Source organism: Mesoplodon densirostris, chromosome X (genome assembly GCF_025265405.1).
Source record: "Mesoplodon densirostris isolate mMesDen1 chromosome X, mMesDen1 primary haplotype, whole genome shotgun sequence".
NCBI lineage: Eukaryota > Metazoa > Chordata > Mammalia > Artiodactyla > Ziphiidae > Mesoplodon > Mesoplodon densirostris.
Genome location: NC_082681.1, coordinates 90,663,898 through 90,952,255, shown reverse-complemented (window position 1 = coordinate 90,952,255; position 288,358 = coordinate 90,663,898). Strand labels below are relative to the sequence as shown.

The following is a 288,358-nucleotide window of genomic DNA, read 5'->3' as shown; positions in this document are numbered from 1 at the left end:
GGAAAAAATATTTGCAAACAAAGCAACTGACAAAGGATTACTCTCCAAAATATACAAGCAACTCATGCAGCTCAATATCCAAAAAGCAAACAACCCAATCCAAAAATGGGCAGAAGACCTAAATAGACATTTCTCCAAAGAAGAGATACAGATTGCCAACAAACACATGAAAGGATGCTAGACATGACTAATCATTAGAGAAATGCAAATCAAAACTACAATGAGGTATCACCTCACAGTGGTCACAATGGGCATCATGAAAAAAATCTACAAACAATAAATGCTGGAGAGTGTGTGGAGAAAAGGGAACCCTCTTGCACTGTTGGGGGGAATGTAAATTGATACAGCCACTATGGAGAACAGTATGGAGGTCCCTTAAAAAACTAAAAATAGAACTACCATACGACCCAGCTAGCCCACTACTGGGCATATACCCTGAGAAAAACATAATTCAAAAAGAATCATGTACCACAATGTTTATTGCAGCTCTATTTACAATAGCCAGGACATGGAAGCAGCGTAAGTGTCCATCAACAGTTGAATGGATAAAGAAGATGTGTCACATATATACAATGGAATATTACTCAGCCATAAAAGGAAACGAAACTGAGTTATTTGTAGTGAGGTGGATGGACCTCGAGAGTGTCATACAGAGTGAAGTAAGTCAGAAAGAGAAAAACAAATACCATATGCTAACACATATGTATGGAATCTAAAATAAAAAATTAAAAGGTTCTGAAGAACCTAGGGGCAGGACAGGAATAAAGACACAGACATAGAGAATGGACTTGAGGACACGGGCAGGCGGAAGGGTAAGCTGGGACGAAGTGAGAAAGTGGTATGGACATATATACACTACCAAATGTAAAATAGATAGCTAGTGGGAAGCAGCCACATAGCACAGGTAGATCTGCTCGGTGCTTTGTGTCCACCTAGAGGGGTGGGATAGGGAGGGTGGGAGCGAGACACAAGAGGGAGATGTGGGGATGTATGTATATGTATAACTGATTCACACTGTTATACAGCAGAAGCTAACACACCAGTGTAAAGTAATTATACTCCAATAAAAATGTTAAAAAAACCAGAAAACTCATGAATTGTTTACTTCTGGAATTTTTCATTTAATATTTTTGAATCATGGTTGACCTTGGGTATTTGAAACCGTGAAAGAGAAACTAAGGATAAGGGACTTTGTCCTGTATTTTGAAACTCATTTCTTAAGTAGATGTACCAGGCTAGGCAAGGAAAGAAGTCCAAGGTAGAATCACATGAATACCTGGCTTTATAACAGACTATAGGATACCCCAAAAGACTTAAAAGAATACTACAAAATTCTCAAGAAAACAACATCTTTTAGATTTATGAAGGTGTAACAGACAAGGAAAACATGGCTTCTGTCTACTTCTAGTGTACCTCAGGCTCCCAAGCTATGTGTTCTTTTACTTAAGTCTTCTAGTATCTACTTAGGTACCAAAGCTAGGAACCTGGAAGTCATCCCAGACTCCTTGCTGTCCTTCACCTCCTACAGCTGGTTATTTCAAAGGTCCTGCTGATTCTACTGTCTTATCATCCCTTTTATCTGTCCCTTTTCTTCACCACAAGAAATATTGTTGAGGTTCAGATCTCATCATCTTTCACCTTGCAAGAGTCTCCAGACTGTTGTCCCTGCTTTCATCCTGTCCAGTCCCCCTCACACCCATACTCTACAACCACTAGAATGATCTTTTAAAAAAACCTTTTAGTTTCAAATAATTATAGATTCACAGGGAGTTGTGAAGATAGTAGACAGAAGTCCTGTGTACACTTTATCTAGTTTCCCGCAATGGTTATATATAAAATGATTATAAGGACTTCCCTGGCAGTACAGTGGTTGAGACTCTACACTTCCACTGCAGGTGGCATGGGCTTGATCCCTGATCAGGGAACTAAGATTCTGCCACACAGTGTGGCCAAAAAAGAAATAAAATAAAGTAAAATAAAATAAAATGATTATAATACAATATCAAAGCTAGGAAACTGACATTGGCACAACTATGTGTATAGTTCTGTGTCATGTGTAGATTCATATAACTACCACCACAATCAAGATACAGAACTATTCCATCACCACAAAGTTCTCCCCTGTGCTACCCCTTTTATGGTCACACCCAATGCCCTCCAGCACCATCCTTAATCCCTGGCAACTACCAATCTGTTCTCTATCTGTACAATTTTGTCAATTTGAGAATGTTACATAAATTGAGTCAGTATCCAACCTTTTGAGATTGGCATTTTCATTCAGCATAATGCCCTTGAGGGCTATCCATGTTGATGCATATATCAATAGCTCATTCCTTTTTTGCTGAGTAATATTCCATGATATCTAGGTTGTATCCAGTATGGGGCTTTTATGAATAAAGGTGGTATGAATATTTGTGTGTAAGTTCCTGCATGAAAATAAGTCTTCATTCTCTGGGATAAATGCCTAAAAGTGTGAGTGCTACACACTTATTTTTAGTCTACTTTTAGTTTTAAGTAACTGCCAAATTATCTTCCAGAGTGGCAGTACCATGTTACATTCCCACCAGCAAATTATGAGTGATCCAGTTTTTCCACATCCAATCCAGCATGCTGTATTATCACCATTATCCATTTTAGCCATTCTGATAGGTATGTCGTGACACTTCATTGTGGTTTTAATTTGCATTTTTCTAATGGCTAATGATGTTGAACATCTTTTCATGTCTTTATATTACATATGTATATCTTCTTCAGTGAAATGTTTGTTCATGTCTTTTGTTGATTTTCTAATTGGATTATTTTTATATTGTTCAGGGTTTTTTTGTGTGTGTGTGTGGTACACGGGCCTCTCACTGTTGTGGCCTCTCCTGTTGCGGAGCACAGGCTCCGGACACGCAGGCTCAGCGCTCATGGCTCCAGGCCCAGCCGCTCCGCGGCATGTGGGATCCTCCCAGACCGGGGCACGAACCCATGTCCCCTGCATCGGCAGGTGGACTCTCAACCACTGTGCCACCAGGGAAGCCCTGTTCAGTTTTTTTTTAAGTGAATTTCCTCTTTATTATCCTTGAGTGGAAGCTTATATTATATCTGAAATGACATTAAGGAGAATAGATAAATACAGATATAGATACATATATAGATAATCTAAGGCTCCTAAGACTTTACTGATTATTTTAAAATGAGCATTAAGTAAAAGTTCATAATTATTTTGTACAAATAAGTGTCATCAGACTACTTAAATGGCGGGTTTTTTAAACATCTTTATTGGAGTATAATTGCTTTACAATGTTGTCTTAGTTTCTGCTGTATAGCAAAGTGAATCAGCTATAGGTATACATATTGTTCAGTTTTGAGTTCTTTCAGATACTTGCTTTCAGAGTATTTCAGATACTAGTCTAGATATGTAGTACTTGTTCACCTATGGATTTCCAATTGATCCAGTACCACTTGTTAAAAAGACAACCTTTCTTCCACCAAAGTGCTTCTGCGCCTTTGTCAAAAATCAGTTGGCTGTACTTGTGTGAGGCTATTTCTGGGTTCCCTATTCTGTTCCATTTGTCTATATGTCTATATGTCTATATATCACTGCCAGTACCACACATTCTTAATTACTGTAGCGACATAATAAGTCTTGTAATCAGGTAGAGTGACTTCTGCCAATTTATTATTCCTGTTAAAAATGTTTTAGCTATTTTAGTTCCTTTGTTTTTCCATATAAATATTAGAATAATCTTGTCTACATACACACAGGATCCTGCTGGCATTAGATAGAAATTCTTTCAAACCTGTATACAATTAATTTCTGTTGAATCAGTAGTAAAAAAAAAATTCCCAACAAACAAAAGTCCAGGACCAGACAACTTGAGAGTGAATTGCACCAAAAATTTAAAGGGGAGCTAACACCTATCCTTCTCAAATGATTCCAAAAAATTGAAGAGCAAGGAACGACTCCAAACTCATTCTATATAAAACAAAAATATCCTCCAGGATTAAAGGGGAAATAAAGACATTCCAGATGAAGAAAAGCTAGGATACTTTTTTAAAAGCAGACCTACCCTAAAAAAATGACTAAAGGTACTTCTGTACACAGAAAAGAAATGATAAAAGAAGGAATCTTGGAATATCAGAAAGGAAGAAAAAACAATGGGAAGAACAAAAATATGGATAAATACAATAGATTTTCCTTCTAAATTACACTTCATGGTAAGCAAAAACTATAATACTGTTTAATGCGGCTCTGAATGTCTGTAGAGAAAATATTTAAGAGAATTATTAATGGAGGAAGGTAAAGAGATGCAACAGAGGTCAGGTTCACTTCACTTGAACTGGTAAAATGTCAACACCAGTAAACTGCAATAAGTTATATATATACAATGTAATACCTAGTAAATATACTGAAATAGCTATACAAACAGATATACTAAAAACATATAGATAAATAAAAATGGAATTCTAAAATAAGTTCATGTAGTCCATAGAAGGGAATAATAAGAAAACAGAGATATGCAAACCAGAGAAAACAAACAGAAGCAAAAATAAAATGACAGACTTAAGTCCTAACATGTCAATAATTACATTAAATGTAAGTGGTCTAACAACACCAATTAAATACAGAGATTGACAGACTGGATAAAAAAAAACATGACCCAGGGCTTCCCTGGTGGTGCAGTTGTTGAGAATCTGCCTGCCAATGCAGGGGACACGGGTTTGAGTCCTGGTCTGGGAAGATCCCACGTGCCACGGAGCAACTAGGTCCGTGAGCCACAACTAATGAGCCTGCGCGTCTGGAGCTTGTGCTCTGCAACAAGAGAGGCCGCGATAGTGAGAGGCCCACACACCACGATGAAGAGTGGCCCCCGCTTGCCGCAACTAGAGAGAGCCCTGACACAGAAACGAAGACCCAACACAGACAAAAATAAATAAATAAAGAATTTTTTAAAAAGGACCCAAACATATGCTGTCTATAAGACATTCACTTCAAATATAAATGATATTGGTAGGTTGAAAGGAAAAGAATGGAAAATAATATACCATGAGAACATTAATCAAAAGGCAGAAGGAGGGCCTCCCTGGTGGCGCAAGTGGTTGAGAGTCCGCCTGCCGATGCAGGGGATACGGGTTCGTGCCCCGGTCTGGGAGGATCCCATATGCCGCGGAGTGGCTAGGCCCGTGAGCCATGGCCGCTGAGCCTGCGCGTCCGGAGCCTGCGTGTCCGGAGCCTGTGCTCCGCAACGGGGGAGGCCACAACAGTGAGAGGCCCGCATACCGCAAAAAAAAAAAAAAAAAAAAAAAAAAAAAAAAAAAAAAAAAAAGGCAGAAGGAAAGGCTATATTAATACCACATTAAGTACACTTCAGAGCAATAAAACTGCCAGGGACAGAGGGACATTACAAAATGCTAAAAGGGTCAATCCACCAAGAAGACATAGCAATCCTAAAGGTGTGTCACCAAATAAGAGAGCCACAAAATATATTATGCAACAACTGACAGAAATGAAATAAGAAATAGACAAATCCACAATTATAATTAGAGACTTCAACCCACCTCTCAATAATGGGTAGATCAACTATACAGAAAATCAGCAAGAATACAGAACTCAACAACACCATCAATGAACAGAATCTAATTAACTCTTACAGAACATACAACAAGAGTACAATACATGTTCCTTTCACATGCCCACAGAACATATGCCATGATAGATCATATCCTGGGCCATAAAACAAACTTCAATACATTTAAAAGAACTGAAATCCTACAGAGTATATTCTCAGGCCACTATGGAATCAAACAAGAAATAAACAGAAAGATAACAGAAAACTCCATGAGTACTTGGAAAATAACAAAACACTTGTATATAATTAATGGGTCAAAGAGGAAGTCTCAAGGAAAAGAAAGAAATAATGGAACTAAATGAAAATAAAAATACAGAATATTAAAATTTGTGAGATGGAACTAAATAACTGCTGAGAGGGAAATTTATAGCACAAAATGCTCACATTTAGAAAAGAGGAAAAGTCTTTAATTGATCATCTAACAAGAAGAGGAGCAGAAAGCCAAACCTTCAGCAAACCAAGGAAAGAAATAATAAGGATAAAATCAGAAATCAATGAAATTGAAAACAGAAAAACAACAGAGAAAAAAAATCAATGAAACAAAAACCCGGTTCTTTGAAAAGAACAATAAAATTGGCAATATTACAGCAAGACTGCAAAGAAAAAGAGACAGAAGACACAAATTGGTAATATCAAGAATGAGACAGGATATCACCACAAAACCTGCAGATATCAAAAGAACTGTATGGGAATATTGTAAACAACTCTGCACACATAAATTTGACAACTTACACAAAATAGACCAATTTCTCAAAACATGCAAGCTACCAGAACACACCTAATATCAAGTAGATAATTTGATTAGCCCTATAAATTTTAATGAAATTTAATTTAAAACTTCACACACACAAACACACACACACACACACAAAAGTTGGCTCAACTGGTTTCACTGGAGAATTCTACTAACTGTTTAACAAAAAATTAACATCAATTGTCACAATCAAGGATTGTGTAGACAATCCTTTTATAAAATAGGAGTGAACACTTCTGAACTATTTTTATAAAGCCAGTATTATGCTGATGCAAAAGCCAGATAAAGACAGTACATAAAAATACTTCAGGGCTTCCCTGGTGGCGCAGTGGTTGAGAGTCCGCCTGCCGATTCAGGGGAAACGGGTTCGTGCCCCGGTCCGGGAAGATCCCACATGCTGTGGAGTGGTTAGGTCCGTGAGCCATGGCCACTGAGCCTGCGCGTCTGGAGCCTGTGCTCTGCAGCAGGAGAGGCCACAACAGTGAGAGGCCCGCGTACCGCAAAAAAAAACAAAAAACAAAAAACAAAAAACAAAAACAAAAAAAACTTCAGACTGATATTCTTCATCAATATAGATGTACAAACTCTTAACAAAATATTAGTCAATAGAATTCAGCAATATATAAAACGAATTATACACCGTGGCCAAGTAGGGTTTATTCCACGGTTGCAAGGCTGGTTCAGTACTTGAAAACTCAATGTAATCCACCATACAAATGGGCTAAAGAAGAAAAATAATATAATCATCTCAGTGGATGCAGAAAAACATTTGACAAAATTTGACAATCGCTCATGATTAAAAAAAAAATCTCTGGGAACTTCCCTGGTGGTCCAGTGGCTAAGGCTCCGTGCTCCCAATGTAGGGGGCCTGGATTCCATCCCTGATCAGGGAACTAGATCCCACATGCTGCAACTAAGTGTTCACATGCCGCAACTAAAAGATCCCTTATCTCAACTAAAGATCCCACATACCACAATGAAGATCCTACATGCTGCAACTAAGACCCAGTGCAGCCAAATAAGTAAATAAATAAATAAATATTTTAAAAAAACTCTCTGGAAACTAGGAATAGAAGGGAATTTCTTCAACTTGATAAAGAACATCTACAAAAAAACCTCCTACTAACATTGTACTTAATGGCTTAAGACTGTATGTTTTTCTTTTAAAATCAGAAACAGGGCTAGGATGTCTGCCCTTACCACTGCTCTTCAACATATTACTGGAAGTTCTAGCCAGTGTAGAAAGGCAAGAAAATGAAATAGAAGGCATACAGATCAGAAAGGAAGAAATAAAACTGACCCTAACTGCAGATGACATATAGTCCATGTAGAAAATCACAAGAAATCTACAGCAAATCACAAGAAATCTACAGGATACAAAATAAACATACAGAAATTAATTGTATTTCATTTTTATTGAAGTAAAATTGACTTAAAATATTATATTAGTTTCAGTTGTACAACATAGTGTTGATATTTTTATATATTACAAAATGATCGCTCCAATAAGTCTAGTTACTATCTATCACAATACAAAGTTATTCCAATATTATTGACTATATTCCATATGCTATATACTATGTTCCCATGACTTATTTATTTTATAACTGGAAGTTTGTACCTCGTAATTTCCCTCACCTATTTCACTCATCTCCCCATACCCCTCCCTCTGGCAACCACCTGCTTGTTCTCTATATCTGTGAGTCTGTTTCTGGTTTGTTATATTCAATCACTTATTTTTTAGATTCCACATATAACTGAAATCATACAGTATTTGTCTTTCTCTGCCTGACTTATTTCACTTAGCATAATACCTTCTAGGTTCACCCATGTTGTCACAAGTGGCAAGATTTAATTCCTATTTTATGGTCAAATAATATTCCACTGCATACATATACCATTTCTTATTTATCCACTCATCTGTCGATGAAAGCTTGGGTTGCTTCCATATCTTCGCTATTGTAAAAAATGCTGCAATGAACATAGGGGTGCATATATCTTTTCAAATTAATGTTTTTATTTTCTTTAGATAAATACCTAGATATGGAATTGCTGGATCATATGGTGGTTCTATTTTTATTTTCTTGAGGAATCTCCACACTGTTTTCCATAGTGGCTGTACCAATTTACATTCTCACCAACAAGGGTTCCCTTTCCTCCAATCTTCCTACACTATTGGTTGGAATGTAAATTGGTACAACCATTATGGAGAACAGTAAGGAGGTTCCTTTAAAAACTAAAAATAGAACTACCATATGATCCAGCAACCCCACTCCTGGGCATATATCCGGAGAAAACCATAATTCAAAAAGATACAGGCAACCCAATGTTCACTGCAGCATTATTTACAATAGCCAAGACATGGAAGCAACCTAAATGTCCATCAACAGAGGAATGTATAAAGATGTGGTACATATATGCAACAAAATTTTACTCAGCCATAAAGAAGAATGAAATAATGCCATTTGCAGCAACATGGATGGACCTACAGATTATCATAGTAAGTGAAGTGAGTCAGAGAAAGACAAATATCATATGATATCACTTATATGTGGAATTTAAAAAGATGACACAAGGGAATTCCCTAGTGGTCCAATGGTTAGGACTCAGTGCTTTCACTGCTGGGGCCCAGGTTCAATCCCTGGTCAGGCAACTAAGATCCCACAAGCTGTGCAGTGTGGCCAAAAAAAACCAAAAACAAAAACAAAAATAGGATGACACAAATGAACTGATTTACAAAATAGAAACAGACAAACAGACTCACAGACTTTGAAAACAAACTTATGGTTAACAAAGCGGAAAGGGAAGGGTTGTGGGGGAGGAATAAACTAGGAGGTTGGGATTAAAATATACACACTACTATATATAAAATTGACAATCAACAGGGACCTATTGAATAGCACAGGGAACTCTACTCAATATTCTGTAATAACCTATATGGGAAAAGGATCTGAAAAAGAATGGAGATAAGTATATGTATAACTGAACCACTCTGCTGTACACCTGAAACTAACACAACATTGTAAATCAACTATACCCCAATATAAAATAAAAATTAAATTAAATTTTTAGAAAGGGTTCCCTTTCCTCCACATCCTTGCCAATATTTGTTATTTGTTGTCTTTTTGATAATAGCCATTCGGAAAGGTGTGAGGTGATATCTCACTGTGGTTTTGATTTGTATTTCCCAGATGATTTGAGAAGTTGAACATTTTTTCACATGCCTGTGAAAAGATATCATCTGTTTGTCTTCTTTAGAAAAATGTTTATTCAGAGCCTATGCCCATTATTTAATTGGGTTGTTTGTTTTTTTGATGTGGAGTTGTATGAATTCTTTGTACATTTTGGATATTAACCCATCCTTGGATATATCATTTGCAAATATCTTTCTCAATTCAGTAGACAGCCTTTTTGTTTTGTTGATAGTTTTATATGCTGTGCACAGTTTTTAATTTGATGTAGTCCCATTTGTTTATTTTTGCTTTAGCTTTCCTTGCATGAGGAGACATATCCAAAAAAATATTGCTAAGACTGATGTCAAAGAGCATAGGGCCTAGGTTTTCTTCTAGGAGTTTTATGGTTTCAGGTATTACATTTAACTCTTTAATCCACTGCCATGTAGCTATCTAGTTTTCCCAACACCATTTATTGAAGAGGCTGTCTTCTTCCTCATTGAATATTCTTGCCTCCTTTCTCATAGATAAATTGCTGTTATAACTATGGGCTCATTTATGGGCTCTCCATTTGGTTCTATTAATCCACATATCTGTTTCTTGTGCCAGTATCATACTATTTTGATTATTGAAGCTTTATAGTATAGTTTGAAATTAGGGACTGTGATGCCTCCTGTTTTGTTCTTCTTTTTTAAAAAATTTACAATGTTGTGTTAGTTTCAGATGTACAGCAAAGTGATTCATTTTTATACATATATACATTATATATATAACTATTATAATATACTATATATAATATAATGTATAATATATAACTATATATAACATACATAATATATATAAAAATATGTTCTTTTTCAGATTCTTTTCCCATATAGGTTATTACAGAGTACTGAGTAGAGTTCCCTGTGTTACACAGTAGATCCTTGTTGATTATCTGTTTTATATATAGTACTGTGTATACGTTAATCCCAACAACCTAATTTATCCCTCCTCCCCAACCTTTCCCCTTTGGTAACCATAAGTTTGTTTTCAAAGTCTGTGAGTCTGTTTCTGTTTTGTAAATAAGTTCATTTTGTACCATTTTTTTAGATTCCACAATAAGCAGTATCACATATTTGTCTTTCTCTGTCTGACTTGCTTCACTTATCTCTAGGTCCATCTATATTGCTGCAAATGGCATCATTTCATTCGTTTTTATGGCTGAGTAATATTCCATACTGTGTGTATGTGTATACATATATATATGTATATATATACCATATCTTCTTTATACATTCCTCTGTTGATGGACATTTAGGTTGCTTCCATGTCTTGGCTATTGTAAATAGCGTTGCTATGACCATTGGGCTGCATGTATCTTTTTGAATTAGAGTTTTCATCTTTTCCAGGTATATGCTCAGGAGTGGGATTGCTGGATCATATGGTAGTTCTATTTTTAGTTTTTTTTAAGGAAAAATCTCCATACTGTTCTCCCTGTTCTTTTTTATGATTGTTTTGGCTATTTGGGGTCTTCTGTGTTTCCATATAAATTTTAGAATTGTTTGTTCTAATTCTGTGGAAAATGTCATTGGTATTTTGATAGCGATTGCATTGAATCTTTAGATTACCTCGGGTAGTATGGTCTTTTTGACTATATTAATTCTATTAATTCTTCCATTCCATGAGCATTGTATATCTTTCTGTTTGTGTCATCTTCAATCTCTTTCATCAAACTCTTATAATTTTCTGAGTACAGGTCTTTTACCACCTTGATTAGATTTATTCCCGGGTGTTTTAATCTTTTTGATGTGATTGTTTATTGGGAGTTTTTGATTACTGATTCAATTTTATTACTGGTAATTGGCCTGTTCATATCTTCTATTCCTTCCTGATTCAGTATTGAGAGATTGTACATGTCTAGGAATTTATACACTTCTTCTAGGTTGTCCATTTTATTTATTTATTTTAAAAAATTTATTGTATATTGGAGTATAGTTGATTAACAATGTTGTGTTAGTTTCCAGTGTACAGCAAAGTGATTCAGTTTTACATATACATGTATCTATTCTTTTTCAAATTCTTTTCCCATTTAGGTTATTACAGAGTATTGAGCAGAGTTCCCTGTGCTATACAGTAGGTCCTTGTTGGTTATCCATTTTAAATATAGCAGTGTGTACATGTCAATCCCAAACTCCCAATCCAACCCGCCCCCGCCAGCCTTCCCCCCTTGTATAGGCTGTCCATTTTATTGGTGCATAATTGTCCATAGGAATCTCTTATGATCTTTTGCATTTCTGTGGTGTTGGTTGTAACCTCTCCTTTTTCATTTCTGATTTTATTGATTTGGGCCCTCTCTCTTTTTTTCTTGATGAGTCTGGCTAAAGATTTACCAATTTTATCATTTCAAAGAATAAGGTCGTAAGTTCATTGATCTTTTCTATTTTCTTTTTTAGTCTCCATGGCATTTATTTCTGTTCTGATCTATATTATTTCTTTGCTTCTATTACCTTTGGGATTTTTTCTCTTCTTTTTCTACTTTCTTTAGTCATAAGGTTACGTTGATTGATATTTTTCTTGTTTCTTGAGGTTAGCTTGCATCACTATAAATTTCCCTCTTAGAACTGCTTTTGCTGCATCCCACCATAGATTCTGGATCATTGTGTTTCTATTTGCATTTGTCTCCTAGTTTTATTTGATTTCCTCTTGAATTCTTCAGTGACTCATTGGTTGTTTAGTAGCATATTGTTTAGCCTCCACGTGTTTGGGTTTTTTTGCAGGTTTTTTTTCCTTGTAGTTGATTTCTAGTTTCATATTGTTGTGGTTGGAAATGATGCTTGATATGACTTCAATCTTCTTAAATTTACTATGACTTGTTTTGTGGCCCAGCATGTGATCTATCCTGTAGAATTTTCCATGTGCACTAGAAAAGAATGTGTATTCTGCTACTTTTGGATGGAATTTCTATATATCTACTAAGTCCATTTGGACTAATGTGTCATTTAAGGCCAGTGTTTTATTGATTTTCTGTCTAGATGATCTGTCCATTGATGTAAGTGGGGTGTTAAAGTCCCCTAATATTACTGTGTTACTGTCAATTTCTCCCTTTATGGCTGTTAGCATTTTCCTTATGTATTTAGTTGCTCCTATGTTGGCTACATACATATTTATAATTTTTATATCTTCTTGGATTGACCCTTTGATCATTATGTAATGTCCTTCTTTGTCTCTAGTCCTGGAGCTAGTGTTGGAAGGCTAATGGGTGGGGCTGGGATCCAGAGGGTCCAGGGCCTGGTGTTCACCCACTAGCAGATGAGGCCGGGTCCTGGGGCTAGTGCCGGCCCACTTGTGGGTGGAGCCAGGTCCCAGTGTGTTGGAGTTGATGTTGGCCTGCAGGTGGATGGGGCTGGGTCCTGGTGTGGCTGGGAGCTCAGTACAGCAGCCAGACTACTGGTGGGTGGGTCCATGTACTTGCCCAGCTAGCTGTCTGGCCTGGAATGTCCCAGGACTGGTGCTGATTGGCTGGTGGGTGGGGCCAGGTCCAGGCAGTAATAAACTAAAGGGAAGGTTCCAACATGGCGCTTACTAGCACAAATATACCCGTGATAGGAAGAGCTCCAAGAAATGGCTGCTGCCAGCTTGATGTCCCCATGATGAGTTTCAATTGCCTCCTGTCTGAGAAGCTCTGAAAATCAGCTCTTGGTTTGACCCAGGCTCCTTTCAAATTAGTGCTTCTGTCCTGGGTCTTGGAGTGTGTGAGATTTTGTGCATACCCTTTAAAAGTGGAGCCTCTATTTTTCACAGCCCTCTGGCTCTCCCAAAAGTAAGTTCCACTGGCCTTCAAAGCCAAATGTTCTGGAGTCTTATCTTTCTGGTCAGTACCCAAGGTTGGGGGGCCCAATGTGGGGCTCAGACCTGTTGCTCTTTGGGGAGAACCTCTACAATTATAATTATCCTTCCATTTGTTGCTCACCCACCCAGGAAACAGGTCTTGAATATACTTCAACTCCACCCCTCCTACCTGTCTCCTTGTGGTTCCCTATTTATACCTTCAGCTGTAGAATATCCTTTCTGCTAGTGTTCAGGTCATTATCATGGATAGTTCCTCCATAATAGTTTCAATTTTGTTGTGCCCATGGGAGGAGGTGAGCTCAGGGTCTTCCTACTCCACCATCTTGGCCCTTGACAATTTTTTTTTTTTTGGCCCTTGAAAATGTTGTGGCAGAAGGGACTCCATGGCTAGTGATGAAAGATCAGCCTTTATATGTATTATTTTCCCCTATATGTAAAGCATCATTTCTCTCTGGCTGCTTTCAATAATTTTTCTGTCTCTAGACTGACAAGGGCTTAATTTCCAAAATATACAAACAGGTCATACGACTCAATATTGAAAAAACAAACAACCCAATCACAAAATGGGCAGAAGATCTAACTATACATTTCTCCAGGAAGACATACAGATGGCCAAAAGGCACATGAAAACATGCTCAGCATCCCTAATTATTAGAGAAATGCAAATCAAAACTGCAATGAGGTATCACCTCACATCAGTTGGAAGGGCCATCATCAAAAAGTCTACAAATAATAAATGCTGGAGAGGGCATGGAGAAAAAAGAACCCTCCTACACTGTTGATGGGAATGTAAATTGGTGCAGCCACCATGGAGAACAGTATTGAGGTTCCTTAAAAAACTAAAAATAGAGTTGCCATATGATCCAGCAATCCCACTCCTCAGCATATATCCGGAAAAGACAAAAACTCTAATTTAAAAAGATACATGCACCCCAATGTTCATAGCAGCACTATTTACAATAGCCAAGATACAGAAGCAACCTAAGTATCTACTGACAGATGAGTGGATAAAGTAGATGTGAGATACACACACACACACACACACACACAGGAATATTACTCAGCCATAAAAAAGAATGAAATTCTGCAATTTGCAGCAACATGAATGGACCTAGAGAATATTATGCTTAGTGAAATAAGTCAGACAGAAAAACAAATATCATATGATATCACTTATATGTGGAATCTAAAAAATGATGCCAATGAACTTATTTACAAAACACAAACAGACTCACAGACATAGAAAACAAGTTTATGGTTACCAAAGGGGAAAGGTGGGGGAGATAAATTAGGAGTTTCGGATTAACAGATACACAGTACTATATATAAAATAGATAACCAACAAGGACCTACTGTATAGCACAGGGAACTATATTCAATATCTTGTAATAACCTATAATGGAAAAGAATATATATATGTATATGTATAACTGAACCATATTGCTGTACACCTGAAACTAACACACATTATAAATCAAGTATACTTCAATAAAAAAATATTTTTTCTGTCCTTAGATTTCAAAGGTTTGACTGTAATGTATCTTGGCACGATTTTATACTATTTACAATTCACTCAGCTTCTTGAATCTGTGGGCATATGTTTCTGCCAAATTTGGGAATATTTATTTAAGTTATTAAATATAAATATTATATATTATTTCTTTGAGTACTTTTGCAGCCTTACCCTCTTTCGCCTCTCCTTCTGAGACTCTGATTGGCACAAATATCAGGTCTTTTGTTATAGTTCCACTGATCCCTGTTCATTTTTCAGTGTATTTTCTCTTTATTATTCAGATTAGATAATTTCTATTGTTCTTTCTCCAAGTTCACTGATTATTTTCTCTGTTGTCTCCAATCTGCAGTTTAACCCATCTTTTGTGTATTTTATTTCAGTTATTGTATCTTTTAGTTAATTTCCATTTGTTCTTTTGTATATTATATATCTTTGTAAGACTTTCTATTTTTAATTTGTATCAAGAATGTTCAGCGAATTCCCTGGCGGTCCAGTGGTTAGGACCTGGCGCTTTCACTGCACAAGCCACACAAGCACGGCCCAAAAAAAGAATGTTCAGAATTGTTTGTCAAAGCATTTCTCTCTCATGGCTGCTTTGAAATCCTTATCAGGTAATTCAGTCATTTGTGTTACAGTGATTTGATTTTCTATGGATAACACAAATCTATTGATTTTCTTTCCTGTCAGTTTGAGATCTCAGTTTGATATCTTCCTGGTTCTTGGTATGATGAGGGACTTTCAATTCAAACCTTAATATTTCGGGTATTATTTTATGAGACTCTGGATCTCATTTAAGTTTTGTGTTTTAGCAGGTCTTTTCTGACACCACTCTGGTGGGTGAAGGAGGATGCTGTCTCATTACTGCCTAGTGGGAGTAGAAGTCCTAACTCCCCATGTGCCCTTGTCTGACACTTCCACAGCAGGAGCAGGTGGCATACCTTCTTACAGTCTGGCAATGGTAGAAGTCTAGGTTCTTCATTTGGCCTTTGCTGGTACGGGTAAGAGTGAGCTACAGTTTTTCTCTAGTGTTTGGCTGGAATAGAGTAGTTATTATCTAAAAGATTTCTGTATTACTAGGTTGTTCCTTCTGCGTACTTTGGCTAGAGAGAGCAGGCTTTTCTTGGTCTGCACCTGTTGGTGTTTCTGGGCTGCCAGCTTGTCCTGCACACAGTCTGGGATATATAAGGCACAAAGAAAAGCCAGGGAACTCACTACTGCAGCATTCCTTGGATCCCAAGGCCCTTAGCCAATCTGTCACCTTCTGTTCACCTTCTAGAGTACCTTGTGTTTGTTTTATATATAATATCCTGAGCTTTTAGTTTTATTTAGCAGGAGGAATAGGGAAAATTATATCTATTCCATCTTCCCAGAAGAAGAAATCTAGTTGGTTCTTTTGAACATGCTAATTTGACCATATCACTCTTCAGCTTAATACATCTCAATGGCTCCAATTACCTACAGGATCAAATCCCAAAACAAAAATCTCACTGAGGAGGAGAGACTGTGTCAGATACACTTCTACATTCCCAAAGTCCAGCATGGCTCTTATAAATAATAGTCACTCTGAATGCCTAAAGATTAAAGAATTTGGGCTTAAGTTAATGCATTTCCCATACCAGTATATGTTCTGGTGAATTATGCACTTTCTTAAAGACTATTCCATAGCCAAAAGTATGATGTACTTGCATAGACATTTTTGCCCTGAGTCAAAGCATTGAGAGAACTGTCAAAGCTAGAACCACACATACCTTCTACAGGCAACCGCCGCCGTATGGCCAGGCGTTCCATTTTCCTCTGTGTCTCTGCCAGACTGAAAAGGACCCCATATACATATTGACGAGCTGACCGGAACAGGAGAGCAGCTGGAGGCAGCTCCATGTTACACTCATCCTCAATACATACAGGGATCTTAATCTCACCCTAATGAGAAAATGGTACAGGAGAAAGGAGAAAATGAGTTACCTCAAGGTTTGGAATTGAGCTGAGAAGAACCAGTAATGAACTGTAGCCTCGCTATTAAATTTTCTACTTGTATTCAGACAGAATTTCAGACTAAAAAAAGTTGTAACAAGCCGAGCTGACCATAGGCAGCTTAAGAGCTAAATTCCATTTTTAAAAGTCTCTGCTATGACTAACTACAGCTGACTAAATGGAGAAAATTCATCTTAGACATTTTTTCTGAGGGATAGATTTGTATGGTAAGACTGGAGGAAGGGAATAGCTCTGGAGAAGTAGACTGAGAGGTAAATAACAAGGGCATAATGCCTCTTCTTAGAGTGTGTCCATCCCTAGACCAGAGTCCACAAACATGGTGCATTATCTTCTTCAAAATCTCACAATTATACTTCTCTGTGAGGCCTCATTTACTGCACAGTCCCATCTTTTGCTGGTCTCACCTCACTAGAGTCCCTTGATACAATGAGGGCCCCCAGCACACTTGATCTCCTTTCAGATACAATCATCACAATTTTCTCTGGTAACTTACAGTCCTAGGAAGTGTGAAGTACAGTGTTAAGAGCAGGGAGGTAGGTGTTGATGTGTTCTCTCACCTTAGTGAGGACATGGTAGATATATGGGTACATAAGACCCCTTCGATGTCTGTGTTCAGCAACCCGCAAGACTTCTGGAGCTACTGGAGGTAAGGGTGGAATGGTGATGTCCATATGGTTCCTCGTAGACATAGACAGCAGAGATGGGATGTGGGGTTCACCATCACCCAGGCTGGCATCTGAAACTCCAGCATCGATAGGCTGTACCCAAGACCCTCTGTCACCATTTGGATCCTCCCATCCAGGCTGCTGCTGAAGTGTTTCTGTGATGTGACTAAAAGGTTTTAAAAGATAGTGTAGAAGAGAGAAGGGGGGTTGATAAAGACATTCCAACTCAAGATGTCTGTTCTGATTCCAAGGAATTTTAACAAACCCTTTGGAAGCCAGGATATTGGGTTAGCGCTGGACCTGATACCTTTCCTCTCAGTGGCCATCACTATCCTCCTGGCTTATTTCATCTGATATAAACCAAAGCTATCAAAAGTCACGGGAACCAGGTTTCCCTGGTGGCGCAGTGGTTAAGGATCCGCCTGCCAATGCAGGGGACGCGGGTTCAAGCCCTGGTCCGGGAAGATCCCACATGCCGCGGAGCAACTAAGCCCGTGTGCCACAACTACTGAGCCTGTGCTCTAGAGTCCGCGAGCCACAACTACTGAGCCCACGCGCCACAGCTACTGAAGCCTGCGTGCCTAGAGCCCACGCTCTGCAACAAGAGAAACCACCGCATTGAGAAGCCCGCTCACTGCAACGAAGAGTAGCCCCCGCTCGCCACAACTAGAGAAAGACCACACAGAGCAACAAAGACCCAACAGAGCCAAAAATTTAAAAAAAGTCATGGGAACCATTCTGAATCCTTTATACCTTATAAGAGGCCATGTTTAGAGTCTGCTCATGTTCTAAGGAAATAACTACAATTTAAAACCTCAGGAACTTCCCTGGTTGTCCAGTGAGTATGATTCCATGCTCCCAATACCAGAGGCCCAGGTTCAGTCCCTGGTTGGGGAACTAGATCCCGCATGCATGCTGCAACTAAGAGTTTGCATGCTGCAACTAAGAGTCCGCATGCCGCAACTAAGGAGCTCGCATGCCGCGACTAAGACCCAGTGCAGCCAAAATAAATGAATGAATAAATAAATATAAAAGCAAACAAACAAACAAAACCCCAAAAAACCCTCAAAGCAGCTCTCTCTCCCAGGAATAATCTGTTTGGGGGAATAATCTAAGAACAAATGAGCTTATATAAAATCTCACTGTTTTAATCCTCAAAACCCTGTCTTAGTTATAACTGCATACTCAACTGTTCCAATACCTCAACTCTATAAAGTCTTTCAAGTTTTTTTTCCATTCCACCTACTCCCCTTCACAAATTGAGAGATGACAGGCATGATACATAGCACACCCCTACCAGGGCTTCCTTAACCAGCTGCTATGCTGCCTTCTACCTCAGTGGCCTGGGTATCTGAAAATTACCACCTGTACAGGGTCCAGATGAGCATGAAGTAGCCAAGCATAGAGAGAATTTTCCTACTTCACTTAAGAGCAAAGAGTCACAGAGAAAAGCCAGGAACATACACTTTCTCACGTTCCCTACCTAGGTTACTGCAAAAGAATACAGATGCTTCAGAATTCTGTTCCCTGGGGTGCCTGTACAGATACTTACTCAGAGCTGGCTCCATTTGGCTCATCAGCATCAGAGGAAGAGTGGGAAGAGTCTGGTCCCAAAGGAGGTGAGGCTTTGGAAGTCAGGTAATTGGGAAACTGGGATGCAGAGGAATCATAAGAGACAGCCCAACTGGCAAAGGGGCTGTCCTGCAGCATGGGATCCTCAGAAAAAGCATGGGATTCCCCCAAAGCATGGGGGGAGAAGAGAAGAGAGGAGTTGGGTCCCACTGGGAATGGTGGTGGATATTTCATTTTCTGGGGCACGTGGTGAGAAAACTAAAGGACAAAACAGAAAGAAAAGCTCTTTATTTAACATTTTACAAGGTTCCAAGATGGTTTCCCCAGAAGTTGTGACATAGTGGATGATGCCAGTAGCTGGAATTGTTTGGATACAAAGAACCTACTGAGAATAACAAGAAATAATTCTAACAGTGATGTATTGACAGAATCCTCCAAAGGCAGGACAATGGTCCAATCTATGTTTCCTAGAACCATTCTTCCAACATTATCTAATTTACCTTCACAATGCCCTAGTGGTTACTGATTTGGATGTTTTCTTTACAGAGTCTGCCAGCCTCAAGTTGAGAACATGACATTCTGATAATACTGACACTCTGATAATACTGAATCACCCTAACTCCTTAACTCAGATTATAAAAATTGGGAAGCAACCCAAGTCTAATGCTATCAAATGGTGTCAAGCTTCTTAAAAGATATTTACCATTGGCTTTCCAGCAGAGATAGTGCCCATTTGATTTCGTGGAATGGGAGGATTTCCAAGTCGATTATTCCGAAAACCTGAAGCAAAGAGAAAGGGCTATCCTTTAGTCAATCCTAATAATTGTACCCTGTTATATTCTGCTAACCTCAAATCACCTGAGAAATTATTATTAATAAATAAGTTAACAATTTATTGAACAGCTACTATGCGCCATGCCAAGAACCTTACATAAATTATTTCTTCTGATAACAACCCTATTAAGGAGGTATCCTGAGCCACATTTCATACAGATGTGACTTGCAAAGATCACACAGCTAGTATACAGCAGAGGTAGAATTCAAACTCAGGCCTGACCCCACAGACAGGGCAATTTTACATATACCAGGCCACAGTGGAGATTAGCACCAGAAGAAGCCCAAGCTAAGGAAATAGCATTGGATCCCATCTGTAAATTCAAGAAATGAGGGCCCTGTTTCATGTCACCTCTCTTATTACATGGAAATCAAAAGGATGTCTATCAAATAGGAATGACTTCTAGGAGGGTGCAATACAAATAAGTGATTCCACTCTGTCCCAGGAGTTCCTGAGGGACTAACTCAGTTTCCTCTATAGACAGAGCAGCTCAGGGTCAAATGGAAGCCTTACCTAGAAAGGAGGAGGGACCCACTGGCAGCGAAGAGAGTTTGGTTGTGACTGAATAGTACTCAACTGCTTTCTTGAATCGTTCTATTTTATCTTCTGTCCTGGACTGGATGTTGGAACATCAAATGTTCAGAAGAAGAAATAACACGAGAGTGTCTTTGTCATGCAATTTATAATTTGAGAGTCAAAACAGTAGCAGAAATCAAATGTTTAAAGAAACCCAAGAGAGCAATTTTTCATGCTGTGGAAAAGATTAGGTAGGGAGAGAGCATTATAGAACATAAAAGCTGGAATAATTAAAAAAATTAAGTTTAAAAATAAATAAATAAAGTTTACTTACATTTTGTGCTATTCTAAAATGGTCACATGATCATTAGAAAAAATACATAAAGATAGGAGAAAAAAAGTACACAGTACCATCACCCAAAGATATTTTGGTGTGCTTCCTTCCACTAATTATTTTTTTTTTTGGCTGTGTTGGGTCTTCATTGCTGCGTGCAGGCTTTCTCTAGTTGCGGCGAGCAGGGGCTACTCTTTGTTGCGGTGCGCAGGCTTCTCATTGCGGTGGCTTCTCTTGTGCAGAGCACAGGCTGTAGGAGCACGGGCTTCAGTAGTTGTGGCACGCGGGCTCAGTAGTTGTGGCTCTCTGCCTCTAGAATGCAGGCTCAGTAGTTGTGGCACGCGGGCTTACTTGCTCCGCAACATGTGGGATCTTCCCGGACCAGGGCTCAAACCCGTGTCCCCTGCATTGGCAGGCGGATTCTTAACCACTGCATCACCAGGGAAGCCCTCCACTAATTTTTAAAATACATTTTTTTGTTTAAGTATAGCTAGTCTATTTTAATACACATATTTTTTCTATAGTTGATACCATACTCTGTGTACAATTTCATATCTTGCTTTTATTACACAAGACAATTTTGAATGGCTGAATATTTTATCATTATACAAATATCATAAATTATTTACTTCTCTAATACCTGACATTTAGGTTATTTCTCACATTTGGCTATTATAACTTACACAGAAAAGAACATATATGTACGTATAAGTTTTTCTGGATTTCAGATTAGGTCCATATGAAAATGTCCCCAAAGTGGAATTATTGCTTCAAAAGGTATGAATAATACAACCAGAACCACATAAACATATACAAAATCCACAATGTGAAATCACTATATATCCACCAGAATGGCTAAAATTAAAGACTATACATATCTAGCACTGGCAAGGATATGGTGTGACTGGAATCCCAATGCACTGCTTGTAAGAATGTATATTGGTAGAGGTGAGAAAACAGTTTGGCAGTTTCTTATAATGTTAAACATATATTTGCCATATGGCACAGCAATCCTACTCCTAAGTATTTATCCAGGAGAAATGAGTACATATGTCCACCAAAAAATATGAACAAGAATACTAACAACAGCTTTATTTAATAGCTCCAAACTGGAAATAACTCAAATGTATATCAACAGAAGAATGGATAAATTATGGTATATTCATATGATAAAAAACTGTGCAGTAATAAAGAACAAAGGACTGATATATGCAACAACATGGACTAATCTCAGACATAATAATGAATGAAAGAAGAGACACACACAGAGTAAATGTAAAGTTCAAGTAGAAGCGAAACTTATCTATGGTGATAGAAAATACCGTTTACCTCTGCTGTGTTGGGGCTGATTGAGAAGGGGCTTTTCCTTATCAAGCTTTTTCCAATGTAATTTTTAAATCCTCTTGAATATAATATATGACCTTCATAATATTTCATCAAATAGAATATAAGATATTAAAGTCATTTCTAATTTCTCATTATAAATAATGCTCTGATGAGCATATTTTTACATACGTTTCTTGGGTTATTTCATAGGGCATATTCTTAGAAGTGAAATTACTAGGTCAAAGGATATGGTCATTTTCATAGACTCTTGATACATGATACTAAATCTCTTTCCAAGGCAGATGTCTCAAGTTATACTCTCATCATCAGTGCATGAGAGTGCCCAATTCACCCTACAGACCCAGTGTTGAATATTTTCTACAAAAAATCATCTCCTAACTATAACACTTACTTTTTATAGGAAAATTAAATGATATAATAAAAAAGAAAAAATTTAAACAGTTATAATCTTATCTCTCAGAGTTTGTAATTGTTAACACTCTAAGATCTACACAGCATTCCAGATCTCTTTACTTGCATGCATGCAGGCACACAAATACAGATATCAAGATCTCCAGGTCCTCCAGCCTCACTTAGAAACAAAATATCACTCTCCTTTTTCAAAAATTGGACAAACTTGTTTGAAAAAGGGTTTCAAATCTAAAGAATGTTTGCAAATTACTGACTTACAGAATGACATGTGAATAACATTCCATTGCATCAAGGTTCCATTATTTATATATTCATTATTATTTCCCTATCATATTTAATAACACATAATAATAACTAAAAATCTCCTAAGACATACAAGCCATATACAGAATCTTCCTTAATATCTCTACCTCTGTACCCACTCCCCTCCCCAAAAGTGACCACTGTTAACAGTTCGGTATACGTTTTGTCATAACTTTTGCTGTGTTTATACACACACATATATATGTACACCAATATGGTCTTGCTTTTTTCACATAAGTGGAATCTTATCATATTGCTTTTCAAATTGCTTTTTGAACTTAACAGTATGTCTTTTAAACTATTACATGTCAGTGAGTATAGATCTATGGCCCAATACCCTGAAATACTGAATTATGTGTACTTCCCTCAGTGTACCACTCTGTTCTGTGCTCTGAAAGGCAAACATTTACTCTTCCTTAAAGAGGCACCAATTCTATGAAATCTTTCCTTCTGTGAAAACTTTATTGTGTTTTTTTCTTTGTTGTACTTATTTATTTGCTTCTACCTCCCCATTTCACCTCAAGTTCTGTGAGGACAAAGAATGGTTTATTCACATTTATATCCTACTGTCTAACATGGGACCTTATCTATAGAAGTTCATTCAGTATTTTATATATGATCATATTTAATTAAGTCCTGCCCTTTTCTTTTAAAGATGCACAGAGGCCAGAAGTAGCAGAGTAGAACCCCATACTTTGACACTATTACCTAGCAGTTTTTGTATGTTTGTTAAAAGAGCTCTCATAATTCTATAACTGTTAAAAATGTTTGTGAAAATTATACAACAATGAAAAATGGTTTAAAACATAATGTTAAGTGAAAAAAGCAGGCTAAAAATGACTACACTGAGATGACTACCACATCAAAACATACATATAAAGAGGACTAGGAAATACTGTGAAACATTTAGGGTGGAATTAGAAGCAAAGTCTCTATTAAAAAAATTTATTTTGTTTTGTTTAGTGAAAAGTGGATTCTTGTTATTAAGAATAGTCATTATCCAAGTTCCAAAACTCATGAAGCTACAAAGGGAAGCAAAAGCTATAACATTAAAAATAGTCACCACTCAACTGAGCACTTACAAAACTTTTCCTCCATTTATATACAATGGAATATTATTCAGTCTTAAAAGAGAAGGAAATTCTGATCCATGCTACAACATGGAAGAACCTTGAGGACATTATGCTAAGTGAAATAAGCCTGTTGCAGAAATATATATTGCATAATTCCACTTATATGAAGTAGGTAAAGTAGTCAAAATCAGAGGCCAAAAGTAGAATGGTGGTTGCCAGGGGCTGGGAGGGAGGAGAGAATGGGGAGTTATCATTTAATGGGTACAGAGTTACAGTTTTACAAGATAAAAAGAGTTGTGGGGATGAATGATGGTGATGGTTGCACAATATTATGAATGTAATTAATACCACTGAACTGTATATTTATAATGGTTAAGATGGTAAAATTTATGTGTATTTTACCACCATAAAAAATTGGAAGGAAAATTTATTCTCCATCTAAACAGTATCCCCTACTTAACACTAGGATCTCTCCCTACCCAACATGTCAATTTCTTTTTGTGAGCCAATCTCTTCCTAATCATCTCATGAAAACAGCTGAGAGCGCAATGCAAAGTAACAAAGTGAATGAGCAAATCTGTCATAAAGGTCAGGATTTCCTATAGTCAAGGGACATGATGGAGGACTGCTCACATCATAGAAGCCACGGACCAATGAGGATCTGTTGCAGTTAGTGTTCATCAATGGTGGAAGAGAGAATTATGAAAGATGATGGCAGGCAAGACACTTGAAAAGAGAATGATTTGAATATCAACAGAATGTAAGCCTTTTGGGAAAATAAAGTCCAAGTATACTTAAACAAAACAAAACAAAACACTCTTTATGATTATGCCAGAAAGTTAAGTGTGAACTAGTGGGCGCTAGACAGTGCTATCACAAAATTTTGTTAGGAAAACTTATGCCCCCAAAATCAAACACTGATTTCATTCTTTATTCATTTAAAAACATCTACAGAGAGGTTTCCATTATGGATAAGATGGGGTAAGTACCCTCCACTTTGTTCCCACTGAAGGTAGTTACAGAAACCAGGAGCCACTGTTTGAAGACTCTGGGAAGAAGACCAGAATTCGAAGTACCACCAAACCAAGGGTGAGTTTAGCATTTCTTTTTTCTCCAATGTCCCCTGGTGTAGACACAATGCAGCCTGAAATTTGGAAGTGTCCACTGATGTAGAGAGAGCTCCAGGAGAAACCATAGTCCAGTTCTGGCTTGAAGAGTGGGAAAGGGGTCTCTGAAAACTCAAGAAAATGTATGGAAATACCCCCATTTTTCTTTTCCTTTTTTCTGTTCTCATGTGTGCCAGGCTGAAGCAAACCTGTGGTGGCATCAGTGGCAATAGGGGAAGAGCGGAAGCTAAATCTCTGAATGAGGAAACTTCCTCTCTGATCAGAGAAGCAATGGTCTCAATAGGGTGGAGTGAGCCTTCAATGCTTTTTCTCTGTCCTCCTGCTGCTTGGCCCTAGACGCTGAAAAAGGGTGGCCCAATGAACTGGGAAGTACTGAAAGGATTGCAAAGAGGGAGCAGCACATGTGTGGATCTGACACTTAAAACAGCAGACCACAGACTCTGAGAACTGAACAGATAAACCACTACCCGAGTCCCAGACTGGCAACTGGGTGGCGTTCATGGGACTGATCCAAATAGGTTTGCAAAGGCTTTGAAAATTGCACTGACACTGAAACCAAGGCCCACATTAGGATGGTGAGAACTTGTGGTCTGAACTTAAATGGGTCAATTGCCTCTTAAAACAAAACTGTCAACATTCCCCACTATATTGAAATAAGACTAGGAACCTCAAAACATAATATTCAAAATGTCCAATCCAAACTTACTTGGCCTGGGCATAACCAAGAAAATCTTAAATTGCATGGAAATAATCAATACATGCCAACACTCAGATGACACACATGTTGAACTTATCTGACAAAGACATTATGCAGCTTTATAAAAATGCTTGAAGGTAGGAGAAACACTTTTGAATCAGAAAGACAGAAAATCTCAGCAAAAATAAGTAGACCGTAGGACCTTTCTCCTAGATCACACTTTTTCTATATTCACTTTAATTCTCAACTCAACTTTAAAAAAATGTATACGTAGTAGGTGACATTTAGCAGACATAAAATCAAAATCAATTCGACCCAAATGTCAGGACCCTGAAAAAGACTGTCATTCCACTGTTTAAATTCTGTAATTGCTAAGAACAAAACTTTGCTTGTGTTTACCCTCACTGCTTCTCTTTTACCCAGAGAAAAACATTCTTTGAGTAGGTTTAAATTAAGAATAAATAACTTAAAACTCAAAAAAAAAAGAAAATCTCAGCAAAGAAAGAAAATACATAAAGAAGAACCAAATGAAAAGAAACGAACTTGAGTTATTTGTAGTCAGGTGGATGGACCTAGAGTCTGTCATACAGAATGAAGTAAGTCAGAAAGAGAAAGACAAATACCATATGCTAACATATATACATGGAATCTAAGAAAAAAAATGTCATGAAGAACCTAGGGGTAAGATGGGAATAAAGACACAGACCTACTAGAGAATGGACTTGAGGATATGGGGAGGGGGAAGGGTAAGCTGTGATAAAGTGAGAGAGTGGCATGGATATATATACACTACCAAATGTAAAATAGATAGCTAGTGGGAAACAGCTGCATAGCACAGGGAGAACAGCTCGGTGGTTTGTGACCACCTAGAGGAGTGGGATAGGGAGGGTGGGAGGGAGGGAGACATAAGAGGGAAGAGATATCGGAACATATGTATATGTATAACTGATTCACTTTGTTACAAAGCAGAAACTAACACACCATTGTAAAGCAATTATACTCCAATAAAGATGTTAAAAAAAAAAGAAGAACCAAACGGAAACTTTAGAATTTAAGATACAATACTCTTACTGTATAGCACAGGGAACTCTGCTCAATGTTATGTAACAACCTAAATGGGAAAAGAATTTGAAAAAGAATAGCTACATGTATATGTATAACTGAATCACTTTACTGTACACCTGAAACTAATGCAACATTGTTAATCACCTATACTCCAATATAAAATAAAAAGTTAAAAAAATAAAAATACTATACTCCACTATAAAATAAAAATTAAAAAACAAAACAAAACAAAACAAAAAGAAACAAACTCAGGGACTTCCCTGGTGGTCCAGTGGTTAAGGGGACACGGGTTCAATACCTGGTTGAGGAACTAAGATCCCACACATGCTGTGGGGCAGCTAAGCCTACACGCTGCAACTATTGAGCCCGCACACCACAACTAGAGAGAAGCCCGCGCACCACAACTAAGACCCAACACAGCCAAAAATAAAATAAATAAATATTTATTAAAGAAATAACCTGAAAATAATTAATAAATAAATAAAATACAATAGTCAGAATTTAAAAAAAAAAACTCATTGTATGGGTTCTACAGCAGAAAAGAGATGACCAACTTCAATAAGTGGTGCTGGGAAAACTGGACAGCTGCATGTAAAAGAATGAAATTAGAACACTCCCTAACACCATACACAAAAATAAACTCAAAATGGATTAAAGACCTAAATATAAGACAGGATACTAAAAAACTCTTAGAGGAAAACACAGGCAGAACACTCTCTGACATAAATTGCAGCCATCTTTTTTGATCCACCTCCTGAAGTAATGAAAATAAAACCCAAAATAAACAAATGGGACCTAATGAAACTTAAAAGCTTATGCACAGCAAAGGAAACCATAAACAAAACAAAAAACAACCCACAGAATGGGAGAAAATATTTGCAAAAGAAGTGACCAAAAAGGGATTTATCTCCAAAGTATACTGCGTTGGCAAAAAGTTCACTCAGGTTTTTCTGTAAGATGTTACAGAAAAACCCGAGTGATCTTTTTGCCAACCCAGTACAAGCAGCACATGCAGCTCAATATCAAAAAACAAACAACCCAGTCAAAAAATGGGTGGAAGATCTAAATAGACATTTCTCCAAAGAAGACATACAGATGGCTGAAAAGCACGTGAAAAGATGCTCAACATCACTAATTATCAGAGAAATGCAAATCAAAACTACAATGAGGTATCACCTCACACTGGTCAGAATGGCCATCATCAAAAAATCTACAAATAATAAATGCTGGAGAGGGTGTGGAGGAAAAGGAACCCTCCTACACTGTTGGTGGGGATGTTAATTGGTACAACCATTATGGAGAACAGTATGGAGTTTCCTTAAAAAACTAAAAATAGAACTACCATATGATCCAGTAATCCCACTCCTGGGCATATATCCAGAGAAAACCATAATTCAAAAAGATACATGCACCCCAATGTCCACTGCAGCAGTATTTACAATAGCTAATACATGGAAGCAACATAAATGTCCATCGACAGAGGAATGGATAAAGAAGATGTGGTACATATATTCAATGGAATATTACTCAGCCATAAAAAAGAATGAAATAATGCCATTTGCAGCAACATGGATGGACCTAGAGATTATCATACTAAGTGAAGTAAGACGGAGAAAGACAAATATCATATGATATTGTTTACATGTGGAATCTAAAAAAAATGGTACAAATGAACTCATTTAAAAAACAGAAACCAAGTCACAGATGTAGAAAAACTTATGGTTACCAAAGGTGAAAGGCAGGGAGGGATAAATTAGGAGATTGGGACTGACATATACACACTACTATATGTAAAATAGATAACTAATAAGGACTTACTGTATAGCACAGGGAACTCTACTCAATACTCTGTAATGGCTTATATGGGAAAAGAATCTAAAAAAGTGTGGATATATGTATATGTATAACTGATTCACTTTGCTGTACACCTGAAACTAACACAACATTGTAAAGCAACTATACTCCAATAAAAGAAATTTTTTTAAAAGAAAAAGAAAAGAGATGGCCAAGGAAAGAATCAACAAAGTTAATGATGAATTCATAGAAATTATCCAGTGTGAAAAACAGAGAGGAAAATAATTTTTTAAAAAACAGAGTCTCAAGTATCTATGGGGTAATAACAAAAGGTCAAACACTGGTGCCATTGTAGTCACAGGAGGAAAGGAGAATGTGGAACAGAAAATCTGTTTGAAGAATAATAGCTGAAAACTTCTCAAATTTAGTGAAAGGTATACTTAGAAATTAAAGAAGCTCAGCAAACTCTAAACAAGATAAATTCAAAGAAATCCATGCCTGATACATCACTGGAAAATTCTACCAAACAATTAAAGAAGAAAAACACCAATTCTACACAATCTCTTCCAAAAAATGGAAGAGGAAGGAATACTTGCCAATACATTTCATGAGTCCTGCATTACCCTGATATCAAAATCAAACAAAGAAAACACACACACATAAAAACTACAGTCCAATATTCCTCATGAAAATACATGTAAAAATACTCAATGAAATACTAGTAATTTATACCCAACAATGTAAAAAAAGAATAATACATTTTTACCATATCTTGGGAATGCAAGGATGGCTCAATATTCAAAAATCAATAGACTAAAGAAGAAAAAGCACATGATCCTACCAATAGACATACAAAAATACATTTGACAAAATACAGCATCCATTAATGATAAGAACTTTCAGTAAACTAGGAATAGAAGAGATCTTCCTCAACCTAATAACATGCATCTACAAAACCTATCATTATACTTAATGCTGACGGAATGCTTTCCCCAAATATCAGGAACAAGACAAGGATATCCTCTCTCAGTAGTCCTATTCAACACTGTTTAGAAATCCCAGATAGTGCAGTAAGTCAAGAAAAAAAAAAAGGGGCATACAGACTGGAAAAGAAAGAACTAAAATTGTCCCTATTCACTGACAACATGATCACCTATACAGAAAATACCAAGAAACCTACCAAAAAGCTCCTAGTGAGTTTAGAAAGGTTGCAGCATACAAGGTCAACAAACAAAAATCAATCATATTTCTATATACTAGCAACGAAAAATTAGAAACTGAAATAAACAAAACAGTATCCTTTATAATAGGTGACTGCAATATGAAATACTTAAGTATAAATATAAAACAATGTATAAGACATAAGCTGAAAACTATAAAGCACTGATGAACTAAATCAAAGACAACCTAAATCAATGCAGAGGCATATCATGTTCATGGATTTGAAGACTCACCAAATTCATGTATATATTTAAAGGAATTCCAATTAAAACCCACCAGGAGTTTTTGTAGATATAGACAATATTATTCTAAAATGTATATGGAAAGGAAAATGAACTTAAATAGACAAAATAATTTTGAAAAAGAAGAATAAAATTAGAGGAATCACTACCCAATCTTAAGGCTTACCATAGAGCTACAGGATTCAAAACAGTGTGCTATTTCAAAAGAGATAGATACATAGGACAACTGAACAGAATACAGTCCAGAAATACATCCACACAAATACAGACAACTGATTTTTGACAAAGGCAATTCAATGGAGAAAGAAGAATCTTTTCACCAAACTTTGTTGAAACAATTGAACATCCATATGCAAAAACAAAACAAAACACCTCACACTTCTAAAAATATGAACTCAAAATGGATGATTTGTTCTAAATGTAAAATGTAAAACTATATAGTTCTTAGAAGAAAACAGGACAATATTGTTGTGCCTGCAGTTAGGCAAAGAGTTCTTAGACATGACACCAAAAGCATGAAGCATAAAAGTTAAAAATTAATAAAAATTGAAAACTTTCGCTTTGCAAAAGACACTGTTAAAAGAATGTAAAGACAAACTACAGACTGGGAGAAAATATTTGCAAACCAGATATTTGACAAAAAGTCTAGTATGCAGAATATATAAAGAACTCTCGAAACTCAACAGTAAGTAATCAAACAACCCAGTTAAAAAATGGGCAAAAGACTGTTCATGAACAGACCATTCACCAAAAAGGATATATGGATGGTAAATAAGCACAAGAAAAAAAAATGTTCGTCATTAGTCATTTGAGAAATGCAAATTAAAATTATGATGAACTACCACTACATAGCTGTTAGAATGACTAATAGTAACAATAACAATACCAACAATAACAAGTGCTGGTAAGGAATGGAATAGCCACTCTGGAAAACGGTTTGGCAGAGTCTTATAAAGTTACAGTTAAACATATACTTACCATACGACCCAGAAATCCCATTGCTAGGTATTTACAGTAGGGAAATGAAAACTTATGTTCATACAAAAACCTGTACAGAAATGTTTATCGAAGCTCTATTCAAACCACCAAAAATTGGAAACAACTCAAATATCCTCTAAGGGTGAATGCATAAACAAACTGTGGTATAGCCACACAATGTATACTACTTGGCAACAAAAAGGAATGAATTATCCATACAAGCAACATGCAACAATTTAGAACAATCTCAAAGGCATTATGTTGAATGCAAAATGCCATTCTCAAAAGATTACATACTCTATGATTCCGTTTACATGCTATTCTCTAAAAGATATAACTATGACAGAGAATAGACTGGTAGTTTCCATGGATTAGGGATGAGTTTGGATGTGATTGCAAAGGGAAAGCATGAGAAATTTGGGGGGGTGGTTCAAATGTTCTGATCCTGATTGTGATGTTGGCTACATAAATCTATACATGTGTTAAAAATTCGTATAACTACCTACACACAGATGCAAAAGTGAGTTTTATTGTATGTTAATTTAAAAAATAAAACTGAAAAACCCAGAGTATAAATATAAATGAAATTTTTAAAAATAAAACTAACTTATTTTCCTAACTTTTAGTTTCATTCCACAAGACAAAATCCCAGTTGAGCCCCTTTTTCACTATTAACGATGAAACATTGATTCTTGTTTTAAGTGGACCTACTTAAGTAGTCTTTTTCAGTATCCATTATCCTCCAATAAGCAAGACCTCCTTTACATTAAAATATACACTGAAACAAAAAAAGAAAAAAGGGAAGGATATATGCCAGAGTGATAACTATAGAAGTTGTTTCTGGTTAATGAGATCATAAGTGACATTTTCTAAATCTTCTAGGATGAGCTTATATAACTTTAATAATCAGTGGAAAAAAGGTAAAGAATCCTTTAAATCCAGGCCTAGTGATGTTTTCTAAAAGAAACTTTGGGGCTCCAGTCTATAAGCAGAGAGAAGATAAGCAGCTAGGAGGAGAGGAGGTAGGCAGCACAAAAAAGATCAGATCTGCTGGTGGTATTTGTGAAGGTCAGAAAACTGGCCATTTTTAGGAAGGGGGAGGCTAGCTCACCTGAGACTGTTTGAAAACATCCTTCCCAACCACATCCAGGTTTGAGGGGTCTTTGATGGAACTAACATACTCAGAAACAGCCTTGATTACCACATCACAGGGAGGAAGAACCAGCTGATGAGCTCTGACCTAGAAGAAGGAAGATAAGCCAGGCACACTGATATCAAAGATGGGTCACTAAGAAAAAGGGTGAGATAGGGGTGAGATACAGAATTCAAATTCAGTTAATTCACTGAGAGACAGTTAAAATCTTTTCCTTAGTCTTCCCCCTAATTTTCAGTACAGAACACTTGGAACCAAGATTGAAGAGTATAAAGAAAGACAAAACCATAGCAGCAATTATCCCACTACAAAGATAACCACTGTTTTATGACACTGCCATAATTAATCAGTTTTCTTTCATGATACATTTTGGCTGCCTCCAAATTTTTGCTATTAAAGGTAATGTTGTAATGTGCGGACCATGTTTGGATCCTGATTTGAACTAACCACAAAAAGACCTTTGTGAGACAATCAGGAAAATCTAAAAATGGACTAGATATTAAGATGATACCAAGGAATTATCATTAATTTTGTTAAGAGTAATAATGGCATTGTGCTTATGTAAGAAAATGTCTATATGTTTTAGAGATGCATATCAAAGAACATGACAGTGAAATGACTTAAGGTCTGGCATTTGTTTTAAAATACATTAGTAACAGCAACAACAACAACAAAAAAACCCAGCAAGTGTGGCCACATCTTAATAACTGTTGGATCTAGAAGATGTTATAGTGACGGTTGACTATATTATTATATTATTTTTTCTACATTTGTGATGCTTGAATTTTTTTTAAATAAGGGTTTTTTAAATGCTGTGATGAAATGTAGGTATGATTTGTTGTCCACCTTCCAATTATTTAATTACGAGCTTCCTAGAATGGTAATTACTGAGTAAAAGGCTATAAACTTCTTAAAGGCTTTTTATATAAATTATTTAGCCAAGTAATAATTCCTTCCTTCAACAAATATTTACTGCCTACTGTGTGCCAGGCACTGTCCTAGGCATCAGGGATACAGCAGTGAACAAGATAGACAAAACTCCCTGCCCTCAAGGGAGCTTAAATTCTAGTGTAGGTGTGTTGGGACGGGGTAAGGGGAGTCAAACAAACAGAATAAGTAAAACATAGAGTGTGCTAGATGTAGTTAAGTGCTATGGAGAAAATCTCAGCAGAGAAGGGGGTAGGGAATGCAACTGTGTGTGGGGCGGGGCATGTAATTTTAAATAGGGTGTCAGGAAAGGTCACTCTGAGAAAAGAACATTTGAGAGAACCTATAGGAGTGAGGAAATATCTATGTGGGAGGAAAATGCATTCCAAGTAGAGGGAATGGTGAGTGCAAAGGTTCTATGAGCAAAAGAAAAGGGAAGATGAGATCAGAGCTGTACCAGAGGGCCAGACAGTACAGGGCTTTGTAGGCCATGGTAAAGATTAGGTGAGTGAGATAAAGAGCCATTGGAGAATTTTGAAAAGAGAAGTGACATGATCGGAGTCAGGTTTTAAAATGACTCTGGCTGTTGTATTAGGAATAGATTTGGGGCCAGGGGGCGGAGCAAGAAAGAGTGCAAGCAGAAGACCAACAGTTAGTAAAGTGTTATAATAATCCAGGCAAGAATGGTGGCTTCACCAAGGTAGTAGCTGTGAAAATGGTGAGAAGTGGATATATTCTGAAGGAAGAACTGATGGTATTTGCTGACAAGAGGAGATATGGAGCATGAGAAAGAGAGAAGTCAAGGATGACTCCAAGGCTTTTAGGCTGAGCAACTGGAAGGATGAGGTTGCCATTAATGAAGATTAGTGAAGGCTGTGGAAGGAAGAGGTTTAGGGGAAAGATCAGGAGTTTCCATTTGGAGATGTTTCTTTGAGATATTTAGTAGGCCATTAGATATTAGAAGCTGGAGTTCAAAGGGGAGGTCAAAGCTGGAGACATACATTTAGGACTCATCAGTGGACAGATGGTATTTAAAATCACGAGACTAGATGAGATCAATCACCAAGGCAGCACGTGTGGATAGAAAAGAGAAGGGACTGAGGATAGAGCTCTGGGACACTCCAAAGTTAAGGAATAGACAAGACAAGGAAACAGCAAAGGAGATAGAAGCAGCAGCCAGTGAAGTAGGTAGGAAACTACAAGAGAGTGGTGTCCTTAAAGCCAAGTGAAGAACATGTTCTAAGAAAGAGAGAGTGAGTGAGCAACTGGGTCATATGCTGCTGACTGGTCAAGTAAGATGAAAACTGAGACCTGGCCATTGGATTTATTAACATCATGGTCATGGTGACTTTGTTGAGAGCAATTTCAGCAAAGCAAATTGAAGACAGAACACGGAAAGGGGAGAGTAAACAGCTCAAGCCTAGACAACTCTCTAGAAGAGTCTGCTGTAAGGGAAGAAGAAATATGGAGCAGTAGCTTGGGTGGAGGGAGTGAAGTCAAGAGCAGGTTTTGTTTTATTTTTTAAGATGGCTTATGCATGCTTATGCATCTGATGGGAATGAGCCAATAAGAGAGGGAAACTGATGATGTGGGAGAAAGAGGGGAGAACTGCTGAAGTGATGCCCTTAAGTTATCAGTGGGGGGGACTCCCCTGGTGGTGCAGTGGTTAAGAATCCACCTGCCAATGCAGGGGACACGGGTTCAAGCCCTGGTCCGGGAAGATCCCACATGCCGCAGAGCAACTAAGCCCGTGCGCCACAACGACTGAGCCTGTGCTCTACAGTCCGCGAGCCACAACTACTGAGCCCGTGTGCCACAGCTACTGAAGCCCGCGTGCCTAGAGCCCATGCTCCGCAACAAGAGAAGCCACTGCAATGAGAAGCCTGCGCACCACAACGAAGAGTAGCCCCCGCTTGCCGCAACTAGAGAAAGCCCGTGCACAGCAACGAAGACCCAAAAATAAATAAATAAATTTATATTAAAAACAAGTTAGCAATGGGGGATGGATCCAGCATAAGAGTAGAGGGGTTGGCCTTAGACAGGAACATGGACAGGTCATCTGAGGCGGGTAAAGCATGCAGGTGAGAAGATGAAAGTGTGGGAACTGGTGTAAGTTCTCTTCCCATTGCTTCAATTTTCTCAGTGAAACAGGAAGCCAAGTCATGAGCTGAGAGTGAGCAGGGAGGAGGGAGCATTAGAGGCTTAAGGAGAGAGGAAAAGGTGTGAAATAGTCGTCTAGGAGACTGAAAGAACTAGGGAAATATAATACCACCAACAACTTACACTACCTCCAGAAGTGTATGAGAGCATCAGTCTCAACACAGCCTCAATAGGAGCGGGTAGACTAATTTTTCAATATTTGCTAAACCCTTAGGTTAAAAAAAAAACACACTGCTCATTTAATTTGCAACTCTGATCACCAGTGAGGTTTAACATCCACTCATATTATTGGCCACTCTAGTTCCTCTTTTGTGAATTGTCCGCTTCTGTCCTTTGCTCATTACTTCATTTATTGGGGTATTAGTATTTTTCTTCATAGGTTCGTATGAATCCTTAAGATAATAAGGGTGTGAGATAATAGAAAATATACATTGTTCTCTGCCCCCAGTTACTGGCATAGAGCACCTAAAACCCTTTTAATTTCCTAAGTGGTAAGAGCACTAGGAGCATCTCTTCCTCTAATGAGGTGACTCTGGGTGAGCTCCTGGATGAGGGCTGGTCACTGGTAAGACCAAGCCATGATTAGAAGCTTGGAATTTTCAGCCTCACCCCCATTGTCTAGAGAAGGGAGAAGGGCTAAAAATGGAGTTAATGATCAATCATGCCTACATGATGAAGCCTCCATAAAATCCCAAAAGTACAGGTTTTGGAGAGCTTCCAGGTTGGTGAACACATCCATGTACCAGGAGGGTGATGTACCCCAACTCCATGGGGACATAGGCTCCTGTGCTTGGGATCCTCCCAGACCTCACCCTATGTATCTCTTCATCTAGTTGTTCATCTCCATCCTTTATCATATCCTTTAATAAAGTGATATATGTAAGTAAGTATTTCCCTGAGTTCTATGAGGTGCTTTAACAAATTAATTGAACCTGAGAAGGGGGTCATTGGAACCTCTAATCTATAGTTAGTTGGTTGGTCGGAAGCACAGGTGATAACCTGGGCTTGCGACTGGTGTCTGAAGTGGGGGGGGGGGCAGTCTTGTGGAACTGAGCCCTTAACTTGTGTGATCTGACACTATCTTCAGGTAGATAGTGTTAGAATTGAGTTAAATTGTAGGACACCCAGCTGGTGTCACAGAAAACTGTTTGGTGCAGGGAAAAACCCCCACATGTTTAGTGACCAGAAGTGTCAGAAGTGAAGTGTTCTGTGTGAGTGCGGTAGTAGTATGGGAGTAAAGGAGAAACACAGGAAAGAAAGACCTAGGAGGGAATAACTGGATTTTTCCCTACACATTAGGTAGAAAACTGAGTTTTTCCTTTTTAAGGGTATTGATCATAATTATAAAGTTTTTGTCTGTAAGTGTCTGAAATATTTTAAGCCTAATGAAAGATATTTATTCTACCAAAACTCCAATCAAAACCTGATGTCCTCTAGGCATGGATGTACAGGCAGGAAATGGGTCACGTTACCTTAAGTGATGCAAGGGGATGTTCTGGTCCCAAGAGGCTCCAGTGAAAAGCAGCCAGGTCCTCATCTGGGAGAATGTGGTTACCTATAAAGTATATTTGTCATTTATTGACTGTACAAATGTTTTCTTAGAACCTCCAGGCCATGAAAGGACTTCTGGGAGAGAAAACAATCAAATAATTCACATAGGTCTATATTCTTAATGTAAAAACTACAGTAACTTATGTTTGATTACCTACTATGTTTCACATGCATTATGTGTATCATCTTTATAATAACTGTGTAAATATTATTACCTCCAGTTTATAGATAAGGAAACTGAGGTTTGAGCAAGTCTGGTGACTTTGCCCAAGGTGCCACATCTAATAAGTGCCCACACCAGGATAAGAAGCTAGGAATGTCTGACTCCAAAGTCCATGCTATTTTCTATCACCCAGTAATGCTGCCTTTTATAATAACAGCCACCAATCACTGACTGCTACTAAGTGGTGGGCATTTTATATATCATATTTCATTTAATCTTATCAATAGCACTGTGAAGTATTATTATTCCATTTCACAGATGAGGAAACTGAAACCAGGAAGGTGTAACTTCAGTGATTTGTCCAAGGCCTAATTCCAAAACTTGTGCTGACTCCACTAGATTATCCAAGCTCAAACCCTTTGGGATTATAAACAGAGGTCACACCTGAGACAAGATATTAACCTTCATGCTGTCAGTACTTGGAAAACCAACATGAAACATAATCAACACTCTGCAATTTACTTTGAAATACTCCTTTAAAAGAAAAATTGATGATGGATAGAATGGACAGATATATGATAAAGCAAGTATAGTAAAATATTAATGGCAGAATAGAGGTGGTAGATATAGGATTTTCACAGCAAAGTTCTTTTAATTTTGCTGTACTTTGGGGAATTTTCATAATAAAATGTTAGCACAACAGAAAAAAAAGAAAAAGATACAGAATGATTTGTGTTCTTGACGTAAATTTAGACAGTGGGTAAGAAATGCTAATGCTCTGAGTGGGAAACCAAAGTTGTCTAGGGCTAGTAAGATATTTGGCCTAAGATGGTACTCTGCATAAAATACTTATAGAATGTAACTAAAGAAAAAGTTTTATAAGAACCAAAATAATGTTCTGGAATATCCTGTATTAATTTATAAGACAAACATGCTGAGTTTCTAGTAAGAAGCCCCAAAGCACAGTGTTCGGCATGCAGAATTTCAGAAGATAAATCCAACAATGATAACCTAAATCACTCTAATCTTCATCTCTTAACACTGCAAGAGGAAACTTTAACAATCACTGGAGTCTGTTCTTTGGACCACCTACCTAGCAATGCAGCAAATATGGGAAAATTCATCCGCTTCAGGCCCAGCTGCTTGGCCACCTCCTGCATCAGGAACTGGTTGGTAGTAAGGTTCTTCCCATTCCAGCTCAGCTTCAGAGCATGGGAACTATAGTAAGAGGGAATATTGTAGAGAGCATACTCGGAGTCATGGGCAAGGAGGCCATGGAAGCCATTTTCCCTGAAAAAAGCCACCACTTCCAAATGGTGGTCTTCAAGGCTCTGAAAGACCTAGGAGGGAAGAAGAGAAGAACACATCATGCAACAGAAGCTGACCTGTATTTGGTTAGAAATCAGGAAGGTTAGTAACTGAATTTTATAGTTTGTTGAAATTTAAGATTATATGAGGCTGAACAAAATACTCTTAAAAAAAAGCCTCTCCTACCCTAGAACTTGATTATTCCTGTAAACACAGGCAGCATTATTGATGCGTTCATTCAATGTCCAGTCTTTTATGACTCCTTGCATGAAACTATGGCCCGAGGTTCTTTAAAAGAATACTGAAATTAACATGGCTTACATTATTTAAGTTTTTACTTTAAACAATAACAGGAGAACTTTGTTAGAAAGATAATAAAGATATTATATATTGCTCAGCACCATATGTGCTTTACATACATTGTCTATATACCATATGTGCTTTACATACATTATCTCATCATCAGAACAACCATGGACAAGGTAGATATGGATGAAAAAACTTACAGGTGGAGGGACTTCCTGGTGGTGCAGTGGTTAAGAATCCGCCTGCCAATGTAGGGGACCCGGGTTCGAGCCCTGGTCTGGGAAGATCCCACATGCCGCAGAGCAACTGAGCCCGTGCACCGCAACTACTGAGCCTGCGCTCTAGAACCCGCGTGCCACAACTACTGAAGCCCGCACGCCTAGAGCCCGTGCTCCACAACGAGAAGCCACCGCAGTGAGAAGCCCACGCACCACAACGAAGAGTAGACCCGCTCGCCGTAACCAGAGAAAGCCCGCGCACAGCAATGAAGACCCAAAGCAGCCAATAAATAAATAAATATAAAATAATAATAATAATAATAATTTTTAAAAACTTACAAGTGGAAATAGACACAGAAAGGTTAAATGACATATAGCTAGAAGCTGAATCTAAGTTCATCTCTTTAAAAAAAAAATCCCTGCTTTCTCTCTTAGGAGCAGGTTAGACCGCAGGGCACCCAAATAGGGAGGGCATTTCCAAAAGTTAGAAGTCAGAAACTTCACCTTATTTTAGAAATGGAAAAACTAAGGCTGCGAGAGGTTGGCTGCCCCTAAAGTTGCATACTGAGTAAGTATATACAGGATTCAAACCCAAGCTGATCTGACTCCAGAATGCACACTTTCCATTGTACCAAACTTCTTCCTAGAGAGCACTATTTTTAATGTAATAGAGGCAGACTGTTAAGTGCCCCTCCTCTGCACGTGTCTATTGCTGTACATAAAGCATACCGAAATGATCTGCATACTGGTTCGGCCACAGTAAGTTCCTTGACTGCAGAAACTTTATTTATAATCTCTGTATTCCTGGCTCCCACATAAGATCTGGTGCATAGTAATATGAATAATAATTACTAACAGATACTGAACATGTACTATGTGCTAAGCAAGGTTCCAATTACTTTACATGCATTAACTCATTTAATACTCAAAACAATCTTATGAGGCCATAACTATTATTATTATCCCCATTTTACATTACATCCCTAGGTCACGTAGCTGGAAGGAGCAAAGTTTGTATTTTTGTCTCTAGAGCCTGCAGACCCTGATAATTTTGTTGAACTCAACTGACCTATTTTTTTCATTTAAGTTTTAAAGGAATGGTAGTTTTCTGGAGTCTGACAGGAGTTTCAACACATTAAGCTTTTTCTAAGCTATGGAAAGAGAGTCTAGTCACAGTAGGTAGCCATGTCACACAGTAAGTCACAACAGGGGGAGATACACTGGTAAGCAGATAGCAAAGTAAGGTCTGTATTTATTTGATATCCAGGCAAAGGAAGCAAAAATCCTTACTTTGCACCACAACCTATTTATGTCTAGAGTTACGATTAACTCCAGATAGGCCACGGTAGGAATACAGATTTATGCTGTCCCCTGGTGACAGTTTCTTCCAGCATATACCTCTCATACCAGTCACTGATTGGGCATCCATCTACCTTGTACCAGGCATAGTGCTAAGTGTGATATGTTCTCTCTCATCATCACAGCCTGACCATGTGGGCATTATAAGACCCACTGTTCTGATGAGGAAACGGAGGCTCAGAGAAGTGGCATGTTTAGGGCTACAGAGCTGGGAAACAGGGACCTAGGTCACACTGACACCAAAGTCCATGCTCTTTCTGCTACAGCACATTACCTTTAGCTGGTCTGAAGCTGATTATGCCACCATCCAAGTGAGTTCAACTCCAGAAAGCCAAGGACTAGTGATCTTTAACAAATCGAATGGCTCTTATAACACTAGGAATATAAATCACAATCATCTGGAAAGCATTTTCAAAATATAAAAACCTGGGCCTCACCTCAGATCTGCTGAAACAATTTCCTGAGTGTGATCCAAATGCCTATATTCCAAAATAGCTTCCAGTAGGTTCTGATGCACACTACCAATTAAGAACCATTGACCTATCCCAATTACTCATTTTTTAAAAAAGTTCTAGCTTTATTGAGATATAATTGGCATATAGAATTATAAGAGATTCAAAGTGTACAACAAGGTGATTTGATATACATATGCCCAATTACTCATTTTACTGCTTAAGCAACTAGCCCCCTAGAAATGATAGATGACTTGACATGGTTATCTAGCTAATCTGCAGCAGAACCAAGATTAGAACAAAAATCTCATGATTCCAGATATAAAACTTCTTTCACTACATATTCTGGGGTAAGTAATGGAAAACAATAGAATAAGAATCTCACAAATAATCCCTCACAATTCCCCAACACCCTACTCCTACCAGGCTAGTTTCCTAACTACCCTTCTCCAAGATTACTGTTTCCTTTTCTTTGCTCACTTGGTTTCCCTGCCTAGACTGCCATATTGCCTGTCTTTCCCAATGTTCCAAATACTTTCCATAGGGCTACCACCTCTTACATAAATTCTTTCATTATTTCTCTCTTCTTAACTCTTATAGCACTGAGACAGCTGACACAGTCAAGGAAGTAATTTGACAATACTATAATCTGCAAGTTTTAAGGCCACAGATTCCTTCTGCCTCTCGTGTGTATCTTCCATGGTCCTAACCAGCACTAGAAAGGACACAGAGCTGGAGCTGACAGAATAGCAAAGAAAGGCCTACAGAGGCTGTATAAAAGGAAAGCATCCCTGGCAAATGAAAGGGCACCATAATCTCAGTATTTGACTTCAACAACTGATGTACAAAATTCACTGGGAAAAGTCTGCCTGGATTGCAGGTTACTTAGAGCTCAAGTAGCAAAGTAATATTAGGGATCAATGGAGTACCTACTATATACCAGGCACTGTTCCAAGTACACCTCATGTCCATTAACCTTGCAATAACATCATGATGCATTATTACCTCCCTTTTACAGATGAGGGAACAACGAGGCTCAGAGGTTGAAGAACTTGACCAATGTCACACAGCTAAAAAGTGAAGCTAGCCAATAAGCACGTGAAAAGATGTTCAACATCTTTAGTTATTAGAGAAATGCCAATCAAAAAACCACAATAAGAAAACCAATTAACACATACTAGGATGGTTATAATTTTTAAAATGTAAAATAACGAGGGTATGGAGAAATAGGAATCCTCCATACATTGCTGGTGGAAATGTAAAATTGTGCAGCCACTTTGGAAAACAGTCTGGGAGGTCTTCAAGTGGTTAACATAGGGTTATTATATGATCCAGTAATTCCACTCATAGGTACAAAACCAAGAGGACTGAAAACATGTTCACACAAAAACTTATACATGGGGCTTCCCTGGTGGTGCAGTGGTTAAGAGTACGCCTGCCGATGCAGGGGACACAGGTTCGTGCCCTGGTCTGGGAAGATCCCACATGCCACGGAGCGGCTGGGCCTGTGAGCCATGGCCGCTGAGCCTGCGTGTCCGGAGCCTGTGCTTCGCAACGGGAGAGGCCACAACAGTGAGAGGCCCGTGTACCGCAAAAAAGAAAAACAACAACAACAACAACAACAAAAAACTTATACATGAATGTTCATAGCAGGATTATTGGTAACAGTCAAAAGTGGAAAAAACCCAAATGTCCATCAACTAACAAACAGATAAACAAAAGATGGTATATTCATACAAGGGAATGTTATTCAACCATAAAAAGAAATGAAGTACTGATTCATGCTACAACATGAATTAATCTTGAAAAAATTATAAAGTGAAAGCAGCCAAACACACTTTTAAATGAATTGTCCAGAATAGGAAAATACATAGAGATGGGAAAGAGCCAGGGACTGGGAGGAAGAAGGATTGGAGAATGACTGCTAGCAGGTACTGGGTTTCCTTTTGGGGTGATAAAAATGTTCTGGAATTTGATAGTGGTTATAGTTCCACAACTCTGTGGAACAGACTAAATACCACTGAATTGTATACTTTAAAATGGCAAATTTTATGGTATCTGAATTATATCTCAATTTTTAAAAACTGGAGTTAGGATTCAAATTCTGCACACAAAGCCCATGCTCACTAACTCACTTTAAAAATTGTGATTATGGAAAATTGTAAAATAAAAAGGTAAAGAGAATAGCATAATGAACCTTCATGATACCAGTATCCAGTTTCATATATCAACGTTAAGTCATTCTTGTTTCATATACTTTATTTTAGCTTTTTCTTAATATGTTTTTTACTGTGAAAAAAAATTACATAACATAAAATTTACCACCTTAACCATTTTCAAAGTGTACAGTTCAGTAGTGTTAAGGATACACACATTGAGACAGATCTCCAGAACTTTTTCATCTTACAAATCCAAAACATTATACCCATTAAACAATTCCCATTTCCCCCTCCCTCAGCCCCTAGCAACCACCATTCGACTTTCTGAAACTGAAACAGTGATTAAAAATCTTCCAACAAACGAAAGCCCAGGACCAGGTGGCTTCACAGGCGAATTCTATCAAACATTTAGAGAAGAGCTAACACCTATCATGCTCAAACTCTTCCAAAATACAGCAGAGGGAGGAACACTCCCAAGCTCATTCTACGAGGCCACCATCACCCTGATACCAAAATCAGACAAAGATGTCAAAAAAAAAAAAGAAAACTAAAGGCCAACATCACTGATGAACATAGATGCAAAAATCCTCATCAAAATACTAGCAAACAGAATCCAACAGCACACTGAAATGATCATACACATTGATCGAGTGGGGTTTATCCCAGAAATGCAAGGACTCTTCAATATATGGATATCAATCAGTATGATACACCACATTGACAAATTTAAGGAGAAAAAACACATGATCATCTCAATAGATGGAGAAAAAGCTTTTGACAAAATTCAACACCCATTTATGATAAAAAAAAAAAACCCCTCCAGTAAGTAGGCATAGAGGGAACTTAGCTCAACATAATAAAGGTCATATATGACAAACCCACAGCCAACATCGTTCTCAATGGTGAAAAACTGAAACCATTTTCTATAAGATCAGGAACAAGACAAGGTTGCCCACTCACACCACTATATTCAACATAGTTTTGGAATTTTTAGCCACAGTAATCAGAGAAGAAAAAGAAATAAAAGGAACCCAAATCGGAAAAGAAGAAGTAAAACTGTCACTGTTTGCAGTTGACATGATAGTATACATAGAGAATCCTAAAGATGCTACCAGAAAACTACTAGAGCTAATCAATGAATTTGGCAAAGGAGCAGGATAGAAAATTAATGCACTGAAATCACTTGCATTCCTATACACTAGTGATGAAAAATCTGAAAGTGAAATTAAGGAAACACCCCCATTTACCATTGCAACAAAAAGAATAAAATTCCTAGGAATAAACCTACCTAAGGAGACAAAAGACCTGTATGCAGAAAACTATAAGAAACTGATGAAAGAAATTAAAGATAATACAAACAGATGGAGAGATATACCATGTTCTTGGATTGGAAGAATCAACACTGTGAAAATGACTATACTACCCAAAGCAATCTACAGATTCAATGCAATCCCTATCAAACTACCAATGGCATTTTTCACAGAAGTAGAACAAAAAATTTCACAATTTTAATGGAAACCAAAAAGACCCCGAATAAGGAAAGCAATCTTGAGAACGAAAAATGGAGCTGGAGGAATCAGGCTCCCTGACTTCAGACTATACTACAAAGCTACAGTAATCAAGACAGTATGGTACTGGCACAAAAATAGAAAGATAGATCAAGGGAACAGGATGGAAAGCCCAGAGATAAATCCAGGCACATATGGTCATCTTATCTTTGATAAAGGAGGCAAGAATGTACAATGGAGAAAAGACAGCCTCCTTAATAAGTGGTCCTGGGAAAACTGGACAGCTACATGTAAAAGAATGAAATTAGAACACTCCCTAAAACCATACACAAAAATAAACTCAAAATGTATAAAAGACCTAAATGTAAGGCCAGACACTATAAAACACTTAGAGGAAAACATAGGCAGAACACTCTATGACATAAATCACAGCAAGATCCTCTTTGAGCCATCTCCTAGAGAAATGGAAATAAAGACAAAAATAAACACGTGGGACCTAATGAAACTTCAAAGCTTTTGCACAGGAAAGGAAACCATAAACAAGACGAAATGAGAACCCTTAGAATGGGAAAAAATATTTGCAAACAAAGCCACTGACAAAGGATTAACCTTCAAAATTTACAAGCAGCGCATGCAGCTCAATATCAAAAAAACAAACAGCCCAATCCAAAAATGGGCAGAAGACCTAAATAGACATTTCTCCAAAGAAGAGAAACAGATTGCTAACAAACACATGAAAGGATGCTCAACATCACTAATAATTAGAGACATGCAAATGAAAACCACAATGAGGTATCACCTCACACTGGTCAGAATGCTCATCATCAGAAAATCTAGAAACAATAAATGCTGGAGAGGGTGTGGAGAAAAGGGAACCCTCCTGCACTGTTGGTGGGAATGTAAATTGATACAGCCACTATGGAGAACAGTATGGAGGTTCCTTAAAAAACGAAAAATAGAGCTACCATATGACCCAGCAAGCCCACTACTGGGCATATACCCTGAGAAAACCGTAATTCAAAAAGAGTTATGTACCCCACTGTTCACTGCAGCACTATTTACAATAGCCAGGACATGTAAGCAACATAAGCGTTCATCGACAGATGAATGGATAAAGAAGATGTGGCACATGTATACGGTGGAATATTACTCAGCCATAAAAGGAAACGAAATTGAGTTATTTGTAGTGAGGTGGATGGACCTAGAGTCTGTCATACAGAGTGTAAGAAGTCAGAAAAAGAAACAAATACCATATGCTAACACATATATATGGAATCTAAAAAAAAATGGTTCTGTAGACACTAGGGGCAGGAGAGGAATAAAGACGCGGATGTACAGAATGGACCTAAGGACATGGGGAAGGGGAAGGGTAACTTGGGAAGAAGTGAGAGAGTGCAGTTGACATACGTACACTACCAAATGTAAAATAGATACCTAGTGGGAAGCAGCTGCATAGCACAGGGAGATCAGCTCCATGCTTTGTGACCACCTAGAAGGGTGGGATAGGGAGGGTGGGAGGGAGATGCCAGAGGGAGGCAATGTGGGGATATATGTATACATATAGCTGATTAACTTTGTTATACAGCAGCAACTAACACAACATTGTAAAGGAAGTACTCTCCAATAAAGATGTCAAAAAGAATTAAAAAAACAACAACCAGTGGATCACTGAAGAAATCAAAGAGGAAATAAAATAATACCTAGAGACAAATGAAAATGAAAGCACAATGATCCAAACCTATGTGATACAGAAAAAGCAGTTCTAAGAAGGAAGTTTACAGCAATACAATCTTACCTCAGGAAACAAGAAAAATCTCAAACAACCTAACGGTACACCTAAAGCAGCTAGAGAAAGAAAAACAAACAAAACCTGAAGTTAGTAGAAGGAAAGAAATTTCAAAGATCAGAGCAGAAATAAATGAAATAGACACAAAGAAAACAATGGCAAAGTTCAATGAAACTAAAAGATGGTTATTTGAAAAGATAACGAAAATTGATAAACCTTTAGCCAGACTCATCAAGAAAAAAAGGGAGGGAGTTCCCTGGTGGCACTGTGATTAAGACTCCATGTTCCCAATGCAGGAGGCCTGGGTTCGATCACTGGCCAGGGAACTAGATCCCACATGCATGTCACAACTAAGAATTTGCATGCCACAACTAAGCAGCCTGCGTGCTGCAAATAAGGAGTTGGCAATCCACAACTAAGGAGCCCACGTGCCTCAACTAAAGGAGCCCATGTGCTGTAACTAAGGAGCCCGCCTGCCGCAACTAAGACCCTGCACAACCAAATAAAAGGAAAAAAAAAGAAAAAAGAAAAGAAAGGAAAAGGACTCAGATCAATAAAATTAGAAATGAAAAAGGAGAAGTTAAAACTGACACCACAGAAATACAAAGGATCGTAAGTGACTACTACAAACAACTGTATGCCAATAAAATAGACAACCTGGAAGAAATGGACAAATTCTTAGAAAGGTACAATCTCCCAAGACTAAACCAGGAAGAAATAGAAAATATGAACAGACAAATCACAAGCACTGAAATTGAAACTGTGGTTAAAAGACTCCCAACAAACAAAAGTCCAGGACCTGATGGCTTCACAGGCGAATTCTATCAAACATTTAGAGGAGAGCTAACACCTATCCTTCTGAAACTCTTCCAAAATATAGCAGAGGAAGGAAAACTCCCAAACTCATCCTGTGAGGCTACCATCACCCTGATACCAAAACCAGACAAAGATACCACAAAGAAAGAAAATTATAGGCATCACTGATGAACATAGATGCAAAAATCCTCAACAAAGTACTAGCAATCCGAATCCAACAATACATGAAAAGGATCATACACCATGATCAAGTGGGATTTATCCCAGGGATGCAAGGATTTTCAAGAAGTTAGACTGTCACTGTTTGTAGATGACATGATACTATACATAGAATATCCTAAAGATGCTACCAAAAAACTACGAGAGGTCATCAATGAATTAGGTAAAGTTGCAAGTTACAAAATTAACACACAGAAATCTGCTGCATTCCTATACACTAACAATGAAAGATCAGAAAGAAAAATTCAAGAAACAACCCCATTTACCATCACATCAAAAAGAATAAAATACCTAGGAGTAAACCTACCTAAGGAAACCAAAGACCTGTACTCCAAAAACTATAAGAAGCTGATGAAGGAAATCAAAGACAACACAAACAGATGAAAAGATATACCATGTTCTTGGATTGGAAGAATTCATATTGTCAAAATGACTATACTACCAAGGCAATCTACAGATTTAATGCAATCCCTGTCAAATTTCCAATGGCATTTTTCACAGAACTAGAACAAAAAACATTAAAATCTGTATGGAGACACAAAAGACACCGAATAGCCAAAGCAACCTTGAGAAAGAAAAATGGAGCTGGAGGAATCAGGCTCCCTGATTTCAGACTATACTACAAAGCTATAGTCATCAAAACAGTATGGTACTGGCACAAAAACAGATATATAGATCAATAGAACAGGATAGAAAGCCCAGAAATAAACCCACGCACCTATGGTCAATTAATCTATGACAAAGGAGGCCAAACTATACAATGGTGGAAAGACAGTCTCTTCAACAAATGGTGCTGGGAAAACTGGACAGCTACACGTAAAAAAGTGAATTTAGAACACTCCCTAACACCATACACAAAAATAAACTCAAAATGGATTAAAGACCTAAATGCGAGACTGGACACTAGAAAACTCTTGGATGAAAACAGAGGCAGAACACTGACATAAATCACAGCAATATTTTTTTTTCAATCCGTCTCCCACAATGATGGCAATAAAAACAAAAATTAACAAATGGGAGCTAATTAAACTTCCAAGCTTTTGCACAGCAAAGGAAACCATAAACAAAACGAAAAGGCAACACTCAGATGGGGAGAAAATATTTGCAAATGATGTGACTAACAAGGGATTAGTCTCCAAAATTTACAAACAGCAGCTTAATATCATCAAAACAAACAACCCAATCCAAAAATGGGCAGAAGACCTAAATAGACATTTCTCCAAAGAAGACATACAGATGACCAAGAGGCACATGAAAAGATGTTCAACATCGCTAATTATTAGAGAAATGCAAATCAAAACTACAATGAGATACCACCAGTCAAAATGGCTATCATCCAAAAATCCACAAACAATAAATGCTGGAGCAGGTGTGCAGAGACGGGAACCCTCCTACACTGTTGGTGGGAATGTAAATTGGTGCAGCCACTATGGAGAACAGTATGGAGGTTCCTTAAAAAACTAAAAATAGGACTTCCCTGGTGGCGCAGTGGTTGAGAGTCCACCTGCCGATGCAGGGGACACCGGTTCATGCCCTGGTCCGGGAAGATCCCACATGCCGTGGAGTGGCTAGGCCTGTGAGCCATGGCCGCTGAGCCTGCACGTCCGGAGCCTGTGCTCCGCAACGGGAGAGGCCACAACAGTGAGAGGCCCGCGTGCCGCAAAAAAAAAAAAAAAAAAAAAAACAAAACCTAAAACTAAAAATAGAGCTACCATATGATCCAGCAATCCCACTCCTGGGCATATATCTGGAGAAAAACGTGGTTTGAAAGGATACATGCACCCCAGTGTCCATTGCAGCGCTGTTTACAATAGCCAAGACATGGAAACAACCTAAATGTCCATCGACAGAGGAATGGATAAAGAAGATGTGGTACATATATACAAGGGAATATTACTCAGCCATTAAAATGAATGCAATAATGCAATTTGCAGCAACATGGACAGACCTAGGGATTGTCATAATGAGTGAAGTAAGCCAGACAGAGAAAGAGAAATATCATATATCGCTTATAAGCAGAATCTAAAAGGAAATGATACAAATGTACTTACTGACAAAACAGAAACAGATTCACAGACTTAGAGAACAAACTTATGGTTACCAGGGGGACAGGGTGGGGGGAAGGGATAGTTAGGGAATTTGGGATTGACACATACACACGGCTACATTTAAAATTGAGGGACTTCCCTGGTGGCACAGTGGTTAAGAGTCTGCTTGCCAATGCAAGGGACACGGGTTCTAGCCCTGGTCCGGAAAGATCTCACATGCCGTGGAGCAACTAAGCCTATGAGCCACAACTACTGAGCCCATGTGCTACAACTACTGAAGCCTGTGCGCCTAGAGTCCATGCTCTGCAACAAGAGAAGCCACCGCAGTGAGAAGCCTGCGCACCACAATGAAGAGCAGCCCCCCGCTTGCCGCAACTAGAGAAAGCTCGTGTGCAGCAACGAAGACCGAACGCAGGCAAAAATAAATAAATAAATAAATTTAAAAGATATATCCATCTAGAACCTCAGAATGTGAATTTATTTGAAATTAGGGTCTTTGCTGATGCAATTAAGGTAAAGATCTTGACACAAGATCATTCTGATCTAATGACAAGTGTCCTTATAAAAGAAGACTGGGGACATCTGTGGCAGTCCAGTGGTTAAGACTCCCCGCTTCCACTGCAGGGGTCACGGGTTCGATCCATGTTCGGGGAACTAAGATCCCACACGCTGCATGGCCAAAAAAAAAAAAAAAAAAAAGGATAACAAACAAGAAGCTACTGTATAGCACAGGGACCTCTGCTCAATATTATGTAACTACCTAAATGGGAAAAGAATTTGAAAAAGAGTAGATACATGTATATATATAACTGAATCACTTTGCTGTATGCCTGAAACTATCACAACATTGTTAATCGATTATACTCCAATATAAAATGAAAAGTTAAAAATATAGATCTTAAGCATATAAAAAGATAATCAAATTCACTTGTGATAAGAAAAACGAAAATTAAAACACTACAGAAACATGGTATTTTGCCTATAGGATTAGCAATTACTGTATTGGTGAGGGAGACACACGCTTGCAAATATTGAAGGCAGGAGTATAAATGGTATAATCTCTAGGGAGAACATTTTGGCGAGATCTTTTAAAGTTCAAATGCACATACTTTTTGACTCAGCAATTTTGCTTCTAGGGATTTATTTTAGATATTTAAAGCACTTGGAACAACAAAGCCAGTGCTGAAATATAAGCAGTGGCATTGCAGTTGTACAAATTATTCACTGCAGCATTATTTGTTCTAGCTGAAAACTGGAAACAATCTAATTAAAGGACTAATTATATAAATTATAACATGTGCATGCAATGGAATAGGATGGAACTGTGAAAAATAAGGACAAACCTCTGCATACTCATATGGAAAAATCAGCATGATATATTAAATGATAATAGCAAAGTATAGAATATTATGTAAATAGTATACTATCATTTGTGGTTTTTAAAGGTATATTTGTGTGTATATAATATGTATGTATATATACAATGTATTTATATGTATAGTTATATATATTTGCTTTATATGCATAGTCTCTCTGGAAGAATACACAACAAACTGATAATATTGATCATCTCTGAGGAGGAGAAACTGGTGGCTAGGGTCAAGAGTGGAAGAGAGTTGGTTTTTTTTTCTGGACATATTATCTTTTTGTATATTTTGAATTTTTGTACCATGAATTGCAATACTTATTTAAAAGAGGAATTACTACTGAATAAAAGCAGAACATATTCCAGGTTAAAAAAAAATCAACAATACAGAAGGGTGTACAGTGAGAGGTAATAGCTCTCTTATCCCCATTCCCTGGAGGTAACTGCTATTCCAGGCCTCTCCCCTGAAGAGTCTGATTCGCATGTCTAAGGCTAGGCTGGGAATGTGTTTTTTTAAACCAACTTATTGAGGTTTATTGACATACAAAAAGCTGCACATAATTAACGTATACAGTTTGATGAGTTTAGAGGTAAATATCATTACCACAGTCTACACCAGAAACATATCTATTACCTCCAAAAGTTTCCTCCTGCCTCTATCATCATTTCTTGTGATAAGAACACAGGATCGGGCTTCCCTGGTGGCGCAGTGGTTGAGAGTCCGCCTGCCGATGCAGGGGACATGGGTTCGTACCCCGGTCTGGGAAGATCCCACATGCCGCGGAGCGGCTGGGCCTGTGAGCCATGGCCGCTGAGCCTGCACGTCTGGAGCCTGTGCTCCGCAGTGGGAGAGGCCAGAACAGTGAGAGGTCCACGTACCCAAAAAAAAAAAAAAAAAGTCTACATCTGAGCAGAACCAGGAAGAAAGGAAATCATAAGAGGGATGAGACCTTGTTAAATAAATACATTTAAAAAAAAAAAAAAAAAGAACACAGGATCTACTCTCTTAGCAAATTTTTCAGTATACAATACAATATAGGCACTATGCTGTGCAGTAGATCTCTAGGACTTATTTATCTTGTATAACCAAAATTTTATACTCTTTGACTAAAACCTCCCCATTTCCCCTTCCCACCAGCTCCTGGCAAGCACCATTCTACTCTCTGCTTCTAAGAGTTTGACAATTTTAGATTCCTCACATAAGAGTATCATGAAGTGTTTGTCCTTTGGAGTCTGGCTCGTTTCACTCAGCATAAAGTTCTCCAGGTTCATCCATGTTGTCCCAAATGGCAGGATTTCCTTGATATTCCATTGTATGAATATACCACATTTTCTTTACCCACTCATCCAACAAGAGATACTTAGGTTGCTTCCAAGAACCCCAGGTGATTGTAATGATGGAAGGCAAGTTTAAGAAACACTGCTCTCTAGTCGGATCACACAGCATGACTACTTATTCCTAGCAAAATACAATCTAGAATGACTGATGGCAATTAAATCCTGACCAAGGCAAGGAAAAAGCCTTCCAGCCACAATGCCCCTCAGAATAGCTGAGCACCCTGGCTCCATTTCCACATCTATGATGACTGCTACCCTCTGAAGCAGAATGAGTTCCTGGCCCTAACTGGTCCAGTTCAGTTGTTAACCTTGCAATTTTCCAGGAGACTAAAATTATTTAGGTGGGATTAAGCAGCAACATATGCAAACAACAAATCAGAAAAGGAGCACATTTGAGCTTTAAAGAAAGTAGGAGTTGAGATCCTGAACAACTACCTATAGCTTTTAATTGCTGGCTTACTGTTCAGTCCAACAAATATGAATTGAGGGACTACTAAATGCCAGGATGCAGACAGCACAGAGTAGGCCACTTAAACATGAGAAAATATAAGCACCTCTGTGTACCATGGGAACACAGAAGAAAGGCATCTAGCCAGTCAGTGAGGTAATGCTTTCTAGAAGAAGCAACACCTATTTATAAAGCTCAAGGGAAAACAGTTCCCTGAGAAAAGTTTAATGTCTCATTTCCAATCACATGTAGTAGTCTACAGCACTGGCTTTCAAACTATGCTTCCCAAACCAGGATTATGGAGAATTGGACCAAATAACCAGACAGGACAGGTACTCCTTTTTTGTTTGTTTGTTTGTTTTTTGCGGTACGCGGGCCTCTCACTGTTGTGGCCTCTCCTGTTGCGGAGCACAGGCTCCGGATGCGCAGGCTCAACGGCCATGGCTCACAGGCCCAGCCGCTCCGTGGCATGTGGGATCCTCCCGGACCGGGGCATGAACCCACGTCCCCTGCATCAGCAGGCGGACTCTCAACCACTGTGCCACCAGGGAAGCCCGGTACTCCTATTTTCTCTTCAATGTGAGCTCATATTCTCCATTTTATCTATTTTATATTTTGGGTCTTTCAGAAAATATTTTATTAAAGAACATGTTCTATTAAAAACAACTATAAGTATTTATCACTAGAATGTAGCTCCAAGAAGGCCAGGATTTCTTGGTCTGTTTTGTTTACTGCTATACCTCCAGTGCATAGAACATAGGGAATCAATGAACCATTTAGACTTTCAACCAATATTTAATGAATCAGGCACTGATACATGCCAGGCACTGATCTAGATGTGAAGATACAATAGTGAACAAGAGCCCCAAACTCCTGTCCTCATGGAGCTGACATTCTAGTGATTAATATTTCACGATAGGCACAGGGCCATAAAGAATATCTAGATTGTAAGCCTGCTAGTGCAGTGACAGTATTATACCCATCTGGGTCTCTAGAATCCTGCCTGACCATAGAGAGCTTAATCCAGAGGCAATACCGCTTTCTGACCTCTGCAATACAACTTCCTCCAGGTCATTCCAAATGCCGCTGGGATGCTAGCTTTGCTCCCATGTACCATGTTAAATACATCAAACTGTTGTCTGACTCAGGCAGGGCTATGTGGTCCACTTTCTCCACCTGTCCTCAATTCCAAAGAAAAGGAAATCAGAGACGACAAGGAAGCATCACTTTATAAGAAAAGTCAAGGGGAGGATGTGTAAGTCTGCTTTAGCAATAGAAATATGGATGGTTTATATTTCAACTGCAAGGCCTATGTGCCTTGAAGTCTAATTACCTTAAAATTACAGACCAAAACTACTGTTGATGCAAATTTGCATCAACACTCTGTGGAGTTCAACAACTATTAAGAAATTAAACTGATAACCACAAAGCTAGGAATAATGTCAAATTAAAAAGTAAGAATAGGGACTTCCCTGGTGGTCCAGTGGGTAAGAATCCACCTTCCAATGCTGGGGACGTGGGTTCCATCCCTGATCGGGGAACTAAGATCCCACATGCCAAACTAGAGAGCCCGTGTATCACAACTATAGAGCCCATGTGCTCTAGTGCCTGCATGCCACATCTAGAGAGAAGCCTGCATACCGCAACAGAGACTGCGTGCCACAACTAAGACCCGATGCAGCCAAAAATAAATAAATAAATATTTTTAAAAATAAATAAAACATAAGAATAGCAGCAATCGAAACCCACAGTCAATTCAGGGCAACATTGACAAAGTGGCCTTCCCTCTCAGCTGTAGGAGTTTCAGTTATCTATATACACACGCACGGTAGACTCTTGGCCATTAAATACTGCAGTCAAGCTAGAGGTGGTAGAATACTGATCCAGTGTTCAGTAAAGGCTATTAAAAGTGTTAATTTTGTGAATACTCAATTTTAGTACCCTTAAATTGCTCTCAGGCTGCCAAGAGCCAGCCCATTTCTGTAGGTAAAACTGCTTGTCACATGTAAGAAATAAGACTTAGATTTATTTAATCTGTTGTGGCTCATTTAGGGGCTGGAGACTCTGAGCATAACTTTTGTAATCAGCAGATACAGCAGGAACTTCAGCATCCAGTGGAGCTATGCTCAAATTGAAGTGGTAGGGCAAATCATGGGCAAGTCACTTAACTTCCTCATCTATAAAATGGAGATTTTGCTATATTCCTACCTAATTATAAGACTTTGAATGAAACTATTTATATAAAATACCTAGCATACAGGTTCTGAAAAAGTCATTATGAAATAAAACACAGCCTGTTTATTCTGCAGAGATGAAGGCTATGGTACCTATTACTCTCTGCAGGTCCTCAGAAATCATTTGAAACAAGTAGATTCCAGAATAGGCACTTGCTCTGCCCAAAGCAAAATCTTCAGTATTGAAAAATCAGAAGGTCTGATGAAAAGTATTCTTAGGAATAAGAGGAGAACAAAAGTCCAAGGTAGCTTTTGGGTTACCTTGGAAAGGAAGACAGGAGTTGCAGAGAGGACAGTGATGGTGAGAAATTTCTAAGAGTCCTTGAACCAGTGGCTGCAGCTAACATAAATGAATGAAAATGGTTAAGAAAATCAACTGCCAGAAAATTTTTTTCCCTAAACTATGCTGTGGATGTTAACAATATAAACATGCAAAATATTGGAGTTAACATTTTAAATTCAAAATTAAAAGCAAAAGTTCAAAATAGAAAAATTTAATCATTACATTTTTGCGTCTGATTCTTTCTCCTTTGACTTGGAACAGGAGGTCTGATGCTTTTCTTATGTACCAAGAGGTCAATGCTATTAGGTCTTATATTTTTGCATTACAATGTGCACTAAAGAATTTAGCCTTGGATCCTTTTACTGGGAATGATTAATTTTATCCTATTTCATAATGGAAAACAGCTGCTTAGAAATGTAGGAATTTCCAAACACATAGATGTCTTGCACAGTGTTTTTTATATTTAGGGTTACTACTCCTGAGATATTTGTAGAATTCTGGTATTTCAGTGACATCATGCTTCACTTTCAGTACCATATCACAGCAATTCAGTATCTCCACTGTAGCTATTCTTTCACACCATGAACATCAATTGAGAAAGGTTAACTGAACTATCACATTAATTCATTTTCATAGAATATAATGTCAGAAAACCTTTTCTGGAATTCAATAGACAACTCCACAATTGGGGGAATGTAATTCAGGCCATCACATTCATTTCTTGGAAACCAGTTTCAGCAAAGTCAGCCAGTCTATCTCCTGCCAAATTAGTTTCCCAAAGGCATAATTTTGCTAGGTATGAGCAAATACAACCACACATTTGGAAGGTATTTCTGAACAACCTTGTTTTTATTCAAAGTGAATTGTAATGTCAACCAAACAGGTCAAATATATATTATTTCAGTCTTTGATGGTGTGCTGGATGCCTTTTGGATGCCAAATAAGTAATTTTTCCAGTATCTTCAATACCATACCTCAACTAGGTCAATTAATCTCCATAATAGGGAAGATTTCCATGACATGAATCTAATAATTCACCAAGCAAAGTATTCAACTATGTTTGGTGCAAAGCACAATGTTAATTACCAGTTCTTGACATGATTCATTTTGAACATTTTTGCACAAAAAGTGGAATCCTAAGCAGTGATACAATGAACAGCTTTAAGTCTTTGTAAAGTGTTTCTGAAAAAAACTGAAGTTTCCTAAGTCCAACAGTAACACTATTGCAGAAGCACCATCTGTAGTCATATCCACTAATTTTGACCAATCTATACTAAAAATTTCAAGACTTTTCTCAACATACAAAATCCAGGTATTCCTAGATGTACCCATCAGAGGCAAGTCCAAAAGAGTTAGACTGCATCAAAATTCTAGGTGCGGAGGTTCTTAAACTTTAGGGTGTATCAGAATCAGTTGGAGGGCTTATTAAAACAAATTAACAAGCCTCATCTCCAGTAGGTCTGGGGTAAGGCCTGAGAATCTGCATTTATAACAAGTTTCCAGGTGGTACAGTGCTGTTGATTAGAGACCATACTTTGAGAACTACTGGCTAGACACATAGCTAAGTGCACCTTTAAATGCATAGTGTTTACATCTGCTGTACCAGTTGTAATCTAAAACTTTACAATTTAACTTCTTGACACAATGTCACAAAAATGTTCAGCCACCAATCTTTAACATCCTGAGCAACAGTATCTACTACCTTTGCAAATGCTTGTTTATAATGTAAATTCTGCTGTACTCAACACTCTTTTCTTAAACGACTACCTACAAAAGACTTTCAAGTCCTGGCAATTTTTTCATGTAATATATAATTGCATTTCATGGCAGTATTACTTAATTCTGTCTGTATTCAAAAACAACCTATTGAAATTCCAAGCCCTTTTTAAAGTTCTTTTTGTTTCAGCACTCATCATTCTTGTATACTGGTCATATTTCTTACAATGGTTTATTTTTAAATGGTGTCTTAAATTGTAGTCTTTCAACAAACACATTTTATTTAGATATAGAGGAATACTCATCACTTCTACTAGGAAATAGGCTCCCTTTGACTTTCCTTTAAATATATGACCTTCCTGTATAGATAATTTTTCTTTTTTTCACTTTTCACAGATATGGGCACAAGAAATATTTCATATTCTTCAAAACTACTATAAAAAAGTACAAGCACAACAATCAGTGGTGTCTTAGTTATCTATTTCTGTATAACAAATTACCCCCAAAACTTAGTGGCTTAAAAAGCATTTATTTTCTCATATTATCTGTGAGCGTGGCTTAACGGGGTTCTTTGGCTCAGGGTCTCTCACAGGCTGCAATCAAGGTGTCAGCTGGGGCTGCAGTTATCTCAAGGCTTGGCTGGGGAAGGATCCACTTCCAAGCTCACTCACGTGGCTGTTGGCAGGATTCAGTTCCTTGTGGGCTGTTGGACTGAGGGCCTCAGTTCCTCACTGGTTGTTGGTCAGAGGCTTCCCTCAATTACTTGTCACGTGGGCCTCTCTAGAGGGAGCCCACAACACAGCAGCTTGCTTCATCAGAGTGATCAAGCAAGAAATGCCAGAGAGAGAGAGAGAGAGAGAGAGAGAGAGAGAGAGAGAGAGAGAGAGAACAAACAAGATGGAAGTCGCAGTTTCTTATAACCTAATCTTGGAAGTGACATCTCATCACTTTTGCTGTAGTCTGTTCATTAAAAGCAAGTCACTACGTCCCGCCCACACACAGGGGGTGGGGGTAGATTTTAAACAAGAGTGTGAATACCAGGAGGCGGGAATCACTTGGAGCCATGTAGAAGATGGTTATCATGAAAGGCAAGTGGCACTTGGTCACTGTGTCAGGGAGACACCATGGATCGGTAGAGACTCCAATAAACGAAGACCATGTGGCTCGGCAAAAGGGGGCAACCAGTGTTGTGAGAGGATCTGATATTTCAAGAGTGGTTGGAAAGTCAGAATTCTTGGTAACGTTTCACAATTTTTAAAATGTTGGCAACAAATTCATATTTGTTAAAAAAGAAAGGCGTTTGTAAAATGCAAGTTAAATGATAGAAGGAAATGAAAAATCATTCAACTAGATGATGCCTTAATATTCAACCCAAACCCACTATTTGACTTTAGATTCTGATGAGCACTATTGATCAATGAAAATCAATGAAGTTCTTTTAAAAAAATGTGTGGGTCTATGGGCTGTCAGTTTGCCATCCCTGCCATAACCTTTGGGATTTTCTTTGTGGTACAGATGAAAGCGCAAAGGTTTTGGTGTCTGAAATGCAAACCGTGGTTCTGCCACTTCCACTATGTCCTTGGGCCTATTACGAGAGCCAGAGAAAAGATACTCTGGGCTATTATTGTTAGTATTTTCTTACTTGTCTCCCCTACTGGACTATGAGCTGCTGGAGGGTTAGAGTACCCACCTGACCGCAACACTACCTTATCTCACTTTCCTACTTCATTCTTCTGTACAGCACTCACTACACTACCTAAAATACTATATATTTTGTCTTTTTATCTTGTTTATTGTCTGTCTTTCCCACTAGAATATAAACTTCATGAGGTCAGAAACCTGTCTGTTTTGGTCACTGCTTTATCTTCTCAATATTGAACTGTGCCTAGTGCACAGTAGGAGCCCATTAAACATTTGTTTAATGAATGAATTCCATTGTTCATAGTACTTAGCACAGGGTCTGGCAAGAGTAGGTGTTCAAAAAATGCTGAAAAGCTTTCATTGTCTTGATAAGAGAATGGCAGGCAGACCAAGAAGTACCCTACATGCCATGCCAAGCTTAAGGCATGAGTGAAATGTCCATGTCCAATGTACTTGGCACACAAGATATTTTGGTCAAAGTAACTGTAGCTGGCATTTATATGGCATTTACTATGTGGTATATAATGTTCTAAGCACTGTACTTATATTAAATCATTTAATACTCACAATAAAGTCTGTGATGTAGCTATTATTACTATCCTCCTCTTCCACACGAGAAAACTGAGGCAGAGAGAGGTTAACTTGCTCACATTTATATAACTAGTAAGTAAAAGAACAAGGATTAAAACCCAGGCAGTCTGGCTCCAAGGTCTGTTCTTAGCCATTATGCTATACAAACTAAATATAAGAAAAGTGTTCTGGAAAGTGTGATTAAAATGCAACTATACTGTTTTGAGAGATGTTAAAGATGAAGAATTTTGATGTCAAATATATTTAGGTTCATATCTTGGCTCAACCACATTCCAGCAGTGCAACCTTGGGCCAGTGACTATGCTGAGCCTGTTTTTACTTTAGCTGTAAAAAAATGTAGATTAATGCATACATATCCTGAAGGGTGGTTGTGATGATTAAATGACATAATGAATCTGACATAATGTGAGGTACCTAGCCCATATGGTAGCTATTATTACTAACACCAAGGGGGAATTTATTCTATAAATGCATTGTGAAGCAGCTACAAAACTTACTTTTACTTAACAGAGTTTGGCAATTCCATTTGGAATCAAGTTAATTTACATGGAATAAAACTATAACATTATAGAACACTGGTTCTAAATTCTTCCTTATCTGCCTTTCTCTTTCAACAACCATTATTGTATATAATGTGTCAAGCCCTAGAGCAAAATCTCTGCCCTCTTGGAACTCAATTAAAAGATAATCACAAACAAACTTCCAGTCATAAGATAAGCAAGTTCTGGGGATGTAATACATAGCATAGGGGAAAAAAAAGAGAATTATAATGCGATATGAAAATACTATGAGAGAAAAAAATATGAGAGGTAAAAATAAAAAGAACACTCTGGTAGCACAAGGGAAGGCATCATTTACCTTGGCTGGGAAAGACTTCATAGTGATAACTTTTGAGCAGGAATAAGTAGGAATTGGCTACACAATGGTGAGAGTAAAATAAGAAAAGCACTATGTGAGAGGACATGGTATGTCTAGGAAGCCAGAAAAGTTCAGAATGGTTGGGACATTCCAATGGTTGGAACAGGTGTGGGCAAAGGTAAGCACCAAGTAAGGCTGGAGAGAGTTTGGGATCAGACTGTGAATGGCATTGTCTGCCATGCTGACAAGTCTGGGCTTAGTACAGTAGGCAAAAAGTAGCCAGTGGGTATCTTCAGGCACAGACAAAAGTCAACTTTGGTTTTCAAAGTATCTCTGACAGCAATGTAGAAGATGGACTATGGTCCAGAGAGTGGTAAAGGAACAAGTTGAGGCAATTTTCACGGCTCAGATAAGAAATGATGGCAGCCTGAACTAGAGCAATGGGGGTGTAAGTAGCCGGACTCAGTAGACATTTCTGAGGTAGAGGTGACAGGATCTAGTGACCGAGTGGATATGGGAAGTGACAGGAGAGTGAAAAATTGAGAAGAACTCCATGGTTTCTGGCTTGAAATGGATGAAAGACGACACCCATAGAAAAAGAGAACACCAAAAATAGAACAAGTTTTGGGGGAAAATAATGAATTCCATCCTGGATATTTTTTAGTATGAGTGACCTATAAGACATCGAGTAGTAGAAAGCTGAAAAGATGTGTCAAAAGCTCATGAGAGAGGTTAGGGGTAGAGAAAGAGCTATAGGAATAATCAGAATACAGTTAATATTTAAAGCCATAATAATGGATGAGATTGCTCAGGAAATGAATGTAGAAGAATATAACTAGGACAGAAGTCTTGAGAGCACCAATGCTTAAGGAAGCAGTAAGAGGAGGAGAAAGAACTAGAGACTTATAACGGAGAATCAGAAGTGAGCTGCATTATGGAATCCAAGAAAGGAAATTCAAGGAAAGGATGGCTCATGTCAATTATCTCATAGAGGACCAATAAAGGGTAAGAATGGAAATGGTTTTGGTGCCTTCAGAATGGTGACATCACATATCAAGTTGCAACAGGCTAGGGAATAGGAATCAATACAGTCTTCTTTTTTCAAGAATAATGGTTAAAAGGGAAGAACAGGGATAAGGATAATGGCTTAAGGAAATTAAAAGTAAAGGGGAAGTTTTTGTTTTTTAAAGGTTATTTGTATATGCTTACGTACTTATAAGTGAAAGAAACCAGAGAGGGAGAGACTTAAAATGCAGAGAAGAAAGAGACTGCTACTTTTGAATTCCTATAATATCACTATATGACTCACTCACTTGGCACTGAGCTTACACATTTGCCTTGTACTGGCAGTATTGTACATTTAGCAATGCTGGCACAAACTAAGTGCTCAATAAATCTACTTATTATTATTTTTCCTCATGCATCTATGCATATTATCTGGCCAGTAAAAGTATACAATCTTACATAAGAATGTACAGAAAGGAAACTGTGTGGTGAAACTGTGGAAAGAGACTTTGAGCAATACAGATCCAGAACAGATTTTTACCCACCATTTACTAGTGTCCAGACCAAAGAAAAATCATTTCACTTCTTTGCACCTGTTATTCAACTGTTAAGTGGGAAGAATATCACGCATTCTTGCAAGCTTATGAGGATTAAACAAGCTATTTAAAAAGCACTTTATATACAACTTGGTGCTCAAGAAAAAGACCTAATTACTATTATGATAATTTTTCCTACCACTAGAGCATCTAGAAGAGTCACTAACGTTTCAGGATGTGTCAATGACTGAGGATAAGTAAATAATCAGGAGGCACGGCAGCCACTGCTATACTGTATTCTAGAGAACGAGAGCACAAAATGGCATCAGCTGTTGGTCAGCCTTCTCAAACTTTGCTTATTCATTTACCATCAACATGATTTCTGCCACATCCAAGTACTGAACCTTAATACTTTTCTTTAAATCAACTTACTGCTTTAACTGGCCTCGTTCTAAAGAGTTATAGCTGTGAAACTGCGGGTTTCATGCGTTGATTATCTTTTTTACTAATATATATATTTAACCATTAAAACAAAGTATTCATCCCATTAACCACCCCACATCATCTTTCAAACCACATTCTAAAACTGCTTTAGGGTTGCTGTGAGACCCTTAGGAAGAGATCAGGTAGCAATTTGTGGTTTTACTTAATTTTTCTGCTACTGGCAATGATAACTTACAAAGGTTTGCAGAATGTACAAATGAAACAAATCAAATGACAAAATTCATCCGTTATATACCCTATTTTCATGGGAAGTCCTAAACTGTCAAAAGCTAAAGAGACAGCCCAGCAATTTATCTTTTTATGTAATCCCTCCATCTCTATTTCTCTATCCAAATGAAAATGAGATTGGGAATAAAGGCTCATCCTGTGACCTAGTCTCAAGAACAGAATCAAGGGGAGGAGAAAAACACTAGTGGGTTTTGCTCTGAAGCACTAGCATTTCAATCAAAAGATATGGTAGGCATGCAGATCATTCAAGTGAAAACCTGCTATCTTCAAGACAGTGGAACACTCCTCTGAAAAGGCAAACCACAATGAGTTATTAACCAATACCTTTCAAGTCTGTGTTACAAACCAGGAAGTTCTCCATCACTCCAACAGCAACAACAACAACAATCACTGACCAGAACCTGGAGAGAAAACTTCACTCACTGATAACATCTACAGATACTTTACATATGCACTTTTGGAGCCAGTCTTAAATCCCCTATGTTAAGAGCCACACTACACACTTTTAAAAAGTCACTCCTACAATGCATTCTAAGATCACTAACCCTTTCATTCAGGGAAAAAATGTATCCTGCACCTAAAATATACTAGCTATTATGGAAATTATGAAAAGATTAAAGAGTTTGTTTATAATCTAGCATGGGGAACAAGACATGTATTTCACAAACGGTGGTACTCATGACTGAAGAGGGCTGCTGGGAAATTTTCCCCCCAACAGTTTATTAAGAAAAACTTTAAACATATAGCAAAGTTGAAATAGTTTTACAGTGAACATTAGAAAAGTCACGACTGAGATTCTACCATTTTTACTACATTTGCTTTATCACCTATCAATCCATCTTATTTTTTTATGAACTGCTGGGATTTTAAAAATGAGACTATGTGTAATGAAGAATCTTAGTAGGCCATATTAGGGTTGCTTCTCAAAAATTTTCACTGATGAGGTGTATGAACAAAAAAGCTGGAAAAACCCAAACCCATACTCAGTGTTCAATTCCTGCCAACCTCCAATCAAAATCTATTCAGAGCTCACAGTAGGCCATTTTACATCTCCACATCCTTGTCCACTCTGAACCATCCTTCCCAGCCCTCCTCAAGGCTCAGTACCAATCTGTGAAACCTCCCCCAACTTTCACGCCCTCACCCAGAATTAACCAATGCCCCCTACAGGGACCACATTTTTCATCATTAGCAATTAGCTCACGGTATCTGCAACTCTTGTTTTCAGTCTGTCTCTTTTACTAAACTCTGACCTCCGTGAGGGCAGCGATCCCCTTACTTCACTCTGAATCCTCAGCAACCAGTATAGTACTTAGCCTATAGCAGGCACTCAATAAATAATATAAATGAATAGCCCAGACCTGTCTTTACCCAGGAGCCAAGGAAGATTTTAGTCCAGTGTGGGAATGATTTAATCACACTGGCACTTTAGAAAGATTCATCTTAGAGCACCGTTGTTAAGAGCATGAGCTTTGGAGCCAGATTGCCTGGGCATGACTCCCAGAATCCCAGCTCTGCCATTTATTGCCGGGTGACTTTGGGCAAGTTTCTAAACCTCCTGTGCCTCAGTTTCCTCATTTGAAAAATGGCTAATACTGCTTCACAGGTTATCGTGAGGATCAAATGAGATAATTTCTGTTGTTGTTGTTAAAGCACACAGATTAGCAGCTGGCACATAGTAAACATTCCATCAATGTTAGTCACTGTTGCCGGCAACCAAGTTAATAATGACAATGAGGTAAAAAGTCCTTAAAGCTCGAGTGGTAGCAGTGAAAACAAAGTGGAAAGAACGACCATAAAAGAAGAATCTACTGGAAAATGCTCAGTCAGGAAGGCAAGCCAATGAGTGTCTGACATATTTTTTCTCCTACTTTGTATGTTTGAGATAGATCGTGATTGAATTTTTTTAAAAAATTATTAAAAACAGCTATAATTACCCGGCCTAGGCACAGATTAGATGCTGGGCACAAGGAGTCTAGCATGACTGGACTCTAGCCACAAGCTCTATGACCACTGTGAGTTTCTTTATGCAGGTCTTTCAGTCTCTCAGCTGAGATTTTTTTCCTCATTACTCCACCCAGCACCATTTCTTTCGTTTATGATTCCCACAATTCCATATCCTATCTTCTGACTGCGCACACATCCCCAAGAGCCTTGGTTGGGGAATGGGTTTGTGGATTTGTCCTACCCAACCCTGTACTGCTTTTCTTTTTCTTCTTCCTGCCCACCTCCTTTACTTCTCAAGCCTTGCTATTCCCTACACGTAGGAACTTGAAACCCAAGAGTATGGAAAAGCAACAGAGCAATAGCAGTTGTGCCAAGAACTGGGGTTGCTGCCAAGCTGTTCTCCAGGCCCCATATGCAGTGACCAACTACATGCAGAGATTAGACTGAACTGCCCATGGGGCCTCACATGCTTGATATTCCCGTTTGCTTCTGTTCATTTTCTTTCTCCTGCTTAAATAAGCCTCTTCCCAAACCTGTAACCAATTCAAATCCAATTCATCCTTGAAGACCCAGGTGAGGTCCAACTTCTTCAAGGAAGCCTCCTCTGACCATTTTAGCCCACAGATATTCCCCCCCACACATAAAACAGGTACCAATCTGTACCATAAAGCATAATCACATACACATTTATACCATTAAATAAATGTTTCCTGTGTATATATTTGATATATTTGATTTTCCAAGGGCAGGAACCATGTCTCACATGTCTTTTAAACCCCTTACTCTTAGTGGGTTAATACTTGTTGAAAAGTGACTGAACCAGTGGGTTTGTTTGTTCGTTTGTTTAGGCTAAGGAAGGATGAGGTAGAAACATGTTGAAATGAAAAAGGTTGAATGAACAGATGGGTGCAAAAGAAGCACTGGTGCAAAATTCGGGGAAAAGCTGTAGAAGAAAGGTGTTCAATTAACACGTTTAACTGATTTGCTGCAAGGTTGGAAAAGGACATAGAAGAGAGATGTCAACTGGAAAAATCTGGAAAATGGCATTTCACCTTGAGGCAGAAGACAGCAGGAGAAAGATGGGGCTACAAAAGAAATTCTGCTAAAGCCTAGGGATAGGCCAGTTGGATAAAGGGGGTTATTGGGATGACATGGGTAGAGATGTGGTTATGCAGGTGAGCGAATCGGTAGGGCGTGGAATGAAGGGTTGGGTAGATGGATACAATGATCGAGGGTAGTTAGGCAAGTGGGTTAGCTGACTGGGCGCTGAGTGGGTGGATGGGAAACAGGTAAGTGGGTGGGTGGTTAGGTGTTTAGTTGGGAGGGAATAGGTGTGGGGCGTATTATTTAAGATCCGGCCCCTCCCTCACCTTGACCCGGAAGCGGATGAGCGCTAGCCTCACGCAGTGGCTCAGGCAGGCCGGTGGCAGGAACCAGGCCCGTGGAGGAGGGGTGCCCTTGTTGCCCACGTGTCCCACGATCAGTTGCGCTGTCTGCCGCTCGGCCTGGCACCGACGGCCCCACTCGGCCAGCCGGTCCTTGCCCAGGCCCCCGGGGAACATGACCACCAGCTCCAAGCCGTCGCCGCCGGGATAGGCACAAGCCTGACATAGCGCTGACAAGTAGCCCAGCATGGCGTTCCATTGGCCGCCACACACCCAATCCGTCTGGTAGCCGCCATAAAGCCGAGGCAGCGCTGAGCCCGCATCCACCAGCACCCGGGCCCCGGGCAGCGGAGGGGGCGGCGGCGGCGGCGGGTGCAGCCCGGGGTGCGCCTGGCCGTGATGGTGGAAGTGGTGAGCGGGGTGATGGTGCCGAGTCGGCCCCGCGCCTCCGGAGTAGGCACCCAAGGCAGCGGGCGCGAGCGGCGGTTGCAGAGGCGCGGAGCCCCTGGCGGCGCGTGGAGCCCCGGGCGCTAGGGCTGCCGTGGGCGGCAGCGGGCGATGCTGCTGCTGCTGCTGCTGCTGGCGCGAGACGGTACGCGCGAGTTTGAGGAGGTCCACGGGCACAACAGCCCCGGGACAGCGCTTCTCCAGGAACTCTTGGAAGCCCTGGACGCCCATGCTTCGTCGGTGGGCAGACGAGACGGCGGCTGCGCGAGCAGGCTAGGCGGCGATCTGGGCGCGAAGCTGGGGGCGGGCGCGTGCGCACTCCGCGGGGGGCGAGGGGGCGGGCAAAGGATTCCCGAGGGGCGGGGTGAGCTAGCGAGGGAATGAGGGAGGGGTGGGGAGGAGACCACAGACTGGATTTGGGTGGAGAGGAGTGGTGAGGCCGACCGGACTCAGGAGAGGCTGGGAGGATAAAAGCGATGACGGGCTCTAGTCACTTCTCTCTTATCCCTCTATGGCCGCTCTTCACCGCTTCAAAAGGGGTGAAGCCTCTTACTTCTACCTCCAGGAGCCATGTTACCTCGTCTTCTCTATGGTACACGCTTTCTAGCTGGAGGAGGGGGAGCGGGGCGGGGCATTCTGGGAGTTGTAGTCTCCTCTACGGCCTCGGGATACAGTGTTGGAACAAGATTACCACCCCTGTCAGCCCTTGCATTCACTGGGTCTCAAGGGGCGGGGCGTGATACGCGTTTAGGATTTGCACTCCAGCTCTTTGCATCCACCGAGTTGCTTCAGGCTATTACCGCCTTTCCCAGGAAAAGGAGTTGGGGGGGAGTGATGCATCATGGGAAAGGAAGTAGAGTGGATTAATTGAATTCAGCTAAAGTATGCTAAAATTCCCCAGGAGGAAGAATTTTCCTTTGGGGGGAGGGAATAATGTGCGTAGCTTTTAATGAATGAGAAAGGACACATATGAAACGTAAAAATAATAACCACCATTTCTGTAACAATCCACTTAACTTTTAGCTACTGTAATTCTTTGGGGAAGAGTTTTTGGCCCGTTTATGAATGGTGAAAATTGTGTAATTTATTTGCCCAAGGCAATGCAGAGGCAAAGTGAAGTCGAATATCCATCGTACTCAGGAGCTCTTTGGTCAGGGAGATAAGCACCAACACAAATTAAACTACAAGTTGTACCTTTCTGGTACTCACTGAGCTACAATGTCCTATGGTTAGGACCTTTGTTTGCAAACATTGTGAATCGATCTGTCGGGGAGCTCTAGAAAAATAGCGGTAAGGACTCCAATTCCAGACGTACAGAATCATCTTTTGAAAATCTACTCAATATATTCAGCATTCTCCTTGTTTGATTCAGATATAGCACCAGTCTTCTGGCTGACTGGCGTTTAGGGCACACTGTTTAAACTGGAGGAGGGTAGAAAACAAGATCTATTCTGTTCTGTAACAGTGCGTAGCAGTCAGATCTGGCTTGGAACTTAATAGAAGGTGGGAGATAATGGAAGGCCGAGTAAGAACGCAAAAGTTTAGAACCCAAGAGTAGTCAAGGTGAATGAAATCTGAGAACAGTGTATTAGGATACAAAAGCTGAAAAATCTTCAAGCTCCATAAAGAAATTTATCATAAAAGACTAGTGGAGATAGAACAAGCCAGATTGGCAAAGAATAAGTAGATGTTGAAGCAATGCACGTAAATAACTCCTGTGAAAACAAGCAGTGAAAGGAGGGAATAGTGGCTTGAAGGGATGGTGGATGGAAGGAATAGAGGTTTTCTAGTATAATGGACACCTATTGGATTGTCTACTCAGCCCTCCTTTTCTAGGAATTAACCCTCTCCCCATTTACAGAGTTATAACAAAAACTGTCATGTTAACCATAACCATTGCTGACTGGGTCAGAGGTAGATAATGAATCCAAGCTGGGTCGATCAGAATCTCATTCCCTAGAAATTTGGAATTGGACCAGAGAGATCAGCTTTTCTCTAAGTGTAAAACTTGGAAGCTGTCAGTAGTCAATTTTCCCATCAGAAGGACAAAAGTAAAGGTGCTGGTCTGCAGGAAAAGAAAAAAAACGCAGACTCTCAGAGCAGAGATGGGAGATAGGGAGTCTTCATCGTGTTTAAGACCCAGGTTCTAGATCATTCCTCAGGCATTCTTGCCCTTGGTTTCTCTGAGGCAAACTCATATCCTTACTATTTTTAAGATAGAGTTGGGTTAGAAACTACTCATGACCAAAAAATTATTAATTCAAGCAATGGTACCAGAAATGGGGTGTGGCAAATTATAGACCCTAAACTATGGATGGAACTGGCAAAGACTGGAGATCTCCCATATCGTTAATTGGAAGTTGGCATTCTGTGTTATTTGGCAGCGAAGCAGTTGCTTATTGCTCTTGAGACTCAAAAGCAGAGCAGCTCTGCCTATATGAAGAGTTTAGCAGTTGCTAATGGTTAGATATTCATGGGCTTTGCTGATTTATTGTCTCATTTTAAATGTTCCACTAATTAGGAAACTGGCATCCAGTTTCCAACAAACTGGAACGAGGTTATCTTTATAAGCCACCATAGTATTCCTTGTTCTCCAGCTCCCCAAAATGTGATGATCTCTTCCTCTTTACATGCATTCAGCTGGAATGCAAGGAAGAGAGGGTAAGTGTAACATTCCCAGAGCAGATCGGAAAAGAGAGGCTTCACATCGTTGAACTCAACCTGTTTCCTAGCCACGCTCTGAACTGGAGACCTTGAGCATAATGCCAGGGAGAAGGAGCCAAGCCTTTAGGTAGAGAGCTAAGAAATAGAAACCCTGCAACAGGATGATTATTCCCTTTAGCAAATCTGAAGATTCAAAGAGCATAAGTTGACAAGATTCTTGGCACTTGTTATTAGCATTGTGAGTCCCCTCAAATGAAATTAACAGGCAGTCATATGAGGTTTTGAGGAAGTTGTATCACTAGAAAATCCTATCTAGTGAACAGGGACCATGAGCCAGCAGTGATTCTCAAAGTATGGTCCCTGGACCGGCATATCAGCACCTAGGAACTGTTAGAAATGTAAATTCTTGGGCCTCACCCCAGATCTCCTGAATCAGAAACCCTGGGGGTGGGGCTAGCAATGTGTGGTTTAAATGGTGTCAAAGATAAACAAAGCCTGACATTAGTTAAAGCAGTGAGGACAGATTTTATTCAGTCACTGACAGTAGGGGAAAGAGCAGAGCTCCATTCCCATTTGTGCAGAGGTGACTGAGCATTTTAAAGGGAAAGGGAGGAGGAGCAAGAGAGGCTCAAGTAGAGTCAGGGAAGTGAAAAATTAAAAAGAGTTGCCCAGTGTAAATGCAGTTAGGCTAGCTGTGTCTGCTAGCTGGCAGTTATTTAAGTTAGGATTATATCCTCCCACAGTTACTGGGAGACAGAGGCCCTAGCCTTCCTGATGACTACATTTCAAAGGAATGGTCCTTGAGACACACACTCTGGAGTTGTAGGAGATACATATACATCTCAAAGGGACAGGGGAATAATTCATAATTTTAAGCCCTTTTTGGTAAATGCTCTAAGAAAGGGAGGTCAGGGGTCTATTGTCAGGTGTCAGCTAGAGCAAGCTATAAATTCTTTTTACAGCCCGAGCTTTTCCAGATGGAAATTGGGTCATCCCAGAGACTCCGACTTAGGAGGCTAGAAGCCAAGTTTGGTCTAGTCTCTTAGTGCAGGTGTTTGAATGGAGTGTTTGTGTCGAGAGTTTTTGCAGGTCACACTAGTTCTCCAGGTGATTCTAATGCACCCTTACGTTTGAGAATCACTGCTCTTCTAGAGCAGGCCCATGTACAGACTGGTAAAGCAAAACCAAGCATCAATAAACTTACTCCCGTAAGTTTTTCTATACCCGTAATTTATTTCCTTCCTTCCTATCCAGGTGGAAATGGTGCACACTTGGACCGGTGGCTGATAAAGGTGTGCCCCTCTCCTTTCCTAAAAGGGAACTTAGTGGTTAATCTAAATATTTCTCTACTATTGCATGTTAGATCTATTGGTGGCAGTTAAGTTTATCAGGAAGTGGCAGGATCAAGACGATCCACATTTAGATTGTCACTGAACTAGATGAGGAAGGGGCATGTCCCTGCTGTGCCGTTGCTCTGGATGCAGTAGTTGCATGTGACTTGCAGTTGTCCATAGATTGTTAGGTGTGGACATTTGTGGAATTGTAGGTATGGGGAAAATGGCATACGTGTTTACGGGGCAGTCAAACGGAAGACTATAGGTAAACGTCTGTTTTGTCTCCCCAGTACCCCTTTTCGACCACTTTCTCTACCTTACCCTCATGGTTGCACCAGGAGCTTATTCTTTATGTACCTTCCCAGAGAATTTGGGATTGAGCTGGAGGAGAGATGAAAAATCCTGGCTGCATTCAAGCACCTGATTTATGTTCCTAAGGCCCATCTCCATTATCCTTGGGTGTTTTGAGACACCACCACCATCTTTATAATAAATCCCTCTTTTTTGTTTAAGCTTGTTCAGATTGGGTTTCTATTACTTACAAACAAGAATCTTAACATGTGTAGTACCAGAGGAACTTTATGCTAGGCATAGGCCATAGAGAGGGAAGAGATAACAGAGGCCAAAGCCCTGAAAGTAGAAAGGGACAGTAGATGTCACAGAATAGTGGTTAAAGTGTGTGCTTTGGAGCTGAGATCTGGGCTCCAATACCAGTTCAACTCCTTATTTGCTATATAACTAACAAGTTATTTAACCTCTTGAGCCCTTATTGTATCTATGAAATAGGGACTCACTAATTTATTCAACGGATTTATTTGGTACCTACTACGTGCCAGGAATAACGCTGGGCTAGGAGAAAACAGTTTTCAAGGCAGTCAAGGAGCTTAGAAGGGAGATGGTAATGTACCTACCTCAGAAGCTTTTGAAGATTAAATGGTATATTAAAGTGCTTAGCACAGTAACTGGCACAGTAAGCACCTAATAAATCTTAATTATTAAAATGAAGGCTGGAGAGAAGCATAAAGAAGTTGCATCGAAAATTCATATTGGATTCAATCTTCTGATATCTTCCACCTAAGTAGTAGCTAGCTGTTCAGTTTCTGCAACGGGCCCACTTATCTTTCTCTATTGCCCAAATCCTTGGGGGCTGTTTGAGAGGCTGTAAGCTTATATGGTAATAGTAAATAATTCATTAGAAGGTCTAATAAGGCTGCTATATTGCTTGTATTTCTTGAACCAGCAATAATAGCAGGGAGGTCATTTGATTAGTAAAGGAAACAAGGACTGTGGTTCTCAACCCTAGCTAGGTTAATATGATATTAATGTATCACCTGGGGAGCTTTTTAAAACAATACTAATTATAGGGATGGGGCCCAGACACTAATTATTTTTATTTTAAATTGTGGTAAAATACATATAACAGAAAAATTACCATCTTAACCATTTTTAAGTATACAGTTCAATAGTGTTAAGTATATTCACATTGTTGTGCAACCGGGACACTAATTTTTAAAAATACCTCCCCAGGTGATTTTAATATGCAGTCAGGGATAAGAACCTCTGAACTGGAATGGAGAAATCTTACAGATTTGTAACATACATGTGAACTAGTCTTTTCCAATTCTTCATCTGTTTATCCCAAGGTCCTGCTCCTATTCAGACCATCATCTATGCTGTACTTCATTTCTGTCTTGAGCTCCTGTCCTAAGACCCACCGTCTTTTCCCCAACTCCTACTACTTCAGCTCCTTCTAAATTCTTTAGTCACAGACTTAATTCTGTCATCTAATTCTTTTAATCTAGTGCTCATTAACGATGGCACATTTTAAATGGGTTTTATGGTGTTTTATCCCCCAACTTAAACACTTTCATCTCTGAACCTCACTTTACATCATCTGGCACCACTGGGGCCAATACCCAATCTTTCACCAACAGACCTCACGTTGACTCGCAGGTTGGGTTCAGTTTTGTCACATCTCTATGACTGTTTCCTCTTCTCTTTAGTGATGTGTAAGGTCCCTTCAGTAGTTGTTACTATTATTTGAGCAGACCTACTGTGTGCCAGGCGCAGTGCTAAGCCCTTTATGTTTCTTCATTTAGTCTCAAAAAACCACCAGTGAAGCAGTTATCCTTTTTACACATAAGGAAATTGATGCTAAAAAGTTAAGTAATTTTCCAAGTTCACAAAGCTAGAATACAAATCCAGGTCTGCTGAACTCCCAAGTGGTGTCTGTAGCAACTATAATAAGAACCAGGGCCCATTTCCAAACCAGTCTGGTTTCCCAAGTGCAAGTTTATTGTGAAAGTCACTAGAGATGTCTAACAATAAGCACAATTAGCAAATTTGGGACATATCTCATTTAATACTCACAACCACCTCATTTTACAAATGAGAAAATACAGGTTTGAGGGGCCTGTGAGTCAAAAAACCTGTGTTTGTTCAACTGTGTACCTTGTATCCTCCCTTTAGGGATCACCTAGGAGAGAATACCTTGGAGTCATTGTCATTAAATCAAGGTAATAGATTTTTAAAAACACTTTACAAATCCTCATCTAATCTTGAATATTTCTGATAGGCCTCTTATTCTTCCTCCAGGGCTGTTTGCATAAACATATGCATGATTCTTCTACCTAAATTATCAAATGAACAAGGGATCTGACCTCATTTGACAGTTTCCCAAGTCACTGTAGTGTGGTAAATGAAAGATGTGCAACGGAGATTTCCAAATGCACGTTTTTCTGAAGGTGGACCATAAACACTGTCAATATGAAAGGAAATACTCCTTAATAAGTTTACGCAAAGGGCACATTTTGAATTCTTGCTTGTACCATAAACATACATACTTCTCCTGAAATTATAAAACAAGTACTGGACATAACCTCATGAAAGATATATGAAAAGCGTATATACTAATCATAATAATTAGTTGAAAATGTAGTCTAAATGTATTTTGATTATTATTATTACAGTACATCTGAGAGTCAGTATGGCCAGAGGTTTTTCCCATGAATTTTGGAGTCAGACCTGGGTTTGGATCCAGGCTTCATCATTTACTAGCTATGGTACCTTGGTAAATTCTTTAATCTCTCTGATTCTCAAATTTTCTCTGTAGAGACAGTAACAGATCTAGCTTATAGGATTGTTTTATGAATTTTATCACAAGCCTAACTAACACAGTAGGTACTCAGTAAATCATAGTGACTGTTCCAATTATGGCTCATTGACAAGTGAGGAGAAAGGGTCCAACTCAAAATTTGTTGGAGCTATAAATCAAGAGGTAACACACAGCTTAGTTTGTTCAGCCAACATATCTATAGGACTAAAGTTTTTAAATCTGCTAAATTAGATTTGGTAAATGAAGAACCAGTTTAAGCCAGATGATTGCAGTGACTATGACAGCGTTTTAATAAGATAACATACTCATTTTAACACAGCCTTTATTTTCTGTTTCAAAACAAAATTTCCAGGAAACAAAACAAATGGTTGGGTATAAATGAAATAAAAATCACAGTTTCAAAGAACCAAAATTAGACAACTGCTTAAAGGCAGATCACTTGGTTTACCAAAAAAAATAATAAAAGTTAATGTCAAAAAGGATTAAAATTAGGTTTAACAACATTCCATATAATGCTACATTCCCCAATTAAGAAAGGAGAGTTCACATATACAACTAAATGTTAAGTGTAGAGAAGTGGCTGAAATTCTGCATACTTCATAGTAGATTCATTATGCATGAAAGTTTATTAATTGCATAAACTTCCTGAGTGGCTCCCATGCTGCACTAGGTCTACATGCTTAATATTCATATCAAACAAATTACAGCTTTAAGTGATTGAGCATGACAGACCTTGAACAACTGCACTTTCCAATCAGTCACTATTTCTGCTGAGGGTATGTTCTGGACCACAAACCTCAATCTGAAATCTTAAATTATAATGGAGAAGAAATGCACTTAAAAAAAAATCTGGAAGGATGACAAGCACACATTTAGGAATTTTATTTTTTTTAATTTATTTTTCACTGGCACTTTTTTTTTCTCAAGAGCCCAGTTTCTCCCCTTCTTGCTTGACTTTTAGCCTTTTTGTTAGAGGTTTTTTTAATTAAAAGAGGACCTTCCAGGATGGGAGCTGTTGGTTTATATAATCTTCCAGCTATCTCAGTTGAAAATAACTTCAGTGTAACCTAGTTACTATCCCAGGCCCCTGCCAGTGGTGGCTGTCAAGGTCCCTGACCAATGTTCGTGTTCATCCTTCACATACAAAGACTATTTCCAGGGTGACCTGAAAGCATCTGGCTCCATAAAAATTTCCTACTAACTTCACTTCAAAGGATTTTACCAAGTTTGAGTGTCACCATTTTACAGTCTGGATTGTTTGTGGGTTTTTTATTTCAATCCCAGAAATTACATTTACCAAATCAATGGCCTTTCCTATGTCCTGCTCCCTTACTGATTCATCTTCTAAATAAAGGGGGAAAAAACAAGTCCCCAGTAAACTACAGGATGAAAAGTGAACAATCTATCCTAGAAAATGGCCTGCACACCACCTCAAATATCTCAAGATTCTTCTAAACCAAACAGAAGATTAAATAACTGAATCCCAAACTGATGGCAAGTATACCTCGGAATGTACTTGTACATGAAGCCTGAAATACAGTATTTACTAACATTAAACATGCTGTAGTGTTACACACAGTAAACATGTGAAACAAATAAGATGTGGTTTACAAACATTTGCTCAGTTTTCTGGAAAAAACAGAGAATGCATCATTTTCATCACTCAGAGAAGAGAGCAAAGAAGAAAGTCAATGCCTCCAGTAGACTTCAGAGATTGGATAAACACTTACGGCTGACTACAATTCAACTAAAAGCATATGGCCATTTTAAGGTAATAAAATATCATTGCAGGGCCTCCCTGGTGGCGCAGTGGTTGAGAGTCCGCCTGCCGATGCAGGGGACACGGGTTCGTGCCCCGATCCCGGAGGATCCCGCATGCCGCGGAGCGGCTGGGCCCGCGAGCCATGGCCGCGGAGCCTGTGTGTCCGGAGCCTGTGCTCCGCAACGGGAGAGGCCACAACAGTGAGAGGCCCGCGTACCGCAAAAACAAAACAAAACAAACAAACAAAAATATATCATTGCAAATATCTAGCAGTATGCTAATATGCTGAATGACAGGCCACTGCTGTAATATTTGTCAAATATTTCATTGTGATAGTTAAAGCAGTTTCAACCCATAGCCCTTTAGGCACACAGACAAGAAACGCATCTCTAATAAAAGATACGAAGTTACAGGCACCGGACTGTCTAATTTAGGTACTTTCTTAACATTTGTTTATTTTACAACTAAGTCCTATATTGCCACCAGCTGGATTTATTTCTCTGTTCTCCATCCCTAAATCCCCAAAGCTTATTTCACAGAAGCATGTGGCTCTCATCACTTAAACATAGATTGGTGCCAGAGTGATGGTCCCTCTCATTTCAAACTCATAGTTAGCAGGCCAGATTTATAACCTGAAAAAATACTGAGAATCAAGGCAAAAAAGCAAGTTTCACAGGCAGTGTTTACATGTGTACCGCAAAACAGCACGGAAAAAGAGGTAGATAAACAAATGTAATTGGACTAGAATTAAATCTGCGATTCTAAAATGATACATCCCATGATACTGTACCTAACACTCCACACTCAATCCAAAAATCACAGCAGAAAAGTGCCTTTTAAACTTTCACACATAATTTTGTTGTCAAACCATTAGAATTCATGCTTGATATAAAACTGGCAAGAAAAATATGAAAAATGAAATGGATATTTGTTATACTACAGCAAATTGCCTTAGAGATTCAAGACTGCTACAAATATACATAGGGTTATTTTCATTAGATTTACACCAATACTGGTTTCATATTCTTATGATGTTACACCCAACTTCACAAACATAGCAGCAGGTAATTCATGATGAAATGCTCACATTGACACATATGGAGATACAGTACTATTCATCAGACTTGCACTTTGAGAAGTAAACATGGTGGTTGGACACACAGACTACCCCCAAATAAACTTTACAAGCGGGATGGTTTAGTACAACCGTTTTTTCTTCTACAAGAAGGAAAATGGAAAGGACAGGTTTGTGTGTGTGTGTTGGAAATGGGAAGAAGGCCCTTGTTACATAGTAGGCTCTTTGTTAAGTAAGAAGGGAATTTCTGAGCTTTACCTCAAGAGTTAATTATTTCTGGGGGGGGGGGGGGAAGTACCTCAGCAAGGATGAAAACAGCACTATCACATGACTTAGCAAAATAATGAAATAATGCAAAAGCCCTAGATAGAAAACTAGCTAATATTTACAGTCAAAGTGACTGTAATTGGAATCAAATATTTAAGTAATGGGAAAAAATAACTTAAAAACCCACAGTGAGGGCTTCCCTGGTGGCACAATGGTTGAGAGTCCGCCTGCCGATGCAGGGGACACGGGTTCGTGCCCCGGTCCAGGAAGATCCCACATGCCGCGGAGCGGCTGGGCCCGTGAGCCATGGCTGCTGGGCCTGCGTGTCCGGAGCCCGTGCTCCGCAACAGGAGAGGCCACAGCGGTGAGAGGCCCGCATACCGCAAAAAACCAAAAACAAAACAAAATAAAAAACCCCACAGTGATGTGAATAACACTGTTTTCTTCATTTCTGCACAAACTCACTTTTTTCTGTATTTTTAAACTTATACACGTTACATATACATCACGTATACATAACATAATATGTTAACCCAACTACTGCAGTCAGCATGGAGACAGCAGTACACTACTCACCATCTTCAAACTTTAGAAGACTACTTTTCTTTCCAGCAAAAAATCTGAAAAGATTCTAAATATTACAAGGCACTGCAAAATTCTGCAGGCAAAAGAATGATGAATTATACATAAAACAGAGGTGGTGGCAAAATGTGGGACATATGATGTAGAGCAGCCATTAATAAACGTAACTGTGCATGTCATCCATGGAGCTTTTTTCATCCTGGGGTACACTGTTTAAAAGGATTGCAACTCGGGCCTCCCTGGTGGCGCAAGTGGTTGAGAGTCCGCCTGCCGATGCAGGGGATACGGGTTCGTGCCCCGGTCTGGGAGGATCCCATATGCCGCGGAGCGGCTGGGCCCGTGGGCCATGGCCGCTGAGCCTGCGCGTCCGGAGCCTGCGCGTCCGGAGCCTGTGCTCCGCAACGGGGGAGGCCACAACAGTGAGAGGCCCGCATACCGCAAAAAAAAAAAAAAAAAAAAAAAAGGATTGCAACTCGAGAAGAAGGGATCATAAAACCTGCAGTATCTTCACATTATAGGTTGTAAGTCTCAATGTAATTTCACAAAGCCGACTCTAATAATGAAACACAAGCAGTTTTAAAGAATTACGGATTTTAGGCACATTGTTTTTGTACACATGGAAAATTGCAATGCAAGAATTTGCATTACACTAATGTCCTAAAACCACTTCAACTTGCAGACCAATACTGTAGAAGAAATTTGAAGAATCTGTACATAAGATTTAGAAAGACTCATCCAAACCAGAGTATGTTTTATGAAAAGAAAACTGTGGCTCTTACCAACAGCAATTCTCAAAATGCTGCCCTGGATGCCCCAAAATGATAGCAACAGAATCTTCATGATGCTGAGTGTGATCCTCAGGTAACGTAAGACACATTTTTTTTTGAAAAAGTGTACTGAATGTCACAAAGTAGACTGTGCAAAAAAAAGTACACCCATTCAGTTTTCCTCATTACCTGGCAAGATCATGGGGTAAAATTTTTAGAGGAATATGGAGGAAAATCTGTCAACAGAAATGTTGGGTGATCATCTGGAATGTTGACCAGTAGACAGAACTCGTTATTACGTAAATGTGTACTAGAAATGACCTTGAAATCTTCAGAGCGAAAACTAAGTATTTTAAACATCTTTATATGTGGTAGTCGATAAATACCATTTTAGAATTCTATTTGGGTTTCACAGACTGAGCATTAGGTAACTCTGTGACCAGTCTTTTAAGATTATTACAGTTAACCTTCTTGAAAACTAAAAGTGTATATTTTGACATTGCCTCCCCTCCTCCTAAAACTGGATAAAACCCAGTAAAGTGCAACTTGACAGTGATCTCTCTCAGATTCTAAAGAGGCTGCCAAAATCATCTGAGACCTAAAATCATCTAAGATGCTAGATACTAACAAGAAAACTATAACAACTGAAAAAAAGGTAATCCAAAAAAAAAAAAAAAAAAAGCTAAGGGCAACTTAAATAGTATCGTTTGAGGGTCTACTATCTACTGCAGGACAATGTATACCCCACATCTCTTAGAACCCTGTAAAGCCAGTGTTTCATGTGTAAGTCTCAAAACCTACAAAACCTACTGTGTCAAGTAAATTTCACTTCAGAAGAATGGACTAATAGAGGTGTAACTTGAATCCTCTTTGTTAGGAACACAAAGATTCCCCCCAAATGAGATTTATATCAGCTGCAATACATCCCTTGCAAAAGAATGCAAGCCAAACCAATGCCTCTCAGATGCTCAAAAACAATATAGTGTGCACATGAGAAACAAAGAGATAGCTGCTTTGAATTACTATGGAAATCCTAAAGCAGCTACAGTATCTGCAGAATCAAGGAACTGTTACAGTTCTGTTTTTTCCTTTCTCTCCGCCTCACCTAAAACAAGGCTTCACTCCTACTGCTGTGACGACGGGAAGAAAATCACATTAAAAAGGGCTCAAAAACATTTCCTGCAGCAAGTTACCCTGCCTTCTGCGAAAGGTAAACCTAAGATAAACGTGAAGAATCCCATAAGACTCCAGCTGTTGGAGGGTCTCACTTTGCCCATGTTAGGGGAATATAAATAGTTTTTATACCTTTTAAAGAAAAGTATCATCCAGCTGCAGAGAGCAGCAATAATGGAAAGTGTCCTGGAAATGGAAATGCTCAAGCTGAGCTTATTAAAGCATTCTGAACAGTATTTTTAAAAAATCAAGTATCAAAGAGGATAGGATTTGAAGTGAAAAAACATTTCTTTGTGCAGTGTTCTATGTACAAACTGCACAGTTCTACAGGATGATGAGCTATATCAAATACTACATTGGAACAAAAGAAATATATAGTGGAAAGTAAACTCAAAATGAGGGAAAATATGGCAGAACCCAAGAAGAAGAAAGATTATTATCTTAGGTGTCCCGGAAATAATTGTGAAAAACATCTCCTTTTTCTTCATCTTGTATTCTGATTCATTTGGGACCAGGAGGGATCATGGATGGATTCTGCACTGGTGACGCTGGAAATGCCTGCAAATTCATCCCCGGCTGGAACAGTCCCCCAGATTGGGTAGGAATTAGTACAGACTGTCGTGGTGTTCCTGAAATTCCTACCCACTGTACTGGATACCCTGGCCCCCCCACAGCATTATATTGACAAACATGGGGTATTCCATATGATGATAATGGCCCAGGAAATGAAGGGCGTGAGAGTCCTTGTGGCAAGGAGGTTGGGACAGCTCCACGGATTGGGGACAGAGAAGAGATCCATGTTGATGTGTAGCCCATAGTAGACGGAGTAGTCTAACAAAAAATAAAAACAAAAGATCAGTTTATTTGGTAGATACTTTTACCCATCTGTATTCTTTTTGGCTTACTACTCTCCCATTATTATTCTGAGTGTCTACCATTTTTGGAGTAACTTGCTGTGTGCTAAGCATAGTTATATACCTTATTTCATTTCATCTTCGTAACTGCCCTGCAAGGCAGGCATTTTTAGATGAGGAAACAGAAGCTCAAAATTGGTAACACCCATCACCACTTAGCAAGTTAACAGTAACGTGAGGATTTGAACACAGTTCCAGCTAACTCCAAGACCCCTGCTAAATTTCTGTTCACAGTTTAGTGTCTCCTTTCCTCATGCTAGCACTACTCTTCTATTTTTACTTCCTTCTGCCAGTCCCAGGCAGTCTCTCATTCAGGGCCACAGACAACAGTAGTCCATCTTACTACATAATTCTTTGGAGAAAGAGGAGCATGATTTAGAGTGGCATAGGGGAAGCCTGGCATATAGTAGGTGCTCAATAAATGTCACCTCCCTACCTCCTCCTACTCACTATTTAAAGTCTGACATTTCTGTTACATTTTTGGAAATTTAAACTCGACAATTATGTTTTGGGCAGTACTAAGAAAACACTGCTGCCTGACTCTTCTTATTATATCGTACTGTGATTATTTGTATGTATAGAGACTACTGAAATCTTATGCACACGGGAATAATAAGTCTAAATGGAAGTAAATAATTCTTACTTAAAGGAGAGCTTGGTATCAGTCCCAAATTCTTAGTTCTTCTAAATTGATGGTCAAGCTAAAACGCTTTCAACTAAAGTTTCAAACTACAGTTAGGAAAAAGGTTTTTAGCTTGAATCAAGAATGAATAACAAGATCTCTTGAGGTGAAAAAAAAACATTTAAAGTCCAGCAATCCCTTTTTCATATCAGTATTTTTGTTCTGTTAAAGTAAAACTAAATACTTCTGATTTTAAAATAGCACATATAGTATGATCACATTTTTGTAAAGCTATCTCTATGTATTCATATACAGACATAGAAAGATATCTGAAATGATGTTTATCTAAAGTTAGTGACAATTATTTCTGGGTGGTAGGATTTGAAGGTGGTATTTTAAAATTTTGTACTTTTCTGCATTGATTAAATTCTATAACAAACATTATTATTTTACAAACAGTAACAATGTGATTTTTATTTCAAAAAATAAAAATTGGAGATGACATGTTATACTTAATCTTCTCCTGGATATTTAAAAGGCATCTCAGATTCAAATGACCAAAACCAAACGTATGATCTTTCTTCTACCAAAGCACACTGCCTGCTCATGTTCCCCTTCTTGATGATTGGTATGCTGGAATGATAGCCAGTTATACCAGCCAGAAACCTTGCCTTGACACCTCCCCTCTGCCAAACATCAGTTCCATCACTAAATCTGGTCCATTTTATCTCTTAAACATTTCTTGTAATCTGTTCACTTCTCTTCATCTCAGCTTCTCTCTTTTTTTAAATTGAAGTATAGTTATTTAAAAAGTTGTTCAACTCTTTATCGGGCTTACTGTGACTAACTCTTAATTGGTCTACCAACATCTACCCTTATCTTCAATAATCTTTCTTCTTGCTTCAAGCCAGAGTGATCTGTTCAAAAAGCAAATCTGATCATGTCAACCCTAGGGCTTCAATGGCTATCCATCTGTCTTAAAATAAAGACCAAGTTCCTTGTCATCACCACTTTTAAGACCCTCCTTAGATTCACTGTGCACCAAGTCCTCTCTGCTCTCTTCACTTCAGCCAAATGGACCTACTTTCAGTCCTTTCATTCTCTGTTTTCCCATACAGGGGTTTTGCATATGCTGTTCTTTCTGCTTAGAATCATATTCCCTCCCCTTTTCACCTAGTTAACACTTACTCATCCTGCAGATCTCTGCTCAATCATCACTTTCTCAGGGAAGCTTTTCTTGACTTCCCTTTACTAGGTCAAATTTCCCTTACTGTATGGTATCCTATATCTCTCCTTTGTAGTCCTTATTACAGCTGCAATTTTATGTTTATTTATACAAGTCTGTTCATATCTAACTGTCCCACCAGCATATAAGTCCCATGAGAACAGGGAACATACTTGTTTTTGCTAATCAAACCCAGTGCCTAGCAGAGGGCTTGGCACATAATTGTGACAAAATTTTCTAAGGCACAGAACAGTAACATGCAAGAACATCAGATAGTGAGATGGGCTCTCCACACAAAGATATAATCAACTGAACCTAAAAATACAAAAATAGTTACCATATATAGGATACTACTATGTGCTAGGCACGTTATAGATGTTACCTCATTTAATCCTCACAGCAATCCTGCAAAGCAAGAAGGTATTATCCCTGTTTTAAAGACATGAAAACTGACGCACAAGTGACTTGTCTAAAGTCACACAACTAGTAAATGACTGAGCTGACGCTGGAACCCCAGTCCGTATAAAGACCTTCACCACTTTTATTCATACTCCATTTTCTACTCACTCTTCTTCCAAACATCCTCATAAATAAACCACCCTCCAACTCATCAACAAAGGCCTCCATTCACATAGTGCTCAGAGGATCTCTCACTGACAGCACAAACACATTTATGCCTTAAAATTTGCCTCTAAAGGCTTCCAATTTTTACAATGGTGATACTATCTGTGTATAAATCGGTGCCAGGAATAATATAAATACACAGAGCCCTTAAGCAGGTACACTGCTTACTAGTTTGGAAAATCTAGGCTTTTGGAAAATTTTATTCAGTGTTAACACTAAATGTATTTTCAGACTCTTTACCAAACTACATGCAATGACTATATATACACACACATATATGTACACAAACATAACACACACACACACTCAGATATACCTCTTTCAATTATATGGGTTCAGATTCTAAGCCCTGATTCACATTTTAATATATTTACTCATTTTGAAAAAATGATACTTTAAAAATTCAAATACAGAAAAGTACAAAGTAAAATAAGGCCCAAATTCCACCATCCAGCATATTTTAATGGCTTTTCCTATTTCTATGCATATATACATGTATCTTATATAATTTTACATAAATACTATATATACTATTCTGTGAACCTGTCTTCTTCTCACTCCAGAATGCATTGTGGACATCTTTCTACATTTCAATTGCTTGTACACCTAACTAAGGCCATATGCAATTAAGTAGACATCTCGTCCATAAACTTAAGATATCTTTTATAATATTCCAGTTTAAATATCTTTAAAATTCTTTTTCATACTGAATATGTAAGATAACTTATTGGCTCTGAGAATACTGATGTACAATTAACATAAGATAACTTTTCCTCAAAACCCAAATTCTTCTTGCACCACAAGACTGAATTAACCCTCACTCCAGATGCTTTCTTTTTTGATACTTGATGTTTTTTTTTCTCTTCAGGTATAATAGCCTAAAACAAGGGTTAGCAATCTACAGCCTGCCACCTCTTCTTGCAAATCAAGTTTTAATGGAACAAAGCCATGCCCACTTGTTTATGTATTGTCTATGGCTGGGTTGATTAGTTACAACCACATGGCTTGAAAGTATTTACTAATTGGCCCCTTCCCAGAAATAGTTTGCTGGCCCCTGGCCTAAAACATAATTTGCTCAAAGACATAATGAATCTAGACAAGGATAAAAGTCTCTATGTTGTCAAATCGTACCACTCTATCATAGTGACTATAACTATAGGCCTAAGTGAATCAATTTTTATAGTTTTAGTTCTCATAAATAAAGAGGGTCAGGTATAAACAACTTACTTCATATACTTTGTTCCAGTTGTCTGTTTCTAGTTTCTGTTGACTCTGTTTAAGTTGGTTTAAACTTGGCTTAATAAGAGAATTTCCTACTGTTTCCTTTGTCCAGTCATCCACCAGTTTGTGTAAGTCATCTGTGAACATCCCTTTTTTACTAGCTGCAGATCGCTGGCATGATGCTGCACTACTTTCCACACACAGTGGATCTATAAGAAGAAAAAAAAAACCAGAGAAACCAGGAAAAGGAATTAAAACTGATAAACAAATACTCTTTTTCGGCCAGTAATGCAGAACTACATATTGGGTATAGATAGGGTAACCAGACATTCTAGTTCTGGCTTAAAGCTATGGTCCTTGTGTAATTACCAACAGTATCCCTTTCACTCTCAAAAGTTTCTTCTTGTTTGGATGGCAAATTATATGGTCACCTTAGGTATAAGTCAAATATAATAAATAGTATCTCAAAAATATTAGTATCAACTCTAATCTTATCATCAGGTTCCTCAGACAGACACTTAGAAGAGTTAAAAAACAATGACAGAATGTTAAAAATGGAAAGAACCGGGCTACCCTGGTGGCGCAGTGGTTGAGTCCGCCTGCCGATGCAGGGGACACGAGTTCATGCCCCGGTCTGGGAAGATCCCACATGCCACAGAGCAGCAGGGCCCGTGAGCCATGGCCGCTGGGCCTGCGCATCTGGAGCCTGTGCTCCACAACGGGAGAGGCCACAACAGTGAGAGGCCCGCGTACCGCAAAAAAAAAAAAAAAAAAAAAAAGGAAAGAACCTTAGAAGTCTAATCCAAACCACTTGTTTTATCATGGGGAAATGAGGGCCAGAAAAAGTAAATTGACATGCCTGAGTTCCTTTTTTTTAAAAAAAAAACAAACTTATTTATTTGTTTTTATTTCTGGCTGTGTTGGGTCTTCATTGCTGTGCGTGGGCTTTCTCTAGTTGCGGCGAGCGGGGGCTACTCTTCGTTGCGGTACGCAGGCTTCTCATTGCAGTGGCTTCTTTTGTTGCAGAGCATGGGCTCCAGGTGTGTGGGCTTCAGTAGTTGTGGCATGCAGATTCAGTAGTTGTGGCCCATGGGCTCTAGACTGCAGGCTCAGTAGTTGTGCTGCACAGGCTTAGTTGCTCTGCGGCATGTGGGATCTCCCCAGAATAGAGATCGAACCCGTGTCCTCTGCATTGGCAGGCGGATTCTTTTTTTTTAAACATCTTTATTGGAGTATAATTGCTTTACAATGGTGTGTTAGTTTCTTCTGTATAACAAAGTGAGTCAGCTATATTTATACATATATCCCCATATCCCCTCCCTCTTGCGTCTCCCTCCCACCCTCCCTATCCCACCCCTCTAGGTGGTCACAAAGCACCTAGCTGATATCCCTGGGCTATGTGGCTGCTTCCCACTAGATATTTTACATTTGGTAGTGTATATATGTCCATGCCACTCTCTCACTTCGTCCCAGCTTACCCTTCCCCCTCCCCATGTCCTCAAGTCCATTCTCAACGTTTGCGTCTTTATTCCTGCCCTGCCCCTAGGTTCTTCAGAACCATTAAAAAATTTTTTTAGATTCCATATATATGTGTTAGCATATGGTATTTGTTTTTCTCTTTCTGACTTACTTCACTCTGTATGGACTCTGGATGGACTCTAGGTCCATCCACCTCACTACAAATAACTCAATTTTGTTTCCTTTTATGGCTGAGTAATATTCCATTGTGTATATGTGCCACATCTTCTTTATCCATTAATCTGTCGATGGACACTTAGGTTGCTTCCATGTCCTGGCTATTGGAAATAGTGCTGCAATGAACATTGGGGTACATGAGTCTTTTTGAATTACAGTTTTCTCAGGGTATATGCCCAGTAGTGGGATTGCTGGGTCATATGGTGGTTCTATTTGTAGTTTTTTAAGGAACCTCCATACTATTCTCCATAGTGGCTGTATCAATTTACATTCCCACCAACAGTGCAAGAGGGTTCCCTTTTCTCCACACCCTCTCCAGCATTTATTGTTTGTAGATTTTTTGATGATGGCCATTCTGACCGGTGTGAGGTGATACCTCATTGCAGTTTTGATTTGCATTTCTCTAATGATTAATGATGTTGAGCATCCTTTCATGTGTTTGTTGGCAATCTGTATATCTTCTTTGGAGAAATGTATATTTAGGTCTTCTGCCCATTTTTGGATTGGGTTTTTTTTTTTAATATTGAGCTACATGAGCTGCTTACATATTTTGGAGATTAATCCTTTGTCAGTGGCTTCATTTGCAAATATTTTATCCCATTATAAGGGTTGTCTTTTTGTCTTGTTTATGGTTTCCTTTGCTGTGCAAAAGCTTTTAAGTTTCATTAGGTCCCATTTATTTATTTTTGTTTTTATTTCCATTTCTCTAGGAAGTGGGTAAAAAAGGATCTTGCTGTGATTTACATCATAGAGTGTTCTGCCTATGTTTTCCTCTAAGAGTTTGATAGTTTCTGGCCTTACATTTAGGTCTTTAATCCATTTTGAGTTTATTTTTGTATACGGTGTTAGGGAGTGTTCAAATTTCATTCTTTTACATGTAGCTGTCCAGTTTTCCCAGAACCACTTATTGAAGAGGCTGTCTTTCCTCCATTGTATATTCTTGCCTCCTTTATCAAAGATAAGGTGACGATATGTGCGTGGGTTTATCTCTGGGCTTTCTATTGTGTTCCATTGATCTATATTTCTGTTTTTGTGCCAGTACCATACTGTCTTGATTACTGTAGCTTTGTAGTATAGTCTGAAGTCAGGGAGCCTGATTCCTCCAGCTCCGTTTTTCTTTCTCAAGATTGTCTTGGCTATTTGGGGTCTTTTGTGTTTCCATACAAATTGTGATATTTTTTGTTCTAGTTCTGTGAAAAATGCCATTGGTAGTTTGATAGGGATTGCACTAAACCTGTAGATTGGCAGGTGAATTCTTAGCTAGTGCACCACCATGGAAGCCCCATGCCTGAGTTCTTGCAATTAGATACCAGCAGAGCCAGGCCCAGAATTCTAAAGCCTAGACAAGAACTCTTTCTTTCAATATACCATACTGACTTTCAACAATCTTCAGAAAACTAGAATCTCATTTAATTTTTTGTTTACCAATATTTCTTTTTATTATTGATAAAAACAATGTCTATCTAGAATAGCAGAAATAAGAAGGCAGATGGTTTTGTTAGCCTCATGAGTTCTGGAGCACAAGATGTCCAAATAGATGAAGGAAATCACTTACAGATGTCTTCATCAGTGAAAAGTTTCCTAATCTGAACATCACACTGTCTTTAAATTATTTAGTACTATTACACAGGCTAACTAAATCATTCTCATAGAAAAGATTCATGAAGTTCCTGTGACTGATTTACAAGTCAAAACTTACAAAGTGGGTCTAAAATGAATTTTAGTAAATGCAGTTGTGAAATTTAAGCACAGTAACACTTCCACAGATTTAATTAAATAAACATGTGAAAATATCTTGTACAATTGTTATGGTACTTTTTTTTAATTGTGAAAAGCTATAAAAAATGTAAAAGATAATGCAAGAAGCCTACATATAAACACTTTCTAAGTACTTTTCTTTATATTCTTTGAAACTCATAACAGGCCCGTGATATAGGTTCAGCAAGTATCATTCTATTTTGGGGATGGGAAGACTAGAATCCAGAAAGCAAACAGCTGAGGTTACATGCTGGGGTTAGAACCCAAGTATCCTGACTATTTGGTCAGTGCGCTTTCCATTGTACCATGCCAATCCATGTAACGAACTGGGAAAAGGATAAGAAAATTGCTTAATAAGGAGGAACATGATAATCTCAATGATTGCTTATGCATAGTCTGTCATTCTCTATGACCCTTGTGCTACTGAAGGCTTAGAGTCAAGGAGATTAAAAGTTAAATGGACATAGGGAACTATACTCAATATCCTGTGACAAACCATAATGGAAAGAATATGAAAAAGAATACACACACACACACACACACACACACACATATATATATATGGCTGAGTCACTTTGCTGTACAGAAAAATTAACACAACATTGTAAATCAAGTATACTTCAATAAAATTTAAAAACAAACAAACAAACAGAAAAAAATACAAGGGAAGTCTGAGAAAAACTGCCAAGAGGAGCTTAGAGACATGACACGTAAATATCAGGTGGTATCCTGGATGGGATCTTAGAACAGAAAAAGAATTTATGCAAAAACTAAGGAAATCAAAATAAAGTGTGGAATTTTGTTAATAAAAATTAAATGGAAACACAGTAGTGAAAACTGCTTAAGAAGAGTTTAATGAATTAAGTGGAACATATTCTCATATACAAAAGTGAACATATTCTCATATACAAAAGTGTTTTACAAGAATAATTTTTACTAATTTTGGGTAACCATGATGCACTAAAAGGACGTACCAATCTTGTTGGAATTCCTCCTTTTTTTTTGTTTTTGAATTCCTACTTTTTTAAGACTTAAAACCCAAGGACACACAAGTCAGCCTATAGTAAAAGTATCATTCTTTCCTGTTATCCCTCTGCACATTCATGCGATTCTCTGCCAACTCCAGTGAGCAAACAAATAGCACAACAATGTTGGGGAAGACTTTGGAGCTGAAGCCTTTATAGATTGTGTTCTTAACCTGGAAAAATGTCAGCAGGTAGGAATAAAAAGCAGACGATAGCCAGAAACATATACATATTAGTGCCAGCATTTCTGCCCACCCAACTAATCTGGAGGAGTATTTTTGTGCTCATTCCCCTTTAGTTTCTTTAAAAAAAAAATAGAGCTAAGGGCTTCCCTGGTGGTGCAGTGGTTGAGAGTCCGCCTGCCAATGCAGGGGACGCGGGTTCGTGCCCCGGTCCAGGAGGATCCTGCGTGCCGCGGAGCGGCTGGGCCCGTGAGCCGTGACTGCTGAGCCTGCGTGTCCGGGGCCTGTGCTCCGCAATGGAAGAGGCCACAACGGTGAGAGGCCCGCGTACCGCAAAAAAAAAAAAAAAAAAAAAAAAAAATAGAGCTAAGTTTGAATGTCATTCATTTAAGAACATTTCTGTACTAACGGAAAACCCAATGTCAGGAATCTTCTTGTGTACAAATCTGGTGGAACAAGTGATCTTATGCACTCAATTGGCAGGCAATGATGGCTGCTGCACTAGTGATACAGTTGCCAACAAGTAGAGGAAGAAATAACAAACCGAAACAAGTATTTATTTTTTTTTTATTGAAGTAACATTGATCTATAACATTATATAAGTTTCATGTGTACAACACTGTATGTCTACTTCTGTATACCCTACTGAATGTTATTCAGTGCCTAACTATTCCGTTAGGCACGTTTATTGATTGATAAATGTTAGGTACATTTATTGATTGATTTCATTTGAAAGTTATTCATATCATATTAAAGTTCAGAAACCAGAAATTACCCGACGAATGCACATTAAAAGAAGTACTCTTCAAATGTGTTTTATGATGGGTAGTAACATAACTTCAAAGGTGCTCTTTAATATTCATTTCTTATTGATGAAATGAGTAAAATCAGAGTTCAGTCCTTGGTGTTCTTTTTTGTTTTCCCCCAAGGTGATTCCTACATTCAGATAGTTCCAGCAATCACCCAACTGCAAATGTTTCCATCTCTTATCTCAAATCTTGATGTCTCTTCAGTCCAACCTCACAGCCAACTCCCAAATGTGTTTCTCCAATTCAGTGTCAATAAATTCTTCAATTAAATACACCTAGAGTCAAGCCTATCATGGTCTAAGCACGACAGTTTGCCTAAATCTTATATTTCTGATAAAGATACCATATTTTCTACAAACCACCCAGACTCAGACTCTTTGGATCTCTCAACAAACACACACATATCCAGTTTATACCATATCATGGCAAATCATCCTATACAGCATCTCCTGTCTGTTTTCACTTCCATACTTCTCTAAACTCTTAATCATCTCATATATGGACTGCCATGATGGCAATGATCTAAATAGATTCACTCCCTGGTTCTAGCCAAAACATTCTTCACATTGCCACCAGATTAGTACCAGTTAAGTGCTGTTTTCAGCATTTCATTCCTCTGCTCCAAAAAGCCCCCCAAACCCCAAACTTTAACAGTTTCTTAGTACTAACAATAGTGGGTTTTCAACTTGTTTCGGTGGCAAAGTCCTTGGTAGTCATGATTGTCTTTGCAGAACATGCAAACATAGATTATCTTATTTATTATCCTTGAACATCATATCATTTATTAAGCTTAAATACATAATAATGTGTTAGATTAAATATATTATCTTACATCAAACTATAGCATAGATAAGCTGTGGCAGTTGCCAAAAATTTAAAAAAAAGTGTGGGGAAAAAAACCTTCTAATGTAAACTCTCCATTTCACCCAACTGTTATATTCTTTCTCCCAAATACATCTTACATTTTACGATTTTCATGCCTTTATAACATGCAATTCTACCTACTGACAATACTCTTCACACTCCACTTCAATTTTAATCCGGTCCATTTACCTTTCAACACCAACTCAAATCCTACTTCCTGAATGAAACAGTCTCAGACCACTATCACCTTTGACGATCTCCCATTGCCTCCCTTCAATCCACTGAAGACAGGATGTCTGGTATTGGGAGGCAATGCAGTACAACAGTGAAGAGCCAACACTTTGGAGTCAGACAGATTTGCTTAACCCCACTAACTGTAGTCTCCTTGCCTATAAGGACAGAGTAACTTCTACCTACTTTAGAGATGTTTTGAGGATTGAGTTTATGTAATGCGATTATGTTTCAGGGCTCCCAAGACCACTCACAGATTTACTGATTCAATAGACGGTCTTACAGAACTCAGCATATAGTTGTGTTCATAGCCAAGTTTGTTACAGCAAAAGGATGCACATAGGATCAGCAAGGGAAAAATACACAGGGTTCTAGAGAAATTCATGCACAGACTTCCCTATGCTCTCTTTCTATTGTGAGGGAGCATTCTTGAGTATGCTCCTTTCTCTCAGCAACAAAAAATGGTAAGTTTCTGGTCAGGGAAGCCCAATAGAGACTCAGTGCCCAAGGTTTTTATTGGTGACTGGTCATGTAGGCACCTTTTGCCTAACATTTACCAAAATGCCAGACTCTAAGAAGGAAAACAGGTATTCAGCATAAATCACATTACTTGTACCAACAATCTAGGCAACGTGAGCTATACTTACCAGTTAGGGAAGAAAGGGAAACCAAGTTCCTGCACAGCAGCCAAGGTCCAACCTTAGAAACAGGCCTTTTTATAGATAGCAGTCTTGTGCCTGCTATGTTAACTCTTTTCTGCATAGTTTAGCACAGTGCTCATATTATAAGTTAACCGCATACCTAAATTGTAGATACCATTACATGCAATATCCTGCATCAGTTCATGTTTCTCACAAAATAGGTATACCTGTGTGTAGGGAAAGATGGACGTGGATCTGTGTATATATGTTAAGGCAGTGCTTCTTTAAATGTGTTCTGTGAAAAGTGGGTTCTCTGGTAAAACTGTTTTGGGACTTGTACATTTATTTCCTTTCTTGAAAATTCTCAATTCATATTAGCACATTAAAGGATCTAAGAGAGTCTACAGTGAAAAAATGGTTTTTATATGATTGACTCCAACATTTCCTATTTGACCATGCAACACCTATTAACTCCTTGCTGACAGCTTACAAAATGCTGTGCTAAGGCCAACAAATGTGTCCACCAATCTTGGCCAAATGGGGAAAATACGAAATGTGAGCAAGCTTTGAAAGACAGCTATTAGAACTAGAAATATGAAATCACTTGGTTCTGTGATAGTCAATGAAGTAATAAATCCACTAGAAGGTATGTGTGGAACACCCTACCTTTACAAACTTGGCTTCAGTGAATTCTTAAAAGAAAGAGAAAATGAAGATAATTTAGTTCCCATTTAGGGAAATAATATTTTCATATTAGGTCTGCTTAGGAATCAATCTAAACATTTTAATAAATAAGTTAATTTAATGGAAGTTTAATAGTTAGATACTGTCATTTCTATCTGCTAAAAAATAATTTCTGGCTTCTAGCATGACAGAGTGAGGAGGTTTTCAAACCCTCTCCCTCAAAAGCAGTAATAAAACTGGACAGAACTCTCAAAAACAACCATTTCAGCAATCTGGAATTAGCCCAAAGGCATACAACAGAATTGAAAGTGTTACTCATGAAAACTACTCAACTTTTAAGAACTGTGTAATCTGTGGCATTTTTTGCCCATGGCTGTTTCTGTTACCTTTGCACCAGCTCTTTTTGCCCAGCAATTCAACCACAGCAGGACAGGCTGAGAAAACAATAAGCTTTGCTACTGTTGCCATAGGTAACTCACTTGATTTGGAGCTTTAGAAGCAGTATCTCCATTAACCTGAGGTTAACAGGGAGACCTGGGAAGTGAGCCAACCATCGCAGGCTTGATCAATTCTCCACATATCTCAGGTTGACTGGAATATCATCACATGCACAGCATAAACTCGAGGGCCCAAACCATACACACATCACTGGCTGACAGAGCCTGAACATACAAGGAGGAAGCATGAGAAATCCTAGAGGAAAATGAAAGCTAGAAAATGGCCTCAAGTTTAAATGAGTTTCCCAGGCCAGGCCACACATAGATCCAGCAGCAGAAAGTGGAAGCCCTTCAAGCTTGAGGTGTTTAAAAGTGCAACCGCTGATCAATCTCTGGCTGACCAATAAGTAATGCAGATATAGGGGTCACTCCCAGGAAGTCAAGCTTAAAAATAAAAACTAGGGGGGAAAACTGAGCAGAGACATCAGCAGCTATACACTGCAGGACAAACGGGCTTAACATATTTAGTCTCTCCATAAAAGCTGGACAGAATACATGGAGCAGCAATCTGAGGATTGTGAAGAGTTAATAGTTGCAGGTGACTAGGGAATAAGACCAAAATTCAAAGTACCATTAAAATGGCAGTGAGTTTACCAATTTTTCCTATCTGGTATCCATGGCTAATCTAGAAGCAGGCACTGGGGTATTCAAAGAGAAATCTCCAGAGGAAATCCTCTACTTTTGGCATAAGAAATGGGAAAGGGAACTTCCAACATTCTCAAAATGTATAGAAATTCCTATTTTTTTCTTCTTTTCTCTGTACTCTCTCTCCTACCCCCAAGCAATCCTGTGGTGGGAGAGTCCCTGGAAGCTCATGGAAGCCAAACTCTGAGGGAGGGAACCCCTCCCTTCTGATCAGTGGCGTGAGTTATGGTTCCATGAGAGTGAAGACAATCACTGTTGCTTTACTGCTGTCTCTAATCTCCCAAAGCTTGGCCCTAAACATGTGCAAAGTGGTAGGTGTGCACAAGAGAGCGGAGTAACTAAAATCCCAGATTTCTGGCTGAGGAACAAAAAAAGGAGTCACTGGGAATCAGAAAGTACTGGAGGTACTGCAGGGAGGGAAGAACTGAGGAAAGTTATTTTTGAATTCCTGAATTTACTACTGAGCTCTGCATACATGAATCCAATCCTATTCAGCACACCAAAGACATGAAAACTGAACGAACAGACAACTTCCCAAGACTGAGACCCTCTAGGAGACCCACACGTGGGACAGGTCCAAAGAGCACCACAGAGGCAAAGCAAATGAACTGACATTACAACAACAGAACACAGAAGACAGGTTGGAACTCATAAGGTAAAAATAACTGGGTCAATTACCTCCTATAACAAAAATGTCAACATTCTACATAGGATTTTAAAAAGACACCAGAGTCCTAGAATATTCAAAATGTCCAGCATAAAATTCAGTATGACTTGGCATACACAGAACCAGGACAATTTCAACTCATATGGGAAAAGATAACCAATAGATACTAATTCAAGGACAATATAGATGTTGGAATTATCTGACAAAGACTCTAAAGCAGCTATTATTAAAATGCTCAAATAGGTAACCACAAAAACTACTGAACCCAATGACAAAATTGAAAATCTCAACAATGAAATAGAGAAGAACATAAATGAAATTTTAGAACCGAAAAATATACAACAACCAGAAAAACTCATCAAAAAACCTCCTTGGATGAACTCAATAGCAGAAGGGAGATGACAAAAGAAAATTCAATTTTTTCCCAGTTTTATTGAGATATAAGTGACATACAGTACTGTATAAGTTTAAGGCTTACAGCATAATGATTTGAATTACATACATCATGAAACAATTACCACAATAAGTTTAGTGAACATCCATCATCTCATATAGATACCAAATAAAAATTTTTTTCCTTGTGATAAGAACTCAGATTTACTCTCTTAAAAACTTTCATATATAACATACAGCAGTGTTAATTGTACTAATCATGTTGTACAGTACATCCCTAGTACTTATTTATCTTATAACTGCAAGTTTGTACCTTATGACCACCTTCGTCACCACACAAAGATACTATATTTTTGTATTTTTTTGGACTATATTTCTCATGCTGTACATTTCATCCCCGTGACTCATTTATTTTCTAACTGGAAGTTTGTACTTCTTAATTTCCCTCACCTATTTCACTCATTCCCACCATCCCCCAGAAAATTCAATTTAAACAACAGAGAAATAAGACGAAAAACAAACATGTAAAGAAACTAAGGGACCTATAGGACAATAGCAAAAAGTCTAAAATCTGTGTCATCAGAGTCCCAGAAGGAGAGTGAAAAAAAGAGCATGATAAGAAAAAAATACCTGATGAACTACTAGCTGAAAACTTGCTAAATTTGGCAAAGGGCATAAACCCACATATTCAAGAAGCTCAGTGAACTCAAAACAGAAATAAACACAAAGAAACGTATGCCTACATATGTAATTGCTGAAACTGAAACAGAAAAATTGCTGAAAATTAAAGAGAAGAAAAATTCTGAAAGCAACCAGAGAAAAACAATGCATTTTATACAGGAAAACAATGATTCAAATTTCTAGGGATTTCTCATCACAAACCATGGAAGCTAGAAAGAAGTGGCATAATATTTTCAAAATGCTAAAAGACGTTGTCAACCCAAAATTCTGTATACAGCAAAATTATCCTTCAGGAATGAAGGTGTCAAAAAAGACATTCTCAGATGAAAAAAAAGTTAAGAGAATTTGTCACCAACAGATCTGTTCTAAAAGAGACACTAAAGGAAGATCTTCAAACAGAGGGAAATTATAAGAGTAGGAAACATGAAAGAGCAGAAATGAAGGAAGACCAACAGAAATGGTAGATATCAGGGTAAATGTATTCTTTTCAGTTCTGAAACTCAAGCAAAATGAAAATTATAACACCGTGTGATATAGTTTTTCATATATGTAGATGGAATACTTAAGACAATTTATAGAAGGAAGAAATCTATATGGATGTAAGGTTTCTACATTCCTCTTAAAGTAGTAAAAGATTGATTTTAAGTAGACTGAAAAGTTATAATCCCTAGAACAACCACTTAAAATTGTACAAAGAAATAAAGAAAAAACATAATAGATAAATTAAAATGGAATACTAAAAGTACATTCAAATAAACCAAATGAAGGTAGGAAAGGAGAAGGAATAAAAAACAAACAGAAAACAGATTTAAAATATGGCAGACCAAAATCCAAACATATTGATCATTACATTCACTATAAATGGTTTTAAAATATTTGAAAGAGATTGCCAGAACGGATTTTTTTTTAATGTGACCATAAGCTGTCTGCAAGAAACTCACTTCAAATATAATAATATAGGCAGGTTAAAACCAAAAGGATGAAAAAGATACACCATGCAAACAATAACCAAAAGAAAGATGGAATGGGTATTTAATATCAAAGGAGACATCAAAGCAAGCAAAAATAACCAAGAATAAAGAGGGATATTACATAATGATAAAAGTCAATTCACCAAGAAGACATAACAATGCTGTGTCTGTAACTAACAAAATACCCTCAAAATACATGAGGCAAAAACTGACAGAATTGAAAAGAGAAAAAGACAAATCCATAATTACAGCTGGAGACTTCTACACTGTTCTCTCACTCAACAATAGAAGCATTGCATAGCAAATGAGCAAGGATATAAAATAATTGAACAATACTATTCAAACATCTAGATCTAACTGACATTTATAGAAAACTCTACTAAACAACAATAAGGTATACTTTATTTTCAAGTGCACATGAAACATTCACCTAAATAAACCATATCCTCGGTCATAAAACAAACCTGAACAAACTGAAAGTAATCAAAACAATTGGAAATATATCCTCTGATCATAATGAAATTGAAGTACAAATTAGTAACAGAGATAATAAGAAAAATCTCCAAACACTTGGAAATTAAACAACACAATTTACCAAATAAACCATAGAACAAAGAGGAAGTCTCAAGGGAAATAAGAAAATATTTGGAACTGAAAAAACCCCTACAATACAATATATCAAAACACAGAGGATCCTAGAGAGCAAAGAATAAACCTTAATGTGTGAAAAAATTTTGAATCATTTAGGAGGTCATAAAAATCCCAGGATGGAATGCATTTGTCAAAAAGTACAGAACTTTACAGCAAAAAGAGTCAACTTTAATGTATGAAATTTAAAAACATCATTTAGGAGGTCAGGGGATCCCAGGATGGAATGCAGAATGTGACAAAAGATTCTAATCATATTACAAATGTATGAAGGAATCTCACATAAAGGAGTTCAGGAACAAGTGCTGACCTACATAACTTTGTAAATGAGTGGCACCTATAATATTAAAGGCAAAAGAAACTATTCATAAGCACTGCATTCTAATTGATAAAGGTATTTCCCACTGGGGCATAAATTAACAAATCTGAAACCACTATACCTTATACTGGAATTGAACAATTAAATAAATAGATAGGGGATGGTGAGAGCCTCTCACTATTGGACTGGGAGTTTACAGATAAACAAGGGAAGAAGGCTATATAATCCATATGGTAATGGATTAGAGTCGGAGATACCAATATGAATGCATATTTACCTTAATATAGACACAGATGGTTACATATAGAAATATTCATAGACATGGATATATATCAGTTAGTATGCATAGATATATTTCCTTATCTGTCAGCTGAAAGGGCCTAGAAGCAATGACACCCCAGTAGCAATGAGCACACCAAGCACCCAGATCTTGGTTTCTAACCTAATCTCCAATAATATGAATTATGGTTCCTTGTGGAAATGGTGGCTTCTAGGAGCAGAAAGTATACAATATGAGCTTGGAGAATGTTCCACTGCCTGTGTAGGGAAGCAAAACTTGCCACCCCAAAATATCTCTTCAGCTTGTGGATTATTTCAAGGTAAAAATAATAAAGGCCCAAACGACTTGGGAAGAAACTTTGACTTCCCTCTCACTGCCTAAAATAATTTAGATAGAGGACCTGTTTCTATTATAGAGCTATCACCAGAGATATCTACAAAGAACAGGGCTAGGTGTGGTGGGGTAAACTGTAGGCAGAGCTAAAGATCAGAGTCCACTCTGTCCCACTGTCTCTGCATGGCCCAGCAAATATTTGCTTTTCCATCTTCATGTGAATTGCCTTCCTCCCCTTTGAAGTCCCCCAACATCTTCTTTTGTTGTTAGCTAAAGATGGTATTTAAGGTGAGGGGTTCAGTCATTTTGGTGAGTTACTCAGTTTTCCTGGGTCTCTCCCATGTATACATGTTTTTCATTAAATATTTTAATTTAATTTTATTTATTTTTTATACAGCAGGTTCTTATTAGTCATCAATTTTATACACATCAGTGTATACATGTCAATCCCAATCGCCCAGTTCAGCACACCACCATTCCTACCCCCCCGCGGCTTTACCCCTTGGTGTCCATACGTTTGTTCTCTACATCTGTGTCTCAACTTCTGCCCTGCAAATCGGTTCATCTGTACCATTTTTCTAGGTTCCACATACAGGAGTTAATATATTTGTTTTTCTCCTTCTGACTTACTTCACTCTGTATGACAGTCTCTAGATCCATCCACATCTGAACAAATGAACCAATTTCGTTCCTTTTCATGGCTGAGTAATATTCCATTGTATATAGGTACCACAACTTCTTTATCCATTCGTCTGTCGTTGGGCGTTTAGGTTGCTTCCATGACTTGGCTATTGTAAATAGTGCTGCAATGAACATTGGGGTGCATGTGTCTTTTTGAATTATGGGTTTCTCTGGGTATATGCCTAGTAGTGGAATTTCTGGATCATATGGTAATTCTATTTTTAGTTTTTGAAGGAACCTCCATACTGTTCTCAATAGTGGCTGTATCCATTTACATTCCCACCAACAGTGCAAGAGCGTTCCCTGTTCTCCACACCCTCTCCAGCATTTGTTGTTTGTAGATTTTCCGATGATGCCCATTCTAACTGGTGTGAAGTGATACCTCATTGTAGTTTTGATTTGCATTTCTCTGATAATTAGTGATGTTGAGCAGCTTTTCATGTGCTTCTTGGCCTTCTGTATGTCTTCTTTGGAGAAATGTCTATTTAGGTCTTCTGTTCCTTTTTTGGATTGGGTTGTTTTTTTTTAATATTGAGCTGCATGAGCTCTTTATATATTTTGGATATTAATCCTTTGTCCGTTGATTCGTTTGCACATATTTTCTCCCATTCCGAGGGTTGTCTTTTCATCTTCTTTATGGTTTCCCTTGCTGTGCAAAAGCTTTTAAGTTTCATTAGGTCCCATTTGTTTATTTTTGTTTTTATTTCCATTACTCTAGGAGGTGGATCAAAAAAGATCTTGCTGTGATTTATCTCAAAGCGTGTTCTTCCTATGTTTTCCTCTAAGAGTTTTATACTATCCGGTCTTACATTTAGGTCTTGAATCCATTTTGAGTTTATTTTTGTGTATGGTGTTAGGGAGTGTTCTAATTTCATTCTTTTACATGTAGCTGTCCAGTTTTCCCAGCACCACTTATTAAAGAGACTGTCTTTTCTCCATTGTATATCCTTGCCTCCTTTGTCATAGATGAGTTGAACTTAGGTGCCTGGGTTTATCTCTGGGCTTTCTTTCTTGTTCCATTGATCTATGTTTCCGTTTTTGTGCCAGTACCATATTGTCTTCATAACTGTAGCTTTGTAGTATAGTCTGAAGTCAGGGAGTCTGATTCCTCCTGCTCCATTTTTTTCCCTCAAGACTGCTTTGGCTATTTGGGGTCTTTTGTGTCTCCATACAAATTTTAAGATTTTTTCTTCTAGTTCTGTAAAAAATGCCACTGGCAACTTGATAGGGATTGCATTGAATCTGTAGATTGCTTTGGATAGTATAGTCATTTTCACAGTACTGATTCTTCCAATCCAAGAACATGGTATACCTCTCCATCTGTTGGTATCATCTTTAATTTCTTTCATCAATGTCTTATAGTTTTCTGCATACAAGTCTTTTGTCTCCCTAGGTAGGTTTATTCCTACGTATTTTATTCTTTTTGTTGCAGTGGTAAATGGGAGTGTTTCCTTAATTTCCCTTTCAGATTGTTCATCATTAGGGTACAGGAATGCAAGAGATTTCTGTGCATTAATATTTTATATTGCAACTTTACCAAATTCAATAATTAGCTGTAGTAGTTTCCTGGTGGCATTTTTAGGATTCTCTATGTATAGTATCATGTCATCTGCAAACAGTGACAGCTTTACTTCTTCTTTTCCAATTTGTATTCCTTTTATTTCTTTTTCTTCTCTGACTGCTGTGGCTAGGACTTCCAAAACTATGTGAGTAATAGTGGTGAGAGTGGACATCCTTGTCTTGTTCCTGATCTTAGAGGAAATTCTTTCAGTTTTTCACCATTGAGAATGATGTTTGCTGTGGGTTTGTTGTATACGGCCTTTATTATGTTGAGGTAGGTTCCCTCTATGCCCACTTTCTGGAGAGTTTCTATCATAAATGGGTGTTGAATTTTGTGAAAAGTTTTTTCTGCATCTATTGAGATGACCATAAGGTTTTTAGTCTTCAGTTTGTTAATATGGTGTATAACATTGATTGATTTGTGTATACTGAAGAATCCTTGCATCCCTGGGATAACTCCCACTTGATCATGGAGTATGATCCTTTTAATGTGTTGTTGGAATCTGTTTGCTAGTATTTTGTTGAGAACTTTTGCATCTATGTCCATCAGTGATATTGCTCTATAATTTCCTTTTTTCTAGTATATTGGCCTGGTTTTGGTATCAGGGTAACGGTGGCCTCGTAGAATGAGTTTGGGAGTGTTCCTTCCTCTGCAATGTTTTGGAACAGTTTGAGAAGGATGGGTGTTAGCTCTTCTGTAAATGTTTGACAGAATTTACCTGTGAAGCCATATGGTCCTGGACTTTTGTTTGTTGGAAGATTTTTTTTCTTTGCGGTACACTGGCCTCTCACTGTTGTGGTGTGTCCCATTGCGGAGCACACACTGCAGACGCGCAGGCTCAGTGGCCATGGCTCACGGGCCCAGCTTCTCCGCAGCATGTGGGATCCTCCCAGACAGGGGCATGAATCCATGTCCCCTGCATCGGCAGGCAGACCCCCAACCACTGAGCCACCTGGGAAGCTCTGCTGGAAGATTTTTAATCACAGTTTCAGTTCCATTACTTATGATTGGTCTGTTCATATCTTCTATTTCTTCCTGGTTCAGCCTTGTAAGGTTATACCTTTCTAAGAATTTGTCCATTTCTTCCAGGTTGTCCATTTTATTGGCATACTGTTGCTTGTAGTAGTCTCTTAGGATGCTTTGTATTTCTGCGGTGTCTGTTGTTACTTCTCCTTTTTCATTTCTAATTATATTGATTTGAGTCCTCTCCCTCTTTTTCCTGATGAGTCTGGCTAATGGCTTATCAATTTTGTTTGTCTTCTCAAAGAACCAGCTTTTAGTTTTATTGATCTTTGCTATTGTTTTCTTTGTTTCTATTTCATTTATTTCTGCTCTGATCTTTCCTTCTGTTAACTTTGGGTTTTGTTTGTTCTTCTTTCTCTAGTTCCTTTAGGTGTAAGGTTACATTGTTTATTTGAGATTTTTCCTGTTTCTTGAGGTAGGCTTGTATAGCTATAAACTTCCCTCTTAGAACTGCTTTTGCTGCATCCCATAGGTTTTGGATCATCGTGTTTTCATTGTCATTTGTCTCTAGGTATTTTTTGATTTCCTCTTTGATTTCTTCAGTGATCTCTTGGTTATTTAGTACTGTACTGTTTAGCCTCCATGTGTTTGTGTTTTTTACGTTTTTTCCCTGTAATTCATTTCTAGTCTCATAGCGTTGTGGTCAGAAAAGATGCTTGACAAGATTTCAATTTTCTTTCTTTTTTTTTTTTTTTGTGGTATGCGGGCCTCTCACTGTTGTGGCCCCTCCCGTTGTGGAGCACAGGATCCGGACATGCAGGCTCAGCGGCCATGGCTCACGGGCCCAGCCGCTCTGCAGCATGTGGTATCTTCCCGGACAGGGGCACGAACCCGCATCCCCTGCATCGGCAGGCGGACTCTCAACCACTGCGCCACCAGGGAAGCCCCAAGATTTCAATTTTCTTAGATTTACTGAGGCTTGATTTGTGACCCAAGATGTGATCTATCCTGGGGACTGTTCCGTGCGCACTTGGGAAGAAAGTGTAATCTGCTGTTTTTGGACGGAATGTCCTATAGATATCAATTAAATCTATCTGGTTTATTGTGTCATTTAAAGCTTGTGTTTCCTTATTTCTTTTCACTTTGGATGATCTGTCCATTGTTGTAAGTGAGGTGTTAAAGTCTCCCACTATTATTGTGTTACCACCAATATCCTCTTTTACAGCTGTTAGCAGTTGCCTTATGTATTGAGATGCTCCTATGTTGGGTGCATATATATTTATAATTGTTATATCTTCTTAGATTGATCCCTTGATCATTATGTAGTGTCCTTCCTTGTCTCCTGTAACATTCTTTATTTTAAACTCTATTTTATCTGATATGAGTATTGCTACTCCAGCTTTCTTTTGATTTCCATTTACATGGAATATATTTTTCCATCCCCTCACTTTCAGTCTGTATGTGTCCCTAGGTCTGAAGTGGCTCACTTGTAGACAGCATATATATGGGTCTTTTTTTTTTTTTTTTTGCAGTATGTGGGCCTCTCACCATTGTGGCCTCTCCCATTGTGGAGCACAGGCTCTGGACACACAGGCTCAGTGGTCATGGCTCACAGGCCCAGCCGCTCCATGGCATGTGGGATCTTCCCGGACCAGGGCACGAACCCATGTCCCCTGCATCGGCAGGCGGACTCTCAACCACTGCGCCACCAGGGAAGCCCTGGGTCTTGTTTTTGTATCCATTCAGCAAGCCTGTGTCTTTTGGTTGGAGCATTTAATCCAGTCACGTTTAAGGTATCGATATGTATGTTCCTATGACAATTTTCTTATTGTTTTGGGTTTGTTTTTATAGGTCCTTTTCTTCTCTTGTGTTTCCCACTTAGAGAAATTCCTTTAGCATTTGTTGTACAGCTGGTTTGGTGGTGCTGAATTCTGTTAGCTTTTGCTTGTCTGTAAAGCTTTTGATTTCTCCATCGAATCTGAATGAGATCCTTGCTGGGTAGAGTAATCTTGGTTGTACGTTCTTCCCTTTCATTACTTTAAGTATATCATGCCACTCCCTTCTGGCTTGTAGAATTTCTGCTGAGAAATCAGCTGTTAATCTTATGGGAGTTCCCTGTATGTTATATGTCATTTTTCCCTTGCTGATTTCAATCATTTTTCTTTGTCTTTAATTTTTGCCAATTTGATTACTATGTGTCTCGGTATGTTTCTCCTTGGGTTTTTCCTGTATGGGACTCGCTGTGCTTCCTGGACTTGGGTGGCTATTTCCTTTCCCATGTTAGGGAAGGTTTCGACTATAATCTCTTCAAATATTTTCTCTGGTCCTTTGTCTCTCTCTTCTCCTTCTGGGACCTCTATAATGTGAATGTTGTTGTGTTTAATGTTGTCCCAGAGGTCTCTTAGGCTGTCTTCATTTCTTTTCATTCTTTTTTCTTTAGTCTGTTCCACAGCAGTGAATTCCACCATTCTGTCTTCCAGGTCACTTATCCGTTCTTCTGCCTCAGTTATTCTGCTATTGATTCTTTCTAGTGTAGCTTTCATTTCAGTTATTGCATTGTTCATCTCTGTTTGTTTGTTGTTTAATTCTTCTAGGTCTTTGTTAAACATTTCTTGCATCTTCTCGATCTTTGTCTCCATTCGTTTTCCGAGGTCCTGGATCATCTTCACTATCATTGTTCTGAATTCATTTTCTGGAAGGTTGCCTATTTCCACATCACTTAGTTGTTTTTCTGGGGTTTTATCTTGTTCCTTCATCTGGTACATAGCCCTCTGCCTTTTCATCTTGTCTATCTTTCTGTGCATGTCTCCCATGTATACATGTTATTAAACTTTTGTTTGATTTTCTCCTATTAATTTGTTTCATGTTAATTTAATTCTTAGACCAGCCACAGGAACCTAGAAGGATAGAGGAAAATTTCTTCCTGCCCAGCACCGGTAAGTAAAGATGTGTTCAAAAACAAAATTCTTCAAAATAACTGACCGGTACTCCTCAAAATTGTCAGGGTCATCAAAAACAAGGAAATTCTGAGAAACTGTTGAAGCCAAAAGGAGCCTAGGAGACATGACTGCTAAATATAATGTGGTGTCCTGGATGTGATCCTGGGACAGAAAAAGGATATAAAGTAAAAACTAAGGAAATCAGAGTAAAATGTATATTTTGATTAACAATCATGTATCTAGATTGGTTTATTAGCTGTGATAAATGTACCACAGTAATGTATAAGATGTTAATAATTGGGGAAACTGGGCGTGAGATATATGGAAATGTTCTGTACTATCTTAATAATTTTTGTGTAAATCTAAAAATACCCCTGCAAAATAAAGCTTAATTTTTAAAAATCTTAGTAGATGCAGCCAAAGTATGGCTCATAAGGAAAATTTATAGCACTAAATGCTTGTATTACAAAAAGAAAGGTCTCACATCAAAAATCTAAGCTTCCATTTTAAGACACCAGAAAAAGAGCAAAATAAAAACAAGGCATGTAGAAGGAAAGAAGTAATAAAGATAATAGCAGAAGTCAATGAAATTTAAAATTGGAAAACAACAGAGAAAATCAATAAAAGTACAAACGGATCTTTGAAAAGATCAATAAAATTGATGAACATCTACAAGACTGACAAAGAAAAACAACAATGCAAATTACAGATATCAGGAATTAAAGAAGTGATAATACTACAGATATCCAAGATATTAAGAAGATAATAATGAACAACTCTAAACACAAAGATTCAGCAATGTAGATGAAATGGATTAAGTTCTCAAAATCCACAAGCTACCAAAACTTAGCCAACACGAAATTTATAACCTGCATAATCCTATAACTACTATTCAAGAATTGGAATTTGCAGTTAAAAACCTCTAAAAAAATAAATATCTGAGCCCACATGGTTTCACTGGAAAATTCTTCTAGACATATAACGAAGAAATGATACAAATTCAACACAAACTTTTTCAGAAAATAGAAAAAGAGGGAGGAGAATGCCTTCAAAAAATGCAGCAAAAGGACCTAGATGAACTTGCTCTTAAGACAATGAAAATATGGGCAAAACAACTAAAACCAACCATTTCAGAACTCTGATAATTATCCAAAGACAAAGAACAATATAAAAATCATTAACCCAGGACAAACTACTGAGGTCTGTGACATTTTTAACTTGTCGTAATTCCCATACCTCTTTCACCCCAGCTCAGTGTTGTTGTAGCCAAAAGCCAGGAACACTGCAGACAATGGAAAAAACAGACCTCTTTTTGAGCTCCCTTAAAAGCACTATCCCCAGAGCACAGTCAGTATTTTGTCTGAACTCGAAACAACCTGGGAAAACCTCTATTCTTAGTGTGGTGGATATTTGATCTCACTCAGAGTTCAGCTCAGCCCAGCCAGACATGGGTATGAGGGGCGGGGAGAGGTAGGGGGCTATCTCCAGAGCATTACTGAAACAACAGGAAAGTGCTGGCAACAAATCAGATGCTTAAGGCTATGATTTCAGTCTGGGCAAATAAGATCCTGGTCTAGAATTTAAAAACAATGTTAGGACAACTAAATGACTATAGGAGATTTCGAAAACCTCTGACATATTCCTGGGAATATAAATCTCTGCCATGCCAGGAAAGACCTGAAAAAGGAGAATGGACTAGTCATTCAATTCTGGCTGGATTTGAGTTCCTGGGCAAGCAGGAAGTAAATTCAAAGGATATCTTGCAAACTGAAGCCTGAAGGTGTGCCTTCTCACAGAGATTTTCATGACAACGACGACCAGACAAGGCATTTAATAAAATATTCTGACCAATTATTGGTTCCCCACTAACTGTACTGGCTCAGGTGTGAGCCCTAGCATACCAGGCATTAAAAATTTTGTTTAGAAATTTTTTTTACCTAGCAAAGAACTCAATGGCTAGCAAGTAACTCAGGGAATACAGAATTAGTGAAGGAAAATCACTAAACAAATAAACAGAGAGACCTTCAAGATGGCAGAGGAGTAAGATGTGGAGATCACCTTCCTCCCCACAAATACATCAGAAATACATCTACATGAGGAACAACTCCTACAGAACACCTACTGAACACTGGCAGAAGACCTCAGACTTCCCAAAAGGCAAGAAACTCCCCACGTACCTGAGTAGGGCAAAAGAAAAAAGAAAAAACAGAGACAAAAGGGACAGGGCCTGCACCACTGGGAGGGAGCTGTGAAGGAAGATAAGTTTCCACACACTAGGAAGCCCCTTCACTGGTGGAGATGGGGGGTGGCGGGGGGGAAGCTTCCGAGCCATGGAGGAGAGCACAGCAATAGGGGTGCAGAGGGCAAAGCAGAGAGATTCTCGCACAGAGGATCAGTGCCTACCAGCACTCACCAGCCTGACAGGCTTCTCTGCTCACCCACTGGGGCGGGGGTGGGGGTGGGAGCTGGGAGCTGAGGCTCTGGCTTCGGAGGTCAGATCCCAGGGAGAGAACTGGGGTTGGCTGCATGAACAGCCTGAAGGGGACTAGTGCGCCACAGCTAGCCGGCACGGAGCCAGCAGATTAAATCTCCACAATCAACTCGATGTACCCTGGATCTCTGGAATACCTGAAAGGAAAACGAATCATCCCAAAATTGAGGCGGGGGATTTTGGAAGCAACTGTAGACTTCGGGTTTCCATTCTGCATGTAATATGTTTCTGGTTTTACGTTTATTTTAGCTTAATATTTAGAGCTTATTACCATTGGTAGATTTGTTTATTGATTTGGTTGCTCTCTTCCTTTTTTTATTTTGTAATATATAGAAATATATATTGTTTTCCTTTTTCTGTTTCTGTGAGTGTGTATGTATATATTTCTTTGATTTTGTCTGTATAGCTTTGCTTTTACCATTTGTGCTAGGGTTCTGTCTGCCCTTTTTTTTTTTTTTTTTAAGCATAGTTTTTAGCGCTTGTTTTCATTGGCGGATGTGTTTAATGGTTCGGTTGCTCTTTCTTTCTTTCCTTTTTTTATGAATTAAAAACTTTTTTATTTGTAATAATATATATTTTTTCTTTTAATGCCTTTATTTTATTTTATTATTTTTTTCTTTCTTCATTTTCTGTCCTCCCTTTTCCTCTGAGCCGTGTGGTTGACAGGGTCTTGGTGCTCCAGCCGGGTGTCAGGCCTGTGCCTCTGAGATGGGAGAGCAGAGTTCAGGACATTGGTCCACCAAAGACGTCCCGGCTCCACATAATATCAAATGGTGAAAGCTCTCCCAGAGATCTACATCTCAACGCTAAGACCCAGCTCCACTCAATGACCAGCAAGCTACAGTGCTGGACACCCTGTGCCAAAAAACTAGCAAGACAGGAACACAACCCCACCCATTAGCAGAGAGGTTGCCTAAAATCATAATAAGGTAATAGACACCCCAAAACACACCACCAGACGTGGTCCTGCCCACCAGAAAAACAAGATCCAGCCTCATCCACCAGAACGGAGGCACCAGTCCCCTCCACCAGGAAGCCTACACAACCCACTGAATCAACCTTAGCCACTGGGGGCAGACACCAAAAACAACAGTAACTATGAACCTGCAGCCTGTGAAAAGGAGACCCAAACACAGTAAGTTAAGCAAAATGAGAAGACACAGAAACACACAGCAGATGAAGGACCAAGGTACATATATTAAATGGAAAAAATACTAAAAGCAACAAGGGAAAAACAACAAATAACACACAAGGGAATCCCCATAATGTTAACAGCTGATCTTTCAGCAGAAACTCTGCAAGCCAAAAGAGAGTGGCAGGACATACTTAAAGTGATGAAGGGGAAAACCCTACAACCAAGATTACTCTACCCAGCGAGGATCTCATTCAGATTCGATGGAGAAATTAAAACCCTTACAGACAAGCAAAATCTAAGAGAATTCAGCACCAGCAAAACAGTTGTGCAACAAATGCTAAAGGAACTTCTCTAGGCAGGAAACACAAGAAAAGGAAAAGACCTACAATAACAAACTGAAAACACGAACATACATATCGATAACTGCCTTAAATGTAAATTGATTAGATGCTCCAACCGAAAGACACAGACCGCCTGAATGGATACAAAAACAAGACCCATATATATGCTGCCTACAAGAGACCCACTTCAGACCTAGGGACACATACAGACTGAAAGTGAGGGGATGGAAAATTATATTCCATGCAAATGGAAATCAAAAGACAGCTGGAGTAGCAATTCTAATATCAGACAAAATACACTTTAAAATAAAGACTATTACAAGAGACACAGAATGACACTACATAATGATCAAAGCATCAATCCAAGAAGAAGATATAACACTTGTACATATTTATGCACCCAACATAGGAGCACCTCAATATATAAGGCAAATGCTAACAGCCATAAAAGGGGAAATCAACAGTAACACAATCACAGCAGGGGACTTTAACACCCCACTGTCACCAATGGACACATCATACAAAATGAAAATCAATAAGGAAACACAAGCTTTAAATGATACATTAAATGATAGACTCAATTGATATTTATAGGACATTCCATCCAAAAACAACAGAATACACTTTCTTCTCAAGTGCTTATGGAACATTCTCCAGGATAGATCATATTTTGGGTAACAAATCAAGCCTTGGTAAATTTAAGATTGAAATAGTATCAAGTAACATTTCCGACCACAACACTATGAGACTAGATATCAACGACAGGAAAAAATCAGTACAAAAAACAAACAAATGGAGGCTAAACAATACACTACTAAATAACCAAGAGATCACTGAAGAAATCAAAGAGAAAATCAAAAAATACCTAGAAAAAAATGACAATGAAAACACGACGACCTAAAACCTATGGGATGCAGCAAAAGCAGTTCCAAGACGGAAGTTTATAGCAATACAATCTTACCTCAAGAAACATCTCAAATAAACAACTTAACCTTATACCTAAAGCAATTAGAGAAAGGGGAAGAAAAAAACCCCAAAGTTAGCAGAAGGAAAGAAATCATAAAGATCAGATCAGATCAGAAAGAAATGAAAAAGAAATGAAGGAAACAATAGCAAAGATCAATAAAACTAAAAGCTGGTTCCTTGAGAAGATAAACAAAATTGATAAACCATTAGCCAGACTCATCAAGAAAAAAAGGGAGAAGACGCAAATCAATAGAATTACAAATGAAAAAGGAGAAGTAACAACTGACACTGCAGACATACAAAGAATCATGAGAGATTACTACAAGCACCTATATGCCAATAAATGGACAACCTGGAAGAAATGGACAAATTCCTGGAAAACCATAATCTTCCGAGACTGAACCAGAAAGAAACAGAAAATATAAACAGACCAATCAGAAGCACTGAAATTGAGACTGTGATTAAAAGATCTTCCAAGAAACAAAAGCCCAGGAGGACTAGATGGCTTCACAGGAGAATTCTATCAAACATTTAGAGAAGAGCAAACACCTACCCTTCTCAAATTCTTCCAAAATATAGCAGACTTAGGAACACTCCCAAACTCATTCTACGAGGCCACCATCTCCCTGATGCCAAAATCAGACACAGATGTCACAAAGGAAGAAAACTACAGGCCAATATTACTGATGAACATAGATGCAAAAATCCTGAACAAAATACTAGTAAACAGATTCCAGCAGCACATTAAAAGGATCATATACTGTGATCAAGTGGGGTTTAGCCCCAGAATGCAAGTATTCTTCAATATATGCAAATCAATCAATGTGATACAGCATTTTAACAAACTGAAGGAGAAAAACCATATGATCATCTTAATAGATGGAGGAAAAGCTTTTGACAAAATTCAACACCAATTTATGATACAAGCCCTCCAGAAAGTAGGCATAGAGGGAACTTACCTCAACATAACAAACGCCATGTATGACAAACCTACAGCTAACATCGTTCTCAATGGTGAAAAACTGAAACCATTTCCAGTAAGATCAGGAACAAGACAAGGTTGCACATTATTATTCAACGTAGTTTTGGAAGTTTTAGCCACAGCAATCAGAGAAGAAAAAGAAATAAAAGGAATCCAAATCGAAAAGAAGTAAAATTGTTACTGATTGCAGGTGACAGGACACCATACATAGAGAATCCTAAAGATGCTACCAAAAAACTACTAGAGCTAATCAATGAATTTGGTAAAGTGGCAGGATGCAAAATTAATGCACAGAAATCTCTTCCATTCCTACACACTACTGATGAAGAATCTGAAAGAGAAATTAAGGAAACACTCCTATTTACCACTGCAACAAAAAGAATAAAATACCTAGGAATCAACCTACCTAAGGAGACAAAACACTTGTATGCAGAAAACTATAAGGCACTGATGAAAGAAATTAAAGATGATACAAATAGATGGAGAGATATACCATCTTCTTGGATTGGAAGAATCAACATTGTGAAAATGACTCTAGTACCCAAAGCAATCTAAAGATTTAATGCACTCCCTAACAAACTACCAATGGCATTTTTCACAGAACTAGAAAAAAAAAACTTCACAATTTTTGTGGAAACACAAAAGACCCCGAATAGCCAAAGCAATCTTCAGAAAGAAAAACAGAGCTGGAGGAATCAGGCTCCATGACTTCAGACTATAAAACAAAGCTACAGTAATCAAGACAGTATGGTACTGGCACAAAAACAGAAATATAGATCAATGCAACACGATAGAAAGCCCAGAGGTAAAGCCACGCACATATGGTCACCTTATCTTTGAAAAGGAGGCAAGAATACAGTGAAGAAAAGACAGCCTCTTCAATAAGTGGTGCTGGAAAAACTGGACAGCTACATGTAAAGGAATGAAATTAGAACACTCCCTAATACCATACACAAAAATAAGCTCAAAATGGATTAAAGACCTAAATGGAAGGCCAGACACTATCAAACTCTTAGAGGGAAACATAGGCAGAACACTCTATGACATAAATCACAGCAAGATCCTTTTTGACCCACCTCCTAGAGAAATGGAAATAAAAACAAAGTAAACAAATGGTACCTAATGAAACTTAAAAGCTTTTGCACAGCAAAGGAAAACATAAACAAGACGAAAAGACAACCCTCAGAATGGGAGAAAATATTTGCAAATGAAGCAACTGACAACGGATTAATCTCCAAAACATACAAGCAACTCACGCAGCTCAATATCAAAAAAAGAAACAACCCAATCCAAAAATGGGCAGAAGACCTAAATAGACATTTCTCCAAAGAAGATATACAGATTGCCAGCAAACACATGAAAGAATGCTCAACATCACTCATCATTAGAGAAATGCAAATCAAAACTACAATGAGATATAATCTCACACTGGTCAGAATGGCCATCATCAAAAAATCTACAAACAAAAAATGCTGGAGAGGGTGTGGAGAAAAGGGAACCCTCTTGCATTGTTGGTAGGAATGTAAATTGATACAGCCACTATGGAGAACAGTGTGGAGGTTCCTTAAAAAACTAAAAATAGAACTACCATATGCCCCAGCAATCCCACTACTGGGCATATACCCTGAGAAAACTATAATTCAGAAAGAGTCATGTACCAAAACGTTCAGTGCAGCTCTATTTACAATAATAGCCAGGACATGGAAGCAACCTAAGCGTCCATCAACAGATGAATGGATAAAGAAGATGTTGCACATATATACAATGGAATATTACTCAGCCATAAAAAGGAACGAAACTGAGTTGTTTATAGTGAGGTGGATGGACCTAGAGACTGTTATACAGAGTGAAGTAAGTCAGAAAGAGAAAAACAAATACCGTATGCTAATACATATAAATGGAATCTAAAAGAGAAACAAGAAAAAGAAATGATCAGAAGAATGTAGGGGCAAGACAGGAGTAAAGATGCCGACCTACTAGAGAATGGACTTGAGGATACGGGGAGGGGGCAGGGTAAGCTGGGACAAAGTGAGAGAGTGGCATGGACATATATACACTACCAAACGTAAAATAGATAGCTAGTGGGAAGCAGCCGCATGGCACAGGGAGATCAGCTCGGTGCTTTGTGACCAACTAGAAGGGTGGGATAGGGAGGGTGGGATGGAGGGAGATGCAAGAGGGAAGAGATATGGGGACATATGTATATGTATAACTGATTCACTTTGTTATAAAGCAGAAACTAACACACCATTGGAAAGCAATTATAATCCAATAAAGATGTTAAAAAAGGAAAAAAAAAAACAAGCTGTGGTACAACCATAGCATGGAATATTACTCAGCAACTGAAAGGAACAAGCTATTATAACACAAAATAATTTAAATAATCGCAAAGACAATGTTATGAGTTAAAAAAACAATCTCAAAAGGCATGTTTTTACCCTGAGATCCCATGGTTGATTAGAAAGAAGCAGTGTGGTGTAAGTGCCTGACAATTAGCTTTTTTGATTGTAATAAGAAAGTGCCTGACGTTCAGCTTTTGATTGCTGAGGTATACATTTCAAAGAAATCCATCTCAAATAAACCCATTGCCAGCTATACAACTATATAAAGAGCCAGGCCACCCCACCCATGAAATTTCCCTTTTAGAAAGCCCTGATCATTTGAGTGACCCTGTTTTTCCTTCCCTGTGCTTTAATTCCCGCTCTCACTCTCAATACACAGCGAACCTGCGAAACCCTAGGTACCCCACCCTCAACCAGAATAAAGGAAGAACCCCAGATCTGCTAGTGTGCGCTCTTGCTCTCTAGTATGTACTCCTGTTTCCTACCTCCTGACCAAACCTCTTGCTATGTGGCCCACACAATGTGTACCCCCCAGGACCTATGAATTATAAACCTTGCTTTTTCAAACTTCCCCAGCCTTTTCCAGCTTCTACGGGTTGCCTCCATTCCTTGGTTTGTGGCCCTTTTCCTCCATCTTCAAAGCCAGCAATGCTGCATCTCTCTGACACGGCTTCTTCCTCATATCTTTTCTCTGATCCTTTCTTCTGCCTCTCTCTTCTACTTTAGAGGACCCTTGTGATTACACTGGGCTCACTAAGATAATCCAGCATATCTCCCTATTTTAAAATGTTGATTAGCATCTTAAATTCCATGTACAACCTCAATTACCCTTTGCCATATAACTGAACATAGTCACAGGTTGCAGGGATATGCACATGGATGTCTTTGGGGGGGGGACCATTTTTCTGCCCACCGCAAATTCTGTTGAGAACTCACATATACCCTTACAGTTCACCCTCAACCCCACCTTGACTATGCACAAGTAACCAAGTAAGTCTGACAACTTCTTTATTAAGTTGAGACTGATCCTCTCTTTTTACAAATTTAAAGACGTACAGTTTTTCTAATAGTCTCGTAATAAAGATCTCTTACATCAGATAGAACATAACTTTACTTTTAAGATTATCTTTGTTAAGCAATAAACTCCTCAACAAACTCCAAATGCTAGACCAGCGGTTCCCATTGACTACCAACATTTCAAAAACTTATTTTGGGGATTTAAACTGGGTTTCCAGGTATTTGTTTTCCAAATGAAAACATAACACTTATCTGCTCTCCAAAATCTATCACCTATCCTCATCATTATTTAATAAGAGAACATTCAGCACCAACGAAGTGGAAAAGAACCTCAGAATAATGTATACTTCTTTAAATCACCTTAGCTTAATAAAAAATAAGTTAATTATTGTTATTTTTCTAATTTTGCTGATCTTTGACCAGTTTTTTTTAATCACTTTTAAGATTGATTTACCTGTTGCAACTGTGCCACTGTCCACATGTGTCAAGGATTGGGGACGGCTTCGAAGTTTGCTTTTGAAAGATCTTGGTCTACGTGGTGATGCAGGTTGTAGAGGAATCTCTGATGATTGGACTTTGCTGTCTTTAATTGCCCGAAGGCGTTCATAGAGCTCCTGTAGCTCCTTATTCTGCTGGGTTTGAAGATTTACCACCTCCTGAATGTGTCTGAAGGAAAATCATGCAGAAAGCATTTTAATGGCACAGGCACCAAAAGGATGAGCCAAGGAACTCTACCAGTACAAGTAAAGTTTAACAAGGAATTTAGATTAAGAATGTGGAAATACAGAATATTTTCACAATTTTAAGATTTTCAATGCCTTCCTAAGTGTGACATTAAACTAATCAGACATAAAGAAAAAGCTCAATAAATTGACAAGAACGAATTTCTAAAACTTCAATACAGTAAAAGATAATTTAAAAAATTAAAGTCTCGGGCTTCCCTGGTGGCGCAGTGGTTGAGAGTCCGCCTGCCGATGCAGGGGACACGGGTTCGTGCCCCGGTCTGGGAAGATCCCACATGCCGCAGAGTGGCTGGGCCTGTGAGCCATGGCCGCTGAGCCTGTGCTTGGGGAGCCTGTGCTCCACAACGGGAGAGGCCACAATTAAAGTCTCATAGTACTGATAATATTAAACTTTTCTTTATTATATGTTGCAAGTATAAACAGGAAAAAAATTTGTAACATATAGTAAAAGGTTAATATTCAGAATATATAAATAGCTCATAAAAATCAATAAGAAAAAAAACAACAACTTTATAGAAAAAGGGGGAAAGAATATGAAAAGGTGACTCCAAAGAAGAAATACAAGTAGCCAATAAATATGAGATGATGCACATCCTTAGTATTAATTAGAACACAAATTTTTTTTAAGATCTTAATTGCAGTATAATTGCTTTACAATGGTGTGTTAGTTTCTGCTGTATAACAAAGTGAATCAGCTATACATATACATGCATCCTCATATCTCCTCCCTCTTGTGTCTCCCTCCCACCCTCCCTATCCCACCCCTCTAGGTGGTCACAAAGCACCTAGCTGATCTCCCTGTGCTATGTGGCTGCTTCCCACTAGCTATCTGTTTTACATTTGGTAGTGCATATAAGTCCATGCCACTCTCTGACTTTGTCCCAGCTTACCCTTCTCCCTCCCCGTGTCCTCAAGTCCATTCTCTACATCTGCGTCTTTATTCCTGTCCTGCCCCTAGGTTCTTCAGAACCATTTTTTTTCTTTTAGATTCCATATATATGTGTTAGCATATGTAGAACACAGATTTTTAAAACTATTTTTTATTCATCTGATTGGAATAAAATGAAAAGAATCAATAATATCCAGTCTAATCTTGTTAAGGAGTGGGAAAACAGGCACTTTCATATATTTCTCTTTGGTGTGTAAAATGGTATATCTACATTGGATGACAATTTTAAATGTACAAACCTTTTAACCCAGCAATTCTGCTTTTAGGTATCTATCCTACAAAAATACTAACATAAGTATGTAAAAATATAAGGATGTTGACTTCAACATTTTTTTTTTTTTTTTTTTTTTTTTTTGCTGTACGCGGGCCTCTCACTGTTGTGGCCTCTCCCGTTGCGGAGCACAGGCTCCGGACGCGCAGGCTCAGCGGCCATGGCTCACGGGCCCAGCCGCTCCGCGGCACGTGGGATCCTCCCAGACCGGGGCACGAACCCGTGTCCCCTGCACCGGCAGGCAGACCCTCAACCACTGCGCCACCAGGGAGGCCCCCGACTTCAACATTTTTTACGTAAGCAAAACATGGGATAAAACTGAAATGCCCATTAAGGAGAGATTAAATAAACTTTAAATGGCTACATGCTATTCCAATGTATGGAATAAAGATTATTTGTGCAAACATGAATATGAAGAGGAGACAATGTTAAGTCAAAAAATTGTAGAGTAACATATATTATGATCCCACTTTTATAAAACTCAAAAACTATATATTTGTAAATGCAAGAAAAATGACAGGCAAGATATATACCAAATAGTTCATAGTGGTCACCTCTGAGAATTGAGATTACGGCATGAGAAACAGGAGACTGGTTTGTGTACATTTTTACTGTTGTGATATTATGTTTTATAATTAAAAAAGATATATTTGGTCTTTGTCCCTGTTCTTGGCACACAGCTCCTAAAACCCTTGTAACTTCCTAAGTGATAAGAGCAATGGGAGAATCTCTTGTTATTATATTTGATCTTTTGTCCTCAAATAGCTCCAGTTCCTGAAATAGTTCCAGAGTGATAAAGGTAAAAGGAGTGTCTCATTATTCAAAACAAGCCCCTCTGATCACTAAGTGACTTTTGGATAGCCCCTAAGGATGGGTACCTCTACGGAGGGGAACAAGGATGGAAGTTGAATTAATCACCAATGGCCAACAATTTAATCAATAATGCCTATGTAATGAAGCTTCCATAAAAATCCGTGAACTACAGAGGTTCTAAGAGCTTCTAGGTCGATGAAGACATAGAGATGCAGGGAGAGTGGCACTTCTGGGAGGCCATGAAGTTCCATGCCCCTTCCCCTATACCTTGCCATCTGGCTGTTCTTGAGTTGTATCCTTTTATAATAAACCAATAATCTAGTAAGGAAACTGTTTTCCTGAGCTCTGTAAGCCACTCTAGCAAGGTAATCAAACATGAGGAGGGGTCTGTGGGAACCTCTGATTTATAGCAGGTTGGTAAGAAGCATAGGTAACACTACCTGGACTCGTGATGGGCATCTGAAAGGGGGCAGTCTTGTGGGACTGAGCCCTTAGCCTGTGGGATCTGATGCTATCTTTGTAGTTTTCAACCATAAATTTTTTTCCATCATTAAAATGTTACCAATCCAAAATTAGTTACCAATCAAATACTTAGTTCTATAAAACCCAAGGCAATCAAATTTGTGACAAAAGAGAAGCAGTCCTTACTTTTCTCGTAGTCTTTGAAGCTCCACCTTTAAGTCCTCATCCTCTACTTCTGACTCATCATCACTGCTCATTGGGGAAGATGGTGAATAGAAGAGTGAACTCTGTGTTTTAACATAAGCCTTTTCTCCACGGAGTGGTAAGCACTTTTCTCTCTCTGGACCAGTCTTTGCCACTGATTTCCCTCTGCCACAAAGAGCGGCTGAAAATTCACTATCAGAGGTAGGCTGTATCCCAGCAGTAAGTGTCTCTCTCTCTTTAAGCAACAGTTCAGATCCAGACTGCATGCTACTTCCTGTGGCTGAATTTTCTTCAAGTTCCTTTTCTGAAGTCATCAAAGATACATCAGTCTCACAAGCCATACTGAAAGATGAGAAGTTGTCAGCTTGTTTGGGAATTCTTTTATCTGCTTTTAAGGTTTCCTGAAGAGCTTGTAACTTCTGAGAAGGAAGTGAAGTTTGTGGATTGTGTGTGGCAGGTTCCATTTCTACCAACTGAGACTTTGCTGTTTTAGTAAAGGCTAAAGCTTCTTCACTAGGCTGGCTTGTCATTTTATTGAATGCTGGTATGTGTTCTATTCCAGAAGATGTCACTTTCACTGACTGCTGCTGAGGAACTGTAATCACCTGAAATACAAAAAGGCAAAGGTGGCTGGCTCTGCCTAACCAAAGAGTAAACCCACGAAGAAATACAATATCTATATATGGCACAGACAATTGGATGGTCTTCTGTAATGTACAAACACTGATAATACCAAAACTAAAAAATCCCATCTATACTTGCCATATTAAAAGCTTTGCAATTGGGCCCTTTGCAAAGATAATTGGCTTCATATTGCTCAAATAAAATTCTGCAATTAAAAAACATTCCATATGTACACCTAAAACTAACACAATATTGTAAATCATCTATACTTCAATTAAAAAATAAAATGAAAAAAATTCAATTGCCAAGATTCTAAAGGACATGAAATTAGATTTATAAAAAAGATGACCCAACCACCCACCAAAAAATGATGACCCATTTCTGTGCTCCCTTCCAGCTACTAAAATCCTCATTTCTTTAGACTCGCCTTTAGTGGATGGCTACAGAAGGTGACAGGATGCATATAAGGGGAAAAAATAAATACGATAATGAGCTACATTTAAAATAATTACCATCTACAGACCTAGATCTTCAATGCTGTTACCTTTATAATGCCTTTGTAGATAATGATTTAACCAAAGACACAAACCTGGAACCGACCTCGCTGAAATGATCCACTCATTGCTTTACATCTACTGAAAGCCCTAGCATCAGCTGTGGACTCTCCTGTTACAGGAATGGGGTCAGGAGCAACTGCTGATCGCGTATCTTCTGTATCCACTGCAAGTTTTGCCAAATTGTAAGCAGAAAGGAGAAAATTGCTTGTTAAGACTACATTTGTTTACATTACCAAATATGAAGAAAAACAGAAAAAGCTTAACTCCTGCTAGACAATTAAAAAAGTGTTAATGTAATAAGCAACATTGTAGAAGTCCCTAATTCTGAATCAGACATTGCAAGATTTATCCCAAGACTTAGTATCTATATGAAATGAATACTTTAAAACCAAATTAGTTACAAAAGGAAAAATAAAATGGCAATGACATTAATGGGACGTGTCACATACATGGGCTACATGGAAAAAGTGGCAAGATTTGTGTATGAACAACAACAAAAAGAAACAGAAGTAAATGAAAAATGATGTTACCTAGTCTATGTCCCTGACTGTAAGCACACTACCTTGACGGACTTTTGATCTCTTGAAAAAGCTGGTTGACTGCCGTAGCCTGTATGCCCAGCTTTTTAATTTGCGAGTCCAGGATTTCTTGCTAATAGGATTTTTGAGACTAGGACAAGTAAAGCTTAGGCCAAAATATCCACCTCCTGTCTGCAGATGAATGGCTCCACCGCTTGACACAGCAGCAGGATAGGCCTCTGGATCCCCTGGAAGTGAAGCATCTGGGGACATCTCCTAATGGAGACAAAAAGAGGAAAACCAAACTGGTAGTAATTTAGGTGAGGTGAAGCAATTGTTTCTACCATTGGAGTTTCTTCTATGGACTAATCAGTAATCAAAAATAGAATGCTATATGCTAAAGGAACTTCACAAGGCAGGAAACACAAGAGAAGGAGAAGACCTACAATAACAAATCGAAAACAATTAATAAAATGGTAATAGGAACATACATATCGGTAATTACCTAAATGTAAATGGATTAAATGCTCCAACCAAAAGACATAGACTGGCTGAATGGATACAAAAACAAGACCAATATATAGGCTGCCTACAAGAGACCCACTTCAGACCTGGGAGATATACAGACTGAAAGTGAGAGGATAGAAAAAGATATTCCATGCAAATGGAAATCAAAAGAAAGCTGGAGTAGCAATTCTCATATCAGACAAAATAGACTTTAAAACAAAGACTATTAAAAGAGACAAATCAGGACACTACATCATGATCAAGGGATCAATCCAAGAAGAAGATATAACAATTGTAAATATATATGCACCCAACATAGGAGCACCTCAATACATTGGGCAAATACTAACAGCCATAAAAGCGGAAATCGACAGTAACACATTCATAGTAGGGGACTTTAACACCCCACTTTCACCAATGGACAGATCATCCAAAATGAAAATGAATAAGGAAACACAAGCTTTAAATGATACATTAAATGACATGGACTTAATTGATATTTTTAGGACATTCCATCCAAAAACAACAGAATACAATTTCTTCTCATGTGCTCATGGAACATTCTCCAGGATAGATCATATCTTGGGTCACAAATCAAGCCTTGGTAAATTTAAGAAAATTGAAATCATATCAAGTATCTTTCTGACCACAACGCTATGAGACTACATATCAATTATGGGAAAAAATCTGTAAAAAATACAAAGACATGGAGGCTAAACAATACACTACTAAATAACCAAGGGGTCACTGAAGAAATCAAAGAGGAAATCAAAAAATACCTAGAAACAAATGACAATGAAAACAAGATGACCCCAAACCTACAGGATGCAGCAAAAGAAGTTCTAAGAGGGAAGTATATAGCCTTACAAGCCTACCTTAAAAAACAAGAAACATCTCAAATAAAAAACCTAACCTTACACCTAAAGTAATTAGAGAAAGAAGAATGAAAAAACCCAAAGTTAGCAGAAGGAAAGAAATCATAATGCTCAAATCAGAAATAAATGAAAAAGAAATGAAGGCAACGATACCAAAGATCAATAAAACTAAAAGCTGGTTCTTTGAGAAGATAAACAAAATTGATAAACCATTAGCCAGATTCATCAAGAAAAACAGGGAGAAGACTCAAATCAATAGAATTAGAAATGAAAAAGGAGAAGTAACAACTGAAACTGCAGAAATACAAAGGATCATGAGAGATTACTACAAGCAACTCTATGGCAATAAAACGGACAACCTGGAAGAAATGGACAAATTCATAGAAATGCACTACCTTCCGAGACTGAACCAGGAAGAAATAGAAAATATGAACAGACCAATCACAAGCACTGAAATTGAAACTGTGGTTAAAAATCTTCCAACAAACAAAAGCCCAGAACCAGATGGCTTCACGGGCAAATTCTATCAAACATTTAGAGAAGAGCTAACACCTATCCTTCTCAAATTCTTCCAAAATACAGCACAGGGAGGAACACTCCCAAACTCATTCTATGAGGCCACCATCACCCTGATACCGAAACCAGACAAAGATGTCACAAGAAAAGAAAACTACAGGCCAATATCACTGATGAATATAGATGCAAAAATCCTCAACAAAATACTAGCAAACAGAATCCAACAGCACATTAAAAGGATCATACACCATGATCAAGTGGGGTTTATCCCAGGAATGCAAGGATTCTTCAATATACGCAAATCAATCAATGTGATACACCATATTAACAAATTGAAGGAGAAAATCCATATGATCATCTCAATAGATGCAGAGAAAGCTTTCGAGAAAATTCAGCACTGATTTATGATAAAAACCCTCCAGAAAGTAGGCATAGAAGGAACTTACCTCAACATAATAAAGGCCATATATGACAAACCCACAGCCAACATTGTACTCAATGGTGAAAAACCGAAACCATTTCCACTAAGATCAGGAAAAAGACAAGGTTGCCCACTCTCACCACTATTATTCAACAAAGTGCTGGAAGTTTTAGTCACAGAAATCAGAGAAGAAAAAGAAATAAAAGGAATCCAAATCGGAAAAGAAGAAGTAAAGCTGTCACTGTTTGCAGATGACATGATACTATATAAAGAGAATCCTAAAGATGCCATCAGAACTAATAGAGCTAATCAACGCATTTGGGAAAGTAGCAGGATACAAAATTAATACACAGAAATCTCTTGCATTCCTATACACTAATGCTGAAAAATCTGAAAGTGTAATTAAGTTAAATCCCATTTTCCATTGCAACAAAAAGAATAAAATATCTAGGAATCAACCTACCTAAGGAGACAAAACACCTGTATGCAGAAAATTATGACACTGATGAGAGAAATTAAAGATGATACAAATAGATGGAGAGATATACCATGTTCTTGGATTGGAAGAATCAATACTGTGAAAATGGCTCTACTACCCAAAGCAATCTACAGATTCAATGCAATCCCTATCAAACTACCACTGGCATTTTTCTCAGAACTAGAACAAAAAAATTCACAATTTGTATGGAAACACAAAAGACCCCGAGGAGCCAAAGCAATCTTGAGAAAGAAAAACGGAGCTGGAGGAATCAGGCTCCCTGACTTCAGACTATAATACAAAGCTACAGTAATGAAGACAGTATGGTACTGACACAAAAACAGAAATATAGATCAATGGAATAGGATAGAAAGTTCAGAGATAAACCCACACAAATATGGTCACCTTATCTTTGATAAAGGAGGCAAGAATATACAATGGAGAAAAGATAGCCTCTTCAATAAGTGGTGCTGGGAAAACTGGACAGCTACATGTAAAAGAATGAAATTAGAACTCTCCCTAACCATACACAAAAATAAACTCAAAATGGATTAAAGACCTAAATGTAAGGGCAGACACTATCAAACCCTTAGAGGAAAACATAGGCAGAACACTCTGTGACATAAATCACAGCAAGCTCCTTTTTGACCCACCTCCTAGAGAAATGGAAATAAAAACAAAGTAAACAAATGGTACCTAATGAAACTTAAAAGCTTTTGCACAGCAAAGGAAACCATAAACAAGACCAAAAGACAACCTTCAGAATGGGAGAAAATATTTGCAAAGGAAGCAAGTCAGAAAGGATTAATCTCCAAAATTTACAAGCAGCTCATGCAGCTCAGTATCAAAAAAACAAACAACCCAATCCAAAAATGGGCAGAAGACCTAAACAGACATTTCTCCAGAGAAGATATACAGATTGCCAACAAACACATGAAAGAATGCTCAACATCACAAATCTTTAGATAAATGCAAATCAAAACTACAATGAGATATCATCTCACACCAGTCAGAATGGCCATCATCAAAAAATCTACAAACAATAAATGCTGGAGAGGGTGTGGAGAAAAGGAAACCCTCATACACTGTTGGTGGGAATGTAAATTGATATAGCCACTATTTAGAACAGTATGGAGGTTCCTTAAAAAACTAAAAATAGAACTACCACACGACCCAGCAATCCCAGTACTGGGCATATACCATGAGAAAACCATAATTCAAAAAGTGTCATGTACCACAATGTTCATTGCAGCACTATTTCAATAGCGAGGACGTGGAAGCAACCTAAGTGTCCATCGACAGATAAATGGATAAAGAAGATGTGGCACGTATATACAATGGAATATTAATCAGCCATAAAAAGAAATGACACTGAGTTATTTGTAGTGAGGTGGATGGACCTACAGTCTGTCACACAGAGTGAAGTAAGTCAGAAAGAGAAAAACAATACCGTATGCTAACACATATATATGGAATCTAAAAAGAAAAAAAAAAAGAAAGGTGATGAAGAACCTGGGGCAAGACGGGAATAAGGACACAGACCTACTAGAGAATGGACTTGAGGACACAGGGAGGGGGAAGGGTAAGCTGGGAGAAAGTGAGAGAGTGGTAGTGTGTATATGGACATATACACACTACCAAATGTAAAATAGATAGCTAGTGGGAAGCAGTCGCGTAGCACAGGGAGATCAGCTCGGTGCTTTGTGACCATCTAGAAGGGTGGGATACGGAGGGTGGGAGGGAGGGAGACGCAAGAGGGAAGAGATATGGGGATATATGTATATGTATAACTGATTCACTTTGTTATAAAGCAGAAACTAACACAGCATTGTTAAGCAATTATACTCCAATAAAAATGTAAAAAAAAAATAGAATGCTATGTATACTTCTATTAATAGTATCATATCAGACTAAACCTGAAGTATTCAACTTATAGGAATTAAGCCTTCCCCTTTCTTTAAAAATACTATTTAGACTTCAGATAAATAAAACAGCAGAATATTAAACTTCCACCGTAGAATTTTTTTTATTATAGCAACTTTGAAAACTGAAAATTAAAATATGAAGGAAATAACCCTCATATGCACCAATTCACTAAAAAAGCTTACTTAAACCCTATGATCTTAAAATGGAAAATTTCACTTATGCTTATATTATCTAAGAGAGTTAAAGATGCCTGACACACATGATAAACATAGAAAAAACAAGATATCTAGGCATTTACATTTACAGAAATATATTACCAAATCAAGTTCCTTACATTATATAAGCACACAGAAATTTACAATGGATCTCAAAATTATTTCAAATTCAAACTCTAAAAATTGTTAACATCAGGCCACAGCTGGCTATAAAATCATTCTTCCCTCTTCTTGTCCTCCCATCCCTCCCCTCAAAAATCAGAATTAACTGCTGCTGTATTCTGAGTATTCTAAAAATAAATTTCTTATAATAACTAATACAAAAAATTAATATACACAGCCAGAAATACTTTGGGAAACATGAGCACAGCCCCTACTAATTTAGAAAATTAAAAGAGTAAAAGTTCAAAGAAAGGGATTCAGCATTTGTCTGAAGGAAGACAGCCTAAGCGGCACTAAGTAAACTGCAGTTTGGGGTAAGCATTATTAACACTTAAGTCAGCAGTTATTAAAAGTAAAATTCTGAACAGTTTTTATTTTCCAAAGTCCCATTTTGGACAAGTAATACTACTTTCATAAAGAGGAAAAAACTCTCAATAATATTATGATTTAGAAAGTGTTCCATTGGTCCCACTGAAATTACAGAAAAGATTTTTATTAAGTAATAACTGGATCAAGATGATAAATTAAATACAAGTTCTAGCCTCCCTTACCAACCCAAATCTACAGGTACAACAGGAAAAACAGATGTAGACACATGCATATAAGATTTTTTTAATTAATCAATTTTTTAGCTGCGTTGGATCTTTGTTGCTGTGTGTGGGCTTTCTCTAGTTGCAGCAAGTGGGGGCTACACTTCGTTGTGGTGCGTGGGCTTCTCATTGTGGTGGCTTCTCTTGTTGCAGAGCACGGGCTCTAGGCACATGGGCTTCAGTAGTTGTGGCACTCAGGCTCAGTAGTTGTGGCTCACAAACTCTAGAACACAGGTTCAGTAGTTGTGGTGCACGGGCTTCGTTGCTCTGTGGCATGTGGGATCTTCCCGGACCAGGGCTCAAACCCGTGTCGCCTGCATTGGCAGACGGATTCTTAACCACAGTGCCACCAGAGAAGCCCTGCCTATAAGATTAAAGGAGGAAAAAGCAGCCTCCTTTAATGCATAATGACATATGCAGGAACTGTTTCAAAATGCAGCAAATTCAGGTGGTAGATATGGGCAGCAGGAGAGAGCGCCCTGGCCAGCCAAAAGGATGGGTGGTTGGACAGAACGCTTACAAAGCTATAACAATCTATCTGTCTCCTATCTGTCACTTCAGCATCATCTTATAACACTCTCCTACTTACTGGCCTTCTTTTGTTTTCTGGAACAGGTCTCCACCTATGAATGTCACCATCACATACAAATCCTTCCCTGACCACCCTATATAAAGTAATTCCTTAGTCTTCCTATCATAGCCCTTTATTTACTTGTTTAGGATCTATCTGCCCCCACTAGAATGTGAGCTCCACAAAAACAGAGATCTTGACTTATTCACTGCTCAGCAGATATTCACTGAATGGATGAGTGAACTGGTTGGGGCACCTTCCCACCTCATCTCCACAATGAACAAAAGACAGCAGAGGCATCTGCTCCCAAATAAGAGTGGCAAGGAGGAAAATGTTTATTGCCAAGAAAAAGGTCAGTAATGTAGGGAAGAGACAAGATCCAGGAGTAAGGGGAAGCCCTGCTACCTTTGAAGACTAGCTATTGGACCTCCCTCTGGGCAGTATTAAAGACAAGTTGCAATACCCAGTGCCAGAAAGCATGTCCCACGCTTTTCCCACAATTACTGGAGTAAGGCTATAGTAATTATATATAGCATTTACAAACAGACAAACAGGGAATCTTATGGGGGAAAAAGAAAAACTGAGTACACAACGAAGAATCACCAACACTTTTGGGAAATCAGCACTTTAAGAAAACACTAAACTCAACAAACAGCATACCCAAGGAAACAGCATTAATAACACAGAATAAGACTTTAATATGTTGAAAGAGATGTGTGAATATACTATATCCATAAGAAAAAGAATGAACTATAGTTACTAGTAATTAAAAATACAATTCTTGACATAAAATAATAGCTGAATAGGAGATTATAAACAGCTTAAAAGTTGAGACATTCTCCCACTACAAAAAGCAAAAGGACATGGGCTTCCCTGGTGGCGCAGTGGTTGAGAGTCCGCCTGCCGATGCAGGGGACGCGGGTTCGTGCCCCGGTCCGGGAGGATCCCACATGCCGCGGAGCGGCTGGGCCCGTGAGCCATGGCCGCTGAGTCTGCGCGTCCGGAGCCTGTGCTCCGCAATGGGAGAGGCCACAACAGTGAGAGGCCCGCGTACCACAAAAAAAAAAAAAAAAAAAAAAAAGCAAAAGGACAAAGAGATGGAAAGCATGAAATGAGGGACTTCCCTGGTGGTGCAGTGGTTAAGAATCTGCCTGCCAATGGAGGAAACACAGGTTCAATTCCTGGTTCAAGAAGATGCCACATGCCGTGGAGCAACTAAGCCCATGCTCCACAACTACAGAGCCTGCACTCTAGCCTGCACCCGCGTGCCACAGTTAATGAAGCCTGCGTGCCTAGAGCCCGGGCTCCACAACAGAAGCCACTGCAATGAAAAGCCCGCACACTGCGACGAAGAATAGCCCCCACTCACAGCAACTAGAGAAAGCCCACACGCAGCAATGAAGACCACATGCAGCCAAGAATTTTTTTAAAAAGCATGAAATGAAAAGTTAATAGATAAGAAAAACAGGAAATGAAGAAATAAAATTGTCTCTGTTCACAGATGATAAGATCTTATATAGAAAATCCACCAAAAGTTATCACAGCTAATAAAAAAACTCAGCGAAGTTGAAGGATACAACATCAACAATCAAAAATCAATCGTATTTCTATACACTAGCAATGAAAAATCTGAAAAGGAAATTAAGAGAACAATTTCATTTATAATAACAACAAAGAATAAAATAACAAACAGTGCTGGAACAACTGGATAGCCACATGCAAAAGAATGAAGCTGGACCTTTATCTCACACCATATACAAAAATTAACTCAAAATGATCCTACCATCTGTACTTAATTGTGAAGCAAAATAAAGATATTTCTGGACATTAAAAAATTTTTTAAAAATTGGTCACCCATGCAACATATTTAAAAATATTACTCATAGAAGCATTTCAGGGGGGAAACAAAAAGGAATTCTAGGACACCAGAAACAGTGGCAGGTAATAAGTTTGATCTAGATGTAGCAATGGACACTTGAAACAAACAAAAGAATCCATTTAACATTGACACTTGGAAGAGTCTCTTCAGCAACAAAATTTAAATGACAGAGAATTACATTTCTTTCTTTTTTCTTTTTCTTTTTTTTTTTTTTTTTGCGGTACACGGGCCTCTCACTGTTGTGGCCTCTCCTGTTGTGGCCTCTCCCGTTGTGGAGCACAGGCTCTGGACGCGCAGGCTCAGCGGCCATGGCTCACGGGCCCAGCCGCTCCGTGGCATGTGGGATCCTCCAGGACCGGGGCACGAATCCATGTCCCCTGCATCGGCAGGCAGACTCTCAACCACTGCGCCACCAGGGAAGCCCTACATTTCATTTTTTTATGGTTCTAATCACGTTACGTGATTATCAGGTAACACAAATAATCATAATATAAATGCTGTTTACTGATTTTCAGTTTTTCCAATCAACCTACAGACAAAGCAAAACCGATAAAGAAAAAAATGTAGATGTTATAAACTTTGCCAATGTTAAAAAGTAATTTAAGTAATAAAAATTGGGAGGTGTATGGGTAAGAAAAGTAGAGGAAAGGGAAAATATAATTTCTCTACCTTTCATAGAAGTGAGTCAAAATTTCTTGTATAAAATTACTAAATCAAAAAATCGGTAAGTATATTATTTATAAGTTATTAATAGCAGTGACCACAAGAATTAAAACCAGGAACTTAATAGTGTTTGGGGAGTGGGAGTGTTAACACAACAATTCCTTTTAATTTTCTATCCTTCTGAATTTCTTTTGCATTTATGCATTAATTGCATAATTTTAAATTACTAGTTTACCAAAAAATAAGTACTTATATTTACTCAATGGAATATTATGCTGTTGTTTAAAAAAGTTAGGTGAGGGGACTTCCCTGGTGGTCCAGTGGTTAAGAATCCGCCTTCCAATGCAGGGGATGCAGTTTCGATCCCTGGTTGAGGAATTAAGATCCCACACGCCGCAGGGCAACTAAGCCCGTGCGCCACAACTACCAAGCCTGTGCGCTATAGAGCCCAAGAGCCACAACTAGAGAGAAGCCTGCACACCACGCAACTAAGACCCAATGCAGCCAAATAAATAAATAAATATATTGTTTGAAAAGTTAGGTGAGGTGGAACTATGTATACTGACATGGATAGATGTCCATAAGTGGGAAAAAAATTTAGAACGCACATGTATGTAAGGAAGTATGTGTATATAAATATATAGTATGTATCTGTGTCTTTCTAAATAGATATAATACATATAAAGAAGTGCTATATAAATATTTGTATATTAGTGAAAACCATGTCTGGAAAGATTTATCAACAGCTGTGTCTATAGGTTTAGAAGTGGGGTGGATTTTACTTTATATACATGCATATACTACTTGTATAATAATAACAATAATAAAGAGATACAGTGATAAATATTTAAAAATATGTCTATGATATACTGTAAAATTAAAAAATTAAGTTGTAGACCAATATGTTTATAGCACAATACTATTTTTGTGAATAAGAAGTTGTAGGTTTGTAAGTAAATCTGTGTAACCTTAAGTCAAGAAGGATTAGTACCATATAGTGGATAAACACCAGATAGTGGTTATCCCTATGAGTTGAAGGAACAGAAAAGAGAAATTAAATTCCTACATTACATAAGTGAAAAAAAACAAGTCATGAGAGTATGGGGTTTTTTAATTTTCTTTTAAAATATTTTTTTCAAATAAATAAAAACCCACAAACAAGATTAAATTAAAACCATAATATTTAAAAAATGAAACTGATAACAGGCATTTTTAAGTGGAAATCTAAAAGCAAGTTCTTCCTACCCACTAAAACAATCTATAAATCAGTCCTGTTCTGTCATTAATACAAAAATAAACATTGCTCACAAGTTCCTAGCTAATTCACCAGAGGGCTCTCTCACCAAGAAAGTTCTACTGTCTCTACTAAGTTCTGGGCCCCTGCAGCCTAAGCTATGGCCTTCTTAAATACCTGTGACCTCAGAATCTTGTGACATAGATAATTTCATTTCAAAGGACAGAACTTTAGAAAAGAAGGCATTTCTTTAAAAGCATAGGATAAGGAATTGGTTAGAAAGAATGATACTTACATGTAAACATAATTCGCTGGGTATAGAAGTTATCACATTCAGGTCCCTTTTGCACACTGATATGTTAGCAGGCTGACTCACAGTCACATTGGACAGAATCTTAGAGCCTGTCTGCTGAAAATTAGGGGACTGTGCAGGACTATCTTGAATTCCACAGTGACTGATGCCTATGACTTCTGGCACTGGACATGAGACTGTGTCTTCAGCAGAGGAAGAAAATGGAGAGTCTATGCTTTGGGTATCCTTCTGACTCTCAGGATAGATGCTAGACATGCTATGCTCCTGATAGAGCAAATTTCTTAATTTTTCATCCAGAGTTTTAATTCGGTTGTCTGCAAACTCCATTTTTGGAGGTCCTTCCCCATCTGATTCCAGGACCGTAGAGGACAGCAGGCTAGTTGGTTCAAGGCCAGGGGTCTGAGTGGGAATGACCATCTTAGGAGAAATTGCTTCCATGATCACTGCGGTTTCTCCTTCTTGGGAAATAAACTCTGCATCTGTAGTTGGCTGCTGCACTGGTAAGGGCTGAGGCTTTTGATCAGACATAAATGCCGGAGTTCTAAGAGAGTTAGAAGCAATCTGAGTTGACTCACCAGGAGCTGCCTGACTGGCAGCTTGGTGACCTGGATACACAGGTAGGAATATGCCTGCTTGGCTGGTGAGTCCCTCACATTCAAGTGGAACTGCACGAACTGAAGTAGCCATATGACTGGAACTACTAGCAACTGGTGCCATTATCTGCTTGTCATCTTCCACTTGATAAAGTATAGTTGGCTGCTTAGTTTCTACACTGGCATATTCAGAAATCTTACCATCAACTACATCCTTGTGTTCTGATGTGGCGGTGTAAAGTGCACGCTGGCATGGATTATTTTCTAGAGTGAGCAGCGTGTCCTGTGATATTTCCTTATTACTTATGTTTCTTGGACCTGGAACAATAACAAAGAATGGCTAAGCATGTATTGGTAAGTACAAAGCAAGGATTAGTACCCAAACTCAAAGGGAACCGGAGGAGCAAGGGGCAAATTAGAACCTGTGTGAAAGTACTCTTGTAAATAAGACTCAAAATACACAGAATTCAACCTAACAAGGAGAAAAACCTTTTCCTTTTTTTCATAAACATTAAAATTTAAATGGCTTAAGTTACCTCCTAACATTAACATCTTCAAAAATGCTTATGAAAATTCTCATAAGCATGAAATACCCAAGAAAACAAGTTAAAGATACAGTATATATTTTGCATCCCCATCTTCCAGGTCTGGATAAAGGTGGCAGAGAACAAACACTTACTAGAAAGCAGATTTAGCCCAGGAACTGTAGACATGGACTGCTGAAGAGAAGGAGGAGATTGAGCCTCACGGTTTCTTATTGTCTGATTGATACAAAATCGCCATCGACCAACTGGGGATGACTGAGGAGCAGATTCATCTGTAGAAAGAATTGGCAAAAATTAATATGCTAAGCAATTGTCAATATGTTTACCTATTGACTAAGGAAACCAGGTTAAAACACCGTTTTGTCTTTTATCTCCATTTCCAATGCCACTAGGATATGTGTAACTTATAAGACCAGACCTCCCAACCCTGACTGACAAATACTCTAACAACTAAGCACAAGATATCTTTAGAGAAGGATTTTGGATTCTATGGAAACACACATTGTATCAATAGCAATTAAAAGCAGGGCACTTTTGGGAAAAAAACGAAAAGCACTTTTTCCACTAAAACCTACATCTTCTGTCCTGTATCCTGATTATGGTGGTGTTTACACAAATCTATAAGAGGACTAAAATTTTCAGAACCCTACACCAAAAGAAAAAAAAGTCTATTTTATTGTATGACAACTTAAAAAATAAAGTAAAATAAGCCCCTACATCTGTACTCCTACTTTGTTAACTTATTCAAATAAGTTATTCTCTTTTAAACTTTACCCTACTTTGCCAGTCAGAAATATACTCAGGGACTTCCCTGGTGGTGCAGTGGTTAAGAATCCGCCTGCCAATGCAGGGGACATGGGTTCAAGCCCTGGTCCGGGAAGATCCCACATGCCACGGAGCTACTGAGCCCGTGCGACACAACTACTAAGCCTGTGTACCACAACTACTGAAGCCTGCACGCCTCGAGCCCGTGATCCGCAACAAGAGAAGCCACCACAGTGAGAAGCCTGCACACCACAACGAAGAGCAGATCCCACTCGCTGCAACTAGAGAAAGCCCGCACGCAACAACAAAGACCCAACACAGCCATAAATAAATAAATAAAAAGAAATCTACTCAGACTCCTGCTAATGAGAAAAAGAAGACAGAGGAGAACCCTGGCATCCTAACACAAACTACATTTGAGGGTAATGGTATCTAGTTCCATGACTCCCATACCACCTGTTGCTTCTTTATGCTGTTATAATTCCTTCAGATGTCCTCATTTGTCTGTGGCTCTTCTCCCCCTCCCAGACACTCTAAATATACCCATGACCAGAGTTGAGAAGAATGGAGAGATAAGGTTATGAGAAAAGAAAATAGAAGACCCCATTTTTAGCCCCTGGCAGTTTATCTGGTATCTGATTTACAAAAACTTATCAGTGATCATAGCAGGTAGAAGCGTATCATTGGTAGAATGAAATCAAGATACTAATGCTATTAAAACATGAGGCAAACTTAGAACATAATGATTTTAGTTAAGAAAGTTGTTGTCCATTAAAGGTCAGCAGTACTGTGACTGCTTTTCTGGTAACATACCATGCAACAACTCAGAAATAAACTAATCAGGTAAAGAACCAATACTTGGAGGAAATTTGGAGAATGGTCTTACTTCTCACGTTTTTTACTTCTTATTTCTGGGCTATAAAGTCCTTTCAAAGTGTGGGAAAACCTACATTAACAATTTATCAAATTCCTTTATTAGCTAACATCTTTCCCAAGGTGTGTACATTAAAAGTTTCCAAATGTCTTGCTTCAAAAGCCAAATGGTAAATTTTATTAAGTATACTTACTGCTGGTTTGAGTGGATGCAGAATTTATCTGTACTTGTTCAGATGATCCTGTCTGAAATAAAAATGAATAGATAAATAAAGGAGTTCCTGATACATATCCGAGAAGACCTATTTGCTAATCAATTGCTCTTACTTGGCTACTGCTGGATTCCACAGTAATAGAGTCAACTCCAACGGCTCTTTCTGCAGCAGAGTGGACATGAAGGATCTCCTGGGCTTGACCTACAATAGCCCTCAATTCTTCTACAAATTTTTCTCTTTCACTTTCCAGGACAAAGTTATCTTCGACCTATCCAAAAGTAAAAGTAAGTCTATTCACAAGAATGAATTTAGTTTCTTCAACATTATAATATAGTGACTACCATAAAGAAAAATAAATTAGGTATTTAGATCTAAATGCCACAACAGAGTTAACAAAGACCAGCAATAAAATGCCACATAATACATTAAATTATTCTATTTTGAGAACACTGACATTTGTCAGATTGGCACTACCTACCAGAAGCCAGCATTTTAAAAAAATCTGGCATTCTATAAATTGATTGCCATTTGAAGAACATAACTGAGGTAATGTTTACGTTTAAAACTAGGATGTCCAAGCGCAAAAGCTTTTAAATAAAAAAAAATCACAAAATGAAGCATCTCTAAAGACGATAAAGAATGGCCTAGAGACAGTTCAGAAAATACTACATTGAATAAGAGGCAGACTGACAAAATTATTAACTTTTAAAATGTTAAATTCTGCTTCGCCAGGAATGTATATACAAAGAAAACTGGCAGAAACAAAAGCATTATGTACTCTTCATGCCACCCTAGCTCATCCCCATTAAAAACACAAGAGGAGGGGAATACTAACTTAAGCCTAACAATTCAAAGAAAATACAAAAACTAAATGAAATGATGAACATTACTTGAACACCTATATGTAAGATGTTATATCAGTAGCTAATACATTAGAATTACCTGGGGAACTTTACAAACTATTAATGCTTAGGTCTCATCTCCAAAAATTCTGATTTAATTAGGGACCCAGGCAACAGAACTGTTTTTGTTTTAGTTTTTGTTTGGTATTTTTTTTTTTGGCTGCACCACGTGGCTTGCAGGATCTTAGTTCCCTGACCAGGACTGAACCCAGACAACAGCAGTGAAAGCACCGAGTCCTAACCACTGGAACACCAGGGTATTCCCAATAGAATTGTTAAAAAGCTCTTCCAGTGATTTTGACATGCAGCTAGGGATAAGAAGCACTGACCTAGATCCTCTCTTAATGAAACTCCCTCATATTTTACACATAAATATACAGAAACCAGAGGAGGTATAGTGACTTACTCTTGAACATAACCAATTTAGCTCTGTACAAATTTTAAAAACTAGCAGTACCCTAAAAAAAGATGGCTCTGAATAAATGGCAGGAGAGTTAGAGAGGAAAAAGAGACAGAATGCTGAAGAGAAAATAATTTAGTTTTACTGTACTTACCATATAGTCTGCAATATCCTCTGGTGCATCACCATCAACATCAAACTTGAAGGTGACCATCTTGTTATTGTGTGTCTCCAGTTGACACTCCACCATGTTGTCTCCAGAGGTTGACACCTGGGCACAAACATGTCACTAGTTTAAGAGTCAGTCATTGTCTTCTCTTTGTAAATGGTGCAGGAAACATTTGGAGTTCACATACAATACATGAAAAAATGGTTTAAACTGTTCAGAATCTAAAAAGATTCTGTTTTTCCCTTGATGAAATACTGTCTAAACAACCATTGTATGACAAATCTAAGGCTCAAATTATTCAGCAAAAAATAAGTTAGAAATGTGAACCTGTGGGAAAGAAAAGGAACACAACTTCTATGAAAAGACAAAAAAAAAAGTTACAACGGTCACTATAGCTATCTGCAATGCAAAGATATAAATCTGTTCATTCATTTCCAAAATTCTCCCACAAATTTACCCTTTAAGCTAAAGAAAATGCACTGCTAATGGAAATGTAAACTGGGCCAAAATTTATGGACAGCAACCTAGAAATACGTATTTAGAAACTTTAAAAAAATCTTCATACCCTTTGACCCACTAATTCTACTTCTAGGAATCTATCATAAGGAAATAATCAGGTATATATACAAAGATTTGTGTTCAAGAGTGTCTGCTGCAGAGTTTCACAATACCCTATACTCACCTCCACAGCAACATCTCCCCTCCCTGACCCCCCAGACCTCAACATGCACTCTTAACCAAATCATATTTATACACTGACCTGAAGGACAGTGAGCTGAAATTTAGTCCCCTTCTCTGATCGAGGACAGGAAGCTCTTCTCTGTTTGATCCGATCTTGTTTGCCATTTCCACTTGAGTTATCAGGGGTATTGGTGTTTTCCTTCACAGCTGCCACATCATTATTCAAACTATTATTTAAAAAAAAAAAAACAAAAGCAACTCCAATTCAATTTCTCAGAGCAGACATTATTCCATAATTCTCAAAGTCCAATATTTAACCCAAATCAGAGTTAACAACTGAAATTCCTTTGTGGATAGAATCATTCCATCTTGATGATAAAATTCTAAGAAAAACCCTCAATTATAAAATCATAAATAATGTTTAAATAAAATATATAAGTAGTACAATATCTCTCAAAAAGTTATGACTGCACAACTCTGCAAATGTACTAAATGCCATCGAATTGTACACTTTAAATGGGTGAAAATCTAATGGTATGTGAATTATATCTCAATAAAGCTGTTTTTAAAAGTTATGAAACACTGAGATTATATTGTACGTATTAGGCCAACATCTCACAGTAGTGGGACTGAAAGAAAAACACTGCTAGTGATGGACCTCTGTGGAACCTTTTATCACGGGATATTCCTGATCAATTTTATTTTGTTTGTTTTGGGGTTTTTCTTATTAATAATATGTTCAAATAAAACTTCTAAAAACCAATTCTCACTCAAAATATAGCTGTTTATGTAACAAACACAACAGGGGATACATGAGGTGTGGAAGACAGGAATACTGCAGGAAACAGAAAAATAAATGAAAATGAGATAAAGAACATGTAGTATGTACATACAATGGAATATTATTCTACCATAAAAAAAGAATGAAATCTTGCCATTTGTAACAACATAGATGGAAATTGAGGGCATTATGCTAAGTAAGTCAGAAAGAGAAAGACAAATACCATATGATCTCACTTAAATGCGCAATCTAAAAAAACGAAAAATCTCCAAAGCTCATAGATACAGAGAACAGATTGGTTGTTGCCAGAGGCAGGGGTGGGGGAAGGGGGTGGAGAGTGGGCAAAATGGGTGAAGGGAGTCAAAAGGTACAAACTACCAGTTACAAAATAAATAAGTCATGTAATGTACTGCATGGCAACTATAGTTAATAATGCTGTATTGCATATTTCAAAGTTGCTAAGAGAGTAGATTTTAAAAGTTCTCACCACAAGAAAAAAAATTTTGTAACTATGTATGGTGATGGATGTTTAAACTAGACTTATTGTGGTGATCATTTCATAATATATACAAATGTCGAATCACTCTGTTGTATATCCAAAACTAATATAAGGGTATACATGAGTTTTACCTCAGTAGAATGAAAGGAAGGAAAGAAGGAAGGAAGGAAGGAAGGAAGAGGGAAGGAGGGAGGGAGGGAGGGAAGAAGAAAAAATACACCATAATTTTGGTTTAAAAAACTGAAAATGAATGATGTGAAAATGATTCAACATGATTAACTCTAACTAGTTATATTTTGCAGGTTCAAGTCAATACGATTATGACAGAGCAGACTAACTTTCAGCTGATCTGTGTCAAAGGTATTTTTCAGCTTTCTCTTTAATAAATTTGAAGATATTTCAATAAATAACAAAAATTCCAATAAATACATTTGAAACTTAAATGAGATCTGTAAGCAGCAGATATTTTTTAAATTAATTTTTAGGTTAAGTCCTTTCTCCTAAAAACTACTCAGGAAGTATCTATATAAAGATATACAAAAGAGTTAAGAGGAGTAGGCGGAGGACGAGGGGAAGATGGCAGAAGAGTAAGACGCAAGGATCACCTTCCTCCCCACAGGTACACCAGAAACACATCTACACGTGGAACAACTCCTACAGAACACCCACTGAACGCTGGCAGAAGACCTCAGACCTCCCAAAAGGCAAGGAACTCCCCACATACCTGGGTAGGGCAAAAGAGAAAACAATAAACAGAGACAAAAGGATAGGGACGGGACCTGCACCAGTGGGAGGGAGCCGTGAAGGAGGGAAGGTTTCTACACACTACAAGCCCCTTCGCGGGCGGAGACTGTGGGTGGTGGAGGGGGGAAGCTTCGGAGCCGCGGAGGAGAGCACAGCAACAGGGGTGCGGAGGGCAAAGCGGAGAGATTCCCGCACAGAGGATAGGTGCCGACCGGCACTCACCAGCCCGAGCGGCTTGTCTGCTCACACGCCGGGGCGGGCGGGGCTGGGAGCTGAGGCTCGGGCTTCGGTCGGAGCGCAGGGAGAGGACTGGGGTTGGCGGCGTGAACACAGCCTGCAGGGCATTGGTGCACCACGGCTAGCCGGGAGGGAGTCAGGGGAAAAGTCTGTACCTGCCAAAGAGGCAGGAGACTTTTTCTTCCCTCTTTGTTTCCTGGTGCGCGAGGAGAGGGGATTAAGAGCGCTGCTTAAAGGAGATCCAGAGACGAGCGTGAGCTGCGGCTAAAAGCGCGGACCCCAGAGACGGGCATGAGACGCTAAGGCCGCTGCTACCGCCACCAAGAAGCCTGTGAGCGAGCACAGGTCACTATCTACAAACTCCTTCCAGGGAGCCTGTGCAGCCCGCCACTGCCAGGGTCCCGGGATCCAGGGACAACTTCCCCAGGAGAACGCACGGCGCGCCTCAGGCTGGTGCAACGTCACGCTGGCCTCTGCCGCCGCAGGCTCGCCCCCCATCCGTACCCCTCCCTCACCCCGGCCTGAGTGAGCCAGAGTCCCCGAAGCGGCTGCTCGTTTAACCCCATCCTGTCTGAGCGAAGAACAGGCGCCCTCCAGCAACCTATACCCAGAGGCGGAGCCAAATCCAAAGCTGAGCCCCGGGAGCTGTAAGAACAAAGAAGAGAAAGGGAAATCTCTCCCAGCAGCCTCAGAAGCAGCAGATCAAAGCTCCACAATCAATTTGATGTACCCTGCATTTGTGGAATACATGAATAGACAACGAATCATCCCAAATTGAGGAGGTGGACTTTGAGAGCAAGATTTATGATTTTTTCCCCTTTTCCTCTTTTTGTGAGCGTGTATGTGTATGCTTCTGTGAGAGATTCTGTCTGTACAGATTTGCTTCCACCATTTGTCCTAGGGTCCTATCTGTCCGTTTTTTTTTTAATTTTTTTTTCTTAAGTACTTTTTATTTTAATAACTTTATTTTATTTTATTTTACTTTATATTCTTGCTTTTTTTCCTTCCTTCCCTCCTTCCTTCCCTCCTTCCACCCTCCCTCCTCTCTTTCTTTCTTTCGTTTTTCTTTCTACTTCTACTAATTCTTTCGTTCTACATTTTCTCCTTTTTCTTCTGAGACGTGTGGATGAAAGGCTCTTGGTGCTGCAGCCAGGAGTCACTGCTGTGCCTCTGAGGTGGGAGAGCCAACTTCAGGACACTGGTCCACAAGAGACATCCCAGTTCCACATAATATCAAATGGCAAAAATCTCCCAGAGATCTCCATCTCAACACCAACACCCAGCTTCACTCAACGACCAGCAAGCTACAGTGCTGGACACCCTATGCCAAACAACTAGCAAGACAGGAACACAACCCCAACCATTAGCACAGAGGCTGCCTAAAATCATAATAAGTCCACAGACACCCCAAAACACAACAACAGACGTGGACCTGCCCACCAGAAAGACAAGATCCAGCCTCATCCACCAGAACACAGGCACTAGTCCCCTCCACCAGGAAGCCTACACAACCCACTGGAACAACCTTAGCCACTGGGGACAGACAACAAAAACAACGGGAACTACGAACCTGCAGCCTGCAAAAAGGAGACCCCAAACACAGTAACATAAGCAAAATGAGAAGACAGAAAAACACACAGCAGGTGAAAGAGCAAGATAAAAACCCACCAGACCTAACAAATGAAGAGGAAATAGGCAGTCTACCTGAAAAAGAATTCAGAATGATAGTAAATATGATCCAAAATCTTGGAAATAGAATAGAAAAAATGCAAAAAACATTTAACAAGGACCTAGAACAAGTAAAGATGAAACAAGGAACGATGAACAACACAATAAATGAAATTAAAAATACTGTAGATGGGATCAATACCACAATAACTGAGGCAGAAGAACGGATAAGTGAGGTGGAAGATAAAATAGTGGAAATAACTACTGCAGACCAGAATAAAGAAAAAAGAATGAAAAGAACTGAGGACAGTCTCAGAGAACTCTGGGACCACATTAAATGCACCAACATTCGAATTATAGGGGTTCCAGAGGAAGAAGAGAAAAAGAAAAGGACTGAGAAAATATTTGAAAAGATTATAGTTGAAAACTTCCCTAATATGGGAAAGGAAATAGTTAATCAAGTCCAGGAGGCACAGAGAGTCCCATACAGAATAAATCCAAGGAGAAATACGCCAAGACACATATTAATCAAACTGTCAAAAATTAAACACAAAGAAAACATATTAAAAGCAGCAAGGGAAAAACAACAAATAACACACAAGGGAATCCCCATCAGGTTAACAACTGATCTTTCAGCAGAAACTCTACAAGCCAGAAGGGAGTGGCAGGACATAATTAAAGTGATGAAGGAGAAAAATCTGCAACCAAGATTACTCTACCCAGCAAGGATCTCAATCAGATTTGATGGAGAAATTAAAACCTTTACAGACAAGCAAAAGCTGAGACAGTTCAGCACCACCAAACCAGCTTTACAACAAATGCTAAAGGAACTTCTCTAGGCAAGAAACACAACAGAAGGAAAACACCTACAATTACGAACCCAAAACAATTAAGAAAATGGGAATAGGAACATACATATAATAATTACCTTAAATGTAAATGGACTAAATGCTCCCACCAAAAGACACAGATTGGCTGAATGGATACAAATACAAGACCCATATATATATATGCTGTCTACAAGAGACCCACTTCAGACCTAGAGACACATACAGACTGAAACTAAGGGGATGGAGGAAGATATTCCATGCAAATGGAAACCAAAAGAAAGCTGGAGTAGCATTTCTCATATCAGACAAAACAGATTTTAAAATAAAGTCTACTAGAAGAGACAAAGAAGGACACTACATAATGATCAAGGGATCGATCCAAGAAGAAGATATAACAATTGTAAATATTTATGTACCCAACATAGGAGCACCTCAATACATAAGGCAAATACTAACAGCCATAAAAGGGGAAATCGACAGTAACACATTCATAGTAGGGGACTTTAACACCCCACTTTCACCAATGGACAGATGATGCAAAATGAAAATAAATAAGGAAACACAAGCTTTAAATGATACATTAAACAAGATGGACTTAATTGATATTCATAGGACATTCCATCCAAAAACAACACAATACACATTTTTCTCAAGTGCTCATGGAACATTCTCCAGGATAGATCATATCTTGGGTCACAAATCAAGCCTTGGTAAATTTAAGAACATTGAAATTGTATCAAGTATCTTTTCCGACCACAACGCTATGAGACTAGACATCAATTACAGGAAAAGATCTGTAAAAAATACAAACACATGGAGGCTAAAAAATACACTACTTAATAATGAAGTAATCACTGAAAAAATCAAAGAGGAAATAAGAAAATACCTAGAAGCAAATGACAATGGAGACACGACGACCCAAAACCTATGGGATGCAGCAAAAGCAGTTCTAAGAGGGAAGTTTATAGCAATACAATCCCACCTTAAGAAACAGGAAACATCTTGAATAAACAACCTGACCCTGCACCTAAAGCAATTAGAGAAAGAAGAACAAAAAAAACCCCAAAGTTATCAGAAGGAAAGAAATCATAAAGATCAGATCAGAAATAAATGAATAAAATGAAGGAAATGACAGCAAAGATCAATAAAACTAAAAGCTGGTTTTCTGAGAAGATAAACAAAATTGATAAACCCTTATGCAGACTCATCAAGAAAAAAAGGGAGAAGACTCAAATCAATAGAATTAGAAATGAAAAAGGAGAAGTAACAAGTGACACTGCAGAAATACAAATGATCATGAGAGATCACTACAAGCAACTCTATGCCAATAAAATGGACAACCTGGAAGAAATGGACAAATTCTTAGAAATGCACAACCTGCCAAGAATGAATCAGGAAGAAATAGAAAATATGAATAGACCAATCACAAGCACTGAAATTGAAACTGTGATTAAAAATCTTCCAACAAACAAAAGCCCAGGACCAGATGGCTTCACAGGCGAATTGTATGAAACATTTAGAGAAGAGCTAACACCTATCCTTCTCAAAATCTTCCAAAATATAGCAGAGGGAGGAACACTCCCAAACTCATTCTACGAGACCACCATCACCTTGATACCAAAACCAGGCAAGGATGTCACAAAGAAAGAAAACTACAGGCCAAGATCACTGATGAACATAGATGCAAAAATCCTGAACAAAATACTAGCAAACAGAATCCAATAGCACATTAAAAGGATCATACACCATGATCAAGTGGGGTTTATTCCAGGAATGCAAGGATTCTTCAATATATGCAAATCAACCAATGTGATACACCATATTAACAAATTGAAGGAGAAAAACCATATGATCATCTCAATAGATGCAGAGAAAGCTTTTGACAAAATTCAACCCCCATTTATGATAAAAACCCTCCAGAAAGTAGGCATAGAGGGAACTTTCGTCAACATAATAAAGGCCATATATGACAAACCCACAGCCAACATTGTCCTCAATGGTGAAAAACTGAAACCATTTCCGCTAAGATCAGGGACAAGACAAGGTTGCCCACTCTCACCACTCTTATTCAACATAGTTTTGGAAGTTTTAGCCACAGCAATCAGAGAAGAAAAGGAAATAAAAAGAATCCAAATCGGAAAAGAAGAAGTAAAGCTGTCACTGTTTGCAGATGACATGATACTATACATAGAGAATCCTAAAGATGCTACCAGAAAACTACTAGAGCTAATCAATGAATTTGGTAAAGTAGCAGGATACAAAATTAATGCACAGAAATCTCTGGCATTCCTGTACACTAATGATGAAAAATCTGAAAGTGAAATCAAGAAAACACTCCCATTTACCATTGCAACGAAAAGAATATATAGGAATAAACCTACCTAAGGAGACAAAAGACCTGTATGCAGAAAATTATAAGACACTGATGAAAGAAATTAAAGATGATACAAAGAGATGGAGAGATATACCATGTTCTTGGATTGGAACAATCAACATTGTGAAAATGACTCTACTACCCAAAGCAATCTACAGATTCAATGCAATCCCTATCAAACTACCACTGGCATTTTTCACAGAACTAGAACAAGAAATTTCACAGTTTGTATGGAAACACAAAAGACCCCGAGTAGCCAAAGCAATCTTGAGAATGAAAAACGGAGCCAGAGGAATCAGGCTCCCTGACTTCAGACTATACTACAAAGTTACAGTAATCAAGACAGTATGGCACTGGCACAAAAATAGAAAGATAGATCAATGGAACAGGATAGAAAGCCCAGAGATAAACCCACACACATATGGTCACCTTATCTTTGATGAAGGACGCAGGAATGTACAGTAGAGAAAGGACAGCCTCTTCAATAAGTGGTGCTGGGAAAACTGGATAGGGACATTTAAAAGTATGAGATTAAATGACTCCCTAACACCATACACAAAAATATGCTCAAAATGGATTAAAGACCTAAATGTAAGGCCAGAAACTATCCAACTCTTAGAGGAAAACATAGGCAGAACACTCTATGACATAAATCACAGCAAGATCCTTTTTGACCCACCTCCTAGGGAAATGGAAATATAAACAAATGTGACCTAATGAAACTTCAAAGCTTTTGCACAGCAAAGGAAACCATAAACAAGACCAAAAGACAACCCTCAGAATGGGAGAAAATATTTTCAAATGATGCAACTGACAAGGGATTAATCTCCAAAATTTATAAGCAGCTCAATAACAAGAAAACAAACAACCCAATCCAAAAATGGGCAGAAGACCGAAACAGACAGTTCTCCAAAGAAGATATACAGACTGCCAGCAAATACATGAAAGAATGCTCAACATCATTAATCATTAGAGAAATGCAAAGCAAAACTACAGTACGATATAATCTCCCACCAGTCAGAATGGCCATCATCAAAAAATCTAGAAATAATAAATGCTGGAGAGGGTGTGGAGAAAAGGGAACACTCTTGCACTGCTGGTGGGAATGTGAATTGGTACAGCCACTATGGAGAACAGTATGGCGGTTCCTTAAAATACTACAAATAGAACTACTATATGACCCAGCAATCCCACTACTGGGCATATACCCTGAGAAAACCATAATTTAAAAAGAGTCATGTAGCAAAATGTTCGTTGCAGCTCTATTTACAATAGCCCGGAGATGGAAACAACCTAAGTGACCTAAGTGTCCACCATTGGATGAATGGATAAAGAAGATGTGGCACATATATACAATGGAATATTACTGAGCCATCAGAGGAAACGAAATTGAGCTATTTGTAATGAGGTGGATAGACCTAGAGTCTGTCATACAGAGTGAAGTAAGTCAGAAAGTGAAAGACAAATAGCGTATGCTAACACATATATATGGAATTTAAGAAAAGAAAATGTCATGAAGAACCTAGTAGTAGGACAGGAATAAAGACACAGGCCTACTAGAGAATGGACTTGTGGATAGGGGGAGGGGGAACGGTAAGCTGTGAGAAAGCTAGAGAGAGGCATGGACATATATACACTACCAAACTTAAAATAGATAGCTAGTGGGAAGCAAGTGCATAGCACAGGGAGATCAGCTCGGTGCTTTGTAACCACCTAGAGGGGTGGGATAGGGAGGGTGGGAGGGAGGGAGATGCAAGAGGGAAGAGATATGGGAACATATGTATATGTATAGCTGATTCACTTTGTTATAAAGCAGAAACTAACACACCATTGGAAAGCAATTATGCTCCAATAAAGATGTAAAAAAATAAATTAAATAAAAGATATACAAGAAAAAATAAAACTAACTCCTAAATGTTTTTCTTTGTCCCTGTGAAAAAGAATTTTCAAAAATACAAGTGGAGGAAGAAAATACATTAATACTGCTGTTAGTTTTTTAATAGAGAAATAGCCATAATAAATAACACGTTCAGAGGATAAAAGAGACATAATTCTAGTCAATGCAGCTGTATCATTCACTTTGTAAAGTTATCTGAAAACACTAGTTTAGGGTTTGGGACAAGATGGCAGAAACTCAACTCTCCCCATTCCTCCCCACTAAGTATAACTAAAAAGTCTGGAAATAATACAGTAGAATATCACAGGAGGGCACTGAAGAGTGAAAAGATGAAGGCAGACTAGCTAGGGACTCCCAGGACTTGAGGAAAAATATAGCAGCTTGGCATCTCCTGACTCCTGGGCCAAAAGGCAAAGGTAGCCCGAGCCCAGTGGTCTCCTGAACCCCAACCTAGCAACAGAAGGTGGTTCAGGTGGGCCCTTTCCTCCCTTGGTGATGCTGTTGGGACCCCTACAAGTAGCATGTGGTCTGGAGAGCTGGCTTAGGGCAGCGGGCCTAGAGAAGTGCTCTCCAACCCCTTGGTCCAGCAGTGGGTCCCAATGGTGTCATTTGAACCAAGCAGATCAGAATAATAATACAAAGACTCTGAAAACTAAATTGTCATTAGAACCATATTCCACAAAAGTAGACCAGGACCTTTGCACCTAAACACAGTGACTGACTGCTAAAATAGAGTATTTAAATAGGATCCAGGGTATCATAACATAATGTCCATAATGTCCAGGATACAAATGAAAATTCTCTGTCATACCAAAAACCAGGAAAATCACAACTTGAATGTGAAAAGACAATCAACAGATGCCAACACCAGAATGAATCAGATATTGGAATTACCTGACAAGGATTTTAAAGCAGCCATCATCAAATTGTTTCAGTGAGCAATCACAAATACTTTTGAAGCAAATGAAAAGCCAGAAAATCTCATAATAATAGAAGATATTAAGAAAGAAACAAATGGAAATTATAGAAAGTACAATCATAGAAATAAAAAATGCACTGAGTGGGCACAATAGCAGAATGAATAGGACAAAGGAAAGAATCAGTGAACCTGAAGACAGAACAAGAGAAATTAACCCAATCTGAACAAGATAGAGAAAAATATTAGTTTACAACTACCAAATAACAATATAATTATATATCTGGTTGTAATTTATTTCTTTAGATTAGCTGGAACTTTAAATTATATTATTTCTTATTTCCTTTTTTAATTCTTATAGTATTTTCCTAAGAACAGAATATGATGGGAATTCCCTGGCAGATCAGTGGTTAGGACTCCACACCCTCACTGCCAAGGGCATGGGTTCAATCCCTGGTCAGGGAACTAAGATCCCACAAGCCACGGTGGTGCAGCCAAAAAAAACAAAAACAAAAACCCCAGAATATTATAATAATGTGAACAAGAAAATGGTCAATAATTTCATAGTCCATATGATCTTTATTAACATAAAAAGTAAAAATAATATCTACTATTTTTATTGAACATACACACAAATACTAGAACACAGAAACTTCTTCAGTCAACACACACTAAGCACCTAATGAATGCAGTACTTCAACATACCCTCATCGCTTTCATGGTATTAATTTGAAGATACTCACCTTCGAACTAAATCCGGTTTTAGAAGAGTTGCTGGTTGTTCAGCTCCAACTGCTTGGGATACAGGCTGTAAATAGCACAGAAATAAAACTTGTTATGATAACAGCAAACTTTAAGCTGAAGGTGCAATTTTCTATTGTTGCAGAAAATGTGTTTGTTACATTTCATACTTTGGTTACCACACAGTCCAGGTAAAATGTCTACATTACTGAATGTCTCTATCAATCCTATTATTGATGTTACTACCAAAGATAAAGAAAAATAAAATGTAGCAGTATTGATATTCATCAAGACATTTTCATTAAAAAGACGGCATTGGGCTTCCCTGGTGGTGCAGTGGTTGAGAGTCTGCCTGCTAATGCAGGGAATACGGGTTCGAGCCCTGGTCTGGGAAGATCCCACATGCCGTGGAGCAACAAAGCCCGTGAGCCACGGCTACTGAGCCTGTGCGTCTGGAGCCTGTGCTCTGCAACAAGAGAGGCCGCGACAGTGAGAGGCCTGTGCACCGCGATGAAGAGTGGCCCCCGCTCGCCGCAACTAGAGAAAGCCCTCGCACAGAAACTAAGACCCAACACAGGCAAAAATAAATAAATTAAATTTAAAAAAAGACGGCATTGTTTTTTATACTTTTGTTTGTGTTATTTTTCAATGGCTTCCAGTCCTGACTGTAAAACTACTAATAAAAGGAAGAGTTGCTGCCATTCCAGAAACAGATAAATCAATGATTCAAGCTTTAACGTATTGCGTGGTCTCTCTCTCTCTCGTTCCCTTTTCACTAAACTACTGCAAACAATTCCTCTGAGATGTTAGTATCCAGCAGCTGCAATACTGGCATCTAGGAGAAAAGTTTATAAAGGCAAATGCCAACCCTAAGGGAAAATAATGTTAAACATTTACCTAATCCATCCTATGCATTGCCGCTGGTGACAGTACAGTGACTTTACAACGTAAATCTACCAAAATCAATCACTTAACCTACCTAGTTTAAACCCTCTATGATGGCCCCTCATCTTCTATAAGGTTAAGTTCCTTTGGATGGCAAATAAAGTCCTCAATGAACTGGTCCCTGCCTCATTCTCTAGCTCTTCTCTTCTTGAAGCCACACTGAACTCTAGCTCCTCTGAATGAGTTGGGCTTTTTCATGTACAGTGACTCTACTTATATTCCTTCATCTCCCTGGACTATTTCAACTACTCCTTAGTCCTGTCCATTTAGCAAATATCTGAATGGAACTCCTGTATACAAGAAGGCTCTATTACAATGGGTTCCAGAAAGACTAGCAAAATCACCTTGGAGTCTCTTTAAAAAACACATATACCTTATCTCATATCTTGGTTTCTAAACTAAAAGGGATAAAGGTTCCTTGGAGAAATGGCTGATTCCAGCACTGGGGCAAGGAAAATATAAGATGAGCCTGGATCATCTTGCTATCCCCCAAAGTAAAGAACTGCTCAAAGAATGATGGGAACATATCAAAAGCACACTTGAGTCACCTTGAAGGGGTTCCCACTACCCAAATATGGAAAAATTGGGGATGAAAATAAATAATGAGTAACAGAATATAATGCATTTAATAAAATAAAATAATCCAAGAGTTCATACTGATACAAACAGAAGAAAGCTCTTACAACACAAAGCCAAATAAATATAAGGAATGACAAAGTTAGAAAATCATCAATGGATGATAAAACTAGTGGGTGAAAGTTGGATGAGGAACAAGATATCTACATAGTTTCAAAATATCTCCCCACAAATCACTTATTCATTACAAAAGCAAAACATGGTTACTTTACAGTGGAAGAACTTGGCAGCCTCCACCTTAACCAAGTAATCAAATTTAACCTCAGCAATATTGGGACAAACTGACATTACATGGCTCCTAATATGATACAATGCACAAAGGTTACAACATTGTTTGCATGGTATTCCTGACAAAAATGCATGCTCTGAACGTGGGGAAAAAAAGGAAACTTCAGGGCTTCCCTGCTGGCGCAGTGGTTGAGAGTCCGCCTGCCGATGCAGGGGACACGGGTTTGTGCCCCGGTCCGGGAAGATCCCACATGCCGCGGAGCGGCTGGGCCCATGAGCCATGGCCGCTGAGCCTGTGTGTCCGGAGTCTGTGCTCCGCAACGGGAGAGGCCACAACAGTGAGAGGCCCGCGTACCGCAAAAAAAAAAAAAGGAAACTTCAAACACACTCAAATTGAAGGGCATTCTATTCGGTTGGCCAAAAGGTTCGATTGGTATTTCCGTAAGATGGCTCTAGTAGCACTTAGTTATCCTTAACTTCATTCAAAACAATTTTCTTAGATTGTATGTGACAGGTGTCATATCAGCCCACATTAAAAAAAAAAAAAACTTACCAAAACTGGTGAGTTTTTGTGTAGCCATTTTAATATTGAAGATGGAAGAGAAAATGCAACATTTTCCGCATATTATGCTTTATTATTTCAAGAAAGGTAAAAACATAACTGAAATGCAAAAAAAGAGTTGTATAGTGTATGGAGAAGGTGTTGTGACTGATAAAATGTGTCAAAAGTGGTTTGCGAAGTTTTGTGATGGAGATTTCTTGCTGGACAATGCTCCACAGTTGGGTAGACCAATTGAAGTTGATAGCCATCAAATAGAGACATTCATTGAGAACAATCAACATTATACTATGCAGGAGACAGCCGACATACTCAAAATATCCAAATCAAGCATTGAAAATCATTTGCACCAGCTTGGTTACGTGAATTGCTTTTTTTTGTTTGTTTGTTTGTTTTTGCGGTACACGGGCCTCTCACTGTCGTGGCCTCCCCCGTTGTGGAGCACAGGCTCCGGGCGCGCAGGCTCAGCGGCCACGGCTCACGGGCCCAGCCGCTCCGCGGCATGTGGGATCTTCCCAGACCGGGGCACGAACCCGTGTCCCCTGCATCGGCAGGCAGACTCTCAACCACTGCGCCACCAGGGAAGCCCACGTGAATTGCTTTGATGTTTGGGTTCCACATAAGTTAGGCAAAAAAAACTTTCTTGACCATATTTCCTCATGTGATTCCCTACTGAAACGTAATGAAAACGTTCTGTTTTTAAAACAAAGTGTGGGGCTTCCCTGGTGGCGCAATGGTTAAGAATCCACCTGCCAATGCAGGGAATACGGGTTTGAGCCCTGGTCTGGGAAGATCCCACATGCCATGGAGCAACGACACCCGAGCATCACAGCTACTGAGCCTGCACTCTAGAGCCCGCGAGCCACAACTACTGAGCCTGCATGCCACAACTACTGAAGCCTGTGTGCCTAGAGCCTGTGCTCCACAACAAGAGAAGCCACCACAATGAGAAACCCGTGCACCGCAACAAAGAGTAGACCCCACTCTCCGCAACTAGAGAAAGCCCGTGTGCAGCAACGAAGACCCAATGCAGCCAAAAACATAAAGAAAATAAATAAAGAAAAAATTTTTAAAAAGTGTGATGGGAGATGAAAAGTGGATACTGTACAATAATGCGGAACAGAAGAGATCGTGGGCCAAGTGAAATGAACCACCACCCACCACATCTAAGGCTGGTCTTCATCCAAAGAAGGTGATGTTGTGTATATGGTGGGGTTGGGAGTCCTGTATTATGAGCTCCTTCTGGAAAACCAAATGATTAATTCCAACAAGTACTGCTCCCAGTTAGACCAACTGAAAGCAGCACTCGACAAAAAGTGTCTGGAATTAGTCAACAGAAAATGCATAATCTTCCATCAGGATAACGCAAGACCGCATGTTTCTTTGATGACCAGGCAAAAACTGTTACAGCTTGGCTGGGAAGTTCTGATTCATCCGCCATATTCACCAGACATTGCACCTTCGAATTTCCATTTATTTCGGTCTTTACAAAATTCTCTTAATGGAAAAAAATTTCCATTCCCTGAAGACTGTAAAAGGCACCTGGAAGAGTTCTTTGCTCAAAAAGATAAAAAGTTTTGGGAAGATGGAATTATGAAGTTGCCTGAAAAATGGCAGAAGGTATTGGAACAAACGAGTGAATACGATGTTCAATAAAGTTCTTGGTGAAAATGAAAAATGTGTCTTTTATTTTTACTTAAAAACCGAAGGCACTTTTTGGCCAACCCAATACAAAATAACCGACCTTTATTCTTCAAAAATATCAATGCTATAAAAGACAAATGAAGGCTGAGGAACTGTTCCAGATTAAAGGAGATAAAAGAGACAAACAGTACAAGGCAATGCATGATCTTCAATTAGATCCTGGACCAAGGTGGGGAAACTGCCATAAAGGACTTTACTTGGACAACTGGTGAAATTTTAATGTGGCCATCAGATTAAATAATAGTATTACAGCCATGTTAAATTCCCTGAATTTGGTCATTGTATTGTGGTTAAGAAAATATCCTTGTTCTTATAGCAATGATATATTTAAGGGTAAAAGGACATTATGTCTGCAACCAGCTCTATACATCAGAGGGAAAATCATGTGTGGATGAATGGATGGATTGATGGACGGACCGACCAACTGACCAACAGATCAATGGAGTGTCATCCTCTAATGTCTTTTATCATAGCCTTCTTTATCATATATGTTTAGTGCCTGACTTTAAGGACTCTGAATGATTCATCTTTGTATTCTCAGTGCCTCTTAGCACAGTGCCTGGAATATTTTAGGCTTCCAATAAATGTTTGAAGGTATTGATAGAAAGAAAGAAGAAAGAAAACAATGATATAAAAAAAGGCTGTGCCATACACGTTTATGATCCCATATTACTAATCCTGGACATCAATCCTAAGGAAATAATACAAAGGAAGAAAAAAGTACATAGTATAAAGTTTATTTCATAGTAAATGTTCAATAAATGGTAGCTAACTCTGTTTTTATTGTGGTATTATGCACAATAAAAACTGACATCAAGTTGTTGTCCAGGAATAGGGAAAGAGGTAAATATGAATACTTATTTCACTACTGTGTGGCCACTGAAAACTATAATTGTGAAGTCCAAGTAAAGGCAGGGAAAATTACTTAACAATGAATGAAAAAAGCAGAAAACAAAACTGTACATATAATTACAACCACTTATGCATATGACAAAAGCTTGGAATACAATAACAAATATCATAATCACTACCATGTTAAGAAAACAGCATTCTTTGGTGATTTTCCCCCCATTTTACTACTTTTTATAATGTTACTACTTACATTTGATTATTTAAAACTTTCAAAGGATAGCAAATACTAAGTGTAGAGGAAAATAGGCACTTTCATAAACCACTGGGATTTATGGGATTGTAAACTGCTTATACCTTTCTGAAGGGTAATTTGACAATATGTATCAAGTTTTTAAAAGGTCTAGCAATTTTATTTCTAGAAATCTATCCAAAGGAAATAATTAAGAGTGCATAGAAAGATTTAGCTACAAGAATGTTCCTCACAACATGGAATATAATTACAAACAGCAAAAAAATAGTCACTTGTTTCCTTTATCTACTCCATTAAATAAATAATGGTACATCCATACTAAAGGATATTATGCAGCCCCTTAAAAATGTGCTTAAACATCTAAGATGTTACAAGTGAAAAAAGATTATAAAAGAGTATATATACATTATGGTTACGTTAAAATTGCATGTATGCATAAGCATATAAAATGGTCTGGAAGAATATACACCTGGTGTTAAGCAAGCTTAACTATATTCATCTTGCTTTGGTAATAAGAAAAAAATTAATTCAACTTTGTACAGATTTATCAACCCTGAAATCTGATAATCTCAGTGCAGGTCCCCATTATTTCAATGCACAACTTTATAGTTATTTTAGACAAAAGTAAGAATGAAACATTTCACTAAATTTGAAAAACATCTACAAATGGCCCAGCATCTATTTGCAAATACTAATTTTGAAACTCCTAGAAATATTATGACAGAACTTGATTTGAAGCTGGCATAATAAAAGCAGATGAACCAACTATTAGCCATGATTCTGAGGACCAACAGAAAGTAGCATTAATAATCCTGTTAATAATTATAAGTGGTTATAAAATATAATTCCAGATTGTTGCCATAGTAACTATCTTTTGTTTACTTTGCCTCCAGATTTATGCATCAGGACACCATGGCACTGCTCCATCTTGCTGGGACTCACCATAATTTTTTTAAGTTTCTTTAAGACAAACATTTGTTAAAGTTGGATACATTTGTTGAATCTTGTGTGTCCAAAAAAAAAAAAGAGAAATCTCTTTGCCAAAGTATTTGCTCTCAATGTTTAAACAGTGATTATATTAAAGAGCTAATTATCTAATCTATAATTAGAAGCTAGTCTAATTTGTCCAGGAAAAAAACCTCAGTATGAACTGACCAGGTTAGAGGGGGAAGGGTAAGGCAGGAAATGGTATATTATGCTCATTTCTCCCCAACCCTCACCTTCAAATCCAAATGAAAGACAGGTACCAATTCCTTTTCCTAATGAGACCTTGATATCCAGATATCTGAGACCTTGATAACTAGCTAGCAAAGTTCAATAAAACTAAAGTACCTATACTCGCTTGCAGAATGAGGACAAGGCCAAAATGAGAAGCAAAACTAGGCCTGAATTCCATGGGCCACACCATTCTCTCCTCTCTATCTTGGCATTTAAAAATGCTCTCTTGAACTTGTTTCTTTTCTTTTTTTTTTAACATCTTTATTGGAGTATAATTGCTTTACAATGGTGTGTTAGTTTCTGCTGTATAACAAAGTGATTGAACTTGTTTCTTGATCTTTCTCACCCATGATACTGTGAGCTGTTTGAGGGAAGAGACTGTATCTGTAAGATTTATCACAATATCCCCAATGCCTAACCAATACCTGAAATAGGAACAGCTGCTCAATAATGTCTTTCACTATTATAATGTTCTCATTTTATTATTGTTTTTAGTTTTATTATAGCAACAAAACAACCACTATTTATTGAGCATTTATTAAATGCTAAGCACTTTATATACATTATTTAACTAAATTCAACCCTTATGACAACTCTAAGCAGTAGGTATTATTACTTTCATTTTACCAATGAGGAAGCTGAGGCTATAAGTGACGGAGGCAAAAACTGAAAGAAAGAAAATGAATGAATAGACAAATGACCCCAAAGAATACTGAAGAGCAGAGACCCCTTGTGCATACCACAGAAGCTTTTCTTGTAGTTCCTAACCCTCCTCTCTCCTTTACTTACTTCACTATTACTTGCCCTCCTCCCATCAGTGGTTCTTACCCCTTGGATGCACTTTATAATCCTAAGGGAAGCAAAGGAAGAGGGGAGGAAAAAGGGGAAAAAAGAAAACAGAAGGAAAGAAAATGCAAGCTCAAGCACATTCCAGAAATTCTTACTCGGTTATTCTGGAGTGAAGAAGAGCAGTAAAAGTGGGAAATATTTTAAAACATTTTATAAACTGCCTTATTGTATTACTGACACTACAAAACATGTCTCTCCCACGAAGTGCTTTTAACAACCATTATTTCTTGAGCACTTATTACATGGCAGGCACTTCTCACATGTACCTCATCTACTCCTAAAAAGCCTACAAAATAGTCATTTTTTTCTGACATTATGAAAAATTTCCAACATACAGAAAAGCTGAATAATTGTTCAGTGAAAACCTATACATCCTCCACCCACAGTCTATTGCATTTTATTATATTTACATTATCACATGTATATCCATCAATCCATCTTATTTTTTATGTATTTCAAAGTAAGCTGCAAATGCAAGAGAGGTATTTTAAAACTTCGTTTTACAGATAAAAAGAACCTAAACTAAAAGAAATTAAATAACTTGCCTCAAATCACACAATAAATAATTCAAAGAGCCAGAGTTCAAATTCAGGTGTAACTAAAGACATAAAGTAGCTCAAGCCTATGTGTATGTTGTATATACCTGTTTAACAGTGAAATTTTTGCTTATTTAATTAAAGAAAATTATCACTGTGTATGACGCCCACTTCCATATTTTTATATTTATAAACAACCCTGAACCTATAAAGTCATTGCTTATCTAAGCCCAATTTTTGGCCAAGTCAAGATTCCAAATAATGAAATTTACCCTAAGAAATAACTGATCCACACACAGCACAGTTCCTTGGATAAACTCACATAATGACACCCAGGCTATTAAACAGACAGGAATAAAAAAAAGATGAAAACACACCAGCACCACAAAGACTGACAGACAAGAGTAACAGAAACTAGGAAGAAATTTCATTAATTACAAGGTATGTAGAACTGGATTGAAGAAAACATTACCCGGGTTTCACTCCCGGACCTCTCTAGAGATCACCTCATGAAAGGGAACCTAACTCAAAGGAGACTTATACTTCATACTTTCCCCTTGATATCTGCTGTTAGTTGAGTTATCGAGAGTCTGTATCAACCAGCAAATTGATCATGCACTACTCTTGTCTCAGCCCCTCCAAGCTTTCTACCGCTATTTGGAGAGAGCAACTAACATTGTTTTTTGTTTGTTTGTTTATTTGTTTTAATGGTAGGAGTGAGAATGCATATTGGAGATAAAAAGGAGGAGACTAACTGAACCATCTGGCTTTCTAGGAGGAAGAGTCCTCACAAGTAAAGCCAACTCAGCAAGGATACAGAAAGGAAAAATTTTGGTATCCATACATGTTGGAGAATGTAGTCTTTAATATGTTTGATTATTACAAGCATTAGAGAACTCATTATGGGGGTAAAAGTAAACCACACCTCAGCACAGAGGAACTACAATAGATCAATACCTACTAATACACAGAAAGTGTACATCTCCTTGTCCTCAAGCTATAGATCTGTGAAAAGAATTTAATTATCACTCAAGAGGACAACAGAATTCAAAGAAAATCTACATGAAGTCAGAGGGTTGGGCAGGGAAGTCCAGATCCTATAGAGCTTTCAGGCCACTAAGTACAGTATTATGACTTTTACTGTGAGTGAGATGGCAACGCGAGGTTTGGGGTAGGGTTCAGATATGATCTGACTTGCATTTTTTGAAAGTATCACTCTGCTTCCTATAATGAGAAAAAGGGTATAAAAGAGCAAAAGCAGAAGGAAGAACAACAGTTAGAAGTCTAATGCAATGATTCAAGAAAGAAATTAGACTAGCATGACTATCATTATGCTAGTGATTATGGTGGAGGTGGTGAGAAGTAGTCAGGTTGTAGATGTATTTTAAAGGAAAAGACAAAAGACTCTCTGATGATTTGAAGTCAGATATGAGAGAAAGAGAGGAATAAAAGATGACCACAGATATATGGCTTGAGTAACAAGAAAGACAGAGTTCCTATTTGCTGAGATGAAGACAACTGTGGAAAGAACAGGCTTTGGGTGGTGGTGGGAGGGGAGTGTAAAAAAAAAGTTTAATTTTGGACATATTAAATTTGAAGTGCCTATTATACAATAAAGTGGAGATGTTGGGTGTATACTGGAGAAACATAGCAAAAAAAAAAAATTTTCCTAGAACACAAAGTCACAAGCAAAATGGGCTGGAGGTATCAGTATGAAATACACACACACACACACATGCACGCACACACTCTAATCTGTCCACTGAGAACCCTAGAAGCTATGACTCCCACATACCATCAAACACACCCAACATCCAAATTCTGGTTCCTAAATTACCTTCCTCACTAAAAGGAATCAGGGCCCCAAGGAGAAATAACTTATTCCAGGGCTAGGGATGGGAAAGCACAAAATGAGCCTGGAATACCTTGCTATACCAGAAAGTAAGGAGGTGCTCAAAGAATAATGGGGATATGACAAAAATACCCAAGAGCCACCCTGAATGGGCCCCCATTAACCAAATCTGGGGCACCTTAACCATCAGAATAAATAATGATAATATTATATCATACCCTATTAAATAAAATAAAGCCTCATGAATCCATACTGACATGAACAAATGACTGAATGACTGAATGAGTAAAGGAAGGAGAAAGGCCAACTAATAAATATAAGGAGGAATGATGAACTTAGAAAATCATCAACAGATACTAAAACTAATGGGTGAAAGTTTTGACGAGGAAAGGGATATTTACAGAGCCTCAAAATATCTTACAAATAACTCGTAAATTATAAAGGAAAAAATGGGGGCTTCCGTGGTGGCGCAGTGGTTGAGAGCCCGCCTGCTGATGCAGGGGACACGGGTTCGTGTCCCGGTCCGGGAAGATCCCACACGCCGCGGAACGGCTGGGCCTGTAAGCCATGGCCGCTGAGCCTGCGCGTCCGGAGCCTATGCTCCGCAACGGGAGAGGCCACAACAGTGAGAGGCCCACATACCGCAAAAAAAAAAAAAAAAAAAGATACTAATAAATAAATAAATAAATAATTTTTAAATAAATAAATAAATAAATAAAAAATAAAGGAAAAAATGGCAACTTTATGGTGGAGAAACCTGGCAGGCCCTACTTAAAACAAGTAATAAAAGTTAACATCACCAATATTGGCATCACCAATATGCCTCCTAATAAGATGTCCTAAGAAGAATACAATGTCACTTACATGGTATTCCTGACAAAAATGCATGATTTGACTCTAACCATGAGGAAACTTTAGTCAAACCTAAAATGACAGGCATTCTATAAAAAACTGGCCTCTGCATTTCAACACTGTAAAGAACAACAAAGCCTGAAGAACTGGTTGAGATTAAAGCAGACTAAAGAAAAAGATAAACAACTCAAAAAAAAAGAGTTGACTAGGCACACTTCACAAAAGAAGATATTTGAATATAATATAATATAATAATAATTACATGAAAAGATGCTCAATATCATTACTTATCAGGGAAACGCAAGTTAAAATCACAATATATACCACATCACATCCACCTGAACAGCTAAAATTTAAAGGACACATAATACTAAGTGTTGACAAGGATGTGGAATAACTGGAACTCTCTAACATTGCTGCTGAGAATGCATTTTGGACCACTACTTTGGAAAACTGTCTGGCATTATTTAGTATAGCTAAACATACCTTTATCCTGTGACCCAGCAATCCCACTCCTAGGTACATACACAAGAGAAATCAATGCAGGTGTCTACAGGTGTGTCTATAAAACATACAGGAGCATTCACAGTAGCTTTATTTTATAAGAACCAAAAGCTGGAACAAATCTTTTTTTTTATTTTATTTTTTTATACAGCAGGTTCTTATTAGTTATCCATTTTATACATATTAGTATATATATGTCAATCCCCATCTTAATATACATCAACAGAATGGATAACTGAACTGTGGTATATTCTACAACTGAACAAGTCATAGCAAAAAAAATGAAACGAACTACTGACACATGCAACAATGTGGATGAATGTCAGTGAACCTTCTAGGGAGCTGGAAATGCTCTATATCTTCATTTGCATTTCACAGAGGAATACATATGTAAAAACTCATCAAGCTGCACATTTAAGATTTGGATACTTCAATGTATATATGCCTTATATAATTCAATTTAAAAAACAGAAATCCTTTAAAAAGCTGGTATGATCCAATTGTGATAAAATAAATACTAAAAAATGTGTATGCATAGAGAAATGTCTGAAAAATTTCAAAGGTTTTAATTTCTCAGAGGTGGGATAACAGGTAATTTTACTTTCTTTATACATTTCTGTATTTTCAAGAGTATTTATAAGAATAAAAGTTACTTTTGAAAAGGTATTTTCAGACTTCCCTGGTGGCGCAGTGGTTAAGAATCCACCTGCCAATGCAGGGGACATGGGTTCGTGCCCCGGTCCGGGAAGATCCCACATGCCATGGAGCGGCTAGGCCCGTGAGCCATGGCCACTGAGCCTGCGCGTCCGGAGCTTGTGCTCCACAACGGGAGAGGCCACAACAGTGAGAGGCCCGCGTACTGCAAACAAACAAACAAACAAAACTGAAAACATAACATGCATAGTATGATAAACTTTCATAATTGCTATCCCCCCAAAACAGTAGTCTGCCTCTTCCTTAAATACCTTATATAATAGTAATCTACAGATAATCAGCCTCTCAGCTCTTTCCACCAACCTCCGAAATCGAAGATTTCGACGGTGCTGCTATTTCGTAGGATGGTTCCTTCCTGGAGAATGAGATCAACCTGAAAGGTTCCCATCACTTCAAAATCCTCAATATTTCCAATTAATTTACATTAAAAAAGGGCAAAGGCTGAATAATGTGGCTGTAAATCAATCCAAATGACTAATGTCCTCAACATCACAAGTTTCAACATTATGAAGATATACTAAGCAATATGTGCCTTTTGGGAACATTTTTTTGACAATGTTCAGCAAATACACCCACTGCTTAGACCAATTTCCCTTCAATTAGAGGAAAGTAATTTCACATAAATACAACATTGCGCTAAATACCGTTTTTATATAAATGGTCTGATACCCTGGAAGCCACAATCTCTCTCTCCAGGGAAAGAAATAACTTTAATTATCAATTTTTACACAAACATTTTATTTAATGGAATTAACTTCTTTATAGTGGAAGTTACAATGAATAGATTTAATGAGGTGACACTGCTTGATACATAGTAGGTCCTCAATGTCAGCTCCCTAACTATAAGATTTATTCTTTCGAATACCTTAGAAACTGATTACATAACATATTAAAACTGTCTCTACCAGAATAAACTTGTTGATTGTTTTAATCATATTCATACACAGTAGGCCCATGAATGTTTCTGAACAAACCAAACACTGGAGAATCTTTTCCCAGTTAAGATCAGCATCATACACATTAACAGAATCCATTCCTCATATACTTTCTATGCTATCCTGAAAGCGCTAGAAGAACAGAAGTATAACAAAAGAGAAAGTAAACATCTCAAAGGCACTGATACCTTCAGTAACTATCTTTATGGGTCTTAAACATACTATGGTTAGAATTAAAATCACCTGACTGAAGACTGAAACAAATGTATTATTTCACTGATTAAGAAGCCAGAGCTGAAAATTATAATGACTTCATTAAGATCAGCTATGAAACAGTAGTAAAAGAGGAAATGCTAATAAGAATCACAACTTCCAGAGTAATCTTACAAATACACAACTCAGATATGCTAACACGTAGATTTATCTGTGAAAACAATTAATACATGGTATCATTTCAATGACTCCTGATGCATTCAAAGTCTGAAATCTGGCCAATCCTGTCACTGCATTTAAAAAAAAATCAACAAAACCTGAATGAAACCCCTGCTAGTAGCTGTCAATGATAAATGTTTACAACAAAAAAAATCACAAAGTGACCTTTCCCTTAAAATGTTAATCCACATTACTCATGCACATAAAAAATTCTAAGAGACTGATTCAATACAGTAACAATGAACACATACATCCACTCTGAAAAGCAACAGAAATGATGTTTTTAAAAAACTAGAATAAAGTCATAACATCTCAGAAAAACTAAAAAAGAGGGCCATCCACAGATCGTAAATGGTGGAGAATCTCCAAAGGAACAGAAACCAATAGATCACATCCATAGGGAAACAGAATCTACGGAAACCAAAGCTTCAAACACATATATATAGGAGAAAACTACTACAAAGTTAGGAGTGATTTGGGAAGCACCAAACCTACTCAGCAGACACCAGAAGCATGAGGTGGCCTTGAGGAATTCATCAATTCATTAAATGGGAAGGTAAATGAAGAGCAACTGGGCAATTCTATCCATCCCCAACCCCCTGTTGTGCTAAGTGGTGAGCAGCAATGAAATTTGCCCAAAAAACCCAAGCTGTAGCCTGGGAGGAAGGACAGATCTACAGGTGGCAACTGAAGAAAATATGCTCCCTCGATAACCTGCCCCTCCTCTGCCAAGACTGGAGGGAGGCAGACTACGGTAAACAAAGGTGAGTAGGATCCTTAAATACAAAGGACCAGAAAATCAAGAATACCCAAACCCCTGAGAAACACCAAGGCTTAGAAGAAGAGAAGCACCAAATTCAACAGAGATTAAGAACTTCAGAACAATTAACTTCAAGTAGGTACTTAATGTTGCCTGGCAATCTTACTTCCCTTCATTCTACCCTTCTCCTAGAAAACTATACCTTCTCCTCTATCCTCAAACTTTTAATACACACTCCCTTCCCAAACTCATGCTCAGATGACCTTGCTTCTACTGCACTGAGAAAATAAAAAAAGCAACAAGGAGAAAACTGCCATAAGCTCCCACTACCACATCTACTCACCCAATAGCATTTGTACCCATACTCTCTGCCTTTACCCATATTATTATGGAGAACCTGTCTGGGCTCCTATGCTAAAGCTAGCCCCTTTATTTAGAAACTAAACTTTATCTCCTCCCACCTTCTCAAGGATATCACTCCAGTAATTCTCCTTTCTCTCTCCCATCTCACCAATTTTTCCCTCACACCTGAATCATTCCTATTACAAATATGATATCGTACCTCCTTTACAACAAACCCTCTCGAGCAGAGCTCACTGAGCACAGCCAATTATGAAACTGGGGCAGGAAATAACAGAATACGCCTGGAACATCTTCTTGTATAAAGATAAGTTCAAAGCATGACAGGGACCTGACAAAATTACAAAAGAACCAGCTTGAAGAGGATCGCACTAGCCAAATCTGAGATAGCTGGTGCATCAAAATAAATAATGACTGCCAGGGTCCCGTGATCCAGGGACAACTTCCCCGGGAGAACACATTGCGCACTTCAGGATGTTGCAACGGTACACCGGCTTCTGCCACCGCAGGCTCACCCCGCATTCTGTACACCCCCCTCCCCCGAGGCCTGAGTGAGCCAGAGCCCCCTAATCGGCTGCTACTTTAACCGGGTCCTCTCTGAGCGAAGAACAGACGCCCTCAGGCAACCTACATGCAGAGGCAGGGCCAAATCCAAAGCTAAACCCCAGGAGCTGTGCAAACAAAGAAGAGGAAGGGAAATCTCTCCCAGCAGCCTCGGGAGCAGCGATTAAACCTACACAATCAACTTGATGTACCCTGCATCTCTGGAATACCTGAATAGACAACGAATCATACCAAAACTAAGGCAGTAGACTTTGGAAGCAACTGTAGACTTGGGGTTTGCTTTCTGTATCTAATTTGTTTCTGGTTTTATGTTTATCTTAGTTTAGTATTTACAGTTTATTATCATTGGTAGATTTGTTTATTAATTTGGTTGCTCCCTTCCTTTTTTATGCATAGATACATATATATTTTTTTTCCTTTTTCTCTTTTTGTGAGTGTGTATGGGTGTGCTTCTTTGTGTGATTTTGTCTGTATAGCTTTCCTTTTACCAGTTGACTTGGGTTCTGCCTGTCTTTTTTGTTTGTTTGTTTGTTTGTTTTAGCATAGTGTTTACCACTTGTTATCATTGCTGGATGTGTGTTCTGATTGGATTGCTCTCTCTTTTTTTCTCTTATAACTTTATATTTTTAATTAATTTTTAATAATTTAAAAAATTTTTATTTTAATAACTTTATTTTATTTTTTGTTTTTTCTTTTTTTCTCCCTTTTCTTCTAAGCCTTCTGGCTGACAGGATTTTGGTGCTCCAGCCAGGTGTCAGGACTGTGCCTCTGAGGTGGGAGAGCCAAGTTCAGTACACTGGCACACCAGAGACCTCCGGCTCTTCCAAAGATCTCCATCTCAACGCTAAGACCCAGATAACTCAACGACCAGCAAGCTCCAGTGCCGGACACACCATGCCAACCAATTAGCAAGACAGGAACACAACCCCACCCATTATCAAAGAGGTTGCCTAAAATCATAACAAGGTCGCACACACACCCAAAACACACCACCGAACACGGTCCTGCCCACCAGAAAGACAAGATCCAGCCTCATCCACCAGAACACAGGCACCACCCACCTCCACCAGGAAGCCTACACAACCCCCTGAACCAAACTTAGCCACTGGGGGCAGACACCAAAAACTACGGGAACTATGAACCTGCAGGCTGCAAAAAGGAGACCCCAAACACAGTAAGATAAGCAAAATGAGAAGACAGAAAAACACACAGCAGGTGAAGAAGCAAGGTAAAAACCCACCAGACCAAACAAATGAACAGAAAATAGGCAGTCTACCTGAAAAAGAATTCAGACTAATGATACCAAAGATGATCCAAAATCTTGGAAATGGAATGGAGAAAATACAAGAAACGTTTAACAAGGACCTAGGAGAACTGAAGAGTAAACAGACAATGATGAACAACACAATAAATAAAGTTAATAATTCTCTAGAAGGAATCAATAGCAGAATAACTGAGGCAGAAGAATGAATAAGTGACCTGGAAGATAAAATAGTGGAAATAACAATGGCAGAGTAGAAAAAAGACAAAAGATAACAATGGCAGAGCAGAATATAGAAAAAAGAATGAAAAGATTTGAGGACAGTCTCAGAGACCTCTGGGACAACATTAAACGCACCAACATTCGAATTATAGGGATCCCAGAAGAAGAAGAGTAAATGAAAGGGAATGAGAAAATATTTGAAGAGATTATAGTTGAAAACTTCCCTAATATGGGAAAGGAAAAAGGCAATCAAGTCCAGGAAGCCCAAAGAGTCCCATACAGGATAAATTCAGGAGAAACACGCCAAAACACATATTAATCAAACTATCAAAAATTAATTACTAAGAAAAAATATTCAAAGAAGCAAGGGAAAAGCAACAAATATACAAGTTAACCCCCATAAAGTTAACAGCTGATCTTACAGCAGAAACTCTGTAAGCCAGAAGGGACTGGCAGGACATATTTAAAGTGATGATAGGGGAAAAACTACAACCACAATTACTCTCCCCAGCAAGGATCTCACTTTGATTCAACAGATAAATTAAAACCTTTACAGACAGGCAAAGGTTAAGAGATTTCAGCACCACCAAACCAGCTTTACAACAAATGCTAAAGGAACTTCTCCAGGCAGGAAACACAAGAGAAGAAAAATATATACAAAAACAAACCCAAAACACTGAAGAAAAAGGTAACAGGAACATACATATCAATAATTACCTTAAATGTAAATGGATTAAATGCTCCTGTCAAAAGACATAGACTGGCTGAATTGATACAAAAACAAGACCCATATATACGCTATCTACAAGTGACCCACTTCACACCTAGGGACACATACAGACTGAAACTAGGGGTAGGGAAAAAGATATTCCATGCAAATGGAAAGCAAAAAAAACCTGGAAGAGCAATTCTTATATCAGACAAAATAGACTTTAAAATAAACATAACTACAAGAGACAAACGAGGACACTACATAATGATGAAGGGATCAATCCAAAATGATATAACACATGTAAATATTTATGCACCCAACAGGGGAGCACCTCAATACATAGGACAAATACTAACAGCCATAAAAGAGGAAATCGACAGTAACACAATCATACTAGGGGACTTTAACTCCCCACTTTCACCAATGCACAGATCAACCAAAATGAAAATGAAAGACAGAGTAAAAAATTGTTCCAGATTAGAAGAAACTATTAAAGAAGCATAACAATAAAATGCAACCAGTTATCCTGCATTAGATCCTGAACAAGAATTTTTTTCTTTTGCTATTATGGAGAGGATTCATATATTTAGAAGAAATCATCTTTGGAGAGTAGTTAAAAATGAAGAACCTGGGAGGCTTCAGGAACGCCCCTTTAAACATCCCGCACAGAACAGCTGACTACAAAAGATTTCACTGCTACTGCAGGCATTCTTGAGATGTGAGGTGAGGCATTCATAAGCTACAAGTCACAAAGTTTACACACTTTAATTAAGGAAAGGAAGCCCAAATCAGCTACCAATGCTGATCAATCAGACCTTCATTTTTAAATGTAAGGTAACAACGAGAAAAAAAAAAGGCTAAACATGGGAGATTTAGCAACCATTAAAATTAATAATACATACTCTATCCCAAAGAATGGGCCAGGAATGTGGGAATAAGCAAATTAATGGAAAGAACTCAATTGTACATCAACAGGAGAAAGGGAAAATGACTGAACTAGAGCTATATATATCAACATGTAGCTTAATTAATCTTATAAACAATGTTGATTTTTTAAAAAAATTGAAGAAGAATGCATATGCTAGGATACCCTTTACATGAAGTTTTAAGTCCTGTAAAAAAAAAAAAATGGTTTCCAGGAGACTGCAAATGCACTGATTTTTTTTATTTCTTAAGTTGGGTGATGGTATATGGGTCTTCCTTGTATTATAAATATTTTTGCATTATATATTTTTATAATTGTTTTTCAATATAAATATTGCATTATAAATATTTTAAGAATGCAGATTAACTATTGAAATATTTTAGCAATATCTAATCTTGTTCCACAGGGAGTTCTTACACATACCAATTTTGTAATCCTTAATATAAAAGAATGCACCTGCTTTAAAAAGAAAAATATATATATCAGTAGGCATCAATTCAGGTCAGGTTTGCCATCAAATGAATTTTGGCAACAAACAGAAGAAAGTTCTTTCAGTATACGGAAACATAGAATTAAGGCATTAAGGCCCTACAATAAGAAGAAATGGAGAAAGTCCCAATTATAGTAGGATACTTCAACACATTTTTCTCAAAAAGTGGAAGAAAACCTGGACCAAAAAAAGTAAGAATACATTGAATTTGAATGTTATAATTAAGAACCATGACATAACAAACATATAAAGAACTTGGAATGCTCCTCCCAGAATAGAAAATATAAATCTTTGGCAAATAATGCACAAAAACATCAAATTCCAAAAATCAGCCATAGTCTGATTATAATGCCATAAATATAGAAATTAACAATAAAAATCTATCTAATTCAAAATTAATAATCATTTTAAATAAATTTTATTTAAGAGGAAATCAATGTAATAATTTTAAACTTCTTATTAAAAAGATAAATTAATCAAAACACAAGTATTGTATAAGAATAGATATAGATCAAAGGAACAAAACAAAGAGTTGAGAAATGATTCAAATATGTATAATAAGTTCAGATATGATAAAGATACCATTTCAGATCAGCGTGGAAATGATGGACTGTTTATTAATAAATGTGTTTGGACAAATGTTTATGCATTTTGAGAAAATACAATTAGATCTCTACCTCACACAGTCCCCAATAAAATAAAATCCAAACAGAATACAGAACTAGACAAAGACAAAATTTTTTAAGTATCAGAAGAAAATACAGAAGAATATTTTATGCTCATGAGCCTTGCTAAGCAAGACACAAAATCTAAAACCAAAAAAAAACCAAAAACACATTTGACCTTATAAAGTATAAAAACTTTCTGTGTCACAAAGGATACTACAAGCTAATTAGGACACACTGGTAGAAAGTTTGCAATACATTTAACAAAGGATTAGTATCAGAATGTATAAAGAAAACAAAGAAAGAAAGAGGAAGACCTCAACAGGCAAATGAGCAAAGAATATAAATAGTATTTGCAAAGAAGAAAAATGAGTATTCAATAAACAAATGAAGACATAAACAACTATCGTATAACCATACAACTGAATACTATTCAATAATAAAAATAAGCAACTACTGATACATGCAACAACATAAATGGATCTCAAGTTAATCTCAAAAGGTTACATATCGTATGGTTCTATTTATATAACATTCTTGATATGATGGTGATGGAGAACAGATCAGTGATTGCCAGGGGTTAGAGGTAGGGGGAGGGTGTGACTATAAGTGCACAGCTCAAAGCAGTTTTTTAGGTGATGGATCTGTTCTGCATCCTGATGGTGGTGATTGTTTTATACAAGTCTATACATGAAATAAATTCATAGAACTACAGATACACACAAAATAAGTGAGGGCATGTGAAAACTGGTGAAATCCAAACAAGTTTTGTAGTTAACAGGATCATACCATTGTCAAGTTCCTGGTTTTGACGATTGTACTATGGTAATATAAGATGTTAATATTGGGGAAAGCTGAGAGAAGGGTACGCAGGAACTCTGTACAATTTTGGCAACCTCTACGTGAGTCTAAAATCATTTCAAAATAAAAATTTAAAAATAAATAAACGTATGAAGACATGCTCAACATTTCTAGTAATCAAGGGAATAGAAATTAAAATAATATATTAGTTTTCACTTACCAGCCTAGCAAAAAATATCTGGTATTATCAAATATTGACAGTAAGACTGTACCACTGGCTGATGAGAATTTAAATTGGTCCAGTCCCTTGGGAAAGTAATGTGGCAATATATATTAAAGTAAAAAATGTGTAGAATTTATGATCCAGTAATTTTGCCCCAGTGTCTCCTCTAGCATGATCTATTTTGTTCATTTTAACACTAGTTAAAACAGTGAAAAACTGGAAACAGCCAAAATGTCCAGTGGTAGGAGGAATAGCTAAATAAACTGCAGTGTAGTCTTACTATGGAATACTATGGGGCAATTAAATAAAATCAAGTATATCTATTTGTAATAACATAGATATATTTCCAGAACACATAACTGAGTAAAAAAATTTACAAAGTGACACATATGGTAGGATCTCTTTTATGTGCTTAAAGTAATAAAACAAACCAGAAAACAATGCTGTATTTGGGCTAAGGGTACATATATGCATGTAATTACACCAAAAAAGATCTAGAATGATACACACCAAACTAATAACAGAAAGGAAAAGGACAAAGAGAGGGGCAGGGTTAAATGAGACTTCTCGGCATTGTTTTAAATTTTTCACCAGGAATTTATATTGGCATACTACTTATGTAATTAAAGTAAGTAGAAAAAAATTTTAAGAAAATATAATGCAAATATTGTGGTTGAGAATCAAAGTGATATTCAAACACTGTGATGAGTAGGGATGCAACTGCATACAAAATGCTGAGGTTTCATATTTATCTCCAGGAGCTGAAAATTGAAACCATCTAAACAGATGTTTGATTAGACCACAATGTCAACTGAAAAGGAACCAATCTCAACCACCAAAAGTACTAATGCACTAGTACTAACACATCACACTACAAGAGGTAAGAAACGCTAACCTCAGCAGTAGATAAAAATCGGATAAGTGGTTTTCCATATTATTTGATAAAACAATCAAAACCACAATTGGCACATCTGAACTCATGATTCACTTCCTGTCTCTTATATACCCTTGTTCATTGATACATGGGGAAATAAAATGGAGAAATAAGAACAAATCTTTGGTAAATGGAATATAATCTATAAAAAATTGAATCACTATGTTGTACACCTGAAACTAATATTGTAAATCAACTATACTTCAATGTTAAAAAGAAGACAAAGTAGATTTAACCAGCTATGGATATTGTGAAACGTATCACAGTCTTATTTGTTCAAATATCACAATTTTTGAAATTAATATAGAAAACAGAAAACAGATCTTAGGTTGTCCACAAACAAACACAAGTTCATTATCAATTTGTAAGTCCTGATTAGGCAACAAGAATGATAAAGATCAATAAAGAATCCTCTCCCATTGAGAGCAGGCTGATAGAGATATCTATAGTGGTTCTTATTGATTATTCAACAAACATATAACAAGCAACTATTGTAACAAACACTGTGCTAGGTGCTAGGAATACAGAGATAAATTGGGCTACAGATCTCTGCCACAAAGAATTTCAGCTTTATTGGGGAGAAAGACACAAAATATAAGCACAGCTTGCTATTTGACCAGGATGAAGATCCCTTTCCCCTGTGCCTTGGCAATAAAAAAACCCCAAACATCAGAAATTCACTCCATCCCTTTGTCATCAACTCTTAGAGGTTTACGGATGGGCATATAGTGGTTACCTCAATTAAGTGAGAGGTGATATTTTGCAGTGATAAAAAATTAGGAAAGAGAGGTTATACTTCTGGTAATGGTCCCATCAGACCAAACCCCACATGCAGAGATATCAACAAAAAGTGCTGGACAAATGTAAAAAAACAACTGTCTGAAAGCATAAGACAGCAATCAAAAGCAGGTAGAAACTGGTAGGAAGGCAACACTTGGAAGAAAGGAAGGATAGTAGATGAGTTTGCTATTTTTATGGCTTTTCATCTGGGGGCAAGCCCCACAGCAGCTAAAACTCAGAAGAAAACCCACATTCTTACAAGACTGAAGAGACAGAGGAAGGTGACTGGTAGTACAGAGCCTTCAAGACCCAAGAAGCTCCTGGTGCTTCACCACGCAACAGAAAAAGATCCAGGCCATAAGTCTCCTGACCCTTCACCCAACGGCAGAAGGCAACAGAGGGCATTATGTCTCAGCCCTCTACCCAGTGGCAGAGAGCCATGCAGACCTCACAACTCCTGACCATCTACTCAGCAGTAAACAGTGGCCAGGTAAGTACTTCCGTACCCCAGTGGCACTGGCAGAGATTGAGTATTAAGGGTACCAGCATCAGATGGCCAGGAAAGAGGCCAGGGAAAATGCTCTCTGTCCTATGGGTCCAGTATCCTCCACTCCCCAAATCTAACACTTGGCAGCCCAAAGAAGCACCTTCCACTCCTGCAGGTAGCACCGATGGAAACCCAGCAAGAGCTCAACCAGAGCCAGAAGACCAAGCAGACCAGAATAGCATTATAAGAGCTCATAAAACTAAATTATCATTGGAACTACATACAGCTCGCAAAAGTAGGATAGAATCTACAGGCTAAACTTAACAGGGCAAGTGCCTACTAAAATAGAAGATTTAAATATGATCAAGACAACATATATATACTACCAAATGTAAAACAGTTGGCTGGTGGGAAGCAGCAGCAAAGCACTTAAGTCTTAGGACTTAAGTCTGCCATTTTATTTTTTAAAAATATTTATTTTATTTTTGGTTGTGTTGGGTCTTAGTTGCGGCACGCAGGATCTTTTTGTTGTAGTGTGCGGGCTTCTCTAGTTGTGGTGTGCCAGTTCCCGGGTGCGTGGGCCCTCTAGTTGCCCTGCCACATGTAGGATCTTAGTTCCCTGACCAGGGATCGAACTTGTGTCCCCTGCACTGGAAGGCGGATTCATAACCACTGGACTACCAGGGAAGTCCCGAGTTTGCCATTTTAGTATTTGCTTTTTCCCTATGGTTGTCTTTCCTCTGTTTCTCTTTTCTTGCCTTCCTGTGGGTTACTTGCAAATTTTTTAAGATTCCTTCTTGTTTTATTTATACTGTTTTGAGTATACTGGGCTGTACTTTACTTAGTGGTTACTCTCTCTCTCTTTCTCTCTGTTTATCCCTGGTTGTCCAGTGGTTAGGACTCCAAGCTTTCACTGCCAAGGGCCTGGATTCAATCCCTGGTTGAGGAACTAAGATCCCGCAAGCTGTACAGTACACAGTCAAAAAAACACAAATAAATAAAAATTAAAAAAACATAGAACAGGATAAATTAATCTATGATGAAAAAAAATCAACAGTTGTCACCTCTGGTGGGGTGGGGGTCACTGACTGGGAAGGGGCATGAAGGAACTTTCTGCAGTAATGGCAATATTCTTTATTATGTGGGCAAGCTAGAGCCTACAGGCCAAATCTGGTGTGCCAACCATTTTTGTGAATAAAGTTGTATTGGAACACAGCCATGCCAAATAATTTACATATTGTCTATGGCTGTTTTCATGCATGCAATAGCAGAGTTGAGTAAATGCAACAGAGACTACATAGCCCACAAAGCCTAAAATAGTTACTATCTAGACCTTTGCCAACATCTGTTTTATATTTTGATAATGGTTTGGGTTACACAGGTGTAAGCATTTGTCAAAACTCACTGAATTATGATCTGTGCATTTTACAGAACATAAATTTAAACTAAAAAAATATAAACAAATACTGAGTTCTAGTCAATGATATGCATGCTTAAGTGTTAATGGATGAAGTATACTAATATCAGCAACTTTAATTTTGAAATGACCAGAAAAATAAGATGGGCTAATAAATGGATAAAGGGGTGGATAAATATGTGATAGAGCAAATACAGCAAAAGTTAACTGCAGAATCTAGTTGGTAGGTATATGGGTGTTCACTTACTTTTTATCAACTTTTCTGTAACTTTGAAATTTTTCTTAATAAAATGTTGGGGGAAACTACTGGGCATATCCCCTGAGAAAACCATAATTCAGAAAGAGTCATGTACCACAATGTTCACTGCAGCTCTATTTACAATAGCCAGGACATGGAAGCAACCTAAGTGTCCATCAACAGATGAATGGATAAAGAAGATGTGGCACATATATACAAGTGAATATTACTCAGCCATAAAAAGAAACGGAATTGAGTTATTTGTAGTGAGGTGGATGGACCTAGAGACTGTCATACAGAGTGAAGTAAGTTAGAAAGAGAAAAACAAATACTGTATGCTAACACATATATATGGAATCTAAAAGAAAAAAAAATGGTTCTGAAGAACCTAGGGGCACGACAGGAATAAAGACGCTGATGTAGAGAATGGACTTGAGGACACGGGGAGGGAGAAGGGTAAGCTGAGACGAAGTGAGAGAGTGGCATGGACATATATACACTACCAAATGTAAAATAGATACCTAGTGGGAAGCAGCCACATAGCACAGGGAGATCAGCTCGGTGCTTTGTGACCACCTAGAGGGGTGGGATAGGGAGGGTGGGAGGAAGACGCAAGAGGGAGGAGATATGGGGATATATGTATATGTATAGCTGATTCACTTTGTTATAAAGCAGAAACTGACACACCATTGTAAAGCAATTACACTCCAATAAAGATGTTAAAAAAATAAATAATAATAAAAGAAGATGTGGTATAGATATACAATGGAATATTACTCAGCCATAAAAAATGTTGGGGGAAATTTTTTTAATTAGGAAAGGAAAGTATACAACACTTGCCCACAGAAATGAACATTCCATTCTGAAATACCTTGTGAAGAAATTGATTCTAAAGAAATAAATATCGGAATAGCATGCTTTGTCTGAAGAAACTTCAACTCTAAATATCTTTATTAATCCTTGATCATTCCTGTTAGGAGTCAGAGTGCACATATCAGAATTCATTATAATTTATGCCCTTGATGAAGAGGGAATTTTATAAAACACAATACTTGAGATCATAGCTGTTTGGAATAGTAATATCACCACTAAAATACTCTTCCTGCATAGCACACCTATTATCTAAGGACCTCATACATTTTATTAGCCAAACTCAATAAATTCAGTCTTTAGAGATACCTGAAGCAGAACAGAAGAGAAAAAAAATAAACTGGATTCTCAGTTCCTTCCTTTAATTAATTCAATCAAACTCCTGAGTTAACTACATCTCACTGAAGTCATCATGCTCTTTTTCTCAAATTTTGGCAGGGAGGATAGCTATCTTACAAAGAGGATGAATAGTGTAATGATTAAGGGCACAACCTCTGCAGCCAGGTAGTCTGGGTTCAAATCCTGGCCCTTCCGTATGACACTGGGAAAGTTATTTAACCTCTCTGAACCTCAGTTACTCCTAATGACAGCTACTATTCATAGGGTTGTTGTGAGGATAGTACACATAAAGCCATTAGAATAGTATTTATCACCTAAGAATCACTCAATAGTGTTCATTATTATCATCTCATGAAGGCAAATGCTTTATTATAAATGTAGAACAGTAAGATAGCCATAGGCTTGTAACATACTAGGACTAACAGGCCTTCTTGCTGTTCTTCGAACATGCCAGACCCACTCCTCCCTCAAAGCCCTTGCACTGGTTATTCCCTCTACCTGAAATGTGCGCTATGGACTCTCTCATCTCCTTCAAGTGTGTGCTCAATTGTCAACCTTCTCAATGAGGCCTACCCTGATCTCCACCTTATTTAGAATTGCAACCCACTTTCCTCCTTACCCTGCTCCACATTTCCCCCAATCTCCCTGTACTGTATTATATAATTTACTTTTTATACTATTATGGTTAATGACAGTCTACCCACATTAGGCAACAAAACTCAATGACAAGGGATTTTTGTCTTTTGTTCACTGATATATCCCAAGTAGGTGCTCAAATATTTTTTGTTAGCATCATCTAGTCTACCGCTTTACCTTACAGATGAGGAAACTCCAAAAAGACTCGAATCAAAGCTACCCAGTGGGGCTTCTCTCGTGGCGCAGTGGTTGAGAGTCTGCCTGCCAACGCAGGGGACACGGGTTCGAGCCCTGGTCTGGGAAGATCCCACATGCCGCGGAGCAACTAGGCCTGTGTGCCACAACTACTGAGCCTGCGCGTCTGGAGCTTATGCTCCACAAGAGAGGCCACAACAGTGAGAGGCCTGCGCACCGTGATGAAGAGTGGTCCCCGCTTGCCACAACTAGAGAAAGCCCTCACACAGAAACGAAGACCCAACACAGCCATAAATAAATAAATGAATGAATGAATGAATAAATAAATAAATAAATAAATAAATAAAAAGCTACCCAGTGAGTAAGGAAAAAAGGCAGGAACAAGGATTGTGACTTCCAGTCTGGTGCCATTTCTACTATAGCTCACTATCTCCTTGACCCTTGAACATTACAGAAAATTCACAATCATCTATATTTTCCCCCAGGAAGACTTACCTTTGGAATTTCTTGGCCTTGCAAATACTGCTGTGTCTGTAACACAGAAATGCTCTGAGAGGCAGTAGAAGCCTGTACTGGAATACTAAGTAGCAACAGATGAACAGAAGAAGATGGCTGATTTGTAAGGGCTATCCCAGAGCTTGGATGAGGGTCTGTGGTTTTAATTGTGCTTCTGATGACCCACAAACAAGCGCTAAGCTAGAAGATGACTGCCACTGTGTCTGGACAGCAGACTGCTGCTGAATGCATGCTGGCTGGTGCTGTGCTAGGTTTCATTGCAGGGGAAAGGTTTGACTGCTGTCTAATACCTGAAGCACTTGAGGATGCTCTAAAGGCTGTATTACGTATTGTTGTTCCACTGCCGCTAGTTGCAAGTGTTCTTGCAAAGGAGGTGTAATCTAGACCATGTTTGTAATGGCCTTTGGAATACCTGTAATGGCTGAATGTGGTTAGTTGCCTGTGAATGAGGTACCTGCTGCTGGAAAGCAGCATGTTGGCTATATAAAGACTGCTGTTGATTTATGGGACCTTCTTGAGTGGACAACTGATGGCTTTTCTGTGCTTGCCTATGAGACGAATGAGTCATCTGCTGATGATGAATGAAAGCTGAGTGAGAAACCTGGCTTCGTGTTACATGTGATTGGGAAAGCTGTGCAGAGAAGTGTGGGGGCTGGATCTGGGCCTTTGAGGAGGCCTGCTGAATGAAGGACATTTGTGCAGGGTGTTAAAGCTGTCCTTCCACAGCCATCTGAGATGTAACGCTGACTGGGCTTTTAGCTGCTGGTACCCAAAACTGACATCTGCTTAGGATAGAAATGCTGAATTCTGCACATTAAATAAAGGCTCAATAGAATGTGTTTGTGTATCTAAGGTTAATGATAAATAATGTTAAATGTCTTATGTCTTTTGTTCCAAGGCTGAAGAACCTTGGGGTTGTGTTAAATAGGCTTGTTGCTCAGAAGTCTGTGCTACATAAAGTGGTACTAAGTATAAGTCCTGATCTGCAGAGTTTGTAATATGTACTTGCCTGCTATCAGAAGGGTTTACTGTGTATACTTGCTGGGTTATGAAGGTTGCCTGTTCAGTTGTCTGGATGGTGTAAACAGCATGTCCTGAATAAGGGACATACTCAAGTGCCTGGTAAGCAGGCTGTTCCACAGGTTGCACAGGGTAAGCTGCTTGGATTATACATCCTGGCTGGTCTGGAAAAGGTGACCGAACTAGAGGTTGCACTGTATAAACAGGCTGCCTCTAGGCCGGGACCAAATAAGAGGGCTGTGCCACAGGTGGGACTGGTTAAGAAGAAGCAGTGTAGAATAGGTTGGCTGTGATATCAGTGGTTGTACAGTGTAAAGAGGATGCTCTGGGGCTGGCAGTGAATAAACAGGCTGTGCTGGAGCCTTCACTGGGTAAGTGGCTGTGATGGGTAAGAAGCTTATTCCTGGGGAAGTATCACAAAGGGCAGCTACTCAAGAGCCTTCAATGGGAAGGATGGCAGTTCTGCAGGTGGTCCTGAATAAGTGTGTTGAACAGAATAAAATGGCTGTTCCAGGGACTGAATCACACTTTCAATACAACCCTTTGACTGCTGCTGACTTACATGAGTTTCAGATTTTCATAGTACAATCCTGCTGAACATTTTTCTGTGGTGATGCCATAATCTTAGGTTGTAAAATTAATGGCTACTGCTGAATAGAGGCTTGGAAACAAGGCTTCTTCAAATGCACAGTCTGGCTTTGTGGCACTGAAGAACCGGGAATTATAGACTCCTGATGTATCACTGAGTATGGCTGGGATACTGAATGTATCTTTTGTGAAGGGTGATGGGCCCCCGAATGTCCCCCAGTGGAATTAGAAGGGAGCTGAGCTGTACCAGCAGCATTCTGTGCACTGCTCACATGTTGGGCAAAAGAATGATTCAACAAAGCTTGAGGGTGATTAACTGACAAGAAACTAGGAATTTGATTGGCATTTGGTAATTTGGTTAATGCCTGATTCCCATTTCTAGGGTCAGGCTCAAGTTGAAGACCAACTGTTGGATCCTGGGAAGTCATTTGTGAAGCAAGCAATATCTGAGGAGAAACTACAGAAAAGACTGGTTGTGGAGCTCCAGTAACTGACAAGTCTAAAGTCATAGGTTGAGCTGAAATTTGTCCATCTGCTCCAAAGGTCAGCTATAGTTCCTAATGCTGGTGCAAGGAAAATTCAAATTATAAACGCATATACCATGGGAATTCCCTGGCATCCACTGGTTAGGGCTTGGTGCTCTCACTGCCAGGGGTCCAGGTTCGATCCCTGGTTGGGGAACTAAGATCCTGCAAGCTGCACAGTGAAGCCAAAAAAAATTTTTTTATTAAAAAAACATAAATGCATATACCATGCTCATTTTAATGGTCCCAGACAGAATGATAGATAAAATAATGCTATGTTGTAAAAATTTCAGGGACTTCCCTGGTGGTGCAGTGGTTAAGAATCCACCTGCCAATGCAGGGGACACGGGTTCAATCCCTGGTCCGGGAGGATCCCACATGCTGCGGAGCAACTAAGCCCGTGTGCCAGAACTACTGAGCCTGTGCTCTAGAGCCCGTGCACCACAACTACTGAAGCCCGCATGCCTAGAGCCCGTGCTCCACAACAAGAGAAGCCACCTTATTGAGAAGCCCACACACAGTAACAAAGAGTAGCCCCCACTCACCACAACTAGCGAAAGCCCATGCACAGCAATGAAGACCCAAAGCAGCCAAAAATAAATTAAAAAAATTTTTCAGAAAGTTATCAAAAAGGTGCTGGGTATAGCATTAGTCCTATAAAAATCCTAATACCATGAGTAAATGCTAATTGAATACACTAAGGGGCTGAGACCAGTCCCCAAGCAACATATTGCTCATGGCTTCTCATTTATTGCACTTGCCACATAACTCATTCAAACCCTGGCAGAAATTCAGAGTAATTGAATCTGACACCTTCACACACCAGACAGTGGAATTTCAAAAGGATTTCAATATCATAGTTAAAGGGAACAGAGACGCTCTCTCAAGAGGAGAGGTGTGAGTTGGCTGAATACATATAGGCTGGCTGTAATAATTCCTAGAACTTGAAACACCACATTCATAAAAAGACCCCCACTGGTTAAAGTGCTTGCTTATGTGGATTCTATATATTAGGTGGAAAAGGCAGGCTACAAAATAGTATGTATGTGATATACATATGTATATATAAACAAAGTTATATATGTATACATAGAAAAAAAGACAAATCTAGAGTCTCTACCACCAAATGTAAACAATAATTTATTTCTAGCTGGAGAGATAGTAGGTGATTTTCACTGTCTTCTTTATAACTTTATAGGCTTTATTTCAAATAGGTAAATAACACTTTCATAAATTTTTTAAACTTCCTTTAAAAATTTTGGAAACACATTTCAAAATACACATACCTGTATATTTACGTGGTTGAACCTAAGTTAATTTAAGCATCCATCCAACACACTTCCCATTATAGTCTTAAAAAGAGATAAATCCAACCACAACATGAGCTCAGGTATGAACATATACCATATAAGCTACAAATACTAGCCAAACACCATGCACTGCCAACCATATCAGATTAAATATACCCCCAGCAGATTTTAAATGCATCTGGCATTTGTCAAGTACATGTATGTTTTCCCCTACAAGTCTGTGAGTTCTTCAGGGCAAGGACCATATTTTATCTCATTTTATATCCCCAGAGATGATAGTCATTAAAAGTTTGTTGATGAACTATGACTGACTATATACCAATCTCTTAAAAGCAACAGATCACCAGCTGCTAACTAAATCATATACAGAGAATGCCTAGGAGCTCAGACCAACTCATTCCCAAAGAGAGAAGACACACACAGGGGATGGTAGGGTTGAGGAAGGAAAATGGGATGGCAACGAAAAGCCCAACCATGTATCCAGAGTCCATGACCTAGGAAACCAGGATATAGTCTTGATATATGAACTCTCACAAAGACTGTGTACTCTTTGTCAGAAATGAGTACCATTGACTTTGAGAGTCTAAATGACAAAAACACTTATTTCTCCTACAGAAATAAACGTGAACCAAAAGAGTCAAGAATTTAGATGAAAGTGCTTAAAATTATAAGAGTCTATGAAATACTATTTCTACTTAACTACCAAAGACATCCCTCTACATTCAAACCAGGCTGGAAAAGTCCAATATAAAAAACAAACCAGGGCCTCCCTGGTGGCGCAGTGGTTGGGAGTCCGCCTGCCGATGCAGGGGATGCGGGTTCGTGCCCCGGTCTGGGAGGATCCCATATGCCGCGGAGCGGCTGGGCCCGTGGGCCATGGCCGCTGAGCCTGCGCGTCCGGAGCCTGCGCGTCCGGAGCCTGTGCTCCGCAACGGGAGAGGCCACAACAGTGAGAGGCCCGCATACCGAAAAAAAAAAAAAAAAAAAAACCATAAAAAGGGATCTGAGTCCTAAATAATTTTTTTTAATTTATGTATTTATGTTTGGCTGCGTCAGGTCTTTGTTGCTGTGCGCAGGCTTTTCTCTAGTTGTAGCGAGTGGGGGCTACTCTTCGTTGCGGCACACGGGCTTCTCATTGCAGTGGCTTCTCTTGTTGCAAAGCACAGGCTCCAGGTGCACGGGCTTCAGTAGTTGTGGTGTGCAGGCTCAGTAGTTGTGGCTTGAGGGCTCTAGAGCACAGGCTCAGTAGTTGTGGCGCATGGGCTTAGTTGCTCCATGGCATGTGGGATCTTCCTGGACCAGGGCTCGAACCTGTGTCCCCTGCATTGGCAGGAGGATTCTTAACCACTGTGCCACCAGGGAAGCCCTGGCAGGTGGATTCTTAACCACTGCGCCACCAGGAAAGTCCCCTAAATAAACTTTTTTATCCGTATATGGAGTTCTCAGTTTCTCTTCCAATTATACAAGCAGTGTCTCAAGATTCTAGTTACACAATGTTAGACACATCCTCAAGAAGAATGTCTTAAGTGAAGGAAAGTATAAACAACTTTTAGCTTTCAGTGACTTTTATATAAACTAGGATGAATTTATGAAAGAGAGCCTTTGCCTGTCAGAAAACCTAGGCAGTGTTAAATAAGTTTAATTGAATATGGAACCTCTAAAATGTATCTTACCTTTACCTGTGAGACCTTTGGGACACTTAGTGGCAAAAACTGGAGTTGTGAGACAAGTGGAGATCCAAGGACATGAACAGGCAGAACAGTGGACTGACCCTGAAGCAAAGGCAAAACTTGGGGCTGAGTCAGCTTTGGCTGCTTCTGCAACTGTTAAAAACAAAAAGATTAAACATAAACTCTCCCATTTACAGTAAATATACTGATTATATATTTAAAATATATTTAACACTTCACCTCACCCCTGAAATCTGCTGGTAATGTCCCACTAGCTGCTGGGATGGATAAATTTTCCCTGGAACATTTACTTCAGCCTGTGGGTTGTTAGAAACGATTTGAGAGCCCATCATCTGGTCTGAGGAATAGACGGTACTGGGCTGATTTGAAGTATCTGAATGTATAACTGATCCAGCTCCTGCCTCAGACAAACTGTCACCTACGGCAAAGAAAACAAGTGATAGGTAGAAGGGAAAAACTTGAAACACAAGGTCCAAATAGCATAGGAAATGGTAAGTGTTTCTTTAATTTTTTTCTTTTTTACTCCGACAACCTGAAACAGCTTCAAATAAAATATGTACACTGCAGAATTAATAAAAAAAACCATCATGTAAACTCTCCATGTTGATACCGTGGTATAGCTAAAATATTCTTAGTAAAGCAAACCTACAAACAAAGAATCACATAAAAGTCAACTCGATTTGCTGGCCATTTCATGCATATCGTAACTAATCTTTGTTTGCCATTAGGATTTCAGTAAAATCTAGGTAGCATATTCTCATTCTCCTAGAACCTGGCTAGAAGATAATACTGCCTTTATGGAACAACTGGTTATTACTATGAAAATACTGTGTCCTTCTAGAGAAGAGAATGCATTACAGCAGAAATATTAGAGAAACTGTGTTAATTTTATACTTGGGTCTAAAATACAAAAGTTCTTAAAGTCTAGAAAATTCCCTCTTGAAGAATAAATTCTATCTTTAATTGCATATCTTCTTTACTAAAGGATTTACCATTAGACCCTTAAAAATGCTAAAAAGATTATAATCCTTATTCAACTAGTACCTTGGACAAGTCACTTAACAGAACACTTTCTTAATTTTAAAATAAGGAAACTATCTGGTTTGCCTATTTCAGGGATTTTGTAAAAGGATTAATGAAATGATAGATAACAAAATGCTTTGAAATATACAAAAGTACTATTTAAAGATAAGGGAATACAATTACACATTTCCTTTTATAAATTATAACTGTTACCTGTAACAGAGGAGCAATGCTGTTGTGGTTTTCTTTGCAGAAGCTGTTGTCGCACATGTTGATCAACTTCAGTTTCTTCACATTCAGCCCCGCTGTGCTGAGCAGGAGGAGGGGGCAAAGCTGTATTTTGGGGCTGAGGGAGTACATTCCCCACAGACTTGCACTGGGAATCTCTGCGTTCTTCCAAACAGCCAGCTGGCTTCTTCTCCCTTGTCTTCTTTATCAGTTTCACCCGGTCTCTAATGGACTTAGCAACAGCTTTGGAATCACTTTCATGGAAGAATCCTGACTTGACCTACAAACAAAACATAATAAGCAAACCACATCTTTAAGATTTTTACTTTAATTTTTTACTAGCAGAGTTACTTTCTGCCCCAAAATTCCAAATGCTATTAAATAACAGTTAATTTGTTTCTATGTTCTTTCTTAATCAGACATGCATAAATGCCAGAGCCTTTAGTATGAAAAACAACACTATTACCAAGCATTGTTGAAATAATTCTGGTTTTAAACAAAAACAAACAAATAGCTTGATATTTCAACACATGCAGTCTTATTACAGGTAATTTATGACTGCCATTAAGTTTTGTGAAACATTAAAAAGGTTTCCTCATTCAACAACAGTAAGTGTCTACGATATGCCCAGTATTGGGCTCTGGAGACATATAAGTGCCTAAGCTGGTCCTTTGTCCTATATGCACACACAAGCTGGTGGTGAGAGAAGGATAAAAAGAACATAAGGGACTTCCCTGGTGGCGCAGTGGTTAAGAATCTGCCTGCCAAGGCAGGGGACATGGGTTTGAGCCCTGGTCGGGGAAGATCTCACATGCCGTGGAGCAACTAAGCCCGTGCGCCACAACTACTGAGCCTGCACTCTAGAGCCCATGAGCCATAACTACTGAGCCCACGTGCCACAACTACTGAAGCCTGAGCACCTAGAGCCCATGCTCCACAACAAGAGAAGCCACTGCAATGAGAAGCTCATGCACCGCAACGAAGAGTAGCCCCCACTCACCACAACTAGAGAAAGCCCGTGCACGGCAACAAAGACCCAACACAGCCAAAAATAAATAAATAAAGTAAATAAAAATTAAAAAAAAAACATGAAATGAAATAAAAGGTAGAAATGAGCTGCTGCAAAAGCCCTAAAGGAGCACAAGCCTCTCTGGTGAAAGCAGAGAAAGTATCACAGAGGAAGGTAAAGTCTGACCTGGGTTAAAACAAAAGAAGGAACTTGCAGGCTTTTGAGGGAGAGGTAGATGAAGTTCAGAGATCAACACTCTAGGCAGAGGAAGTATGCTTATGGCAAAGTGCTATATCTTACTAGATGTTAGAAGAGTGACAGAAGAGAAGTTAAGGGCTTATTGTCTGAAAGGAACAGGGCTGAGTAGCAGAGATAATGACTTGAGGAGGTGCCATGGCATATTATTCTCAGTCCTACAATCTGTTTTTTATTTTATTATTATTTTTTTTTTTTCGGTACACGGGCCTCTCACTGTTGTGGCCTCTCCCGTTGCGGAGCACAGGCTCCGGACGTGCAGGCTCAGCAGCCATGGCTCACGGGCCCAGCCGCTCCGCGGCATGTGGGATCTTCCCAGACCAGGGCACGAACCCGTGTCCCCTGCATTGGCAGGCGGACTCTCAACCACTGCGCCACCAGGGAAGCCCTACAATCTGTTTTTTTTTTTTTTTTTTTTTTTTTTTTTTTCGGTATGCGGGCCTCTCACTGTTGTGGCCTCCCCCGTTGCGGAGCACAGGCTCCGGACGCGCAGGCTCCGGACGCGCAGGCTCAGCGGCCATGGCTCACGGGCCCAGCCGCTCCGCGGCATGTGGGATCCTCCCAGACCGGGGCACGAACCCGTATCCCCTGCATCGGCAGGCGGACTCTCAACCACTTGCGCCACCAGGGAGGCCCTACAATCTGTTTTTTAAAGCATATCTTGGGGGTCTGCAGACTCGGGGAAATTTCATCGTAGTTGAAAAATGATTAAAATGTTAGATGGAATCCATATATTTAATTTCACTCCCTCCCAAAGTTCAAAAAACACTCCCAGAGTAAATGGGTTTTTAAGTCATAAACTCACAAGGATAGAAAGAATAAAGGCAACAGCAACAACAGACAATGTTTTGCACATTTGGGGATGTGGAAAACAAATAGATAATAACTGACCTAGTGGACCTGAAAAAGTGAACCAGGGAAAGCTGAAAATCATTCCCATTTATATTGAATAATACTCATAACACACAGGAACTGGCAGTACCAGGTATTTCAGAATTGGGTAAAGTCAAAAGAGATGACTAAAATAAGGAAGACTAAGTGAAAGGGTTTTGAGAAGTAGTTAGGTATTAGGTCCCTGTGCTTCACCCTCCAGTCCACACCTTTGGGTGATTGCTTCTTCCCTACCCAAGAAGTCTGTAACGTTGCTCTCTGGAGAGGGTAAAAGAGGATCATATCTGGACTAGGGAACACCAGGCACAGTTGAGGGTATGGCTACCACAACAAAAACAAGAAGATTAAATGACCATATGCATGCTGAATGCCATACACAGAAACCCCCAGCCCTCTTCCCCACTTGGCTACCAAAATACCAGTAACCAGATCCTTACCCTCCAGGCAGGATATTGAAAGATGCTTCTCTGGAGAATCTGGCCAATCCAAGAAGAAAGACCCACAAATATTTATGTTAAAGATTCCCCAATTATTGGCCCACCCAGATACTTGAGAGTAGAGGTTAACAAGTCTGACATAAGCAATCATACCATCCAATCAGCTTGTTAGTCCCTGTCGTAGGCAAAATCATGGCCCCTCAAAGATGTCCCATCCTAATCCTCAAACATGTGAATATGATGAGATATCACTCCCATTACTGAGCTAGACACAGTTGACCTTAAGACAGAAAGATCTGGGTGAGCCTTTTACCAGCTAGTGAAGGATTAAACTTGCCATTCCTGACTTTGAAGATGGAGTGGGGCCATGTGAAAGGACTGAAGAACAGTCCCTGGGAGCTAAGAGTGACCCCCAGCTAACAGCCAGAAAGGAAATGAAGACCTTAGTCTTACAACTGCATGGAACTAAGCTCCGTCAACAACCTGGTTGAGTCCAAAAGCAGATTCTCTCCCAGAGCCTCCAGCTAAGAGTCCAGGCCACCAAACCTTGATTTCAGCCTGTGAGACTCTAAGCAGAGAATCCAGTAAAGCCTACTTCTGGATTCTGACCATGGAACTTCTGACCCATGGAACTGAAATAATAAAAGGGTGTTGTTTTAAGCCCACTAAATCTATGGTAACTTGCTATACAGCAATAGAAAACTAATATTCTCCTACTACTGATCATGAGCAGCCAGCCAAGAATAACCAGAAATATGAGAAAAGCCTCTAACAAGAAGATGGAACACAAAACCAACCAAAAAACCCCAGCAACTTGGAGAAAAGATACTATGCAGGGAGAAAAAAAGTGTCAAAAACACTCTCTTCACTAAAATTACAGAGAGGTGCCATAATATCACATCCACAAAACAAAGAACAAGACGTTTATTCTAAAAAAGGAACAGACCAAAAAAAATGAAAAGGAACTCTTGAAATTAAAAACAAGATAGTAGAAACGAAAAACTCAATGGAAGAGTTAGAAAATAAAGTTGACAATATCTTCCAGAAAGGAGAATAAAAAGACAAAAAGATAGAAAATAGAAAAGAACATTGGAGAAACAGTCCAAGAGGCCAAACATCCAAATAATAGCAGTTCTAGAAAGAGAAAACAAAGGGAAAGAACTCAACAATAAAATACTTTTAAGAAATTTCCCAGAAACTAAAGGATATGAGTCCACTGAGTATCCAACACAGTGGATGAAAACAGACCCCAACCAAGACACACTGTGAAATTTTATAATCCTGAGAAGAAAGAGAAGATATTACAAGCTTCCAGAGAGGAAAAAATGGATCACATGCAAAAGATCCAGAAAACAGAACATCTTTGTATTTCTCAATATCAATACTGAAAGCTAGAAAATCATGGAGCAATGACTTTAAATTTTTTAAATTGCCAACCTAAAATGACTTAGCCAGCCAAATAATCGATTAAATATGAAGACAGAATAAAGATGTTTTTAATACATGCAAGTCTCAAAGAATTTACCTCTTATATACCCTTTCTTAAGGTGGCAGAGGAAGTGGGCCACTAAAACAAAAGGTAAGCAAAGAAAGAGAAAGCCATGGGATTTAGGACACAGGAATTCCAATACAGGAGAGAGGCAGAGAAGTCTAGAATGATAGTAAAATGAAAGATCAGTATGATAGTTATGTAGCAGATGTCCAAGACAATCATTCTAGATTAGAACCATGTGACTAGAAAGATAGGCATGTTAAAGGCTATCATCTCCAAGATACCCACTGTCAATGTCCCATACTCCTTTTATTTATTTATTTTAATTTATTTATTTTTGGCTGCGTTGGGTCTTTGTTGCAGTGCACGGGCTTCTCATTGCAGTGGCTCCTCTTGTTGTGGAGCATAGGCTCTAGGCACACGGGCTTCAGTAGTTGTGGCTCACGGGGTCTAGAGCGCAGGCTCAGTAGTGGTGGCACATGGGCTTAGTTGCCCCGTGGCATGTGGAATCTTCCAGGATCAGGGCTCAAACCCGTGTCCTCTGCATTGGCAGGTGGATTCTTAACCACTGTGCCACCAGGGAAGCGCCCGATACTCCTTTTAAACCTGAGGACAGAACGCCCAGGTGAGCCTGGCTCAGAGTATCTGGACTTTGCTAATTTGACCACATGCTGCTGAAGCTCCTGCACCCCCTCCCTCCAAGTACTGCACAGCCTGGATTGGGCATGGACATACATTCCACCCAACAGAAGTTATCTGCTGTCTTCTACTCTTGCGGGGGGAGCGGGTCATGGGGAGATGAGAAGTAGAGAAGTCAGAAGGGCCCACTCCCCGTCAAACCATATTGTTACCAGACAACGAATTTTTCTGATCTGCACAACAGCCCTCTGGTGCCCTGACTGTGGTGAGCCACGTGTGTTTCCCTGGACTCACATGTGACCTCACCCCGATGACCTCCCTAGACTCGGCTCTCATAAACTCTTAGGGAAGCTGGAGCCGGACTATGACTGAGAGACTGTTCAGCTTATCCCCTCCTGGGCATCTTCACCTAACAGTAACTTCAATAACCAGCTAGCTGTGTGATTGCCATTCTGGTTTTCAAAACAAATAATATATATTATTTAGGTAAACTATAATGAAAAGCAAAGGAATGAGTAACACAAAAGTCAGGGTAGATATTACCTGTGGTGATGAGGGAGAGGAACGCAAGTGGGGGAGGGGCACACAGGTAGCTTCTAAAGTTCCAGTAGTGTTCTATTTCTTAACAAAAGTAGAGATTTACTATTCTTTATACTGTACATACAAATTTAATATACTCTGTTGTAGAGATATATTTCACAATAAAATTACAATTTAAATAAAGAAAATGAGAGGAAAGAAAGCAATCAGAATGAGAAAGGAGTCAATCCTGATACTATAAGGGGAGGGGAAGCCAGTGGTAGGATTCACTTACCATTTCATAGGCTACTTCCTCAGGTGTATCTGTTTCTAAATTGAAACTGAATTCAATAGCTTCATTGTCTTTATGCTTGCCTTTCAATTTTTTAGGGTCTTCAACCCAGAGCCTTAAAGCCAGAGATGAATTTGAGCAATCATCTTCCTCCGCTAACTCCACCCTTAGTCCTGTATCCTCAGCAAAAAATGCGTGGTTTAGTAGGTCCCTGACAGACAACCTAATAAACAAAATACAAATCTGTTATCAATTCTTCCAATCATAAACAAGGTATAGAGCACTTAATTAGTAAAAATTGTGTCAAAGTAACAACCTGATTTAAAATTTTCTATTAATTAAACCGTTAATCTGCCTTTTTATAAAAACCAAATCTTATATCCAATTTATTATTACCAAGGATGCAAAGAAATCCCAACTAACATGCATTTGTAGTGATCTTAATTAAGGATTATGAACGGTAACATATCTAGATACTGAAGTTTAACATACCTAAAGGTATGCCTAGAGATAATTAGAGAAGTGCTGCAGTAAACGTTAGATGGACTGAGTATCTTCCCTAAGCCACTGGCTTAAGTTACTAAAACTCACACAACACATTGTTGGCAAAGGAAACTAAAAAACTCTTCGAGGTATATAAACTCTAAAGTAAATTAGGAATTCAAACACTTTTACAAATGTTATAAATAGAAGTCATTAACTCTATTAACAATAATCTAGTCAGTGTACTTCACTCTTTAGGGAACACCATGGGTGAAAGTAATTCAGTTCAGCAAAGTCACACGGTTTTCTTAAAGTATTTAAGTCCAGTATCCTAGGCCAAAGTATACATATAATGGATACAACTCTAGCCTAATATTAGGGATTAACCATCTCTGAAGAGAAAAAAGCACAGAGGTTCAAAAGATTCTTTTATAAGCTGGGAGAGTTAATTTCCTTTTCTTTGACCAACTTATAAAATAGATAAATAATATCTATCTATATTACAGGCCAGTGAGAGCTATAACTGATGTATTCCATAGTTTGTATGTAGAAAGCCCCACCTGCACTATTTAAAACAGATAAAGCATATTGACAGCACAGTATCCTGTAAGTTGAGGATTTTCAACCTTCTACGTTTTTAGTGATCAAGAGACAAACACTTAACTAAGACAGTTTTATAAAAAAGAACAAGCTTGCTCAGACTAATTAGTCTTAAGGCTAAGGTGAGATGTGTTTAAGAAGGTACAACCAAGTTAAGCACTCTGCTTCTCAATGAAAGTTTTGCCTAGATATTTTTACTAAGGAATAACCACTGCAGTAGCAGCGGACAATATCATTCATTAAATACTTATTACTGTTAGGTATTTTATATGCATTCATTATCTTTTTAACTACCAAAAAGAATACCTATTTTGAAGAACAGCTAAAGTAAGTTTCTCAAGATCACACTGGCTAAGTGTGAGTCCAGATTTGAATCTTATTCTGCTGTGGAAGCCTGTGCTCTTTCCAAAATGCTAATGTGCCATAAATCCTTTTGCATATTTCAGTGTTCTTTGGTAATAGATCATAATTAAAATGCTGTACAAACAACAATCAGAAACCAAACTCAAATGGCTACTTCAACACAGTAGTTTTAGCATAGCTTAAAAAAAGCATGCCTAAATTACTACAACTCAAAAACAACAACAACAAAATAAACAACTCAATTTTTTTAAAAGGCAAAGGACTTGAATAGACATTTCTCCAAAGAAGATACACAAATGGCCAATAAGCACATGGAAAGATACTCAACGTTATTAGTCCTTAGGGAAATGCAAATCAAAACCACAATAAGATGCCACTTTATACCCATTAGGATGCCTATTAACAAAAAATGGAAAATAAGTGTTGGTGAGGACGCTGAGAAACTGGAACCATCGCACATTGCTGGAAGGAATGCAAAATGATGCAGCCACTATGGAAAAAATATAGTGGTTCTTCAAAAAATTAAATATATTATTACTGTATGATTCAGTAATTCTACTCCTAGGTATATACCAAAAAGAATTAAAAGCAGAGATTCGAGAAGATACTTGTTCACCAATGTTCATGCCGCATTATTCACAATAGCCAAGAGGCAGAAATAACCCAAGTGTCCATTAACAGATGAATGGATAAACAAAATGTGGTGTGTGTGTGTGTATACACACACACACGCACACACAAACACAAGCACACAAAGGAATAGTATTCAACCGTAAAAACAAAGGAAATTCTGATACATGCTATAACATGGATCAACGTTTAAACACTATGCTATGTGAAATAAGCCAGACGCAAAAGGACAAATATTTTATGATTCTACTTATATGAGGTACCTACATAGAAGTAGAGACAAAGTAGGATAGAGGTTGGCAGGGGTTGAGGGGAAAGGGAGTGGGGAGTTACTGTTTAATGGGCACAGAGTTTCTGTTTGGGATGATGAGAAAGTTCTGGAAATAGTGGTGATGGTTGTACAACAATGTGAATGTGCATAATGCCACTGAATTGTACATTTTAAAATGATTAAAATGGCGACTCTTAGGTTATTTATATTTTACCATAATTAAAATATAGAGATATATAAATATAGCCTGTTGGCACAAACACCAAGAATGTTGTGTAATAAAGCTATAATTAAACAGGTTTTATCTTAGTGACTTTTTATATTTTCAGATATGCAACACTAAACTTAGATAGATAACTAATAAAAATGGGAGAAAGTCAGTGAAATGCTGGTGGAAATAATTTCTATAAAGGATCTATCACCTTATTAATCATAATCAATAAGGAGGTAAAAATCAAATCACTAACCAAGCAATTTGAGTCAGCAACTGTCCAAAGTTCAAATTAAAGGGAAAAGCTAAAACTAAAAGGAATTGTCCATAAGAAAAATACAAATTGTGATAGAAATAAATCTAGAACACTATTTCTTGAACAAAAATAGCCCTATCAGCTTTACCGTTATCATGACACAGGACATTATGGACAAATAAAAAACATCAGGTGGGGCCTCCCTGGTGGCGCAAGTGGTTGAGAGTCCGCCTGCCGATGCAGGGGATACGGGTTCGTGCCCCGGTCTGGGAGGATCCCATATGCCGCGGAGCGGCTGGGCCCGTGGGCCATGGCCGCTGAGCCTGCGCGTCCAGAGCCTGCGCGTCCGGAGCCTGTGCTCCGCAACGGGGGAGGCCACAGCAGTGAGAGGCCCGCATACCGCAAAAAAAAAAAAAAAAAAAAAAATCAGGTGAATTGATGGTTAAATTTTTTCTTAAACTATCATAAAAAACCATTTAAGTACTTACGTGAAGGTGACAATGCAGGAAACTCTCTACTATCTACCAACTGTTAGAAGCAAGTTAACCTGGGAGGGGGGCCCACTGACTGTTAAACTGATGGCTGAAGGTGATCTTGTCACAACACACACAGACAAACACAACCCAAATTTCGGTTCAAGGAAAATTCAGCACATGATATCAGTTTAAAATGGCAAACAAGATGCACTGATACACTTCACTCTAGTCAGTATGGTTTGGATTCCACTGAAAAGTCATACCCAGCATGATTCAAAGGTCGGAAAAAGACCCAGCTCAAGATAACAGAAAAATTCATCCATCAGTTATGTCATTTCACTACATATGCACCCACCTTTCAGATTTATTTTGACGAATACATCCCTCGATGATTTCTTTCACTTCAGGATCAGTGACTTTATTGAAACTGGCTGGTTTTATACCCTGGAAGAAGAAAAACGGTTTCTAGTCACAAATTAAGCAACTGAAAGCCCAAGCCAACATCATTACTAAAATAATGATTTTTTACCAGTAAACCATATTCAAATTTTAAATGAGATAAATATATACACACAGTATAAGTTTAACAACTTTTTGACAAGGATTTTGTCATGGCTCTACAAATAACAGTGAAAAATTGTAAATGATCTAAATCTCTAATAATAGAGGTAATATTACATAAATTATGTGATATACATATATATGCATATGCTAATACACGGAAACTAAACATGTTCTCATAGTAATTAATAACGTGGAGAATTCTCATGCTGCAACATTAAGTAGGAAAAAAATAGGATCCCAAAATGTACATACAGTATAACCCCAATTAGTAAAATATAATAAACAAGTATTTTTTTGAAATCAGAAAAATCAGTTATTAAAAAACAAGGGCTTCTCTATCGCAAACATTTCATATCAATATTTCAAAGTCTTCTAGAATGGCTAGACACAATGAGCAATCAGTAAATATATATATAAAATATATATATTGTTATATATATATAAACTTTTGAGAAATCTATATTATGTTTATCCTTAAACAATACCAAAATATTGAGAGAACCTTAAGCTAATTATCAGGTTCTAGAAATTTAATATCAAATTAATGAGGTCCAGATAATTCAAAACGTTCTTATAATAACTGTTAGCTGCCTAAATCTACTTATTTTATATTCTGTTACCCTTAATTTATGGGTTTTAGATTTAAAAAATAATACAAGAACATTGCCATCATTTAATAGAAAATTCAAAATTAAGCTATAAGCAGAAAGGTATAATAGAAAAATTATCATGGAATAAGGCAATCTAAGATCTAGTTCTGGGTCTTCACACTACCTCACAGAATACAGAATCAGAAAGCCAAGTACCATATCCTAGATAAATCTGGTGAGATTAGGAGTTAATTTGGGCCTCAAATTCAAGAAGCTTTAGTAGAGATGGAAATCTGAATTGTGATATGGCATTTTTGTGACCTGAATATAAAAGAATAAAATCACCATACAAAAAATGGAATTTTTTATTCTACTTATAGAAAAAGCCCTCTTTGACCTTTCCACCGATCTCTTACCCACTCCCCAGCCCTGGATAATTACTGCCTTTCTCTGCTCCTAGGTGAAAATAATTGGGGAGCTGCAACTTACAAAATCAAGTAAAGACTCTTCTATTTGTGGTCGTACAATATATGGGCCCAAACTAAAAGGGCATTCTAGCCCCATTTCTTTTTCTCAGCTGTTTATTATAGAAATTTTCAAACATACTCAAAAGTAGAAGTCCCATGTAATCACCACCAGTTTCAACAACAAGCATCATTCCTTAACCTCGTTTCAGCTGTCTACTCCCACACCACTTTTATCCTGGAATATTTTAAAGCAAACACTAGGCATCATGTCATTTCACCCATAAAGTCTCCAGTTTCTATCTCTAACAGATATCATGTCATCATCCCACCTAAAATAATTATCAATAATTGCTTAATATCATCTAAAACCCAATCCATACTCAAATTTTCCAAATTGTCTAAATGAGGTGTTCTTACAAGTTGGTCTGTTCAAATCAGGAGCCAAACAAAGTCCATACATTACATGTATGGTGCAATGGAACCGGCTCATACCAGCTCACAAGAGCCAACTATTACATTTTCAGGAATTGCACAAGCTGATTGCTAAATACATCCATTTATAAAATTTAAATTATATAAACTTACAATTAAATAAATTATATTAAGAGCCAAGGTAATACTGAAAACACAACTCCTTGATTGTTTTACTACATTTTACTATTATTTATGCTCTTGCAGTTGTTTACATCTTTTGTATCCGTATGGTGGAAATACTATACGAGTGCCACTCTGCATCCTTTCTTAACCCTGCATTCAAGTGAGGTCACATTGGTGACCTGAAATCTGTCATGGTGGGAGCACTTACACCAAGGAAATTAGCAAATGCTAGAAATCAGTGCTTTTTCTTTTTCAGAGAATCAGTTGTTAAACATTTACCAGCTCATCACTACTTTAAGTCTCTTGTATTCTGTAACAGTCCCTTCCCCTTTTTTCTTTCAAGAAATTGATTTGTTGGAGAAACTAGGTCATCTGTCATATAGAATTCTGGATTTCTTATTGTCTCCCTAAACAAACCTTTAAAGTCAGACTTGAGGTCAAAATCCACCATTACTAGTAGCTGTGTGAACTTGGGCAGGTCACAACCTCTGATTCTCAGTCTCATCATTTCTAAACTGAAGACAGTGCCATCTTGTAGGAATATAAAGATAAAAGCATGTGGCATATATTATGTATTTTAAAATGGTACCTATTAGTATGTTACCTGAAACACTCTAACAATCTCTTTTGTGGCCTACCTTGAGCTACCTAACTGGATATGAAAGGACCTATTTTCAACAATCTTAACACTTTGCTTCTACCTCCCTTACTATACTTCTATCTTCTTATTTTTATAGTTATTTGTGAGTTTGTATTATTGCCCTACTAAAAATGTAAGCTCTTTGTAGGTAGCAAACACTTCTTACTCATCTTTGCATTCCTTGTAATTTCTAATGCAAAAAATTACTCATAGCAGGGAACCAAATACTGTATCCATTGAATGTCACTTCATAATCAGGCTTCTAGAACTAGAAGAAATCTTCAAAACCATTTAGCCAATCTTTATTATGTAGCTTTGGAAAATAAGATCCATCTAATAAATACCTAAAAATTCTTTACAAACAAATGGCTATAGATGATATATCTGTACATTTTCCCCAAAGATACTAATACAGAGCATTTTATATGACCCCATTTGAGTATAGGTATATAGCATAAATCTAAAGCTTGTTTCATTACAATTATGTTAAATTTAGCACTGTTATACAGAACTAAACCAAAATTAGGTTTTCTGTTTGTTTGTTTTAATTTGGATTTTCTGTTTTTATTTTTGGTTGTGTTAGGTCTTCGTTGCTGTGCGTGGGCTTCTAGTTGCAGTGAGCGGGGGCTACTCTTCATTGCGGTGCGTGGGCTTCTCATTGCAGTGGCTTCTCTTGTTGCGGAACATAGGCTCTAGGCACATGGGCTTCAGTAGTTGTGGCACGCGGGGTCTAGAGCGCAGGCTCAGTAATTGTGGTGCACGAGCTTAGTTGCTCCGTGGCATGTGAGATCTTCCCAGGCCAGGGATCAAACCCGTGTCCCCTGCATTGGCAGGCAGATTCTTAACCACTGAGCCACCAGGGAAGCCCCCAAATTAGGTTTTTTATAATTAATTTTTATTGGAATATACTTCCTTTACACCAAAATTAGGTTTGACTAAGTCGACTTCTAAGTTTACTTTACCATGAAATGTGGCAATTTGTGAAGTAAAAAGAATAAAGTTATACCTACACTAGTTACTTTACGGTATATTTGAGCTGCATTCTGGCACTCAGAATAAGGGTACTCCGAAGTAGCCATTTCTAGCATACACATTCCAAAAGCATAGACGTCCACAGATTCATCGTAGTGCTCTTCATACATCTCTGGGGCCATAAACTCAGGAGTGCCTACAAAATACCACAACCACATTTTTTTTAAAAGAAAGAAAACTGTAGAGAATTCCCTGGCGGTCCAGTGGTTAGGACTCTGCACTCTCACTGTCAAGGGCCGGGGTTCAGTCCCTGGTCATGGAACTAAAATCCCACAAGCCACGCAGTGTGACCAAAAAAAAAAAAATGTATCCACCAAGATAACATTCCCTTTGCCATAAGGATTACCTGAGTTAAGTTCTGCTCCCTAAAAGCATATATATATATATATATATATATATATATTTATACATATATATATATATATTTATACATATAATATACATATATATACACATATAGTTTCCTTAACTTAATTTCTTTAGCTTTCCATACTGATGAAGTACAATTTGCAATGTTCAAAATTAGGTAATGATTACCAAAATCTGTTTTTATTTCTATCCTAGTTTTTTGTTATTTACATTTTTCTGAAGTAGTAAATCCTCTTTCTTAAGTCCTCAGAACCTTTCAATAATATTAAATACATCACAAAAGAAATACACTGGGATGTCTCTAAAATCAGTCAATATATAATAGATATTTCTAAGCAAATTCACATTCTAGACCAGGGGCCAGCAAATTTCTCTGTAAAGGGCCAAACAGTAAATATTTCAGGCTTTGTAATCCACATGGGCTCTATCACAACTAATTAACTCTGACACTGTAGTGAAAAAGCAACCATAGACAATATGTAAATGAGTGGGTGTGGCTGTGTTCCAACAAAACTTTATTTACAAAACTAGGCAGTGAAGCCAAATTTGGCCCATAGGCTGTGGTTTGCTGATCCCCGTTCTAGACATACAATTTTAAAAATCTGTCTTTACGCAACCAACAAACTATAAAATGTTAATCACCAATGACACTTTTAGCAAATGATGTGCGCATTAAGGTGGCTAGTCCTAGATCACCAATCTTCACAGATCCAGTGGGTCCCGTGATGAAAATATTGTCACACTTCAGATCCCGGTGAATAATAGGAGGAGTCCTAGTGTGCAAGAACTGCAGCCCCTTTAAAATTTGCCTGCACCAGCTCCTTAAGACCTTTGGTTTCATGACTTTAAATCGTTTTAAGTACCTACACAAAGAAACAAAAACCACATGTAAACAAACATACCTAGCTTACTGTATGAGCACATTAGGGTAAATCATGTAAGCTAGCTGATACTGTATATATTATGATTGCCATCACTGAGTTATCTTCTATTGTCTGTTATGACAAAAAATTATTAAATCTAAAGCCTCATTCTTAGAGAAGACATCCTACTAAGTTTAGCATTTTTAATTCAAAACATGAATCATTCCAATCAGAGTGACCTTTTGTGGAATGGCATCAAAATTTTAAAAACAAAGTCCTCTCTACTTCCTAATAACTGCTTAAATAGAGTTATCAGAGGGTTTAACTATGTAAAATTTTACTGCAAAGATGCTAGGAAACAGAAAAAGTACATCGCACATTTAATAATCACAAATAAGTGGTTATACCATCAAATGAAATACTGTAGTCAGAAACAAAGCGATAGACTATAATTACATAGTACTTGCTCACTAGATATGTGAATCTGGCCACGTCCCCAACCTTTCATCATCTTCTACAAAATGACATTATATTATCTCCATAATGGTTTCTAATTCTAAAATTCTATGATATCCCACAAATATTAATTTCTCAACATTGTATTTTCTAACAAACTTCATTAACATCCAAATTTTTTAACCTGCCCTGAAACATAGTCACTAGATTCAGATTCTACAGGTTCTTTAATCAAGTAGTGTTACTTTACAAACAACTTTTGCGACTCCTGAAAATTATTTCCAAATAAAACTCCATTGGCACTTTCAGGGTCAACTTACGTCTTTAAGGTTCCTGATGTCATAAGTTCAGTCACTAATACAATACATTTCTTTCCTTTTAATATAGACTCCCAGGAATCATAGAATCGAACTATATTGGGATGTTGGAGACCCTTTAACATCTCTGCTTCTTCCTTGAACCTTTGCTGCTCAGCTTTGGTTAATTTCCGGTCCTAAAATGGAAGATCAAGTTCCAAATTAAAGTCTAGAAATTCTCTTGCACATTTCTAACACCACTAGAGTGAGTGCTTTATTTATTTATTTTTTGTTTGTTTGTTTGTTTGTTTGCGGTACGCGGGTCCCTCACTGTTGTGGTCTCTCCCGCTGCGGAGCACAGGCTCCGGACACGCAGGCCCAGCGGCCATGGCTCACGGGCCCAGCCGCTCCGCGGCATGTGGGATCTTCCCGGACCGGGGCACAAACCTGTGTCCCCTGCATCGGCAGGCGGACTCTCAACCACTGCGCCACCAGGGGAGCCCCCAAAACAATCTTGAAAAAAGAAGAAAGTTGGAGTTCTGGACTTCAAAACTTACTACAAAGCTATAGTAATCAAAACACTGTGATACTGGCATAAAGATCAATGGAATAGACTATAGAGCTAGAAATAATCCCTCGTATAAATAGTCAAATAGATGATTTTTGACAAGGGTGTCAAGATCATTCAATGGAGAAAGGATTGTCTCTTCACAACAGGTTGGAGAAACTGAGTATCCATATGCAAAAGAATGAAGAACTTGTAAAAACCGAGAGCAGAATAGTGGTTACCCTTACCTTACACCATATATAAAAATTAACTCAAAATGCATCAAAGACCTAATAAACATAAGAGGTAAAATTATAAAACTTTTATAAGAAAACACAGGGGAAAAATCTTCATGATACTGGGTTTAGCAATGAATTTTTAAGTGAAAGCACACAGGCAACAAAAGATAAAATATATAAACTGAACTTAATCAAAATTAAAAACTTGTACATTAAAGGCACTATAAGACAGTGAAAAGGCAATCTACAGAATGGGAGAAAATATTTGCAACTCTATATCTAATAAGGGATTAATACTCAGATATATAAAAGAACTCCTGTCACTCAACAACAACAGCAACAACAATAACAGCCCAATTCAAAAATTGGCAAAGGGCTTGAATGGACATTTTTCCAAAACAGAAATACAAATGGTGAATAAGCACACAAAAAGAGGCTCAACATCTCTAGTCATTGGAGAAATGCAAATCAAATCCAGAATGAGATGCCACTTCACACCATTAGGATGGCTATTACACACACACACACACACACACACACACAGAAAATAACAAATACTGGCAAACATGTGGAGTAAATAGAACCCTTGTTCATTGCTGGCGGGAATGTAAAATGAATGCTATGGAAAACAGTATGGCAGTTCCTAAAAAACTGAAATATGATCCAGCAATCCCACTTTCTAGGTATATACCAAAAAGAATTGAAAGCAGGGACTTGAGCAGATATTCGTACACTAATATCATAGCAGTGTTATTCATAATAGCCAAAAGATGGACACAATACAAATGTCCATCAATGGATGAGTGGATAAAACATGTGTGGTATATACATACAAGTTCAGTCTTAAAAAGGAATGAAATTCTTATACATGCTACAGCATGGATGAATCTTGAAAACATTATGCTAAGTGAGATAACCCAGACACAAAAGAACAAATATTGCATGATTCCACTTATATGAGATACCTAGAATAGACAAATTCATAGATACAGAAAGTATAATAGTGGTTACCAGGGGATGGGAAGAGTGGGGAATGGGGAGTTGTTAATTATTTTTTTTTAATGTTCATTGGAGTACAATTGCTTTACAATGTTGTGTTAGTTTCTGCTGTATAACAAAGTGAATCAGCTATACACATACATATATCCCCATATCCCCTTCCTTTTGTGTCTCCCTCCCACCCTCCCTATCCCACCCCTCTAGGTGGTCACAAAGCACTGAGCTGATCTCCCTGTGCTATGCAGCTGCTTCCCACTAGCTATCTATTTTACATTTGGTAGTGTATATATGTCAATGCTACTCTCTTACTTCGTCCTAGCTTACCCTTCCCCCTCTCCGTGTCCTCAAGTCCATTCTCTACATCTGCATCTTTATTCCTGTCCTGCCCCTAAGTTCATCAGAACCTTTTTTTTGTGTGTGGTACGCAGGCCTCTCACTGTTGTGGCCTCTCCCGTTGCAGAGCACAGGCTCCGGACGCGCAGGCTCAGCGGCCATGGCTCACGGGCCTAGCCGCTCCGCGGCATGTGGGATCTTCCTGGACCCGTGTCCCCTGCATCGGCAGGCGGACTCTCAACCACTGCGCCACCAGGGAAGCCCCAGAACCTTTTTTTTGTTTTTAGATTCCATATATATGTGTTAGTAAGTTTCTGACTTATTTCAGTCTGTATGACAGACTCTAGGTCCATCCACCTCACTACAAATAACTCAATTTCGTTTCTTTTTTTTTTAAATTAATTAATTAATTTATTTATTCATTTATTTATGGCTGTGTTGGCTCTTCGTTTCTGTGTGAGGGCTTTCTCTAGTTGCGGCAAATGGGGGCCACTCCTCATCGCGGTGCGCAGGCCTCTCACTATCGCGGCCTCTCGTTGCGGAGCACAGGCTCCAGACGCGCAGGCTCAGTATTTGTGGCTCACGGGGCTAGTTGCTCTGCGGCATGTGGGATCTTCCCAGACCAGGGCTCGAACCCGTGTCCCCTGCATTGGCAGGCAGACTCTCAACCACTGTGCCACCAGGGAAGCCCCAATTTCGTTTCTTTTGATGGCTGAGTAATATTCCATTGTATATATGTGCCACATCTTTATCCATTCATCTGTCGATGGACACCTGAGTTATTGCTTAATGGGTACAGAGTTTCAGTTTGGGATGATGAAGAAGTTCTGGAAATGGGTGGTAGTGAGGGTGAATGTACTTAATGCCACTGAATTGTACACTTAAAATGGTTAAAATGGTAAATTTTATGTTATGTACATTTTGTCACAATAAAAATTTATTTTAAAAAAGAGTTAAGGAACTTATAGTATTTGTCTTTCTCTGACATCTCACTGAGCACAATGTCTTACAGGTCTTTCTATGTTGTCACAAATGGCAGGATTTCCTTCTTTCTCATGGCTGAATAATGTTCCATTGTATACATATACACATCACATCTACTTTACCCATTCTTCTGTTGACAGACACTCAGGTTGTTGCCATATCTTGGCTATTGTGAATGCTGCAATGAACATGGGTATGCAGATATCCCTTCAAATTACAAATATCATACATTTATATGTGGAGTCTAAAAATCTGAACTTGTAAAATCAGAGTAGAATAGTAGTTACCAGGGGCTGAGGGGTAGGGGAATGTTATTTCAGGGTACAAACTTACAACTAGTAGAGAAATAAGTTCTAGAGATCTAATATACAGCATAGTGATTATAGTCAACAATACTGTATGGTAAACTTCAAAGTTCCTAACAGACTAAATCTTGGTTGTTCTCAACACAAAAATGAAATGATAAATATGTGACATGCATGATAAAGGTGTTAACTAACATTACTATAGTGATCATATTGCAATATGTATCTCAATTTTTTTTAAAGCCTAAAAAAAAGAGTTAAGGAACTCAAAGAACAAAAGCAAGGAACAACAAACTTAGAAGAGAGCTGGAAACAAGTAAAGTGTTTATGCTTTTCTATCTAACCTAAAATGACTAATAAATCCTAAATGTCCCTGTAATTAGCTACAAGTCATCCTCTCGTGATAGATCAGCAGATCTACTCTGAATAATTATGAATAAATTTTGATGCATTCTGATTAAATTAGCAGAACACAAGTCTTTCATGTACCAAACTAAATTACTCCACTTTATCTTTTGATCCTATGGATCAAAAGTAGTCAGCATTAAGAGTAAACAGCTTTACAAAATTACAACTGCTGTCCCAGACATAATGCTGGAGGTAAAGTCCATTAAAAAAGTATGGCCAAGATCTTCAAAGGTCCACTTCTAATTCAGTGAGAGGAAAGTAAACCTGTCAAACTAGCACCAAAATCAGAGGAAAGTTTTCAGCTACTATAGTAATCCTTCTTTAAACACAGACAGATTGACACACAGACACAGACACAGACACACAGACACACACACACACACACACACACACACACACTCTCTTGTATTAATGATAACCACTTTGATAAGGTTATTTTCACACGTCGCCAATGAGTAGAGTCCGTACTCAAGAAAGGAGTGATGAACCACAAAAGGCAAACTAGAGAGCAGTGACAGCTAATGGAGCTGACAGAGTCGGAAAATTATAGTCTACAAAAATGATCCCTAAATCTACTGTCTCCAGTAGTAAGGTCACCAAAAAATGGTATCAAATATCAATTTTTCAGTGTTACAAATATTAACTTATATGGCTGATAAATATAAGAGAGGTCAAATACAAATTTACCAAACAGATTTTGACTACTCCACACTTCTTTAAAAAGAAATACTGTCCTCATGTTAACTAAACACTTAATCTATTATAATATACAGAATGCTAAAAATGTATGCAAAACCTTTCCTGAGAGAAGGCACAATACCAACATGACTAACCTGCATATGTATTTATTCAAGATAAGAAGCATTTAGTTTCTAAAAGGTAAACTATGGTGTCATCAGCTATGTCTCTTAATGCAAACACCAACAATGAACTACAGAACCAGGTCAGAGGCTATGTGGATCTGTTTCTGCAAATGTGAAAAAAGGAAAAAATCATCAACATTGTTATAAAAGCTGTATTATAAAATAACTTGTTCAAATAAAGATGAATGCTATGAAGGCTTCAAAATGGTTCTTAAATATCAATGAATATTCTGGATAAATATGAGGTTACTCAGTATTTTATCACTAACATTGAATACTCAAACATGTACCATGTGCTTTATAAGCATTATCTCTAAATCTCAACGTTTTATTTCTCAAGCTGAACAGTAGGTACACAATTTCCATTATGTTATTCTTTATTCTTTTTTTGGATATCAGAAATATTTATTATATTTTTCTTTTTAAAAAAAGTGAAAAAGTAAAGCTCCAAAATGCTAAACTGCTTAGCTTGCCCAAGGTACCAAACTGGCACAGGCAAACTGGAACTTAGGTCTGCTGTAATATGAATCCCAAGTACTTCCTAGTTCAAAGCTCTGCCTCTCAGAAACAATATTCACAGTAATGACCTCAGATACCTCATTCACAAACCACTGTACATGGAGAGGTATGTGTAAAACTAAATGAAATAAACACACACTAGGGTAGTTATAATTTGTAAATGGTAACATCAAAGAATTAATCAAGAAATCAGCATATAATAATCACAGTTTGGCCATATGAGCATGTTAAAGCTTTTAGACAGCAAGGGTATATATTAATACCTAAAGAAAAGTGCTCATCGATGGCGATAAAGATAACATATGGAAAGGGGGATGAACCACAGACATAACCAGGTTCACTTGTCTTCCAGTACTGTTGAACAAAGAGGATGTCCTCATCCAGTTAGGACCTGAGCACCCAGTTCATTCAGTCAGTATGCTATTTTAGCAGGACACACAGGAACATCTAGTACCTTTGTTCTGACTCTGTACTTACTAAGCCAGCTTCTGATTATAATTTAGCTTCCCATGTATCTAACCTACAGACCAATTAGACCATATGACCTAACAACTATATCAGATAAAATTAATTCATTAATTCATTCTAAATTAATAAATTTCTGTCCTAAACCTAGGCATTTGAGTAAGCACAAGTCAGTCTCCCCAACGTGTCCAACCACCTCTGGACACTGACAAACGGTGAAGGCCAGACATTGAACCATGGCAACCCAACCATGAAACTGTTCCTCAGAGCCCCCAAGCCAGAGAGTGTCCTTAAATGACACCATTAACTAGTACCCTTTGAGCTTCAGCAGTTAGTTCAATGTTAAGAACCTTATTTTACAGGAATGATGATTTCTCAGACTAGAGTCTCTGACGCTGGTCCTGAAGCCCAAATTTAAGTTCTAACTCATTTGGGGGAAAAAAAAGAATCTTATTTTAAACAGTGTCCATTTAAGAAATCATTTGTTGTAAAATTGTTAAAAACATGAAAGAGTGATCTGCTCAAATAAGTAATGAGGAGGAAATTCTTAAATCATCGATGTAAGTGTTTTAAATATACAATTGATGGACTATAAATCCTTACTCTACCCCTTTGGGAAAGTTACTTAATGTTTCTAAACCTCACTTCTACCACCTGAAAACTAATCATCCCTACCTCATATAAATATTGCAAGATTAAATAAAATATTCAAATTAAGTACCTGCATAAGTACTCAATTAATATTAATTTTGATAAATGCAAAAGTGTATGACACCATTATTAATAACTAAGGTATACTAAAGTTGCTCAAAGACAAATTTCCCTGATTGTTGGGTTTTCAGAAACTTAACAGACATACTTAAGAGACCACATAAAACTAAGAGGTAACTCCAATTAATAAATGTAGAAGGAATGTGGGAAATAGGAAATAATCATTAGAACACCAGAGTAATACTTATTACAGGAAAAATAAACCAATGGATGCAAAATTAATAAGGGAAAGTTTGAGGAGAAATGGATATTTGTATAGTCTCAAAGTATCTATTCCCAAGATATTTATTAATCTACAAAGGGAAAATATTAATTTACAATAAAGAATACCTATCAGACACCACCCTAACCAAATGATGAAGGTTATAACCAGTAATCCATATCGACATCATGTACCCCCTGCTATGATGCACTGAGAAGGGTACATCATTTCTATGGTATTTTTGTCAAAATTCATAGCCTAAATCTAATCATGTGAAAACATAGGACAAACCCAAATTAGGGAACACTCTACAAACTAACTGAGCAGTACTCATTAAAAGTTCAAGATCATGAAAAAAAAGAAAAAAAGTTCAAGATCATGAAAAACAAAGATTGAAGAACTGTCACAGATTGGAAAAGACTAAAGGGATATAACTACCTGCAATGTGGGACCCTGAACTGGATCATACCATTGAAAAAAGAACACCAGTAGGAAAACTGGTGAAATCCAAACAAGTTCTCTACTTTAGTTAATAGTAATGTACTAATTTCTTAAGTTTTGATAAATGTTCTCTGATTAAAATATTAGCATAGACTTCCGGGGAAGATGGCGGAAGAGTAAGATGCACAGATCACCTTCTTCCCCAGAGATACACCAGAAATACATCTACACGTGGAACAACTCCTACAGAACACCCACTGAACGCTGGCAGAAGACCTCAGACCTCCCAAAAGGCAAGAAACTCCCCACGTACCTGGGTACGGTAAAAGAAAAAAGAATAAACAGAGACAAAACGATAGGGATGGGACCTGCAACAGTGGCAGGGAGCCGTGAAGGAGGAAACGTTTCCACACACTAGGAAGCCCCTTCGCGGGCAGAGACTGCGGGTGGTGGAGGGGGAAAGCTTCGGAGTCGTGGAGGAGAGCACAGCAACAGGGGTGCAGAGGGCAAATCGGAGAGATTCCCGCACAGAGGACCGGTGCCGACCAGCACTCACCAGCCCGAGAGGCTTGTCTGCTCACCCACCGGGGCGGGAGGGGCTGGGAGCTGAGGCTCGGGCTTCGGATGGAGCGCAGGGAGAGGAATGGGGTTGGCGGTGTGAACACAGCATGCAGGGGGTTAGTGCACCACGGCTAGCCGGGAGGCAGTCCGGGAAAAAGTCTGGACTTGCCAAAGAGGCAAGAGACTTTTTCTTCCCTCTTTGTTTCCTGGTGCGCGAGGAGAGGGATTAAGAGCGCTGCTGAAAGGAGCTCCAGAGATGGGCGCGAACCGCAGCTAAAAACGTGGACCGCAGAGACTGACGTGGGACGCTGGGGCTGCTGCTGCTGCCCCCAAGAGGCCTGTTTGCAAGCGCAGGTCACTGTCCACGCCCCCCTTCTGGGGAGCCTGTGCAATCCGCCACTGCCGGGGTCCCGGGATCCGGGGACAGCTTCCCCGGGAAAGCGCACGGCGCGCCTCAGGCTGGTGCAACGTCACGCCAGCCTCTGCCACCGCAGGCTCACACCGCACTCTGTACCCCTCACTCCCCCCGGCCTGAGTGAGCCAGAGTCCCCGAAGCGGCTACTCCTTTAACCCCGTCCTGCCTGAGTGAAGAACAGATGCACTATGGCGACCTACACACAGAGGCGGGGCCAAATCCAAAGCTGAGCCCTGGGAGATGTGAGAACAAAGAAGAGAAAGGGAAATCTCTCCCAGCAGCCTCAGAAGCAGCGGATTAAAGCTCCACAATCAACTTGATGTACCCTGCATCTGTGGAATACATGAATAGACAACGAATCATCCCAAATTGAGGAGGTGGACTTTGAGAGCAAGATGTATGATTTTTTCCCCTTTTCTTCTTTTTCAGAGTGTGTATCTGTATGCTTCTGTGTGAGATTTTGTCTGTATAGCTTTGCTTCAACCATTTGTCCCAGGGTTCTATCCGTCTCTTTTTTTGTTTCCTAATAATTATTTTTTATTTTAATAAATTTATTATATTTTATCATACTTTATTTTACTTTATCTTCTTTCTTTCCTTTTTCCTTCCTTCCCTCCTTCCTGCCCTCCTTTATCCCTCCCTCGCTTCTTTCTTTCTTTCTTTCTTTTTCTTCTATTAATTCTTTCTTTCTACTTTTTATCCTTTTTATTCTGAGCGGTGTGGATGAAAGGCTCTTGCTGCTGCAGCCAGGAGTCAGTGCTGTGCCCCTGAGGTGGGAAAGACAACTTCAAGACACTGGTCCACAAGAGACCTCCCAGCTCCACATAATATCAAACAGCGAAAATCTCCCAGAGATCTCCATCTCAACACCAGCACCCAGCTTCACTCAACGACCAGCAAGCTACAGTGCTGGACACCCTATGCCAAACAACTGGCAAGACAGGAACACAACCCCACCCATTAGCAGAGAGGCTGCCTAAAAACATCATAAGGCCACAGACACCCCAAAACACACCACCAGACGTGGACATGTCCACCAGAAAGACAAGATCGAGCTTCATCCACCAGAACACAGGCACCAGTCCCATCCAACAGGAAACCTACACAACCCACTGAAACAAACTTAGCCACTGGGGACAGACAACAAAAACAATAGGAACTACGAACCTGCAGCCGGCAAAAAGGAGACCCCAAACACAGTAAGATAAGCAAAATGAGCAGACAGAAAAACACACAGCAGGTGAAGGAGCAAGATAAAAACCCACCAGACCTAACAAATGAAAAGGAAATAGGCAGTCTACCTGAAAAAGAGTTCAGAATAATGAAAGTAAAGATGATGCAAAATCTTGGAAATAGAATAGAAAAAATGCAAGAAATAGTTAACAAGGACCTAGAAGAACTAAAGATGAATCAAGCAACGATGAGCAACACAATAAATGAAATTAAAAATACTCTAGGGCTTCCCTGGTGGTGCAGTGGTTGAGAGTCCGCCTGCCGATGCAGAGGACACAGGTTCGTGCCCCAGTCTGGGAAGATCACACATGCCGCGGAGTGGCTGGGCCCATGAGCCATGGATGCTGAGCCTGCGCATCCAGAGCCTATGCTCCGCAAAGGGAGAGGCCACAACAGTGAGAGGCCCGCGTACAACAACAACAACAACAACAAAAATACTCTAGGTGGGATCAATAGCAGAATAACTGAGGCAGAAGAATGGATAAGTGACCTGGAAGATAAAATAGTGGAAATAACTGATGCACAGCAAAATAAAGAAAAAAGAATGAAAAGAACTGAGGACAGTCTCAGAGACCTCTGGGCCAATATTAACATACCAACATTCGAATTATAGGGGTTCCAGAAGAAGAAGAGAAAAAGAAAGGGACTGAGAAAATATTTGAAGAGATTATACTTGAAAACTTCCCTAATATGGGAAAGGAAAGAGTTAATCAAGTCCAGGAGGCACAGAGAGATCCATACAGAATAAATCCAAGGAGAAATACACCAAGACACATATTAATCAAACTGTCAAAAATTAAACACAAAGAAATCATATTAAAAGCAGCAAGGGAAAAACAACAAATAACACACAAGGGAATCCCCATCAGGTTAACAGCTGATCTCTCAGCAGAAATTCCACAAGCCAGAAGGGAGTGGCGGGACATATTTAAAGTGATGAAGGAGAAAAACCTGCAACGAAGATTACTTTACCCAGCAAGGATCTCATTCAGATTTGATGGAGAAATTAAAACCTTTACAGACAAGCAAAAGCTGAGACAGTTCAGCACCACCAAACCAGCTTTACAACAAATGCTAAAGGAACTTCTCTAGGCAAGAAACACAACAGAAGGAAAAGACCTACAATAACAAACCCAAAACAATTAAGAAAATGGGAATAGGAACATACATATCGATAATTACCTTAAATGTAAATGGACTAAATGCTCCCACCAAAAGACACAGATTGGCTGAATGGATAAAAATACAAGACCCATATATATATATATGCTGTCTACAAGAGACCCACTTCAGACCTAGAGACACATACAGACTGAAACTAAGGGGATGGAAGAAGATATTCCATGCAAATGGAAACCAAAAGAAAGCTGGAGTAGCATTTCTCATATCAGACAAAACAGACTTTAAAATAAAGACTACTAGAAGAGACAAAGAAGGACACTACATAATGATCAAGGGATCGATCCTAGAAGAAGATATAACAATTGTAAATATTTATGCACCCAACATAGGAGCACCTCAATACATAAGGCAAATACTAACAGCCATAAAAGGGGAAATCGACAGTAACACACTCATAGTAGGGGACTTTAACACCCCACATTCACCAATGGACAGATCATCCAAAATGAAAATAAATAAGGAAACACAAGCTTTTTTTTTTTTTTTTTCTTTTTGCGGTATGCGGGCCTCTCACTGTTGTGGCCTCTCCCGTTGCGGAGCACAGGCTCCGGATGCGCAGGCCCAGCGGCCATGGCTCACGGGCCCAGCCGCTCCGCGGCATATGGGATCCTCCCAGACTGGGGCACGAACCCGTATCCCCTGCATCGGCAGGCGGACTCTTAACCACTGCGCCACCAGGGAGGCCCGGAAACACAAGCTTTAAATGATACATTAAACAAGATGGACTTAATTGATATTTATACGACATTCCATCCAAAAACAACAGAATACACATTTTTCTCAAGTGCTCATGGAACACTCTCCAGGATAGATCATATCTTAGGTCACAAATCAAGCCTTGGTAAATATTAGAAAATGAAATTTTATCAAGTATCTTTTCCGACCACAATGCTATGAGACTAGATATCAATTACAGGAAAAGATCTGTAAAAAATACAGACACTTGGAGGCTAAACAATGCAGTATTAAACAACCAGGAGATCACTGAAGAAATCAAAGAGGAAATCAAAAAATACCTAGAAACAAATGACAAGGGAGACACGACGAACCAAAACCTATGGGATGCAGCAAAAGCAGTTCTAAGAGGGAAGTTTATAGCAATACAATCCCACCTTAAGAAACAAGAAACATCTCGAATAAACAACCTGACCTTGCACCTAAAGCAATTAGAGAAAGAAGAACAAAAAACCCCAAATTTAGCGGAAGGAAAGAAATCATAAAAATCATATCAGAAATAAATGAAAAAGAAATGAAGGAAACGATAGCAAAGATCAATAAAACTAAAAGCTGGTTCTTTGAGAAGATAAACAAAATTGATAAACCATTAGCCAGACTCATCAAGAAAAAAAGGGAGAAGACTCAAATCAATAGAATTAGAAATGCAAAAGGAGAAGTAACAAATCACACTGCAGAAATACAAAAGATCATGAGAGATCACTACAAGCAACTCTATGCCAATAAAATGGACCACCTGGAAGAAATGGACAAATTCTTAGAAATGCACAACCTGCCAAGACTGAATCAGGAAGAAATAGAAAATATGAACAGACCAATCACAAGCATTGAAATTGAAACTGTGATTAAAAATATTCCAACAAACAAAAGCCCAGGACCAGATGGCTTCACAGGCGAATTCTATCAAACATTTAGAGAACAGCTAACACCTATCCTTCTGAAGCTCTTCCAAAATATAGCAGAGGGAGGAACACTCCCAAACTCATTCTACGAGTCCACCATCGCCTTGATACCAAAAGCAGACAAGGATGTCACAAAGAAAGAAAACTACAGGCCAAGATCACTGATGAACATAGATGCAAAAATCCTCAACAAAATACTAGCAAACAGAATCCAACAGCACATTAAAAGGATCATACACCATGAACAAGTGGGGTTTATTCCAGGAATGCAAGGATTCTTCAATATATGCAAATCAATCAACGTGATACACCATATTAACAAACTGAAGGAGAAAAACCATATGATCATCTCAATAGATGCGGAGAAAGCTTTTGACAAAATTCAACACACATTTATGATAAAAACCCTGCAGAGAGTAGCATAGAGGGAACTTTCCTCAACAGAATAAAGGCCATACATGACAAACCGACAGCCAACATCGTCCTCAATAGTGAAAAACTGAAAGCATTTCCACTAACATCAGGAACAAGACAAGATTGCCCACTCTCACCACTCCTATTCAACATAGTTTTGGAAGTTTTAGCCACAACAATCAGAGAAGAAAAGGAAATAAAAGAATCCAAATCGGAAAAGAAGAAGTAAAGCTGTCACTGTTTGCAGATGACATGATACTATACATAGAGAATCCTAAAGATGCTACCAGAAAACTACTAGAGCTAATCAATGAATTTGGTAAAGTAGCAGGATACAAAATTAATGCACAGAAATCTCTGGCATTCCTATATACTAATGATGAAAAATCTGAAAGTGAAATCAAGAAAACATTTACCACTGCATTTACCACTGCAACAAAAAGAATAAAATATTTAGGAATAAACCTACCTAAGGAGACAAAAGAACTGTATGCAGAAAATTATAAGACACTGATGAAAGAAATTAAAGATGATACAAATAGATGGAGAGATATACCATGTTCTTGGATTGGAAGAATCAACATTGTGAAAATGACTCTACTACCCAAAGCAATCTACAGATTCAATGCAATCCCTATCAAACTACCACTGGCATTTTTCACAGAACTAGAACAAGAAATTTCACAATTTGTATGGAAACACAAAAGACCCCGAGTAGCCAAAACAATCTTAAGAACGAAAAACGGAGCTGGAGGAATCAGGCTCCCTGACTTCAGACTACACTACAAAGCTACAGTAATCAAGACAATATGGTACTGGCACAAAAACAGAAAGACAGATCAATGGAACAGGATAGAAAGCCCAGAGATAAACCCACGCACATATGGTCACCTTATCTTTGATAAAGGAGGCAGGAATGTACAGTGGAGCAAGGACAACCTTTTCAGTAAGTGGTGCTGGGAAAACTGGACAGGGACATGTAAAAGTATGAGATTAGATCACTCCCTAATGCCATACACAAAAATAGGCTCAAAATGGATAAAAGACCTAAATGTAAGGCCAGAAACTATCAAACTCTTAGAGTAAACCTAGGCAGAACACTCTATGACATAAATCACAGCAAGATCCTTTTGGACCCACCTCCTAGAGAAATGGAAATAAAAACAAAAATAAACAAATGGGACCTAATGAAACTTCAAAGCTTTTGCACAGCAAAGGAAACCATAAAGAAGACCAAAAGACAACCCTCAGAATGGGAGAAAATATTTGCAAATGAAGCAACTGACAAAGGATTAATCTCCAAAATTTATAAGCAGCTCATGCAGCTCAATAGCAAAAAAACAAACAGCCCAATCCAAAAATGGGCAGAAGACCTAAATAGACATTTCTCCAAAGAAGATATACAGACTTCCCACAAACACATGAAAGAATGCTCAACATCACTAATCATTAGAGAAATGCAAATCAAAACTACAATGCTGTATCATCTCACAGCGGTCAGAATGGCCATCATCAAAAACTCTAGAAACAATAAATGCTGGAGAGGGTGTGGAGAAAAGGGAACACTCTTGAACTGCTGGTGGGAATGTGAATTGGTACAGCCACTATGGAGAACGGTATGGAGGTTCCTTAAAAAACTAAAAATAGAACTACCATATGACCCAGCAATCCCACTACTAGGCATATACCCTGAGAAAACCATAATTCAAAAAGAGACATGTACCAAAATGTCCATTGCGGCTCTATTCACAATAGCCCAGAGATGGCAACAACCTAAGTGTCCATCAATGGATGAATGGATAAAGAAGATGTGGCACATATATACAATGGAATATTACTCAGCCATAAAAAGAAACGAAACTGAGCTATTTGTAATGAGGTGGATAGACCTAGAGTCTGTCATACAGAGTGAAGTAAGTCAGAAAGAGAAAGACAAATACCGTATGCTAACACATATATATGGAATTTAAGAAATAAAAATGTCATGAAGAACCCAAGGGTAAGACAGGAATAAAGACACAGACCTACTTGAGAATGGACTTGAGGATATGGGGAGGGGGAAGGGTAAGCTGTGACAAAGCAAAAGAGAGGCATGGACATATATACACTACCAAACGTAAGGTAGATAGCTAGTCGGAAGCAGCCGCATAGCACAGGGAGATCAGCTCGGTGCTTTGTGACCGCCTGGAGGGGTGGGATAGGGAGGGTGGGAGGGAGGGAGACGCAAGAGGGAAGGGATATAGGATCAGATGTATATGTATAACTGATTCACTTTGTTATAAAGCAGAAACTAACACACCATTGTGAAGCAATTATACTCCAATAAAGCTGCAAAAAAAATATTAGCATAAGGGAGAACTGAGTGAAGAACATACAGGAACTTCTGTAGTATCTTTGCTATTCTGTTAGTAGCAAGTTACCTCTAAATAAAAAAGAAAACTAAGTAGTAAAGGAGTAGTATCCATGTTGCTTGCTATTCACAACCCTACCATTTCTTTCAAACAAATCTATATTTAACAGCCCTTTCATCTTTTCACTAATTCCAATCTCCAAGCCTTCTTCTTACTGACTATAAACTCCCTCTACTGTAAGCTTTATGAAAATGGTGCCTGTGTCTGATTTTTATCCCCATTACGTCCCTAGCAGCACAGTTCTGGTACACTGTAGGTACTGAATATTTATTTGTTGAATGAATGAACAAATGAATGAATCATAGCTATGTGTACTGTATTCATTTCCTATTGCTGCTATAACAAATTACCACAAATTTAGTGGCTTAAAACAACACAAATTTATTATCTTCCAATTGTAGAGATCAAAAATCCAAATGAGGGCTTCCCTGGTGGCGCAGTGGTTGAGAGTCCACCTGCCGACGCAGGGGACATGGGTTCGTGCCCCGGTCCAGTAAGATGCCACATGCCGCGGAGCGGCTAGGCCCGAGAGCCATGGCCGCTGAGCCTGCGCGTCCGGAGCCTGTGCTCCGCAACAGGAGAGACCACAAAAGTGAGAGGCCCGCGTACCGAAAAAAAAAAATCCAAATGAGTCTCTCTCAACTAAAATCAAGGTGTTGGCAAGGCTGTGTTCCTTCTGTATGCTCTAGGGAAGAATCTGTTTCCTTGCCTTTCCCAGCTTTTAGAGGTTGCCCACATTCCTATCACTGCAACCTCAGCTTCCATTGTCAGATTTCCTTCTGACTAATGGCCATCCTTCCTCTCAAAAGGACCCTTGTGGGACTTCCCTAGTGGTCCAGTGGTAAAGAATCCACCTTCCAAAGCAAGGGACGTGGGTTCGATCCCTGGTCGGGGAACTAAGATGTTCCCACATGCTGCAGGACAACTAAGCCTGTGCAGCCCAACTACTGAGCCTGCACACGTCAACGAGAGAGCCCGTGTGCCACAAACTACAGAGCCCACACACCCTGGAGCCTGCGCGCCACAAACTACAGAGCCCGCACACCCTGGAGCCCATGCGCCACACCTAGAGAGAGAAAAACCCGCACATCACAACTAGAAAGAAGCCCGCGCAGCGCAACGAAAGATCCCGCGTGCCGCAACTAAGCCCCAACGCAGACAAATAAATAAATGAATATATTTTTTAAAAAGGATCCTTGTGATTACACTGGGCCCACCCAGATATTCCAGGATAATCTACCTATCACAAGGTCTTTAGTTTAATTGTAGCTGCAAAATCCATTTTGCAATGTTATGTAACATAATTATAGGTTCCAGGGATTAGGACATGAACATCTTTGGGGTGCAATTATTCATTCATCCAACTAGATGTATCAATTTGTTATCTATCAAGCAGATAGTTAGCTCAAAACTAATTCATTGCACTAACTGGGGAAATTAATGGTATTTCCCAGACCAAGTCTGTCTCCTGCCACTCTCACCCTTTGTCATTTTATGAAAACATCTGTCTTTGGTTTATACTTAATAAAGTTATGTGACTAGCTTTTAAACAAAGCAACTAGAACATACATAGTTAAGCAAGTTTTATCCCTCCTTCCTTCGATGTAATCATTCTTTGCCTATGAGAGTATTGTACTTTGAGGGCTGGGTCTGATGAAGACAGTGGGAAATTAAAACTGAATAACACTATTTAGGGTGTGCTTATATGTAATGAAGCATTTTCTTGTGTAGCTCTAACAGAATCTGGAATCACTTCGAAGAGGGTCATAACAAAACTATTTTAAGGGAAAAAATATCCCAGAGTGAATACTTTAGACAACAATATTTATTCAGAAACAGAAATTCTAGCATATATTTTTTTTTAGATTTTTTTTATTTTATTTTACAAATTTAATCAGTTATACATATACATATGTTCCCATATCCCCTCCCTTTTGCGTCTCCCTCCCACCCTCCCTATCCCACCCCTCCAGGCGGTCACAAAGAACCGAGCTGATCTCCCTGTTCTAGCATATATTTTTAATTACTTTTTCCTTTATTGGAAATTCAGCTATTTTCACATTATTATCTAATTCTAATTTCACAATTAAATGTACATCTGCCTAAAAATATACTTCTCCCCAAAGTGTTTTTATTTGATAAATGAAAATAAAACAGAAACAAGTTCCTCCACAATTTTGATAAGATACTTTAGGCATGGAAGTACAGATCTTTAAACTGTTACTTCTACTGCATTGCTTGGAATATATTCACTACTATAATCAAAGTGTATAAGAATGCTCACTCAACACATCAACTTGCTACAGTCAACTATGTCTTTTTTTTAATCTTTCTTTTCAGTGCCATTTTTGGTTCAGTTCAGAGACTATAGCTGACTTGTTAGAGGTCTAGTTGTTAGATGTTACTTAAGGAAGGCCTGTTTAATTACCTTGAAAAGCACACAATCACAGAATTTACCCCATAGTGAAGCTTATTACAAGCACACTCAAATACATTTTAGAAACAGTCAAATAACAAAAAATTTTACATATCTACGATGTTCCTTCAATTGGAAAATAGCGTTATATGAAAACTCAGTTCCATCAAGAAAACAAATGACAAGCATGCTAGCAGAAGTAAAGCAAAAACTGGTTGTGTTTCCATATGTAAAAGCAAGGTGTTGTTGATTTTCACATTGTTAGTGTAGGAGAAAACTATTACAAACTCTTGTGACTGACTCCTTCTAAAAGTTACTAAACAGGTCTTTTAGTGACATGTGACCAGGTCTTTCAACATCATGAACTAAAAGCCTTCTAAATAAAATGTATGACTGACAGCCCTCACTCACAATAAATTACCAATTTACCAAGCAATTACCAAGTAATTTACAAGTTCTTTACAAAGAACAACAGGTTCTTCCCAATAATGCATTAAAAAATCAAATTATAGGGCCTCCCTGGTGGCGCAGTGGTTAAGAGTCCGCCTGCCGATGCAGGGGATACGGGTTCGTGCCCCGGTCTGGGAGGATCCCATATGCCGCGGAGCGGCTGGGCCCGTGAGCCATGGCCGCTGGGCCTGCGCATCCGGAGCCTGTGCTCCGCAACGGGAGAGGCCACAACAGTGAGAGGCCCACATACCGCAAAAAGAAAAAAAAAAAATCAAATTATAGAAACCATAAAATATGACAAACTGTTGAAATGCAAATGTTTATGGCCAAATCCTAAATCTGACCCACATCATCAAAGGATTTGTTTGTTTTTAACATCCTCAAAGTCAAATATCAGCAGTAAAATCTGTCTCTCCTGGTTCTTTGCACTGCCCTAAAGTCCATGTATTCTAAATAAATGGATATGAGGCTTTTAAGAATTGTTACACAAGGCTCAAATATCTACAATAGGTGGAAATGCCATCAAGAGAAAAAGGTATAAAAACCTTTTTTTGAGCTGTGAATTTCAAATCAAACATGCAAAAGTAAAATTTTAAGAAAGAAAAGAACTGCCAAATTTCAGGGGAGAAAATTAAGAGATGGTGTGTATGCAATAAAATATAGTTTACATATTTTAATGATGTTAATAAATAGAAAATATATGTCAAATTGATAATAAAAGTATAGACACACCAATTTTATATATTATACACACACATATATATAAACAAAGGTTGGGAAAGAATCAAGAATAATTTAAACATTTAAACTGCTCACTGGGATGTTTTTCAACAAAATTATTTAATTATATAATAAAGAGTAAGACTTTACAGAAAAGATATGAGAAATCGTACATTACAAACTGCATACTACTCACAGGAAAGTAATTAAAAGATGATGCCCTTATCCTTCTGGGATTCTAAATAAGTTAGTTTTTCCTAATTCCAAATATGCAGAAAGTGACATGAGATCCAAAAATTGTATCAACTAAGTCCACTAATTCTGACATTCCTTTCAAATAGAAGACTGCAATTGCTGTTCTTTGTATAAATTAAAATGTACTTTATTTTTGTAAATTAAAATTTACAACATTTGCTCCACATGAGAGATCCCCAAATCTGGCTATATATCCAATTACCTGGAGAACTTTTAAAAGTAAGTTCCTGTAGGGAATTCCCTGGCAGTCCAGTGGTTAGGACTCTGAGCTTCCACTGCAGGGGCCACAGTTTCGATCCCTGGTTGGGGAACTAAGATCCCTCAAGCTGCACAGTGTGACCAAAAAATAATAATAATAAAATAAAACTTCATAAAAAATATAAATAAATAAATAATAAAAGTAAGTTCCTGGGGCTTCCCTGGTGGCACAGTGGTTAAGAATCCGCTTGCCAATGCAGGGGACAAGGGTTTGAGCCCTGGTCCGGGAAGACCCCACATGCCACGGAGCAACTAAGCCCCTGTGCCACAACTACTGAGCCTGCACTCTAGAGCCCACGAGCCACAACTCCTGAAGCCCATACACCTAGAGCCCGTGCTCTACAACAAGAGAATCCACCGCAATGAGAAGCCCGCACACCGCAAGGAAGAGTAGCCCCCCTGCTCACCGCAACTAGAGCCCGCATGCAGCAACGAAGACCCAGCACAGCCAAAATTAATTAATTAATTAATTTCTTTTAAAAAGTAAGTTCCTGGGCCTCACCTCCTGAAGATACTAATTTAGAAAGTCTGGAGTGGATGCCAGGAATCAGTATATATGATATAATATAAAGCTCATGTTGGTGTATTAAGGGAATTCCTCCTCTGATTCAGCTAGCTCTTGGAATTAGTCCCTTATTTCAGTGCTTTTCAAGCTCTACTGTGCATACAAATCACCTGCAGATGTTACTAAGAGGTAGACTCTGATTCAATAGTCTGGGATGAGGCCTAGGAACCTGCAGCTCCAAGTTCCCAGGTGATGTCCATGCTGCTGGTCCAGAGACTACACTTGGAGTAATAAGACCTTATGGGATCTTTCAACCTTTCCACAGGTGAATAATAGAAGGTATCCCCCTAGGCAGTTCCTACCACTAAAATATTTTCAAGTTTTACCGAAACATTCTTTAGCATAGCTAGAGTACACAATTTGCAAAATACTTGACATACCTTCCCTACGTGTCCTACTACCAAGTGAACGGAAATTATCTCCCCCATTTACAAACAGAGTATCACTAAAAGATGAGTGTTACTGCAGTCAAAAGATTTATAATATAAATAAGTACTAGAGATGTAATGTACAACATGCTAAAGATAACACTATTACTGTATGTTATCTATGAAAATTGTTAAGGGAGTAAATCCTAAGGTTTCTCATCACAAGGAAAAAATATTTTTTTCTATTTAATTTTGTATCTATTTGAGACGATGTTCACTAAACTTACTGTGATAATCATTTCATGATGTATTTAAGTCAAATCATTATGCTGTACACCTTAAACTTACACAGTGTTGTATGTCAATTATATCTCAATAAAACTGGAAGAAAAAAAGCAAATGACAATAGCAACAACAACAAAGGACCAGATAGTAAATATTTTACATTTTGTGGCCCCCACCCCAAAAAAAGATGAGTGTTACTGAAATCACAATGCAGAGATTAAATTAAAATTTACATAATTTTCAATATATATATATGCAAGGATATTGATCACAACCATGGTTATAATAGTGACATATCAGAGAAAAATCTAGAAGTCCAACAATAGAGAACTGATTGAATAACTTATAAGGGCATCTATTAAAAATAATGATGTAAATGTACAATTACCAGTAATGAAAAGATGTTCAAGATAAATTTTAAAAAAAAGTTTTGTTCAAACCTAATAGTACGATTCCATGGGGGTGGCATACAGTCATATATACATTTATGCAAAAGAAAGAGTCCATAAAGATATATACTGAAATGTTTAAAGCATCCTCAAAGTAGTATAATTTCAGGCGATCTTAATGTTTGTTTACTCGCAGTATCTAATATTCCTACTGTGACACAGACCTTAAAATAAAATTCTTAAAGGGTAAAAAGGGGGTAAGAAGAAAACCAAGTAAACCCCAGACAGCACACGCACACATCTTTTAAGAACTACTAGAATGGCTTGACTGCTAGGTAACTTTCATTCCAAAGAGTCGTCAAGGGACTTCCTACACTCGAAGCACTTTGAAAGCTTGTTAAAATTGCAGTCTTGCATCCCACCCCAGACTTACAGAATCTCAGTCTCTGACAATAGTCTCCTGAATCTGCATACAAAGCAAACACTGACAGAGTGTTTTGAAACAAAAGGAGAGTAAAGTTTTTTTAAAAAAACAGAAAAAAACAGAGTAAAGTTTTGAAACAAAAGGCTTCCTAGAAATGCAGGGACCAAGACTAAATTTCAACCTATCTAAATGGCAATCTATAGCAAATTCAGAAGGCGTGAAATCATGGTACATACACACCTACACACAGAGACCACTGGAATTTGAACAACAAAAAAACCTGTACTTAGTGATTGGCTTTATTTAATCTTAATTTTAAGCATCTCTTGTGAACACTGACCATTTCCCATGAGCTGGCTGAGGTCACAAAGGTTTTCCTTATATTTAACCTACATCTGTCTGAAACTATTCCTATTATAACCCTTTCTATGATGTTCTGTCTCCATTTAGTCCTTCATTAGTTACAAGTACCATATAAACATTTATTATGGAAACAAATATCTAGGTAATTCAACTCTTCTTCTGATGCTTTCACTTCTCCTTCCTAAACAACATTCCAGTTGACTAAGCTCAGTAGATTCTGGTGATTATTTCTTCCAGAGATCCTCTCTGAGGTAAACTCAAAGGCATGGAGAGGAGTTTATATTACTAGAAGCCCTCAAAGAAACAAGAAAACCATTTCCTGTTCTGAAAAACAACACATGAACCCCCAAAAGTTTGTTGAAAGAAAAAGAGAGATGGGAAATATCATACTGCATATATCCCTAACATATCACACTCTCAAGTATTTAGTATAGGGCTTCCCTGGTGGCGCAGTGGTTGAGAGTCTGCCTGCCGATGCAGGGGACACGGGTTCGTGCCCCAGTCCGGGAGGATCCCACATGCCGCGGAGCAGCTGGGCCTGTGAGCCATGGCCGCTGAGCCTGTGCTCCGCAACGGGAGAGGCCACAACAGTGAGAGGCCTGCATACCGCAAAAAAATAAAAATAAAAAATAAAATAAAATAAAACAAAATAAAATTTAGTATAACAATCAACTCATAAGGCATACATTTACTAAAAGTTTTCAAAATGAGACATTAAGAGTTTCGGGAATTTCCTAAGGGTAATGAATTAGGAGCATTTCTCCAAAAAAAGGCAGAATAGACTTTTTCCCTTTAAAACAGAGGGGAAAACAACAGGAAAAACAAAAGTTTGGCATGAGCTCCTAAGAGGATCTAACAAAGGAGCATAATTTCAGGGATGTGGGGACAAGTCCTTCGTTTTATTTTAATCCATGATACATTTTAATACTGGATCACTCAGAAGCCCAGGCCAGCTAAAACTGGAATTTATTAAAACCAAGAAGATTGTATACGTACCTGCAGCTCACACCAAGCAACCTCAACCCATGTTTCAGTGTCCAGTCCTTTATATACTGTTTTAAATGCTCCTCTTCCCAGCTCTATGTCAAATTTCAGGAATCTGCCACTAGGAGAAGTAGCTACAGCCTTCATTTCTGCTTCTTCTTCCATTTCCTTTTCATTTTTCTCCTTGAAACAATCTTTTGAGGATTCTGACATTCCCTTTGAACATTGCTCATATTTAACTTCTTGTCTGCCTCTTAGCACATTTGTAGGAAGCTTTTCTACTCTTGGAATATTTGTTGCAGTCTTTATTCTCTCATCTTTGGAGGAAGATTCAGCAACTTTGCCATCTTCTGTCATCTCAACACTCTTTCGAAAGAATCTCTTCCTTTCTATAGTTTCTCCAGAAGCACAGAAGGTACTGTTTTTCTCCTTTAGTCTAGCTTCCACTGTCAAAGTTGCTGCAACCTGACGAACTCTGTTTTCCAATGAAACTCCATCAGGTTTCTCAGAATCCTCTGTGCTAGCTGGCTCCCCTGAATCAGTATCCATTGTAATTAAGGTTGGCACTAAAATTTTTCCTGTTCCACTCTTCAGTCCAGTCGCATCTCAGGTATCAAAATTATCAGAATAGACTTCCTTTTATGTGGTCATATGTTTCCATAGCAACCTGAAGGGGAAAAAAGGATATATTAAAATCACCCCACAAAGGAAATCATTAAGGAGAAAAGGCACCTGACTGTTTAATCCCTTTTTTCTTAATAAGAAGTTTGCTCTTTTTTCTGTCCAATCTTAGCAACCAGCAGACTCCAGGGACTGTGTCTTATCTTGTTTACCACTGTAGTCCTCAGTGCTTAGCAGACTACTTGGCATATAGCTCAATAAGTCTTCATATTGCATGAACGTTGGTTAGCAATCTAGTTCTCATACCCTTCTATCCATCATATTTTTCCCCAAGGGGCTTAAAATTCTTTTAATCAACTTTCTCAGGTATAATTGTCATACAGTAAATTACATGTGTTTAAAATGTACAATTTGATAAATTTTGACACAGATGTACACCTCTGAAACCATCTCCAAAATCAAGACAATGAACATATGCTTCTCCACCAAGAGCTCTCACTCCTGTCCCTTTGTAATTCCTCTAAGTAGTCCATTATCTGGATATATCATAATTTGTTTATTTATTCACCTCTTGATGACATTTGGGTTGAATGTCACTTATGGACTATTATGAATAAGGTTGCTATGAAGATTTGTGTACAAATCTTTACATGGACATATACTCTCATTTATCCTGAGCAAGTACCTAAGAGTAGAATGGCTGTATCAGAAAATGTATGCTTAACCTTTAAAGAAACTGCCATCTGTTTTTCAAGGTGGTTGTATCATTTTGCATTCCCAGGGGCAGTACATTAGAATTCCAGTTCCTCCATATCTTCATCAGTACTCTACACTGCCAAATCAATATACTTTGAAAGTCAATAAGACTAGTATTACCTGCAAGTGGGAAAAGGTAATTAAGAATGCCTCACTTAGGGCTTCCCTGGTTGAGAGTCCGCCTGCCGATGCAGGGGACACGGGTTCGTGCCCCGGTTCGGGAGGATCCCACATGCCGCGGAGCGGCTGGGTCCGTGCGCCATGGCCGCTGAGCCTGCGCATCCGGAGCCTGTGCTCCGCAACGGGAGAGGCCACAGCAGTGAGAAGCCCGCGTACCACAAAAAAAAAAAAAAAAAAGAATGCCTCACTTAGGTAGACAATTTTTTCTTTAACTTATTTTGACATAATTTTGGACTTGGAAAAAGACCTGCAAGAATATACAAAGAATTTAGTATATCCTTCACTCACATCCCCAAATGTTAACATTTTAGATTGGACATTTTTAAGTAAGGATAACTCTATTCAATAAAAAAAAAGAATAACTCTATTCACTTAACTAAAGGTAACTTATCCAGAAACCTCAAAAGCAAAGATCCATAAGTAAGACAAAAGGATTGCTAAGCAGACAAAAATAGGTAAAAATCAGAGAATTTAAGTAGGAAAAAGCCTTCAAAATTTTGTAACTGCAGAGCCTCTTTTAAAAAATGCAATCTTGGGGCTTCCCTGGTGGCGCAGTGGTTGAGAGTCCGCCTGCCGATGCAGGGGACACGGGTTCGTGCCCAAGTCCGGGAAGATCCCACATGCCGCAGAGCGGCTGGGCCCGTGAGCCATGGCCGCTGAGCCTGCGTGTCCGGAGCCTGTGCTCCGCAACGGGAGAGGCCACAACAGTGAGAGGCCTGCGTACCGCAAAAAAAAAAAAAAAAAAAAAAGAAATCTTACTCAGAATCCTAATATAAAAATAGAGGGGAAAGTAGTGCTGCTTTGGTATAATAATTTTAATTATAATGTCTGGTCACCTCGTTTCCCAAACTATAGAATAAGAGCAGCAAAGTAGAGAAATGGGGAAATGAGTGTTCCTTCAGCCTTTTAAAAACCAACCCTAAGACAAAAAATATTACTAGAGACAAAGAAGGACATTTTATAAGCATGGAGAGATTAATTCACCAGGACAATATAACAATTATAAACATATACACATCTAACAACAGAGCCCCAAATACATTAAATAAAAACTGAGAAAACTGAAGAGAGAAATAAACAATTCAGTAATAACAGCAGAAGATGTTAATGCCCCATTCTCAATAATGGGGAGAAAAATGAGACAGAAAATGAGCAAGAATCTGGAAAACTTGACCAATACTATCAATCAACTTGACCTAACTGCTATCTATAGAACACTCCACCCAGCAAGAACAAAATATACATTCTTTTCAAGCACACATGGAAAAATCTCGAGAACTGATCATGTACTATGCAATAAAATAAATCTCAATAAATTTAAAAGGATTGAAACCAAAGTATGCTCTCCTACCACAAAAGAATTAAATTAGGAATGAACAGAATAAGGTAAGGGTATATAGATCAATGAAATAGAATTGAGAGTCTAGAAGTAAACCTTAACATTTATGGTCAACTGATTTTCAAGAGAGAGGCCAAGACAATTCAATGGGAAAAGAACAGTCTTTCAACAAAAGGTACTGGGACAACTGGATATCCACATACAAAAGAATGAAGTTGGACTCCTACCTCACACCATACAAGAAATGAACTCAAAGTGGAACATGGACTGAAACTATAAAACTCTTAGAAGAAAACATTAAAGTAAATTCTATGCCTCTGGGTTATGCAATGGTTTCCTAAGTACAATAGCAAAAGTACAAGTGATAAAAGAGAAAATTGAGAAGCTGGACTGCAACAAAATTTAAAACTTTTGTGCTTCAAAGGATGCCATCAAGGAAGTGAAAAGTGAAAAGGCTGCGAGAAAATATGTGCAAATCATATCCTGATAAGGGACTGGTATTCAGAATATATAAAGAATTCCAACAATTCAATAGTGAAAAGATAAATAATCCAATGGGCTAAATATCTGAATAGGTATTTCTCTAAAGAAGATATACAAGTGGCCAATAAACACATGAAAAGATGTTCCACATTGTTACTCATTAGAGAAATACAAATCATAATCACAAATACTACTCCATACCCATGAGGATGGTTACAATAAAAAAGACAAGACAGTAACAAGTGATGGTGAGGATATGGAGAAAATAGACCCCTAATACATTGCTGGTGGGAATGTACAATAGAACACAGTCTGGCAGATCCTCAACAAGTTAAACATAGAGTTACTATATGAATACCATCTACCCAAGAGAAATGAAAACTTATGTCCACACAAAAACGTATACACAAGTGTTCATAGCAGCACTAGTCACAATAGCCAAAAGGTGGAAACAATCCAAATGTCTAACAACAGTTGGATAAACAAAATGTGTTATATCCATGCAATACAATATTGTTCAGCAATAAAAAGAAATGAGGTATTGATACATGCTACAATAAGGATGAACCTTGATAACATTATGCTATGTGAAAGAAGCCAATGGAAAGACCACGTACTGTATGGTTACATTTATATGAAATGTCTAGAATATGCAGATCCATAGAGACAGAAAATAGATTATTTGTTGCCTTGGGCTGGGGTATAGGAATAGGACTGATTTCAAACTGGCACAAGAAATATTTTGGGGGTGATGAAAATGTTCTAAAATTAGATTGTAATCAAGGTTATACAACTCTATAAATTTGCTAAAAATCACTGATATTTATATTGGTGAATTTTATGATAGATAAATCATATCTCAATAAAATATGATGTCTTTAAGAATCTTAAAATATTGTGACTAAAATTAAAGCCATCATAATATCAAATATGCCTTTTTAAAACTATACTCTCGGGGCTTCCCTGGTGGCACAGTGGTTGAGAGTCCGCCTGCTGATGCAGGGGACACGGGTTCGTGCCCCGGTCCGGGAGGATCCCACATGCCGTGGAGCGGCTGGGCCCGTGAGCCAGCCGCTGAGCCTGCGCGTCCAGAGCCTGTGCTCAGCAACGGGAGAGGCCACAACAGTGAGAGGCCCGCATACCGCCAAAAAAATAAAAAATAAAAAAATAAAACTATACTCTCTACCTCCCTCATCACCACACCACCACCCCATTCTGTCCACTCTCCTTATCTTCTGCCTGGATTCCTGGGTTGAGAATCATTGGTCTGAAGAGGAAAGACCTGACAACAATAAAATGTAATAGCTGGTGGCCTAAGGGTAAACAATGAATAAGAAAAACAAATTTTAACAAAACAGGCAAAGAACTTCACTAAGCATAGTATATCTGGGGCCTTTTCATCATGGATCCAATAGCTTCTTGACCATAAAACAGAGTTTCAGAACTCAGGCTTTGGAGTGGGAGAAACCTGGAATCAATCATGGTTCTGCCTCTCACTCCTCAGAGATTTGGGGCAAATTACTTAACTTCATTCATTTTTTATTTCATTTGTGAAATTTCACAGGAATAATATGAAAATAAAATGGTAATATACATGTAAAGTACTTAGCACAGTGCCTGGCACAATATAATAATCAATAAATGGAAGCTTTTATTTCCTACCTCTTAATAACCCCTAAGGGCAGCACTATACTAAAGCGCTATACAACAATACTCAGGAAAACATTAAATGATTTTTTCAGGAGACTATTTAGTAAAGCTGAAAAGTATATAATACATTCTTTTAAAGTTTTCCAGTAAGAAACCATGGTGGCATTGCTAAAGGGGTATGCTTCAGTGACCAGAGTATCTCTTCTATATTCAGCAATGCAGAAACACAGCTAAGTAAAATAGTCCACAAAAATCAGGCCTCAAACCTGAAGTCTCTTACTGAGTTCAACGGCTATGTATCATAACCCATGTGTGACCATTATTTCCTTCATAAAATGATAACACACTGATTTAAGCCCCAGGAATATGTATAAAGACAATTGCAAAAGCACTTCTATAGAGATTGAAATTATAGGGAAAATCTCACAAATCTGTGTCCCATATGTACTCCTTCAATATATTTGATATATAATCTTGGAGCATTTGAGTTAAAAGCTCAAGATAAGTTTCCCCCTGTAGCTTATCATGGTTCTATCCATAGGAAATCCAGCATACAATCGTACTTTGTCAATGACTCAATAATTTCTTCAACTTTTGGAACCAGCAATTGAAAGAATGCATATTTAAATAGTCAGAATTACATAGTAAATTTTCCACTGGCAAACCTCTCTCTCTCTCATACATGTGTGTTCATACCAATAAACATTTACCAAGTGCCAAGCACTGTGTCAGGTTCTGGGGATAAAAGAACAAAAGTCAGTCTTTGTCCTCAAGGACCCTACAGTTTATCCAAGCTTAAGATATACCACTGCCGCCTTCTAGTTCAAGAAGGTGAACTGAACACCTATATCTCTTGTACTTTCCAAGACCCTGAAAAAGTGATGGTAAAATAGTACAGAAGTATAAATCACAAGTCAAAGACAGGAATGGAAAATGGCATAGCAAATACAAGATTTCAACAATTTCTGACAGAGAGCAAACAGGAAAGAACTAGCTGATAACACAAATCAAAGGAATGCTACAACCCGAAATATGTAATAGAAAGGGTTCCAACCCGGGAGGGAGCTGACTTGCAGGGCAAAACCCCAGAGGGGTTCCACACTCAAAGAAGACTGATCCTAAAGAGAGCCAGAGTGAGAAAAGGGCTAAAAACAGGGGTTAACTGAAGGTATGAATTATGACACAGTTGATGAACTCTCCCCCCAAAATAAAGAAATTCCTGCAGACAGAATACCAAATTCAACAAACTAGGAAAAATAAGGGCACCCTAGTACAAAGCCCTCTACACTCTGGCATTTGGGCCCTCCAAGTGTAAAAGCTAGCCACCCACCCACTCCCCCCAAAACCAGTTGACAACCTGCCTAGGTACACAGAACTCCCAGTCAGCCCTTCTACTAGGTCACTCTTTAATACGAACAGAATCAGGAGACAGCCATTTTGAAGAAAACATGTAACACAGAAAGAGCAAGAAAAAAATGTCCTTGGAAGAGCTGAAATAATTCAAGAAACCATTTTTAATTTAATTTTTAAAATATAATCATAAAATTCAAAAATCAAAGAAAGAGGTATATAATGGACAGGTTCACTCCCAAATCTGTTTCCTATCCATTCAGTTCCCCCCCACTCTCCCACAAGTAACCACTCATTAGAGTCTGTGTAGCCCTCCAGAGTTTCTTACAGCAAATAAGCAAATATGAATATATGTCCTTTCTCTCTCTTTCTACATGAAAAGTAGCATAGTATATACCAAGCTTTTTTTTATAGTCACAATAATTTAAGATACTGTTTTCCCTGTCAGTACATGAGATTCCCTCATTCTTATTTTTTAATACCTATATAGTAATAGTATTTGATTATTTGCTTATGAAAGATAAAACTGCATATTTCATTTTGCATATATGTATGTCTGTGTGTATATACGTGTGTATATATATATGTAAATTCCCTGAAGTGGGATTGCTGGATCAAAGGAAATTTGCATATTTAACTTTTAATGAAGTATACTAATATACCCATAAGAGTACACATAATTCATGTGTACCTTTATATAATGCCGCCAAACTGCCTTCCACAGGCACTGTACCTATTTAAACTCCCACCTGCAATGTGCAAGGTGTCTTTTACCCCACAGCCTTGACAACAAAAAAAAGGTGTTATCAAACATTTTGATTTTTAACACTCTGATAGGTTTAAAAAAGGAATCACAGTGTGGTTTCAATTAGCAATTATCTCATGAGTGAGATTAAGCATCTTTCACATAAACAATAATTAAAGTCAGGAATAAGCCAAGAATTGCTATTATCATTGCTACCACTTATGGAAATAAAATAAGACATACGAATATTGTAAAGTAGGAGACAGAACTCAAAACTTGCAGATTATATGACTACCTATCTAGAAAATCCAAGCAAATTCAACTAAAAAAACTATAGTAGGAAGTAACGAGAGAGCTCAGCAGAGAGGCTAAATGCAAAATCAACAAACAAATCAATAGCTTTGCTATACATCAGCAATAATCAATTAGAAAATGTAATTAAAAAAACAACTATCAGGGACGTCCCTGATGGTCCAGTGGGTAAGACTCCGCACTCCCAATGCAGGGGGCCTGGGTTCGATAACTGGTCAGGGAACTAGATCCCGCATGCATGCCACAACTAAGAAGTCCAGATGCTGCAACTAAAAGATCCCCACATACCACACTGAAGATCCCATGTGCCACAACAAAGACCCGGCACAGCCTTAATTAATTAATTAATTAATTAATTAATTTTTTAAAAACCTATCCTAAGATGAGGGTTCCAGGGGCAGGTGGCACCAGGAGGGGGCAGGAAGGACTGGGTGCTCCGGAAGGAGGGCAGGTCACTGCAATTACTATATAGATATAGATACTATCCTGCTCATAAGAGCAACAGAGCTATAAAATAATCATCTAAGAATAAACTCAAAAAGAAGTATGCAACACCTATATAAAGAAGACTAAAACTTTACTGAAGTACATAAAATACACCTTTCTTTGGTAGAAAGACCCAATATTAGGATCTTCACAAACCCCCCTCTGAGATTATTCCAAAGTCAATGCAAGTTCAATAAAAATCCCAAAGAGATGTTTTTGTCCCAGACTGACAAACTGATTTGAAAAGAGTACAAGGAAAGCCAAGAAAATCTTGAAAAAGAACAATGAGAGTTTGCTTTAACAAATATTACTTGGTGACTTCCGGCGAACATGGCGGAAGAGTAACACGCGGAGATCACCTTCCTCCCCACAGATACACCAGAAATACAGCTACACGTGGAACAACTCCTACAGAACACCTACTGTACGCTGGCAGAAGACCTCAGGCCTCCCAAAAGGCAAGAAATTCCCCACGTACCTGGGTAGGGCAAAGCAGAGAGATTCCCGCACAGAGGATCGGTGCCAACCGGCACTCACCAGCCCGAGAGGCTTGTCTGCTCGCCCACCGGGGCGGGTGGCGCTGGGAGCTGAGGCTCGGTCTTCGGTCGGAGCGCAGGGAGAGGACTAGGGTTGGCGGCATGAACACAGCCTGAAGGGGCTAATGCGCCACAGCTAGCCGGGAGGGAGTCTGGGAAAAAGTTTGGACCTGCCGAAGAGGCAACAGAGTTTTTCTTCCCTCTTTGTTTCCTGGTGCGCGAGGAGAGGGGATTAAGAGCGCTGCTTAGAGGAGCTCCAGAGACGGGTGCGAGCCGCAGCTGAAAGCACGGACCCCAGAGACGGGCGTGGAATGCTGGGACTGCTGCCGCCGCCGCGAGGCCTGTGTGCGAGCGCAGGTCACTGTCCACGCCCCCCTTCCAGGGAGCCTGTGCAGCCCGTCACTGCCGAGGTCCCGGGATCCAGGGACAGCTTCCCTGGGAGAACGCACGGTGCACCTGCGCCTCAGGCTGGTGCAACGTCACGCCGGCCTCTGCCGCTGCAGGCTCCACCTGCACTCCGTGCCCCTCGCTGCCCCCCGGCCTGAGTGAGCCAGAGTCCCCAAAGCGGCTGCTCCTTTAACCCTGTCCTGTCTGAGCGAAGAACAGACGCCCTCCGGCGACCTACATGGAGAGGCGGGGCCAAATCCAAAGCTGACACCCGGGAGCTGTGAGAACAAAGAAGAGAAAGGGAAATCTCTCCCAGCACCCTCAGAAGCAGCGGATTAAAACTCCACAATCAACATGATGTACCCTGCATCTGTGGAATACATGAATAGACAACAAATCATCCCAAATTGAGGAGCCAGGAGTCAGTGCTGTGCCTCTGAGGTGGGAGAGCCAGCTTCAGGACACTGGTCCACAAGAGACCTCCCAGCTCCACATAATATCAAACGGCGAAAATCTTCCAGAGATCATCTCAACACCAGCACCCAGCTTCACTCAACGATCAGCAAGCTACAGTGCTGGACACCCTATGCCAAACAAATAGCAAGACAGGAACACAATGCCACCCATTAGCAGAGAGGCTGCCTAAAATCATAAAAAGTCCACAGACACCCCAAAATACACCATCAGACGTGGACCTGTCCACCAGAAAGACAAGATCCAGCCTCATCCACCAGAACACAGGCACTAGTCCCCTCCACCAGGAAGCCTACACAACCCACTAAACCAACCTTAGCCACTGAGGACAGACACGAAAAACAACGGGAACTAAGAACCTGCAGCCTGCAAAAAGGAGACCCCAAACACAGTAAGATAAGCAAAATGAGAAGACAGAAAAACTCACAGCAGGAGAAGGAGCAAGATAAAAACCCACCAGACCTAACAAATGAAGAGGAAATAGGCAGTCTACCTGAAAAAGAATTCAGGATAATGATAGCAAAGATGATCCAAGATTCTATTTCCAAGATCCAAAATCTTGGACATAGAATAGACAAAATGCAAGAAACAGTTAACAAGGACCTAGAAGAACTAAAGATGAATCAAGCATCGATTAAAAACAATAAATGAAATGAAAAATACTCTAGATGGGATCAATAGCAGAATAACTGAGGCAGAAGAATGGATAAGTGACCTGGAAGATAAAATAGTGGAAATAACTGCTGCAGAGCAAAATAAAGAAAAAAGAATGAAAAGAACAGAGGACAGTCTCAGAGACCTCTGGGACAATATTAAACATACCAACATTCGAATTATAGGGGTTCCAGAAGAAGAAGAGAAAAAGAAAGGGACTGAGAAAATATTTGAAGAGATTATAGTTGAAAACTTCCCTAATATAGGAAAGGAAATAGTTAATCAAGTCCAGGAGGCACAGAGAGTCCCATACAGAATAAATCCAAGGAGAAATACGCCAAGACACATATTAATCAAACTGTCAAAAAATTAAACACAACGAAATCATATTAAAAGCAGCAAGGCAAAAACAACAAATAACACACAAGGGAATCCCCATCAGGTTAACAGCTGATCTCCCAGCAGAAACTCTACAAGCCAGAAGGGAGTGGCGGGACATAATTAAAGTGATGAAGGAGAAAAACCTGCAACCAAGACTACTCTAACCAGCAAGGATCTCATTCAGATTTGATGGAGAAATTAAAACCTTTACAGACAAGCAAAAGCTGAGAGAGTTCAGCACCACCAAACCAGTTTTACAACAAATGCTAAAGGAACTTCTCTAGGCAAGAAACACAACAGAAGGAAAATACCTACAAAAACAAACCCAAAACAATTAAGGAAATGGGAATAGGAACATACATATCAATAATTACCTTAAATGTAAATGGACTAAATGCTCCCACCAAAAGACACAGATTGGCTGAATGGATACAAAAACAAGACCCATATATATGCTGTCTACAATACACCCATTTCAGACCTAGAGACATATACAGATTGAAAGTAAGGGGATGGAAAAAGATATTCCATGCAAATGGAAATCAAAAGAAAGCTGGAGTAGCAATTCTTATATCAGACAAAAAAGACTTTAAAATAAAGACTATTAGAAGAGACAAAGAAGGCCACTACAAAATGATAAAGGGATCGATCCAAGAAGAAGATATAACAATTGTAAATATTTATGCACCCAACATAGGAGCACCTCAATACATAAGGCAAATACGAACAGCCATAAAAGGGGAAATCGACAGTAACATACTCATAGTAGGGGACTTTAACACCCCACTTTCACCAATGCACAGATCATCCAAAATGAAAATCAATAAGGAAACACAAGCTTTAAATGATACATTAAACAAGATGGACTTAATTGATATTTATAGGACATTCCATCCAAAAACAACAGAATACACATTTTTCTCAAGTGCTCATGGAACATTCTCCAGGATAGATCATATCTTGGGTCACAAATCAAGCCTTGGTAAATTTAAGAAAATTGAAATTGTATCAAGTATCTTTTCCGACCACAATGCTATGAGAATAGCCATCAATTACAGGAAAAGATCTGTAAAAAATACAAACACATGGAGGCTAAACAATACACTACTCAATAACGAAGTGATCACTGAAGAAATCAAAGAGGAAATCAAAAAATACCTAGAAACAAATGACAATGCAGACACGATGACCCAAAACCTATGGGACGCAGCAAAAGCAGTTCTAAGGGGGAAGTTTATAGCAATACAATCCCACCTTAAGAAACAGGAAACATCTCGAGTAAACAACCTGACCCTGCACCTAAAGCAATTAGAGAAAGAAGAACAAAAAACCCCCAAAGTTAGCAGAAGGAAAGAATTCGTACAGATCAGATCAGAAATAAGTGAAAAAGAAATGAAGGAAACGATAGCAAAAATCAATAAAACTAAAAGCTGGTTCTTTGAGAAGATAAAAAAATTGATAAACCATTAGCCAAACTCATCAAGAAAAAAAGGGAGAAGACTCAAATCAATAGAATTAGAAATGAAAAAGGAGAAGTAACAAGTGACTCTGCAGAAATACAAAAGATCATGAGAGATTACTACAAGAAACTCTATGCCAATAAAATGGACAACCTGGAAGAAATGGACAAATTCTTAGAAATGCACAGCCTACCAAGACTGAATCAGGAAGAAATAGAAACTATGAATAGACCAATCACAAGCACTGAAATTGAAACTGTGATTTAAAATCTTCCAACAAACAAAAGCCCAGGACCAGATGGCTTCACAGGCGAATTCTATCAAACATTTAGAGAAGAGCTAACACCCATCCTTCTCAAACTCTTCCAAACAATTTCAGAGGAAGGAACACTCCCAAACCCATTCTACGAGGCCACCATCACCTTGATACCAAAACCAGACAAGGATGTCACAAAGAAACAAAACTACAGGCCAAGATCACTGATGAACATAGATGCAAAAATCCTCAACAAAATACTAACAAACAGAATCCAACAGCACATTAAAAGAATCATACACCATGATCAAGTGGGGTTTATTCCAGGAATGCAAGGATTCTTCAATATACGCAAATCAATCAATGTGATACACCATATTAACAAGTTGAAGGAGAAAAGCCATATGATCATCTCAATAGATGCAGAGAAAGCTTTTGACAAAATTCAACACCCATTTATGATAAAAACCCTACAGAAAGTAGGCATAGAGGGAACTTACCTCAACATAATAAAGGCCATATATGACAAACCCACAGCCAACATTGTCCTCAATGGTGAAAAACTGAAACCATTTCCACTAAGATCAGGAACAAGACAAGGCTGCCCACTCTCACCACTCTTATTCAACTTAGTTTTGGAAGTTTTAGCCACAGCAATCAGAGAAGAAAAGGAAATAAAAGGAATCCAAATTGGAAAAGAAGAAGTAAAGCTGTCACTGTTTGCAGATGACATGATACTATACATAGAGAATCCTAAAGATGCTACCAGAAAACTACTAGAGCTAATCAATGAATTTGGTAAAGGAGCAGGATACAAAATTAATGCACAGAAATCTCTGGCATTCCTGTACACTAATGACGATAGATCTGAAAATGAAATCAAGAAAACACTCCCATTTACCATTGCAACAAAAAGAATAAAATATCTAGGAATAAACCTACCTAAGGAGACAAAAGACCTGTATGCAGAAAATTATAAGACACGGATGAAAGAAATTAAAGATGATACAAATAGATGGAGAGATATACCATGCTCCTGGATTGGAAGAATCAATATTGTGAAAATGACTCTACTACCCAAAGCAATCTACAGATTCAATGCAATCCCTATCAAACTACCACTGGCATTTTTCACAGAACTAGAACAAAAAATTTCAAAATTTGTTTGGAAAAACAAAAGACCCCAAATAGCCAAAGCAATCTTGAGAACGAAAAACGGAGCTGGAGGAATCAGGCTCCCTGACTTAAGACTATACTACAAAGCTACAGTAATCAAGACAGTGTGGTACTGGCACAAAAACAGAAAGACAGATCAATGGAACAGGATAGAAAGCCCAGAGATAAACCCACGCACATATGGTCAACTTATCTTTGATAAAGGAGGCAGGAATGTACAGTGGAGAAAGGACAGCCTCTTCAATAAGTGGTGCTGGGAAAACTGGACAGGTACATGTAAAAGTATGAGATTACATCATTCCCTAACACCATACACAAAAATAAGCTCAAAATGGATTGAAGACCTAAATGTAAGGCCAGAAACTATCAAACTCTCAGAGGAAAACATAGAACACTCTATGACATAAATCACAGCAAGATCCTTTTGGACCCACCTCCTAGAGAAATGGAAATAAAAACAAAAATAAACAAATGGGACCTAATGAAACTTCAAAGCTTTTGCACAGCAAAGGAAACCATAAAGAAGACCAAAAGACAACCCTCAGAATGGGAGAAAATATTTGCAAATGAAGCAACTGACAAAGGATTAATCTCCAAAATTTATAAGCAGCTCATGCAGCTCAACGGCAAAAAAACAAACAACCCAATCCAAAAATGGGCAGAAGACTTAAATAGGCATTTCTCCAAAGAAGATATACAGACTGCCAACAAACACATGAAAGAATGCTCAACATCACTAATCATTAGAGAAATGCAAATCAAAACTACAATGAGATATCATCTCACACCAGTCAGAATGGCCATCATCAAGAAATCTAGAAACAATAAATGCTGGAGAGGGTGTGGAGAAAAGGGAACACTCTTGCCCTGCTGGTGGGAATGTGAACTGATACAGCCACTATGGAGAACAGTATGGAGGTTCCTTAAAAAACTAAAAATAGAACTACCATATGACCCAGCAATCCCACTACTGGGCATATACCCTGAGAAAACCATAATTCAAAAAGAGACATGTACCAAAATGTTCATTGCAGCTCTATTCACAATAGCCCGGAGCTGGAAACAACCTAAGTGTCCATCATCGGATGAATGGATAAAGAGGATGTGGCACATATATACAATGGAATATTTCTCAGCCATAAAAAGAAACGAAACTGAGCTATTTGTAATGAGGTGGATAGACCTAGAGTCTGTCATACAGAGTGAACTAAGTCAGAAAGAGAAAGACAAATACCGTATGCTAACACATATATATGGAATTGAAAAAAAATGTCATGAAGAACCTAGGGGTAAAACGGGAATAAAGACACAGACCTACTTGAGAATGGACTTGAGGATATGGGGAGGGGGAAGGGTAAGCTGTGAGAAAGCGACAGAGAGGCATGGACATATATACACTACCAAACGTAAGGTAGATAGATAGTGGGAAGCAGCCGCAGAGCACAGGGAGATCAGCTCGGTGCTTTGTGACCACCTAGAGGGGTGGGATCGGGAGGATGGGAGGGAGGGAGATGCATGAGGGAAGGGATGTGGGAACAGATGTATATGTATGAGTGATTCACTTTGTTATAAAGCAGAAACTAATAAAAAAATAAAATAAGATAAAAAAATAAAAATAATAAACTATATAACACATACATATGAATTACTTTTAGCATAAATCTAATATCAATTTATGGTAATTATAGACTAAATCTGCTTTTTTCCCTAGGTTTAAGCAAAGATTTCACCCTACACAAACAATTTAAAACAACACTAATATTCTTTACAAAAAAGTAAAGATCACTTTACAAAAAAATCACTTATGGGGCAGTCTAGTGGTTAGGACTCTGTGCTTTCACTGGTGAGTGTGCAGGTTCAGTCCCTGGTCAGGGAACTAAGATCCCACAAGCCGTGAGGCACGGCCAAAAAAAGAGAAAGAAAATCACTTATGTAACTTTAGCATAAGGATCATCTAGCTTGCCATATTGAAGTTTCCTGATCATAAAAGTCTCATTGACTCATAAAGAGTTTTAGAATCCCCACACTTCAAATATAAGGCCTTCAAAAACGCATTTAGAAACATTTCTTCCCCACAACTACCCGAAGAGTGATTAGATATCGCCACAAATAGCTTTACTTAACTAACATACATGTATAGTATTATTTATTATCTATTTTATAGTTTAAAAATCTTCAAGTTAATCTACATGCAAAAGAATGAAGCTGTACCGGTACCTTGTACCAGATACAAAAATTAACTCAAAATGGATCAAAGACCTAAATATTAAAGCCAAAACTATAAAATATTTCAAAGAAAATATAAATCTTCATGATCTTGGATTTGGTAGTGGTTTCTTATATATAACACCAAAAACACAAGCAACAAAAGAAAAAGATAAATTGGAGTTCATCAAATTTTAAAACTTTTGTGCACCAGAAAACACTATCAAGAAAGTAAAAAGAGACATACAGATGGCCAACAGGCACACGAAAAGATGCTCAACATCACTGATCATCAGGCAAATACAAATCAAAACCATAATGAGATATCACCTCACATCTGTCAGAATGGCTATTATCAAAAAGATAACAAGTGTTCGTGAGGATGTGGAGAAAAGGGAACCCTCATGCACTGTTGGTAGAAATGTAAACTGGTATAGCCTCTATGGAAAACAGTATGGAGATTCCTCATAAAATTAAAAATAGAACTACCATATGATCCAGCAATTCCACTTCTGAGTATTTATCTGAAAAAAACAAAAACACTAATTCTCAAAGATATGTGCATGACTATATTCATGGCAGCATTATATACAATAGCCAAGATATGGAAGCAACCTAAGTGCCCATCAACAGATGAATGGGTAAAGAAGATGTGGTATATATATACACAACAGAATATTACTCAGCCATAAAAATACTGAAATCTTGCCATTTCAACAACATGGATGGACCCAGAGGGTATTATAATAAGTGAAATAAGTCAGACAGAAAAGGACAAATACTGGGTGACTCCACTTATATTTGGAATCTAAAAAGCAAAACAAATGAACAAACACAACTAAACAGAAACAGAGTCACAGATACAGAAAACAACGAGGTGGTTGCCAGAGGGGAGGAGGTTGTGGGGAGGAGAGAAATAAGTGAGAAAGATTAAGAGGTATAAACTCCCAGTTGCAAAGTAAATGAGTCACAGGTATGAAATATACAGTGTGGGGAATATAGTCAATAATTATGTAATATCTTTGTATAGTGAGAGATGATAACTAGACTTATCATGGTGATCACTTTGAAATGTACAGAAATATTGAATCACTATGTTATGAACCAGGAATTAACATAGTGCTGTAGGTCAATTATACTTCAAAAACAAACAAACAAACAAACATAGAAAAAGAGATCAGATTTGTGGCTACCAGAGGTGGGGGTAGGGGGATGGGGAATTAGATGAAGGTAGTCAAAAGGTACAAATTTCCAGTTATAAGACAAATAAGTACTAGGGATATAATGTATAACATGACAAAAATAATTAACTTACGTAACTGTATGTTATACATGAAATTTTTTGTTTTGTTTTGTTTTTTGGCCGCATTGTGTGGCATGCAGGATCTTAGTTCCCTGAACAGTGATCAAACTCATGCCTCCTGCATTGAGAGCGCAGAGTCTTAACCACTGGACTGCCAGGGAAATCCCCGTGAAAGTTGTTGAGAGAGTAAATCCTAAGAGTTCTCGTCACAAGGAAAAAAAATTTTTTCTATTTCTTTAATATTGTATCTATATGGGATTACAGATGTTCACTAAACCTACTGTAGTAATCATTTCATGATGATTGTTAAGTCAAATCATTATGCTGTACACCTTAAACTTATACAGTGCTGTATGCCAATTTTATCTCAATAAAACTGAAAAATAAATAAAGTAAAAAGACAACTCACAGAATGGGAAAAAATATTTGCAAATCATATGTCTGATCAGGCCCTAGTATCTAGAATATATTTTTTAAAAACTCTTATAGGACTTCCCTGGTGGCGCAGTGGTTAAGAATCCGCCTGCCAATACAGGAGACACGGGTTCGAGCCCTGGTTCGGGAAGATCCCACATGCCGTGGAACAACTAAGCCCGGCTGCCACAACTACTGAGCCTGCACTCTAGAGCCCGCGAGCCACAACTACTGAAGCCTGGGCACCTAGAGCCCATGCTCCACAACAAGAGAAGCCAGGACAATGAGAAGCCCACGCACCACAAGGAAGAGTAGCCCCCGCTCTCTGCAAATAGAGAAAGCCCGCGCGCAGCAACGAAGACCCAACACAGCCAAAAATAAATAATTAATTTTTAAAAACTCCTTCAACTCAACAATAAAAAGATAGACAACCAAATTTAAAAATGGGCAAAGGACTTACATAGACATTTCTCCAAAGAAGAAATTCAAATAGCCAAGAGCACATGAAAAGGTGTGAAATGGGAATCAAAACCACAATGAGATATCACTTCACACTTACTAGATGGCCATAAAACACGCACACACAAACAAAAACCCCCAAAGTAACAAATGTTGGGTAAGATGTGAAAAAATTGGAACCCTTATACACTGGGGATGTAAAATGGTGCAGCCACTGTGGAAAACAGTTTGGTGGTTCCTCAACAAGTTAAACACAGAATTACCATATAACCCAGTACATACCCAAAAGAATTGAAAACAGGTGTTCAAACAAAAACTTGTACACAAATATTCATACCATCATTGTTCACAAAAGCCAAAAGGTGGAAAGATCCCAAATGTCCATTTTGAATAGATAAACAAAATGCAGTATATCCGTACAATGGAATATTATTCAACCATAAAAAGGAATGACGTACTGATACATGCCACAATGTGAGTGAACCTCAAAAACATGTAAAGTAAAAGAAGCCAGACACAAAAGACCATGTATTATATGATTCCTTTTATATGAAATATCCAGAATAGACAAATCAATAGAGACAGGAGATCAGTGGTTGCCAGGAGCTGGGGGAAAAGAAGAATGGGGAGTGACTGCTTAATGGGTACAGGGCTTCCTTTTGGGGTGATGAAAATGTTTTGGAACTAGATGTGCAACATCATGAAGGTACTTAATGCTATTGAATTGTACACTCTAAAATGGTAAATTTTATGCTATGTGAATTTTATCACAATAAAAAGTTACAAGGTTAAAACACAGAAAACAATTTCTTCATTTCTAATTTTTAAAAAGTTCATGAAAAAATAATGTATTCCTTGAAAAAAGGGGCATTAAAGGCTCACTTTTGCAGTAAGTTAATCTCAACATTTTCCAAACCAGATATCTCATGACAAGCTCTACCAAAACAATTAAAACTGGCATCAAATTCTACTTTTGAAGCTTTGGGAATTTCTGTATGAATGCCTTTATAATAGATGTCCTTTACAGCTATCAAATATGTCCTAACAGTGCCATAAATTTTACGATCTGAAACAAAAATGGAAAAGACCCACCCCTCTGAAAGTATTCTGGCTTTTAGCCAAGAGACATAATCAGGTATATCTGCAAATAGAGCTGGTCTACTTATACTTAGATGGGAGACTGAGAAAGGAAGAGTTTTTTCTTGCACAAAACCCCCACACACACACACACAAACATATACACAAAAATGTAGGCCCTCCGTTATTTATTTTTAAGTTAGTTATCTGACTAGAAATTTGATAGCAATAAAACAGTTCTCATCTTTACTTCTGACTACTCTGGTTCTGTGCAACCATTGGCTTTATCATTTCCTGGCTAAGTGATGGACACGTTAATGAAAAGAAATTCCCCTAGGGAGGAAAGTTAAAGTCCACATTACAGAAATTTAACTCCTAAAACACTACAGAATAATTACATCAACAAATGTAGATTTGTGATATGGGTGGGGATCAACATTGGTCTAGAAGTCAGAACTCCGGGGTCGACCACTTACTTACCAGGGCAAGTCTTATTTTTCTGAGCTTTATTTTCTCTCTCAGGTATAAAAAGGAAAATAACTTTCCTGCCTGCTTCCCAAAAGAAGTACAGTAATAAAAATATGTACAAGGTGTGATAGGACCACTAAAGAGGGGCACCTAACCTAGCGTGGTGGAGGATGCTGGGAAAAGGAAAAAAGGGGGAGCAGGAAAGGCTTTCAGGAATAGCTAATGACAGAGGTTAGTATAAAAAGAATGAATTCAAATTCAAAGGGAGGGGGAGAGATCAGAAGCAAAGCCAAAGAGAGGAACACCATAAATCTGCTTATGCTATTCCCTCCTTGGTAAATAGTCAAGGGCTCCTAACTCCGCAGGGTAGTCCTTCATCCTAGCCTCAATCTAAGATTCCAGACTTATCTCATTCCACTCCCCAAATATACCATGCCTACACTTTCTTGCCTCAATACTTGAATGTTCTTCCACTCCAGGAACACCTAGTTCGAAACTGGGAGACCAGCTTGCCTGCCAGAGTTGATGCAACATTTCCAGGGTTTCATGGTGCTTTTATACTTCTACTCTACTGCTTAATACACTAAGTATTCATTTAATCTAAGAGAATATGAACATGGTATTAACTTTTATATTTAAACTCTGGGTAGCCAAAACAAAGGATTACACTCTTTCCAACATCAAAGCAGAATAAAAGAAAAAGGGCATGGGAATGTTCTCAAATTTGCAACATTTCCAAGATAAATGAATATATGTCAGCAAAGTTTGTAAAAAGTAACCATGAAAAGTTAAAAATCCATAAACTATTAATCTTGACCTAGAAAAGAATGAGACCATCACAAGACATCCTTAACAGAAGATATGAATTTAGAGAACAGCACATCCAAGTAATCTGCTGTAATTTAAACTCACACCAAAAAGCAAGTGTCAATTTTCAAACAAGATAAATTCAGATTAACGAAAAAAATCATGTAGAATTATTTTAGCATTCAAAATCAGCATTTTAGTTATCCTTTAATGCAAGGTATCTTTCCTTTGGACCGTTGACAATTTTTAAATTCATCAATTCAAAGGATAGAGACTGTCTAGAAAACACCTGCTGCTCTGTGTCATATACAGAGACCTCTTTAAAAGTTCTCTTGGTATTACAACTTACTATAGATGAAAAACAGGTAACAATTCCTTCCAAAATTGAATGCAACCACCACCATACAGAAGATTTTCACAACTTAAAGGCTATTTATCATACAACTGCTTCAGTCCACAGTAACTCTTAAGAAGGAATAGCCATACCACTTGCATCTGTTTTGAGGGTTCAATTTCATTTTAACAAGATCTACCAACTCGCAAGATAGGGAGATACACACGTGCAGGATTTCCACCTACACCCCACTACATAAATGTTTCACCATTCTTAACTAATCAAACAAAACCTCTTTCAGTACAGTGAAGCCACCTCACCACTTTTATCCTAACCCCATCATACCATCTCCTCCCCATCCCCAACCTGTCAGTCACAAAACACACCGTTCCCAAATAATACCCCTCAATCTCCTTGAACCTAACCCACTTACACAACCAGGTAGCAGTATCCCTCACAAGATACAGTCCTATCGACCTTCACACATCAACTGAATCTCTAAATTAAATCCACTTTCCCTCACCCCATTATATACTGAAACTCAACTTCGAAAACCCGAAGCGATCTTCCCTTTCAGTAGCCTCAACCTCACTTAAATGATCACTCAGTCCTTTGTCAACCGTCACCCGGCCCCCTCACGTAACCTCCTCACCTTCTCCGTCCCCTAGTCTCCCATGAACTCCCAAAGTTGCCACCCCCCCAACAAAAAAGACAAAAAACGTACCTCAACCTTAAACCTGCCCTTCCCCACTTTCCCCCTCTGATCTTCCTCTCCGCCTCTTGGCTGGCTCACACCGAAAGCAGCTCCAACAACCCTGAAGACCCGAGCCCGGCCTCGTCACAAACGTCTTAGTGACGGCAATCACCCTGCCTCGGTCAAGCCGCCCCCCACTAGGGCGCTTACTCTGAACAGACTCTTGGCCGCCGCTGCCTCCCTCCATTCATCCCCGGCCCATTCATCTCTCAACCCAATCCCAGACACGCCCCCCGGCCTCCTCCCTCACTCCCAGCTTCCCGGCCGGCCCGGGACCCTCACCAGATTAGAGGCTCTCGCGGACAGAGACTCTCTTTTCGGTTCTCCCTCGCCCTCCTTCAAGCCTCCGCTCGCCCCTCGACTAGCCACACCGTAGAACACACAGATACATACACCGCCTCCTCTGTTGCCGGTTCCTCCCCTCGATGTCTCGCGCTCCGCTCCGCGTTGTGTGCGCGTGCGCGCGCGAGCGTCTCCGCACGAGCCCACCCGGCCAGCTACCGCCGGTAGGTAAAGAGCGGGCGGGGCTAGGGGAGTGGGGGTACGATCGCTAGCTCGCGCTCGCCCCGAGAGCTGGGCAGGCGCACGCGTACACCAGTCAGGGAATTCAGATGGAGAGGAGAGGGGGACGGAGGAGGATGGAGGGGGGCGGGGAAGGGAGGGGAGGAAAGGAGGGGGGAGGGGCGGAGAAAGCCGACTGAGCAGCCCCAACTCTGAACGGCCCCTATCGCAGCGAGGTGCCGAGTGGCTAGCCAACTAGAGCGTGCGCACGCTTCCCCCGCCCTCCTCAGCACAGCGGGAGAGAGGGATGCGCATCGAGAGAAAGGATTCTCTCCCTTCCGAAAAGAAAATCTGTAAGGAGCCACGCGTGACACCTCCTGTGTGTTCAAAAGCTCTCTCTCCACGGCTGCTTTACCCTCTTGCCCTCCAAAAAAAGAGTCCAAGCACACACTTGTTCCTAGCTACCCACCGCCCACTCTCAGTTCTCCGCAAGCCGCTAAATGCGGTCGCTTTACCGTGATGTGGTACCCCCAGCACCTTTTCACCCGCCACCCCTAACTCCATTTTTCCAACTCTCGGCTTCTCTCGCGAGACCCATACCTGCCGGCTTCGGGATTAGAAGTCGAAGCACAGATTTACAAATACCTGTCTCCCGATTACCTTGCGAGGGCAACAGCCATGGCATGTCCCCCCTACCCCCCAGGACCGCAGTGCGCGCGCGCGGGGGCTGGGCAACGACGAAAGCAGGGATGGGAAAGGAAAGCTATGAAACGGATTTTTGACGGCATGTAACCACTAGGCCTGGGCACGTGCCCTGCGCCTCGCGGGCGGGTGCGGTGTACCCTGGGAGTTGTAGTTTTTGTTCCCACCTCCAGACCCACTCCCACCTCAACCTTACTTAGGCCTCCGTCCGAGAGGGGGATTACTGACGCCATTTTGCCAGGAACAATGGCCCTCTGCCCAGGCGGTGGCGGGTGGCGGGTGGGGGAGGGAATAATAGTTTAAGGGTTCTGTTAACCTCCCCTGGCCCCTCGCTACCATAGCAACCCCTCAACAACCTGGCCACGCCCCCTCGCAGCTCCGCTGGGTTCCAAGACAGCGCGCATGCGGAAAGGCCACCTCCCCCAGAAGCTACCTTTCACCGTCACCTATCGTCCACCTCCCAGATTCTCTAGCTGGTAGTGACTGCTAACTTCTTCGAGCTTTCACTACAATGTTAACCTCCGCGCAGTGGCTTTATTTAAGAACTGCTTCCTGCACTGTCAGGTGCAGTACAGAGTCCTTTCTGTCATTCTCCCAAGAGCGATCCTGGCTCCACAGAGGAGGAAAAGAAACTGAGGCTCAGGAGGGGAAAATGGACAAGTTCCCACAACTATGTATGGAGGAGTCAGAACTTAAACCCAGGTGTGTTCACTCCAGAGCCCATGAATTTTTCAATCCCTCAGGTTGCATCTGGTGTCAGAGACCCTGAACAAAAGCTCCTAAAGGGCGGGATTGCCCCTCAAGCCTCAGCAGTATGCCCTGAGGGTAGGAGGCTAAATGGAAAATGCCAGGCTAATATTTTCAAATGCCCAGCCTCAGGGCCCTATCGCTGAGCTATACTAATCTCTCCTCTCCCCACCATTTTCTTTTTTTTTTAACATCTTTATTGGAGTATAATTGCTTTACAATGGTGTATTAGTTTCTGCTTTATAACAAACTGAGTCAGCTATACATATACATATATCCCCATATCTCCTCCCTCTTGTGTCTCCCTCCCACCCACCCTGTCCCACCCCTCTAGGTGGCCACAAAGCACTGAGCTGATCTTGTGCTATGCAGCTGCTTCCCACTAGCAAGCTATTTTACATTTGGTGGTGTATATAAGTCCATGCAAGTGTCTCACTTCGTCCCAGCTTACGCTTCCCCCTCCCCATTTCCTCAAGTCCATTCTCTACATCTGTGTAGACATCTGTCCTGCCCCTAGGTTCTTCAGAACCATTTTTTTCTTCTTAGATTCCATATATATGAGTTAGCATACGGTATTTCTTTTTCTCTTTCTGACTTAACTTCACTCTGTATGACAGGCTCTAGGTCCATCCACCTCACTACAAATAATTCAATTTCGTTTCTTTTTATGGCTGAGTAATATTCCATTGTATATATGTGCCACATCTTCTCTATCCATTCATCTGTCGATGGACACTTAGGTTGCTTCCATGTCCTGGCTGTTGTAAATAGAGCTGCAATGAACATTTTGGTACATGACTCTTTTTGAATTATGGTTTTCTCAGGGTATATGCCCAGTAGTGGGATTGCTGGGTCTTCTGGTAGTTCTATTTTTAGTTTTTAAAGGAACCTCCACACTGTTCTCCATAGTGGCTGTATCAATTTACATTCCCACCAGCAGTGCAAAAGGGTTCCCTTTTCTCCACACCCTCTCCAGAATTTACTGTTTGTAGATTTTTTGATGATGGCCATTCTGACCGGTGTGAGGTGATACCTCATTGTAGTTTTGATATGCATTTCTCTAATGGTTAGTTATGCTGAGCATCCTTTCACGTGTTTGTTGGCAATCTGTATATCTTCTCTGGAGAAATCTCTATTTAGGTCTTCTGCCCATTTTTGGATTGGGTTCTTTCCTTTTTTGGATATTGAGCTGCATGAGCTGCTTGTAAATTTTGGAGATTAATTCTTTGTTGGTTGCCTCATTTGCAAATATTTTCTCCCATTCTGAGGGTTGTCTTTTCATCTTATTTATGTTTTCCCTTTCTGTGCAAAAGCTTGTAAGTTTCATTAGGTCCCATTTGTTTATTTTTGTTTTTATTTCTATTTCTCTAGGAGGTGGGTCCAAAAGGATCTTGCTGTGATTTACGTCAGTGTTCTGCCTATGTTTTCCTCTAAGAGTTTCATAGTGTCTGGCCTTACATTTAGGTCCCTAATCCATTTTGAGTTTTTTTGTGTATGGTGATAGGGAGTGTTCTAATTTCATTCTTTTACATATAGCTGTCCATTCTTTACATGTAGCTGTCCAGTTTTCCCAGTGCCAATTATTGAAGAGGCTGTCTTTTCGCCACTGTATATTCTTGCCTCCTTTATCAAAAAATAAGGTGACCATATGTGTGTGGGTTTATCTCTGGGCTTTCTATCCTGTTCCACTGATCTATATTTCTGTTTTTGTGCCAGCACCGTACTGTCTTGATTACTGTAGCTTTGTAGTACAGTCTGAAGTCTGGGAGCCTGATTGCTCCAGCTCCGTTTTTCTTTCTCAAGATTGCTTTGGGTATTTGGGGTCTTCTGTGTTTCCATACACATTGTGAAATTTTTTGTTCTAGTTCTGTAAAAATGCCATTGGTAGTTTGATAGGGATTGCAATGAATCTGCAGATTGCTTTGAGTAGTATAGACATTTACACAATGTTGATTCTTCCAATCCAAGAACATGGTATATCTCGTCATCTGTTTGTATCATCTTTAATTTCTTTCATCAGTGTCTTATAGTTTTCTGCATACAGATCTTTTTTCTCCTTAGGTAGGTTTATTCCTAGGTATTTTATTCTTTTTGTTGCAGTGGTAAATGGGAGTGTTTCCTTAATTTCTCTTTCAGATTTTTCATTTTTAGTGTATAGGAATGCAGGAGATTTCTGTGCATTAATTTTGTATCCTGATACTTTCCCAAATTCATTGATTAGCTCTCATAGTTTTCTGGTAGCGTGTTTAGGATTCTCTATGTATAGTATCATGTCATCTGCAAACAGTGACAGCTTTACTTCTTCTTTTCCAATTTGAATTACTTTTATTTCTTTTTCTTCTCTGATTTCTGTGGCTAAAACTTCCAAAACTATGTTGAATAATAGTGGAGAGAGTGGACAACCTTGTCTCGTTCCTAATCTTAGAGGAAATGGTTTCAGTTTTTCACCATTAAGACCCATGTTGACTGTGGGTTTGTCATATATGGCCTTTATTTTGTTGAGGTAAGTTCCTGCTATGCCTACTTTCTGGAGGGTTTTTGTCATAAATGGGTGTTACATTTTGTCAGAAGCTTTTCCTGCATCTACTGAGATGATCATATGGTTTTTCTCCTTCAGTTTGTTAGTATGGTGTATCACATTGATTGATTTGTGTATATTCAAGAATCCTTGCATTCCTGTGATAAACCCCACTTGATCATGGTGTAAGATCCTTTTAATGTGCTGTTGGATTCTGTTTGCTAGTATTTTGTTCAGGATTTTTGCATCTATGTTCATCAGTGATATTGGCCTGTAGTTTTCTTTATTTGTGACATCTTTGTTTGGTTTTGGTATCAGGGTGATGGTGTCTTGTTGAATGAGTTTGGGAGTGTTCCTCCCCCTGCTATGTTTTGGAAGAGTTTGAGAAGGATAGGTGTTAGCTCTTCTCTAAATGTTTGATAGAATTTGCCTGTGAAGCCATCTGATCCTGGGTTTTCGTTTGTTGGAAGATTTTTAATCACAGTCTCAATTTCAGTGCTTGTGATTGGTCTGTTTATATTTTGTATTTCTTCCTGGTTCAGTCTCAGAAGGTTGTGCTTTTCTAAGAATTTGTCCCTTTCTTCCGGGTTGTCCATTTTATCGGCATATACTTGCTTGTAGTAATCTCTGATGATCCTTTGTATTTCTGCAGTGTTAGTTGTTACTTCTTTTTCGTTTCTAATTGTATTGATTTTAGTCTTATCCCTTTTTTTCTTGATGAGTCTGGCTAATGGTTTATCAATTTTCTTTATCTTCTCAGAGAACCAGCTTTTAGTTTTACTGATCTTTGCTATTATTTCCTTCATTTCTTTTTCATTTATTTCTGATCTTTATGATTTGTTTCCTTCTGCTAACTTTGGGGTTTTTTATTGTTCTTCTTCTTCTTTCTCTACTTGCTTGAGGTGTAAGGTTAGGTTGTTTATTTGAGATGTTTCTTGTTTCTTGAGTTATGATTGTATTGCTATAAACTTCCGTCTTAGAACTGCTTGTGCTGCATCCCATAGGTTTTGGGTCGTCGTGTCTCCCTTGTCATTTGTTTCTAGGTATTTTTTGATTTCCTCTTTGATTTCTTCAGTGATCTCCTGGTTGTTTAATAATGCATTGTTTAGCCTCCATGTGTCTGTATTTTTTACAGATCTTTTCCTGTAATTGATATCTAGTCTCATAGCGTTGTGGTCGGAAAAGATACTTGATACAATTTCAATTTTCTTAAATTTACCAAGGCTTGATTTGTGACCCAAGATATGATCTATCCTGGAGAATGTTCCATGAGCACTTGAGAAGAAAGTGTATTCTGTTGTTTTTGGATGGAATGTCCTGTATATATCAATTAAGTCCATCTCGTTTAATTTATCATTTAAAGCTTGTGTTTCCTTATTGATTTTCATTTTGGATGATCTGTCCATTGGTGAAAGTGAGGTGTTAAAGTCCCCTACTATGAGTGTGTTACTGTCGATTTCCTCTTTTATAGCTTTTAGCATTTGCCTTATGTATTGAGGTGCTCCTATGTTGGGTGCATAAATATTTACAATTATTATATCTTCTTCTTGGATTGATCCCTTGATCATTATGTAGTATCCTTCTTTGTATCTTGTAATAGTCTTTATTTTAAAGTAAAGTTTGTCTGATATGAGAATTGCTTTTCCAGCTTTCTTTTGATTTCCATTTGCATGGAATATCTTTTTCCATCTCCTCACTTTCAGTCTGTATATGTCCCTAGGTCTGAAGTGGGTCTCTTGTAGGCAGCATATATACGGGTCTTGTTTTTGTATCCATTCAGCCTCAGCCAGTCTATGTCTTTTGGTTGGAGCATTTAATCCATTTACATTTAAGGTAATTATGGATATGTATGTTCCTCTTACCATTTACTAAATTGTTTTGGGTTTCTTATTGTAGGTCTTTTCCTTCTCTTGTGTTTCCTGCCTAGAGAAGTTCCTTTAGTATTTGCTGTAAAGCTGGTTTGGTGATGCTGAATTTTCTTAGCTTTTGCATGTCTGTAAAGGTTTTGATTTCTCCATGAAATCTGAATGAGATCCTTGCTGGGTAGAGTAATCTTGGTTGTAGGTTTTTCCCTTTTGTCACTTTAAATATGTCCTGCCACTCCCTCTGGCTTGCAGAGTTTCTGCTGAAAGATCAGCTGTTAACCTTATGGGGATTCCCTTGTATGTTATTTGCTGGTTTTTCCTTGCTGCTTTTAATATTTTTTCTTTGTATTTAATTTTTGATAGTTTGATTAATATGTGTCTTGGCGTGTTTCTCTTTGGATTTATCCTGTATGGTTTTCTCTGTGCTTCCTGGGCTTGATTGACTATTTCCTTTCCCATATTTGGGATGTTTTCAACTATAATCTTTTCCAATATTTCCTCAGTCCTTTTCTTTTTCTCTTGTTCTTCTGGGACCCCTATAATTTGAATGTTTGTGCATTTAATGTTGTCCCAAAGGTCTCTGAGACTTTCCTTAATTCTTTTCATTCTCTTTTCTTTATTCTGCTCTGTGGTAGTTATTTCCACTATTTTATCTTCCAGGTCACTTATCCATTCGTCTGCCTTAGTTATTCTGCTATTGATTCCTTCTAGAGAAATTTTAATTTCATTTATTGTATTGTTCATCATTGTTTGTTTGCACTTTAGTTCTTCTAGGTCCTTGTTAAAAGTTTCTTGTATTTTCTTCATTTCATTTCCAAGATTTTGGATCATCTTTACTATCATTACTCTGAATTCTTTTTTGAGTAGACTGCCTGTTTCCTCTTCATTTGTTTGGTCTGGTGGGTTTTTACTTTGCTCCTTCATCTGCTGTGTGTTCCTCTGTCTTCTCATTTTGGTTAACTTACTGTGTTTGGGGTCTCCTTTTTGCAGTCTGCATGTTCATAATTCCCGTTGTTTTTTTGTGTCTGCCTCCAGTGGCTAAGGTTGTTTCAGGGGGTTGTGGAGGCTTCCTGTTGGAGGGGACTGGTGCCTGTGTTCTGTTGAATGAGGCTGGATCTTGTCTTTCTGGTGGGCAGGACCACATCCAGTGGTGTGTTTTGGGGTGTGTGTGACCTTATTATGATTTTAGGCAGCCTCTCTGCTAATGGGCGGGGTTGTGTTCCTGTCTTGCTAGTTGTTTGGTGTAAGGTGTCCAGCACTGTAGCTTGCTGGTCGTTGAGTGGAGCTGGGTCTTAGCATTGAGATGGAGATCTCTGAGAGAGCTTTCACCGTTTGATATTATGTGGAGCCAGGAGGTCTCTGGTGGAGCAATGTCCTGAACTCGGCTCTCCCACCTCAGAGTCACAGGCCTGACACCCGGCCGGAGCACCAAGACCCTGTCAGCCACATGGCTGCCAGTGTTGGAGGGTCTCCTGCAGAGGTGGGGGGTGGCTGTGGCTTACCAAGGGGACAAAGACACTGGCAGCAGAAGTTCTGGGAAGTACTCCTTGGCATGAGCCCTCCCAGCATCCACCATTAGCTCCCTGAGACCTAGGTTTTTTTTTTTTAATGGGATAAAATTTTCAACATGTAGTTAAAGCTGGTCTTCCTAAAGCCGGGCCGCCTGCAGCAGCAACTTCTTCCAGCCCCTCTTCCATCTCCCCATTTTCTTTTTCCTACTGTACACCTCAGAACCTCAGCCCTCTTCAGCTTTAAAAAAAAACCAATAAATTTAACTGTGGAGTTTCTTAAGTCCAAATGGAGTGGAATGGTCAGAGACCTTGTAGCCCTGTGTCTTGTCTCTGCATCTTTCATCTTGAAGGTCACTTATTAATCCCAGTATTGCCAGAACATGTAAGGAAACCAGACCATGCATGCCGTTAATAAATCCAACCCCCCCCCCTTCCATTTTTGACGATGGAGGGAGACTTAGGGAATGAAATTCAGGACTATGAGGTCCAGCTATTCCACCTGTGGAGATCTTCCTTCCTGGATAAATTTGTAAGAACAATATGTGATTTCTCCAAAGAGTGCAACCACCTTACCTGAAAGGTCTCTGCATTCCAAATTAGCTGCAGAACGGATGGGGTCTCCCAAACTCCTTCTTTCCTCCCTGTCCCTGAAGATAGTCCCTTTTCCCTGCCTAATTGTTGACTACTGTGGGGAAAACAGGAAGCATAGCCAAATAACCACCAAAGGCCAGTGCAAAGGTTACAAAGTTACTCCAAGCTTTAGTAGGTCCTAACTCCCACTGAGATGGTAACTAGAAACTTTTGCCCAACCATTTTTTATTTCTCAATGTCACCCTACTCCCACCACCACCACACACATCTATCCACCTTTAGGAAAATCAACAGGTACTTCCCTCAGTTGTGGCCTGCTCTTCTTCGTTTGTTTCTGAGCTTTGTGATGTTAGCCCTTCAACCTGCTCATATGTGAACCCTTCTGAGAAGGTCCTCTTCAACAGTCAAACATTTGCTAAATAACTACAAAGTAGTATGACTTTTACAAACCTCAGAAGTTAGAAAATCAAGTAAGTCTGCTCCCCATCCAAATACAGACCCTTCTCAATTTAGACCTTTTATTGACAGATGCGCTCTTCTATTTGAAAAAATCCTGTCCATAACTCAGCACAAATGCCACTGTAGCCGGAAAGGGGAATGGGCAATTATAGCTAGTCAACAATGTACGGCAGGGAACACTCCCTTCTGACCTGCTGGTTTCCACTGACTCTCAAATGTCACTTGTGATATTTCTATTCACCAGATAGACACTTTGATTCATATTAACCATTTGTAATTTGGCTTTACATTATTCTGGGAAAACATCTTTCCAATAATCTAGTTAATCTTATCTGAGGGCTCTGGTGCCAGGAAATTAGCAAAGGCTTCACTGGACCTGTTTTCCGACCCCAGCATCCCACAAGGGTAGGAATGGGGGTTAGTTTCATGGCCCTACTAGCTGTTGATCTCCTCCTTACCACACAGATGGTAACTCCTTCAATGAACAAGGTGGAACTGGGATGAACATCAAAGTTTACAGTTAGCTGACTACTACAGCTATGGGTAGAGTATTGACTGTTTCTGGAACTCAGTTTCTGACCATGAGCCCTCCTTTGACCAGGTTTTTGGGAAAACAATATGTCATTCTTGTTCTTTCCCCTTATCCCAGGTGACGCCACAGTTTGGGGGTCTTACATAGTACCCAGGCATGGAGGTAGATAAAGGTGTCTGCTTCCAAGTCCTTAGATCCTGTCAGCTACTGTTAAGTCCTCTGCCCACATGAGCTTTTTCAGGTGCTGTGTCCTCTCCAACATCTCTGCCAGTCTTGGGGCACAGAAATCATTGCCAAGGTTACTTGTTGGTCCATCTATCTAGATATTCCACACAGCCCTTCCTATTTTGAGTCTTCATGCCAACCAAGTGTTGCTTCTGGAAGTATATGCTGCTTGAGCTCCCACAGAGCTCTCTCTCTGCATCTCCCACCCCCCCCCCACGAAGAGGGGAGTAAGGAAAAGAAGAATCTTTTTTTAGGCATACTCAAATCTTTCTTCCTTCTAGTTTCCTGGCCCAGATCCTTCATCACTGTGCCTGCACCCAAGTCCCCCTTCCCTAGGGCTTACACTTTTGGAACATGAAAGCCATAGAGACTGGCAGAATATTTGTTTCCCTGCCTTGCCATCTCCCTCCCCTGAGACACACCACAAAGCTGACTACTTTTGGGGAGGGGGGAGAAAAGAGAAAGGGGGGAAAATACGGGAAAGAAAAAAATCCATTTATATCTCAAAATAATATTGCAGCCACATTCTCCCTCTATTAAATCTTAGCATCTCAGCAAAGAAAATTTACTTGTCATCCAAATGCCCCCTCCTTAAGATAGTAACTCCCAGGGCTTGGATGCCTGGGTGATCTTTTCTCCAGGCAAACCTTGGCACTGGGGGAATTTCTCATCTGGATCATCTAAGGGATGTTAGTGTCCTCCCAGGAAGTTCTTCTTCCTCCCAGCACGAGTTGAGTGCCCCCTGAGTAAGAATAAGCATCACCTACCTCAGAAATGAGCAGCTATCTTCGGCATAGTGACTGACTTAGAAACACTTCATCTTTCAGATTGGTCAATGTAATTTCTTGAGCCTTACTATGGAGTCTGATCTCCTCTTCCTAGACACAATCTTCCCTCATGTGCCCTAGGCCATATATCAGGGAGTAAATTTAAGATAAGTGCCTTTGCCTTGGCAACTAACTCTTGGAGAGCCTAAAAAAAGAGTAAGCCCACATCACTCTCTAAAACTTGCTAGGTGTCCGAAATTGTAACTCCTCTGCAAAGACCCCATGTGGGCAGGATACAGAGCCTGAGTTGGGGTGGCTGGAATAGACCTTTCCCTCTCGAGAAGAGGATCAGTTCTGCTAGAAACGTACAGTATGGTATATTTTTCTGAGAATCACATAATTCAGTCTCCTGGGCTAACAAACAAGGCTGCATTTACCTGCCTGCCTTTCCTTTCTCTCTCCTTCCCTCCCTCCCTCCTTCCCTTCCACTGACCCTTCTGTATATGTTCCAACATTCCATAATAGTCCTTCAAATCAGTCTTGTTACAAATCCTTCCTGTAGCAGGAATGAATCAGAGTCTACCACCACCACCACTACTACTACTATTATTACCACCATCATTGCTACTACTACTACTACTACTAAGATAACATTTACTATGTACTTTATACAAACCCACTGAATCCTATGGGGTAAGTGCATTATTAACACCATTTTTCAGATTAGTAAACCAGGGCACAAAGAGGTTAAAGAACTCGCCCATGGTAGCACAGAGAGTAAATGGCAGAGTGAGGTTTAACCCCAGTTAGTTAAGTTCAGAGTCCATGCCCTTTAATCATTTTGTTGTATCTTTCTTTATTGTCTATGATTTAACTTTAGACTCCAAGCTCCCCATTCCATGGGGCTGGTAAAATAACCTAAATTCATCTTGATATTCCTCCACCCCAGGCTCATGCCACAATCCTGGGCTATTACACAGTGCTGAGGCCTAGGAGCAGAGGTCCGTTAAGTCCCTGGTCATCAGGCAACATAACTTAGCAGTCCACTGCCTCTGCCCACAGTGTTCCTTTATGGTTTGGCAGGCCTTAGTTGCGCTGGGACCCTGCCAGTGACTTGGGAATTTTTGTTAAGGCTGCCTAGGACAGTCTCTCTTCTCTCAGGTTTTCCTGTCTACCTAGGGGTTGTGCCAAGAAGCAGGACACAGGTCCCCTCTATCCAGGACCCATAGGTCTCCCTCATAGCATTACATTATCGTCAGCCCTAGTAGGCAGGAAAAGCTATCTCTAGGCCGGATAAAATCCTTCTTCCTTCATATTTTCTGGCCAAGACACTTTGTCTACATCCCTAATCCTCTTCCCCTAAGGATGTGGGCTTTTGGAACACAAAACCAAAGAGATTGGGAAGTGAAATCTGCTTTTAGTCTTGTGCATCCCCTCCCCTGAGACAATAAAACTTGGGTGGGAGGCAGGGTCGGGGAGAGGGAGATATAGGAAGGAAAAGCAGTAACTACAGAAAACATAAAAATAGCTGTTTCAGGACTTCCCTGGCAGTCCAGTGGTTAAGACTCCACGCTTCCAATGCAGGGGGCATGGGTTCGACCCCTGGTTGGGGAACTAAGGTCCCACATGCTGCACGGCATAGCCAAAAAAAAAAACAAAAAAATATCTGTTTCAATTCTGTGCAAAAAAGATAGTTTATTTAATAAATGGTGCTTTCAAATTTGGTCATCCAACTAGAAGAAAGCAAAGATCCCTACCTTATGCCATATACCAAAAAAAAAAAAAATGCCAGATGAGTGTTCATTTCTCTGCTTCCATCCATTGCTGATGGAAGTATGACTCACTACTACCTTTTTTTGCAAAGTAATCTGCAAGAATCTAATAAAATTAAAAATCTACAGTATCAGTTCAGAATGGTTTGGGCTGCAAGTGATAGAAAATATGACTAATAGTGGCTTAAACAAATAGAGGTTTGTTTTTCTTTGTCACATAACAAGAAATCTGAAGGGACACAGATGCTAGGCTGCTCAACAAGGTAATCAAGAACCTAAGCTTTTTCTGTCCTTCTACTCCACCATCCTTGACATGTTGGCTTTTGTCCCTAGGCTTTTTACTTCATGCTTACAAGATGGCTGCTGAATCTAGATATCACAACTGCATTCAAAGGCAGAAAAAGGAGTAAGGGAATGCAATGGCCAGGAAAGTAAGAAAGGTACCACTCTCCTTTTATCAGGGAAGGTATTTTTTTTCAGACATCCCCCAAGAAGTTACCCATACATCTCCTTTGTCAAACTGGATCATATAGTCCAGGGAATGGAACCAAATTCTTTGAAATCAGGGTTCTCTGCCTAATACCTGAACAAAATTAGTATTCTGTTAGCAGGAAAGAAGGGAGAGAATGCCAGGTAATTAGGCAACCAGTGTCTGCTACATACACTTACTTTCTGACTGAGCTGTTCGGAGTCTCTCCTACAGAAATAAAAGCACCAAGAAACCTGCATGCCCATCATAGAGGAATGGTTGAATAAGTTCTGTTAAGAATGCTTGTTAGTGGTATAGTTTTAAAAGAGTATTGGACTGAGAGTCAGGAAACCTGGGCAAAATACTTATACTAATGCTGCTACTTGGAGAAAAGAGAAGCATGCATTATAGTCCCTGCTTCTGGTGGACGTAGAATGCAGCTGAAGAGATAAGGCATAAACAAGTGAAAAGGAAAATAATAATTCAAGAATTGTTACAGGGTACTGAACAACTAATTGGCATGTACATGTTGCTTATAATAAGTGCTACAAGCAGTCAAGCATTCATTCATTCATTTGTAGGGTTTTAGTACAATACATAAGCTAATATATCAGATCTGGCCTGGGTAGCTGCCTCTGCATTCTCCCCTTTCTCAAAATTGGTGTCTAAGATTAATTTCTCATCTGGTTTCCCAGTTTTGGTGACTGATCTCCTGGCTTGTTATCATCTAACAATCTGCCCTGTGCGTTGGGTCTGGGGCCCAGCTTTGCTCTCCCTTGTCCACCTCCTTCCCAGAGACCAGTCCTGAAATCTGTCCTGGGAATGGCTGAGTTTGTGCTTCTTACTGCCAGATTTCCATGATGCTGCGTACACGGATCTAAACTGCACCAGCCTCCTTGCCAATCTCTCTGCCTATGTTTCAGTACCACCAGTCCACCTCTCACATTAGCCATCAATGATCTTTCTAACCCACAGATCCATCCTATCATTTATCTGCTTAAAAACCTTCAGTAGGCTTCCAGCCATGATGGAATAACAGGGACCAGATTTACCCTCTGCCTAAAACAACTTAAAGGTTGACAAAATATATGGAAAAAATGACTTTCAGACATTGGACATCAAGCAGTACAGAAAAGTAAACCCTGAGAAATGGGAAACAAATGAGGTGAGTTCTGCCATTGCCCCAGCTGACTCCTGAAGAGAGACAGGGATAGGGGATTCAAATAGAGCTTGATGTTCTCCCTAAGTTGAAGAGGAGGAGCTGAGGATTCAGAGAAGCCAGGATAGCTAGAATTCGTAGAGCAAAATACCAGAGAGAGAAGAGCTGCATGGAGAGTATAGAACTGCACAGAGGAAGAACTCCAGAGACCTGCAGAGGGTTCCTCTTGAATCTTCAGCTGAATACTGGTCAGCACATGCATGTGAAGAAATTATCCAAGGCTGAGAAAAGAATCACCTGAAAGGAGCAGGGTGGGGGGAAATTCTTGGGGCTCATGTAGAGCTGGGATCATTTACATTTCCAACAGTCAGAGTGGAGAAAACTTGAAGCACATGGGACATCAGGAAAAGTACTCAGAGGCATACTGCCTCATTAGTAAGGCAAAATTAGCACTAAAGACTACTCTGTTCCCATCTACAATGCTTGAAAGCAAGCCTCAAAGGGATAAAATTGTTTCCAAGTAATGTATCTGTGTCCTAAAACAAAGCTCAAAATCTTTTAAAGGAATAAAAATAAAATCCAGAGCCCAACATCGTAAAATTCACAATGTCTGGGGTCCAATAAAAAAATGATCAGAAATGCACCGTAGCAGAAAAATGCAACCAATAAGGAGAAGTCAATTAACAGAAAGAAACCCAGAAATGATACAATGATAAAATTAATTTAAAAGGACATTAAAACAGCTATTATAAATATACTCTATATGTTGAAGAAGGTAGAGGGAAGAGTGAGCATGTTAAGGAGAAAGATGGAAGATTTTTTTTTAAAGAACCCAAATTGAACTTCTAGAGATGAAAAAATCATTGTCTGAGATGAAAAATACAACGACGGGATAAATAGCCTCATTATTTTCCAACAAATATTTTCTGAGGTCCACAAAAGAGATAACACAGTTCTTTTTTTCTTTTTTTTTTTTTAGTCTCTGCTTTACAACAAAGTGAATCAGTCATACATATACATCTGTTCCCACATCCCCTCCCTCCTGCGTCTCCCTCCCTCCCACCCTCCCCATCCCACCCCTCCAGGCGGCCACAAAGCACCAAGCCGATTCCCCCGCGCCACGCGGCCACCCCCCACCAACCATCCACCCCACGCCCGGCAGTGTATACATGTCCATGCCTCTCCCCCGCCCCGTCACAGCCCCCCCCAATATCCCCAAGCCCACCCCCAGTAGGTCTGTGTCTCTATTCCTGTTTTACCCCTAAGTTCTTTTTTTTTTTTTTTTTTTGCGGTATGCGGGCCTCTCACTGTTGTGGCCTCCCCCGTTGCGGAGCACAGGCTCCGGACGCGCAGGCTCAGCGGCCATGGCTCACGGGCCCAGCCGCTCCGCGGCACATGGGATCCTCCCAGACCGGGGCACGAACCCGCATCCCCTGCATCGGCAGGCGGACTCTCAACCACTTGCGCCACCAGGGAGGCCCCCCCTAAGTTCTTCATGACATTTTTTTTCTTAAATTCCATATATATGGAGATAACACAGTTCTTGAAAGCAAAATGCTTATAAGCATAAGGCTTACTTGTGAAGGCAGCGTCTGTTCCCAATAGGTTATATTGTTTCCAACAAGAAGTCTGCGATCATTTTTATCATTGTTCTGCACATAAAGTATCTTTTTTTAAACAAGTTTTTAAAAAAGTATGTATTTATTTACTTATTTGGCTGAGCCGGGTCTCAGTTGCGGCATGCAGGATCTTCATTGCCATGTGTGGGATCTTCGTTGCCTCGTGCGGGATCCTTAGTTGAGGCATTCAGGAACTAGTTCCCTTACCAGGGATCAAACCTGGGATCAAACCTGGGCCCTCTGCATTGGGAGCCCGGAGTCTTAACCACTGGACCACCAGGGAAGTCCCATAACAAGTGGTTTTAAGATTTTCTTGGATATTGGACATTGGACATTGAAGAAGAAAATATTAATGAACTTGAAAACATAGCTATAGAAACTATCCAAAATTAAAGACACAGGGGGAAAAAAAAGATTGAAAAAAAATGAACAGAGCTTTAGTGAGCTGTGAGACAACTTCAAGTGCCTTAATATACGTGTAATTGAAGTTCCAAAAAGAGAGGAAGGGTGAGAAAAAATATCTGAAGAACTGTTGGCTGAAATTTTCCCCACTTTGTTGAAAATTAGAAAACCATAGATCCAAGAAGCTTGAATAACCCAGGTAGAAGAAACATGCAGAAAATTACACTAAGGTATGTCATAACCAAATTGCTTAAAACCAATGATAAAGAAAGAAATCTTAAAGCAACTCGTTTAAAAAAAAAAAAAAGATGCTTTATGTACAGAACAATGGTAAGAATGATAGCAGACTTCCTGTTGGAAACAATATAACCTATTGGGAACAGAAGCTCCCTTCACAAGTAAGCCTTACATTTGAAAGCATTCTGCTTTCAAGAACTGTGTTATCTCTTCTGTGGACCTCAGCAAATATTTGTTGGAAAATAATGAGGCTCATTTTTTTATTACATACATTAATTTAATACACTCTGTGCTCATTTTAAGGTAAGAACCCAGGACAGAAGGCCAAGTCCCAGCATTTGAGCTTACAGTTTAGTCAGAGGCCCAAAAAAAGATCTGTGGTTTTAAAATCTCCAACAAATTTTTTTTCACCACCCCCCCCCCACCAACCCACCACTTTCTCCCCTTGGTGTCCATACATTTGTTCTCTACATCTGTGTCTCTATTTCTGCCCTGCAAACTGGTTCATCTGTACCATTTTTCTAGGTTCCACATATATGTATTAATATACGATATTTGTTTTTCTCTTTCTGACTTACTTCACTGTGTATGACAGTCTCTAGATCCATCCACGTCTCTACAAATGACCCAATTTCATTCCTTTTTATGGCTGAGTAATACTCCATTGTATATATGTACCACATCTTTTTTATCCATTAGTTTTTTTAATGTTTGGCCATTAGTTCTTTAAACATTTATGGTTTTAATGTTGGGAAGAAGGACTTGTTGATAACGGCTTTCAAAGGATTGAGCAGGGAATTTTCATGTGGATTTTGAGGTGTCTTTTCAACCCTCTTGACAAATCTAATGGAATTGGAAAACCAGCCTTCTTTTATCATCTGATAGCACTGTATATAGTATTGATAAGTTGTATCCTGATCAATAGCTCTGTGGAGCTGTGAACTTCTCTTATTCTGGAAGCCCGTATACATCAGTAGTCATCTATACTGATTCTCAGTCCAAAACCTAAAAAATTTCTCCTTTTCCTTCTTCCTTACATTGTACCTTTTGGACTCAATTTTCAATGATGTATTTTCAGTCATCTGTACATATATCTTTTACCTTGTTCTTTTCCTTCACAATTGAATCCCCTGCTGACCAACTGCTCTAATATACTTATCTCAGGAGTCATTACTTTTGATGTGTTTAGTGTTATTAGTCTTTGTATAAATTGTGGTATTAGCTCTTTTACTTTTTTGGTTTTCCATTTGTATTTTATATAAAATAATAAGAGAAAATGTAATAAAATATTTGAATCACTGTGCAAAATCTACTCTACCACAATGGCTTCATTGTCAGAACTGGAGGGTTGGATGGCAGGCAGTAGCTTGAAATGTTTGTCTGATGTGTTCAAGTCCAAATTCAGCCCAAAGAAGATGGTTTAGGTATGTTATATATGACTGCAGATTTTATGAAAGTCAAATGTGTAAAAGCTGAAAACCTCCTGTGAAACCAAATAACCCTAATACAAAGTAGAAAGTTATGTGTGCTATAAACAGATATCCAACTTAGAAAGAGCTATGGGGAGTTATGGGAGATCAGGTAGAAGCAACATTGATGTGGGCCTTGAAAGATTGGTAAGATCTAGACAGGCCAAGATGATGGGAAAGGACATTCTAGGTGAAAGCAAAGGCTCGCTTGCATATCTGAAGTTTGCAACTTCCTTGGGTTGGTGGGAAGAGTTCAAGCTTCCCTTATTCCTACCTACTCCCAAAATGGAGGTCTTGTGATAAGGTTTGGGAACACATAATTGAATCACTCTCTCAGGAGTGGAACTTGATGAGGTAAGAACTGAGAGGTTAAAAGCTATTGCTAGGACTTCTCTGGTGGTCCAGAGGGTAAGACTTCGCACTCCCAATGCAGGGGGCCTGGGTTCGATCCCTGGTCAGGGGACTAGATACCACATGCATGCTGCAACTAAAGGTTTGCATGCCGCAACTAAGAAGCCCGCATGCCGCAACTAAACATGCCGCAACGAAGATCCCGCGTGCCTCAACTAAGACGGGGCACAGCCAAAATTAATTAATTAATTAATTAACTTTAAAAAGCTATTGCTATGGGATCTCTACTTTGGCATATCTCTATCTTGACCTTCCCGTTGCTTGGATATCTTTCTCTCTCTAGTTAACCTATTGGATTGTGCCTTTTCTCCAGTGCAGGTGGCAGAATAGAAATGTCCATTCCTAGACCACCATCCTTTACTGAGCAGGCTAAATGGGAACTCGGATGGAGCCTGGAAATGGGGAATGGGAGTGAGGCATGTTCTGCTCTAAGCCCTCTAAGCCAGGGTTTCTCAGCTTTAGTACTGTTGATATTCTTTGTTGTGGGGGCTGTTCTGTGCATTGTAGGATGTTTAGCAGAGTCCCAAGTAGATGCCTGTAGCACCTCCTCCACACACCGTTGTGACAACCAAAAAATGTCTCCAGGCATTGCCAAATGTCTTCTGGGCATGTGGAGGAGGGGACAAAGTCACCCATGGTTGAGAACCACTGCTCTAAGCCTTATAAATTAGGAATTCAGGCCCCCACCAAGCGCCCATGTGAGAACCCTCTGACTGAAAAAAATGACAGGTAAGGTGCTTTGGATATATTGGGGGGCTTTAATTTTTCCTTAGGAAGAAAAGATTCATTTGCTCATAGAAAGGACTTGGTATTATTAAATTTTATTGGCATTATATAAGTCATTATAGTTACTCGATACACACTGTGAAATTCAATATGTAGAGCTGGGTTGCATAGCAGTTACGTTGTTCTAAATTCCCCCCCACCCTCGCACAAACTCACTTCTCACAGAGCCTTCCCACAGCCTCACTGAGCGGGCAATGGACCACTGTCACCTCATTCCTGGGCTGCAGCTGATTGGAACAGGGTAGACACTTAACCTAAGCTGAGCTAATCAGCTTCTCTTCCCTAAGAATATGGAAGGAGACTCAGTCACTCCAGTTAGCTAGCTGCAGGTGCTGGACTGACACAGAAATAAATTTGGAGTTCTGGAGGCCACGTCTGGGCTACAAGAACTGATGAGCTGGCAGAGAATTGAGTCTTCATTCAGTATGTTTATTTTCTGTTTCCCCTGCAAGGTTATAAGGTCAAAGAGCACTGGAACCATGTCTCTTTTGCACACCATAGTATTCCCAAAGTCTGGTACAGTGCCTGATGCATAATAGACACAATAAATGTTCATTGAATGAAGTTATGACCAGCTTTACCACTTAAGAATATAAATAATGGCTATTTGTCTTCTTTCTCTGATTAACTATTTAAGCATTCGTCTGCCTTTATTAATAGGAAGTCACCATCTCTCCCTTTTGAGACCTCTGTTCCCCCTAACTTGGTAAAGAAGCTAAGTACCTATTCATTCCAAGATGATGAGTACTGTTTCTAAATTCTAGGCAGAGAGAGAAAGAACTAAAAAACCTAGTCAGTGCACTAGCACCATTATTTCTCTTGCCATCTGCCCTGGTCCTGCACAGTATAAGAGTTTAGAGTGCCAAGGTCATAGGTCTTTGAGTTAATTCTTCATGTTCAGCTGTTGACCCTCAAAACATATCACTGCGTTTTCTAGATTCAGTCCTGGGGCTTTAAATCTTAGAACCAGCCCAACCCCCAAGAACCCTTAGGCTCTGGTGTTGATCCCAGATATGCAGCCCAGATTCTTGCTGCCTTCAAGGTAATTTCTCCTTTGGGACCACTGGCATACTTTCTTGCCACTCCAACAGATCTCTAAAACTTTTTTTTTTCTTGCGGTACGTGGGCCTCTCACTGTTGTGGCCTCTCCCGTTGCAGAGCACAGGCTTTGGACGCACAGGCTCAGCGGCCATGGCTCACAGGCCCAGCCGCTCCGCGGCATGTGGGATCTTCCCGGACCGGGACACGAACCCATGTCCCCTGCATCGGCAGGCAGACTCTCAACCACTGCACCACCAGGGAAACCCTAAAACTTTAAATCTAGGGAAGAAGTGTTTGGATTCTTGGCCCTTTCCCTCTCAGAAAGCCCCTTGCCTTCTTATGCAAATTGGTCTACTCCTTCCCCCAAGACTCTCCAGAACTCTGAATAACATTGCTAAAACACACAAAAAATGGTCTTGTTATTTCTTGGTTAAGAGTGCCTTTCTGCCTTCCATTTACAAGACTTAGGGTACTAGGCAAATCTTTTTTTTTTTCCTGTAATAAAATATCTGCCCAGAGTGAGTCACAGTCTTCATGACATCAAAGAGAGTGGGATAATTTTTTTTTAATTCCACTTTACTAGGTACCTAGCTATAAAATAACAAACAAAGATGCAGTTACTTGGAATGTGCTTTCAGCATAACTCTTTCAGGAATCTGTAGAGGTAGTAGACCAAGGATTGGGTCATTACAGTTTTGACTGTCCTCTGAAGTACCTAACAACATGCAAGGGCAAGAGAGTGGAGTATCCAGTATTACCTTATCTCAACTTGTTTACATCTGCAAAGACCCTATTTCCAAATAAGGTCACATTTACAGGTACTGGGAATTGGGACTTAAACATCTTTAGGGAGAGCACAATTCAGCTCACAAGAGAGGCTAATACCCCCCATGAGGACACCAACATCTCTGTTAAGGGTTGTGTCTCTTGGTGCTTCCAATCTTTTTTTATAAATTTATTTATTTATTTATTTATTTATTTATTTATTTATTTATGGCTGCATTGGGTCTTCGTTGCTGTGCGTGGGCTTTCTCTAGTTGTGGTGAGCAGGGGCTACTCTTCCTTGCAATGCTCGGGCTTCTCATTGTGGTGGCTTCTCTTGTTGCGGAGCATGGGCTGTAGGCACGTGGGCTTCAGTAGTTGTGGCACGTGGGCTCAGTAGTTATGGCTCCCGGACTCTAGAGCGCAGGCTCAGTAGTTGTGGCTCACGGGCTTAGTTGCTTCCCGGACCAGGACTCGAACCCGTGTCCCCTGCATTGGCAGGCAGATTCTTAACCACTGCACCACCAGGGAAGTCCCTTGCTGCTTCCAATCTTTGGGGTGCTGTGTTCTGCATAACAGTAGGGATAAGTTCCATCTTCTCCACTCTGTGTCACCTTTTATCCCCGTGTCTCATGGGATCCGTTGTATTCTGCCCAAAATCTCTTTCCACACAGGGTTCAGGCACCAGCCCACAGTGTTAGTCAGGAGACAGACAATATATGTAGCAGAGTGATCAAGCATGTGGGCTTTGCAGTTAGACTTTCTGGATCTACTAGTATGTGTGATATTGGTTAAATTATTTAATCTCCTTAAGCCTTAGGCTCCTAATTTGGAGAGTGGGTATGAATGATAATCTACCTCATTTGAGGATTAAATGAGATATCAGACATATATATAAAACATTTAGCAAAGTTCCTGGCACATGGTAATTGTTTAAATGAGAATGAACCTACCACTAAGATTAAACATATTAATATATTTCACAATTGCTACAGATTTTTTAATGCCAATTCTTTCCATGGCTGATTTTATTTTATTTTCTTAATTTATTTATTTACTGGCCATGCCATGCAGCATGCAGGATCTTAGTTCCCCAACCAGTGATCAAACCCGTGCCCCCTGGAGTGGAAGCATGGAGTCTCAACCACTGGATCACCAAGGAAGTCCCCAGATATTTTTACTTTTGAAAGAAATAAAATATTATAGATACTTCTCGAGCCCCACCCCATATCCCATTCCCCTTTGTCCTCCTCAGAGGTAACCATCATCCTGAAAAGGATATATATTATTTCAATAAATGTTCTTACACTTTTACTTCATATGTCAGTAGCCATAAACAATATTTACCATTGCTTTTGCACAAATGGGCTCATAGTGTATGTATGATTTTGCAGCTTGCCTTTTAAACTTAACGTTGTTTTCCAGGTTTTTCCAAGTTGATTCATTATATATTATATTCCATTATATGACTAAATCACAATTGATTTATCCATTCCTTTACTGAAGGACGGTTGAGTTGGTTCCACTTTTTTGCTATTATGTACAGTGCTGCAGTAGACATCCTTGTACATGTCTACCTATATTCATGTTTGAGATTTTTTTCTAGGATAAATGCCTAGAATTGGATTACTGGGTAATAGGGATATGCATCTTTAATTTTTCTCCAACATTTTATTATGAAAATTTTCAAACATACAGAAAAGTTGAAAGAATTATACAGAGAGTTCACATGTACCCACCACTTAGATTCTACAATTAACATTTTAAAAATATTTAATTTACTTATTTGGTTGCGCCAGCTCTTAGTTGTGGCAGGAGGGCTCTTTAGTTGTGGCTTGCAGGCTCCTTAGTTGTGGCGTGTGAACTCTTTGTTGCAGCATGCATGTGAGATCTAGTTCCCTGAGCAAGGAATCGAACCTGGGCCCCCTGCATTGGGAGCGTGGAGTCTTAACCACTGCACACCAGGGAAGTCCCTGCAATTAACATTTTGCTATACTTGTTTTATGATACATAGTTATCCATCTACCCATTCCTCTATTAATTCATCAATCTTATTTTTTTGATGCTTTTCAAAATTGCAAATATCAGTAACTTCACTCCTAAATACTCAGCACACACGTCAATAAATAGAAGTCAATATTTGTTTATGGTTCTTTTTTGAGGTAAAATTTGTATGTAATAAAGTACACAAATCTTAAGTGGTAATTCAATGAGTTTTGACAAATGCATGTATTTGTATTGTTGAAATGCCTTTCAAGACACAGAAAATTAGCATCAACCCAGAACGTTCCTTCACACCTCTTCCCAATCAATTACCTCCATCCCAGGAAATCACTGTTTTTCTACCATAGATTAGCAGTTCTGTCTGTTATAGAAATTCATATAAATTGAATCATGCATTATGTATTTTTTTGTGTAAGTCTTCTTTCACTCAGCCTTTTTATTACTGAAGAGTATTCTATTGTATGAATGCATCATTCATACAATAGAATGCGCCATACTTTGCTTATCCATTTTCCTATCAATGAACATCCAAGCTGTTTCCAGTTTGGAGCTGTTATGAATAAACCTGCTGTGGTAGGCAACCTCTAAAATGGCCCCCAAATGATCCCTGCCTCCTGGTATGCATGACCTTGTGTAATCTGCCTCCTTCAGTTGAGCCTTCAGATAAGACCACAGCCCCAAATTTGCCTTGATTGCAGCCCCCTGAAAGACCTTGAGGCAGAAGCATTCAACTAAGCCGTGTCTGGATCCACAGAAACTGAGAAAATAAATATTTGTTGTTTTAAGACACTAAATTTTGAGTTAGTTTTTTATGTGGCAATAGATAACTAATACAGTGGCTGTGAACATTCTTGCAAAAGTCTTTTTGCAAACATGTGTTTTCATTTCTCTTGGACCTCAATATTTAATTTCTGAATTAATCTCCAAAGTGTCTGTACTGATTTATATTCCAACCATTAATGTCTGAGATCGTTTTTCTTCACATTCTTACCAATGCTTGATATTACCAGACCTAATTAATTTTTTAAAGTTAATTAAATGTTTCCAATCAGATGGATGTGAAATATTACCAATCAGATTGCATAGATGTGGGAATAAGTACCATCTCTTTCACTCCATGTCATTCTACTTTTAATTTTCCTGACTACTAGTAAGATTTACCATCTTTTCATATGTTTATTGGCTCTTTTGTAGTTCATTTTCTGTGAATTGTCTTCATATGATTTTCCCACTTTTTTTTTTTTTTTGCAGTACGCAGGCCTCTCACTGTTGTGCGGAGCACAGGCTCCGGACACGCAGGCTCAGCAGCCATGGCTTACGGGCCCAGCCACTCCGCGGCATGTGGGATCTTCCCGGACCGGGGCACGAACCGGTGTCCCCTGCATCGGCAGGCGGACTCTCAACGACTGCGCCACCAGGGAAGCCCGATTTTCCCACTTTTTAACTGATTTTTTAATCTTTTTTTATTTATAGCAGTTCTTTATATATACTGGATATTAATCCTTTGCTGAAATATTTATGGCAATTTATTTTCTCCCAATTTGTGGCTTAAATTTTCATAAAATTATGTCTCTATCCATCCACCATCCCTCTACTCATCTATATATCCTTCTTCCTGTTTGAATACATTCTACAGAGAGACCTCGCCAATTGTTAACTGTAGTTATTTCTGGGTGGTGGGAGTTGGGGGGTACTTGTTGCCTTCTTTGTTCTTTTCTCTATTGCTTAATGTAAAAAGCATATGTGATATTTGTAAAAGCAATAAAGTTTGCATCTCCTGTTTAGTTGAAGGTGTGAGATGAGAATCTGGAGAAGGAAAAAGAAGGAAAAGAAGAAAGATATTTGTAATTTGCTTGGGGGGGTGAGGCTTGACATCAAGTGAAGCTGGGCAAGTAATGTCAAATGAATTGATGTCCCTCACTTCCAGCTGAGGTAAGTATGGAGTAAGTTTCCCAATGGGTGACTGCCCACCATATTTAATGAAACCCTACATATGTGCTCAGATTACTTTATTCAGAATTCCAGTAAGAGGACCTATAGAAGAAATTTTGCTGAGTCTTCTCTTTTCCAAGAAAAGCTGTATAAGGATATCACCAGGAAAAGTGGAAGGGCAGTATTTAAAGAAGCTTCAGGGTGGCATTGGTTACCGTGGTGAATCAAATTTCAGAGTCTGGCCCTCAGACTTACAGGTTCAATGTAGCTGGATGTATTTTAGGTAAAAGTGTTTTAGGTAGACTTTTTATTGAAGTATTACATACATATAGAAAAATACCCAGGTCTTAAGTGTAGTTTAGTGAATTTTCATAAAGAGAACACAGCTGTGTAGCCACCCTCCAGATCCCAAAACTTGACCAGTCCTCCAGAAACCCTCCTCATATGCCTTCCCAGTCACTACTCATCTCAAAGATAACCACTTTTCTGATTTCTAAGATCAAAGATTAATTTTGCCTCTTTTAGAACTTTATATAAATTGAATCATACAGTATGTACTCATGTCTGGCTTATTTCACTTAATGTTGTATTGGTGAGAATCTTCCATGTTTCATGTAGGAATAGCTTATTCATTCTCATTGCTGTATGTTATTCCACTGTATTAATACACTATAGTTTATCCATTTTACTGTTGATGAAAATTTGGGTCATTTCCATTTGGGTCTATTATAAGTAGGGCTGCCACAAATATTCTTATATATGTCTATTGGTGAACATATGTATGTATTTCTCCTGGGTATATATCTAGAAGTAGAATTGCTGGGCCATTGGGTATGTGTACGTTGAGCTTTAGCAGTTATTGCCAGCTTTCCAAAGTGGTTGTACCATTTTATGTTTCCCATCAAGATGTTCCACATCTTTGCCAACATGTGGTATTGTTAGTCTTTTCCATTTTAACCATACTGGTAGGTGTGTAGTGGTGTTACATTATGATTTTAACTTGCATTTTCATGATGACTTATGAAGTTGAACATTTGTTCATATGTTTATTGGCCATTTGGATGTCCTCTTTTGTGAAGTGTGGTTTTAAGTCAGTTTTCAATTGGATTGTCTGCATTTTTCTTACTGTAGATTTGTAGAGCTTTGTTATATATATTTTTTTAAATTAATTAATTAATTAGGCTGCACTGGGTTATAGTTGTTGCATGCAGGATCTTCACTGTGGCATGCGGTATCATTTTTTTTGTGGTTGTTGTTCTTTTATTGGGTTGGCCAAAAAGGTTCATTTGGTTTTCTCAGTAAGATGGCTCTGGTAGCACTTAGTTGTCTTTAACGTCATTTGAAACAATTTTGTTAGATTGTATGTGACAGCCGTTATATCAGCGTGCATTAAAAAGAGACTTACCAAAATTGGCGAATTTTTGTGTAGCCATTTAAATATTGAAGATGGAAGAAAAAAAACAACATTTTTGGCATATTATATTTTATTATTTCAAAAAAGGTAAGGGCTTCCCTGGTGGCGCAGTGGTTGAGAGTCCGCCTGCCGATGCAGGGGACACGGGTTCATGCCCCGGTCTGGGAAGATCTAACATGCTGCGGAGCGGCTGGGCCCATGAGCCATGGCCGCTGAGCCTGCACATCCGGAGCCTGTGCTCCACAGCGTGAGAGGCCACAACAGTGAGAGGCCTGCATACCGCAAAAAAAAAAAACAAAAATGGTAAAAACGCAACTGAAACACAAAAAAAGATTTGTGCAGTGTATGGAGAAGGTGCTGTGACTGATGGAACATGTCAAAAGTGATTTGTGAAGTTTCGTGCTGGAAATTTCTCTCTGGACGATGCTCCACAGTTGGGTAAACCAGTTGAAGTTGATAGTGATCAAATCGAGACATTCACTGAGAACAATCCACGTTATACCACGAGGGAGATAGCCGACATACTCAAAATATCCAAATCAAGCGTTGAAAATCATTTGCACCAGCTTGGTTATGTTCATCACTTTGATCTTTGAGTTCCACATAAGTTAAGCGGAAAAAACCTTCTTGACCGTATTTCCGCATTCGATCCTCTACTGAAACATAATGAAAGTGTTCCGTTTTTAAAACAAAGTGTGATGGGCGATGAAAAGTGGATACTGTACAATAATGTGGAGTGGAAGAGATCGTGAGGCAAGCGAAATGAACCACCACCAACCACACCTAAGGCTGGTCTTCATCCAAAGAAGGTGATGTTGTGTATATGGTAGGATTGGAAGGGAGTCCTCTATTATGAGCTCCTCCTGGAAAACCAAACGATTAATTCCAACAAGTACTGCTCCCAATTAGACCAACTGAAAGTGGCACTCGACGAAAAGCGTCCAGAATTAGTCAACAGAAAACACATAATCTGCCATCAGGATAATGCAAGACCACATGTTTCTTTGATGACCAGGCAAAAACTGTTACAGCTTGGCTGAGAAGTTCTGATTCATCTGCCATATTCACCAGACATTGCACCTTCGGATTTCCATTTATTTTGGTCTTTACAAAATTCTCTTAATGGAAAAAATTTCCATTCCCTGGAAGACTGTAAAAGGCACCTGGAAGAGTTCTTTGCTCAAAAAGATAAAAAGTTTTGGGAAGATGGAATTATGAAGTTGCCTGAAAAATGGCAGAAAGTAGTGGAACAAAAGAGCGAATACGTTGTTCAACAAAGTTCTTGGTGAAAATGAAAAATGTGTCTTTTATTTTTACTTAAAAAACCGAAGGCACTTTTTGGCCAACCCAATAGTTGGGGCGGGCATGCGGGATCTTTTAGTTGAAGCATGAAGGATCTTTAGTTGCAGCATGAGAACTCTTAGCTGCGGCATATGGGATCTAGTCCCCTGACCAGGGATCAAACCTGGGCCCCCTGCATTGGGAGCTCAGTCTTAGCCACTGGGCTACCAGGGAAGTCCCTGTTATGTATTATTAATATGAATCCTTTGTGGATATATATATTTCAAATATCTTCTTCCTGTTTTTGTCTTGCCTTTTCACTCTGTTAACAGTGTCTTTTGATAAACAACAGTTCTTTAAGAAATTCAATTTTTTCCCTCTATGGCTAGTACCCTTTGAACCGTATTTTAAAAACCTTTGCCTATCTATCTCCAGATATTTTGAAATACTAAAGTTATTTTCTCCCTGTATTTCACCCTTTCCTTTCCCCCCTTTCTTGCAGATAGCAGACTCTGCTTCACTGCCTTATAGGAAGTATGTGGCCGAGCTGAAAGCAGATTAACTTGCAAGATATTTGAGCTATCTTTTCTAAAAATTCAAGCACATTAAGGATAATTGGGTTTGAGGGAGAATGGGACTTCCATCAGATTCACAAGGAGTCTCCCTTGGGCTGAGGTTAGACAAGGTGGGAGAAGTCAGGAAGAACCTGGGCCCTGCTTCTGATGGCCTCTTGGAGAAGCCGCAGAGAGGAATGGCTGCTTTAATGAACTTGAGGGACAGGAATGCAAGGCCTGGAGTTATAAATATTAAAAAAGACTTCTGTGTCCCAAGGCTGGCACAAGAAGCCACAGAGATACTGCCAATCTAAAGATGCCAAGTGGACAATGTCACAATAACCTGTGAGGACAAATGATCCTCCTCAATACCTACCCAAAGTTTGGTATTGCATAAGACCCCAGAACCAGTTAGGGAAGTCCCAAAAGTATAACTGAGACTGACCCCCTTCTAACCCCAACAGAAGTAGTTCATTCTACTCCTTTTTTTTTTTTAGAAAAAAAAATTTTAATTCTTTTTGTTGTTGTTGTTGTTTAAAATTTTTGGCTCTGTTGGGTCTTCATTGCTGTTCACTGGCTTTCTCTAGTTGCGGTGAGCAGGGGCTACTCTTCATTGTAGTGTGCGGGCTTCTCATTGTCTTGGCTTCTCCTGTTGCGGAGCACGGGCTCTAGGCGCACAGGCTTCACTAGTTGTGGCACATAGGTTCAGTAGTTGTACCTCATGGGCTCTAGAGCACAGGCTAAGTAGTCGTGGCGCACGGGCTTAGTTGCTCTGTGGCATGTGGGATCTTCCTGGGCCAGGGCTCAAACCCATGTCCCCTGCATTGGCAGCTGGATTCTTAACCACTAGCGCCACCAGGGAAGCCCCTATCTACTTCTTTATATGGTACTTGCTGAAGCTTGAGGTTGATTTGAGAAAGGAGAGCATTTAAAACTATTTAAAGATGTAGAAACAGAACATGGATGAAAATTACTTGATGTGAACTGCAGGTAAAAGTATAATCTTCTTAATAAATTCCAGTTTCAGCCAGCATAGCTTCCTGAATGATCTAGGATTAAAATAATAACATGGTTTAAAATGGAAGTCTTTTTTCTTTTCCCTGAATTGTATTCATTTTCTTGATCCTCTTAGGAGCTCACCAAACTTTTCTTCCTCCTGTATTTTTCCTTTCCATTTAAAAAAATGAACTTTGCTACATTTTTTACATGTAAAGAAAATGCTTTTAATTTTCCATAATAAAAAATAAAAATACTCCTAATTTATTTTAAAAATATTTAAAATTAGGTAATATTTGATGCATACAAAATAATATTTGCAACCTATGTTTAAGTTATAAAGCTTAAAAATAAAATAAACACCCATGGACTTCCCTGGTGGCGCAGTGGTTAAGAATCCGCCTACCAATGCAGGGGACACGGGTTTGAGCCCTGGTCCGGGAAGATCCCACATGCTGCAAAACAACTAAGCCCGTGAGCCACAACTACTGAGCCTGCGCTCTAGAGCCCCGGAGGCACAGCTACTGAGCCCACGTGCCACAACTACTGAAGCCTGCGCTCCTAGACCCCGTGTTCCACAATGAAAGAAGCCACCACAATGAGAAGCCCATCGACACAACTAGAGAAAGCCTGCACGCAGCAACGAAGACCCAATGCAGCCAAAAATAAATTTAAAAAAAAAAATAAAAATAAAATAGGGCTTCCCTGGTGGCGCAGTGGTTGAGAGTCCGCCTGCCGATGCAGGGGACACGGGTTCGTGCCCCAGTCTGGGAAGAACCCACATGCCGTGGAGCGACTAGGCCCGTGAGCCATGGCCGCTGAGCCTGCGCATCCAGAGCCTGTGCTCCGCAACGGGAGAGGCCACAACAGTGAGAGGCCCACGTACGGCAAAACAAAACAAAACAAAACAAAACAAAACTCTCCAGAAAGTGTGCACAGAGGGAACATACCTCAACATAATAAAGGCCATATATGACAAACCCACAGCCAACATCGTTCTCAATGTTGAAAAACTGAAAGCATTTCCTCTAAGATCAGGAACAAGAGAAGGTTACCCACTCTCACCACCACTATTCAACATAGTTTTGGAAGTTTTAGCCCCAGCAGTCAGAGAAGAAAAGTAAATAAAAGGAATCCAAACTGGAAAAGATAGAGTAAAACTGTCACTGTTTGCAGATGACGTGATACTATACATAGAGAATCCTAAAGATGCTACCAGAAAAGTACTAAAGCTAATCAATGAATTTGGGAAAGTAGCAAGATACAAAATTAATGCACAGAAATCTCTTGTTTTCCTCTACACTAATGATGAAAAATCAGAGAAATTAAGGAAACAATCCCATTTACCATTGCAACAAAAAGAACAAAATACCTAGGAATAAACCTTCCTATGGGTACAAAAGACGTGTATGCAGCAAAGTATGACACTGATGAAAGAAATTAAAAATGATACAAACAGATGGCGAGATATACCAGGTTCTTGGATTGGGGAATCAACATTGTGAAAATGACTATACTACCCAAAGCAATCTACAGATTCAATGGAATCCCTGTCAAGCTATCAAAGGCATTTTTCACAGAACTAGAACAAAAAAATTTTACAATTTGTATGGAAACACAAAGGACCCCGAATAGCCAAACAATCTTGAGAAAGAAAAACAGAGCTGAAGGAATCAGGCTCCCTGACTACAGACTATACTACTATACTACTACATTAATCAAGACAGTATGATACTGGCACAAAAACAGAATTATAAATCAATGGAACAGGATAGAAACCCCAGAGATAAACCCACGCACATATGGTCACCTTATCTTTGACAAAGGACGCAAGAATATACAATGGAGAAAAACGTCTTCAATAAGTGGTGCTGGGAAAACTGGACAGCTACATGTAAAAGAAGAAATTAGAACACTTCCTAACACCATACACAAAAATAAACTCAAAATGGATTAAAGACCTAAATGTAAGGCCAGACACTATAAAACTCTTAGAGGAAAACATAGGCCGAACACTCTATGAGATAAATCACAGTAAGATCCTTTTTGATCCACTTCCTACAGAAATGGAAATAAAAACAAAAAAAACAATGAGACCTAATGAAACTTAAAAGCCTTTACACAGCAAAGGAAAACATAAGACGAAGAGACAACCCTCAGAATGGGAGAAAATATTTGCAAATGAAGTAACTGACAAAAGATTAATCTGCAAAATATACAAGCAGCTCATGCAGCTCTATATCAAAAAAACAAACAACCCAATCCAAAAATGGGTAGAAGACCTAAGTAGACATTTCTCCACAGAAGATATACAGATTGCCAACAAAGACATGAAAGGATTCTCAACATCACTAATCATTAAGAGAAATGCAAATCAAAACCACAATGAGGTATCACCTCACACCAATCAGAGTGGCCATCATCAAAAAATCTACAAACAATAAATGTTGGAGAGGGTGTGGAGAAAAGGGAACCCTCTTGCACTGTTGGTAGGAATGTAAATTGCTACAGCCACTATGGAGAACAGTATGGAGGTTCCTTAAAAAACTAAAAATAGAACTACCAGAAGACCCAGCAATCCCACTACTGGGCATATACCCTGAGAAAACCATACTTCAAAAAGAGACATGTACCCCAATGTTCATTGCAGCACTATTTACAATAGCCAGGACATGGAAGCAACCTAAGTGTCCATTGACAGATGCATGGAAAAAGAAAATGTGGCACATATATACAATGGAATATTACTCGGCCATTAAAAGAAACAAAATTGAGTTATTTGTAGTGAGGTGGATGGACCTAGAGTCTGTCATACAGAGTGAAGTAAGTCAGAACGAGAAAGACAAATACTGTATGCTAACACATATACATGGAATCTAAAACAAAACAAAAAAAATGGTTCTGAAAGACCTAGGGGCGGGACAGGAATAAAGACGCAGATGTAGAGAATGGACTTGAGGACACGGGGAGGGGGAAGGGTACGCTGGGGCGAAGTGAAAGAGTAGCATTGACATATAAACACTACCAAATGTAAAATAGCTAGTGGGAAGCAGCTGCATAGCACAGGGAGATCAGCTCCGTGCTTTGTGACCACCTAGAGGGGTGGGATAGGGAGGGTGGGAGGGAGGCGCAAGAGGGAGGGGGTATGGAGATATATATATATATATACATATAGCTGATTCACTTTGTTATACAGCAGAAACTAACACAGTATTGTAAAGCAATTATACTCCAATAAAGATGTTAAAAAAATTAAAATGAGGATAATAATGATTAAAAAGAAATGGGCAGAAGACCTGAATAGACATTTTCCCAAAGAAAACTTACAGATAGCCAACAGGCACAGGAAAGGATTCTCAACATTGCTAATCATCAGAGAAATGCAAATCAAAACCACAATTAAATATCACCTCACACCTGTCAGAATGGCTATCATCAAGAGACCACAAGTGTTGGTGAGGATGTGGAAAACACTTGTACACTGTTGGTGGGAATATAAATTGGTGCAGCCACTGTGAAAGTGGTATAGAGTTTCCTCAAAAATCTAAAAATAAGGCTACCATATGATCCAGCAATTCCACTCCTGGCTATATGTCTGAACAAAACAAAAACTCTATTTTGAAAAGATACAGGCACCTTGATATTCATAGCAGCATTAGTTACAATAACCTATATGTGAATGCAACCTATGTGTCCATTAACAGATGAATGGATAAGGAAGATATGGTTATATCCCATATACAATGGACTACTACGAAGCCATATAAAAGAATGAAATTTTGCCGTTTGCAGGTACAGAGTTGCAACTACCGAGTTACCATTTGCTGTTTGCAACTACAGAGACCTGTAGAGTATTATGCTTAGTGAAATAAGTAAGATGAGATAGACAAATACTGTATGTTATCACTTATATGTGAAATCTAAAAAATAAAACAAACTAGTGAATATAACAAAACAGTAACAGATTCACAGATATAGAGAGGAAACTAGTGGTTACCAATGAGGAGGCAGAGGGAGGGGAAAGATTCGTGAATTAAGAGGTACAAATTACTATTATAAAATAAATAAGCTACAAGAATATATTGTACGGACTTCACTGGTGGTCCAGTGGTTAAGACTCTGCGCTCCCAATGCAGGGGACACGGGTTTGATCCCTGGTCGGTGAAGATCCCGCATGCTGTGTGGCCAAAAAGAAAAAAAAAAGAATATATTGTACAGCACAGGGAATATAGCCAATATTTTATAACTTTAAATGGGGTATAATTTATAAAAATTTTGAATCTGAAAATATTATAATATTATGTATCAACTATACCTCAATTAAAAAAATCAAAACCAACAGCAACAAAAACCTAAATATGCAATTACCATATGACCCAGCAATTGCACTTCTGGGCATTTATCCCAGAGAACTGAAAGTTTATGTTCACACTAAAACCCGTACATGAATGTTCATAGTAACTTTATTTGTAATAGCCAAAAACTAGAACCAGTCTGGATGTCTTTCAATAGGTCAATGGTTGCACTATCTGTGGGACATCTATATCCTTGAATATTACTCAGCAATAAAAAGGAATGAGCTATTGATAACTTAGCTGAATCTCCAGGGAATTATGGTGAGTGGAAAAAGGCAAATCTCCAAAGGTTACATATTGTATGATTTGATCAGTATAACATTTTTGAAATGACAACATTTTATAATTGGAAGACAGATTAGTGGTTGCTAAGGTGTTGGTAGAGATGGGGCACAGGAGGGAGGTGGGGGTGGTTATAAAAGAGGAATATGAGGGATCCTGTGATGATGGAACTGTTCTGTATCTTGACTATGGTGACGGACACACAAACCTACATAGGTAATAAGATTGTACAGAATTTGATACAAACACTCACGCACACACACGAAAATGAGTGTTAGGAAAACTGAGAAAATCTGGATAAGATCGGTGGCTTGTATCATTCTCAGTATCCTAAATGTGATATTATGCTATAGTTTTGCAGAATGCTACCATTGGGGGAGACTAGGTAAAGTGTCCAAGGGATCTTTCTGTATTACTTCTTACAACTGCATGTGAATCACAATTACATAAAAACATTTTTCAATTAAAAAATGTTTAAATTTAATAAGAATGCTACTGTTGTTTGTCATGAATTATGGAGTGACCTTCAACATGACAATCAATTCCAACATTTTTTTTTTCATGAAAACGAGAAGAAAAATATAAGCCTAGCTGCACATGTAACAAACAGATTAGAGCTCCCACAGCTCACTTTGCTAGATGAGAATCCTATGTCAAGAGAAAGCAGTTTCGGGGCTTCCCTGCTGGTGCAGTGGTTAAGAATCCGCCTGCCAATGCAGGGGACATGGGTTTGAGCCCTGGTCTGGGAGGATCCCACATGCCGCGGAAGAACTAAGCCCGTGCGCCACAACTACTGAGACTGTGCTCTAGAGCCCACGAGCCACCACTACTGAGCCCGCGTGCCACAACTACTGAAGCCCACGTGCCTAGAGTCCATGCTCCTCAACAAGAGAAGCCACCGCAATAAGAAACCTGCGCACCGCAACGAAGAGTAGCCCCCGCTCGCAGCAACTAGAGAAAGCCTGCGCACAGCAACGAAGACCCAACGCAGCCAAAAAAGTAAATGAATAAGAGGGTTAACATAAACTATATATATAAAAAAAAGAGAAAGCAGTTTTTTTCCATCCCCTGGGGTTGAATTCAGGTTGCATCACCTCCTGTCTTGTTCAAGTAAATGAAGGCTGAACCCCTGATCCTGCTTACATCAGCAACAAAATGATTGCAACTCCATGTTTCAATTGTTAAGGCTATCTGGAAGAAGTAACCTTCAAAAACATTTATGTAGCATTTCCAGTTAACTGTAGATTTTTGTGCTCAGAGAAATCAACAGGACATTGTTACTTTTTTTTTTTTTTTTTTTTTTTTTTTTTTGCAGTACGTGGGCCTCTCACTATTGTGGCCTCTCCTGTTGCAGAGCACAGGCTCCGGATGCGCAGGCTCAGCGGCCATGGCTCACGGGCCTAACCGCTCCAGGGCATGTGGGATCTTCCCGGACCGGGGCACGAACCCGTGTCCCCTGCATCGGCAGGTGGACTCTCAACCACTGCGCCACCAGGGAAGCCCCACTGTTACTTTTAATTCCGGTTTATAAATACTCATCAGCACTAGAAAGTTAGTGGGATTATATATTTCAATCTACTTTAAAACTAAGGGAGCAGTACGGTTCTTCTTGAAAGCCCAAACTAAATGTAGGCTACAGAAAGTAATGTAGGTAATGGATATTAAAGATTAAAAGGGTCTTATGAAAAGTTCAAACAATCTTGAAAAAGAACAAAGGACTCACACTTCCTGATTTCAAATCTTACTACAAAACTACACTAATCAAAAGTATGGTAATGACATAAGGATAGATATTGAGATTAATGGAATAGAATTGAGAATCCAGGAATAAGCCCATACATTTATGGTCACTTGATTTTCAACAAGGCTGCCAAGACCATGCAATGGGGAAAAAACAGTCTTTTCAACAAATAGTGCTGAGAGAACTGGATATTTACATGCAGAAGGATGAAGTTGCACTATTACCTCACACCATATGCAAAAATGAACTCAAAATGGATCAAAGGCCTAAGTAAGAACCAATATAAGAATTAAAACTATAAAACACTTTGAAGAAAACATAGGAGTAAATCATCATAACCTTGGATACAACCACGGTTTCTTAGATATGACACCAAAAGCACAAGCAACTAAAGAAAAAATTGATAAATCAGACTTCATCAAAATGTAAAAGAGAATGTATTTGCAAAACATACATTTAATAAGGGACTAGTATCTAGGTTATATAAGAAATTCCTATAGCTCAACAACAAAAAGACAACCCAATTTAAAATGGGCAAAGGGGGGCTTCCCTGGTGGTCCAGTGGTTAAGACTCCGTGCTTCTACTACATGGGGCACGGATTCGATCCCTGGTCGGGGGACTGAGATCCCACGTGCCGCATGGTGTGGACAAAAAAAAAAAATGGGCAAAGGACTTGAATAGACACGTATCCAAAGGACATATACAGATGCAAATCAAAACCACAATGATATACCACTTCACACCTACTGGGATGGCCTTAATAAAAAATTATTTTTTAAAAACCAGAAATTAACGTGTTAAGGATATGGAGAAATTGGAACCATCATACATTTCGTTTTTTTCTTTCTTTGTTGTTTAGGCCACGTCGTGCAGCATGCGGGATCTTAGTTCCCCGACCAGGGGTCAAACCTGTGCCCCCTGCATTGGGAGCGTGGAGCCTTAACCACTGGACCGTCAGGGAAGTCCCACCATCATACATTTCTGGTGGCAATGTAAAATGGTGCAGCCACTGTGGAAAACAGTTTGGTGGCTCATCAACAAGTTAAACTCAGAATTACCACATGATCCAGAAATTCCACCCTTTATATACCCAAAAGAATTGAAAACAGGTTTTCAAACAAAATCTTATATATATAAATATTCAGAGCGACACTATTCACGGAAACCAAATGGTGGAAACATTCCAAATGTCCACAAACTGATAAGTAGATAAACAAATGTAGTATATCCATACAATGGAATGTTATTCAGCCATTAAAAAGGAATGAAGTACTGATACATGCTACAACATGGATGAACTTTGAAAAGATGCTAAGCTAAAGAAACCAGACACAGAAGGCCACATATTCTGTGACTCCATATGTGACTCATATTCTGGATATGAAATATCCAGAATAGGTAAATTCATGGAGACAGAAAACATGTTTGTGGTTTCAGCAGATTGGGGGAGGGGAAAACTGGGAGTGACTGATTAATGGACATGGGGTTTCCATTTGGAATAATGAAAATGTTCTGGAAATAGATAGTGGTGATGGTTGTACTTAATGCCCCTTTTAAAAGGTTAAAATGGTAGGTTTCATGTTACGTATATTTTACCACAATAAAAAATGGAAAAAAAGGAAAGAAAAAATAAAGAGATCTTACCAAAACAGCCAAATTAAATATCATTGTCCTCCAAGCCATGATACAAGATGCTCCATGACATACCAAATAGATTAAGGAAAGGTCCAGAAACCTGTGAGATCTCTGCAGAGATGGTAAAATTACCAGCAAAAACAAATCTCAATAGTGTAAATGTGGAAGTTATTGAGATGAAGATGAGACCACTCCCTCTTAAAAAAATAACTAAAAGCACTCATATATGTGCCAGGAGCTGTTTTAAGCCCTTTACAATATTAAACTCATGGTATCCTTATAACAACCTTATGAGGAAGGTGCTATTATTAACTCTATGTGGTACCATGTTTGGATTGATGATACCACTAAGGAATATGATTGCATCACTTTTCTATTGCTGTGTAACAAACTAGCACAAATTTAGTAGCTTAAAACAACACACACATTTATTTTCTCCCAATTGCTGTGTGTTGAGAGTCTTGGCACAGGTAAGCTGGGTTCTGTGCTTCAGAGTCTCGCCAGTCTGCACTACAGGTGCTGGCTTCTTCAGACCCAGCAAGGGCAGTCTCTCTGACTCCAGTCTTCTAAGATGGGGTCATGTATAACGTAATGTCAACACAAGAGTGACAACCCATCCCCTTTGCCATGTCCTATTGGTTAGAAGCAAGTTACAAGTTCTGTCTGCACGCAGGCACGGACATCAGGAAGTGGGATTCTTTGGGGGTCATCCTAGGTTCTTATCTGCCACAATCATTGAGCAAATCAATACAACTCTGGGACCCAGAGAGCCAAAATTTAAAACAATTTTAAAGGATTTTAAAAATTGAAAATTTTTAAAGAAAAGAAAAATTCCCCAGAAGAGATCCATCTTCAACTTGGTGGCTGGAGGACTCTGTAGGCCTCTTGCTTCCTTAACCAGTTTTGACACTTGCTCTGGCTTTGGCTTTGCATTTCCTCCCAAGATGACCATACCAGGTAGTCCTTTAAGGACTTCATGACCTCCGTTCCACTTCTTCCTGGCAATTGTTAAGAGATTGTTTCAGACTGAGGCTCCTACTTCATTGCCTAAAGACCTGACAGTTGTTGTTTTTTGGGCTATCCAGTTTCATACTTTCCACTGTGTGTAGTCTAGGCAGGAGGGGAATTCCCAACACCTGCTTCCCACTGCTGACTCCTATTACAAAAGCCAATGGGACCAGATCCTTTTTTTACCTCCCCTCTGGTATAGACACTGTGTGGGTATTTGACCCAAATTTGGCTCTCTTTTAGGACTTTGAATCCTGAGTGAATGATGCAATGATGGAGGAAACTTAGGAAATGAGAGTGTTAGCTGCAATTCCAATGATGTCACAAATCTTTTTTTCTTCCTACTCCTCAGGATCAATAATCAAAGAAACCTGTGCTCTGCATACTAATGTGGGACTTATAGAACTGAGGGTTCCCTAGATATTGGTTTTGTTCCGCCGTGAGGGTGAGTATATTATACGAGACCCTCTACCTAAGGCTGTACTTCTGGTTATCAGAGAAAAGTCATAAATTAATTCATGCAACAAAAATTTCTTCAGCATCTGCTTTGGGCCAGCACTGCTCTAAATGCTGGCGATACAATGAAGTACAAGGCAGACATGGGCTTGGCTCTCATAAGCAAATCATAAATAAACAAGGTAAATTCAGATAGTAAAAGTTATATGAAGAAAATAAAACAGGAAAATGTAATCAAGTGGGACCTGGGGTTGGAGTGGAGAGGTCTTTGTCAGATAAGCTCATCAGGGAAAGCCTCTTTAAGGATATGACAGTTGAACTGAGACCTGAAGCATGGGAAGTCAACGATATGGAGAGTTGGACGAAAACAATTCCAGGCAGAGGAAAAAGCAAGTACAAAGACCCTGAGATGAGATGGGTTTGGTATGTTTAAGAAACAGAAAGACATCTAGTGTGGCTAGGATAGAGTGGTTGATGGGGAGAGAGGTAGGAGTTAAGATTATAGGGGTATTGGGAAGCCAGATCATGCAGGGCCTTGTAGGCTACTACAAGGACTTTGGTTTTCACTCTGAGTGAAGTGAGAGCCATAGGAGGATTTTGAACAGAGGAAGGATGTCATTGACTTAGGTTTTCACAGGACCCTTTTGGCTGCTGCGAGGATATGGAAATGGAGGCAAGGATGGAAGCAAGAACAAGGTTGCTGTTTAGGTGCTATTTGCCTATCATTGTGTGACTTCAAAAAAAGTGCCTCCTCCAGGTGGACATAGCCCCATGGCACTTGGCTTGGAGAAAAGGGCCTTTATCTAAAGAGAAAGATGCCTCTTCCTTCAGATGCAGCCCACACCCGGGTGCAAGACTTAGCACCAGAATACAAACTGGACTTCAGCCCCTACTGGGCCCCTAGCCAGATATCCTTGTGCAGTGCACAAACCACACAACTGTCTATAGCCCTGATCAAAGAGACTGGTGGAGGCTGTTGCAATAATCCAGAAGAGAGATGATGATGGCTTGGATCTAGGTGGCAACAGGGTGGAGGGAGGAAAATGCACAAGGCATATGCCGAAGAAGTCCTTTGTCCTGGGTCCAGCCCTAGCACTGAGAATGGACTGTTATTGCTTCTCTAAGAGTAGCTCTAATGTCCACCAAACCTGTCGGCTCAGACTCATTCCAGCCCAAAACAATTCCCTCAAGGGAGAAGTGGGGAGTGGTTATAAGGGAGGTGGAAGCAGTGGGGGGGGGCGTTTCTCTCCACATGGAGAGAATCCATAGTCACCAGGAAGCTTTGGCCCCCCAAGAAGGATGACAGCCAATAGGCTGCCCTCCCAAGGGAGTCCAGGAGCAGTTGTGCATCTATGCAAATTGTGAGAAATAAGGATATTAATCCCTATTTAATGTTACAAGGTAGTTGTGAGGATCAAATATATGTTCAAAGCAACTAGACTGGGCCTGGCACTTAGTAGGCATTCAGAAGACCTTGGCCCTAGTCCTGGTTCCTCCACAGACTCACTGAGGGATCTTAGACAAGTCGCTTTTCCTTTCTGAGGCTTAGCTTCTTCATTTTTACAATGGATATGATATTCCCTGCAAAGAATAAGTTGATGGAGCAGATAGACTGAAACCCTGAATGTGAACATGACAGAAATGAGATTGCCCTAAGAAAACTTAGTGGAATGGTACCCAGAAAATGGTGATAATTCCCCCAGAGGGGCTTAGAGGAGCCGGTCCACCACTTTTCTTTATGCTTTCTGGTCTTCCTGTATTTCTGTCTTTCTTTCCCTTTGTCTTTCTGAGAAATGTTCTGCTTCCTGGCCTCCCTCTGTGTTGCCCCTTTCTCTTTTCTGTGATTCAAATTCTGCTTTTCTATTTTTCTGTCTCACTCTTCTCCTTCCCTTCAATGGTCTCCACGCCCCCTTCTCCACTTACCCCAGCTCTCTCTGTCTCTTGTGTCTGCCCAACCCCCACCCTACCCTTCCTCCCTCCTCCCAGGTTTAAGGATGAGTAATGTCTGAGAGTCTGGAGCTACTGCAGCTGTTCTGAGCCACTGGGGCCTCTCACCTCCCAGACCTGAATAAGGCTGACCCTCAGGAAGGGCAGAGGGGAAAGGGTAGCAGGAAAAAAGGGGTGTTGTTACACTTGTAGTCTCCTTTTTTTGCCATTCATTTTGGAGGGGAAAAATGAAACAAATGAGGAATTTAAAACTTCCTCTTTTATCTTGCTCCAGATGCAATCATGATGCCCTAAGAGCTAGGTTTGACTTTCTAGGAAAGAAAACTCCTCTAAGAAACCACACTGTTTAAACACTAGGTTTGCCTGGACCACAGCATCTGATAAGACAATGAAAACAGAAAAGGCTTTTAAAACCAATTTAATCCACACACAAATGTAATTCTAATGAAGGATCAATAGTCTGGTGGATCATTTTTCCTGTGACTCCTTGGAGATGCTTAAAGAGCCTTTCAATCAGTGGAGTGGATAGTGAATAAAATGTTCTTTTTGAAATAAATTGAGTTGATTTAAAGATGAAGATTAAGTAAATAATAGAGAAGATGGTACTTGGTCTTGGCAAACTTTCTGAGGTGGTTCTCCAGTGGCTGCTGTTTAGGAAACAATGATCTAATGAAATCAATATATAATGGGAGGCGGCCAAATGCCTACACAAATTAATCAGGGCTATGACCACATCTGAAGAAAGAACTGTTCCACAAACAAGTGTGCCCAGCCTTAAAAAGGAGAGATGCAGAATTGGAAGAGCGTGGCTAGTCCTGTCCAGGGGAGAGAGATTTGGGGATATTGCTTGTTGATTTATGGTTGCCCAGACCCACTTCTCCCCCTTCCTTTGTTGTCTGTGGAGAATTCTCTCTGACCCATTGTAACAGGACCTGTCAGTTGCCCCCTTCTTCCAGGCTGTCAGGGCCCTGCCTTGGTTCCAGGGCCCACTCTTTTCCTATATGATTCAGGACTAAAGTCCTGATTGATTTGAGCCAGTGGTTCTCAAAGTGTGGTCTAAGATTCTCAGGGGATCCCCAAGACCCCTTCAGACTACAAGATCAAAACCCTTTTTGTGATGTTATTTCCCTTTTTCACCCTCATTATTTCACAGGTATACGATGGAGTTTTCCAGAGATTACATGACATCATGATGTCATCACCCTGACAGTTAACAGAATGTGTGTTTGTGTATTCTTGTAGTTTTTAGAATTTTCTAAGGTGTAGCATATAAATATATGTGTTTTTACAGATTAACTTAGTTTAATCTTAATGTGCTGTTATTAACTATCTTCAGTGGTACCTGCTATAATCTCTGTAACCATATTATCATTTCAATATATTATTACTTTTAAATCACAAAGTTTTCCTTGCATCTACATGGAAACACACAAGAAGTTAGTATATTTTGTTGTTTTGTCTTACAATCATGTTTTTAAATTTTTTCAGTCTTAATTTCTAATATTATATAAACTGGCAGCTATCACTCATATAAACAAAAGCTCTTTGAGATCCTCAATAATTTTTAAGAGTATAAAGATGTCCTGAGGCCAAGAAGTTTGAGAACTATTGGCTGAAGCCAATCATAAGGGGTCCCATTCCTTTTTCCAGCAATTGGTTAAAGAAGGAGAATGTGTCACTGTCCTGACTCATGAAACAGAAAAGGAGGTCTGCTGTGGGGTAGAACTGTGAAAAAGGTATTCTTGACCTGAAAAGGAAACACACAAAGAAGCAACCATTCCTTGGCTTGTCTTTTGATATTGTCCTGTCTAGAAGTGATGCTGAGACTCAGCAGCCAGCAAGGCAAGGTAGCCTAAGAACAAAGTCAATGCACTGAAGGAAATCCAAAAAAGAGGGGATATATGTATACATATGGCTGATTCACTTCGCTGTACAGTAGAAACAAACACAACATTGTAAAACAGCTGTACCCCAAATTTTTTGTTTAAAAAAAAAAGCATAAAAAACAAAACAAAACAAAAAAAAACAAAGTCAATGCACTGAGTTTCACAGAATGGCAAGGTAGGAAGGACTGGGTGCTAGAGGTACTGAAGTAACCAACCCAGAAGCCTCCCTACCTGAGGACTTCCTTTTTTGTGAAATAATACACTTTTTTTGTTTTTTAACCCAGTCGAGTAGGGTTTGAAGTTACTTGCATCTTAATTAATTAATTGATATACCCATTGTATGTAGTCTTGGTAGGATGGTAAAACCCACTATGAAAACCTGAATAGGCTAGATATTACCTCTTTGCTCCCTAGTGTGTTGAGGGAAGTGGGCTTATAACCTAAGCTTAGTCAGCTAGATGCTCTTTTTGAATTATGAGCAAAGAATACAAGGATGGAGGGAAGAGGATGAAGTTGTTCACTCCCCAGAGCCCTCCTACATCTCTCTTATTTCCTGCCCTGTTCTCAACCTGGTCCTCCAGTCATGCATAGATTCTACAAGCACAGAGTTGATTTCTGCTGTTCACAACCAACAACCTTAACGGAGATGAAGGGAGGGTCAGAGACAGGAATATACTAATCACTAAGAGGTGCTCTCTATTTCATTTTGTTTCATTGGACAAATAATCACTCAAGACTCTCCATCTCTGGGGGAATTTCCTGTCAGTCCAGTGGTTAGGACTCTGAGCTTCCACTGGAGGCGGCAGGAGTTCGATCCCTGGTCAGGGAACTAAGAAAAAAGGGGGGAGTTCGCTCAGGTTCCCGCCTGTGGCCTAAGATCTCCTCTCCCTCCCCCGCTAAGTTCTGAGACCCCGGAGCCCCCTCCACCGGCCTCCAGGCGAAAGCCACTCAAGTTCGGCTTCCAGACACTTGGTTGGGATAGGTCCAGGGACCCGGTCCCTCGGGGCAGCCTGAACCAAAAGGAAGCAAGAGTGAGAGAGCGCGGCACTGTAACGACCCCCAGACGCACAGTTTGAATCTAGTCCTCAGTTGCATGGCGGGTCAGCTGCCCCCCTTCTCGCCCTCTCCCCGAAAGGGTGAGAATTATCTGGCACCCAGCCCCGGGTGCGGTTGCAGAGAGCTCCGGCAATCTGGGGTTTGGAGGCGACCCCACTCTAAGGAGATTCTCTGGGGCTGCACAGGGGAGTCAGTCCTACAGCCGGGAAGGCAGAAAGGGAGCCCGAAGCCGAGACAGGAAAGCGCCCGAGTCCTTCAGACACATCCCCGCCTCCATACTTTCATCAGCCCGGACAAAGGGGACGCGGTTCCTAGTCCCGAATTTGGACAGCCGCCCCCGCTCTGCATCTCCGCAGATGTGGAGCGAGTCTTCTTAGTCAGCCAGGACCCCCAGCCGCCCCGCACTCGCGGCAACTTTGCCCCCGCCCCTCCAGGCGCTTACCTCCTGCTGGAGCTGCCGCGGGACTTCCCACCACAGACCCTCCTACTTTCCATTCTCTAGGGATTAATCCCTGGAGCTGAGAGGCTTTCTTTTTTAAGCCCCTGAAATTCCCTTTCTTGGGCAAAATAACTTCATTGCCTCCAAGGAGGGCCCAGATCTAATGAATACACAAAGTTTTGTTAACCCTTCCTAGGAGAAAACACCTTCCAAACCTCACCCTCCCAAAGAACAAGGGTGAAATGGATATTTACTTGGTTCTTAGCCACCCAGCATTCATTCCCCACTCCTGTGGTAACAGCACCCTTATTTGGGAGATTTGAATGATTACTCTTCTATTGGATATAGTCTGGCAGGACTGTCAACCACAGTATCATGCTTTCCTCTAGTCTAGGAAGTGGCACGTGACCCGAACCAGACCAGCTGGATCTTGAAGAGGTCAGCGCTTCTCTGAACTCTAACGGGCATATGAATCACCTGAGAGCCTTGTTACAATGCAGATTCTGAGTCAGTGGGGCCTGAAATCCTGAATTTCTAAAAAACTCCCAGATGATGCCAGTGCTGTTGGTCCACAGACCACCCTTTGAGTAGAAAGGGAGTGGAGTGAGCATACAGTACTTTCATCTAGAACTGGGTGGAATAGCTTCATCCAGATGGAGCAACCTTGAAAGATCATCAGTCTAGAGTTGCTAGACTGGATCGAGATCCTGTCCCCTCTGACCTGAATCTTCAGCCTTTCCTTCCATTTCTACAAGCTCCCTACATCTTTACAGTAAATTATATTTCCTATTCAAGGTGACAGAATTTATTTCTGATATTTGCAGCCAGAGGAAGGAAGGAGGAGAGGGAGGGAGGGAGAGAGAGAGAGAGCAATTTCCCTCCAGTATGTAACTGGGTCAAAGTACCATTGTCTCTCTGTACAGCCAGCACCTAGTTTTCACCCTTTATGTGCTGCTGATGTCATCAAAGACATTCTATTTTGTGAACTCCTTTGGGAGACTATTAAGGCTCTTGGGCATCTTCAGAGTAGTAGAAATTTTCTTTATCCAGTAACAACTGGAGGAAAACTTTGGGGAACTATGTGCAGAGATGCTTGACGGTTCATCTAGTTTTCCTGCTTTGATAAAGAAAAAAGGTCTGCACATCACTGTGATTCTTTGCATCGACGTCAAAATCTCCATTAATAATTGTTCTGGTTCATCAAGTTGCTGGAAGGTCATGTTTGAAGGAATTGGCATTACAAATGCTATAGCTTATTGAAGGCTATGTGGTGGGAAGGAGACATGGTTAAGGGGTGATCTGAGCTTGATATCCCAAACTCACTGTTCTCACAACTCAGGTACAAAGCTGCAAGACAAAATATGAGTTTCTCAGTGTGTACCTGAGAGATTGTTACCAGCTGATAAGAACAATTCAGAAAGTTCCTCCTTAAAAATAAAAATAAAACCAGACTTACCATCTCTGTGAGGGTTAATCTTTGAGTAAAGCTCTCTTATGAAAGCCCTGGTTCCCAGAGATGGAATGAATGTCTGAGGACATAAGCATTATTGTGGATGAGGACCAGCAGCTGGGAATTCCAGGAACTGTTCAGCTCTGGTTTCTCCCAGGCAAGTAATGGAACACTCTTATGAGATTTCCATCTAGGGCCATATTTGGAATGGAGCAGATTCCATAGTGGATGAAGCAAAAAAATGGATGAGTTTTGCTTCTCCACACTGTTTTCACAATCAGTGGTTCCTGCCTGCCCAACATTTTGCCCAAATGACTCTGTTTCCAAGTCTCCAGAAATTTTCTGAGAGCAAATAATATGAGGTATTACGTCCACTTGAACTTTTGTTTATAATAGGCTTATTATCCCATATCACATAGTAATTTATTAGAGTTCACTCATAGGGAGCAAAACTTGAATCTGTAAGACTTCATTCATTAGTATTCAGAATGATATATGTAAGGGTTTCCTCTCAAAATCATTCTTGTAAGGTTGGCAGAAGTCCAGCCCAACCTCATCTCCTCTCTTATAACTGAGTTTTGATCAGAAGTCTTTGCTTGCAAGTAACAGAAAGTGGCCCTGGCTACCTTAAGCAAAAAGGGAATTATTTCAAGGCTGGGGGAGAACTCACTGGATTGAAAGGAAGGCTAGATAGACAGAAGGCATTCAGCTACCAAGGGAACCTGATAATAGCAAAAAAATCATTAATAGTTTCCCCCAGATACCATTCCTAGAGTGAATGAATAAGCACCAATCATTTCTTCTATCTTTGCATCACTGGGTACAAAACCTTGACATTCCAGTAGAAGAATAAGCAAGGGATATGAACAGACCATTTGCAGAAAAGGAAGTACAGTGGAGGAATGAGTGTTAGACTATATGAACAGAGGTGGTCCCTGCCCACAAGGGGTCACATACACTATTAAACTGAGTTCTCCCTAGGGCAGGGCCCAGGTCCCACAGCCCTCTCCAGGACTCCTCATCAGATGCTTTGCATAAATTAGCTCCTTTAATCCTCACAACAACCCTGTAGAATAGGTATGATTATGTCCCATTTGTCCAACAAGGAAACATGCTCAGACAATGGAGGTGGTTGGCCCTAGGTTGCCTAGCTAGGAGGTGGCAGAGCTGAGGTTGACCTTACACTGGTCATTTCCCCTACACATGCTGCCTTGGCTGCTGTATGTTGTTGTGCATTTTATGCATTGTACAAAGGTGCCCAGTCCAGAGGATTGGGGCTGAGCTGAAATCTAGCCTGTGATCCACTTAACAAGCCTACTGCCCCTTTGTAAACCTGTGCCTATCTGGAAGAAGGGGCTCATGTTTCTAATTTGTCCACCCAGGGGAGTGTCTTTTTCACTCTATTCAGAGAACAGCAGTGTATGGGCTAGTAGCAGCCTTATCTGCTGCATCTCCCCGGAGTAGGTGTGCAGAGGGGGTGAGTAGGGGTGGCTGGATAAGGATGAGACAGCATAGAATGAGAGGCTGTTAGCTTGACAGAGGTGGAGGCAAACAGATAAAACATTGCGTGAAACCCAGGTGGATACTCAGGGCAGGAGCTTTTATGTAGGGAAAAGGACAAACAAAGGGCATTGCCTCTCCCTGGGAATTTACTCAGGCCTATGTGAGCTTCTCAGTATAATCTGGGGGCTTTATCTGAGGGCATGGAATCTATAGGACTCTAAGATCTCAGTTTGAGGGCTCCATTTGGGGGGCAGGGCTCAGTTTATAAGGCTCTTGTGGCAGGCTAGGTCTTAGATGTTGATGACCCATCCACCATCCTGGCCTCTCAGTGTTCTGACCTCCTCATTTCTAACCTTGTCCTTCAGCAACCTCAGCCTCATACTTCCATGGTCACAGCCTAGCCCTTGTCCTCAGCAAAAAAGGAAACTCCACCCCAAATCTAATTTTCAAACATACCACTCTAATCATCATTTCCTGGTCCTCTAGCTGATTTACTCTCGTACCTGCCCTGCATAAGAATTCTTCAATCTCATCTCAACCTCTGATTCTTTCACTCCATCACCTTTTCACTGCCCCTCACTCTTCTCATGTCCTCGCTTACTTCCTTAACTAGTGTGATAGGCAGAATTTTGAGATGACCCCCATGATCTCTACCCCCTGGTATTTTGCCCTATATAATCCCCTCCCTAAAGTATGAGCAGGACTTGTGACTTGCTTCTAACCAATAGAGTATGGCAAATGTGATGGAAGAATATCTATCTATCTATCTATCTATCTATCTCTCTATCCGTATGTATATTATGGCTCCATCTTGCTACCATGAAAGGAACTCAGCTGCTGGCCTTGAAGAGATAAGTTGCTAGGCTGTGAACTTCCTGTTGAAAGGGCTGCATGGTAGGTAATTTCAGGCAGACCCAAGGATCTGAGGTCCTCGGTTTTACAACCACAAAAAAACTAAATTCTAACAACAACCATGTGAGCTTAGAAGAGAATATGAAATAATACGTGGCCTCATATGAGACCATGGCCTTGGCCAATATCTTGAGTGCAACTTGTGAAACCCTGAACAAAGAATCCCGATAAGCTGTGTCTGGACTTCTAACACATGGAAACTGTGAGATAATAAACATGTGTTGTTTTAAGTTGCTAAGTTTGTGGCAATATGTTCTGTAGCAATAGAAAACTAATACACCCAGCTTAGGTTTCATTATCCATCATTATAATCACTCCCTTGCAAACATCCTTACTATTCTAGCCCTTGTGGCTGACAGACCCTAAAGTGACCCCTAGTAATCCCCACCACCTGGTGTTCATGCCGTGTGCAATTCCTTCCCTTTGAGCAGAACCTGTGAGTTGAACAGAACCTGTGACTTGCTTCTAGCCAATAGAGTATGACAAAAGTGATAAGATGTCACTCCCCTAAGACTCCATCTTATCAGACTGGAGTTAGAGAGACTCTCTCTTGCTAGCTTTGCAGGAGTAAGCTGTCATGTTGTGAGAGGGCCAATGGAAAGGACCAAATGGTGAGGAATTTGGCTTCTAGCAGCTGAGAGAGCCATCCCTGCCTAAAAGCTAGCAAGAAAATGAGGACTTCAGTGGCTTCCCTGGTGGCGCAGAGGTTGAGAGTCCACCTGCCAATGCAGGGGACATGGGTTTGTGCCCCGGTCCGGGAGGATCCTGCGTGCCGCGGATCGGCTGGGCCCGTGAGCCGTGGCTGCTGAGTCTGTGCATCTGGAGCCTGTGCTCCGCAAGGGGAGAGGCCACAGCAGTGAGAGGCCCATGTGCCGCAGGAAAAAAAAAAAAAAGAAAATGAGGACTTCAAAAGCCAAAACACAAACAAAAAATAATAAAAATAAAACAAACAAAAAAAGGAAAAGAGAAATTAAAAACAGAAAAAATAGAAAAAATTAAAAAGAAATAAAAAAAGAACAATAAAAAAACAAAAAAAAAAGGAAAAGAAAAAGAAAATGAAGACTTCAGTCCTAGAGCTTCAAGGAGATGAATTCTTCCAACAACGTGAGGGAGCATGGAAGTGGATATTTTACCTAGTCAAGCCTCTGATGGGACTGCAGCTCCAGTTGACATCTGTACTGGAGCCTAATGAGACCCTGAAGGAGAAGACCCAGCTAATTTGTTCCCAGACTCCTGACACATAGAAACTGTGAGATGATAAATGCATGTTGTTTTAAGCCTCTAAGTTTGTGGTAATTTGTTATGCAGTGAAGAAAACTAATACAGCTCCCCTATCCCATCTTTATACTGACTTGGCCAAACATAACCCAGGTTAGTCACAATGCCCCACCTACTCTGCATCTGTATCAGAGCAACTGAATGTTATTAAAGAAAACCAAAAACCACACAAGTCAATTGATTTCACTCTAAATTATTGTGGTTTTTAAAAATTTATTTTAATTTATTTATTTTTGGCTGTGCTGGGTCTTCCTTGTTGTGTGCGGGCTTTCTTAGTTGCGGAAAGCGGGGGCTACTCTTCATTGCTGTGCATGAGCTTCTCATTGCAGTGGCTTCTCTTGTTGCGGAGCTCAGGCTCTAGGCGTGCGGGCTTCAGTAGTTGTGCTGCATGGGCTCAGTAGTTGTGGCTCATGGGCTCTAGAGCGCAGGCTAAGTAGTTGTGGTGCACGGGCTTAGTTGCTCCGCAGCATGTGGGATCTTCTGCGGAATGTGGGATCTTCCCAGACCAGGGCTCAACCCTGTGTCCCCTGCATTGGCAGGCGGGTTCTTAACAACTGTGCCACCAGGGAAGTCCTAAATTATTGGTTGCGGACCTCAAATGGGCATTGATAGCATAGCAATCCTGCTCTGCTCACTTCCCCACTCTCAGAACTATTTCATACTTTATCTTCTCCTCCCAAACCTCCCACATCCCAGCCTCTGTCCTCACCTTTAGCTGATGGCCTCACATCACCCTTCATTAAGAAGACAGTTGTATTCAAATGGGAACTTCCTTATCTCACCACCAGATCTACAATCCTCTGGATACACAACTTCCTCTTCTGTCTTGTCACATGGAGAAACTGTCCCTCTTCAAGTCAAAGACCAGTCCCTCTACCTCTGCTTTAGACTCCTCCCACCCACTCAAGGACTTCACTCTTTCAGTCACTCCCATCTCTCTTGCATCACCAGTTTCTCCTCTTTTGGGCTATTCCCATCAGTGCATGCAGGTGCTCTATTATCTACCATTTTAAGAGTCCCCCTTGAATTCCACAAGCTCTTCCTGCTATACATAGTTCTCTGTTTCTTTCACAGCAAAACTTCCCAAGACATGCATTACACACTAATTTCTCCACTTCACCTCCCTTTCACTCTTCAACCAACTCCAGTCTAGTTTTGTACCGCTCCGTGAAACCTGTTCTTTTCAAAGTCATGAAAGACTTTGTGTTGTCAAATCTGACAGATACTTTCCTTTTCTCATACTACTTGTCTTCCAGTGGCATCTGACACTGTCAACCAATTCCTCCTTCTTGAAACATGTCTATTTCTTCTCATTCTCCTTTGCTGACTTCTAAATGTTGACATTCTCTGAGCTTGTAGACCCAATTGCCCCCTTATCACCTGCACTTGAATATCTCACAGGCACCTCAAATTGACCGTGTCTAAAACAGAAATCTTTTTTTTTTAATTAATTAATTTATTTTTGCTGCGTTGGCTCTTCGTTTCTGTGCGAGGGCTTTCTCCAGTTGTGGCAAGTGGGGGCCACTCTTCATCGCGGTGCGCGGGCCTCTCACTATCGCGACCTCTCCCGTTGCGGAGTACAGGCTCCAGACGCGCAGGCTCAGTAGCTGTGGCTCACGGGCCTAGCTGCTCCGCGGCATGTGGGATCTTCCCAGACCAGGGCTCGAACCTATGTCCCCTGAATTAGCAGGCAGATTCTCAACCACTGCGCCACCAGGGAAGCCCCAGAAATCTTGATATTTGCCCCAAGTCTGTTCTTCCTGCTTCCTTTCCCTATCTCAGTATAACTGAGACAGGAGAGAAGGGGGGCAGAACACAACTTTTAAAGGAATGACATAGCCGTTGAGGATATGATATAAACTGGTTAGAACTAACTAGGCTCAAGATGGTGGAAGATTTGACTTCCAGTGGACCTTGAGCCTCACTGTATTCTCATTGTAATACATCAGTATATGTTAAATGACACACCCACTGGTGCCACGACAGTTATGAGGCCAACCATAAAAGGCCAGAAAGTGGGTGGTACCCTAACTCCTGGAAATCCCCACCCCTTCTCCAAGATAGTTAGAATATTCCTCCCATTTGTTAGCCTATGAAATTATCCAGCCCATAAAAACTAACCCCCCCCCGCCAACTTCAGGTCGCTCTTGCCTTCTGAGATGGCCCACACTCTGTCTGTGGAGTGTGCATCTCTCTAAATAAACCTGCTTTCACTTTGCTATGGCTTGCTCTTGTATTCTTTCCTACACGAAGCCAAGGACCCTCACTTGGCAGCCCGTCCCAGGGACTCACCAGAGACCTGGGACATGACCGTCCTCTTGTGCCCCATTTTCCCTACAACACTATTATCAGCTACTCAGAAAGCCGAGAATCAGGAATTCCCTGGTGGTCCAGTGGTTAGGACTCCGTGCTTTCACTGCTGAGTGCGTGGGTTCAAAATCCTGCAAGCTGCAGGGCGCGGCCAAAAAAAAAAAAAGCTGAGAGTCATCCCTTTCCCTCACCTCCTCCACACTCAATAGTACTTATTATGGAGTACTATTGGTTTTAACTCTAAAATTTATCTTGAATTTGTCTGCATCTCTCTGTCTCCACTATCACTAACTTACGCCAAACCACCATTGTGTCTTGTCTGAATTATTATAATAGTTTCCCAATCGTCTCTCTGCTTCCACTTTTGCCCCTTTATAATTCTTTCTCCACACAAGTAGGTAGAGTCGTCTTTCAAAAAAAGTAAATCACATCCTTTTATCACCCTGCATAGAACATTTTCCACTGCATTTCAAATAAAATTCAAACTTCTTGCCATGACTAACAAGGCCCTTGCTGGTGTCACCCACCTCATCTCCTGTAACTCTTTCCATCTCATACTAAGTTCTGTTTCCCTGGCCTTTGTGCCTGTTGTTCCTTTTCTTGGAACCATTTTCCTTGTCCTCCATCTCCTCCTTAAGAGCACAGCTTAAATGTTATATCCACAGAGGCGCTTTCCATGACCATCCTATTAAAAACTCTTCCTCCCTCCCCTGTTATCCTCATTCACATTGTAAGCCCTGTGAAAGCAGAACCTTTGTCTGTCATGTTAGCTCCCCAGTGCTTAGTGCAGTGCCTGGCACACATTCAGCACTCAATCAATATTTGGTTAATGAATGAATGAATGAGTGAGGCAGTTTCTCTGAGGATCTGAGTACCTCAGTGTGGGGACTGAGATTGGTGTGAAGGACAAAATGCACTGGACAATTAAGGAGATGATTTTATTCAGGATAGTACAATAGAGAAACTGTACACTATGGAGAAATGTCTCAAAGAATATGAAGGGAGACTGGGATTCTATGGAGGCAAGTAGACAAGGGTAGATAGATGGTCTGGGAGCTTTATGGAGTGATGAGGAATGAGAGAGACAGGTCTTACCTGAGTCACTGAAGAAAGGTGGAGCTGAGCCTTATCTTGGACTACACAGGAGCAGGGGAGTCCTTTGCCCTTTCTCAGAGCACAAAAGAGAGGGAGAATTTTTGGACCATGCTGCTTTCCGGGAACATCGGGCTCCGATAAGTTTCAATATTGTCACTGGTTATCTCAGTTTCAGTATAGGGGTTTAGTCTGAAGATTTCAATCTGAAAAAATCAGTTCAGGGGTCTAGTCCAGGCAGTCACTCTGCACACCTATATTTGGGTTCAATCTGAACAACACGAGCGGACCACCTAGGGCTATCATTGCATATAAGTCAATCTGGAATCTTAGCCCGAGGGACTCAAAGTTGGGACCTCAGTTTGGCAGATCAGTTTCAGGGAACTCTATCTGGGAATTATAATCTGGAGAACTCAATTTGGACTCATCAACTGGGGTACTCAGGCTACCAGGCACAGTCAAGGGGCTCACTCTGGATGTGAGAGACTGGTGCTCCATCTAGCAGTTTATTCTGATGTTACTCTGATGTACTCTGAGATTCATTTTGGTGGGGGGCTCAGTGTGGCCTCAGTATGGGGATCTGAAACTTCATTCTGTATACTAAATCTCTTGTACACAACCTGGGGAACTTCTTCAGGGAGCTCAGGCAGGGTATTTGTTCTGGGGACATCATTTTGGGGGTTTGACCTAGAAACTGTTTGGTCACCTACCTTATGGTTGCCTGTCTAGGGGCTCAGGCACTGCTAACTTAGTATCAGGGATCAGTCTCACATGCTGGTCACTCAGGAGCTCTAACTGGATCATTCACTGTTGGGTGCTCAGCATGAGGATTTGGGTTTAGAGTGCTGACTCACTGTGGCTCAGACATCACCCTCCCACCCCCGCCCAGGAGGGCTCAGCATCTCATCAAAGATGTGATTGCAAGCAACAGAAAACCACCTTATAAGGATGACTTGAACAAGACAAAAGCCTTCATTTCTCTCAGGTAAAAACAGTCCCAAGGAACTGCCCCTCTATTCCATTTAAATCTCCTTGGCCAAAGCGTGTATCACATGGCTGTAGCCAGTTGCAAGGAAGACTAGGAAATGTAGTCTTTTAGCTGGACTTCTGCCCACTCAGCTAAAAACATGGATTCTGTTCCAAAGGAGGAAAGGGAGAGTGTAAATTGGAGTGTTAAGCTAGCAGTCTTGCTACACAGGTGTCTCATCCTGGGTTTCTCAGTCTGAGCCCCTGGTTCTGTGGATATAGTTTGGGGTACTAATTCTGGGGGTATGAATTTAGAGGCTAAGAGATTGGAAGTTCATTCTGGGGAATCAGTTTCAAGATCACAGTTGGGGGACCTTGGTCTAGAAACTTACTCTAAAGGCTTCCGTTCAATTTCTGAGTCTGTAGACAATATGGTAGGTTCAGTCTATAGAATCCCATTCTTGGTTTTCATTTTATAAGGGGCTTAGTCTGGGGGTGCTCAGACTGGGGGTCATTCTAGTATTTTAGTATGAGAGTTCAGGGTCTTCCCTGGTGGTCCAGTGGTTAAGATTCCATACTTCCACTGCAGTGGGCGCGGGTTTGATCCCTGGTTGGGGAACTAAGATCTCGCATGCCGCGCTGTGCAGCCCAAAAAAAAAAAAGAAAAAATAGAGTTCAGTCTAGGAGTCTGATTCTTGGGGTTCTATCTGGGGACTCAGTCCAGGGTCTGTCTGAGCTTCTGTATCACCAGTCTGGTGCTTCATTCTGGGCTTTGGGTTTGTTTTGTGGGCCCAGAGGTTGGAGGTTCAATCTAAGGAAACCAGCTCAGTTTTGGGGATTAGCCTTCAGTCATCACTTTTAAGATTCAGGGTAGGGTCTTCAGTCTGGATTGTTAGGACTCCCTCTCTGGATACTTGTCTGAGGATTCATTTTTTGGCATATGTCTTGAAAGCTCAGACATTGGTAGTTCAGTCTGGGGGCTGTGTGGGAGCTTTCTTGGGGGGTCAGTTAAGAGGAGCTCATTCTGGGGCACTTAGACTGGGCGCTCAGTTTTGGCAGCTAATTCTGTGAACATAAGCCTAAAGTTTTCAGAGTGGGAGTTCCATCTGGCAGCCTTTGGGTTCCACCTAGGTTGCTCCCTCTTCCATACAAACCTGAGGACTCAGACTGGGTT

At 39.2% G+C, this 288,358-nt stretch overlaps 2 protein-coding genes and 1 non-coding gene across 8 annotated transcripts in view; 1 reads left to right on the top strand and 2 right to left on the bottom strand.

The window, feature by feature from the left end:
* Nucleotides 1–65,987, bottom strand: part of FAM120C (family with sequence similarity 120 member C) — a 133,681-nt gene extending 67,694 nt beyond the window's left edge. For all 6 annotated transcript variants that reach the window (XM_060086835.1, XM_060086836.1, XM_060086840.1 and 3 more), the window contains exons 1-9: nucleotides 65,257–65,987; nucleotides 38,106–38,352; nucleotides 36,771–36,853; nucleotides 32,170–32,298; nucleotides 20,464–20,566; nucleotides 19,819–19,895; nucleotides 19,096–19,373; nucleotides 17,436–17,709; nucleotides 16,635–16,806 (exon numbers count right to left, since the gene is read on the bottom strand). In XM_060086835.1, the coding sequence (XP_059942818.1) occupies nucleotides 16,635–16,806; nucleotides 17,436–17,709; nucleotides 19,096–19,373; nucleotides 19,819–19,895; nucleotides 20,464–20,566; nucleotides 32,170–32,298; nucleotides 36,771–36,853; nucleotides 38,106–38,352; nucleotides 65,257–65,949 (2,056 nt within the window). In that variant the 5' untranslated portion in view covers nucleotides 65,950–65,987. The remainder of the gene's footprint in view (nucleotides 1–16,634; nucleotides 16,807–17,435; nucleotides 17,710–19,095; nucleotides 19,374–19,818; nucleotides 19,896–20,463; nucleotides 20,567–32,169; nucleotides 32,299–36,770; nucleotides 36,854–38,105; nucleotides 38,353–65,256) is intronic.
* A 12,971-nt stretch (nucleotides 65,988–78,958) lies between these two features.
* On the bottom strand, nucleotides 78,959–213,623 carry WNK3 (WNK lysine deficient protein kinase 3). The gene is made up of 22 exons (XM_060087363.1): nucleotides 213,087–213,623; nucleotides 190,693–190,865; nucleotides 189,696–189,916; nucleotides 188,663–188,820; nucleotides 185,150–185,238; nucleotides 181,508–181,727; nucleotides 175,956–176,250; nucleotides 174,944–175,137; nucleotides 174,702–174,851; nucleotides 143,128–143,192; nucleotides 132,518–132,665; nucleotides 131,743–131,859; nucleotides 130,399–130,554; nucleotides 130,266–130,317; nucleotides 128,568–128,705; nucleotides 127,278–128,206; nucleotides 117,131–117,221; nucleotides 116,460–116,590; nucleotides 115,229–115,851; nucleotides 112,259–112,470; nucleotides 83,070–83,272; nucleotides 78,959–79,288 (listed from the first exon to the last, which is right to left on the bottom strand). The coding sequence occupies exons 1-22, from the start codon at nucleotides 213,621–213,623 to the stop codon at nucleotides 78,959–78,961; spliced, it is 5,232 nt and encodes a 1,743-aa protein (XP_059943346.1).
* On the top strand, nucleotides 196,691–196,758 carry LOC132482796 (small nucleolar RNA SNORD52). Its single transcript, XR_009530964.1, has one exon. It is a non-coding gene; the product is annotated as a small nucleolar RNA SNORD52 (small nucleolar RNA).
* Nucleotides 213,624–288,358: the final 74,735 nt, after the last annotated feature.

Coding starts and splice junctions, on each gene's coding strand:
- WNK3 (XM_060087363.1), bottom strand. CDS start 213,623: ATGGATACTGATTCAGGGGAGCCAGCTAGCACAGAGGATTCTGAGAAA. Junction 190,866..213,086: donor TTGCTTGGTGTGAGCTGCAG/GTACGTATACAA, acceptor CTTCCATTTTAG/GACCGGAAATTAACCAAAGC. Junction 132,666..143,127: donor AAACCGGATTTAGTTCGAAG/GTGAGTATCTTC, acceptor TTTAAATAATAG/TTTGAATAATGATGTGGCAG.